Here is a 212,901-nt window from a genome sequence, read left to right as displayed (position 1 = left end):
TTCCAACCCTCCACTTTTTTTTTTTAACTTTGCCATTACTGTCAAGGGTACCACTATCTTCCCAGTCACCCAGGTTCAAAAACTTGGCATCTGCCTTAACCCTCACTTTCTCTCACCCCATTTAACCAATCAGTTACCAAATCTTTTCTTTCTACCAAGTCATTTCTTCTTCACATCTGTCAACTACATCCCCTTTTCTCTTCTCCCATAGCTATCACCCTCATTCAGACCCTCATCACCTCTTGCCTGGATGACTGCACTTCCTGCCTCCAATCTACTCTCTCTCTGAGCCATCTTTCACACAGCTGCCAAAGGGATTTTCCTCACATGTAGGTCTGACTATGTCATACACATAAATCATCTGGGGCCATCTCCAGTCATCCTGATCTATAAACTGCCAGAGGACCCAGATGGCACTGGAGGAGAGAGTGAGACTGGTGACCTTGGACAGCCCTGCCTCACTTAAATCCACTTCGCTTGCTAGTCATGGCATGACTTTTGTGATGTCGCAGTCCTCTTAGAGAATGAAGGACAAACAACGACCATGATCCACTACTCCACCCCCAGCTCAGTAAACTCCAGTGGCTCCCTCTTACCTCTAGGCTCAAGCATGGAGTCTTCTGCTTGAATTTTTAAGCTCTTCCCTCTCATATTTCCAGTTTCTTTACTTGTTATTTCCTTCTGCCAACTCTGTGGTCTAGTTGCATATTGGCTGACTAACTGCTCCTAATTCAAAATATTCCATTTCCTACCTTCCATCTTCTTCTTCTCACCAGGAAGAAAAAGAAACTCCCTTTCACCATCCAGTGTCTTCTGAATTCACCCCAGTTCTGGCTCAGTATCTCATCAACAAGAGTCTCTTCACCACATGGTTAGAATCTGGGCTGTGCTAGTCAATGTCTAACAATGGGCTGGGGGGCGGGGTGGATGTATTCACAACACCCTTTTAATTTTAATCTGCATTATTGATGTTTTATAGATCATTTTCTTACATCTAGACAACCAACAAAACAATGAATCCGGCCCTGATTTGTAACAGTTGCCAATTTCTAAGGTTTAAAGGTTACCACTGAACATTTAGCAATGAGCCCTTCTAAGCCAGTTCAAGTCAGCTCTAGCATAGCCCTTCTTAGAAGTGTATCATTCATCTGTGCATGCTTTCAGTGGGGGACCAGGGTCTTTCCATGACAGACATATCATCAACTCTGTCCAGAAGCAGACTTCTCAGGCTCTTCCACACGGACTGGCAACAAATAGATCACAAGGCCCAGCACGCTGGGATGGTGGGGATCCCACTGGCCAGGCGCGTTATACAGGCAAAACTGAACTCAATCCAATAACCACTTATTATGCAACGACTACGGTCAAGGTGATCTGTCAATTAGCATTTATTATGTATGTATTGTGGCCAAAAAAAATCTGTCAAAAAACACTTATTAAGCACCTACTGTATGTCAGGCACTGAACTATGTGCCAGGGATATAGTGACAAAAAGAAAATTCCCTGCCCTCACAGAGCTTCCATTCTCTTGTAAGAGTACAGTACATAGACACACAAGCATATGCTTCATCATTTGAGGAGGGAGAGAGCCCAGGGGAGGGGAGAGATCCAAAAAAGGCTTCTTCTAGGATATGGCAGATGAATTTGGCCTTGAAGAACTGCTAAGAGACAGAGTTGAAGAGGGAGTCCATTGCAGGAACAGCCCAGGGCAGGAAATGAAATCTGAATGCAAGGAAGGAGAGTCTTTCGATGCTTTGGTTCAGTAGCATTAGAAAAGAAAGAGGTTTTGTCTTTTTTTTTTCTTTTAAACAATTCTGGTTACTATGTAGTTTGGTAAAAAAAAAAAAAAATCAGTATTTGTTTGGAAATGAATATGATCTGGTTGATTTAACTCCCTGGAAGATATCATGGCCTTAATCAAGAAAAGGTTTAACAAGTCCAAGAAAACTTAGATCATTATGCTCTCTGGAAAGGTGGGAGGTAGAGATTTTGTCCCAGCAAGAGATCCAGGAAGACAGAGGAAAAGGCACTAGTTTCCTTTCATTCCATCTCTCACCATCATTTACATATTCTTTCCAGTAGGGAGGGTCTTTAATTGACTTTCATCAGGTGGACTACCCACTGAACTCCCCTTTCTTCCTTTTGATATAATCTCCTGTTACCTGAAAACTGTGAGCATGGCTGGGGTGGAGTTAGTCAGAAGGGACAATGCCTACCTAAGGAAAGTGAAGGGTCTAGAAGCTAGGACACACAGACAGCAGTTGCAGAAAATTGAGAGTATTAGCCCTAGAGGAAAAATTGACAAGAAAGGAAAGTCTTGATCATGGTTGGCAAATTCAGCTGTGGAAATAAATACTTCCTGGGCATCTGCTATGACCTGTCCTGGAGAAGGATTGAATTGATTCTGATTAGGTCTGCTTGGCCCCAGAGGGTAGAGCTGGGAGCAGCAAGAACTGAATTCTGTTGCTTTGGCCCTAGAGGAAGAACCAGAATGATATGACTGCAGATTGTGATTAAGGGATTTTCACCTTTTTGGATTCATGGGCCCCTCTGATGGACCCCTACAGACCCCTCCTCAGGATGACGTCCTTAAATGCATAAAATAAAATGCAAGGGATCGCAAAGGAAACCAACTATATTGAAATATAGTTATCAAAAATGAGGCAGTTGGATGGTACAATGGATAGAGGCTAGACCTGGAGTGAAGGACTCAGAGAGACCTGAGTTCAAATCCAACCCCAGATTCTGTGACCTGAGCAAGTCACGTAAACCCTCTTAGACCTCATTTCCTCCTCTGTAAAATGGAGATGATAACAGAAGCTTCCTCAGGGTTGTTGCGAGGATCAAATGAGATTAAGCACTTTAAGGGTCTTAAAACATTACATAAATGTTAGTTATTATTAAATTTTTAAAAGCAAGTTCATAGACCCCAGGTTAAGAATCTCTCTTTCAGGGGCAGCTAGTTGGTACAGTAGTTAGACTCAGACACTTACCAGCTGTGTGACCCTGGGTAAGTCACTTAACCCTGATTGCCTCAAAAAAAAAAATCTCTCAGTTTAATATAACAAGGAGCTTTTAACAATAAGGGCTGGTGAGGTAGGGAGGTTTTCATCACTGAAAGTATTCAAGTGAAAATTAGATGAGCAGAGGGGAGATTCGTGTGTGAGGTGATATTCTTCAAACAGAGGTCTTATCCCCTGCTTCAGAAGCTGCTGTGGCTCCCTCTTACCTGGAGAATGGAACACAACCTTCCCTGTTTGCCTATAAAAGCTCTCAGGGTCTGGTTCCAGCCGCCTCTTGGGACTCACACTGAACGTTACTGGTGTTCACACACTCAGTTCCTGTCAGTCCTCTGTCCACAGAATTCCATTTCCATTCTGTCCAGGCAGTGGATGGACTGCTCCACTCATAAGACCCCTCCTTCAGGAAGTCGATCCTGTTCGCTAACATTGCTGGTGTCCTACACCTATAATCACTATCCCCTGGTAATTACTTTGTATACATTTTGTATTTAATTCTACACCTATACCTTGTTTCCCTTGTCAATAAAATGTAAGGCATCTCGAGGGCAGGGACTGTTTTATGTTTTGTCTTTGTATCTCCATGGTCTTGCACAGCGTGTGGCACACAGCAGACATTTAAGAGATGCTTATTTGCTAAATGAATAACTGAATGAATTTTCACAGGTTCTCATGAGTGGAAGGGGGCACAGCAGCCAAGATGTCCAACCAGAACCTGAAGAAGAATCCCCTTCTACAACACACTCTGAGGGTCTGGTTTCTGCTAGAAGACCTTCAGGGAGAGGGAAGTTGCTCCTTCTCTTTGCATCCCCCACCCCTCATTGTTAGGAAGTTCTCTTCCCTTACACTGAAATGAAATCAGCCTCCCTGTAATGTCCACCCGATGACCTAGTTTTTCCCTTTGATGGAAAACAGTAAGACTAGTAGTCTTCTTCCAAATATCAGTCTTTCCAATGCTTAAAGACCTCCCAGCTTATGAGATACCTTCTAGCTCCTTCCCCATGGAGCGTGTCAGAGTGGGAGTCCCTTTTCAGGTAGCAATTGTTCTGAGAGGCCGTTAAACTAGAACATTAGAATTTTGAGGTCCTCTGAGCCCATGATTCTGAGCCTCTGTAAGCCTAAAGGGGGACTTGCCCCATTCAGTACAGTAAGACAGGTTGACTTGAGAGCATATTGTGAGGGATGTACCCGCTCCACCATCCCTACCTACCCTGAGCTGTGCAGCTGCTGCTAGGAGCCAGTAAAGCCATTCAGAGGCCTCTGACAGGAGGCCAGCGAGGGGAGGGAAAGAGCTATGAGTCACCAAGTGTGCAGCTCCAAGATTCTTGGCAGCCACAGGAATGTTGTATGTGGAGACATCTCCCAATCTTATTTCATTGCAAAACCTCCGCTGAAACTGCCCATGAAGTTAAAGAACCAATGAGGGAGGCAAACAGAGCCCGAGTGAAAAGTTATTGTTTGTTTTATTGGCTTCTCTAGATCTGGAAAAGAGACTCACTGCCTTTCTCCCAGCTCCAGCCCCCACCATGGCTGCCCAGGGGAAGACATGCCCATGGTGGTTTACAAATCAGAGAGATGGGAGCTTCACTTCAAGAAGGAAGGGACCGCCATTTTTAAACGTTGTCGAATAACTCATAACAATTCCCATGTATGATGCTTTAAATCACCAGTGAGATCCAGCAGCCAAGAGATCTGGTGCTGTCTTGGACTGTACAAAGGGAGGTGTGGTTTACAGAAAGAAGACTGGTGAGAGGCTATTGACCCATTCTGGGTGCCACAGTTTAGGAAGAATGTTGAAGAACCAAAGAGAATGGCATCCAGCAGAGTGAAGGTGATTGAGGCCATATCACATGAGGGCCAATCAACCACATGATAAGCATTTGAAAAAATGAGAGCTATCTAGAGGAGAGGAGGATGTGATGGTGGTCTTCAGATATCTGAAGGGGGGACACACGGAAGAGAAGTCAGATGAATTCTGCTTTGTCCAGAGAAGGCAGAATTAGTACCAGGGGAGAAAAGCTGCAAAGAGCCAATTGCTACCAGTACTTCCTAATAGAGCTCTCTCATATCCAGTTGGGCTACCTGGAGGAGGCAGCACAGCTTCCCTTCAAGCAAAGGCTTCATGACCACTTGTTTGGAACACTGTTGAATAAATTCCCTTTCAGGATTTCGGCCAACAAGGTCCCTTCCACCTCTGAAATTATCTGATTCTATAAAGCACTGTCGTCATGATGGCCCCATGAAGTGAGAAACCAGTTTCATTATCTCCCATTTTGTGCCTAAGGAAACTGAGGTCCAAAGAGAACTGATTTATCCCAGGTCACACACTTAATAAGTAGAGGCAGCAAGGTGGCCCTGTGGATAGAGCACTGAGGCTGGAGTCAGGAAGAACCAAGTCCAAATCTGGTCTTAGACACTTCTCTGCCTTAGTTTCCTCATTTGTAAAATGTAGATGAAAATAATAACACCTATCTCCCAGCATTGCTGTGAGAATACAATGAAGACAGCTTCGTAACTGTTTGGGCAAACCTTCAGGACTATATAACTCTAGTTATTATGCATTAGAAAGGGAATACGCACTTATTAAGCACTTACAGTGTGCCAGACACTGTGATAAACACCTTGCAATTATTATCTCACTTGATCCTCACAAAAACCCCAGGTGCTATTGTTATCCCCATTTTAGAGATGAGTAGCCCAAGGCAGATAGAGGTGAAGTGACTTGCCCAAGGTTGCCCAGCTAGTAAATGTCTGTAAATATCTGAGGTCTCATTTGTACTCAGGTCTTCCTGACTATAGGTCCAGTGCTTTGCGCATTATGGCGCCCCCTAGCCACCTCGAGGTGAGATTCAAACCAAGGCTTCACCTCCACTTCTACTCACCAACTGCTTCCAAGACCTGTTGATGTCACTTCTGCAGCATCTCTCAAATCATTCCCTTCTCTCCTCTAATACTACTTCCACCCTAGTGCCAGCCCTTATCATCTCATACCTGGACTATTGCAACAGCTATGGGTGGGTCGGTCTCCCCCAAGTCTCTCTCCATTCAACCACTTAAAGGGATTTTTCTGAAGTGCAGATCTGACCATGTCACTCCAAGTGACTCCCTATTGCTCCGACTATCAAATACAAACTGCTCTGTCATGTGAAGCCCTACATAAGCAGCTCATTTTACAGATGAGGAAATTGAGGCAAACAGGGTTAAGTGACTTGCCCAGGGTCACACAGCTAGGACATGTCTGAGTCCGGATTTGAGCTCAGGAAAAATGAGTCTTCCTGACTCCAGGCCCTGTACTCTATCCACTGTACCACCTAGCTTCCCCTCTAAATGATGAAAGATGTTGAGTAATGACCTTGGAAGGTAGTGAGTTCCCAGTCCCTGGAAAGGTTCAAGAAATTCAATTGAATTGAACTACTTCCTAACGTACCATGCTACTTGAAGGCTCCTATATTTCTGAAACTATGATAGGCTCTGGAACTAAAGATCAAAAAAATAAATAAATAGTAGTATTTCAATAGAAAACTGCCTCTAAGGAGTTGATTTTCTACTCAGGAGGAAAACAAGCTGATCATAAATGCAAAGTGATTTCAGAAAGGACTAACAATCAGGGTCATGGTAAAGTGGAAGGAGCAGTAGACGTTGAGTCAGGAAGACCTGGGTTCATATCCCACCACTGGTATTAGAGGTGTGACCAGAGATAAGTCATCTGGGATCTCAGTTTTCTCATCAGCAAAAATGGATATGATAATCCTGTACTTCTTACCTTACAGAGTTTCGGAGAGGTTCAAATAAGATGTATGTATTGTGCTTTGCAAGCCTCAGCCTGCTATATCAATTAGTCAGTTAACAAATATTCATTAAACTGACCTCCAACACTTACCAGCTGTGTAACCCAGGCCAAGTCACTCAGCCTCTGTTTGCCTCAGTTTCCTCATTTCTAAAATGAAAAAGTTAGATTCAATGGTCTTTCAGGACCCTTCCAACTCTAGATCTATGTGCCTGTGACTTGGATTTGACTCAACCCTACCACTGACGACCCAGGAATCCTTAGAAAACTTACTGGGTTCCGATTTCTTCTGTGAAATGAAGGAGTTGACCTCTAAAGTCTCTTCCAGTTCCAAATCCAATGATTCTTTCCTTATTGAATTCCCAGCTCTTTGTCCATCTCTAATGTCCATCATGTACTCACAGTCCAACTCAATGGGTTCCCCTTTCTAGAAGCTTATCACAGATATTTCATCCACTTTGTTTTTCCCAGATGGATGATTAGGTCTCTCTTTTTCATACTGCCGTGACGCTCATTGATGAGGCTCACTAGTTTGTAAGTTGCTTCACTAAGTGTTGTGAAGTCTTGACATGGTTTCATGGCTATAATCACAATGGATGCAAGGACTCATTCTTCTATTTCTTTTTTGTCTGTCCCTAGTAGTCAGGGTTTAAGACTAAGCACTTTGAGCATAGTTGGCACAGGATGAATGCTCATCAAAGGATGCCTTTCCTGACTCTGGCCAAGGTCTACATCAGTGACTCACACTGGCTGACTGGCCCTTTCCCACTTGATGCTACTTAAAGACAGTATGTCAAAGCTCCGAAGTAGAGAATCTGGAGGAACAGGTGCAAGGACAGGGCTTTTCCCCTTAGGAAATGCCTAGTTGAGAAAATTATGGTCTTTGCTGTTTGAAAAGGAGCCAGCCCCAGGAAGAAGGCAGGCAGTGCACAGACCAGACAGCCAGGCTTTGGGAATCTCTTTGTCCCTTTATGGGCCTCACTTTTCCCTTCTAGCAACTGAAGGTGTTGATAAGACCATCTCCAAGGAGGTGGCTTCTAGCTCTAGCTCATATGATTCCCCAATGCCAGGCATGTTTCAGACTCATGCAGCTCTCGCACCTCGATTCTGTGAGCTCTGAAATGTGCTGACACCCAGGGTTACCAGGGCATTTTAAAACAAGAATCCATCTTGGACCCAAAAAGAGTGACGATGAAACTTGCTTATCCCTTCTCAGCAGAGAGATGGGTGTTTATGGGGACAGAATGTTGTATACATTAACAGATTGAAGCACGATAGCAGTCCTAATTTTTGTCTGGGTTAAGGGAAGGCTCAGTGGGGGGTAGTGGAGATAGACAGAGATGACTGGAATTCAAAACCAAAAGTACCTTAGAAAACTAATTTCAAGAAATAGATAAAATATCAGGAATCTCAACGAAATGATTTCCAGTCTTGACCTGTGGCAGCAACTTCACCATGTCCCTGTCCTCATGACCCATGGTTCATGAAGAGGGCAAGAATTGGGGGACTGTCACACAGTAAAAAGATCCCCAGCCTCAGCATCAGCAGGCTCAGGTTTGAGTCCTGTCTGTGTGACTTTAGGCAAATCACTTTCCATTTTCCTTTCCAGAATAATAACAATTAACATTTGTATAGCACTTTCAGGTTTATCAAGTGCTTTATAGACATTATCTCATTTTATTTTCACAAATTTGAGATGCAGGTGCTATTTTACATCCATTTTACAGATGAGGAAACTAAGGCAGGTAGGTTAATATCTTGCCCAGGGTCTCACAGGTAATAAGTGACTGTGGCTGGATTTGAATTTAGATCTTCCTGACTCCAGGTCCAGTGCTTTATCCACTGCACCATCCATAGCTGGAGAAGTAACTTGGTATGTTGCAAAGTAGCTTTGGAATCGGAAAACCTCAGTTTAAAACCTGCCTTGAGCAATTTACTGCCTGAATGGACTCGGGCTAGTCACTGAACTTTGGGCCTCTGTTTCCTTATCTGTAAAGTGGGATTTAGATGAAATGACCTCTGCAGTCCCTTTCAGCTCTCAAGCCCTGGTCCTATGGCCTTCATTTTCAATCTGTAATATAAGGAGGTCCCATTTACAGGGAGGAAAACTGAGACCCTGAGAGAGGAACTCAGAGTCCCCCAGTCTGGGAGTTGGAAGGGCCCTCAGCAGCTGTCTAGTCCAACATGTGATTCAAGAAAAGGATCTGCACATGTTTGTGTATGTGCATGTGTTTGTGTATCATGTTCTGATTTGTTATACGATTTCTTTCATTTATTTTAGTCTGACTACATAGCATGACTATAGTGAAAATATACTCAATAGGAAAGTATATGTAGAATCTATACAGAATTGTATGCAGTCGTGGGGAGGGAGGGGGGTAGTGGAGGGTAGGTGAGGGGGGATAAAATCTCAATTGTATGGCAGTGATTGTTAAACATTAAAAAATAAAAAAAAATAAAAAATAATAATAAAAAAAAAGAGGATGCATTGAAAAAAAAAAAAGGATCTGCAGTATAACCCAATGGTCATCCAGCTTCTGCTCAAAGCCCTCCAGAGAGGGAGAATCCACCATTTTTCAAGGCAGCCCATTCCAGTTTAGGGCAGCCCTAACTGGCAGGAAAGCTTTTCCTGACATCCAGCCCAAGGTGGTCTCTTTGCAACTTCTATTCATTGCTTCTGGGCAGAAGAGACCCTCCGGGACCAAATGGATCAGATAAATTCTCTCTTCCACATGAAAGCCCTTGAAATCCTCAAGGACAACAATGATGCCCCCTCCCCTCACCCAGTCTTCTCTTCTCCAGACTAAAAATCCCCAGTTCCTCCAACTGTCCTGATATGACATAATCCCAAGACCCTTTGCTATCTTGGCCCCTCTTCCGGTCGAGGATCTTGACTTCCCTAGGATCAGATAACTACACCAGTGGTAGAGGGGAGATTAGAATCTAGATCTCCTGGTTCAGTGGCTTTCCTACTGCCCCAGGATGCCTGTCATGCCTCAACTTTAAAGAATGATTACTTTACCATGAATAGCAGAAACCAGGGGGTAGTGAGGGGTGGGGGGAGGGGGATGGGAAGGGGGAGAATCACATGGACTTCTTGTATTTGTGGTCTCAGGAAGCTCTCCCATGTATGACCAGCTCTTTCCTCCCCAAACACAGTAGGAGAGCCCGGTTCAGCCAGGAGCCCCAAAGGGACAGACAGAGAGTGAGGAGTTAGTCACAGGTGAATCGAACTCGTAAAAGCTGAGTCTTTGTGAGGAAAGTCACTGGAGAAGAAGGGGGAGGGAGGGAAGGAGAGGCTCTGAAGGCTGGGGAGAGAAATCATTAACAACATAGGATTCCTACACCATCATGTGATGTTGTTTACCTAGAACAACCTGCCTGTGACAGAATGGAGCTCTGCTGGCAAATCAACCAACCAAGGCAGTTTATTCTATCAATCCAAGGGTTCCTCCCCTGAACCTCAAAAAGTAATTAGTGCTGGGAATTTTAACTTGAAAACATGGAATGCTAGAACATAAATGGTAGAATGAGGGTAACCCTGATGCTTAGAATCTTAGAACATAAAACATTGAAGGCCAGAGCTAAAAAAGTCTTTAGAACATAGAAAGTGAAATAGAAATTTAGACCTTAGATGGAATGTTAAAACAGACCTTCCATTTCTAAATCTATGACTTAGTGTAAGGATTAGAGAAAATAGGATGTTAGAACATAGGACCCAGAGCAGTAGAACATGAAAGAACCCTAGGAGTTTTTGTTTTTAGTCTAACACCCTATTTGATAAATGAGGCAATTGAGGATCAAAGATGTTAGTTAATTTCCTTATCCCAATTCCTACCCTCTCTAATTCCCTCGCCTCTGTCTGTGCCCCTAACACACACAGTAGGTTTGTTAATATCTTCCCTGATAGAAAATAATTCATTCAAATTGGTTGACGATTCACAATAACATTACACAGCTCAAAATGAGCAAGTGACTTAAAAGTCAGTCATAGTGATTAGGCTTTTACATTCAGCTTTTAGGGTCAGGTGCACACAGAGCCTCTCAGTCCCCATCCGAAACTCCCTCACACTTGCTGGCTGCCTAGGGGACTCAGGTGAGTGGTAGAGGGGTGGTGGCCCTGGGTAATTAAGAGTTCGCCGGTCTATGCACATTCCTGCTGCTGGTTGATAACTAGGCAGGGTACCTGCTCATTTACTAGGAGAGTAAGAATCAGGAGACCAGAGTTCTTATCAGCCTCCCACTGGGTGATAGTGGACAGGTCACTTCAATTTAACCCTTCTGACCCACAGTTTCCTTACTTGTAAAATGGGTATAATACTTGTACTGTCTACCCACAGGTTGTGAAAATCCCATGGAATCGAGGAGATTAAGGTTATTGTTGACCCTCCAATGAGACCCCAAGCCAGCTGCGATTATTGTCATCCATCCCTTAAAGGCCTACTGTGGTACTTTGCATGGCAGAGGGCATAGGGACTCCAGTGTGTCCTCCAGAGATGGAAGGTCAGGAACCAGCACTGGCCTTGTGTCTGTTGTTTGAGAGGAGCCCAACTTAATTGTCAAGAGGGTCGTACCAAAATGTTGGTGGCAAAGTGATGATTTTCTTTCTAGAAGGAAGGCACTAAGCATTTCTTAAGTGCCTACTACGTGCCAGGTGCTGTGATAACCACTTGTGAAATCATATCTCATTTAATTGTCACTACAGCCAAAAGAGGCAGGCACTATTAAAAACCCATTTTACAGCTGGGGAAACTGAGGCACAGATGGGGTTAAATCACTTGCCCAGGGTCAGATGACTAATAAATGTCAGGTCATATTTGAACTCAGGTCTCCTTGACTCCAGCTAGGGTTAGATCTCTATCTATGGTCTCAACTATCTGTATCTCTAGGTAGCTGGCCTTTTGGGTGAGAGCAACTCATGAAGACCTACTGAAGCAGAGAGGGGCTGCAGTGAATACTGGTGGAGGGAATCCTCACTCTGGGAAATTTATGGGCTCTTGAATCAACCAATGGGACAGCTAGGTGACACAGTGGATGGACTGGACTTGGAGTCAGGAAGACCTGAATTTAAATCTTGCCTCAGACACTTACTAGCTGTGGTAAGTCACTTGACTCTGTTTGCCTCAGTTTCCTCATTTCTTAAATGAACTGGTGAAGGAGATGACAAACCTCTCTAGTAAGTTTGTCAAGAAAACCCCAGAATGGGGTCATGGAGAGTTGGACATGACTGAAAATGACTTAACAATGAATGGATCAATCAAGAAATGCTTACTATGTGCTATGTGTCAGCTGCTATGAAATAGTCTGTGTTCTGAAGGAGTTTATACTCCATTTGGAAGACAAACATCTTAACAATAACAACCATCACAATGAGCATTGAACCTATTTTCATGTTTGCCAAGCACGTTACAAATGGGCTCTCATTTGATCTTCACAACGATCCTGGGAGGTAGGTATCCTTACCTGTGTAAGGATAGGGAATGGATCTATGATTATCCTGTTACGGTCCCTCCACCACAGCAGGTCTATACCTTCTCTGCAATCTGAGAGAACTGTTTGTGGCTCAAAGAGTGACTTAGCCTATATAATCAGAGGCGGGATTGGAACTGGGTCTTCCCGGCTTCCAGACCACTCACTTTGCTGCCTCCTATACATATATTGGTATGTAGAAAGAGATCCAAGGTAACTTGGGGGAAGGCATTGGCAGTAGAGGGGCATTGGGAAAGGCCTCATGTGGAAGGTGCTGCTGGATTCTAACATGTAGAGATGAGGAGTCAGTGCATTCCAAATATGGATCACCAGTCAGCTGACTAGCATTTACTAAGACGTGGAGATAAGAGATGGCCCACCATGATGTATGTGCCAAGCAACAACCAGTCGATATGTTGGGACTTGAAAGAGTGTGCCCATAAGTCATGTCCCAGAAAGTACTCGAGATTGGGGCCAGGTGGTAAAAGCTTTGAATGCTAAACAGAGGAGGGTGTATTTGATCTTAGAGGAAACAGGTAGACAGTGGAGTTTATTAACTGGGGGAATAGCACAGTCAGATCTGTATTAGGGAAAATCACTTGGGTGACTTGAAACTTTGAAGCATTTTACTTCCTTTTATTATAAGCAATATCTCAACTTATTTTGCCCATTGGACTTGGAATAAAAAAGATTTGGATTTGAATCAGTCAGCCAAAACTCATTTATCAAGCACCTACTATGTGCCTGGCACTGGAGATACACAGACAGTCCCTGCTCTTAGACACTTAATGGAGAGTGACTGCAGGGCTTAATTATCTGGGCTTTCATCTCCTTTTCTCTAAAACTGGCTTAATCTCTGCCTCTCTGACCTCTCTGGGTTTTGTGAGGGGTGTCCCTTAGGCGGCAATGTGGACAAAGAGCAGAACTTAGAGGTCAAAGATGTGGGTTCAAACTTCATCTCCCAGGTTTATTAGGTATGTAGTCATGGGAACATTACTAAGCCTCAGTTTCCTCATTTGTAAAATGGTAGTTCCTACCTCAGAGTTGTCCTGAGGCTTAAATAAAAGGGTCCATATATGCAAAGCATTTGGCAAATGTAAATAACTAAATGCCAGTCTTTATTGGATCGTGTTTTTTTTTAAATTTATCCTCACAACAACCCCGTAAGGTAGATGTTATTATTATCCCCATTTTATAGATAAAGAAACTGAGGCAGAGGTGAAGTGAAGGGTTTGATGTTTAATGGAATAATGAGCAGGGATCAGCTAAATTTCATGTACTTCCACAGGTCTATAGATTTAAAGCTGGAAGGCACCTAGGAGGCAGTCTAGTTTAATCCCCTCATTTTACAGAAAAGGAAACTGAGGCCCAAGGAGATTAAATCACTTTCCCGAGGTCACACACAGGTAGAGTCAGAAGTGGGATATGGACCCAATCAAATAAGCAGTTTAAAGTCCCTACTCTGTACCAAGCACTTTGCTAACCCTAGGAATGCAAATACAAACCTGAGATGGTCCTGGCCCTCAGTGAGCTCCTAGTCTACCCAATGTTAAGAATGAATACTATCCACTAACATCTTTTGAGATGTTTGGCCATTTACTTCCCCTACCCCCCACTTAATAGTATTTTATTTTTTCAATTACATGGAAGGATAGTTTTTAACATTCACTTTTTTAAGATTTTGAGTTCCATTTTTTTTTCTCTCACCCCTCCCCCAGTTGGTAGGCAATCTGATATAGGCTATACATGCACAGTCATATTAAGCATATTTCCACATTAGTCATGTTGTGAAAGAAGAATCAGAACAGAAGGGAAAAAACTACAAGAAAGAAAATGCAAAAAAGTGAAAATAGTAGACTTTGATCTACATTCAGACTCCATAGCTCTTCCTCTGGATGTGAATAGCATTTTCCATCATGGGTCTTTTGGAATTGTCTTGGATCATTATATTGCTGAGAAGAGCTAAGTCTATCAAAGTTGACCATAGCACAATGTTGGTGTTACTGTGTACAGTGTTCTCCTGGTTCTGCTTACTTCATTCAGTACTGGATCATGTAAGTATTTCTAGGTTTTTCTGAAATCCACCTGCTCACCATTTCTTGAAGCACAATAATATTCCATTGTATTCATATACCACAGCTTGTTCAGACATTCCTCGGTGGACAGGCATCCCCTCAATTTCCAATTCTCTTGGCCATTTACTTTTGAGAGAGGGGGAGGGAGGGAGAGAGGGAGGGGGAGAGAGAGAGAGAAGAAAAAGAAAGAGGAGGATGAGAAGATGATGATGAAGAAGGAGGAGGAGGAGAGAAAGAGAAATTGGGAGAGAGGAAAAGATAAAAGGGGAAACGAAAGGAGAGGGGAGATTGGAAAGAAAGGGGAAAGGACAGAAAAAGGAGATAGAGCAAATGGGAGAAAGGAGAAGGGAGAAAAAGGAGAGGGGAAAAGAGTTAAGAGGAGAAAGGAAATTGGGAGAAAGGAAAGAGGAAGGGTAGGGGAAGGGGAAAAGAAAAAGAAGAGAGGGGAAAAGAGAAGAAAGGGGTAGAAAAGAAGGGGGAGATGAAATGTGGAAGGAAGAGAGGGGAAAAGGCAAAAAGAAGAGAAAGAGAAAGTAGAAAAAGGAAAGAAAGGGAGGGGGAAAGAAAGGAGGAAGAGGAAGAACCAAGAGAACAGAGGAAGGAAAGTCGAGAGAGGAAACATCCAGAGAAAGGAGGCAAAAAGGAACAATAATTCTGAGAAAGATCCCAGCCCAGAGAGATAGGGAAGAGGGAGGGGGATGGGGAGAGGCAGGTGCCTCTGTGGGTGTGTTTCCGAGACACACCTTAGTTTCTCTGTCCAAGAGGGGAAGTCCCCTGAGTTCTGGTTCACCTTGACCCCTAGTTTAGCGGCTGGGGCAGGCGCAGGGTAAGCGGTTAGTGGGGATCTGGATGGTTCGCTCTCTCCTCTTTTCTTGGGGCGGGAGGTTCTGGGGGCGCACAGTCCCAGCTCCCCACTCCCCTGATGGCTGGCGGGATACAATGGGAGGCGGGGCAGCAGCTCCTCTCCCGATCTCCAGCCCTGCTTCTACTCGGGCTTAAGTGTCATCCACATTCCTGTAAGTGAGTCAGTAGTGGAACCTGCCGTGCAGGTCGGACGTCCTATAAAAGCAGGAGGCACAGCTCTCCCGGGCACAGACCCCTTGGGATCCTGCACCAACTAGCCTGGCCGCACAGTGAGGCTCCAGCCGGCACCTGCTGCTCCTTCCTTCCTTCCTCCCTGGGTCTCCCATCCTCCCTGAGCATGGCCCAGCCACTGCTGCTGGCGTTGCTCGTGGTGGCGGCCGCTGGCTGGACAGCGGCTCAGAACTGCACCTGCCCCACCAACAAGTGGACGATCTGCAACCCGGCGGGCTCTGGGGGCAGCTGTCAGTGCACCGTGCTGGGCTCCAACCACGTGGTGGACTGCACCACCCTGACCTCTAAGTGCCTGCTCATGAAGGCGCGCATGAACCCGCACAAACCCCGCAGGCTGATCAAACCCAGTGAGCACGCCATAGTGGACAACGACGGTCTCTACAACCCGGACTGTGACAGCTGGGGCCACTTCAAGGCGCGCCAGTGCAACCAGAGCGACGTGTGCTGGTGCGTTAACTCGGTGGGCGTGCGGCGGACCGATAAGGGGGACCAGACGCTCAAGTGTGAAGAGCTGGTGCGCACCAGCTACATCCTCATCCACCTACGGCACCAGGAGCGCTCCAAAGCCTTCAACCACTCGGAGCTCAGCCAGACCTTGCGGCGCCTCTTCCACGAGCGCTACCAGCTGAGCCCCAAGTACATCACGGCCGTAGAGTACGAGCGCCCCACCATCCAGATCGAGCTGCAGCAAAACGCCTCCCAGAAGGCCCACGGCGACGTGGACATCGCCGATGTGGCCTATTACTTCGAGAGGGACGTCAAGGGGGAGTCTGTGTTTCACAACACGCACCTCAACCTGGAGGTCAGAGGGGAGCCCCTGCGAGTGGAGGACACGATGATCTATTACGTGGACGACAAGCCCCCCCAGTTCTCCATGAAGAGGATGACTGCCGGGCTCATCGCTGTCATCGTGGTGGTGGCCTTGGCCATCGTGGCTGGCATCGTGGTCCTGGTCATCAGTAACAAGAGGAAGTCAGGAAAATACGAGAAGGTAGAAATCAAGGAGATGGGCGAGATGAACAAGCAGCCCAACTTGTAAGGACGAGACTTGTTCTCGAGCATGCTGGGGAGGGGGATGAGAGGAGGGATGGAAGCTTTCCCGGGAAAGAGCCTTCTCCCTTTGGAGTAGAAGCCGGATGCGCGTGATCCTCGGCTGAACGGAGACTTTCCCTGCCATTCTCTCCCCCCCCCCCCCCCCAAAAAAAAAGGAATCACAGGGCTAAAAGGGAACGCAGTCCAGCTTCTCTTTTTACACATGGAGAAACTCAGGACCAGGAAGACATGCCAAGGTCCATCCAGCTCTAACATTTATGTTCTAAGGTTTCTTCTAGCTCCAATAGTCTGTGTTCCATGTTCACGTCCTATTCAATTCTGACATTCCTAAGTTCTGTGTTTTAAGGTCCCTTTCAGCTCTGACAGTCTGTGGTCTAACATCCTCTGTTCTGATTCTGTTCCATGTAGGATTTTCTGTTGTAAGGTTCCTTCCTTACAATGCTAACGTTCTAACTAGAGGTACAGTTACGACGAAAGCCTTGTCCACCTTCCTTTCCCTAGTCTCCTAGCCCTTTTCCACTTTACCATATTCTTTGGTCTCAGTTATTCCTGTTTCTCTGACTTCATATCCTAGCTAGCTGTGTGACCCTTGGACAACTTACTTAACTTTTCTGAGGTTTTGTTTCTTCATCTTTAAAATGGGGGTTTAGAAAAACCACCTACCTCCTAGGGTTGTTATGACTGTTGAGAGAAATAGTGAATATGAAGCAAGTGCTCTATAAATGTTGGATAGTATGATCCCTAAGGAAAAGAATCTGTAAAACAGCCCAATCATTTCAGTCCTAAGACAGGAATATGACTCTGAAAACAGGAAAATAGAAGGAATTAGGGTGGGGTGGGTTTCTATTGAACGTTCTTCTGGGTGCCTCTGTGTACCCACTTGGTGACTTCTATGTATGACTTCTAGGCAGCATCTGAAAGTGTTCTAAAAAGAGTTTCCAAATCTTAAATGAATTTGAATGGGTCCCAGCACTTAGGGTTTAAGCTAATTTCATTATCTCATGCTGTTAAAAACAATGTGTATCTTCTAAATTTCCCACTTTGTATAATGGTGTTCACTATGGCACAAGGATTTGGTTCTCATTTACAGCCCATTTCTATTACAAGCCAGCCCCCCTCCATCCTGTTACATTGATCTGAAATGCATTTTCCATGACTTGGTTTTTTGAGGGGGCATTGTTTCTGCTCCTCCTTGCTTTTGTATAGCTCATTAGTGTTACTACTTGGTATCGTTACTGTTAGCTTGTTAATCTATTTTGCAAAATGAGTGTGTGTTGTCTTTGATGTCAGAATTTTTATAAGCTGTTGGATTTAATAAAACATGAAGAAAACTCATAAAACAGTGAAAGACCTTTGTGACTTCAACTTACTTCTCCAGAAACTGCTCAGTTTTACTGTTTGAGGGGACTTGGCTGGGGCAGGGATTCCAAAGTGCCCTCTCTCTTCCTGGGATTGTCTGTAACTGCAGCACAAAACTCTAAGAGATCTCACTTTAGGAGCCATATAGTACACTCTATTTATTTTACAGGTGAAGAAACTGAGGCCCAGACTTGCCCAAGGTCACATAACCAGTAATCCAGGAACTGGCAGAGCAGAGATTCGAAACTAAGTCTTCTGTCTCTAAGCCCATTAATGGCTGATGTCTCCAAGCCCCAGTGATGCCTTTGATCCTGTGGCTGCTGGGTTCAAAGTCTTACCTATCCTTGTGGAGGCCACTCTCCAGCGTTTCTATTTCCCTGGAGAGGACTGCTGTAATGCCAGGTACTTGGGGTGGGGTCAGAAGAATGCAGACTGTTCTCTTGGTTAGAAAATGGTCTCTGGGAAGTTTCTAAGCTTTGTCATTAAATAAGAATTTGGTAAGGGTCATCATGGCTGCTGAAGAAAAAAAAACAGCTGCTGGGACCTTTTAGTCCAGCCTAGCCCTCTCCCCCGACTCCCATCTACTCACCCACAGGTGAGGTTAATCACCCGTGAACTCATTAGTTCTTCCGTTTTGGCTTCCTTCTTTCTTTTCTTTTTCCTATCCTCTTCTTTCTCTCCTCCTTTCTCCTTTCTCTTTTCCATCTTTCTCCTTTTTGTCTCTCCTTTCTTTATCCTATCTACTCCTTATCTCGCCTTTCTTATCCTCCTTTCTCACTCCCAGAAATCTGGTCTTCTAACTCCCAGCTTTTCTTCCTCCTCCAGGATTCCTGGCTTTTGTCTAGAACAGCCCCAAGCATTTAAGGTGTGTCCTTTTAGCCCTTTTTCTGCAGAGGATGGACTAGTTGGTGAAAAGGGGAGGGGGGGGGGGTTGGGGGTTCTACTCTTTGAAACGGATATTTGAGAATTTCCTGGAGCTGGAAACTCACTCACACCCTGACACCAGTTCTCCGTACTGCCTTGAGGGAATATATTTGTTTGTGCATTATATAAATACACCTATACTTTTGTGGCCCTACCCTCCAGGCTGGGGAAAGTCTCTCACGCTTTAAAACTGGGAGGTTGGAGGAGGGGGAGGTCAAATTTAAATTTTTACTGCCATCCCGAGTTCTGGGCCTTACATTTGCATATGGAAAAGTGAAGTGAGACTCTGTGACTCAGTGAAAAAAGTGTTGGACTTGTCTTCTGGGAGCTGTGTTCAAGTTCTGACACTTGTTGGGTGAGCCTGGACAAGACCCATAACCTCTTAAATGAGCATGGTCACATTTGCACTGCCTGGTCTCCAAGGGTTAAGAGAAACAAAAGGATTTGTAAACCATACGGCTCTGCAGAAATGCTAATTAGTACTAGAATTAAAGCGTAATGTACAACCTATGTCAGATGTTTTTTACCGTCTCAGGGAGAGGGGTGGGGAGAGAGGAAAGAATAAGATTGGGAAATCAAAACTTAAAGAAAAACACAAATAGTAAAGATTGTTTTTACATGTTAGTTGGGGGAAAATACAGTATTATTAAAAAAAAGAATTAAGGTGTAGTTGGAAAGGACAAGCAGTGGGAAGTTAAGGAGGTTTGGCAGGGCTGGCCAAGTCTGAGAACTTGGGTCTGTGAGGAAAATACAAGAAGGCATCTCGGATTTCACTGTTGGGTTTTCAAATTCAGTCATTTTCCCATCTGCCTTGAAGTTCTCATAAAATCACTGAGCCAGGAGGGATGTTGAATGCAAAACCAAGGAGGTTAAGGGGTATAATGAGAAGAGTCCTGGGTTGAGGTTCAGAACAAGGTTCATTTTTCTGGGCCTCAGTTTCCTCAGGGGATTGGACTAGATAATGATCAAAACCCTTTCCATCTCTATGTTCAAATACCCCAAGTTATATCATTCCTCTGGGTTTCAGTTTCCTCAAATGTAAAAAGAAGGGGATGTGCTCAAAGGTTCCTGCCACCTCTATGACTGCAGTCCTATGTGCTGTAAGGAGAGTGTTGTCTGAGCCTAGCTCTGAGTCCATTACATTACTAATTAACAGTAACAGGTATTACCTTCCCTGTAGCATTATGGTGAGAGAAATATTTTGTGAACTATGCAGTTATATAGAACTAGTACTATATAGAATATAACACTAGGGAAATGTAAATGGTGACTACTTGGGGAAACTGAGGCCAAGAGGGGCAAATGACTGCTGGACCCACAGCTAATAGAGTTTCGTCCATTAGGCACCATCCAATTGGGATTCATTGAACCATATGGTTTTCCTCTTTGAGCTCACTTTCCAACCCCATGAGTCATCTGCTTCTGTTTAGCAAGTGAGGTAATGTGTATAAAGAGCTTTGATTCACAAAGTACTATCCTATGTGACGTATTAAATAACAATAAAGCTATAAAAAAGGTGAGAGATGGGACTGAAAGAGACAATGTTGTCTCTTCTGCTACTTCATTCCTCCCTTAACTGAATGTTCTTTTATCTCTCCCTAAGGACTCCAGGATAAATACTTGAATTGGTCTGAAAATAAACTGGGCTTTCCCACAAGATCCTCTTGGAAAAAAGTCCAGGGTGCCCCAGAACTTGTCTTTTGTTTTAGGTTTTGTCTATATATATATTTTTCCCTTTCAGACAAGTCTTATTTTGTGAGATGTGGCTTGTATTGAGGGTGACCTATATTCAGAAAGATCCAATATTTACTTATCTCCCCACTAGGCAGAGATGACTTTAGGCACTCTCCTGCCCACAGGTTTGGAGACACTTCTTACTCAGTTTCCCTAGGGAGAGGTAGCTGCCTCCAGTTTCGGGTTTGAAGTACTTAGGCTAAAAAGGTCTATGACTAAGAATGGGGAAATCCAGAACGTGGATATCTACCAAGGTCTAACGACCAGTTTCTCCACACAGAAAAATCTCCTAAGAAGGAGGTAACCTTGTTCATGGCCCTGATACAGTCTGAAGGGGAGTGTTGTTAGAGTAGCGTTGGTAAGGTGTGGCTCCCAACAAGGCACAACCTGTCTAGCCAGTCTCCTTTCAAAGAGAAGTGGCTGGTTTTTTTTTTTTTTTTGATCAACAGGTCACAAGTAATTCCTTCATGTTGAGTCTTTAAAATACCAACTTTTTTCCCCCCTAAACAATTACTCTTTTTTTTCTTTACTGGTTTGTCCACATAGTTATTTCACCAACTAGCTGTGTCCCTTATCCCCATCAACTCAACTCCTGACTGCATCCTGTATTCAAGGTCACTCATCCTTTGTGACTGAAAACAATGAATTCACTCCAAAGCAGCCCATTCCTTTTTTGGTTAGCTCTAATTCTTAGGAAAGGGGCAGCTAGGTGCCTAAGTGGATGGAGCACTGGACCAGAAGGCTTATCTTCTTGAGTTCAAATCTGACCTCAGACACTTACCTGCTTACTTAGTATGACCCTGGGCAAGTCACTTAACCCTGTTTGATTCTGTTTCCTCATGTGTAAAATGGACTGGAGAAGGAAAGACAAGCCACTCCAGTATCTTTGTCAAGAAAATCTCAAATGGGGTCAAAAAAGTTGGACATGACCGAAACAACTGAACAACAACAAATTGTTAGGAACTTTTTTCCTGACATTAAACCTAAAGTTAAGGAGGTGAGATGGTAAAGTGGATAAATCAGTGGGCCTAGAGTCAGAAAGATCTGAGTTCACAACATTTACTAGCTGTGTGATCTGAGGCAAATCACTTAATCTGTCTGCCTCAGTTTCTTCCACTGTAGCTTGGGTATCATGATATCCTATCTCCCATGGTTATTGTGATATTATCAGCAAAGTTCTTAGCATAGTCCCTGGCCCACAGTGGGTACTACAATAATGTTTGTTCCCTTTGCTTCCTCTCCTTGCACCAAACTGGCCTCTTTGCAGCACCTTCCCATTACTTCTGCTTCTCTCTGGAGCAAAACAAGAGAAGCTCGATCCCTCCTCCACATGGCAGCCCTTCAATGCTTGCACATGCTTCCCATGATCCTTTTCTCCAGGTTTCTCATCCCCAGTTCCTTCAACACATCCTTATTACTGGGCATGACCTGAAGGCTCACTATTGCTGAGGTTTCCCTCTCCAGTATCTTTGCTGTCTGCTCTCATCATCCCATCCACACCAAGAATTAGTCATATCCTTTTTTTGGTCTTTTCCTTGCTCCCAAAATAGCTAAAACACCTCTTCGGTTGTCAGCTTTATTGCATACCTCAGTTTTTTTCTGACCTGTTTGGCAGCGTTACAGGAGAACGTGGATCCTTGCATTTGCCTTCAGTTACCCATCCTCTAGTTCATGAAACTCTCCTGGATTTCCCATTCCAGGTGTAACCTCTTCATCTTCTGAACACCATCCCCCAATACTGGTAGTTATCACAAACTGCTTTGGGACACAGAGGAAGAAGGGCTAGTGTGTGAATCCCCATCCCAAGAACAAATGTATTCCTTAATGTAAATCACCTAGAATAGGGAATCTAAAATCAGAACAGCTTCTCTGTCTGTCAGAGTAACTGGATGTGGGGTCCTACTTGAGAACTTCAACAACTTAACAATTATTACATTCCCCACTACATGCCAAGCACTGTGTTAGGCACTAGGGATACAAACACAGTGGCTACTGCTCTCCAGGATCTTACAGTCTACTGGAAAGTCACAAGGCAGAGCCCTCATGACCTCACTTCCAGACTAATGCACTAGCTTTCTGCTTTCCCACCTACCTCAAGTCGATCATCCACTCAGCTGTCACATTGAGCTTCCTAAAGCACAGGTCTGCCCATGGCACTCGCCATTCAATAAACTGGCTCCCTCTTGTCTCTAGGATCAAAGACAAATCCTCCATTTGTCATTCAAAGGCCATCATAACCTTGATGTCTCCCATCTTTCTGGTCTTTTTACAACTTATTCCCAGACAAGTATTCTTCCATCCAGTGACGCTAACCTTCTGGCTGTTCTATAAGCAGGAAGACATTCCATCTCTGGGTTCTGGGCATTTTCCCTCCCTGCCCCCCTGTGCCTGGTCTCCTTTCTACTGGTTTCTCTGCCTTCTTTCAAATCTCAAATAAAATCCCTTCTTCTATAGGAAGCCTCACCCAACTCCTCTTAATTCTAGTGCCTTCTCTCATTTAATTATTTCCTATCCTGCCTATAGCTTGTTTGTACATATTTTTTTACTATTTCGTCTCCTTCATTTGATTGTGAACTCTTTAAGGGTATACCCAGTGCTTAGCAAGTGCTTAATAAATGTTTATTCACTAACGTTGATCATGGAACAAATCTCTTAACCTCTTTGGTACTCTATTTCCTTATATGTAAAATGAAAGGCTTGGACTAGATGATTTCTGAGCTCTCTTCCAACTGTAAATTTATGATCCTGTGTTCCTGTGACTCAGGATGGTCACTCTGAGGACCAGCTTATAAATCAAATCAATCAATCAATAAACATTTATTGAGTACTTACTATGTGCCAGGAACTGCACTAAGTTCTGGGTATAGAAGTGGGTAAAGAATGACTCTATCCCTATTCCCAAGGAGAGGAGTGACCCACAGTGTCAAAAGCTGCTTAGGTTAAGCAGGATGAGGACTGAGAAATGGTCATTAGATTGGACAATTAAGAGACCATTGGTAACTTGAGAGAGACCATTTTCATTTGATGGATGAGTTCAGAAGCTAGACTACAGCGTTAAGAAAGAGAGGAAAGACATAGGAGGAAGCCAGGATTATCTATGACCTTCTCAAGAAGTTTAGCCATGAAAGAAAGGAGAGATATGGGATGATAGTGGGTATGGATGAATCAGTGACAGTTTTTTGAGGATGAAGGAGGAATGAGCTTGTTTGTAGGCAGTAGGGAGGCAGCCAGGGAATAGGGTTATATTGAAATTAAGTGAGAGAATGGTGATGATAGAGGAGGTAACCTCCTGGAGAAGAAAGGAGGGAATAGGGTCACTTGAGCATGTAAAAGGGTTCTCCCAGACAAAGAGTAAGACCATCTTTTCACATGAGATGGGTGAATGAGGAGAAAGTGGCAGAAGGCATCTTGGTGATGTGAGATGAGGAGAGGAGAAAAGGGAACTCATGGTCAATGGTCTCCTTTTTTTCAGTGAAATATGAGAAACTTTCTCAGCTGACAAAGTTGGGAGGGTTCAAAGAGCCATGGGAGATTTGAGGAGGGATGAGAGGGTTTGGAAAAGTCCATGTGGTGAGTAGCATAGTGAATTAATTAAGGAAGTATCAAAGGATTGCCTTACTATAGTGAGGACCCAGTTTAAATTATACAACATAACTTTGTAGTGGACCCAGTCAGCATGATTTTATGATTTTTCTCCAGCTCTGAGCATCACATGTATAGAAGTGAAGATGTTCAGGGGTGGAGAATCTCAAGTGTGTGAAGTTTGGATTCAGTCAAAGGGCTGTACGTACTTGAGGACATAGAGAACCACATGTGGCCTTGAGGCGGCAGGTTCCCCACCCCTACGGAAACAATTCAAGACTGGTGTTTGACAGGATGTTATTAACAACTAGAAAAGTAGGCAAGGGATTTGGGAGTAGAATAAGGTAGAACTGGTTATGAAAGAGCGAAGATGAGGAAGGAGGAGAGTATAGCTCATGCCAGGGAGATGGTCTATGAGAGAACTAAATGTTGGAGGGATTAGAGGTCATAGAGAGGATGAAGAAAGACCCAAGGTTATAAGAAAGATGAAATGACAAAAGATTATGGTCAAGTAAAGGAATTTCAGCCTTCATAAACATGGAAGTAGAACATTTGTGAGAGATGGTGAAAGTGTGGGCACAAACATCTCTGTGTAGAATGGAGTCATGGGTCACGGGAAAGAGTAAACTGAGGAGCCAAAACTAAGTGTGTTTGAGGCAGTTGTTAATAGATATGAAGGCGGGAAATGGGCAGGAAAGATTGTGAACTGATCACTGAGCATTTGAGGAAGGAAGGAGACTGTTGAGCAGCAAATCTTGTTTGGTGGCAAAAAGGGATTGAATGAATCTCAAAAGACAAGAGGCTGCTGAATGGAGGGAGAGTCAGGATGTGGCAATGGGGGAAGAGGAGCAAGGAGGATTCTGATTTTCATCATAACCATGGCCAGGCTTGGAAAGCCAAACAGAGGATTTTGTATTTGAGCCTGGAGGCATAGGGAGTCACTGGAGTTTATTGAGTTGGGGGGGAGGGAGCATACATGATCAGACCTGCAACGTAGGAAAATCTCTTTGGTGTCTCCATGGAGAATAAACTGGAGTGAGGAGAGACTGGAGTCAGGTGGAGCTACCAGCAGCTAGTTTAGTCGTCCAAGGGTAGGAGGATGAGGGTCTACACTGAGGTAGGTAGGAGGGAAGGGGGTACCAGAAGAGAGAAGGGTGTGTATTGAAGAGATGTTACACAGGTAGAATTGATAAGACTTGGCAATGGATAAAATATGGGGAGTTTAGTGGTGAAAATTTAGTTTTAAAAAAATGTATTGAATTAAAGTATGTTACAATGTTGCAGTGGCCCTCAAGTCAGAGGACCTGGGTTCACTGCTAACACTACTATGACCTTGGACAAGTCACTTAATCTTTCAAGGCCTCAGTTTCTTCATCTGAAAAGTGAAGGGTCTAATTAAGATGACCTCTCAAATCTTTTCATTTTAATATCTATGAAAGAGTATTGGGAGAAGAGCTCATAAAATGAGTCAGAATGACATACAAAGCCCTGGTCTGAGGCAGGGGGGATGCCAATATGAGTAGTCTGTATAAGAGAGTCACCCTGAGATGCCCATTGTCCCTCTCTAGAGGAGGAACTCTCCAGTATATTTCCATTGTCCCTTCCTACCTAGATGGCACAGTGGATAGAGGACTGGGCCTCGAGTCAGGAAGACTCCATCTTCCTGAGTTCAAATCTCACCTAAGACACTTAGTAACTGTGTGACCCTGGGCAAGTCTCTGAACCCTGTTGGCCTCAGTTTCCTCATCTGTAAAATGAGCTAGAGAAGTAAGTGACAGACAGCTCCAGTATCTTTGTCAAGAAAACCTGAGAAGAGGAAAGTTCCATTCTATACCCCTTGTTCCTTGTTAGAGGAGGGAGGAAGAGCCTGTTTAGACTCACTGTCCATGCCTATGGGATGAATGCTCCAATCTATACTCACTGGGAATATTTCTATACCCATTGTCCCTCCCTAGAGTTTGTGGTGAGGGAAGGCCCTGGGAGTCTGGCTTCCTTTATTTGTAGAAGTGCCCAGCCGAAGACATGGACTCAATGGTCCCTTTGAGCCTTGGGTGAGGCTGACGGTAAGTATTCAATGGATAGAAAGAGAAGTTAATCTCAAAAGAAAACAGGACTAAAAATGAATAACTGAACTGAAAGATGCCTCTCCCTAGGTACATTTATTTGTTCTCAAGCTCAAGCATAAAAAATGGCTGGACTTACCTTGCAAGCCTGTGACTCCCCTTATTCTGTTGGGTTAATGATGCTCCCCTCCTGTGGGGTATACAAGGTCAAAGATAATCTTGCCTGCTTCTTTAACCCCCAGGTCCATCCAACTCCATCCAGTCAATGCTGCATGCCAGATGCTTCTGTTCTCTTTACCAATGCAGCAAACACCCCAGTCTAGTTCTTTCCTGGTCCCCCTTAATCTTAGTGCCTTCCTCTTGCCTTTATCTCTAATTTACTGGGTATGTATCATATTTGTACCTGGCTATTCCCATAGCGTTTCCCCCATTAGAAAGTGGGCTCCTTGAGTTTTTGCCTTTCTTTGTATCTCCTGCACTTTGCACAATGCTGGCACATGGTGCTTAATTTATCTGATTTGACTGAGTAACTTGAGTCCATATTTCCTCTCTACTTGACTATGATCTTAGATGGAAACAACTTTGTTCTCACAGGTCTCAGTTTCTCTAATCTGTTTACATTAGAATACCATCTTCCTCTGCACTCTGATGTTACTATACTGAAATACTCCTGTGGTTACATGTTGGTTATGGTGGGGTGGATGTGGAGGGAAGAAGGGAAATAAACATTTATATAGCACCTACTATGTGCCAGGTCCTATGCTAAATGCATTTGATCCTCACAAAAATCCTCTCTGTGGCTGGCATCTATTAGGTACTTAATAATGCTTGTTGACTAATGACTGACTGACCCATTCAAGTTATGCAAATTTCTTTAAAAGGTATTCAAACAATTTTTGAGTCTTGACTGGGCTTAGAGAAACTAAAGGTTCAGCCTAGTAGTATCATTTCCTGGTCTCTTGAGCCACCAGGAACTCCATGGATTGTACACCATTTGTTTATCAGTTCAGAGGCATTTAAAAGAGCTACCATCCATCAAATCCATTCAGGGTGTCCTCAGTACACAGTGCATGATCCCTGTGGAATATTCTTTTCCATCTACAGCTAAATAAATCTCCTTTAGTTAACTGTTGAATGCCTTCAGTGTTTCTCATTTTGTTCCAGTATCATGGAGTCCAATCTGCAAGAAAAAACACTGAGACAGAGCTCCAAGCCAATAGTACTTTATTAAAAGGTCCATGGCCCCCTGTAATGAAGTGGACCTCAGATCTTCCTCATGATCTGAAATGCCCCCTTACTCCAGGGCCTTAGTTTCATATTGCTTGATACACAAAGACACAGAAGGGGCAAGGTAAAAAAGTTTCATTAGATGATAGACCTTGATTTTGACTTTCCACAAGAGCCAGAAATGATGCATCATCATGAGTGGTCACAGGACGGACAAGGCAAGGGTCATCTCCACAAGTGGTCATAAGATGGGCCCCTCCTCATGTTGGGCAAGAGAGGGTGGTTCAGAGGTAGAAAAATAAATTGAGGGGCTTTCCCTATCATGTCAAGACATCCCACCCACACTGGGTTGGTCACACCCTCATCTCCCAAAAGGTGGAAGTACTCCAGTTGGTATTCTTGTGGTTAAGAAAGTGAACTTCATAACAGGTTAGTGAACAGTGAAGTTATAACTTGGAATTTAAAGTTTGGGGTCTATTATAAGAAAGAATCTATATAACTTTATCTAATCATTCCTTTATCTAAGATATATGAAATACGTATTAATATATGTAATTCCTACACTCATGTTAGTTGACTAGATTGACTAAATGTATATTAATAGATAAGTATAATACTAATTACTAACAATTTCTACCCCCATGGAATCACAGGAAGCTGATTAATTCCAATTAGAGATGTTTGGAATAAAATAGGGGTCTAAATTAACCATTTTCCTCACTCACAACTTAGAGCCAAAGAAGATTTGTCTTCTTACGGATCATCACAAAGTAGGTGCAAAGAAGGCAGTCCCCTATGGGTGATACAAAATCAGAGGGAATAGTGAGGGGAATAGGGAGACCAATGCATTGACAGAAGCCATTGGGGGCAAGGAGGTCTTACAGAGGATAATGGAGCAATCTTTTTCTTAACAATCCATTCCTACTGTCCATTTTATCAGCTCATCATTTCTTAAAGTTCAGATGTCTCATAGCATCAAATTGTCTGGTTTTTGAAACTGGAGATCTCCTCTTAGGCATACTGGAATGACTGGGGTTTCAGAGCAGCTTCTGGAGGATTTGCATCTCTAGTTCAGGTTACTTGCAGAGATCCCCTTCTCTGTTAAAAATCTCTGATAAAATAGATCAATTCAAAATGATTCTCCACTATAGTAGCACTATCCTAGCAGATAATACTTAATCAAAAGTCACTAATAGAATTCATCTCTTTTACACTTGCCCTCATCAATGAAATTTGCTATGTGAGGAGAAAGACAGGGACATAGTAACATTAGTTCTGTTTGTTTTCAGGTATGTGTCATAGGCAGCCAATTGAATGACAGGGTATCATAGCCAGGTTCAGAATTAACCCAGTGGGAAAATATCTCATTTACCAAGAAGGGGATAGGTCAAGAGAATCCTACCTTCACCTTCACAAGGTTGTTTCTTAACTTTCCCAGGGACAGACAGCCATCCACCTATGGCAGTCCTCATAAATGCTAACAGTTTTCAAACATTTTTGTCATACTTAACAGATAACATTTATGATCATTCAGATCAAAAGGAAAAGTAACTTGTTTTAACAGCTTTTCTTACCTTCACAATATAAGGGAAAATATTGGATACTGATCTTGATTTCTAACTGCCTCTTTCTTTTATAAAATTTTGATAGTTTGCAAAACTGTAGGTTTCCATGTTAGGAATTTTATGTTTGTTGATCATCAGAAGAGGAGTTACTTTCCTAACGGTTATAAATAAAATAACAGAAATCCTTATTATACTAATTTAGCTTTGAATCAACCTAAATGGACTATAGTTCATTTTACAAAATTTTACAAAAACATTTTACAAAAACTTTACAAAATCTCAATTTTCACAAAGGCCATTAAACTGTCTAGATTTCAAATTTCAGGGCCCAATACCATTGATGTGCTCATGTTTTAATATATATTTAGCAATTTGAATTAGAAAGATCTTTTGTTTACAGTACAACAATTTCTTGATTTAGAGTTTCTATTTTTATAGATAAATAGCTCCTTCTGCTTTATTCCCTCAAAACTGTAGAGTTTTTATATTTTTGTAAGCCATATGATCATTTTATTTGATCTTTTATAATCTGAGCACCCTCTATTAGGTGTGTATGCACTTAATTTATTTTTATACTTCTCTTTTAATATTCTGATTTGATTCTATCTTCTGTAATTCTTTCCATCACTTACCATAGCATTATTTACAAAATTTTGAACTTACTTTCACTGAAAAATTGATTTACACTACAGTAGCATCATTAAATTTCTTAGCTTTGGTTGGTTTCTGATTTCAAAACAAGCTTTTCTTTTTCTGAAAGCTCTTTGAGATTCACCTTCCATCAGGAGTCCCAATCAGGACTTACCTGGTGCTCTCATGTTCGTTAACTAAAAGCAGTAAACAGCTGAAGGGCAAATGAACTGCAATTCTACTCACTTTTATTCTAAAAATTTTCTTATTCTGCTTTCTAATAGTAAAAATTCTTTCTTGCAGTAAAACTTTCCCAACTTTACAGTTTTAAATATACCATTATTCTACAGTAAAATTAAAACCACTTTCACAGATTGATACTCCAAAATTTCAGACTTGGAGATAAGACAAATGAAACTTCTTCAGGCTTAGCAAATGTGTTTAAATTCTGAGTTGTGGAATAACTTAACCTCACAAGAGTTTTATTCTATGTATTCAGTTTTCTGGGATATACTATTTCCTAAGTTTTTCTTATTTTAGCACTCTCCTTAATCCCAAGTTCACTGAATCTCTCCTGAACATAAATCAATCTCTAGTCATTTTAAAAGTCCCTTTACAGAATAACTGATTTGTGAATTTTTTTTCCTTTAAAATCTACAGAGTTTGCTAGTATCTCATAAGCTCATCAAAATGCTTTATAAAGACATCCAAATTATAATTTAGAAATGAAAGAAATTAATTGTTACCTTTTCACAAATTTAGTTTCCAATAAGATTTTGTAGTTTCTGATTTTCCGTATCTATCTTTCATCTCAGCAATCTTCACCATGGCCAGTGCTGGAAACAGGAAAAAGAGAGATTTGTTTTCTTTTAAGATATCTGTTGGCTATGGGTTAGCACAAAGCATAGACTGAACATGTCAGCCTCACAGAGTTTGCTCTAAGCAAAGGGATTAGGCTGGATCCTTTGTTTTATTTCTCCCAAAGTGGGTTGCATGCATATATGGGAACTGCAGTATAGAACTGGGCTCATTTTGGGGTTAGGGTGCATCGTTTACATAGAGTGATGCCACCCCATCATCCTTTTACCTCTGGACAGAGGAAATACTTCTTTTATCAGACCACCCCTAACCATTAGACCACTCCTCAGTCTTGGGCTATCTAGACAGAAGAATCTCTCTTCACTCAAGTGTGAGCAGAGCACAATGGGTTTCCCTAAATTATTTGTGAGCTTGTGTTGAAGGCTGACCAGGATAAAGACAGTCAACGCAATTTCATCAGTAATGCTCTTCTGGACTTGAACTCGGGACTTTGAAGAAAGGACTGAGGGAAGCTCTGAATCTCTAAGATAATGATTATTAAAAATCATTTTTCACATATAGCATAGACACTTACACAAAGGGACCCTTTAAGGAGTGACAGACATGCCCCATTGTTGCTGTCTAGGGGTTTGGGGAGCTCCAGAACACAAGGGGTCAGGGAACAGGTTTGCCTCAAAAGAATTCAACCACTCAAGTCTTCTTTCAGTTCAAGTATTGAGTTTATTATGACATTGACTGGGGTAGGCAAAATACCTAGAAAGTCTTCCCTATTAAATTGGGGCAAGATTGACACTTTTATACAGAAAGACTGTGGGAACATCTGGATGTGATCTAGGAGTGGCAAGTAGTCTGGGGTGATCCCGAGGTAACAGAGAATGAAAGTTTGGGCTGGGTCCCAGGTAATAGAGGATGAAGGGTTGGGCTGGGTCAGAGGCAACAGAGAATGTTAGGGCTACAAAGTAAGGACAGTTGAAAGGATTATACTGGGATGAGCCCAATGCCTCAGGCAAACACCAGGGGTCTGGGTCTGGGGCTGAGTTCCTGAAATTGTAGGAAAGTTCAGGACTAAGGGTTTTTTTCTTTTTGGGGGGTATAGATCCGATACCCTGTCACCATCATTCTAATCTTTATTTAAAGAAAAGACGAGTTACATCTGTCAAAGTGACTTGCTTTCTAGTGTTACAAATTATTCTCCACTCCTTACCTTCTTGTTTATGACTTTTTCTTTTTCCTTTGGCTAAAAATCTAATGTACACAGTGTGTAATTAATAAATAAATATTTAATAATTTTAATTAATGAATGAATATTAATAAATAATTAATACAATAATAAATACATACTAAATAAATAAAATCTGATGTACACAGTAATGTGCTTTAGCAAAGTCTTCCTCCCTAGTTTCCATGGAAAGCTACATTCCCACTGAAACTGAGTGAAACTGAAGTTTCAAATATCGTGAAGATGAAATAGCAACGTCAATAGTTCATTGGTTTGAAACTAGTCTGGGGAGATTGCGCAATAAAATGTAGTAACTTTCTAAGTAATCGAAAGTTCCAGTTTTGGTCCTGATCACTTTGTATTCATAAACCCGAGACATGCCCAGCTTATCTTCTATCTTCTTTTACTTCGATCAGACAGGGAATCTGCCCTTTTTCCCCAAATATGAAATTCTCTGTCCCATCAGCTACTGAGTAGCATGTGGCCAGGGGACATGGTCCAAAGGGGAGCCTGTAAGATGCATTTTTCTATCCTCATACCTGACCCCATTTTTGCTGTGGACTTCCCCAATCAGAAGAGGAACTTCTCCTAGGAGAATTGGACTAGATTCCTGAGATCCACCTTCTCTTCTCCCTTTTTGGAAGTTCTTTACTCAAAATATTTATAAAGCTGGTTATAAGCCATGTGAGCCCATCCTTATGGGAGTCCTTTCCTATAGCTGTAGCTAACTCTCAAATATTCAGGGATTTACTTGGCAAATTCTCCAGTTGTTCCATTTTTTCTTTTTTAAAAATTTATTTAGTATTTTATTTCCCCCCAGTTACATGTAGAAATATTTTCTAACATTTGTTTTAAAAATTTTGAGTTCCAAATTCTCTCTATTCCTCCCTCCCCCTGCATTGAGAAGGCAAGAAGCTCAATATAAGTTGCACGTGTGTAATCATGCAAAACATATCCACAACAGTCATAGACAAAAAACAAAACAAGAAACCAAAAAAAAAAAAAAAACCCAAGAAAAATAAAGTTAAAAAAAGGTTTGCTTCAGCCTGTATTCAGACACCACCAGCACTTTCTATGGGGATGGATGGCATTCTTCATCCTAAGTCCTTCAGAGTTGTCTTGGGTCACTGTATCACTGAGAACAGCTAAGTCATTTGCGGCTGATCATCTTACAATAGTTACTTTGTTACTTTGTACATAGTACATTTCACTCTGTATCAGCCCATACAAGTTTCTCCAGGTTTTTCTGAGAGCATCCTGCTGATCATTTCTTATAGCACAATAGTATTCCATCATAGTCACACACCACAACTTGTTCAGCCATTCTCCAACTAATGGGTATCCTCTCAAATTCTAATTCTTTGCCCCCAGAAAAGAGCTGCTATAAATATTTTTCTACACATAGATCTTTCCCCTTTCTTAAAAGTCTCTTCTGGCATACAGACTTAGTAGTGGTATTGCTAGGTCAAAAGGTATGCAGGATTTTATAGCCCTTTGAGCACAGATCCAAATTGCTCTACAGAATGGTTGAATCCGTTCGCAACTCCACCAACAGCGCATTAATGTCTCGTTTTTCCCACATCCTCTCCATTATTTGTCATTTACCTTATCTGTCCTGTTAGCCAATATAACAGGTATGAGATAGTCCTCAGAATAGTTTTATTTTGCATTTCTTCAATTAATAGTGTAGGTATTTTTTTCATATGGCTATAGACAGCTTTGATTACTTCACCTGAAAACTGATCATATCTTTTGATCATTTATCAATTTGGTAGTGGTTATTTTTATAAATTTGACAGAGTTCTCTATATGTTTGAAAGTTGAGGTCTTTATCAGAGAAGTTTGCTTGAAATTTTACCCCCATTTATTCTACTCTCTCTCCCCTTTCACCCTGTCCCTCCTCAAAAGTGTTTTGCTTCTGACTATCCCTCCCCCAATCTGCCCTTACTTCAACCCTCCCCCCTCCCCATCCCTTTCCCCTCCCACTTTCCTGTAGGGTAAGATAGATTTCTATACTCAGTTGAGTGTGTATGTTATTCCCTCTTTGAGTCAATTCTGATGAGAATAAGGTTCACTCACTCCTTCTTACCTCCCCCCTCTTAATTCTTCCCGTTTTTAACTTCGCAGCTTAATCCTCTGAGCTCCTAAGATATTAACTAGGGCCCAAAGGTTCTTTTTAGGTGAACAGAAACATCAAAAGTCAGGTGGTTGGTCTCTGGAAACTCCTATGTGTCTCTAAACTGTTTCCTTTCTCTTTGGGTTTTGGTGAGCAGGGGGCTCTGTCCTGAAGTCACATGATTCAATCCCCTCAAACCTTTGTGGGAAGCTTTAGGAGTTCTAGCCACAGACTTGGTTTCCAGGCTTATGGAACAAAGAAAATCCCTGGTGGCCTTAACTAGGTTACTAGGGAGAAGTGATTCCCATGAGTTCTCTGGCAAGAAGGAGACCCTAACAGGTGACATCCTCCTGGCTATTCAGGTTTTCAGGCTGATTACCCTTGCTCTCCAAGCTGCCACCATCACTTCAAGCTGCTCAAGAGAGCCTTGGTGTGGCTGTAATCAGCCCTGGTATCCTGCAAGCTAGTTTATATCCTAAGGCACTTTCTTACTCAAGGGTCACAGGGTTCTGCTGCTAGCCCTAGCTTTCTACAATTGGATTCAGGGTGCCTGCTCATCCAATCACAGGTGTGGCTGTCAGTCATGTTAACCCTTTCCCCTTGTGTTGTGACTGAGTATATTGAAGAGATCCAGAGACCAATTTTATAAGGTAAAATTGAGGTCAGATTATAGTTCAACAAGATTTATAGCAGTTTTCTTTCAAAACTTCCTAAAAATATTAACTCTGATCATCAGCAACTGACTTCCGTAGTAAATGTAAGTGAAAATAGCCTTACTCACTAAGTGGAAGGGAGCCTTCCCCTTATCTCTGTAAATCTGTAAAACTAAAATGAGCCTTCCTCTCAGGTCAGAAGAGGGGAGGATCATTCTCAGAGTGGTCACACCCCTTGGTGGCTTACCACTGAGCTAGACAATCTCTCCCCTAAGGCTATCAGGTCTAGCCAGAATTATTTCTCCCTCTACCCATCTAAGGACAGGGCCTCGGGTCCTCAAGATGAGTTCATCATCTCTTTGTGAGATGCTGTTCAGGGTCCCCCTCAGTCAGTTTGAAAGATTTCTCTATTATGTTTTGTTGAAAACTATTCTTTAAAAGGCAAAAACCTGTGTTAGCTCTTTCAGAAGGAAGTTTTTCTAGCTGCTGGTGAGCTGGCTAAGAATTACGAACTAGCAGTTTCATTGCTGATTGAATCTCCCTAGTCTTAACAAAATAAAAGGAAAGAACACACAGGAAAAGCATTAATTTATGCCTAAAGAGTTAAAATCAGGACCATATAGTTTTTATAAACATTCATTTAAGTGCTCTAGAGCTTATAAACTCAAACAAATTAGTTATAAATTCAAACAGTCCCTCTTAGGCCAGTCAGGAGCTTTTAAGGAAGAAAAAGAATTTAGGGTAAATCAAGGCAAATACTCCAGTCTTCAGCTTGAAGAGACTTACCTCAGGTTTGGAGAATTTGGATGAGAACAGTGAAGGGAATTTGACCTCCCACATCTGCCGCCCACGAGACAACCAATTTTTGTCCAGGTGTGTACTTCCTTTCGCGTCCCTTGCAGGGGCCAGCCTAAGGAGGTAGGGTCCATGCTTCACTGGTCCATCTAGCATCACCATAATGTGGGGTCCAAAATTGTCCAGCATGCAAGAAAAACCACCGAGCAGGAGCTCCAAACCAATAGGACTTTATTAAACAGTCCCTGGCCACCTCTAACAAAGTGGACCTGAGATCTTTGTCATGATCTGACATGCCCCATTGTCATAAGGACATTACTAGGCCTTGACACCTAGACATATAGAAGAGGCAAAGTAACATATAAAATCTCATTGATTAGTTTTGACCCTTGGGGGGGGGCAGAAATGATGTATCATCTATATGGGCAAAGGAACTCTGTGAAGTGATTATAAGATAGGTTCCTCTTTATGTTTGGCAAGAGAGGGTGGTCCAGACATACAAAAATAAGTTGGTCTGGCCTCAGACACTTACTAACTGTGTGACCCTGGATAAGTCACTTAACCCTAATTGACTCAAAAAAAAAATTGGGGAATTTTCTGCATCATGCCAAGGCATCCCAATCGCACTTGGTTTGGCAGTGGCGATTGCTGCAAAATAGAGTGGAAGTACCTTGGTCAGCAATCTTGTGATCATACAAACAAATTTTATAACTGGTAAATAAATGAACAGTAAAATTATAGTTTTAAAGTTTGAGGCCTACTATAAGAATGAATCTATCTTATCTAATTATCCCTATATGATTCTTACGTGATACATATGAAATATGCATTAATATATTATTCTTGTACTAATATTAGCTGACTAGATTGACAATGCATGTTACTAGATGAGTATATCACTGATAATTGCTTATGATCATTACCCTTATGGAATCCCACTGAACTGATTAATACTGATTGGAACAAATAGGGGTGTAGTAAGTCTTTTCTCCCAAGGTTCAGTTTAATAGCATCATTTCCCGTCTCCTGAGTACAGAAAAGCCTCAAGGAACTCGATGTCTGGCATTCCCATTCATTAGCCCCTCAGAGACACCAGGGTTTCAATCCATTGAATGACTCATGGTGTCCTTGGTACACAGTGCTTGATCCCTGTAGAATATCCTTTTCCATCTTTGGCTAAGTAAATCTCCTTTGGTTAACTGTTGAACAACTTAAGCGTGTCTCATTTGGTTCCTATATAGAACATAAACAACTGGGGCTCTGGACTGCGATCAGACCCAGTACAGAATAGAAAGCAGCTGATCCTGATCAACCGTTCCCTCCTATTTACTAGTTGGTACATTGTCAATACTTGTTGATTCACTGCATTTTAGAAGCATTTATGAAAATGTCTATTTGTAAGCATAACCTTTTTTTCTTTGCGAGAAGGCAGGTCCATGGAAGGTGAGATATAGCTGGGAATGACTGTGCTGTAAAACAAAAGCCTGATCAAATAAACCTATTATTTTTAAAGAAACATCAGGAGGTCAGTCTGATGGAGGGAGATGGGGAGCATTCCTTGGTCTTTTACTCACTCCCCGTTCCTGATGCAGTGATAAGGTGTTCAAAGGCGTCAATAGAATCATGTGGTGAGCATGGACATGATGCAGAAGAAAAGGATACAGGAGAGGTACAGAAGCAAGAGAAGGGATGGTGGATGGAGCTTGTGTTCACAGAAATGGTAACAAACTTCCTGAAAGGGCCTTTTTGGAATGATCTGGTTTCTTTTCCAATCAATAGCAATCCTGGTGGACGTTCTTCTGGTTGGTAACCATTTTCTGTCATTGTTAAAGACCACTAGGGGCTTCGTTATGGTTTTTTCCTCTTGCTCAAGGAAGGGACTTGGGGTTGGGGGTGGAGAGCAAACTGACACTGGGAAATAGGAAGATCTGTAAGCCTGCCCCCTCCCTCTTCATCCTTCTACAGCCAGAGCAAATCCATATTTTACTCAATTAAAATGGAAATTTCAGGAGTGGGGATGGAGAAGCTTCTGGGGAGCGGTTGTGAGGAGGAAGTAGATAATCTGCTGTGACAGGAAAAGAATTAATAAGCTTTTTAACTGAGGGGAGGATTGAGCCTCACTGGGAGAACTGGGAAAATGCTTGGTTAGATTAGATCTTTTGTGTCATTATCTCCTCCCAGTTCTCCTATCCATTGTGTCTCCTAGGAGATTCTGTTATCCATTCAGCAAACATTTATCCAGCTTTTTCCCTTTGTAGACCACTGCACTGGTCATGGGAGGGCAAATTGAAGTAGATACCTGGTTGTCCTTTTCACCCCAGCAAGGCAGAGGAGGTAGGGAGCTGGATTGAGAGTCAACAGATCCTAGACCTCAAAAGTCAGCTAGTACAACTCTCTCATTTCACAGATGAAGAAACTGAGAGCCAGCGAGAAGTAACTTACCCCATGTCAAATAGGTCTTAAGGGGTAGACATGAGATCCCACTCTGCATCTTCTGACTCTTTATGTTCAATTACCTTGGACTTGGAGGCAAGAAGGCCTGCTTTCAGATTCAGAATCTGACGTATAGCAGGCACTTAAGAGATGTTTATGGGGAAGCTAAATGGATAGAGTGCTGGAGTCAGGAAGACCTAAATTCAGATCTGATCCCAGACCCCAGCTGCATGATCCTGGGCAAGTCATTTAACCATCTGTAAAATGAGCTGGAGAAGGAAATGGCAACCCACTCCAGTATCTTTGCCAAGAAAACCCCAGATGGGGCCATGAAGAACCAAATATGACTGAACAACAACATTTCTTGAAGGCAGAAACCATGAAGTACGACTTCATTGAGTTGGACCTTGAAGTATGGATAGAGAACTGAAATGCAGAGGGCTCTTCCATATGAGAGCATCAGATGCCTGAAGGGAAAATTCCTAAATCTGCATCTCCAATCCTGACCACAAGATGGTAGATTTAGAACTAGAGATTATCTACTCCCACCCACTCATTTCTCAGCCTCTCTCTATTATAGCCACACAGAGAGCTGGGAGAGTCTTTAGAGATAATTGAGTCTGGCCCCCTCATCTGGCAGAGGAGGAACCCAAGACCTTGAGAAACAAAATGACTGGCCCCATGTCAACAAGTGAGTTATTCCAAGAGCCAAGAAAAGACAACTGGATTCTCCATCCAATCCACTTAAAGAAAAATCCTTCTTATTCTCACAAACTTAAGAAAAATCAACAAACATGAGTATTTCCCCATACAAGGAACTGGAAAAGATTACATATGATACTGTGAGTCTCCATTACATATAGTTTGGCTTGTTTTTTTAAAGTGTATTTCAAATTCAGCATGTTCATTCCCACATTGCCTTGCTTGTCTGAATTTCCTTCTGGATTTCTTTGTGCTCTCTTCTGTGTATTTTTAGTGACTCATTGACATTCTTTAATTTCTTATCTTACTTTAACAAAAAAAGATCACTAGCAAATCTCCTCTCTCCAAAAAAAAAAAAAAAAGAAAAGAAAAGAAAAAGAAAGACCTTCCTATGCCAATGAGTATAGTGAAGGGAAACAAATTTGTCTATTGACCATGGCTGATGGTGTATGTCTCATTCTACACCTCTTGTCCACTCCTTCTCTTCTAAGAAGTGGGCATCATGATTCAGCATCAGTCTTCTGGACCCATGATTCATTGTATTAATCAGATTCTTAGGTCTTGTACCACTGTTTTCTTTTACAGCACTGGTGTCATTGTATAAATCGTTCTCCTGGTTCGTCCTTTTTCTCTGCAGCAGCTTATATAAGCCCTGGAGATTTTGCTTTCCCACTACCCCAGGATGCTGTGATTCATTTGCTTCCAGATAAAAGGTATGATCTTCCCAGGAACTGTAGATAAAGAGTCACATAAACCATCAGAGGCCACAGAAGGACCAGTACCCCTAGACTCAGCTCATGGGCTAGCAGCAGCATCATTTTACTGTGCTTTTATGTAGGAAAAATACCTTATATCTGAAATGTTTGTGATGTTCCTACAGTTTCACCACTTTGCACGGGTCCTAGAGCAGTAAGTAGCTAAGCCAGAGACAGTCAGACATAGATTTGGAATGTTTAATCTTTCTCTTATTCATAGTCTTGGACTGGGCTCTGGTGAGACGTTTTAAGTTCTGAGGACTGAGAATCCATTAGACTGACTTCCCCTTTTCAGCTTAGATTTCCTACTAAGATATTCTCCATAGGATTTCAACTCTTAGAAATTAAATTTCTGAGCAGCTTAGAAATGTAGAGCAAAATCAACAAGACCTCACTAGCGGTATTTAAACATGTAGAAAGCAATAGGAAATTTCTCCAGCACAATATATGTGTGTGTTGATTTAACATGTGTAGGTAACAAAATATATTAAAGCACACTCTCTTAATTATGGGTAGCTAGGTGGTGCAGCAGACACAGAACTGGGTCTGAAATCTGGAAGATCTGAGTTTAAGGCAGACTTCAGACACTACCTGTGTGATCCTGGGCAGGTCACTTAACACTGCTTGCCTCACTTTCCTCATCTGTAAAACGAACTGGAGAAGGAGATGGCCAATCACTCTAAGAAAATCCCAAATGGTATCACAAAGAATCTACCTAATATAATAATATATTATGTATTATATAAATGATATATGTTACATATAAATATATGCATATAATATATATTTATATATAATATATTTATATAATACATAATAACAATCAATATAAGATCTAAAATAAGGTCTGACTTTAGTTTGGGGAGGTGTCTCTTATCTACAAATAAACACCAAAAAGAGACTGAGTGAGAAAGAGAGCAGGAGATAGGGAATAAACAGATTCTTGGAGTTTCACACATAGTGTTTTGGATGGTGGTGGGATATATTTGTCCTGCAGAAGGTTCACATATATTTGGTAAGGGCAATATTTATCTACCAATACATAAGCAGTTAAGAAGAGCCTTTCAGCAACAGGGGCAGGGAATTCAAATCATCATGATTCTGATGAACCAAGGGCAAAGAAAATCCTGCCAAGGTTAAGATGGTGGGGCCACATGATAGTCAAGGCAGACGTCAGAGGTAGATGAGAATGAGATGATCAGCTTTCAGAAGTGTTTTCTTCCTAAGAGCAAGCATTATCTAACTTTTCACATATATATATATATGAAGAACAGAGCTTGTGGTTACAAAATCCTAAATTGCAGAAATACCTTTATATACATAATGGGCCTGCAGTTTTGTTGGCATGGGGAACTCCCAGTGAGGAAACTCCCTCCACCCATGTAGATGAACAACTCTTACACAAGTTCTGGTCTTCATTGCCTGGTCCTCTGAGGTTGTCACCACTTCTGGATGATAGAGTTAGCATATGTCAGTTCAGGACTGGAATTCAAGTCTTTCTGGCTTTGACTTTTTCGTCACCATGCCTCTCTGACTTTTTTCATAGGTTTAGACTCAATATATCCTGAGATCATATTCTAGAGAGTCACAAGCTAGCTGGTCAAAAAGATTTCATACAGACATATACAGTTAGGTATATATATATATATATATATATATATATATATATATATATATGTGTGTGTGTGTGTGTGTGTGTGTGTGTGTGTGTGTGTGTGTGTGTGTGTGAGTGTGTGTGTGTATATGTGTCAATCTAATCAATCAATCAGCCAATCGACATTTATTAAGCGATTATGGTGTGCCAAGCTCTGTGTTAAGCACTGAGGATATAAAAGAACAAAAGACAGGATGTAAAAGTTGTTGATGAAGGAATACAAGGGGACAGGTGGATCCAATTTAGCCATCAAATCAACAAATATTTATTATAATAATGATAAGATTTATGCAGAGATTTAAGGTTTTGTATAAAAGTTTTATTAATGAGTTCTAATTTTATACAAACATTTCTAGATTCTATACAGACATATGTGCACACTTATGTACATATAGTATGTGTGTGTGTGTGTGTGTGTGTGTGATGTGTACCTCTCCCCCCTCTCTGTCAGGAGGAGGAGAGCATGTTTCATCCTCTGTTCTCTGGATTCATCACGATTCTTACACTTTTAGTTATTCGTCTTGATCGCGTTGCTGTGGTTATATAAACTGTTCTGCTTCAGCTCATTTTGTTCTCCATCAGTTTGGAAACGTTGTCAGAATTGTGTTTTTCTAAGACTGATGTGACTGTGTAAGCTGATCCTCTGCTTTTTCTCTCTGCCTCAACTCTACAAATCTTTCCATGTTGCTTTGAAATCATTTCTTTCCTCATTTCTTATTGCACAATTGTATTCCATCACATCCATGCGTCATGACTTATTCAAGGATTCCTCAATTGATGGGCATCTCGTTAGTTTGCTACAACACGAACATTTTTGCTACAAATATTTTTGCACATAGAGGAACTTTTCTTATTTCTTTGATGTCTTTTGGATATAGACCTAATAGTGACATTATTCTCTCCATTTCACAGAGGAGGAAACTAAGGTTCAGATTTGTGTAACAATTGTCTGAGGGTCACACAACTCACAAGTATCCAAGAATAGGAATAAACCTCAGTTCTTCCTGAGATCTGTGTATATCTCTGACTCCTCAGGTACCTAGCTGCCATGAATAAATGAGCTACTTTGGGCAGGGCCCAGAAGGTGCTAGGGACAATCCAAAGTTTGTATGATACATCATCTCTGCTCTCCAGGGGTTAAAGCATAGACTGAGCCAGACATAGGAACATGAAATAAGTGCACCCGGGAATCACAGCCCATAGTCCTGTGGGAGGTCTTGGAGAAAGGTCTTGGCTGACCACAGTGGTGGCCTTTAAAAGATGAGTAGGAATTCCACCACCAAGGGCATAGGGGACCATGGAAACAAATCCCAGCAGTGGGCTCAAGGTCCACTAGGTGACTGAAAGTAATCCAGTAGGAGGAATGAATGAAAGAATGAGCATTTATTAAGCATTTACTGTGTGACAAGTATTGTGTTAAGCACTAGGGATACAAATATCGAAGGAGTGACAGCTCCCATCCTCAAGGAGCTCCCATTCTAAGAGAGGGATGGAGGGCAATGGTGGCCAAGGAGGGCTGCTTTATTCCTGGAAGCTGTAGGGTGGGGAGTGGAGCCTGACCTACAGTCTGGCAGAAATGATTTGGTCAGGGTTCTAGAAGTATTTTTTGGAGGAGACTTGGCCAGGCAGTTGGCTGATGATTTCCAAAAGGTGGCCAGGGAAAGGAGAGTGAAAGGGAACAGGCTTTGGGCCTTCCTGAACCAGTGAGCTAAGAGGGCCGCTTCCTAATCTGAACATCTGGTACCCTGGGCAGAAGTTCTAAGAGATGAAAGGGTGAAAACCTCTAGGTCATGGTCTCTGGTGTCATTAAGTCAAAGAACATTTATTAAGGGTACTGTGGGAAGCACAGAGACTAGAAAGAAAGGAAAATTAAACAGGCTGTGCCCTTAGGGAGATGACATTTTAATTCTGGAAGATGATTAAAAAAGGGAGTTAAAAGGGGAGGAAACAGATTTGAAAGAGGCACAGTGACCAAGTCTGAGAGCGCAGAAGCAGAGTGGGGAACAAGGGTGGGATGGCAGGCCTGTCTTTCCTGGAAAGGTCTGTTCCAGGAGGAGCTCCCTAATGGGAGGAGAAGAGAGGCTGAAGGGAGGGAGGCATCATCCAGGTTGAGAAGGCTGCAGAGCAGGGGATCTTTCAGGGTGAGATGGTAGCTGGAGAATGGTGGTGGAGGCTAGAGGCAGAAGGGGAACGGATGAGAGGAGAGAAGCACTATGTGAGACTGTCTAGATGGAGGAAGAAGAGGAAGAGTGTGGCCAGAGGAGTGAGAACGATCACATCACTGAGTGTGAGGTCCAGTCCTTCTGTAAGACATTCTCTGGCAAGGAGAGGTGGATGATGACTTGACCTGGCTGGGGAAAGCCTGTTCAGGGTGACAAGCCAAGGGCAGCTCAGATTCCTAAAGGTGGAAATGAGTGGGAAGGTGAGGGAGGAGCCTCTACCTGGGCCAGAAGAAGAAGTTAAAACCTGAGTGGCCGATGATGACCAACCTAGGGCAGAGACCTGCTGAGGCAGGCTGGGCTGGGCTGCTGTGGGATTCTCTGGTCACTCCTTAGCCAGATGGGAGAAGGCCATCAGTCTCTGGAAGCTTGTATTGGATGAGGAGCTACCTTAACATATCTTCTCTGTGTATTGTAACAATTTAACCCCCTACCATGCCACCTTAATTCTGTTTTCTTGAAATGTGGACACAATCTTTAAAAATAAAACAAATGGATGAAGTCTTTGCTTCCTGTTAAGATGAGGGGGTGGGTCATACAGGCAAAGTGAGGGAATCCATCCAGAATTGCTGATCGGTTGTTTCAGTCCTGTTCAACTTATCCTGATTCCATTTGGGATTTTCTTGGCAGATACTAATGGTTTGCCATTTCCTTCTCCAGCTCATTTTACAGATGGAGAAGCTGAGGCCCAGAGAAGGTAAGTAACTTGCCCAAGTCATATGAGCAGTAAGTGGAAGAAGCCAGATATGGCCTTTCTGCCTCCAAATCTAAAACCCTTTCTGAAATGCCACATTGGATGCCATGATACCTTAAGAGCCTTGGATGTCAGAAAGCCAGGTTCCAGGAAGGCCAACGGTGGGAGGGAATAGATTGGAGTTCAGCCAGTTCCTTCTGTGTCCTGGGTCCTGTGTTACATGGCAGATCACTTACATTTTAAGCCTTTTCTACAGGGACTGGTTAAGAAACCAGCAAACAGATTCCAAATCCCTTTAGTCTTAATCAGTCTTTTAATACTATTAAAGCAATAATCCTAGTCCTTCACATGCATAATTATCCTCTTCAAAGTATTCCCATTGATCAGCCCAAAAGGGCCTTTTGGAAATCCCTGAGTACAAGCAATTGCTACTTTTTTTCTTCACTAAAAAAATTAATCTGGAATATTATGATTTTCCATCTACATAAAAGGACATGCTCCTTTTGTATGCTGAATACTAACTAGAGCTAGAAAACTCAGATCTCTGTGTCTTTCCACCACCCTCTTGTTCTTCCAAGACCCTGGTGGGGGAGGGGAGGGGAAGAGGATTCTTTGACCACTGCCAAAGTGGGTCTGTCCTAGGGGATTCTCTCCATCTTAGTGGTAGAAGAGACAGTGGGGAGAGCACAGGCCTGGGAATGAAGAAATTAGGATTCTAGTCCTTGCTTTAACCCCTATTTTTACTTGAAGCAAGTTACTTTCCTTCCCTTGGCTTCAGTTTCCTCATCAGTTAAATAAGGGAAAGGATTGGCTGAGCTTTGGGAGGTTCAATCCAACTCTAAGTTTCTTTCCCCTCTACCTCAGAGACTATGGATTTCATTGTTTAACCTGAAGGCAGTGCTGAGCACCGCCTTGAGAGTCAGAGGACCTGGGTTCAGATCTCACTTTGGAGGTTGATTATGTGTGTGACTTTCAGTAAATTACTTAAGCTCCTCAGGCCTCAGTTTCCTCATGTGTAAAATGAGGGGCATAGACAATGTGCCTTAGTGGAACTCATCTTGTTGACAAAACTCTTATGATGATGGGATTACCTGTTCTTCCCATTGCGGCTGTATGAGTATGAATCCTCAGTCTGAAGCAGCATGCTTCTCAATGGCCAAATGAAGACACAGAAGAGTCAGCAGTGTGGCATGGCGGCCAAAAAGACTTCTTATCATCTCAGAGGACAGAACCATGGCCACCCAGGATAGATGATGAAAGGGTAGGCCTGCTGGGCTGGGCACCGCAGTTTGAGAAAGGCCTGGAAAGTGCCCAGAAGGTGGCAGCCTGGTGAAGGACCCAAAGGATCCTTGGCTGAGGGAAACAGGTATGTGTAGCCCAGAGAAAAGAAGAGTGGGGAATGGAGAGGGGAAGTGCATGACAATAGCTCAGGTATTTGAAGGGCCATCATCTCAAAGGGGTGGAGGACCATGCCAGTCACTGGGCACACAAAGACAGACAAAAGCCATCTCTGTTCTCAGGGAGCTGGCAGTTTAACAACAACAGTGACAATAAGACTAAAGATATCATGGCATAGTGGATAGAGATAATAATAACAATAATTATTACCATTAGCACCATGGTATTGAGGATAGAAATAATAATAATATAATAAGAAAAATATTATCATTAGCACAATGGCAGGGAGGATAGAGATGATGGTGATGGTGGTGGTGATGATGGTGATGATGATGGTCATGGTGATGGTGGTGGTGGTGGTGATGATGATGGTAGTGATGATGGTGATGGTGGTGATGATGATGGTCATGGTGATGATGACAATGGTGATGATGATGATGATGGTGGTGATGATGATATATAGTGGCATAGAGGACAGAGAATCAGTCTCAGAGGGTAACTTTTTCTGCTTGGCCCAGATGGTAGAGGCAGAAGCCCATGAGAGGAGTCTCCAAGAAACTAAATCTGGGCTTTAAATAGCACCAAACTTTCCAATGATCAGAGCTAACCCAGAGTGGGTCCCCTTGTCTGCCCTGGAGCTCATCAAGAGAAAGCTTGGGTGACTACAGGTTGGGGTGCTGTGGAGGTAATTCTTAGAGAGGTCAAGATGGCCTTTGAAGTCCCTTATCACTCCAAGATTCTGGGATCCTGGGGTAGTTTAGAAACAACAAACCTACGTGATGGAGGACACTGGCCAAAGGCACTGGACAAAGAGTGAAGCTGGCAGCTGGTCCTTGTAGCGGGCCATCGCGCCACCTCGTGACCGTTGGAGGGAAAACACTTCCTTGGGCCACAGGGCTATGGGGCTTCAGGATTGTCTCCCCTGCTGCCTTCTTGCGTCAACATTCGAAGATCAGAAATGTTTTCCAGCTACTTCTTCCTCCCCTCTCCTTGCCATAGACACCTGGATTTCATTTGGCGTAGATCCTTAACAGAAGACAGGCTTCCTCATTGGGACATGCAAGACCAGTTATGATCATTGCCTTTTGTATCCATTCACTCAATATTTATTAAGTTGTACAGAGCATGGTGTAAGGCAATGTGTGTGTGTGTGTGTGTGTGTGTGTGTGTGTGTGTGTGTGTGTCTGGACTCTGTAGGAGGAATGAGTCACGGTCATCATCACCATCATCACTAACTTATAAAGAGATTACTTCTGATTCTGTGGAGAGAAGAGAGAGAAAGAAATCAAGGAATATGCTTGATGGAGGTTCCCCAATACTGATGAGGTATAATTGCTTGGTCATGCCCTGGTCTGCAATCCTGGATACTGAAAACGATTGCCATAATGAGAAGATGAGGAGGTCTCACTACCTCTCCCTTCAGTAAAGTATCTGTTCAGGACTTACTCCATGCCGGCACTGAGTTTACAAAGACAAACAGCCACCACAAGTCCTTGCCTTGAAGGAGCTTCTGCTCTACTGGGGAGACAATCAGTATCTAGAAAATCAAATACAAAATTTAAGCCAATGATTTCGGGGAGAGGGCAGTAGTAATTGGGGCCACCAGAACAGGTCTTATGTAGAAGATGGTGAACTGAGCTTTGAAGTTAAGGTAAGGATTCTAAGAGACCAATGATGGTGAAGGAATACAGTTCAGGCCTGGAGGGTGAGTCTGGGAAGAAGATTGAACAGTGCTGTATGTGGCAAATGAGTTTCCTGGTTTGTCTGAAATGTAGACTGAGTGAAAGAGGGGAAAGCTGCCCAAAGTCTAATGTCTGATGCAGGCAGCCCCCTGGAAGGGGCCTGGGCTGGGGGCTTGCCCAGCTTCTGCTCCTTGCGGTGCACTGGAATCGTCACCACAGAAAGAAAATAAATGTTGGGCGTTCCTTTCTTCAGGATGGCCCGAAAAAAGCCCAAATGGACAGGACAGTTTTGAAAGCTCCAGCTTGAATTTTTTTAGTGATTTGAAAAGAAAAGCTGCACATAATAGAGATTCAGTTTCATGTACAATCCTCTTTTTCAGTTCTATTGCATATATAGAAAAGACACCATGCTATTTGGCATTAATTACATTCAGAATAATATCCAGCTTCAGACCCTTACTAGTTGTGTGACCCTAGACAAATCACTTAACTTCTGCCTGCTCTATTTTCCTCATCTGTAAAATGGGGATAATAATAGTACCTGCCTCCCAGGACTGTTGTGAAGATCAAGCGAGATAACATTTGCAGAGTGCATTGCACACTGACACACGTAAGTGCCATATTTGTTGTTCAGTGGTTTCAGTTGCGTCCAACCCTTTGTGACCCCATTTGGGGTTTTCTTGGCAAAGATACTGGAGTGTTTGCCATTTCCTTTTCCAGATCATTTTACAGATGAAGAAACTGAGGCAAACAGGGTTAAGTGATTTGCTCAAGGTCACAAAGCTGGTAAATATCTAAGACTGGATTTGAACTCAAGTTTTTCTAACTCCAGGACAGGTACTCTATCCACTTCGCCACCTACCTGCCCTACAAGTGCTTTATACATGTTGTTATTTAAAAAAAAAAACAAAGCACCTTATTCCTTTCTTTGTGTGGCCATCTTATATCTTGTACAAGAATTCATTTCCATGCTGAACATTTTTTTCTCTCTTATTTGATAGACATTGAAAGTTATCAGCCAGAAAGTGAGCCTATGAAAAGGCCCTTGGCATCTTTCTAATTTTATCCAATAAATACCAGCCCCAATCATCAACATTCAAGTGCTTCTGTTGTCAGGAATAAATGCTTTCAGCATACTCAGAAATAATGGCCAAATTTATCTATTAATAGTAAACTAGGCCTTAATCTCTAATTAGCCTGATTTTTGCTGGCAGCTTTTTAGGTCTGCTTCCTGGAAATGCAAATATTCTGAACTGTTTGGCAACCAGCCTGTTGATGGTCTATGGGTATGTCATCCCTAGACAAGTCTATGTGAGTTCAGAGAGGGGCAGAGTGGGACTGGTCGCTGGAAGACTGATTTTTTGGGCATTCTACTCAAAGACCATCTTTAATCTGAGGAGGAGATATAGTTTTTGTTGCCGGTCAGTCAGTCAACCAGTGTTTATTAAGAGTCTACCAAATGGGGAAGATATCCGTAGTATCTGTGATCAGCTGTTTAGTCCTGTCAGCATTTAGTCTCAAGTGACTAATGCCTTTACATGTGTCCTTTGGGGAGTGCTTGTCTAAGCTTCTCATTTATTACTCTGTGCCCTCAACATGGTGGAAGGGGAAGATGCCCTTCCAATGGAAAGTCACTGGAAGAATCTGCTGCAGCGTTGTGCAGCACTGGGCCTCTTGGTCCTGGGACCAGTCACTGACACCCTTTGTACAGGTCATTGGGACCATATAGAGGAGGCAAGAGGTCAGGGCCTAGCTGCAATTTTGTTTCCTTTTTTTTTTTCTGGGATAACCCTGGCTCTGCCTCAATGCCAATCCCATCACTTTTATGCATCTCAACTACTCAGAGGATCCTCTATCTGAACACTCACAGTCAGTCCTCTGGGACCTGCAGTTAGTCTCAAGAAGGTTCTGGGCTGGCTTCTGGCATGGTAGAGTTCTTATCATGCAAGATGGCATCAGATAGTATGGTGGAAAACATGCTGGACCTGGGTGCAGAGAACCTGGGTTCAAATCCCCCCATCTGCAACATACTACCTGTAAATCATCTGACATTTCAGGGCCTTGATCTTCTGACCTGTCAAATCAGGAGGTTGGACTGGGTGACCTGTCTGGTCCCTTCTAGTTCTGCTCTACGATCCTGATGAGAGATGGGGAGATAGAAGAACGATAGAGGAGCCCCAAGACTGGAGTTCCCTGTGTGGGCCTTCTGGAAAAGAATTCATGGACTCAAGCATTCTTGAGGTCAAGGTGGTAAAGATTCATTATGCTTTTCATCAGGAAGAGTTCTTAGGGAATCTGAGATTTGAATGGAGTACAGAGAAAGTTACATAGTATATTCTATAGTAAAACATGTGCCAAATGTGGTGACTAGGTGGGTGACTCAGGGTGGGATTAGGGAGTGGTCAGTTCTTAAAGGAACATTTACTTTTAGTGTGTATTGTGCAGGTATTTTACCCAGAGTTCATCAGGAAATAGTCCAAGGGGGCACTACATGGAGGTGTGGTTTTAGGCCTGAAACATCACTAAGTCAACTCGCTGTCAGGACTGACTAAGGAATATCAGGCTGATCTCATCAACGTCTTGTTAGACAAGATACACGTAAGGGAGTATAGGTGTGTCTAAGTCTAGGATACATATGATTGGTCAGTGAGTAGTAAATGTCATTATGACCCAGGACACAGCCAGCTCAGCCGGTACACAGCTGGTTCAGACTAATAAATGCTATAGGTACATCTGGCTACTGTATCAGGAAAAGAGATAATGATTGTTGCTGGGGCAGGCTGACTTGGGCTGGGAAGAAACTGCCTGGGATAGCGCTTTGGGGTTAGGGAGAAATGTGATTTTTAGAGAGAAATGTGATTTTAGAATTGGGGTTCAAGCACAGGTACCCAAGCGCCCCATCATTCCATTACCTGTAGTCTGTGTCTTTATACTCAAGTGACGTTATTTTAAGCTGCATAAGGATGGGTGTCTTATCTCAACTTTGAATCTAAATGAATGAATGAGAAATATTCACTATTTTCTATGTGCCCAAAACTGTGCTAAATGTTTGGTACATGAAAGAAGAGCCGCCTCACACCATTCGTGAAGGGGGTGTAAATGATTCTTCCCTGATGCTTTCAGTAAGATCACCGTCCCTGCCTGCGGATGCCCTTATGGAGTGCTTTATGTAAATAAACTCTCGTTGGATCCTCACTGAACGCTAGGAGCTGGGGCTGCGCTCCCATTTTCCAGATGAAGACACTGAGGGGCAGATTCAGGGGGTCAGACTTGTCTGGGGTCGGCCAGCCAGGAAAGCTCTGCAGCTGGATCTGAGCTGGGGTCTGCCGGACCAGCTTCTGAGACACAGGCATTTATGAGGCCCCTCCCGTGTGCCAGGCCCTGCACTAGCTGTGGCACCGAGAAGGGCACAGGGCAGACACGATCCGGGGTCGGTCTCCTCCGGGACCAGTCAGTGGAGACGTCAGCCCCACTCGCCCCGCGGGCCAGCAGAGCCGGGCAGGGTTTCCAGGGCCCCGCTCCAGGCCGGGCCAGTCCAGGGCAGCAGAGCCGGGGGCGGGGCCGGGGGGTAGAGGGGAGGGGCCAGTTTCCCTCGCCGCACCTTCGCCGCGCTTTCAGGGGCCTCCGGGCTCTCCTGGGCGCCACCCTCTCCTCCCGCCGCCAGGGGTCGCCAGAGCGCCACGGCAGCCCCGCCTCCAGCTCCGGGGGCCGACCCAGGAAGGCTCTTCCTTCCGAAGGGATCGTGCGCGTGCGCGGTCTGGCGAGGAGAACGGGGCAGGAAGGCGAGAGGCGGAGCCAGAGGGCAGGAAATAGGGGCGGAACCCCCTCGAGGGACCGGAAATGATTGGGTGGGATAGCACCTGGGGCCGCGAGGCCGAGACCCGGCCCTGGCGGGGAGGGCGGGTTTGCGCCTGCGCAGGCCACCTTCTGAACGTCGCCGCCACCAGGGGCTGAGGGGACGTCGGGGTCAGTACTCGGGGTGCCGGCCAAGCCTTCTTCGCTTGGCCTGGGGATCAGGGGTCCTGTAGAAGGCGCGAGGGACAGTGGGGGCGGGCCTGACCTGGGAGGGACCGGGGCGTGTGTGTAGCGGAGGGCGGGAGAGAGAAGGGGGAAGCCCTTCCTCCATCCGGGGCTCGAGAGGGGGCGGGGCCTCCGAGCTACTGGGTTACCAAAGGGCGGGGCTTGTAGAGAAGGGGCGGAGCCTACGGGGCAGGCGCCCTAGAGACCATCCCCTAGGTCTTAGCCCTTTTTACCGGAAATCAGGGGAGTCACCTACCCAAGGCCACGTGCCATGAGTAGCAAGGCAGGGAGTAAGGATGACACATGCAGTCAGATCCTGGGTTCGAATCCATTTTTATTTGTTAACATCCCATATAAGCTCGGTCCGGGTTTCAGTTTCCTCTTCTGTAGATGGACTCCAGGAACCCTTGTAGCACCATGTTTATGATGTGATAATAAGAACCAGCCAAATCGGAAAGCATTTCTGATAGACTTCTTGTGTGCGGGAGGCACAGAAACGGTTTGTGTTCTCAGGGAGCTCAAGGTCTAACAGCAGTAACAGTAACAACAATGGATACTTTGAGTCACTCTCTGATACAATTGTAACAGGCAGTAACAAAATAGCAACAGCCATAACAATGAAAGCTGTTGAGTCATTTCAGTCCTGTCCCACTGACTCTTCATGACCCCACTTGGGATTTTCTTGGCAAAGATATTGGAGGAGTTTGTTATTTCCTTCTCCAGCTCATTTTACAGATGAGGAAACTGAGGCCTCTCGGGTTAAGTGACTTGTCCAGGGTCACATGGCTAGTAAGTGTCTGAGGTCAGATTTGAACTCAGGAAGATGAGTCTTCTCTGACTTCTCTGTACCACCTAGCTGCTCCCATGTAATGATGAATAATCATTCATAGTAATGATAATGGTGATAGAGAGTCAGCTTCAGAGCCAGGAAGATCTAGGTGCCTCTGGCATGTCCTGGCTGTGTGAAAAGGGCCTTAACCTCTTCTAACACGGAGTTGCAACAAAAGTTTATCTGCCTTGAATAAAAGGAGTTCTTCCAGGAGTGCCCTTTCCAATGACATTGTAGGTTTAGGCTCTGTCCCCAGTAATAGCTGACCTGTGTGCCGGAGTTCCTGATCAAAACTTTTGACTTCAGTTCACCAGACACTTAGAATTTTTTTGCTTCTTAAAATCCCAAGTTTCTTTCATAGTCTGTGTGCCCTTTCCTACAGCAGAGCTTTCTTGATGCACTTCTGACTGGCTCTGTGTTACTTTGAAGCTTTGCTTCTTATACCTTATGATTTCTTCTCTGGGTCCCTGTTCTGTGGCCTTTGTAGAATGTGTCTCTTGTACAAGCCAGGCCCTTAAGTCTTTGTTGAGCTTACCTGATTCTGGATGGGAGGGGGCTTCCTAGGGGAAGGTAGAGGGAAGACAAGGAGGGGGGAGTCCAAGTAGGGAAGGAGATGGCAGGTTGAGGTGGGGAAAGTGATGAGTTCTGTGTCAATGTTTCAGTTTTCCTCCTCTGTACTCCACAGACTTCTCAGGAATGTCCCCTGCTGGGCATACGTGGCTGGGTTCAAATGTTCCCTTTATACTAGTTGGGTGACCCCTGCAAATCCCTGAGCCCTGGTTTCAACATCTATAAAGTGGAGATGATATGTGTAGTATCTGCCTCACCAGGTTACTGAGAGGCCCAGATGAGATGTCAGTCAACAAACATTTATTAAATACTTTCTACTTGCCAGTTCAATGCTAAGCTCTGAGGATATGAAGGAAAATAAAATATGTGTCAAATGCTTTATAAATCTTAAGGGGCTTTTGTTCTAAGGGGAGCTGGGGCAAGATGGAAACAATGAAGTAAATATTCAGAATTCGTAAGGGGAGATGGAAGGGACAGAGGGGGAGACATTGGCTGTGGGGGGGGCACAGAAAGGTCACACAGTAAATAGGTGACAGAGCTAAATTTGAACTCAGTTCTTGATTTCTATTCTGGCATCCAGCTCAGTACCTGGCACTTAGTGGTCGCTTGATAAATTGAGTTGAGCTCCTGTGAGGGGTCTGAGAGGTAAAGGGACTGAAAGGAGAGGGCCCCCAAGTGGAAGGAGGAGAGAATGGATGGGTTTGGGAGGAGAGCAGAGTGAGCACATGGGGCTCCGGAGGGGAATGTCTGGGATAATAATAAATCCCTTTTCTATAGCGTTTAAGGTTTATTAAGCAATTTCCCCACAGTAGTCCTGTGAAGCAGAACCTGGGAGGGTTGTTACCCCTATTTTACAGACAAAGAAACTGAAGGAATTGTCCCAGGTCAGTATAAATGTAGAAACGCCAGACCGCCTGCCTGCACTCTCGCTTCCTGGTTCTGGGTGATGGGATTGATACTAGCCCTGTGTTTAGTTACAGTCTGGAAAGGTGCTCACCTGTTCCCCCAGCACTGCCCTCATTGCGCCCAGGGTTTATTTTGAGCTGAGTTTGTTTATAAAGAAGCGCTATGTCTGTCGGAGTCTTTCACCTCTTCTCTGAACTTTGCAACATTTTCCCTCCTGCACAGGACCTAGAAAAGACCTTTTACTCACACAACCTCTAGTTCATCAGTGTTTGATGCATCAGAAAGTCAATGCATAAGCTTTCTAAGTAAATACAATAAAAAATCTCTTTCCTTCATTTTCTCCAGAACCTTTTAATCATTCTTCAGCACCCAGTCTGTAAGAGCCCTTTCATCCCCCACCTCAAATACTGCTCCAGTGAAATGGAGCACCATTGCGCAGCATCCAACATCCCCACACAAGGAGTAGAAGTCCAGGGGGCTGAAAATAGCCTTGGGAGCTGTGAGCCAGGCTGGCCATAGAGCAGAGAGGATCCTTGGAAGGGCACAGCCAAGGGCACATCTGCCCTTCTTACCTTAGACCCAAGCAGTGCAGCAAGACAGACTGAGGCCTGCTCCAGTGGCTTTTGGGCCCTTCCTTGGTGGGTGGACTTTGCTCAAATGATTATTTAAAGTACTTTCCTATTTTTGCCAATCTGACAGCTGTTTCCATAGAAACCGAAGAAGAGACAGGCGCTTTCAGCAGAGTTGTTAAACCTGTCTTTGAGGCTTCAGCTGTGAATGCCAGGCAGTGTTGGACAGGCTCATTTTGAAATGATCTTTTAAAAATTAAGGCTCTAAAATGTTCTCAAAGACCATAAAGATTCAATTGTTTAATGAGCTAAAATGATTAAATTAACAAAGAATCTTACAAATTCATCAGCTTTGCTCATTAGCTTGCTAGAATTCTTTTGATGTAAATTTATGGAAGCCTTTGATTTGGTTCTACAGCCTTACATCTTTCTATCAGTATATATAATCTGATATTTGGTTCTGTAGCAATAAATTTCTTCCTCAAATAAATGAAAGATTATAAATTAAGAAATATTGCTATTCACTGTCTGTAGGCATTGCAAGTAGTGTTCCTAGGCTATTTCTGTACAACTTAATATCCGTCCAACAGGCATTTATTATGCATCTGTGGTATAAATTCAAGGCACTGTGCTTAGTACTAGTTGCTGCTTGGTTCCTGCCCTCCAGGAACTTGTGATAGTCAGGTAGATGACTTGAAGACGTGTAGCTGCTGGGATATCGATGAGAATGTTGTAAGGAAGGATAGCAACAATGCTCCAAGTCATTTCCTTGTTCCGGAAGCTTCTGGGGCTCCTTTGTCATGCCTAGTTTGTTTCTTCAAGCCCTTTGCATTTTGACTCAAGGTCCCCTTCCAAGCATGTGGGTTGTGACTCTCATTCATTCACCTCACCCTTTCCTCAGTGTTTCTAGTGTCTCCTACCTTTGTGCCTTCACACTGGCTGCCCCTTTTGGCCAGTAGAGCTTTCTCTCTCTCTTCGTCTCTGCTTGCTAGGATTTCTGGCTTCCTTGAAAACCCAGCTGAAGAGTTATCTCCTATGGTGCTATGTCTTGAGCCCCTTTGGACTCCTGGTGAAGCCTTTGGACCCTTTCACACAATTGTGTTCTGAAAATTATTGAAAGAAATGCTCAATTTCAGTTAGAGCTTAATGAAAATAAAAATATAATCTATTTCTGTTCCATGTTCTCAGAGCACTTTTTGGGTTAATGAATCACAGGTTAAAAATCCTGTTCAACAGGAAGGCTATTCTAATTCCCTAGCTACTAATGCCCTTGCCTTAGAAATGATTTTGATCACATTATTTATTTAATTTTCTGTATGTACTTATTGTTTTCCCCAATAGAATGGAAGCTTCTTGAGGAGAGAGACTGTTTTGATTTTGTGTGTATGTTCCCCAACATAGTAGGGTGCCAAGTATGCAGTAGGTGCTTAGTAAATGCTTGTAGAATAAATACATGGCTGGAGAGCCAGAGAAAGTGCAGCATTAAAACCATTTGTCAGCCCCTCTCAATGCCTTCTCCATGAGTAGAATGTTTATTTTATCATGTAATTATGTGGTTTTCTATGTTGTATCAGAAATTTAAAATTATAAGCTGGATAAAGTGGTAGAGCTACTGTTCATCTTTCAGATTTAAACCAGAAGGTGGCATGTTCAGATCTGATTAGATTCTCAAAGGAAGATGTCAGCTGGTGGGTGGGAGCAGATTAGTTAAATTTTAAAATAACATTGTGATGGTTATTATAAACAAACACCTCCTTTAAGAAAAGGAGACAGATAATAATAGCTAACATTTATTGAGTTTTAAGGTTTGTAGGCTCTTATATCAGCATATTCTTTCATCTTTGATGATCTTGGGAGGTAGGTGCTATTATTATCCCCATTTTACCAGTGAAAAAAACTGAGGCCGTGAGAAGTTGTGACTTTCCTGGGATCCCAAGACTGGTGAGATTGAGGATTTGTATTCGGCTTGTGTGTTTACAAATACAGCTTCATCCACTGTACCTCCAGCCCCAGACTCTTATAGGTCTGCTTTTTGGGAGGTGTGGGAAAAGGGAATAACAGAAAAAAAGGGAGTTTGGGCCCTTCTCTTCCCCAGTGATGGGGGCATTCTTCTGTTTTGCTACAGCTCCTTTGAGCAGTGGTTAGCATCTTCTCAGGTTTTCTTCTTCATCATTGTAAGATCGTTGTTCTTAGTCTTTTGTTTTGGAAAAGGACCATTGACATCATGGGTGATGTCTTTAGTTGTCAGCCTCACTTTCTCTTCCTGAATTGTGGAAGTCCAGTGACAGGACAAAAGCTGGCCTGGGAGGCAGCGGATGAGCTTGATGTCTTCGATGTCTGGCCAAGCTTTGAGTGTGCCACAGTGCCTGCTTTTGCCACCTTTATAGCCACAAATGGTCCATCAGGGAAGTCTTCACATACCTGGGTAGACATCCCCCAACTCGCCACAGGGTCTGAAGATTATTGGTTACTTTCAGCCTGGTTTAGCTGATGCTTTGATTGCTGGGCTGTGGCCACTGAGCATGCTGCAGGGGACCCCAAAGGTGGATAAGCAGCCTTGAAAACCCCACACCAGAGGTGCTGGTCCTCCCTGGATACTCCACATAGATTATGGAATTAGGCAGTGCCATGATTTAAGTGACTTCTTGGTTTAGGCTGATAAGAAATCCATGGATCCCTCAATATATAGATGGATTTATAGAGAGAGCATTTCTTAAGTTCTTATCATGTGCCAGACATTGTGTTGGGAATACAGATAAAAAGATAGTGTCTCCTCAAGGATCTTACATTCAGATGGGGAGACTGCATCCAAAAAGGACCTAGAAGAGGGATGGGATAAGAAGAAGAAGTCAGGAAAGTTCAAAGCAGAGCTGAGAGAATTGATCCTCGATGGCCTGGGTTCTGCATGGAGTACTGTTCCCTGGTTGGGCCTCACCATTCAGAAGAGGGGCTGGGGCAGAGGCGTCTTCAGAGAAGGCTTTTGGTGGGCAGGTATGAGATGGGGGACTCGGGAGAGAAGCTGGCAGAGTTTCTCCTTTGGTCACTTTTTAAGCTTGTGTATTTTGCTGTAGAAAGTATTGTACCACAGTTGTAAGTGAATGTCAGAACAGTGTTGTTAATATTTAAGATTATTATAATTTGGGTGAATCCATTAACAGGATTGCAAGTCTTGCTAGTGGTTTTTTTTTTTTTTTAAACAGTGCACCTGCCCAGGGAAATAACCAACACTGTGACACTTCCAGATGGGCAGTGCAATTCCCAGGATCCCCATGTTCAGATGAGGAAACTGAGTCTCAGAGAGGTGACATGAGTAGTCATTTTTATTTAAGTGATATAGCTAATCAGATCTGGAGCTGGGACCCACAAACTTTGTCTTCCCTCTTCAAGTCCAGCATTCTCAGGTTTCCTGTATCTACAAAAATTGTTTCCTATTATTTACCACACCAAATTTTAATTAATTTTTTCAGTAAACAAAGACTTCCTGCTCTCACTTTCCTCCTTCCTCCTCCCCCCAAACTAAACAAAACCCTTGTTACAAATATGCATAGTCAAGCAAAAACAAATTCCTGCACTGGCCTTTTCCAGAAGAGGCATATCTCATTCTGCCCCAAGTGGGAGGATAGCCTTCTTCATCATGGGTCCTTTGGAATCTCTGTTGGAATCTTGGATAAAAATGACATTTTTTCCAGGAGTATAGAACACAACTCATCCACAGCTCATCCAGAGTGATTCTTGTCCAGCTCCTCATAAAACATTGGCAAAGGGTCTGTCCAAGGTCCTGGGACCTTTTGGCTTATCAGCAACAAGGCTATGTCTTAACTTTGCTCTGTGATAGTCCTCCTCCTTTTCAGACCATACATTTTCTATATGAGGCTTTATTGGCAATATGCTGCTGCCTGTTGATGCTCAGCATGCAGCTCTCCATCCTTCGAGTTACCCATGATTTTAATTCTTAAGAAATGGTGACACTTTATTACTCAGAGCCATAGAGCATCACTGGAAGTATATTGGCATAGGCTGGCTTGTCTTCCTTTGATCAGGAGCCCCTAGGGTGTTTTAAAGCATGAGATAGTCTTTTCATTGTGGTCCAACTGCAGGGTTCCTTTAGCTCAGTTCTGAGCCTGACTTGTGTGCATGAGGGCAGCCTTCTAAAGTTGACTTGTGGATGCATTTTCCCAGTAGACTTCCCGTCCCAGTCCATGTCATTGTCTGGGCAGTCAGCATCCTTCATCTATTTTGACCAATTATTTATTAAAACTGTTGCCCATAAGATCATAGATTTAGAGATGAAAAAGACCCTTGAGATCAGCTAGTCCAAACCTGTCATTTTATAGCTGAAGAAACTGAGAGTGATTAATTGTGCCTTAAATTTTAGTGGAAACACAATATAATTATATTGGTAACAATAAAGGATTAGAATTTAAGTGAGTATTTTTCTTAAGTTGATTGTTATAGGGAAAGCACTTAAAAATCTATGGTAACTCCCCAGTTGGTCTTTGTTGAGTCTCTCATCTGGAGGAGACCAGCAGTGCTTGTGGGGTGGCCTTCAGTTGTCTCTGTGTCTCTCTGACTAGTTTGTCCTTTTTGGTTTTACATTTCTTTTAAAAGAGTTTGTTGATGTCTTTGATTTTTCTGTCACCTACTTTTGTGAATACGTCCCTCCTTCCCTTACCTAGTGGGCCATCCCTGGCAACAGAAGACCAAAGGGTGGAAAAAAGCAGTTCAACCAACCTAATGGCAGCTGTCTCTGAGAGTGTATGCAGTGCCCCTCAACTGTGATCAGGAGGGTCTGGGTGTGATGGTGCCTCTGACACTTAAATGTGTGCTATTGGGCAGGTCAGTCTACTTCTCTGAGCCTCGGTTTCCCCAGCCATTACAAGAAGAGGTTTAAAGTGGAAATGACACTGAACTTGCAGTTTCTACCCGGGATATTCCATCTTCTGCCTACTCTTTTGTACTGCATGCTGTCCCCCATCTCTACTGTGATTGAGGCAGCTTATTGATGTAGTGGATAGAACACTTCCTAGCAGTGTGACCCTGGCCAAGTCACTTACCCTCTATCTGCCTCAGTTTCCTTAGCTATAACATAGGAACATTAACAGCAGTTGCCTCAGAGTTGTGAGGACTAATTGAAATAATATTTGTAAAGTGCTTAGCACAGTGCCTAGCACAGTCAGTGCTTATGTCCTTTCTTTTAAAATTACATTTTATATTATTTTATTTTAAAGAAATATCTACTTTCTTTCTCTCCCATGTTCTCATACCTCCTCCATCCTCCTTCCTCACTCTCTTGAGGAAGCAAGAAACAAAATCCAGTACTATAAATATGTCTAATCAAGCAAAACAGATTTCCACTTTGACCATGTCCATATGTCTCGGTATTCTGCATCTATCACCTCTCTGTCAAGAGGTGGGCAGCAGGTTTCATCCTGAGTCCTCTGGAATTGTGTTCATCAGTTCCCGAGTTGGGCTGTTTTTTTCAAGAAGTTTGTTGGAGAAGGGATTGACAGTAACTCATATAGTATTTTACAAAGGACTTCACTTGCCACAACATGGTAGGATCTATAGTAGAAGTACAGTATTATTATCACCTTTTTATAGATGGGGAAACTGAGGTTAAAGTTGAAGTAAGGATAAAGTAACTTGCTCAGTGTACACAGCTAGTAAGTGCAGTAGGACTCAGAGCCTACACAGGAATCCATTTCTGTTTCTCTGAATCAAGATCCATTTCTTTTTTCTTGTATTGTTCTACTTTGTTTTAAGGGGGCAGAGAGGATGGTAGCTTAACTAGATGTTGGAGACCATAGAAGCTTCTTTCAGTTTTTAAAAATAGAGCATGCTCACACATGCTTGTAGGCAGAGAAGGAAGAAGCTGGTGATCCAATCAGTCGATAAACATTCATTATTTACCTTCTGTGGGCCAGGCACTGGGGGTGCAAAGGAAAAAATGAAGCAGTTCTGCCTTCAAGACCTTGCCTTATGCTGAGCGGGATAGTGCGTGTGTGTGTGTGCACGTGTATGTGTACGTGTACATGTATGTGTACCTACACAATAGATATGAAATCGTGTGAGGGAGAATGCTAGTAGCTGGGGGAATCATTGGCAGAGCCTTGAAGGAGACTGAGATTTCAAAGAGGCAGAAGTGAGGAGGCAAGGGGGGCAGACAGAGCAAAGGCACAGAGAGAGGTTAGGGCTGGGCAGAGAAATCTGAGGATTATCTGTCATATCAGAACCATGGAAGGTGATGAAATCACCAAGCACAATAGATTCAGGACAGAGCCTTGGAGATCAACCAGGTCAAGTGCAGAGAGAGGTCAAGAAGAAAGGGGTTTGAGAAAAGGCTGGATTTGCCAATTAAGAGATCATTAATACACATGGAGAGAGCAGTTTGAATTGTTATAATGTTGGAAGTCAGACTGCAAAGAGTGGAGACATTTTCTCCAGGAAAGTAAATGAAGGAAATGATTGTAAACCGCTTCTTCTGGGATCATAGATTTGAAGCCCAAAGGGACTTTAGTCTCATTTTGTTTTACTAACGAGGAAACTTAAGCTGAGAGTGTTTAAATGACTTGTCCAGGGTCATATAGCCAACCAATGTCTGAGGCAGCTGTGACCTCAGGTCTTCCTTACTTGAAGCCCAGTGCTCTGTCTCCTGCGTCACTGAGCTATCCGTGAAAAGGAGGAGGGAGATAGAGGACGACAGATAGAGACACAAGTAGGGTGTACAGAGGGCTTACTAAGGAGGGGAAGCCGTGGGCATGTTTTTGAGTTACAGGGAGAAAGGCGCTGGTGCTGCTTATTCTTGATGGGAAGGGATGGGATCCAGGGTCTCATCATCAGACACTGGAGCAAAGGAGGAGAGGAGGGGAAGCATGTCAAGAGAGGCTGATACAGAGAAGAGGAGAAGGGAGAGTTCTCTGAAAGTGACCTCGATTTTCTCAGAAGGAGATGAGGGGTGGACCAGATAGAGAGATAAGCTGAAGATGGGAGAGAGTGAATGTGTTAGTAGATGGTGTCAGGCATTACAGAAAGTAGAAGGCTTATGGGGAGCATAGAAGGGGCCCAGCCCCTACAGGGCTCCTTAAGTGAGAAGGATGAGAGTATGAAGGGATACAGAAATTTAGGTGTTGAGACTAGGGAAGATGATGGCACTGCCTTCTGATGACCTGGAATTCCATGAAAAGAATTTCATGTCCACAGACTTTACAAAATGGATTTGGTCAGGGGTTCAGTCTTTTATGGGATTCCCTATGGCTTTTCTGCTGTTTAAGTGCGTGTGTGTGTTCATCCTTCATTTTCAAAGAAGACCACGCCATCAGAGAAATGATGACATGACTTGCACTTGACTTTGTTTTGAGTGAGGGAGGGCTGTGCAGGTCACCAGCCTCACTTCTCCTCCAGCGCCATCTGGATCCAGTGACCAGATATTCATCAGGATGACTGGTGACAGCTCAGGATACAGTGGGACCTTGGCCTTTTCAGATATTCACTTAGAGGGAGGTAACGCCCATTGAGTGAATAGGCCTCTTTAAGAAGTGGTCAAAGAATGGCCCTTTTAATGAGCAAAAGAAAAAAAAATAACTAAATGAAGCTGGGACGGAAAGAGAAACTGTTACTATTGATAATTATTCTAAGCCAGTCATTAAGTGGAACTTAAATGAAAAGCATTTTCACTAGAGGCCCCTCCATGGACTCTGCCTGAAACTGAGGCCTACAGTGTCTAATGAACATTGTGTGTGCACCCACAAGTGTCCAAGGACAAAAAGTGACAAGTCCTTCAGAGGCCTTGGAGTCCCAAATCCTTTAGGTGATTTGAAAGGAAACTGAGTCCTAGAAAGCTGGATAGCTCAGTGTAAGATCAACTTTTTGGAAAGATTAAGGAAAGCCATTCTGCCATGTGGGAATCAGAGCTCACTCAATCAGTCTAATACTCTCTGCATCAAAGAGATGCTTAATATCAGTTCTTAACTTGCATGGTTTAGTGAGGGTGCACTAAGCAGGAGCCCTCCAGATTGGTCTACATGGGCAGATTTGGGCCTCTTCTAATATAACAGCCTTCTAAGAAACCTTAGAACTCTGGCCTTTCCCATTACTCTTGCTTAATGCTTCTGTGGTGGAAAGTGGGGATGAACTCTGATTTCAGACCATGCCTGCTTCTGCCTGCTTCGACATGAGTCATTGGCGGTCTCCATGTATCTTTCAGTCAGAACAACTCACAGAGGACCCTACTCAGGTGTAAAGGGGTGATGGCCTGCATCAGTGGAGAGACTTCAGAGAGATGTACATGCGGAATCATTGAAGGTGTTTATGTAAGCGTGTGGGAAAATGGAGAGCTATCTTCCCTGGATCCTCTGGCTCTCCTCATCACTAATTCTTGAGCTTCTTTAGCAGGACTTACACAGCATTTTATAGTTTTTGCTAGTTGTTTCAGGTATTTTGGGTCTTGGCTCAAATGGACTCTTATGCTTGAGTCTGTGAGGGGCCAGGGCTGTGTCTTAAGCTTCTTTTGACTCTTAGCCAGTGCTCAGCACTTTGGAGGCTCTTGGGAAATACTATGACGTCTGGGTTAAGTATGTACGGACTGATCACTTTGGCTTATTTTGTATTTTTTCAGTTTTGTTATTATGAATTTGCTAACCATCAAAAAATATAAATTGTCTTTAGAAAAGAATAGAAAAAGATCTCTATTATGTATAGCTTTTTAGAAAAAAGTGTGTTAAATTTAAAATGGTATTTCTAGCATTGCCCTCTGTATGTGTTTCTTTCTAAGCTTTTTTCTGATCTTTTCTGTGTATTTTTATTTTTTTCTATCCTTATTTCATTTATTTCAGTAAACATTTATTAAGTGCCTACTGTGTGCAGAATATTGGGATTAAAAAAAGTCTGACCACAACTTGGATTTAAAGATATAAAATATACACGAATACAAGGTAATTTGAAGAATTTATGTTTGCTAGCCTCAGTCTTCTTGAAGTAGTATGTTTGATTATCTTCTTAAAATTTTTTTCATCTGTTACTTAGAATTTTAAAGAATATTTTATTTTTCCAATTACATATAAAAACAGTTTTTAACATTTGTCTTTAAAAATTTCGAGTTCCAAATTCTTTCCTTTCCCCCCTCATTGAGAAGGCAAGCACTTCGATATAGGTTATACATGTGCAGTCATGCAAAACATATCCATAATACTCATGTTGTGAGAGAAAACTTTTTTCTGTGTATTTTTCTAAATGTTTTATTGATACTCTTTCTTCTCTAATTTTTTTGTGTCACTATCGCCCTCCCCCCACTTCCCCAGCTCCTCAAGAATATAGTGGAAAATCCTACTTTGTAACAAATTAGTATAATAAAACCAAAACAGATCCACACATTGGTTGTATCTGAGAACATATGTCTCATTTGGCACCTTAATTCCATCACCTCTCCATCAGAAGCGAGTAGTTTGCTTCATTGTCTGTTGTCTCCCATTGGGCATTGCCTTGATCAGTCTCTGTAAGTCTTTCATGATTGTTTTCCTTTATAAAGTTCATATTAATTCTTCTCCTGGTTCTGCCCATTTGACCTGTGTTCTCCCAGACTTCCCTGAATCTGTCTCTGTCATTTTTGGTGGTACAAGGATACTCCATCCATTCCATTCCTATTCCATAATTGTCTAGCCCCAGCATGGGGAACATGTGGCCCTCTAGGCTCTCAAGTGTGGCCTTTCGACTGAATCTAAACTTCTGGAACAAATCCTTGATTCCCCTTTGCCCCTAGTCTAGCTCCATCCATTTAGTTGATGGACACCCACTTTGTTTCTAGGTCTTACCTACAACAAATAAGAGGTGCTGTGTGTATTTTGTTGCTGTAGGTCTTTTCACTCTTTCTTTGGTACCTTTGGCATGGAAGTCTAGGAGTGGTAAGATGAGGCAGAGGGTGTTCACAGTAGAGTGTTTTTTAGGTGCTGTTTGTCAGAAGAGTTGGGTTAATTTGCAGTTCCTCCAGCAAGAAGTTATTGGGTCTGCCCTCTCACTGCCTCTCCAGCAATTGTCATCTTCCTTTTTCTGTCTGCTTATCTAGTCTGATGGGAATGACATGGAAACTCAGAGTTGTTTTTTTGGAACATTTTTTTCATCTAGCTCTCCATGAACTGTCTGTTCATATCCTTTGCCCATTTATCTATTGGGCAAACAGTTCTGGTTCTTCTGTCCTATAGATCTTGCAAATCGGATCCTGATTAGAGAAATTTGCTGCAAACATTTTTTTCCTCAGTTAACTATTTCCCTTTTAATTCTTACAACATTGATTTTGTTTGTACAAAAACTCTTCAATTTTCTGTAATCACAGTTCTCCATTTTATTGCCTGTGACACTTTCAGTCCGCAGCCATAGTTGTGAATGGTCACTCCTTTTCTGCTCCTTTAATTTTCTTATGGTGTGACTGTTTAATTTGTCTGATTTGAACAAATGTGACCTAATTTTGCTTGCCTCAGGTTCAGAAATGAAAAAATAAAATGAAAACTACCATTTCAGTTGGAATATCAGTTGAGACATGGTAAAAACTTAAAATTTTTAATTCTACTAATTTGTAATTGGTAGAATCAGTCCTTCCTGTAGAGATTAGGCCAGAGTTTATACTTGCTCAGTGATCAGCCAACCTCTGGGGACAAATTACTGCTCTCAGCGGCTGGGGTCTCCCTGAGGGAGCTCCCCACCTCACTAGGGAGGCCGTGGGTATGAATAGAAGGGTATGTGCAAAATAGGTGTGAAGGAAGAGATGCAAAGCAAGGTAGTTTGGGGGATCACTGGCAATTGTGAGGATCAGGAAAGGCATCTTGCTGGAGGAGGTAAAGGAAGGAGATAAAGGAAGGAGAAGGGCATCATTCTGGGGCACTGCCAGTGCAAAAGCTTAGTGATGGATGGGAATGTTTTTGTGTTCATCCTTTGTTTTCAAAGAAGACCATGACGTCAGAGAAATGATGACGTGACTTGCACTTGACTTTGTTTTGAGTAAAGTATTGTGTGTAAGGAACAGAGAGGAGGCCAATTTGACTGGATTGAGGGAAGTGATGTCCACTGAGGCTGGAAAGGCAATGTGGGCCCATCTCTGAGAGCTTTCCAAGTGAAACTGAAGGGTTAGATTTTCTCCTAGAGGAACAGCAGGCTTAAGAATGGTGGTGATCAGTCAGTTCTGTATCTAAGATCCTTTGGCTTGGCAGAAATGTGGGGAGAGAAACCTGAGCCCGGGGGGCCAGCTAGGAAGGGCTGGGAGAGGTGGTGGTGTTGGCGACTGAGTGAGCAGAGGAGGCTCAGGTGCCAGATGGGTTGTAGGGGTAAAAGCAGCCAGATTTGACAGTGACACTTGGGGTGAGCAGAGAGAGGAGCTGAGGGTGACATGGGGCAAAGCCTCTTTTTACTATGCATGTGATTAGTAAGGCTTACCTACCCATGAAAACAGAGAGAGGGCTGTACCTATGATCTGAGGATGGCATTGGGAGCTCCCAGAAAGGAAATGCCTTCTGGCACTGGAGGTCAATGTCTTTTCTGTAGCCAAGACTTAGCACTTCCAGTTGCTGTGGAGTTCCTCACCAGCAGTTTTGGTTCTGGGCAGTGTTTTCTTTTATTTTCTCAGTTCTCCAACCTTAGCTCCTCACCTGGGCCTTTGTATCCACCCCCTGCTTCATTTTTGGGTGGGTGGGTTGGTCTTATGCTGACCCTCTGGAGTTTTTAGGACTCTCATTAGTATTTCTGGACAGAAATATCAGGGATCTCTGAGCCCCCATGCCTGGTCTGTCCCATTGGGAGCTCTTGGGGACCCTATTGCTTGGAGCTTGGCTAGTTTGGTCACTGTGGCCACTGTTCAGCTCTTCCTACAAATCTCACAGTTTGGCATTGTCTTAGGGGACTTCTAGACTCAGAAGCTTGCAGGCCATGTCATGCCTGCTGGGAGGTTGTGCTGGCTTTCTTGGCTGGGCTTTCTTTCTCTGGCCCTCTGGCCTCTAGAGGCTGACTTCTTCTGAAGCCCTAGGAGGGAAGCGAGTGAAGCAGCGCTTGTGGTGGTTTCTCATTGTATTTTTTTGATCAGGATTTGGTCAGGTTTTGCTGAAGGGAGGCTTGTGGGAGCTGGTGGCCCACTGTTCAGACAGTCATCTTAGCAGACTATAGCAGTTGCCCTGAAAGGATCTGGGATCTTTTCTAGTGGCCTGCAAGTCCTATAGGAATGAGTAGTGGGTCTGTGTTGAAGAGGCACATGGACTGTAGGACTAGGAAGGCCAAGGTCCTGTTGTGCTCTGCCCTCCTCACACCTGCTCTGGAGCATTGTCCTCAGTTCTGTGCACCGTGGTTTAAGGACATTGATAAGCTTTGGAGAGCCCAGGGGAGGGCATCCTCATAGGAGGATTGGTAAAGGAACTAGTCTGGTTTAACTAGAGAAGAAGAGACTCAAGGGAGACCTGGCAATGAGCTTCAGGTGTTTGTAGGATTATTAGACTTGAATGATGCAGCATTTATCAAGTGCTTATTATCTGGGGGTGTGGAAGTGGGGGGAGGAGGAGAGCTCTTGAAGAGAAAGCCCTGCTCAGGAGGAGTTTACGGTCTAATGGGGTATAAGGTAAAATGGTGGGAGTCGGCACTTGCTGGCGTGGTTTGGAAATGGCCAGGGCTTGACCTGGAGGTTTGATTCCAGGCCAGGTCTGGCCAGGATTCACTTGTCAAAGCTCCTGAGTCTGAGTTGGAGTTTCAGCGGGAGGGGAATGTGGTGGATGGCTGCCTGGAAGGCAGGTGTTTTGAATGACCATTTGGCCCCAGGGTAGAAGTTGTAGGGAGGCAAACTGAGGCTCGAAGTTGGGAGACCCTGCTCCCAATTAGCCATCGGAGATGTTCAGGCACAGATTGGATGCCTGCTTGTTGGGTGCATTATAGCAGGAATTTCTTGGTCTCTGGCTTGGCCTGAATAGCTGTTGAGGTCCCTGCCAGTTCTCAAGTCTACGATTCTGTGATAAATGGTTCCAATGTCCATGAGTTCTCTAGGGGGAAGGGAGAGGGAGGCATCCTGGGAACCTTCTTAGATTTCTCTTGATGTGGACAAGATACTAATCATCCACATGTCCAAGCTACTTAGTATATGGGCAGTTTTTCCCTGTATGACAACAGACCCCATTTTCTTTTTTTCAAATTTCCCTCTCTCCTCCCCTTTATCCCATGGCTCAGACTCTCTATTCAAGTTCTTAAGTGTTCTGTGACCGAATCATCATGAGTGTCGACAGCGCGGGGAAACACTGATCATTTCAATTGGACACGTGCTCAAAGTGAGCTACGTAATTCAATAAAATTCTTGGTTTGCCAAGTTGCAGGTGTTTTCCAGATATATTTATAGTTTCCTTTCTATGTTCTAGGATAATCAAGCAAAAAGAAAAAATGAACACCATCTGTGGCCTCCAGTCTGCTGGTAGGAACTGTGTTTTCTTTCAGTTAATTCCACTGACTAACTGGAAAAGCTCTCCCAGACCACATTGGTCTCTGACTTCAAAGAGGCTTCATCAGGTACTAGTGAAGCACGTGGGGGAAGGACAAAGCCTGAGGAGGAGGCCTGGGCTCAATTGTTTACCAAGGGGAAGCTCTCCCTTCTCTGGAACCAGTAAGGACAACCAGGGTTGGCTGTTAAGTGCCCAAAGCAGAGAAACCTGGAGAAGGATGAGCAGCTGCTCTGGGTGGTCCCACTTCTGTTCGAGGCAGGGATTGACGGAGGGAGGTGCTGTCCTTGCTCTCTCACGATTCGTCCCTAGGAAAGGGATGAAAGATGTCAGCAGTTTCCACATGTCATCGAGGCTTCGGGCTGCGCCTGCTCCTCTTCTCTGGATCATTCTTAAGCCTGTACAGAAACTTCTTGCCATCATCGTTGGCAGGTGAAATGCTCTGTTTTTTGCTCTAGTACTTCAGAGTATGGGGAATGTTGGCGCTTTTAAAGAAAAATACCTCAAGCCAACCACACTTAGCATAAATTTAGGTTATTGTTGATTCTGCATCACTTTATACATTTCGTTATTTGTGAGAGTGCTTAGTCGTAGAATATTTGAGTTTAAAGGAACCTTGGAATGTCGGCCCAAGAGGAATTTATTATCTTCTGCCCAACTTTCTTCTTTTCTGAACTTCCCTACTATTTTTTGAAATTCATTTTTAGTGTATTTTCAGTTTTGAATTCTCTCCCTCCCACTTTTTTCTTCCCCACACATTGAGAAAGCAAGAAAAACAAAACCTATTATATAGTCAAGCAAAACAAATTCGCACATTAGCAGTGTCCAAAAACATGTGCCCTAATCTGTTTTCTGAGTCTGTGACCTCTCTACCTGGAGGTGGACAACCATTTTTATCAGAAGTCCTGTGTTTCCGTGTGGCTGTCAAAGCACCAGTTCCTCCCAGTCCCTTAGGCTCATGGTGGAGGGGCCATCCTGGGATCCTCCCTCGCCCATCCAAGCTGGTATAAAATCCTGTCGCTTCAGCCTTTGTAATCTTTCACGTATGCAGGCCCCTGTCACATCACACCTAGACTATCATGGTCACCGCTGGGGACCTGCCTGCCTCGTCTCTCCCTCTCCAGTCCATTCTCCATGCAGCTACTACAGTGATTTTCCTAAAGTGCAGACTTGCTCATGTCACCCTCCCAAACTTGTGTGGCTTCCCTTCACCTCCAGTGTCCAGTACAGAATTTCTGTTTGACATTCAGAACCCTTCATCCTCCACCTGCCCAGTCTTCTTCATGCTCATCCCTGTGACCCTGATTTCTTTGCTGAACCTCCCTCTCCTGACCCTATGCTTTCTCACTGGCTGTCCCCAGGCTGGGGATTCTCTCCCTCCTCACCTCTACCTCCTGCTGCCCTTGGCTTCCTTCGAGTCCCAGTTCAAACCTCGCCTTCTCTCACAGATGCCCCTAGTTTATGTTGTTGTGCACAGTCTGGATACAGTTATCTGTTGGCTCCCCAGGTAGAAGGCAGGAGCTGTTTTTGTCTTTTCTTTTTCTCCCTGGAATGCCTGGCAATTAGTAGTCCTTAATACATCTCAATTGACTTGCATGTTATAGATATTTCAGAAAAGGAGGGACCCTGGAGGTGGAGGGTCCTTTCAGCTCTGAAGTTCTGTGAATCTTGAAAGAAGTCCAGCCCAGGTTGGAGAAAGGCTCCCCTGCACTGGAAGGGCAGCTTGAAGACACCCCACCCCCACCCCCCCATGAGGTAGGAGCTACTGTTCTCCTCAGGCAGCCTCTTTTCCTTTGGGACAGCTTGTTTTTTCTGGATGTTCTGATTGACATCCAGCCTAGGTCTGACCTCTCTGTACCTCCCAGCGTGCTCTTGGGCTGACTGCAAGAGACAGAACAGAATCCATCTAATCACTACTACGTGATGGCCCTTTAGGTACTTGAAGACATGTCCCCTTGTGCTGGGCCTCATGGCATACAGCCTCCCCCAACTCTTCCCCCTGCTTTCCACTAGATCTCTTTGGCTTGTCAATGCCCTTCCTCACCTCAGCCTGGTCCCCCAGGACCCTACTGCCTCCTTATCCTCTTAGGGCTCTGAGAGGACTGGTTTGGCCTCCACATCGCCCCTGACTCCTTGAGATCGAAGTCTATTAAAAACACCAGGTCTTTTTGGATCTTAACCATCATCCACTGTGTTGATTTTCCTTCCCAGCGTTGGGTCAGCTACAAATTTGATAGGCCTGCTATTCCTTTATCCAAATCATTGTTCTGTAATGCAGGGCCAAGAATAGATCCCTGGGGTACTCATCACAATAACATCTGAAAGTTTCCGAAGAACTTCACAACTGTCCTGGGTGACAGGTGACAGTTGTTACCTCCCCTTTACAGATGAAGAAACCAAGGCGGGTTTGAACTTGGACCTTCCTGCATGAAGGCCTCTCTCCATGGCACCACAGTGCCTCTTCTCTGTGTCCAGCTCTTCAGCCAGCTCTGACGCCTCTGCTTGTGTGGTCCTGTCTCCCACATCCTTCCAGTTCTTCCACAGCCACAGCCTGAGGCCTTTTGTGAAATGCTTGGCCAAAATCCAGGTGGACTCAGTGGGTGGCATTTCCTACCTGTTTTCTTTTAGCCAGCTTAGTCATTGTGTCAGAATAAGAAGCATGGTTAGTCTGGCATGGCTACACACACATGAATATGACACAGGCACATGTGTGCACATATGTATGAGTGTGCACATATGTATGAACGTGCACATGTATGTATGAATGTGGACACATGGATGGATGACCTGGACCTATGATTGACATTCCCCACACCCTTTCTGCATCTCTGCCTTTCACAGTACTGGCCTTTTCTGGTCACTGCTGCTTTTTCTAGGTGTTGTTTAGTTAGATTCAGCCTGGTGGTGGAGCCTGTCGGGATCTTCTTGGATCTTAACTGTCACCTAGGCTGGTGGTTTCTAGGCATCTCTTCAGTATTAGATTCTAGAATTTTCTCAGAAATCAAAGACAAGCCCCCTAATGCTGGTCTTCAGATTCTATGGCTGTGTTCTCTTGTTCGGAATCTCATTTGCCTCCTTCTGGGCTTGGGGCCCTCCTGCTCTGTGAGGGCTCAGCAGGCTCACTGGCTAGCTCTAGAACCTTGGAGCACAGGCTGTGTGGGACGAGCAGGAGGTGAGGAGGCTGGGGGAGCCATGGAGGAAGCCCGGCTCCCAGGCCTGCCTGCCACCTCCCACAGGCCCTCTTGGATGTCTGCTCTTGACCGTGCATTTATAGCATAGAACGTTGGCTCTGCTCACATCTCCAGAATGAGTACTTGGTTTTGAAGGCTTGCTTTTAGAACTGGCGGACAAAAATTACAAGAAAATATCAGGTGGCTGCTCCTCAGTCAGATGCTCATATGAGACGAGTACTTTCAAGGCAGCTGGGGACGCAGTGGAGAGAGCGCCACCCCAGGGTCAGGAGGTCCTGAGTTCAAATCCAGCCTTTAGACACTTTCTAGCCGTGTGACCCTGGGCGAGTCATTTAAACACTGTCTGCCTCAGTTTCCTTAGTTGTAAAATGGAGATAACGACAGCACCTGCCTCCCCAGAGTGGCTGTGAGGGTCACATGAGATAATCACCATAAAGCACGGAGCACGGTGCCTGGCATGTAATGAGCTGCTTGGTAAATGCTTGTTCTCTTTTCTCCCTTGTAAATACTCCTTTTTAGTGCATGAAGTTGGAAATAACGAATCATAAAAGGGGAAGGAATCTTAGTAGTTTATCTCATATAACCTATCTCAGTCCAAATTCCCTTAAAGTGTTTTAATACTGATTTTAATGAACACCAAAAAAAAAAGAACATTTTCATATGCAAAATAGAAGAGAAAACTGTGTGAAACCATGAATCTCTGTTATGTACACTCTTTAAAAATATGTATACGTACTTATGTGTGTATACACATGTATTCATATATACATATACATAATAAATCCAACATTTTACCTTCAAAATCATCCTGCTTGTCTGCATTTTTCTCTGAACTAGCTTTTCTGTTCTTATCATTACATTTTTAAAGATGCTCCAATAATCTCATTTCTCTTTTCCTTTTCTCTTTCCCCTTGCTGTTGTGTCTCTAGTTGCCAATCTTTCCTCTCAATAAGAAAAGGAAAAGCACCATCCCTGTCACAAGTAACCAAAACAAGAACACACATTTGCAGCATCTACACTTGTGCAGCCCATTCCATGTCTTGGGTCCGTCCCTCTGTGTCAGGACTGCCTGCTCTCTTACTGATTCTGAGCTGTGGCATCCCTCTGGGATCTTGGCCCACAAAGTGCTGCGATCTTTCCCAGTTAGTTTTCTTTCCATTTTTGTGCTACTCAGGCTCCCTCTTAAGTCACCGGAGATGAATGGTTTCTGTGATGTTTTCTAGTGAGTATTCTAATGATTTATCGTCTTTATAATTAAAGCGTTCTTCTTTACATCAACCTATGTACTAATTAATCCATTTTTCTTTTTGACCCTGGTAGATTGAAAACAACCGACCAGGGTCCACATAAAACCTTTTATTTTGGGGGCCACTTTTAATGAGTCACTAGCCTTTGCTTTTCTAAGCCCCCTTCCCCTGCTCTCCTCAGCTCTTCTAACTCCACTTTAAGTGTGCTCGTGGAAGTGGAGGATGGACTTTGTGGCTGTGTTCCTGGTCAGTCAGTGAGCATTTATTAAGTTCCTACTAAGCACCAGGTGCTGTTCTAAATGTCTGGGAATACGATGAAAGGAAAAAAAAAAGAGTAGTCCCTGCTCTCGTGAGTGTGCGTCCTAATGGAGACAACATGAAATGACTAGGTGTCTACCAGGTCTATAGGGAGTGGAGGAAAGGAGGAACGTTAGAGGTGGGGGGGCCTCCAGAAAGATGGGCTTTGAAGGAAACCAGGGAAACAGGCAGAGGTGAGGGCACGGGGGCATTCCAGGGGTGGGGGACAGACAGCTCAAAGATGCAGATGTAGGAGTGAGCAGCTTTTGGGAAGGTGTAGAGGAATATAGAAAACATGGGAAAGAGACAGGATGTGGATGGAGCGCTGGGTCTGGAGTCAGAAATACCCGAGTTCAGATCTAGCCTCAGTTACTTACTAGCTGTGTGGCTCTGGGCAAGTAACTTAGCTTTAGTTTGCCTCAGTCTCCTCATCTGTGTAATGGAGATGTCCCTGGATTGTTTTGAGGCTTGAAAGAGAGATTATTTGTAAGGCAGTTTGCAGATCTGAAGATCTCATAGAAATGCTGGCTGTTAATCAAATGTTCCTGACAGGAGCCCCTAGAGCTCCTTAGTAAGAGGACAGGAGAGTGAGTGTGTGTGTGTGTGTGTGTCAGTGTCAGTGTGAGTGTGTCTGTGTCTGTGAGTGTGTGTATCAGTGTGAGTGTGTGTGTCTGTCTGTGAGTGTGTGTGTCAGTGTGAGAGAGAGAGAGAGAGAGAGAGAGTGTGTGTGTGTGTGTGTGTGTGTGTGTGTGTGTGTGTGTGTGTTGTGAGGCAAGGATCCCATTTAGGAAGCTACTTCCGTAGACCAGGTGAGAGGTGTTAAAGGTCTGAACCAAGAGGGTGGTTGTGAGCGGAGAGGGGAAAGTGGATGAGAGACGCTTTGAAGGTAGAAACACTATTTGACGATGGATCAGCTGCAGTGGGTGAGGGGGCATGAGGTTTGAGGCCGGGGTCCCTGGGAGGTTGATGGGGCTTTCCACAATAATAGGGAAATTGGGAAGAGGGAAGGGTTTGGGGCAGAAGGCAATGAATCCAATTTTTGCACAAGCTGAGTTGGAGGTGCGTGTGGGCTGTCCATGTGCAAGATGCAGTGACTGCAGCTAAGGAGGTCAGCGCTGTCTAGATCAAGGAGTCATCCACCTGAAGGTGATAGACCCAAGCAGCTCATGAGGTCCTCACGTGAAATGAGGGAAAAGAGAAGGGGGTCCAAGACAGAGTTTGGGGGGATACTCACAGAAGACATGTCTGACTAAGAACCAGCAGTGGAGACTGAGAAAGTAAGAGGAAAACCAGGACAAAGTACATTGAAATCATGTTCATTGCTGTGAAAATGTAAAGAGGAGAGAGTATTCAAGGGAGAGCATGAGGTTTTCAGGACACCTCTCTCTCTCTCTCTCTCTCACTCTTTCTCTTCCTCACTCCCTCCCTCTCTCTCTCTGTTTCCCTCTCTCTCTCCCTCTCTCTCTCCCCCTCTCTCTTTCTCTCTCTCTCTCTGTCTGTCTCTCCCTCTCCCTCTCTCTCTGTCTCTCTCTCTCCCTCTCTCTCTCTCCCTCCCTCCCTCTCTGTCTCTCTCCCTCTCCCTCTCCCTCTCTTTCTCTCTCCATCTCCATTTCCCTCTCCTAGTTCCCTTCCTACCTCTCTGCTCCTTGTCCGTCTCCTTTGCTGAATCCTCATCCAGGCCATACTCATTAACTTTGGATGTCCCACAAGGCTCTGTCCTGGCCCCTCTTCTCTTCTTCCTGTATATTACTACATCAGCTCCCATGGATTTAATGACCATTTCTGTGCTGAAGATTCTCAGATCTACCTCTCCTGCCTCAACCTTTTTGCTGCCCTCCAATCCCACATCTCCAACTGCTCTTCAGACATCTTGAGCTGGATGTCTAGTAGATGTCTTAAATTCTACTTCTTGAAAACAGAACTCATTGTCTTTTCTCCTAAACCCTTCCCCTCTCCTATCTTCCCTATTACTGTAGAAGGCAAGACTGTCTTCCCAGTCCCCTAGGCTTCCAACCTAGATGTCTTTCTGGACTCCTCATTATCTCTCACTCCCCCCACCCCCAATATCCAAGCACCTTTGCAGCATCTCCTGAATATGCCCCCTTCTCTTTGTGCTGCCACACCTTTCCCTCCTTCCCCTCCCTTACAGACCTTCATCCCCTCCATCCCCTCATGCCCGGACTACTGCAGTAGCTTCTGGGGGGGTCTGCCTGCCTCAAGTTTCTACCAACTCCAGTCCATCTTCCATTCAGCCATCAAAGTGATTTTCCAAAAGTACAAGTCTAACAATATCACCCACCCCACTCAATAAACTCCAGTGGCTCCTTATTGCCTCCAGGATCACATACAGAATCCTCTCTTCAACATTTAAAGCCCTTCCTAACATAGCCCCCTTCTACTTTACTCTTTGAAGGAGGGTCACTGGCCTCCTGGCTGTCTCCAACAAGCCCCTCCATCCTTTGACTTTGGGCATTTTCTCTGTATGTCCCTCGTGTCTAGAATACTCTTCCTTCTCTGCTCCAGCTACTAACCTCCTTGGCTTCCTTTAAGTCCCAACTAAAATCCCATCTTTTACTGGAAGTCTTCTTCAACCCCTCTTAATTAGAATGCCTTCCCTCTGTTAATTATTTCCCATTTATCCTATGTGTAGCTTACTTTGTACATGTTTACACATGGTATTCCTCATTAGATTCTAAGCTTCTTGAGGGCAGGAATTGTCTTTTGCCTCTCGTTTTGTATCCCCATTGCTTAGCATAGTGCCTGGTACGTAGCAGGTGCTTGGTAAATGTTCATTGATTAAGTGATTTGTTGACAGTGTCAGATGTTACAGAAATATAAAGGAAATTCAAGATTGAGAAAAGGCAATTTTGGCAATTAAGAGATCGTTGGTAACTTCATTTGTTTGATGAAATGGGAAGCAGAGCTACATAGGGTTTGGAGTTGAGTGAGGAGAGGAGGTGGAGGCACTGAAGGCTTTTTAATTAAATCTGATTTTTAGAAAATGGATACAAATTTTCTCTTTCCCTCTCCCCCTCCCCACCCCCACAATGGGAGGGAGCAACAATAAAAACAAAATCCATATAAGAAACAGTCCAGAAGATTCCCACATTGGCCGCGCCAGAAATCTGCCTCGTTCTGCACCGAGTCCATCCTCTCTTTCAGGAGGTGGGTGGTAGGTTTCATCATCAGCCTTTGAAATCATGGTTGGCCATTGTGTTAGGTCTTAAATCTCTCAAAGCTCTTTGCTTTTACAGGGTTGTTACTATGTAAACTGTTCTCCTTCTGTCCACCTACTTCACTCTGTATCACCTCATACAGGTCTTCCCAGGCTTCACTGAAACTCATGTGGATAGATGGCTTTCTTAGGGAGTTTAGCCATGAAGAGGAGAAGAAACATGCCACAGTAGGTGGCAGGAGTGTTTGGATCAAGTGAGGAGTTTGGAAGGATGGAAGAGAGGAATTGTAAGAAATAGTGGAGATAGGAGTGGCAGCACTTGACTGGAGAAATTGAGGCAGGATTGGTTCAAGGACAGATGTCAAGGAGTCTTCCTTGGCTATAGAAGGGCCGCCTTTTGTCTGAGACTGGAGTAAAGGGGGAGATAGTGGGGATAGGAGTGCAAGTACATGAGAGGAGGGGAGGAGAGGAGCAGGCTCTCTGGGCAGGGGTACTTCAGCTAAGGTGGTAAGGGAAGGAGGTGCTGCTGGAGGCTAGAGGAGAGATAAGTAGGTTTGGAAAGCTACTGTGGAGATTGGGCTAGCAAATCAGTTTGGGAGGAACACAATGTTTGCTTTGCTAGAGTAAGGGCCCAGTTGAAGTCAGATTATGTAAATTTTTGGAGGACCCAGTCAGCAGTTTTGTAATTTCCTTTGTCTTCTTTAAGGAATCCAGAAGTCGATGGTGCCCATAGTCCAGTGCTTGGACTTGGTTAGGTGTGATTAGCAGTAGAACAGGGTTGAAAGAAATCTTGAATGGAGTAGAGTGTGGAGTTGAGTTGGCTAACCAAGGGGTCAAGAGAGGGGATGGCAGGAAAGTAGCCAGTGGAGGGTTGATAGTGAAGGAAAGAACAGAGGGGTGGACAGATTGGACATCATGGTGGGGATGAAGTACAGGGTTGGGGGGGGGGTATTGTAGGGCAAGAAAAAAATGGAATGAAAAATGATCTTTATCAGATAAAAGAATTTGAGACTTCATGAACATGGAAGTAGAACACTGTGGGTGATGGTAAAGTGAAGGATGTGACCATCTTTGTAACTGGATTGGAATGGAGGAGTTTATTGTGGGAGAAGTTAGGACATTTGAAGGGGTCCCCAAATATTAGGGCAGGAGATGGAGAGGAGGTGATTGGTGAAGTTGGGCAGGGAGGAAGGAATATTTTGACTCCTTCACTGCAATCTGTGAGTTGGGGGTGTGAGATAAAGTACAGCCAGGACAGAGAAATTCCTGTTTTTGCCACCTCACAGTTAATACTCTAGTAATTCCACAATGTCTAGTAAACCTCTGGGCTTTTTTCTTGCTGTTTTCGCTCCCTCATTTGATAGTTTCCATGGATGTTTGATCAGAATGCATGATGGCCATGGCTCCGTAAGCTTCAGCAACAATGGCCTCAGTCATAATGTACAGGGAAGTAAAACTGACATTTTAGCATTTTTCTATTAAAAGCTTGGTTGAAAATCCTTAAGGAAATAAGTACATACACCATTCACTTGTGTTCTCAGAAACATTATGTCACAAAAGTGGGAGTCATTGGCTGTTTCTCAACAACGTGAAGCTTTGTTCCCTTTTTTATGTTTTGGTTTATGATACGTATTCTACCATTAGAGGCAGAGGAGAGAAGCCAGCCTAATTTCCAGAGCTGTATGTGAATGTCTGGTAATGTGCAATGTCACATTAATTTCAAGGACGCTGGAAACAGGAATGTCAAAACCAGTATTTGCTTAGCCAAGTAAGACCAATAACAGTGAAAGAAAGAACTTAATTCTAGCAACGACTAGGATAGAAATATTGGGAACCTTTTTTAAAGAAAGAAAATGGAGGTGTCATTTTGAGACTCATAATTTTCTGATGAGATTTGATTTATTTCAAAATGCCCTTCAAAATAAGATTAATGCCAGATCCATTAAAATGCTTTGTCCAAAGACTTGTCAAGTGTAGCTGTGTTGTACCTCACTTAGCAAGACCAGGCCCGCAAACTAAAGCATTTACTAACTACTGAGGTGTGAAGCTTTGTGCCAAGTGCCAGGAATGTGAAGACAACAGCAAAACTTTCAAAGAAAATTAAATAATTTTTATTAATATCTTTTGTTTTTATATCACCCGCGTGTCCTCTCGCATCTCACCCACTCCCAGAGAATCATCCTTTATAAGAGAGAATAACAAACAGAGGAAGAAAGAAAAACATATTTCCCCAAACCTGATGTGTCCTCAAAGGCTGATTTTGTGATGTTCCACAGCCGTGATCTTCCGTCTTGTGCCACAACAAGTGCTGCTGTCTATTGTGTGATGTTTATATGGGTCTTTCTTTTTGTCATTGATCTCCCTGGTTTATATCCTTAACAGTAAAATCTCTGGATCCAAGTAAATGGATGTTTTGGGCACTTTTATTTTTCTTCTACTATCCCAATGGTTGGATGACTTTACAACTGCATTAGTAATGCGTTCATGTGCCTGTCTTTCCACAGTCCCTCCAAAATGAACTGTTCCCATATTGTATCGTCTTTGTCACTTTGCCGGCTGTGAGGTGAAACCTCAAGGTTGTTTTAATTTTCATTTCACATATTATTAGTGAGTTAGAACAGAGGTGTCAGACATATGGTGCATGATACTCCCCAGTGCAGTCCAAACCAGATTAAAATGTAATTGGCAAACATTTAGCAAAATAAGCAACAAAACAGTAAAACATATGTAATATAAATATGGGATTTCTTAAGTCAGTATGTGGGCCATAAGGGATCTTTATTTATGGCTTAGTGACCCCTGTTTCTATTTCATTTTGACATGGCTTTAGAAAGTTCTTTCATATGGTTGTTAATAGTTTGCATTTCTTCTTTTGCAGACTGCATATTTATATCCTTTGGCCAGTTATCTTCTGGAGAATGGCTTTCACTCATATATTTCTGTTTAGTCTCTTTATCTTGGGTAGCAGACCCTTATCAAAGATATTTGACACAGATTGTCCCAGCTGAACATTTCCCTTATCTTTTCTTGTTTCATTAGTTTGTTTATGCAAAGGCTTTTCAATTTCAGGTACTCAAAATTACCTATTTTGCTTTTGTAACCACCTCTCTCCTTCGTTTGATTAGGGATTCACTCCATAGCCATGGTTGTGAAGGTGGTACAGTGGATAGAGCACCAGTGCAGGAGTCAGGAGGACCTGAGTTCAAATCTCACCTCAGACACTTGACACTCACTAGCTGTGTGACCTTGGGCAAGTCACTTAACCCCAACTGCCTCATCCTGGGCCATCTCCAGTCATCCTGATGCATATCTGGTCACTGGATTCAGATGGCTCTGGAGGAGAAGTGAGGCTGGTGACCTGCACAGCCCTCCCTCACTCAAAACAAAGTCCAGTGCAAGTCATGTCATCATTTCTCTGATGGCATGGCCTTCTTTGGCAACGAAGGATAAACACACATAGGTGTGAAAGGTCTGTCATTTGTTTCTCCTCTGATTTTTTTTTTCTGGTGGGATTTTTAGTATTCAGGTTTATGAATTTGAAATTCAGGATTATGAATTTATGAATTTAATATTCAGGCTGTGAATCCATTTTAAACTGAGTGTGGAATACATTGGAAGATTCAGGTTAGGAGCTTACAGTCTAATGGGTGAAATAACAAATAGTTGTATGCATTTACATAGTATGTACACAATAGATAATAAAGGTCATTTTGGGAGGGAGGATACTAGCTGCTGGGAGCATTAGCAAAGGCTTCATGAGGAAAGAGGCATTGAACTGAGTCTTGGAGGAAGAGTCAGTTGTGAGCAAGGACAGCATGCCACACCTATGGACAGCCCCTGCCAAGGTGTAGACATGGGTGCAGAGCAGAGAGTATAAAGGCCAGTGTCGCTGGAACACAGAATGTAAGCTCAAGTACGAGAAGATTGGAAAGTAAGGAGGAGCCAGGTTCAGCAGAGATGTAAATGTTAGGTAAGAGGGAGCCACTGCAGTTTGTTGTGGGGAGAGGAGAACGTGACATGATCAGATGCTTCAGGAAAAACATTTTGGCAACTGAGTGAAAAATGGAATGTCATAGGGAAAGGCTTGAGACAGGATGATGATAAAAGATTATTTGTAAAATGAATTTTTCTAGGTTTCATAGTGAATATTCTGAACTTTCCCATTTCCTTTATAATTTTAGAAATGCATTTTTAGGGAATATAAAAACTTTTTATGCATTACATATTGTTGTTGAAATGTTCCCAATCTGATAGAAAATGAGTCTCATGGACCTGTTTTGAAATCATGGTGCCTGGGAAATGTCCCTTTCTCCTTGTATGTAATAGCTGTCTGTTTGCCCAATTTTCCATATCCCCACTTTTTAAGCAGACTGTAGAACAAAACTCATCCTTTTTCAGAGTGAGGAGCCTTGCACTGAATGCATTAGTAGTCAGTTTTAGGGCTCCCAAGTGGTATCATGGAGCCGTGCCATGGGCACAGCCTATGTCTGTGGGCTGAAGGGAGGTCTGAAACCTCCCAGATATTTGGCAGCCTTTGATTTAAGGGGTAGTTTCCAGAATCTGAACTGATCTGAGATTCATTATCCAGTTCTTAATAAATTTGGATTGCTTCAGAATAACTGAAGAATTTCAATGTAGAATAGTTTAATGGTGTAATCATGTATTATCTGGTCCTTTGTTATCTTTTAATCAAGAGCTTTGTAAGATGAATAACCATTGTAGAAAAATATAGCTTGAAAAGTAACCAGAGGAGGTCTCCTAAATGTGCTTGATTCTAATAAAAGGTATTTGGTATTTACTTGGTATATTTGATGCTGTCTATTCCCTGCAATTGGTAATTTTTTTCCTTTCCAACAGGGGCATAAGAAAGTGGTGGCAGACCCTTCCTCCCAACAAGAAAGAGCTATTTAAAGAAAGTGTAAAGAAGAATAAATGGAAATTATTCCTGGGCTTGAGCAGTTTGGGAGCGTTATTTGTTGTCTTTTATTTCACTCATCTGGAGGAGAGTCCGCTCACAGGACGGAGGAAGTTACTAGTGTTGGGGAAGGAGCAATTCACGATGTTATCGCAAATGGAATATAACTCAGTAAGTGGTAAAAATAGTGAAAATCCTCATTTTTGAATGTTCCTGATGGAGCCTTTCATTGAAAGCGTGTTAGGAAGGGCCTGTGTGAGAGGTGGGTCAGCCTCAGAACCTGCAGAAATGGCACGGAGTTTGCAGGCCTGGGCTGGGGCCTCAGTCCTTGCCTTTGCCAGCTCAGAGCCTGCGTTTCTATCCTCCCAAGCTGTTACAGAATAAAATATGTTGATTTCTCTGCTGATGTTGGAAAACATGGTACTGGTTCTTAGAAACTTTAGTTCTTTGGGTAGTGTCATTGTATCCTAGGGAGTTGGATGTACAAGGAGCTAAAACTTTCTTAGCTGTACATTAAAGGTAGTTAAAGTTGACATAAACAAGCATTCCCCATTTTTTAGTGGAAAAACATTTTATGGAAGAGGCTTGTGTCTCTGGAGATGCACAAGCTTCTGTACCGTATTTAACAAAGTTTGTCTTGAGTCACTTCACTGACACTTAGGGACCACATGCTGTGTCCATGGCCTCGCATGGTGCGGTTGCAGGTTCATAGAAGTAAATGGGACCCATCCTCCTGCCATCAGTGATGACAGAGTTTGTTGAAAGGTCTTCAGGGTTTCAGACGTCTTTGTAGTTTAACAGATGAACAAGGGGAATGGGAGCACCTATTGATAGAGTGCTTTAAGGTGTGCGAGGCTCTTTCCATTCATTGATTCATTTGATTCTCAGGACAGTTCTGAGGCATCTGTGCTGACGGTTCCAGCTCATGAAGCCCCCCAGAGTTATTGAGCTAGTAAATATCTGGGTGAATTCTCCTCACTCCCAGGCCAGCTCTGCCTCAGGGCTGGGAGCTCTGCCAGGCCCTTCACTGCTTCTCTGAAGGCAGGCCCCTCATCTCTAGGATTTCTCCTCTGCTGGTGTTTTCATATCATACTTACACATGTTATCAGGGCACTTTGTAGTCTATGTAGACATATTCCCACTGGAGTCCAAGCTCTTGAGGTTAGGGGCCGTTTCACTTTGTATTCCCATTGTCTTGTGCTGTTCTCTTGGGCATTATAGATACTTAATCAATGTTTGTTGAATTGGATTATGTTTTGTGAAGTTGGGTTGAGGGGGGCCTGTGTTAGATTGATGTAGCATTTGCTTTTTCTATCTCTAAGAAGTCTGAAATACATTTTCTAAAGTCCCAAGTGAGGCGCTATTATTTTTTTTTTTCTTTTCTTTTTTTTTTTATTAATTTTTTTTATTTTTTTAATGTTTAACAATCACTGCCATACAATTGCGATTTTATCCCTCCCCACCCACCCCCCACTACCTCCCTCCCTCCCCACGACTGCATACAATTCTGTATAGATTCTACATATACTTTCCTATTGAGTATATTTTCACTATAGTCATGCTATGTAGTCAGACTAAGATAAATGAAAGAATCCGTATAACAAATCAGAACATGATACACAAACAGATACACATACACAAACATGATCTGCTACGTTATGTAAGTGACTTCCATATTTCTCTCTCTGAGTGTGGAAGGCATTTTGCCTTGAGGTCCACCATTGGGATTTTTTTTTTTTTTCAGAAGTTCTTGTGTTATTACAAAAATCTAAGTCTACCAGAAAAAACTCTCACACACTGTGGTTGTTGCTGTGCATAAAGTTCTCCTGGTTCTGCTCCTTTCACTCAGCATCAGGTCATATAAGTCCTTCCAGGCCTCTCTGAAGTCTTCTTGTTCATCATTTCTTATGGCACAATAGTACTCCATTACATTCATATACCATAATTTATTCAGCCATTCCCCAATTGATGGACATCCCCTTGACTTCCAGTTTTTGGCAACTACATAGAGTGCTGCTATAAATATTTTTGTACATGTGGGACCCTTTCCCATTTTTATGATCTCTTGGGGATATAGTCCTAGTAGTGATATTGCTGGGTCAAAGGGTATGCACATTTTTGTAGCCCTTTGGGCATAGTTCCAAATTGCTCTCCAGAATGGTTGGATGCGCTCACAGCTCCACCAACAATGAATTAGTGTTCCAACTCTCCCACATCCTCTCCAGCATTTATCATTTTCTTGTTCTGTCATGTTTGCCAATCTTATAGGTGTGATGTGGTACCTCAGAGTTGTTTTGATTTGCATCTCTCTAACCAATAGTGATTTAGAGCATTTTTTCATATGATTATAGATAGCTTTAATTTCTTCCTCTGAAAATTGCCTGTTCATATCCTTTGACCATTTATCAATTGGGGGTGAGGCGCTATTATTAAAGATCCATTCTGGTATGAAAAGAAAAGAGGCTAGAGTTCACTTGTGGCATCTGACATTTGCTGGCTGTGTGTCCTTGGGTGTCATACTCCATCTCTATGAACTAGTTTTATCGTTGGTAAAATAATCATACTGAGAGTACTGTGTCATAGGCATATGTAACCACTACCATATTAGAAGATCAAAAAAGCCCAGAAAACATTTTAGGCAGCAGGCATTTCACTTATTGCCAAGCAGAGAAAGGTGGAGGTCAAAGGTAACGCTGGTTTTGGATATAAGCTTGTCAGTAAAATTTTACAAAGGATAGAAAATTATAAACGGTATTTTTTCATAAAGCAAGGAAGTGCAATAGAAGGTAAAGCCAGATTAGATAAAGTTTGGTAAGAGATCCAAAAAAGCAAAATCATCCCAAGGACATTTAACAAGATTTGTGGAAGGAGAACAACAAACAGAAGAAAAATGGAAACGATCTGTAAATTGACTGTAACAAAATATTTCCACCATTAAGGACGGTGGAATTATCATCATGCTTGGACCTGTTTATCCTTATAGGGATGTGCTTAAAGGGAACAAAGACAAGAAATGTGGCCAGATTGTACCAATGTGTGTAGGGCGTATCTGGACCAAAAATACAAATTTGGAGGAGATTCAAAGTGATTTCCTGGGGGGATCAGGGTACACTTTGTATGGGAGCCAGACCTTGAGTTGAGCTTTGTAGGAAGATAGGCATTCTAGGAGGAGGAAGTGAGGAAGGCGTATATTCCAGGCCTAGAGGACCTGCGCACAGGTGGAGATGGGACATGGAATGCCACATAGAGGGAAAAAACTGGCAAATAGGCCAGTTTGGTTGGAACCCAGGAGCGAAATGTGCTCAAAGCCTGGAAAGGGTCATCTGCGGCCATTTGTTAGAACCAGGTTGTGAAGGGGTTTTAAAAGAGGCTCGAAGGAGCACTTGGAGATTCTTGAGTAGGTGAATAACACGATTAGACCTAGCAGCAGCCAGCTGTGTAGGTCTGTTCTCTGAGGACCCACCTGGCTGCATTGGGACAAGCTCTTCACCAGAAGGTTGGTTCCAGGAGATCTGGTTTTTTTCCTGTCATAGCTGCTCATAGTGATGGTCTATGAAGGCATAAGAAGGACTTTGTTGTCTGAAAGCTAGGCAGGCTAAGTTAGTTTGGAAGACAGATAATTACAAACTTGTCTGTTGATGAATGCATCATCTTTCCCATAGCAGCCACTCAAAGATTCCAAGGCTTAGTGTGGCCACCATCTTGATTTCCGGGATCTGATGAAATCATGCCCCTTCACATAGGAGGTGTGGATCAGGAAAGGCAGTAACCTGAGGCTGGTTTATTTGGGGTATTTAATTTCATGTTTAGTTTATTAATTTATGTACAGTTCAGTGGTTGTATACTAAATAAGGAACATTCAGACATTTCTGACTATCAGTCAGATGGCATCGTGATGGCTACGGTGTTGTTGACTGGTTTCTGGACGGAAAGTAGTTTCTGAGTGTGTTGCAACTCGTGCCTCTTCATATTCTAATGTTTTTCTCTCAGTGAAATTTCTTTAACACTGTCTCAAGGACTGATGAGAGAAAACAAACGTGACTGTCTGTGAGAGAACGTTATCATAGAGGTATAAGGTGCTAACGTTTGGTGCTGGAGAGCTCTTCTAGTAATGGTAATTTCTTCTGAATACCTACTTCAAACCAGGTTAATATAATTGCCTTATTTATTCTACGTTTTAATGTGTGTCATACCCTGAGATAAGTTGTTACAGGTGACTGTGCATTATTTTTAATAGGCTTCCTTTGTTTCGTTCCAGAATATTTGTGAAATAAAATACGTTATATTAAGAAAAAGCCCCCAAACAAACCATAAAGTTTACTTAAGTTTGAAATAGTTACCATTGCTATTGTTCTTGTTTTGGGCGGGGGGAAGAAAAGGGAGAAGGAGATTCAAATATTATATGACTACGCCAAGATTAATTTGTAAAAAATTAAACCACCCATTTAAAAATGTGGCATGTTAGAGGAAAAATTTGAAAATATATGCATATGAAGGGAAAATTCACATTTTGTCTTAAGTAGATGAAATTATCTGCCTCAAATATTCTGAATTCTATCAAAGTAAACTCTTTTCCAGCTTTATGGAAGAAGGGAAGTGTTTTTAATCACAGTGGTACTTCATCAGTAACCTGGGGAGAAAATGGCACATCCATTAATACTGAAATTTCAATAATCTTCCGTCAGTGTGTGTGAATAAAACTTTAAATTAATGATACATTTAGGGATCCCTCTTCTCCTCCCCCAAATCCAGTTAGGTTCAGTGTATTTTCAGTCCACTGAGCCATAAAAATAATTATCTTCTGTGCTTCACTTTTCTCCGTGATACTCATTTTTCTCCTGATGACAAAATGTTTTCTCCATACAAAGTTTCTTTTCATACATTATTTTACAGTTAGCAGAATAAAAAGCCATTTAAATGTGTTTCTTATTTTCATTTGCATAAATAAAAAAAGATGAATTTCATTTTAATTTAAAATGATTCAGATAAAAAAATCTTAATCATTAACAGTTGTTCCAGATAATGAAGTTTATTAATTTAACATGAATAATTCAAATTTCAGGAATTTAAAACTGTGATTTAATATATGTAGATCTTTGCATCCATCTTTAAAATGCAGAATTAAAATATGGAGTTGTTGGCAGCAGGATCTTTACCCATAAAACATTTTGAACTGTTCACAGCATTAAAAATGTCTAAAATTACAAACTCTTTTCTCTGTTAATGATGTAGTGGATGAAAGAATTTAAAAATGACCTGCTGACTGAGAAAGATCCCAGATACCTGACTGTGAAAAAAATTTTGCAGCATTTGGTAGAAAGCAACAAAGATATCCCAGGCATCTCAGAATTCCAGTGGATCATTCATGTGGTGGACAGGCCCAGCGTAAATGCCTTTGTCCTTCCCGTAAGTACATCTCCTCTAATTCGATGTCAGTGTTAGACTGGCGACCTCTGCTTTCTCTTTGTCTGTTTCCAGCTCACGGTCTGGCTGTGTTTTCTTTTGTGTGTGCTCAGCATGGGCAGGTGTTTGTTTTCACTGGACTCCTCGAGGCGGTCACTGATGTTCACCAGCTGACTTTCCTTTTGGGCCACGAGATCGCTCACGCGGTACTGGGACATGCTGTAAGTACTTCACAGTCCATGTTCAGTTATTAGAACGTTTGTCATCATCATGAATTAACTGCCTCGAAAGTGTAGACTGTTCAAATGCTAATTTTTTTTCATGGCATTAATAGTAAAACAGAACAAGTTTATTTCGCCATCTAAGAAATTGTGGCAAGAAAAGATCGTGTGGGATGGTGGGCAGAACACTAGGGCTGGCGTCAGGATTCTGGCCTCTCTTTGATCACTCAACAGCTGGGCACGTCACCTCATCTCCCTGGGCCTGCTTCCTCCTCTCTAACAGGAGGTGGTTGGGCCAGACTATTTCTGAAGATCCCTTCTCACTCATTAGGTTCTACACATGTTGGACCACTGTGGAGAAGTAGATGGTTGCTTGATGTCATCATTTCTAACTTTTAATTCTTAGCAGCATTTCAGGGGCGTGAGGGACCTTGAAGGCTTCTGGGGAGGGAGCCCCACCATCCTCTGGGGCAGTCCCCCCACTTTGGGACAGCTTTCATCGCCAGGATGGCTGGAGTCTTCCTCCTGACATCTGGCCTTGGTTTTCCTGAGCAGCGGCAGCTCGTTGCTCAATAAAATTAATCCATGCTTTTGAAGCATCTGATGATAGAGGAAGTGTTCCACCCCCTACTACCTTCCAGTCCATGTTGGTGTACAGGTAGGGAGAAGCTGATGAGGAGAGACGTCACTGGCCCCAAGTCCATCCCCCGCTTGTAGGCAAGCCTCCTCTGCAGCCAGGAGCTGGCCTCAGATGGCTGCACCGCCACAGCTGGTCTTTGTCCTAGGGAAGCTTTTGGACTCGTACTCCAAGGGAATGTTCAGTAATAAGAGAATCCATCTGTTGAACCAGAAGGAGACCAGCAGTGTCAGGTCCATGGAGAGCTGGCCCATTTCATTTACTTGGGGAGTCCCATCTCCTTCATTTCCTTGACAAGCCCACGCTGACCTGAGCCATCACTGAGGACAGTGTTCTCGGGAGCTGTGAAGCCAGGGCCCACATCTGGAGGGCTTTGTGCCATGCTCACTGCAGAGTTCCTTCAGAGCCAATGGAGTGTGCGTTTTGAAGCTTGTACATCCAGGTGTTAATGCTGCTAATGTTTTCTCTATGTCCTCTTGGGGGATGGCAGAATAATCTTCTCCCTGGGACCAAGTAGGAAAGTAAGGATGTGGGGAAATTCTAGTGCCCCCAGATGGCTGGGGATTTGCTTCTTACCACGCAGGCATGAGTACCACAGCCACGCTGCAAACCCTTGCTTGAAGTAACTTTTTCCCCATAAAGATAGCTTCTGTTTTTCTTCTTTATACATTTATTTTCATTATGTTTTACCTAGATTAGGAGAAAACAGCAGGAGTTGAAAAGCAGAGTATTCCTTCCTTATAATTTTTTTACATACCTTTTCCAGCCTCGGTTCGTTTAAATACCTGTCTCTCCCAGGTGCTCTTTTCACTGACCTCAATAGCCCACTTGGTGTGCAGATATTATAGCTATGTTAGTCTTAAACTGAAATGGCTCCCCAAATCTCTGTTGGAAGGAGCCTCAGGTGCTGCCCAAGAGACGAGCAGTCGACCTCCCCCCTTTGAGGCCATCCTTGATGCTCTTTAGCAGAGCCAGGAGCTTGAAGCTCTTCATTCTGTCCAGTCGAGTGTTAATGGCTTCACATCCCTTAGATTAACATCAATTTCCATTCCCATAATAGAGTTTAAAGGAAGGTGGTCAAAACTATTTACTCTGCAAAGCTGAAGGAATTGCATTTCCTTTCTTCCATTGACTTGTTACCAAACTTAGGATCCAGTTTTCTGGAAGCCTCCTGGATGAAGCGTTCTCTGAGGTGCATTTGCAGTCCTTGGTCTCTTTATTTGAGGCTGGGGAGCCCATGTGGCCTGGTCCGTTATCACTGCTTCATAACAGCTCAATCAGTCTTGGTCATCCATCACTTTGGAAATGCGTTACTATGTGCTGCATCTGCTTGTCTGGCATAGCGTTCCATGCCTTGTATTGAGCATATTGTCATGATCTCTACCGTGGTGCGTCAGTAAAAAAGTGAGCAGTTACAGTCATGAGAGGAGACATCAAATAGCACATAACAGCTTTGAAGCCTGGAAATATTAATATTTCTGTTGCACATTTCTAAAATGTTGCCAACACTTTGAAGGTTTTCTTTTTGATACCCAATTTTTAATTTGATAATAACGATGATGGTGCTAGCTTATATTTGTAGAGCACTTTAAGGTTTGCAAAGTGCTTTGTGCATGTTGTCTCATTCGATCCTCTCTACTGTCCTGGGAGGTAATGCTCTTAGTTTCATCTAACATACACGAACCTGGGTCTCCCAGAGATGAAGGGATTTGCCCAGGGTCACACAGCTGGTCTGCAAGCCCAGAATTCTGTCTTCTGTGTCACCCTGACTCCCTCTTCCTTCCCAGCTTTTTCATTTTTATTAGTTTAGTTAAAGCAATGACCTAATTCTACATAATGCATGCCTACATTTGTGTTCAAGTATACTTCTGTATTTAGCAAGAATTTCTCTGGCTTCTTTGGCCAAAATTCTAGAAGTCTGATAATGGGAAGGGGGCGATCCTAGGGTCTCAAGGATCATACATGTCATTTATGGGTCGAGCAGCAAGGTGTTTGCGGTCCAAGAAGTGTAGCGAAGTATGGAGAGGTTGATTACCCAGCCAGGCCATTCACAAAGGTGATGAAGACTACGGTGGAGAGGATGAGAGCAGTTAGCAGCCTAGGCTGTCTCCATGTCCTGGGAAGTCAGGAGGGGCTGCTGAGAAGGAGGCAGCTCAGGTCCCCTGACTGGTTTAGCCATGCTGTGACCGATGATATCATCCAATCCTCAACAGTTGCTGTTTATCAGACAGCTGCGCTCTTCGCAGCAGGGCAGAAAATGAGCATCTCGGCAGTTAGAACTCAGGTTTACGCTTTAATTCACAAAGGTCACTGATATTTAAGTAAAACATTTTGCAGTGATTTCTGTTATAAGCAAATGGCTGAATTTCATTCCCCGGTGTGAAATCCAAGACTGAAATTAAGACACACTTCAGGAAATGTAAATGTATTTTCCATTTCTCAGTAACCTTAGACAAGATCAAAAAGCTTAATTTAAGCAAATGAATTGTTGCCATTGGAAGCGGAAACTTAAACCTAAGCATGTAGTTGCTAATTGTTCTCTCCCACTTCAGATATTACCTAGCATTTGGTATTTAGTAAAAATGTATGTATATAAGCATATGTAATTTTATGGCATATAAAGCCATTATGATCTGTGGTGTGAAAGTTTATTCTAATTTCCTATAATAAAAAATCTTTTGGGTTAAAATACATTTTTCCCTTCAAATATTTGACTTTTATGTAAGATTTATTAAAATTGGCCATCTTGAAATTGGATAGATGACCACCCTGTTCCCATTATGGGAGTCTAACCTCAATTTGCCTGTGTGTACGTATGTGAGGTAAGGATACAGAGGAAGGAAAAGCCCCCAAAAGGCCAAAGACTATTCTCCATCTCATTTGTTGCCCTTTGTCCCTGAGCCTTAGCTGAGAATGGCTGCTTTTTGATGACCACTTAGGACACAATAGAAACCTGTCTACCAGCATTGCACTTATTGTATTAGATAACCATTTTCTTGTTTTTATTATTCTCAGGCAGAGAAGGCCAGTCTGGTTCATTTGTGGGATTTCCTAGGTCTGATTTTCCTCGTGATGATTTGGGCCGTCTGTCCTCGAGATAGTTTGGCAGTTTTGGGACAGTGGATCCAGTCTAAATTGAAAGAGGTAAGAGTGGGGTCCAGTGACTACAACTGGAGAGTGCCTTATGGAATTGGCATTGATTGGCATTTTACTGTATGGAAATAGAGCCTGATGCTGCTTTACATTTTGTCATTAGGAAATACGGGCTTTTCCTTGTAAGTGATCTAGTTTAACCTCCTCATTTTACAGATAAAGAAACTGAGGCTCAGATTAGCTCAGTGTCTCACAAGTTAAGTATAGAATTTGCATCCAGCTCCTCTGACTAAATTCAGTGTTCTTTTTCTCTTGGCTATAAATTTGTATGTTATCCTAGAGGCAAAGAATTGGAGGTTACTCCAAATTCCTGGAGGTTGTGCCAGAGGGGCTTAGCCTTGGTGTGTCCTATGCCGAGGGGGCAGATTTCAGTTATGGGCCCAGTGACCCGCTCTGTGTTCAGCATCTGAGCAGCCCAGTGAAGTCTGGAGACTTCCCTACCTGTTTAGCCCAGCAAGATAAGCCTGTTAGCTATACATGTCGGATGCCAAAGAAGGGCTCTGGTTTTGTGCCAAAGCCCAGTACACATTTGGGCTGGGCGTTGCTGTTTCTCTGAGCTCATGGAAGTCGTGAAGGCTCTCAGAGGGCCCACCTGGTGTCCAGGGCCTTTGCTTCCGTTTGCCTTTTTCTCTCTCTGTCGCCCTCCCTGCCCCAGCCCCTCAATTTGCTTGGCAAACACCCACATATGTGGACTGCGTCCCAAATGAACTATGAAGGTGTGTTACTTGAAAAGGGCTGTTTCCATTTTAATCCAACATAGAACACTTTCAGCCCTTAGAAGACACTGGTCAGGCTGACGCTGCCCCTGGTCCCATACAGCCATTGTATGAATATGAACTTGGTTTGCTGCTTTGTAAAGGGGCTGGGCCTCGGGTTGGGGCTTGGGAAGGAGACTGACTTGACATTGACTTGTTCTCGTTCTTTTTTTCATGAATACTAGTAATCATCCAGCATCTTTCATTGAGAAGCCGCCCTTTGTGATCACTGAACTGCCATATGTAGTTCTTCCAGTTCTGGGAAGCCTAACTGCTTGATTAGCTGTGATTAATTATTTTATTTCACATTTCTCTCCAAATATTTCTCCCTGTCCTGGGAGATTTGACTATTTAGGCACAATCTGTTATTTGTTTGTTTAATGATTTGTGGAACCCCCATCCGAGTGCCATCTGGGTGCTGTTCCGAATCTGAGGCATAAACCACCATGAGATAAATTGATAATGAAATTGAGCACCAGACATCTTTATATATTCATGTTATGTGACGGCACTTTCTTTGTCCATGGGAAAAAAAAGGGCAGCCTTTGGTTGGGCTGTCAGACCTGATGTCTGGAGTCCGAGCTCTGGCAAGGACAAAGGCAAGGGGATTTGATTTGGCCCTTTCCCCCTATGATATACTGAAGGCTTTTCCTGTTTTCTTTTAATGGCTTCGTTAGAATTGTGTAGTAAGGAAGAGACCACAGAACCCCACAATTTTTGTAAAGTTCTCTAGAGAGCATCCTACAATCTAAACAATTTAAACGGCTTCCTGGAAAATAAAGTTGGATTGATTACCGCTTTATTTCTGAGCTCACTCCCCTTAAATAAGGGTTCCTGGGGTTCATGGGAGGAGTAACGTAGAATCACTAGCTTGATAATTCCAGAGTACCCATGAGGAAGCTGCTGCCTACTTCGTGACAGAGAGGAGAGGGGCTTAGGGTGCAGACTGAGACACACACACACACACGCATGCACGCACGCACACACACACACACACACGAGACTTGGCCAGTATTTGTTTTGCTTTGTTATACACATTTGTTACAAAGTTTTGATTTTCTTTTTCTTTGGTTGGAAAGGGGGAGTGCAGAGGAGAGAAGGTAGATTTTTGTTAATTGAAACAAAAGAAATTTAAATGGAAGAAATCATTGACTGAAGGGGAACATCTGATGATAGTGGAGATCTGCCGTGGTGAGGGTGGGATTAAAGGATTGAGGACAAGGCAGCATGGGGAGGTTGTGAGGCTGCTGGTTGTGGAGCTCTGTTCGTAGATTCTGGCCTGGTGGTTGGGGGGCCCTGCCTCTGGAGAGAGGAGAGGTGCTTTTCTACCCGGCTGATGGGGGCAGGGGAGTCAGGTCTGATGCTGAGCTGAGCTGAGCCGCTTCAAAAGTTCTAAATCTTTTTCCCCTCAACAATCCTGGGGAAGGGGGGGTTAATAGAAATAGCACATCTATTCTTGCAGGTAAAGACTCCACAAGGTTGTGTCTTGCCCAGCTAGTAAGGTTGGGAGCCCATACGTGGACCCAGGCCTCCTGAGATCATGATTGGTGCCCTTCCCACTCCTCACTGCTGCCCTTTCACATATGCTGACTGAGCATCCCCTGTAGCATTTTTGCTACAGTTTATTGAGAATGCGTTTTTGTTACTAGGAATAAACAGGAAAATGCAGCATTTAAAATGACTCTTTAAAGAGGGGGAGATAGCTTTGCAAATAAAAGAATCTCAGAGCTGACTGGTGCCTTGGTGGCCTTGTCCTGGGATCCTAGGATCTATATGTGGACCTCAGACCTCTTACCTGAGGGTGGCCCTTTCACCTCTGGGACCATCCCTCTTTCAACTCTCCCATGCAGCGCTCACTTGTGGGAGTCCTGGTCTCCCCTCCCAGCTGATTGGGTCTTCTTTTGGGGATTACCTGACATGACTTGGAGGGATGGACATGTTTAGAGACTGTTTTTCTTAAGTAGAGTCTGAGCTTCATGAGGGCGGGCAACGTGCAGTTTTTAGCTTTGTGTCTCCAGCTCACAGCATTGGGCTTCGTATGTCCGACGCACAAGGTTAGTTGAACAGAGTTAAGTATGGAGAGTGCTTTGGAATGTCATGGGAAGACCTTGGCTCTGCTTAAATTCTTTGCAGTTTTTGTGGCACTCTCAGATTCTTTATCTTCATCTCGTGGTGTTTTTAGGTTTGCCAAGCACTTTAGAGCCCTCCTAGAGCCCTGGGGCTATTGTCATTCCCTCTGTGCAGATGAGGACCCTGGGACACAAAGGGGCTAAGGGACCTCCCAGGTCGGCTCTCACTGCTGAGACACCACCAAGCTGCCTGTCTGGTTTGCTCTTTCCCAGCAGCCTTCTGGCAGGTGTTGTGACCACAGAGAGGGTAAGGGACAGGCCCAAGGTCACGCAGTCAGTGGCAGGATTGGGACGGACGCAAGTCTCCTGACTTGTCATCCAGTCCTCTTTCTCTGCCTCAGAGATACTTTATTTTTGTGCTTGGTCGCAGCAGATTGCAGATGTTATTTCCCTTTAAATTTTCACTTCCCTTTTGAAAATTAACCCACCTCTCATTAACAAGATAGATATTCATCCCTGATAGAGGGAATGAAGGCTGCAGCATGTGCTTTGTCCCCATCTTCTTTGCTAGCGATGCTCAGTAAATATTAAATCTTCATAAGGCATAGCACATTTCATCTTACACACTTCAAGTATCTGTTAAAATGAATAAAATACCCTTTAGTACTGATGAGGAAAAATCGTGCTTCTCCGATGTTAGGAATACAAATTGTTAACAGATTTTATGTTGTCTTTCTCCTAGTACGTGTTTGATAGACCCTACAGCCGCACCCTGGAGGTAGAGGCTGACAAAGTCGGGCTGCAGTTTGCAGCAAAGGTAGGTGGAACAAGAGCTTACAGAAATGGCAGGGCAGCCCCCCCAGCATGAGGGTTGTTTGGTAGTCACGCTTCCCAAGGGAGGTTTTCTTGTTTGGAAATGCAAGTATTTCAATTTCAAGTTGATTGAACTTGAAAGATTGTTTTTATACCATTATCTTCCAGGTACATCCACCTGGGACTGGGAGGAGTCCTAAGAGGGGAAGGGACTTTGTGCACTCCCGTGTCTTCTGCACGTGGACATTTGTCATGAAAATGATGTTTTTTTAAATAGAGAATGGTTTGCCTTAAAATTGGATTTTCTTCTGTTCCTTCTGTATTATCTATGACTTATTCTTGTCTCTGGTTGTCCTCACGGTTATCTTCACGGACACTGTTCAGGTTCCCGAAGGTTTTCGAAATGTTGGACATACTTTTCAGCATCTTTTTCTTATTTACTTATGATAACTTTGGAGGTAGGGGCTGGAGGTGTTATTCTCATTTTATAGGTGAGAAAACCGAGGCCCAGACTGGCCCAGGATCCCACAGTCCGAGGTAGGATTCAAATAAGAGCAGGGCCCATTACTCAGTGCTGCCTCAAAAGTCTGGGCTGTGATCCCTTCCACTCTTTCTCCACCATCTCTCGCCTCCTGTTTAGCATTTCCATTGCCTCCATCTGAGTTCAGGCCATGTGATCTCTGGCCTGGATTATTGCAGTGTCCTCTTCATGGGTGTGTCTGCCTCCCTTCTCTTCCCCTGCCTAGTCCATCCAACATGATGTTGCCAGATGACTCTAGTGCCCAGAACCTTCCCTTGCTGTCACAATGTCCTCCCTTTACAATCCCATCCATTGCTCAGAGGCCTTCAATGGCCCCTCGGCCTCCTCAGCCCTGGATCCATGGTCCGACATCCACATTCCTGTCAGGGAAGCGATGTGTCTGTGAGGGAGCAATAGCAGAGCTAAAGAGGGCAAATTCAAAGTGAGTTCGTTGTTTACACTTAGGGCTCTTCATTCTGAGCCTGCGGTTGTCAGAGATCGGGTTGCCTTCTCTGGCCGTGGGACTGTGGGCAAGAAAGTGGTTCATGAACTCGTGGCCTCTCATGGACCCTTCTGGGAACTGAAGATATTTGCATTATCTGTGGAAGGAGCATAGTGTAATTCAGGGGTGGGGAGCCTGTGGCCTCAAGGCCACATGTGACCTTTTGGGTCCTCGGGTACAGCCTTTTGACTGAGTCCAAGTTTTATAGAACAAAGCCTTTTATTCAGGAGGAATAAAGGACGAGGAATAAAGGACCTGGAGGGCCACAGGTTACCCATCTCTGGTGTAATCAGGAAATATTAGACTTGGGGCTGGATGATTTGGGCCAGATCCTGTCCCAAATACTTCTTTGAGGTGTGACCATGTGCAAACTCTGCACTGGGTGAGACCCACATCAGTGAACATTTATTTGAGTGCTCAACACTGGACTTGGAATTGATTGATATGAAGGCAGTCATGAAAAAGCCTTTGCCTTTGACTAGGGGAGACAAGGAGTACACAGGAAAGTGTATTCAGAATCTCTAAAAGGAAGTGGTGTGACTTGGGGGTGGAGGCCAGGGATGTTCTCATGGACTGAAAGAGATAGAGATGAGAATAGGGTGAAGGTGGGAAACTTTAGCAGGAAGTGCACAAACAGGCCAGGATGGACTCTGGTTTAAAGGTGGGTGGGAGCACCTTGACGAAGGGATGTCAGTGCCATTCAGTAGAGTTGGTCTCCATCCTCAAGGCAGGGGGAAGCTGTTGGCCTGTCATGAGTAGGACACTGACATGGCCTGGCCTGTGCTTGAGGGACATTCCTTTGGCCCTCTGTTGAGAGGGCAAAGGTGTGAGGCAGGAATGTCATTTAGGAGCTGACCTGAGGTCTGGGGACAGAGGAGAGAAGACGTGGCAGTGACTGGAGAGGGAGAGGCCTGGAGCCCGAGGCTGCAGAGCCAGGGAGGATGGTGGCAGTGTGAGGGGAATGTGGAAGTGGCCTGGACTCTGGGTGAGCTTTATTTGGGACACATAGAGTGTGGGATGACTTGGGACATCCAGTAGGCAGATGGTGATGGGGGGGGACCAGGGCTCAGGAGACAGACAAGGGACAAATCTAATTGTGTATTGACTGACTATTATCTGTAGATCTGGGAATCATCTGCATGGAAATGATCCTTGAACCCATGGGAGCTGATGAGATTACTCCTCCTCCTCCTCACATTTAGATAGTACCTACTATGTGCCAGGTGCTTTGCTAAGTAAGGATTTTTATAAATAGGATCTTATTTGATCCTTACAACAACTTTGGAGGTAGGTGCTACTATTATGCCTATTTTATAGATGAAGAAACTGAGGCAGAAAGAGGTGGTGTGACTTGGCCAAGGTCACATAACTAGTGTCTGAAGCTGGGTTTGAATTTAGGTTTTCCTGACTCTAGACCCAGCTCTTTTTGCACTGTGCCATCAGCTGTGGGAGGGGCAGGGAGGGAGGGAAGGAGGAAGGGAGGGAAAGAGAGAGGAGAAGGAGGAGGAGTAGGAGAGGAGAGGAGAGGAGGGGAAGGGAGAAAGAAAGAAAAGAAAGGGCTGTTAGAGAAGGAATGTGTAAGTCATCAAAGGTCATACGTGTATGACATAGTATTCTCATATTTTGTTTCTCTTAAAATGAGGGTTCTAGATTACATTAGCATAAATGTTAGCTTATGTAGACTCATTTTATAGCACAGTGACCTTGTGAAGTCAGTGATGCAGTTATTACCCCTCCCATTTTACAGGTGAGGAAGCATACTTTCCCTTTATGGACGCAAGGACACCTCAAGCAGGCTAAGTGACTCCTACAAGGTCACCCCACCAGTTAGCTCTAGAGCTAGGGTTCCACTGTTTCATGCTGCCTCTTGCCCTTCTGTGTTGGGATTTCCTTCTATAGATGAAGCTCCGTCACTCATTCCTGAAGATAACAATCCCTCTCCAGGGCTGTTCACATCCTGCACAAATAATCCAACAGAGGATGAACTCTCAAGTTACTCCATTCAATCAATATGTAGTTTAGAATGAACCAGTGAGTAAAACAAGCTTGTATCTCTTGTTCTCCCCACCCTCCCCACACAAAAAAATAGAAAACCAAAAAGGAATCCAGGTCATGTAATCAGGGGAGAAATACATGCAGTCCCCTGCTCAGTTAGGGTTTGTAAGGAATGTTTTCAAAGGTGACGATAAGGGTTACTTGTTGCACATCCAGTGGCGCTGCCCTGGAGAGTGTCTGTACATGCTGGTGGCCTTCAGAAGGAGCCCTGGCCAAGGTCCGTCCTGGCTAGGCTGTGGCCAAGATGCCTGGTGGGATGGTATTTACGGTGACCAGGAGGTGTCCTTGTGTCCATAAAGGGATGAGGCTGGGGATGGGCAGGAGTTGTGCTGTCTAGAATAAGGGCTTATCTTTTCTTCAGGGATCACCATTTCGTGATGGTTGATTTTTGTGAGTAGACACCAGCTCTTATGCATATGACATACATTTTGAATGGTAAATGCAGATGTTCTTGAAGTATTTTCTTTAAACCACTTGGGAAATTATCTTATTGTAATTATTTTCTAGATTGAAAAGTCCCTTTACATGCCCCCCTGATGTCCTGTCTCTCCCCGCCGCTGCCTCATTGTAGCATAGAATTGATCCCGAGTTCCCGGGTCCTCCCAGAATAGGGAGGTTGTCAGCATGGGTGCAGGGCTGGACCAGCTTGGCTAAGCCCAGAGAAGTTTATTCCCCCCTTGGCTGAAGGGGTGTGGAATGCTTGGGCCCCACCAGTTTTTGAGGACTGTCTGGTTGCTAGGTAAAGTTTGTTGTTGGGAGGATTTCCACAGAGATAAAATCATGGATGTTTAGAACTTTTCTGCCTGAGGGACACACCAGGTAACAGGTGGTCATTCTGGTGCATGTGATCTCAGTTTGGCCTCAGTGCTCTCTAGGGTCCCTTCTAACTCTTACCTCCTTTGGCCGTATGCCAATGGTAAGTGAAGCATCCACATAGCTGCTGTGTCACGGAGTAAACAATCTGCTCCCAAGAAAGACCCAGGACCCCACTGCCAGACTGCTTTTTCCACTGACTAAGGTTGTAGCCCCTAGGTAGCCTCTTTTCGTTGACTGACAGCCAGTTGGGGAGTGGTCAAGCCCCCAGGATTGTCAGACATAGTCCTGGGGAACCCAGAGTGCTGTACCCCAGCAGGGCCAGGGTGGGGTCCCAGAGTGTCTGGCTTAGGGTCACCTAGTTAGCATGGAGAAAATTTGGGATCTGGCCCAGGACTGAGGAAGTGAGGCTCAGCCTGGGGGTCCCAAGTTCTCAGAACGGGAAAGGAACTTCCTACAATGTATGGACCAGGAGAACCAGCCCTGCCAGCACAAGGCAGCTTGGTTCCTCACCCAGTGGCCTTGCTTTTTGTGCTCCACTTCCTTACCAGGCTTCCAGCTCATCTTTCCTCCTGAGTCTTCAGAACCTTCCTTTCTGGTCTGAATAGAAAACCTTTTTCCTTGAGCTGGTTCTTCTCATCCTGGGCTGGAAAACTATGAAGACAGCACCATCTAGTGAGAAGATGAGAGAAATGGCAGACAACCTCAGGAATCCACCTTCTAGGGGGATCGAGAGATCAGAGCTCTGGGGAAGGGAAAGGCACCTTGGAGACAATCCAGTTCCTCCTGCCTCTGTCTGCCCCCATCCTGTGGGGAGAAGACTGAGCTCTCAGGTGCAGTGACATGCTCATGGTCATAGCTTGCTTGTCCCAAACCGGAGCGAGCTTGGGAGGCCTGTCTGTGTGCAGCAGGAAGCCCAGTGAGGAAGGACCAAGAATGAATTGTCAGGACGAATGGATGCAGATTCCCTGGTGATGAAGTCATGCTTTATAGTTTATAGTGATAAGTGATATTCGGTGTGGAATATTATGGGATCCAGAGAAATGAGATGATAATCTGTGATTTTAGCTGTTCTATGGCTGTGAGGCTGGTGGCTTAGACCAGTTGCACTTTAAATGTAAGATTCTTTATGTCTTTCTGAGGTCTTTTTTTATTGATTGGGCATCATATCCTCAGGCTTAGTACAGTGCCTGGAACTTAGTAGGCACTTAATAGATGTTTATTGGATTGGATTAGGTGTTGCTCTGATGGTTAATGAGATGGCTCACCAGCAAAGAGGCTTTCTAAAACTAATACAAAATAAGCTACAAAGTACCTAGAACTTTTCATGTCCCTTCCAGATTGGGGAGATAGAACGTTTATCAGATTTAAACTGTAAGTGATAAGAGGCATCAGCAAACACTGAGTGTGGTTTGCAAATAGATATAGTCAGGAGCTCTCGTTATTAATGCTGCAGTGGCCCCAACACTTAACGCTGTCATGTGACTGGCCAGAAATATGTGATTCAGCCAAGACTGTTCCCTAGAAATGTCCTGCAGAAGGGCTGAACAGGCAAACTAGAAGTGGCAAGATGATGAAACTCCCAACAAACAGATAATGAGGATTCCAGTGGGGGAAAATGGACTCCCCCTGAACATGGTGCCAATATCCTGGCAAAGCTTGTTTTCTTCTTAGATTTCTTGGGTGAGGTCCTACCTGCACTGAAATATTCCACCATACTTTCCTCTGGTATGTCAGCTGGGGGCTACACCTGCAGTGAACAAACCCAGGGAGCATTCCAGCTCAGTTCTTTCCTTAGCCAGCCACCTGATGAGCTTCTGCTTCCATGCTTCCTTCCCATGGATGATGCTCTGTGGCCATCAGAATCCACACTGGGAAAAGAATGAGGGTGGCTCTGGTGACACCTCAGGCCTCTTCTAGTGCTGATGTGCTGAGTCCCAGCATCCGAGCTTGGGTGTGATTCATTGTAGTTGGTGAAATTAAAGCCATAGAAAAGTTATCCAGAATCTGTGACAGAGGACAAGTTGTAGCAGTGCTGTTGCTTGGGCTTCTGGGGGCCGCCTGGGGTGGAGAGGAGGCAGAAGCTGTCCACAGGGAGCAGGGGCAGCTTCTCAGGGGAACACCTTCCCCTTTTGTATTTCTGATGAAAGTCTTTGGCTGAGGCAGCACTTGCCTGGAGTAGCCACGCATATGGCTTCTGGAGTCCTCAGATTTCGAATTATCCTCTGACCTTGTGTGCTGCCACTCTGGGTGACTGACTTCAGGCCTGGTGATGATAGACCATAGTCTCCTGAGTTCAGAATTTCCCAGATGACCAGAAGAGTGTGCTTGCACGACCTAGGACCTGGGCATAATCTTGGCTGAATTAAATTGGATTGTATTTATCCCATCGATGTCATTTGTGGCCTCATCAGTTGTGACGAGATCAGATGGACCATTGGTTTGGGGCTGTGCTTGTTGGTCAGAGAAAGTGTCCTGAAGGGAAAGGGCTTCTTTCCGTAGAGGTCACGGGGCCAGTGGGATTATTTGGGTCCCGAGGCTGAAGAGTGAAATCAATTTCTTTCTCTCCTTCTCTGATCTTGACACTGGTTGATGCTAACTTTCTCCCACTTGCATCTCACAACCTCCAGTCCCTATTTAGAAAAGTGAGTTGAACTGGTGGTCAGCAGCCACTTCATTTTAAAAACAACTATTTTCATACCTAACCCAGGCCATTTTTGCTTTCTATAAATGGAGAGAATAAATACAAGTGACATATTCATTTTCAAAAATTTCACCTTCCTTTAGTGTGTCTTTGTAATTAGTTTTACAAAGTATAGAGAAACAAGCATACCTCCATCTTAATTTTCAAACAGATGTCTCCGTTCCTTTTGGAATCTTAGTCTGTTGGGATGATTAATTTGTTCCTCTGATACACTCTGCATACCAAGTATTACTTTAAAGATCGTCTTCAGCTGTGTTTGTTAGAGATGGAAACAGTGACATCATTTTGTTGTACTTTGGTTAACTCTTTGTGTGCTGAGCAAGGCATGATAGTGATGTCATTTGGAGGTATGTTGGCCAAATCTCTGTAGCCATAAACTGTCAAGGATGGCTGGTTATTTTCCCAAGTATTTGTTTTTAACATAGTATTGTGCTATGCTAGATTGACAGGGCTCTGAAATAGGAGATTAGGATATTCCAGTCACTTTTCAAAAAATTTTTTAGTTTTACAAAAACTTTTGGAAGCAGTATTTTACACTGACTATTTTTTTGTACTAACGGTATTTTTGTTACTTTCTTGGGAAGCAGAGAGGAGGGTGAGCTGGATCTGAAGGAACAAATCTGGTTGTTTCTGAGCTTTAACTGCATCTGAAATGGGCTTGGTTCCCAGCAGCAGCTTAATTGTCCTTGATGATGGAAAGTAGTTGGTATTTTCTCTGCTTGTGTCACAAACAGACATTAAATGTTGTCAAGTTTCAGTCGAAAGTAGAATGTTGTGCTGTATTTAATTCAAAATCCTTTTCTCCGTAAGGTTTCTAGCAGCTTCGCATGTGACGCTGTGATAGCATGTAGTCAAGAGCAGTTACAGCTGTTGGCAGGGCCTTCATCTTTGTCACTATTGTAGGATTCAGGATATTCTAGCGGTACTTCTGGTCAGTGCTGTGATCACTTCCTCCTCAGATTTCTTAGAATAAAGACAAAAGATCCAGATTTGAAACGTAGTAACTTCTTTATTACAGTATTTACTGAAGAAATTTTAATGTGGATAAGGTTATGCTGATGCGGTCATTTCAAAATATTCTGGATGACTTTTAAAGCCATGTATGTCACCTTTCATGGTTATATAAAGTCAGAGGGGACCCTGGACACCATCGCTAGTGTGGCTCCCTCATTTTGCAGGAGAAGAGAGGTGACTTTAAATGCAAGTCCACCTTGGTAAGCCAGTAGCAGAGCTAATACTGGAACCTAGCTTTTCAGCCTGCCAGTCTATCACTCTCTACTGTGTACTGTGCATGTCACCATAATTTACATTCTGATAAACATGTATGCATTGGTGTTGCTATAAATAATGTAGCTTTTTTCTCCTCCTGCCTTATATATGTACATTTTCTTCCATACAACCATATTTTGTGTATTTTCCCCCTAATGTGTCCTTAGAGAATTAACCTGATTTTCTGGTCTTCTGCATTTTATTTGCAGGCTTGTGTGGATGTCAGAGCAAGTTCAGTGTTTTGGCAACAGCTGGAATTTGCAGATAGGATTCTGGGTGAACCAAAGTTACCAGAATGGCTGTCAACGCATCCCTCTCATGAGAACCGAGCTGAGCATTTGGAGCGACTTATACCTCAGGTGAGCAGAGAAGCTTTTAGGTCAGAAACTCCTCTTTTCATATTGCTTACAGTAAATTCTGTTATCCAGCATATCCTGGGGTAAGGAACAATCTACTTCATCATGGACTCTCTTCTGTGATGTTTCTTAGGCTGATTAATAACCAGATTCAGAAGTTGAGTCCCTGAGGTAAAAAAAAAAAAATTCTCAGATTCTCATTTTCTTAGGGTGAGGCCTGTGATGTTGTAATAACAGATTAACTTTGTTCCTATGGAATACACATCTTGAAATACTCACTCAGGGTATAAAAAGATGATAGATCCAGGGGATAGAGATATATTCGTTCAGCCTTCATTTTGTGCTCTGCAAGCAATAGGTTAACGTATTGCATCTTTGCAAACTCCAATCAGCAGAGGTTTTATTTTATAGGAACCTGTGGTATCAGCACATGCAAGAACAAGCAGCCTGCATTTATTCTGGCTGTCGAGGGGTGGGGAAGTATGACAAAAACAAAGACCAGCCAGTGTCTTTCACTCAGTGCATTATTCCATATCTAGATAGCACTAAGAATTGTTTTCTGAAAAAGCCATGACGTTCTTCAGTATCATGATTGACTTAGCCTTTTAATGGCCTGCATCACTTGGAAACTTTGAAGCAGCTCTTCTGAAAATAGTACACTTGGTTCAGCCAACTGGTTTTGCTCCTTAAAATCTTTGGCCTTTTCATTGAGTAGTGGGCTAGAGAAGGGTCATCCTCTTTTGTTTCTAGAGAGAATCATGTATCCAGACTGAAGTGTAGGTACTCCAATTGAGGAGGCTTATCGTCTACCCAAAGTTAGATTATTCATAATTTACAAAGAATTTTACCAGCTGTACTTTCAGAGCACTGACATAAAATACGGCTTAGCCTTTTTGGCTTTCCTATCACATAATTGATTCATATTGATCTTGTCATCAGAGCTATAATTAGGGTGTGAGTAACTGGGCTTTGATTCTCAGTACAGGCAGGGAGCTGATGTTTGGGAGAGTCCTGTGTCCTAGGAAGGGATTGTGTCCCAATATCTAGTGGTCTTTCTCTGGCTAAAGCCATGATCCTCCCCCACTTCAGATGCCCCATTCCCCCAAGCTCTCTTGCCTTTCAAGGTCCCAAAGGCCATAAAGCCCATCTATTGCACTAACCACTTCCCAATATATTATCAGAATGTGATCCTTTCCACAACTCAGGTGAGCTTCTCCCTGACCCTGACTGAACTTTGCCTTCCCCTGGTGGTTTTCTGCCTGTAAAGTCACTCTAGGATCCTGCTGTTGTCACCTTGGGCCAGTGCCCTGAGGCCTTTTCTTCCATGGGGCCTTGTGCCTTGAAGCCTAGAGTTCCTCTCCAAAGTGTTCCACCACAATTGTCCTCTTCAGCCTTGTGTTGTGAATAGTATCCTGCACTTGAAGTTAGGAGGCTTGGGTTCAGATCCTGCCTCCAGTACTTACTAGCCCTCTGATCCTGGCTAGGTCATTTAGCCATTCTGTACCTGAGGTTCCTCATCTGCAGAATGAAAGGGTTGGATCCAAGGGCTCCGATCTGGTGCTCTCAGGCCATTTCTTCAAGTCATTTCATTGGGAATTACATTGAGTTTGTAATAACTGCTGTTTGGGTTTGGCCAATCACTTCTGAAACTACGAAACTGTGTTAGCATCCCCCTCAGTGGGGACAAATATGCAGCCAAAGGCAGGCCAGCAGAACTTCCCAGTGGGATTGCAACAAGATGAAAATTTAATTGGGAAATGTTTCACAAAATAAATGAAAGCACAGTATGATATGGGTAATGTTAATTTGTAGAGTGCTAGACCTAGAGTCAGGAAGACCTGAGTTCAAATGTGGCCTCAGACACTTCCTAGCTTTGTGACCCTGGGCAAGTCACTTAACCCTCTTTACCTTAGTTTCCCCATCTGTAAAATGAGCTGGAAAAGGAAATGTCAAACCACTGTAGCATTTTTGCCAAGAAAACCCCAAGTGGACTCATGAGAGTTGGACGTGACCGAAATGACTGAACAACAACCAAAATCAGTATTTGGCCTGCAGATTTGTTCTTTTTGAGTTTGACATTACTGACCTAGTTCACATCTCTTTGATCAGATAACAAGAAAGGTTTATTAAAATTTAGGTAAATTATATAGCAGTTCCATTCCAGTTTAGCTAAATACTAGTTTAAAAAAGGAATTGAAGTTATTCTAGCATGACCTAGTCCTTTTTCCCCTTATGATAAATAAGCTTAGTTAAGTAGAACAATTCTGCCCCTTGGCCATGTCCAAGAGCATGTGCCTCATTCTGTGCCATCTGTCAGCACATGGAGGGCATGTGTCATCGCTGGTTCTTGGGAGTCATGGTTGGTCATTTCATTAACTGGAGTTCTTAAGATCAAGTGAGATACGTGTGATGCGCACAGTCAGCCTGAGAGCCCGGAGTGTGAGCGGTGATTATTGTTGGGTCTTCATGTCTTGTTGCTGTTAAGTTGTTCTGGTTCTACTGACTTGGCTTCTCATCAGTTCACACAGACCTTTGTAGGTTTCTCTGAAACTCTCCTTTTCTTCGTTTTTTGCTGTGCAGGATTATTCCATTGCATTCCTACCCCGCCGTTTGTTCAGCCGTTCACCGATGGGTGGGGGCCCCCTTAGTTTGCAGTCCTTTAATGTCACAAGAAGAACAACTGGAAATATTTTGGCTCTCTTTAGGGAATAGCCTGGTAGTGGTGTCACTGCGTCAAGCTGACATAGCAGTCACTTTTTGGACGTAGTTCTAAGTAGTTTTCTAGAACGACTGGACCAGTTTGCAGTTTCCCCAGCCATGCCCACCACGCTTGTCTCCTCCAGTCCCTCCGGCTGTTGTTGTCTTCCTTTCTATCATCCTTCCCAACTTGATATGTGTAGGATGGAACCTCAGAGTTGTTTGGATTTGTTTTCTTCTATTATTTATGATTCATCTTTTCTATGACAGCTAACTTGTGGAATTTCGTTCTCCGAGAACTGCCTTTTTGTATGCTTTGACCATTTAGCTTTAGAGGAATAGCCGATATTTATATATATTTGAATGATTTCCTCATGTAGCTTGGGTGTCAGGCTTTATCAGAGAAATTTGTTGCAAAGATTTTTCCATCACTTAACTTAATGTCTTCTAATTATAACTGTACTGATTTTATTTAAAACCTTTTCAATTTTATGTAATCAGAATTGTTCATTTTCTGTTCTGTGATCATCTCTGTTCTTTGTCTGGTCATGAACTCTTTCCCCATCCATGGTTGGTAAATGGATTTTCTGACATTTTTTTCAAATGATATGTTTTTGTAATTACATGTAAAAGCAATTTTTATCTTTATCATTTTAAAAAAAATTTGAGTTACAAATTCTCTCCTTCCCTTCCTTCCCTTCTCTCCACCCCAAGATGGCAAGGAATTTTACATAGGTTATACATGTTCAATCATGCAATACATATTGGTCATGTTGTGAAAGAAAACACAACCCCCCCCCAAAAAAACCCAACAGCACACACACATACAAATAAAGTGAAAAATTGGGTTTATGAGCCAGATCCTTCCCTTCCCTCCCCTCCCCTCCCCTCCCCTCCCCTTCCCTCCCCTCCCCTTCCCTCCCCTTCCCTCCCCTCCCCTTCTCTCCCCTTCCCTCCCTTTCCCTCCCCTCCCTTACCTCCCCTTCCCTCCCCTCCCCTTCTCTCCCCTTCCCTCCCTTTCCCTCCCCTCCCCTCCCCCCCAGTGCCCTCTGAAGCCCATATATTGCCCAACAATAAGTCCCTGCCCAAACTCCACTTAATGCCCTTTTTCAGAACCCTCCTGCCTTCAGAGTGATTATCAATAGTAACTGTTGCTTTTTCCCTCCCTGTTTGATTTACTTCTTTTTCTCTTTTTCTCATTCAAGGGGCCATTCCCTGATTACTTCTTAAAGAGGCCTATTTACTGACTGGGTATCACCTCACTCTAAGTGAGAACTGAACAGGCCAAGGTCTCCCAATGCATCCTTGGTCATTTCCAGTCATCCTGATGAATATCTGGTCACTGGATCCAGATGGCTCTGGAGGAGAAGTGAGGCTGGTGACCTGCACAGCCCTTCCTCACTCAAAACAAAGTCATGTGCAAGTCATGTCATCATTTCTCTGATGGCATGGTCTTCTTTGGCAACGAAGGATGAGCACAGATAGACAGACTCCATTAGTTCTTTCTCTGGATGACATTTTTCATCATGAGTCCTTTGGAATTGTCTTAGATCATTGCGTTGCTGAGAAGAGCTCAGCCATTCACAGCTGATCATTCTAGTTTGTTACTATGCACAGTCACTTCACTTTGTATCAGTTCATCCAGCGTTTTCTGAAATCACCCTGCTTATCATTTCTTATAGCACAATAGTATTCCATCACAACCACATACCACCACTTGTTCAGCCATTTCCCAATCGATGAGCCTCCCCTCAATTTCCAATTCTTTACCACCACAAAAAGAGCTGCTATAAATATTTTTGTACAGATAGGTCCTTCTTGCCCCCCCTTTCTCCTTTCTTTTTTGAAAATTAATTTATTTGTTTTCAGTTTTCAACAATCAGTTCCATAAATTTTAAATTTTCTTCCCCTCCCTCAACCTTCCCTACCAAGATAGCATACAATCTTATATGGGTTCTATACATACATTCTTATTAAACACATTTTCACATTAGTCATGTTACATAGAAGAATTAAAAAGAATGGGAGAAACCATGAGAAAAACCAAAACAAAGCAAAGCATAGCACAAGAGAAATTAGTCTGCTTCATTCTACTTTCTGGCTCCATAGTTGTTTCTCTGGATGTGGATGGCATTTTGCATCAAGAATCCTTTGGGAATGTTTTAGGTCCTTGCATGCTGTGAAGGGCTAAGTCTATCAAAAACAGTCCTCACATACTGTGGCTGTTACTGTGTATAATGTTCTCCTGGTTCTGGGCTCCCTTCCCCCCCTGCCTTTTTTGGAATACAGATCTAGTAGTGGTATTGCTGGATCAAAGGGTATGCATAATCTTATAGCCCTTTGGGCATAGTTCCAAATTGTTCTCCAGAATGGCTGAATCAGTTCTCAACTCCACCAACAGTACATTAGCATCCAGATTTTCCCACATCTCCTCCAACATTTTCCTTTTCTGTCACGTTAGCCAATCTGATAGGTGTGAGGTGGTATCTCAGAGTTGTTTTTAACGTGCATTTCTCTAATCAATAGTGATTTAGAACACTTTTTCATGTGACTACAGACAGCTTTGATTTCTTATTCTGAAAGCTGCCTTTATATCCTTTGACTATTTATCTTTGTATGACTTGTATTCTCATAAATTTGGCTCATTCTCTCCAGATTTGAGAGATGAGGCCTTTATCAGAGATACCGGCTGCAAAGGACTTGTCTTTTCTCTTTTCTTGTTTCTTTAATTGTTTGTGGTATAGCTTCTTATGGCTTTCCCTATTCATGATGAAGCCACACTGACTGTGATTATATGTTGAATTTCCCCAGGAATCAAGATTTTACTTAGGGTTTACAGATTCCACTTTCCTCTACTGGGCCAATCAGGGGGAGAATCAGGACAACACTTTTCCTCCCCTCGCTCCTTGCTGCTGCTGCAGTCTTTCAGAAATCACTGACAGTGGCTCTAGAGTTCTGTCTGCTGGTTCTCTTGCAGCTGAAGATTCGTGTCAACTGGACCCCATGACTTGAACTTCTCAAGGGCAGGGAGCTGCTCCCCTGTTAGTCCCTGATTTGGCTGGAGTGTAATGCTTAGTTCTCATTTTTGTTAACTTCTTCCCAGGCTCAAGATTATCTTCCTTGACAGAGAAAGCAGACACAAGACAAAAGAGTTGAGTTAATTTGTCCTCCTCCGTTATCGTTATCCTATTTCTCCTTGTGTCTTCATTTTATTTCTGAGAGGGATGATGAGCAGCCCTGTTGGACAGAGCTGGCTGCCTTCTACCCTCATCTCTCCACCTTCTTTGCTGTCTTCATCATGGGCCGGTGTCACGGCCCTCTCACGTCTGCCTCTGCTCAGTCCCTCATCTCCTCTGCTCTCTCCCTTTGCCTCCTTCCTCATCCCTCCTGTCCCCTGGGATTTCTTTTTTTTTTTTTCAATCTCTCTTTTTTTTTTTTTTAATTTATTTATTTGACATTCATTATAACAAAATTTTGGGTTCCAAATTTTCTCCCCTTTTGTCCCCTCCCCCCGCAAACACCGAGCATTCTAATTGCCCCATCACCAATCTGCTCTCTCTTCTATCATCCCTCTCTGCCCTTGTCTCCATCTTCTCTTTTGTCCTGTAGGGCTAGATAACTTTCTATACCCCTTTACCTGTATTTCTTATTTCCTAGTGGCAAGAACATTACTCGACAGTTGTTCCTAACACTTTGAGTTCCAACTTCTTTACCTCCCTCCCTCCCCACCCCTTCCCTTTGGAAGGCAATCAATTCAATATAGGCCAAATCTGTGTAGTTTTGCAAATGACTTCCATAATAGTTGTGTTGTATAAGACTGACTATATTTCCCTCCATCCTATCCTGTCCCCCATTACTTCTATTCTCTTTTGATCCTGTCCCTCCCCATGAGTGTTGACCTCAAATTGCTCCCTCCTCCCCATGCCCTCCCTTCCATCATCCCCCCCACCCTGCTTATCCCCTTATCCCCCACTTTCCTGTATTGTAAGATAGGTTTTCATACCAAAATGAGCGTGCATTTTATTCCTTCCTTTAGTGGGATGTGATGAGAGTAAACTTCATGTTTTTCTCTCACCGCCCCTCTTTATCTCTCCACTAATAAGTCTTTTGCTTGCCTCTTTTATGAGAGATAATTTGCCCCATTCCATTTCTCCCTTTCTCCTCCCATATATTTCTCTCTCACTGCTTGATTTTGTTTTTTTAGATATGATCCCTTCCTATTCAACTCACCCTGTGCTCTCTGTCTCTCTGTCTCTCTAGTTATGTGTGTGCGTGTGTAATCCCACCCAGTACCCAGATACTGAATAGTTTCAAGAGTTACAAATATTGTCTTTCCATGTAGGAATGTAAACAGTTCAACTTTAGTAAGTCCCTTATGACTTCTCTTTACTGTTCACCTTTTCATGCTTCTCTTCATTCTTGTGTTTGAAAGTCAAATTTTCTTTTCAGTTCTGGTCTTTTTATCAAGAATGCTTGAAAGTCCTCTATTTCATTGAAAGACCATTTTTTCCCCTGAAGTACTATACTCAGTTTTGCTGGGTAGGTGATTCTTGGTTTTAGTCCTAGTTCCTTTGACTTCTGGAATATCCTATTCCATGTCCTTTGATCCCTTAATGTAGAAGCTGCTAGATCTTGTGTTACCCTGATTGTATTTCCACAATACTTGAATTGTTTCTTTCTAGCTGCTTGCAATATTTTCTCCTTGACCTGGGAACTCTGGAATTTGGCCACAATGTTCCTAGGAGTTTCTCTTTTTGGATCTCTTTCAGGCGGTGTTCTGTGGATTCCTTGAATATTTATTTTGCCCTCTGGTTCTAGAATCTCAGGGCAGTTTTCCTTGATAATTTCATGAAAGATGATGTCTAGGCTCTTTTTTTGATCATGGCTTTCAGGTAGTCCCATAATTTTTAAATTGTCTCTCCTGGATCTATTTTCCAGGTCAGTTGTTTTTCCAGTGAGATATTTCCCATTATCTTCCATTTTTTCATTCTTTTGGTTTTGTTTTGTAATTTCTTGGTTTCTCATAAAGTCATTAGCCTCCTTCTGTTCCATTCTAATTTTGAAAGAACTATTTTCTTCAGTGAGCTTTTGAATCTCCTTTTCCATTTGGCTAATTCTGCTTTTGAAAGCATTCTTCTCCTCATTGGCTTTTTGAACCTCTTTTGCCAATTGAGTTAGGCTAGTTTTCAAGGTGTTAATTTCTTCAGCATTTTTTTGGGTCTCCTTTAGCAGGGTGCTGACCTTCTGTTCATGCTTTGACTGCATATGTCTCATTTCTCTTCCCAGCTTTTCCTCCACCTCTCTAAGTTGATTTTCAAAATCCTTTTTGAGCTCTTCCATGGCCTGAGCCCACAGAATATTTAGTCTGAATGTTTGGGATACAGAGGCCTTGAGTTCTATGTCTTTGCCTGTTGGTAAGCATTGTTCTTCCTCATCAGAAGGGAAGGGAGGAGATGCCTGTTCACCAAGAAAGTAACCTTCTATAGTCTTATTTCTTTTCCCTTTTCTGGGCATTTTCCCAGCCAGTGACTTGACCTCTGAATATTCTCCTCACACCCACCTCGCCTCCTGATCCTCCCAGCCAGAGCTTGGGGTCTGAGATTCAAATGCTGCTTCCCAGCCTCATGGCTTCCGCAGGGGCGGGGCTGCTATTCAGCGTGAGATTAAGTTCAGGTACTCAGGTCAGGGCAGGGACGCCTCTCAGGCTCAGTTCCCTCAGGGGGTTTATGCAGAGACCTTCAACAATGGATCCAGGCTCCTGCCTGCTTGGGGAGCCCTGGTCTGCCGCTGCGTCAGCTACTGCCTCCCGAGGGGGCCTGAGTTATTGGGGCACCCCACTCCCCTCTCGACCCGCCAAGAAGACCCTCTCACTGACCCCCGTCACCTGTGGGTGGAGGGACCCGCACGGCCGCTGGAGATCCCATCCCTGAAGCCCGCTCAGATCTGCTCCTCTCTGTGCCGCGGCCGCGGCAGGGCTGGGCTGGGCTCTGCGTCCACAGCGCGACGGACCTTTTGCGAGAGGTTTGCAGGTCCCTCTGGAACAGAAATCTCCTTTGCTCCACTGTGCTGTGGCCTCAACTACTCCAGAATTCGCCGTGAGTTCCTTTTTACCCATGTTCTATGGGTTGTGGGTTTCGGAGCTATGTGTATATGCGTCTTTCTACTCCGCCATCTTGGCTCCTCCCCTGTGATTTCTTGACCAAGAGTAGCCTTTGTGTGGGCCTCCTCAGCCACGGAGTGCTGCTTTTCTTCTGTGTGGGAAGCTCACCCCTCAGTGCATCAGCTCAGATTGTGGGCTCTTCTTGGCCTTGGTAATTTGTTCCTAGATGAATGAATGAGTGAATAAAAAGTTCTTATTAACCTCTTTGTGTGTGCAAAGCACTGTGCTAAGTTCAGATAGCAATTCCAAAGGGCTAGTTACCTGGGTGGCTGGAAACAAAGTCTCTGATCTTGGGGCCATTGCTATCCCTAGGGCAGGCACCTGGGTTATCTCCACTGGGTCTGAGGAGAGACGGGGATCATGATGGAGGTGTGGTTTGGCTTGCCTGGCACATGCTGCTCCTGCCTCTCGCTCAGGGTGTCTCACTGCTTCAGCTGGGCTGGCCAGCCTGCTCTCAGCTGAGGGATTATTTCTTTGCCTCCAAAGAGGGGGTGTGCATATGCATGTGTGTATGAGTGCGTGTGCATGCACATGCACATGTGTGTTTGGAGCAGTGGTTCTGTTTCCAGGTCTGCAGCCATTTGAGAAGACAGAAGCTTTCAGGTGGCCCCCATCATGTCAATGTAGATATGGGATGGCAAGGGCTCGATGAGGTCACCTAGGAATTCTTTTCCTTTCCTCTCCCATAGCCAGGCAAGTAGCAAATCCTACCACTTCCTTTATAATGTTTCTCAAATGGTTCCCTTCCATTTCTGTAGCCTCGACCCTCAGTGAAGCTTCTCCAGTAAGTATTCCATTACCCGCGGATGCACACAGACTGCAGGCTTTCCTGGTCCTCCTTGCCTGACGCTTAGAAGCCACCCTGAGCACCCCTGCCACGTTAGTTTTCTTAAACCATGTAACTCACATTGCTTCCTTCTCTTTTAAAAAAAATTGTTTTCTCTTGGTTTTATGTCACCTTTATTTCCAGATATTTTCGTCCTATACCCAAAGAGCCATCCCTTGCAAGAAAGAAAAGAAAAAAAATGCCATTGAGCACCACTGACCAACACAGCCACCAAGTCTGACAATTACTTCCTTGAAAACACCAATGACTCCCTGCAGTGTACATGCATGCAAGAACTACAGGATCTATCCCCAACTTAGCTCTTTAATGCCAGCCTTCCAGGCATGGCCTGGTTCCATAATCTTCATGAAACCTTCCTGGAGTGTTTTAGCCCAGAGTGATCTCTCTCTCCTCTGAACACCTCCAGACCTTCTTCCTGTGTGTACCATTCATCTGGCACTAACCCCGCAGGCGCGCACACACACACACATACACTGTCTCTCTGTCTTTCTGTCTGTCTGTCTCTGTTTCTCTGTCTGTCTCTCCCCCTTGCTTATGACCTTGTCTCACAGACACATGTGCCTTATTCCCCTAATTAGATTCTAGCTGCTTGAGGGCAGGGACTGTGGCTTACATTTTTCATGCTCTCTAGCACAGAACTTGATAAATACTGGAGAGGAAGCACTCTGGAATCCTGGTGGGGCGAAGGCCCAGCAGCAATAGAAGATGACGTGGTGCCAGCAGCAGACGCTCCAGAGGCACGTTCGTTAGCCTTGGTTGGTGCCCGGGGCTGCGGCCCTTTGCTGGAGCTGCTGCTCTGCCTCTCAGGAATCCCAGAGGAGGGGGATCTTCATTGTCTTGACCTGGTGCTCCTGACTTCTGTGTGGATACCAAGGGAACACGCGCTTCCCCAGCCTCTGTTTTCTTTCTAAGATAAATGTTGGTGGTTTTTATTTGATGTACAGATTCTCTCCTGGAAGAATGGACAACATTGTGGTGATTCCTTTGAGTTCCAGAACACCTCAGGGCCTCTCTCCAATGAGATAGGTGACCATGCAGGAAAGGATGGGGAAAATGCAGTGGGTGAAGAATCCCTATTGTTAGCTCAGATTATTGACATGCCATTACATAGACAGACCAGAGTTAGCCTGCAGTGTGGACAGCCATTACAAATAGAAAACATGGGTCCAGAATTCAATAGAGGAGAAGAGCAGACATCTGGGGACCTGGGGTTTGCTCTCAGTGATACCAAAGGGCTTGTGCTGCTTGTAGTGGTGTAGCCTGGTATAGGGGATGAAGAAGATTTGGGGGCCATATCCCATTTCCAATCCCTCCTAGTCATGGGCCTCTTAGTAGCCACAAGCAGTTCCTGAAGACTGTGAGCTGCAGAGGGTGCTATCTGCATTGCTGGAGGTCTTTCTTCACCAGGAGTTCCTTTACCAATTAATTCATAACACTAGTATTTCTCCCTACAATCTCTAAATATCTCCCCCAATTCTTCTGGTATTGCTATAAGGCTCAACTCATAGACTATCATAATATCAGGAGAAAAACACTGCCAGTGCCCTAAAGGTTGATGAAGGGTTACATCATGGCATTCCTATTACCACTGGTTGCTTATTCTCAGGAAATGATGTAAAAGATGTTCTCAGGGATGTTTAGGGCCAGAAAAGGAGGTGGGCAGTGGACAGTCCGAGGGTCGATTTGGTTTCTTTGTGTGCCAACCCACTGCAGCTGTTTGGGGGATTGAGGAGGATTTTGCAGACCAGTGATGATTCTAAAAGTCTTTATTATGGGTACATTTTAGCTCTCCAGGGGAAGGTGTAAGGTCCAACCCAACAACCAGGGGAAAGGGGAGAGCAGCTGGAGTGAGGTCTTTAGGGGGAGTGAAGAGTAGGAGGACCTGTTTCGATCTCATGGTCATAAGCTCAAGCTCAGCCCTTGTGTCCCAGGGGCCTCAGGCTGAGGTCTGAGTCGGACTTGGTGGCATCTTCCAGAGGTCTTCGGTTATCTGTTGTTCACATCTTCTGACTGAATCACAGAGCCATTATCAGTGGTCAAGGAAGAACCTGTATCTCACAGTCTTTCAGGGTGTGTAAGATTCCTTTTGGGGAGCAGTCATAGCTGATAGTCATAGCTAACTTTAGCACCCATTGTGGGCCAGGCACCCTGCTAAGTGCTTCACAGTTATCATCTCGTTGGATCCTCACAACAGCTCGAGGAGGAAGGGGCGGAAACTGAGGCAGACAAGTTAAGTGACTTGGCCAGTCATTGAGGTTAGATTTGGACTTGAGTCTTCCTGACTTTATCTACTGCACCACCAACTACCCTTAAACACTAACATTAAAAGGCTCGAATATGTAAGCTTAGTGATGGCAAAAAAAATCATTGTTTTTAAGGGATTTTCTATAAGGCATGAACTTCAAAAGAAGGCAAAAAACCACTTTAATTCCTCAAACATTAAGTGCCTACTAAATGCAGGGCTAGGCATGAGGCTCACAAGCAGGTGTTAGCAAAAGGAAGGAAATGAAGGTAAAAATGGAATACAAGGCAAATTCTCTTTTAAAATTATTATTATTTTATTTGGTTTCATTGTTCTACAATCACTTCCATATAACTTGGATTTTTTTTACCCTCCCTGCCCCTCCTTTACCCCTCCTTCCCACCTCCCTGAGGTGTGTGATCTTATATAGGTTCCACCCATACATTCCTATTAAATACATTTTCACCTTGGTCATGTTGCATAGAAGAATTAAAATGAATGAGAGAAATCATAAAACAAACCAAAACGTAATACAAAAGAAGGTGGTCTACTACATTCTGTGATTGAATTCGATAGTTCTTTCTCTGGATGTGGAAGGCATTTTACCTACAAGGCAGATTCTTGAAGGACACAGTGTAGTGGATTTATGCTTCTCTCTGCTTGGAGTGTTTATTGGAGCTTTATTGTCTAGTAAATGGATGGTAGTTGTACCAATTCTGATTTGAATTTAACAAAGATCAGAATTTCTGACTTGGAGATTCTAGTAATGTGCCTGGCTTTTTCTGGAATGTTTGTTTAGACTTGCACACTCTTCAGTTGTGCAAAAGTCCTGTGACATCCTGAGGGCAGATCCTCTCCCCTGGCACATTTCAACGCCTCTCTGTGCCCAGGAGAAGATGTCTTCATGAGTTACCGTAGTCAAAAGGGTTGGTCACTGGTGGCCCACGTCTCTCCATGTTTATCAGTGTGGGTTGCCAGGTGGAAGGGGGCTCACTGCCAGGCTCTTCATCCTCCTGTCCATCTGCCGCAAAGCTGCCAAAGCACAGATCTGTCTGTCTGTCTGTCACTCTGCTGCTCAAGAAGCTGCTGTGGCCCCCCATTGCTGTTAGGATGATGTGCAGACCGCTTACCAAGCTGTCTCTCTATTCTGCATTGCTGCCAGCCCCCAGTGCTTCATTCCAGTCAAAATGGGCAACTTGATGTGCCTTTCCATCCCATCTCCTTCTCTTTTCCTGTGTGCTTGTGCAGGCCAGCCCCCTGCCTGGAATGTGCCAACTTTTAGGACCTCTGGCTTCCTTCTAGGCTGTGCTCCTGCCAGCGGCCTTTCCTGATATCCTGTGGCTGGTGTTCTCCCTCTCCCCCATCATATTACCTTCATTCGTTTGTATCTACTTTTGTTTCTGTACCTGGGTGCGTGTTGTTTTCCCCATAGAACTGGAGCTCCTGGTGGGCAGGGACTGTTCTTTTTTTTCAGTCTTTGTATATCTAGGGCCTGGTACAGTGCCTGGCACACAGTAGGTGCTTAATCAGTGCTTTTCATTTACTTATGTTTCTGATGGTGTTGAATGGAATCCAATTGATTCAGATCGTCCTGTTTTAAAAATGCTCCTCACGTGCCCTCTTTACTGGAAAAAGAAAAAGCTGGGTGATTGATTTTGTTCACTTTCATGGGTTGTTTTATCCTCAGAGAAGGAGGATTCTAGTGTGATGGGATGGTGGGATTGGTGCTGGAAGGGACCCTAGAGGTTGTCCAGGTGGACTCTCTCATCCATCGCTGGCGTGGAGCAGATTCCAGACCCAGAGTTGTGAAACAGGAACGTATTTATTTGTGTACTCTCTGGCTTCTGTGTTGTGTATAGCAGTTATGTCGCTTGTAGATATTTCATAAATGTTATCAGGAACAATGCGCTTCGCTCCTTGGTCCCCAGGTCAGAAGCCACATGGTTTTGTGAACTCTTGTTAGCAGGGATGTCATGGACAGAGAGGTCGTTGCACTCTCAATGCCAAGTTTAGGAAGAAGAAAGATTCCCAAGAGTTCAATGTTTTCCCGAATGATTAGTAAAAAATGATGCTTTTTTCAGGCTGGTTCCTTTCACCCTCGCCTGTAATCCGTTCTTTGTGAGAGCCGTAACGCTTTTTCATGATTCTAGTTGGATACATTTTTTAAAAAGGATTTTAGTTGCTATCTTTTGTTTTTGCATCAGCTGGATTTCCCTCTGTATCTTTCCTTTATCACTTCCCAGGAAGCCATCTCTTATAACAAAGAATTATTTTGTTTTTGAAGAGGAAAGGAGGAGAAAAATGAGTAAAACTCACCAGCGTATTGAAAAGAATCGGATGTGATTTGCTGTGTTCCACACCTCGGGACCCCAGCCTCTCCAAAACAGAAGATCAAGGCGTCTTCTCGTGTCTCTTCTTTGGAATCGTTTGTTCTTCAGAATTTACAGACTTCACTTTTGATTGTTTTGTGGTGGTTGTTTTTTCCATTTGCTATTGTTTTCCTGGCTCAGCTTATGGTACCCTGCCTGCGTTCACGTTCTCTTTATGTATTTTTCTGTATTTGTCATGCTTATTGTTTTATCCAGCACAATAGGGTCCATCCTATCCACTCTCTCCTTTCCCGGCACAGCTCATAGCCCATCCTATCCCTTTCCATTCATTATATCACTGCAGTTGGTTTAACTATTCCCCAGTTGATGGACATTTATTTTGTTTCCAGTTCTTTGCTATACAGCTTCAATACTGATAGTCTTTAAAACTGCAGGAGCCTTCTGTTTTGCTAGAATGTTCCCCCTTTTCCATTTTCAATCATTGAACCAAAATCTTTGAAAATTTTTCTTTGAAGTGGTTGGCAAATGCCAACCTATGCTGAAAGCCTTTCTTAATTTCCAGTTGATAAAATTTCACCAAAATATATTTACAGATGATCACTAGGGACCTTGAAAATATGCTTCATTGCCACTTTCAAACAGAAGAATTCTTTAGAATAAGAATGATTTGATTAGAGAGTACAAAGAAAAATGATTGCATAAACTGTGTATGTTGTGGATTGGTAATGAAGGAAAGAATTGGAGACAGATTCCTTTTAAAACAAACTAACACGGTATGGAAACATAATTCTGAAGCTTGATGTAATCTTTTTCTATTTTTTTTCCCAAGTGATTGAATTCATTTTGAATGTGATAAAACTCTATTATAGCATCGGGAATCATTTAGTGGTTGAAGTGAAACCGATATTTAGTACAAGAGTATGTTGTTAATTACAGTACATGGTATAACTCAAAGATTGGAATTCCCTGCAAACATAAGACTAATTTTTATATTAAAGGAAGGAGACTTTTCTGGTGATTTATAAAATTCTGTAAGAAAGTCTGTGGCATTGAAGATCTCAATTTTTTTTGGTATACCATCATGGAATTTACTGAATTTACTGCACTCTTCCCTGAACTAAATGTAGCGCTCAAGGATAAATTATATAACAGAATGAACACAAGTACCTGCTGAGGCATAGGAGGTGATGAAGATGCCCCCCCGCCAAAAAAAAAATCAAAGAAGAAGACATGGTTCTTGCTCTCAAGCCACCATCTGATGGGGGTACATGTAATGATTCTCCAGCACAGAGAGCTACGACACCTAACTTACAAGATGATCCATTAGACAATCATAAAATAAAGGTGTTGGGGGGAGCTGATACACAAAGAAAACCCTGAAGGTGGTGGAACCTTGGCTACACTTTAAAATGAGGAGGAATTTTATTGGTGAGGGTCAGCAGATCAGTGGAACCCATGACCACTTCCTTTGCCTTTGCCTTCCCTGATACCTGACTTTCCTGACTCTGCAGGTTTTCCTTCTCCTTTGCTGGCCTTTCCCCTTTTAGACCCCTCATTCCCCATGACTCTCCTCCCACCCTCCGTTCTCTGTGCCATTGCCTCTGATTTTCCCTTTAGTGATTTTTTCCTTGGTGATTTTGTCCACTGTCTTGGTATAGCCCAGTGTACGCCATGTCTACATTTCCATGGCTAACACTGTTTGGGAACCATATGGCCATTTCCTAGCTGCTTAGAGGCCATAATGGCTGCTGGAGAGCCTGCTTTCACCCTGAATCTAACACAGCCCATACAGGCCTTGGTCTTGAACTCAGCCCTTCCTCACTGGCAATCCGCAATGCCCAGAAGTCTTGGTGCTTGTTCAGTTTTGGTATATATATTTTATATATTATTATGAGAATAAACTAATTTAACTTTTTAATCTAGAAAATAGCTAAGCATCAATGAAGGGGAATTAGATTTTGTTGTTTTTTGGTCAGAAACTTAAATAAAGCAAGTATAGCTATGTAATATTAAACATAATGCAGTGATCCATTAGCTGTAAATATAGGTTTGTACTGAGAATATTATTTGAAGATAATTAGCCAATAATCATGTTAATTTTATTTACTTGGAATAATCTGTTAAATTTAGGAGACATACATAGCATATGCATTCTGGTTACCATAACAACTTGGGTGCAGGCGTGGGGAACAGATGCTGTAACAACCTGTTGATGTCTGCTAGTGTGACAGTTTTAAAATGATGCTCCATGGTGACACTGTTCAGACTTTACATGTAATGTAGACTCTAATTTGTCCTTGAAAGAGATATATTGTGTGGCTTTTCCCTGTAAGAGTTGTTTTCACATGAAATGTGGGGAGTTGCAAAATAAATAAGGGAACTTGTGTAGTAACCCGGGGGGGATGCACAGCTCCTTCTTTAAAACTGGAAGCATTTAGAAGGAGGAATTTTCAGATAGAGAAGAACATAAGTATTAGAATAATGTAGACAATCATTTCGTTGCTTTTTAGTAGTTTTTTGGGTTTTCGTAATCCAATACCATCTCTTCAGATTTTAGGAAATCTCAACGACAGCTTTATTTGTGTAAAACCTTTATCTCAAAGTCTAAATCTAATGTGCTCAATCTTTATATAGCAAGACACTTTATGTAAGTATTTAAATAGATTCATTTTAATCTCATTTCATTTTGAGCCCGATATACTTTTGGAAGGCAAGGGCTTTGAACTCCAGCGTAAATCATTCTTATGCATTTGTAACTGGACAAAGTGAATTCATAAATCATGAATATTACACATCTTGTGAGTAGCAAGTACAAGAGTATTAAACATTTAAGTAAAATGTGAGTATTGCCAATATATACAAACACGCAGCGTTCACCATCCGGAATTTCATTTGTTGGCCATGGAGAGTGTTGAGGTAAAGGTAAATACCACAGCAGCTGCTGCAATTGAATTGGCCTCAGAGTCCACTGAAGGCACCGAGCCTGCAGCAGCGTCGTCTGAATGCTCCTTAGAACAATGTTACAGGACCTGCTGGAGGCAGAAATGAATACGCTATTAGCAAAAATTGCTTTGGGGGAGAAGAGGGGAAGTAGGGAATGATATTTTTAAAGGAACACAGTTTTAAAAATTGAGATGATCTTTATTTCCTCTTGAAATATCTTAGTTTCTATTTTCAGAAGAAAACTTTAAATCTGTCGTGAATCCTCTGTTTCATCCAGGTCACTTCTCTTCTCTTATATTTTTTCCTTATTGCAGTTTATCTGTTTCTCGAAAAGTAGTAGATGTTTAGCTCACTTCACAGTGATACTTACAAGCAGACAGTTTTCTTTAATTGCTTCTGATGATGCTGGCAAAAGAGAGTCATCCCTTAATGCATAGTTCTTAAATATTCAAAGTATTTGATGGGAAATGTCATCTGACAGTCTTTCAGTGATGGTTTGATGTTTAATGATCATAGCTAATGTGTACATAACCCTCACTCTCTGCCAGGCACTGTGCTGAGTGTTTTACAAATAGTCTCTCATTTGATCCTCATGACAACTCTGGGGGGAGAGCTGCCATTATTATTCCCATTTTACAGATGAGGAAATTGAGGCAAGTTAAGTGACTTGCCCAGGGTCACCCAGCTAATCAGTGTTTGAGACTAGATTTGAACTCAGGTCTACCTGAATCCAGGCCTGGTGCTTTGCACAGTATGGTGCCCCTAGTCCTTTCTGTTTACATCATCCTGATCATTATTATAATTGTCATTACAGTTTTGGCCTGGATACATGGTGTACATTAGTAGGCTGTGACTGTGAGTGTGCATATAGTGTGAACTAGGGGTGTTGGCCTTCCCTCAGGGGAAGGGCCAGATGGTGGCACATCCCACCCACACTCCTCGCCTGTCTGTGGACGACAGCGTGCGTGCCATCAATATGTATGTTGTAATTGGAATTCCATGGATGTATGAATAAGCCCTCCAACGCCCGAACCTTCTCTTTCCTCAACTTTCTTATTATCCAGAACTTATCCCTCTCCCTGACTGCTGCTACAGAGATGCCGCATCTTTGATCTTGTCACTCACCCACACACAGCCTCTGTGTTCATGAACTTTGAGATGTTTGGACAGATCCATCTGTTGACCTTCCAGCTCTCTCTGCCTTGCACCCCTGGCACTTGTTCTCCTGTCTGTGACCTCTTGTGCTCCTACCCCTCAGTTCTTTCCCACATCATTACATTACTCATGTACTAGGCAAATTCTTCTCCCTTCTCCATGTTGAGCTGTTGACAAACCATTTCAGTGCTACTCTGTCCTCTTCCCTCTAGTCTCTTGTCCCCTTTTCCTCTTGAAGATCTTGCCTCAGCCTTGGATTAATCCCACTCTTTGCCACCTTTGCTGATGTACTGCTGAATACAAAGCTTCTGTTTGGATCCACTGCCCTTTTGTCACACATGATCTCAGGTGGGCCTTGAATGAGACGAGAGAGTACTTCACACGTCCCTAAATGACTCAGTATTCCATGCATTGCGTCAATTTTTCCAAATCTTCTCATCCCTCTTTAAATCTCCTGTGGCTACCTCAGCTTTCATCCTCTTATCTGAGGGCAAAGATTGGTGCATATTTCGCTGACAAAATTGGCACCCTCTCTGTGAGCTTCCTCTTCTCTCCATCACACCTCCTATCCCCAGGATGCCTTGCACTGCTCTCTCCTCCTTCACCCATTTCACAATCAGCGATTTCCTTTCTCCTTGCCAAGGCAAATGCTTCTCCATGCAAGAGTGTAGAAGCATTTTCATCCCCTTCTACCCCATTCCATCCTGTCTTCTCTTTCCAGTGAGATTGTTTCCTCTCTCATTCACACTGTCTCATTTGTCTTCAGTCTTTCCCTTTCTACCAATTCCTCCCCTTCCGCATACAAACATGCCCATGGCTCTCCCATCCATCTCTACTCTATACCTTCCCATATCTCTTCTCCCTTTTGTAGCTCAACTCCTTGACTATTATAAGTGTCTCTTGTCCAATTCACTTAACTTATTGCAGTCTGACTTCCAACCTCATCACTTTACTGAAATTGCTCTTTCCAGGGGAACCAACAATCTCTTAGCTGCCAGACCTGATCACCTCTTCTCAATCCTCTTCCTTGCAGCCTTCAACACTGTTGATCGCCCTCTTCTCTCTAGGTTTTTGTGACACTGTTCTCTCTAGATTCTGCTCCTCCTTGTCTGACCTCCCTGTTCTCAGACCCCTTTGTTGTATCTTCATCCAAATCAAATCTGTTCTCCATGACTGTCTCCCAAGGCTCTGTCCTGGGCACTCTATGTTTTTTACTTTTACTTTATGTTCTTCTCACTTTATATTATTTCACTTGATGATCTCATCAGTTCCCTTGCTTTCAATTGTCATCTAAATGCAGATGATTCTCAGGTATTTTTGTTCAGCTCTAACCTCTCTACTGGCCTCTAGTTTCATATCTTCAACTGCCTATTGGACGTGCCCTATTGAATGTCTTATAGACACCTGAAGATCAACATGTCCAAAACTGAACTTATCATCTTTCCCCCAAACATTCCCCTCTTCCTAATTTCTCAATTACTCTGGAGGGTACCATCAATCCTCCCAGTCACTTGGGCTTGCAATCTGGATGTCATCCTAACTCCCCTCTCTCTCACCCCCATATCCAATCTGTTGTCAAATCTTGTTGGTTCTACTTTCATAACATGCCTTGCATGTGCCCCTTCCTTTCTCTTCACACCAGCTTCCATCTGCGCCTCACACTTGGACCATTATAGCCACCTGATGGTTGATCTCCTTGCCTCAAGTCTCTCCCCCATGCTCCTTTCCCTTATCAGACTGATCTTCCTAAACTTCAGGTCCGACATTGACACTCCCCAGGTCAGTCACCTCCACTGGATCCCTTTTATGTTGAGGCACAAATGCAACATCCTCTGCTTTTCTTATAAAGCCTTCTAGACCCTCTTTACTCTTCCTAAGTCCTACACCTCCCCATATGTTCTGTGACCCAGGGACACTGGCCTCCTCTCTGTAATTTGAACATCACACTGCATAGTCTGACTTAGAGTATCCTAACTGTCTGTGGTCATGCCTGGTGTACTTCCTCCCCTCATCTCCACCACCAGCTTCCCCGGATCCTTCAGGTCCCAGCTAAGATCCCACCTTCTACAGGAAGCCTTTCCCAATCCCCCCAATGCTAGTACTTTCCTTCTGTGGCTTTTCTCCATCTTATTCTGTATGTCCTTGTTTGTACATCGTTGTTTGCATGTGGTCTTCCCCCTTAGACGGGGAGCTTATTGAGAGCAGGGACTGGCTTTGCTTTTCTTCCTATCTCCAGCACTTAGCACAATGTCTGGCACGTAACCGCCCAGCCAATAAAGGGGGAGGAGGGATCACAGTCAGCTGGTAAGAACAAGGATTAAAAGTCTACCAGACCATTCCAGGCTCCTTACTCTCTCCCTCTTCCCTCCATACCCCTCACCAGCTGTTACCAGGGCCTGGCTGGTTGATGTATCATTTAAAACATCTCTCCAACATGCCCCCTTCTCCCCTCTGACACTGCCACCCCCCTGGTGCAGGCCGTCATCCCCCTCACATCTAGACTGTTATGAGATCCTGCTGGGGGTGAAGGGCTCTACCTGCCTCAAGGCTCTCCCCACTCTAATGCACCCTCCATTCAACCACCAAAGTGATTTTTCTAAAGCACGGGTCTGATCAGGTCATCCCTACTCAGTAAACTCCAGTGGCTCCCTATGGCCTCCAGGATCAATCCAAAATCCTCTATTTGGCATCCATAGGCCTCCATCACCTGACCCCCTCCTATCTTCTCAGTCTTCTTATCTCTTACTCTCTGATCCAGTGACATGCTGGCTTCCTGGTTGTGCCTCAACAAGATCTTCCATCTCTTGACTCTTACAGTGACATTCAAGAAAAGGGAATCAGAGGGAGGGAGGATCAGGGGGGAGCAGAAAAAAAAGGAAAGGAAAAAGGAGAGAAAAGACAGCAGAAAAAAGGAGAGAGAGAGAGGCCCATGAGAGCATGATGGAATGGGAAGTGGAGAGAAAAGAAACTGATTGCAGAAGTGATGTGTGATCACTGCTGTGGTCTGGCTGAAGGGACAGGAATTCTGCCTCCATTGTCCCTTTCTTCTTGGCTGCCTCTATGAGGGCCACTGTACAGGAGGCAGCAGGCTGAGGTGAGTGAGGAAAGCCTTGTCCTCAGAGCTGGGAGACCCATGTTCCCATCCTGTCTCTCTCTCCTGTGGCATGTGATCTTGGGCCTGGATACCAGTTCAGATTCTCCTTTTTTAAGGTGAAGATCCTCAGCTCTCCTGCAGCTCTGATTTCCCTTTCTGTGCTTTCTGTGGTCAGCAGTCAGACTCAGAGCCTTGTGCTAATTTAATCTCACTCCTTGGCTTTTCTCTTTCCACTGTATACTAAACTCCTCTCCTCCCTCTCTAGTAGATCTTGGTGACTCAGAGTGTGCTGTGAGCCCTGTTAACATGGTGCTTTCTGTTGACCTGACTGGGGAGAGGAAATTGCTCTCTATTTTGGGTTCTTTGGGAGCCCTCCTATGTCAGATACCTTGTGTCTGGGAATTGACTCTGGATTTCTGAAGTTGACACTGGTGGAGTGGGCTTGGCTGTGTCCTGCCCAATTGGAAAGGCTAGAGAAAGGCTTTGATCTCACAGGGGTCCTTCCTTAACTCCTTTTGGAGGGACTTATCTTCAGGAGAAGCGCTGGTCTTCACGTGGTATTTTGTCACCTGCAGGTGACTCAAGGGGACTGTTCACTCATCTGTGTGGAAGGGGGTCAAGTCACTGATCTTTGAAGTATTAAAAGTACAGAGTTGGTGAGGATGTAGAGGGGAAGCTGGGCAAGCCAGGCATCCATGCCAAACTTTGGTGATGAGAAAACCATGCTATCAAAAGACTGGCATTAAGCAGACAAGACGAGAGATTTCAGAGTGCTAAATGAGTTTAAGAGGATTATGCTGCTTTTTTTTTTTTTTTTGTAGAAAGGATTTGGGGATTTCAGCTTGCCTTGAATAATGACAGTTGACATCAGTGCAGTTCCTCATAGCTTTCACTGTGCTACAGAAGGGGAGGAAGCTCCTGATCTGGAGTTATCCATAGCAATGGGGACATTGATGGAATGCCAAGGCAGAGGTGTCATGGGAAGTAAGGTGCCCTGCTCTCGTGTGGATGACGGGAAGTATTCTGCTAAGCAGTTACAAAACAACAAACCAGGTTGGAGAAATGCCTTCTTGTTCATATTTGCTGTGAAAATGTGAAACCCAAGGGAGAACCTTTTTGGAGTGGTTTGTGAGATTTTTCAGGTATTTGTAAGGGCCAGAAGTGAGTGATGGAGGGAGGGGAAGGGGGAAAAGAGCCGTTCCCAACAGGAGATTTATGGGAGTGATTGTTAGAAGACCAAATGTAGCCAACACTAACTTAGCTTTGTTTTCTAAAAAGCTTTCCTTTTGAAACCTGCTATACTATTTATAAACCTTTTCAAAATAGATGAGGTGTTTTTGCTTTTAAAATTTGTTTTGGGTCAAACTCTGCCCTTTCTGGAGTAGTGAGGCATACATTAAGCCTTGTTTGAAAAAAACAGCTGGTTAAGATTCCAACTGTGAAAATGAAAGAAATGCTAGTGTTGTGAACACCAGATTTGTGGGATTACCCTGTGTGTGCCTCTAGAAATGTGCCCCCTGTTTACATTAGGTTGCAGTCAGCCCCAAATGAGGCAGAGCTGGCAGAAGTTACTCATCCCCCACCCCCACATGCTGGGAAAATCAACAGCCCTGTCTCTAACCAGGGACAGTGAGGGCAAAGGTGGCAGCAGGGAAAGGACATCTTTCCAACTGGGACCATTTTCTTCTCTCAAATTGGGGAGTTGAGTAATATTTTCTTAGAGTTTTCATATTGAAGGGAATTCAGAGGCAACATGGCATCAGTTGGCAAGATCAGGGTTCAAATATCTACTCTGAGAAAGAAATTAAAACTCTCTATAGTCATATGAAAAAGTGCTCTAAATCACTATTGATTAGAGAGATGGAAATCAAAACAGCTCTGAGGTACCACATCACACCTATCAGATGGGCCAACATGACAAAATAGGAAGATCATAGATGTTGGAGAAGATGTGGAAGAGCTGGAACACTAATTCACTGTTGGTGGAGCTGTGAGCTGATCCAACCATCCTGGAGAGCAGTTTTTAACTATGCCCAAAGGGCTACAAAAATGTGCACACCCTTTGACCCAGCAACATTGCCTCTGGGGCTGTATCTCAAAGAAATCATAAAAATGGGAAAGGGTTGCATGTGTACAAAGATATTTATAGCAGCTCTCTTTGTGGCGGCCAAGAAATCAAGGGGATGCCCATCCATTGGGGAATGACTGAACAAGTTGTGATATATGAATGTAATGGAATATTATTATGCTATAAGAAATGATGAACAAGAAAACTTCAGAGAGGCCTGGAAGGACTTGTGTGAACTGATGCCGAGTGAAAGGAGCAGAACCAGGAGAACACTGTATGCTGTAACAAGCACAATGTGTGAGGACTGATTTTGATAGACTTCGCCCTCCTCAGCAATGCAAGGACCTACAGCATTTCCAAAGGACTCATGATGGATAGTGCCATCCACATCTGGAGAAAGAACTATGGAGCTGGAACATAGAAGGAAGCAGACTCTTTTCTCTTTTCTTTTGTTTTGCTTGGTTTCTCATGGTTTCTCCATTTGGTTATAAGTCTTCTATGCAACACGACTAATGTGAAAATGTGTTTAATAGGAATGTTAGTGTAGACCTCATATCAGATTGCATGCCATCTTGGGGAGGGAGGGGAGAAAATTTAAAACTTATGGAAGTGAATGTTGAAAACTGAAAATAAATAAATATTTAAAAAAGAAAAAAAAACAAATTCCTACTCTTAACATATACTGGCTATGTGACTTGGGCAAGTCCACAATGGACAGAGCTCTGGCCTCAGACTCTTACTAGCTGTGAGACCCTGGGCAAGTCACTTCACTTCTTTCTGCCTCAGTTTCCTCATCTGTATAATGGGGGTAAAAATGGTAAGAAGTACCGCCCAGGGAGGATCAAATGAGATAATATTTGTAAAGTGCTTAGCACAGCCTCATCTACAAGGGGGACCATGTACATATTAGCGTCTCCTCTCCTCCTCCTCCTCTCAGTGCTCTAGACAGCAGTTGCAGGACACTTGCTGGTCAGCAATGGTAGAGGGAGTTTTCACACTCAGAGTACTTTCACTGGTATTTCAGTGAAACCACGGGATTAGTCCAGAAAAAGAATGAAAGATGAATTAATAGAGTACTGAAGTAATAGTTTAATAAAATAACTTTCTTCATGTGTTTAATATAAAAGATTAAAAAGACCCCTAAGATCTGGTTTTTATTATATGATTTTTTTCTTTGAATACAGGAGTTCTAATGTTGTTTCTTTAGCAAATACTGCAGCCTGGCTAAAACCTGAGGGTGTGTGTGGACAGCTTATTTGTCCTCAAAGATAATTTTCCACCTTATTTGCAGCTACGGATTTACTTTGAATTATATTATTGAGGTGAACTGGAAGATTATGGGAAGATCTCTATGTGTGGTGTTTTCTTTTCTTTGTGTTGTTGTTACAAAGAGGTATAGAGGAATCTACACATCTGTGTGACAATTTTGTGTATGGAATATTAGGAGTTGGCTTTTGACACAAATACCCCAATCCAACACTTTCTTGCTTCCATCTCTCTCCTAGGCCCTTAAAATCAGAGAGAGCTGTAACTGCCCGCCGCTTTCCGGACCAGATCCTCGGATGCTTTTCAAGCTTAGGGTGAAGCATGTTCTGGAAGTGACAGAGAAAGAAGACCAAAATACCACTGGAGCCTTAGTTAAAAAGCATAAATTGGACTCTCTTCCCCTTCAGAAAAAAGAGACAATTCCGTTAACATTCGTGGTTGACAAAAGAGCGGGAAGTTGATTTAAGTTTTACAGAGAGCCTCTATGAAGAATATAGTGATATTTGTCCTTTCCACATATCAGTATTTTTAAAGAGATCAGTATAAAAAAAAGACTACACGAGTTTGAATCATGTGGACTCCCAGCTCTAGTAAAAATCCTGTAATAGATATTGAGACTTTTGCTCATGAATCTTAAAAGCATTTGATTCTATTTTTAATACCTTCAATAAAGAAAGTCCATGCCAAGATGGGTTCAAGTTGTATACTTTTTACCCTCCCCTGTGCTAGACTTGGTTGACAGATTTGATTTGAAGATGGACTCATCACAGAAGTTAAAGCAGAGGGTCTGGTGTGTGCCCTGATCTAGCTTAAATATGGGCCCTTTAAGAAAAGGCTCAAGATAATGGAGGCAAAAAGGTAAGTCCATGGTCTTCTGTTCAGTTGATAGTTTGCTCTTTAATATAGGTACATAGAGGCAAAAGTTTCATTATAATAAATTGTAAGCCCTCCAGAACTAATTCTGGGACTGTCCTGGGCATAGGTTTCCTCCGCAGACCCTCTCCCCCCAAAATTTTACATAAAAAAAGTAATCTCCGGGTTTCCCTGGTGATGGTGATGGGGAGGGCTCAAGCCAATCCCGTGAGATCTCATTCAATTCTGGCCCTGGCTTGGTTCAGTTCCTTTAGTCACAGAATATTTATCAGCATGTTGGGATGACAGCTGCAAAGCCTATTTATAGATCCCAGGATTGACTGCATGAGACTTGTCAGGTATTTCTTGATCCAAATGCGAGGTGGCCCTTGCTTGGCAGAGGCTCAGATGGACTGTCCTCAGCAAACTCGTTCCTCCTGTTTGTAGTGATGGGAGTTTAGGTGAGAGGGACCTGATGATTTGTAAAGATGTTTGCAGGATGTTACCTAGAGGCCAACTGTAAAGCATGCCATTAGATTTCTCTGTGCATTTCATGGCAGGATTTTATAGCCAAGGCCCCAGTCTATTTTTCCTCTTCTGTCTCACTGTCACCTGTAATTCTGGTATTCGTTCTTCCCAGATGACATGATCATCTTGACTTGATGTCAGAAGGAGAGGTAATATAGGGATGATGTCATTAGATTACTTGTGAGTGAAACTTTTGAACATTGACTAGATATATGTAACAGAAATGTTATGTTTCTGCTTGGAATTTAGGAAAGATTAACGAAAGAAAAAAAAGCACATTTATTGTTTCCTAACCCTGAGCCTAGGTCTGGAAATACAAATACAAGAAACTGAGATGAGTCTTGTCCTCATGGAGCTCCTAATCTAAAAGGAGAAGGCGACATCATTCTGGGACTGTTCTGCCAGGCAGAGGCTTCCTCCTCAGACCCTTTTTTCCAAATTCCATCATTAAAAAAAGAATCTCCAGGGCAGGACAATTGGGAGGTGCCTCCTTTATAGGAACAGTGGGTCAGATGGATTATAATTCTCAGGGCACGCTATGAGGTTGGCAAGAGTGCATCATAGTGGGTCTAGATCATGGTGAACTTTCGCCAATCAGCACTTCAGGCCCCAGGGTAGAAGCTGCGATGTTGGATAGCAACAGAGGGTGGAGCAGATGGGTGAGATGGTGTGCCATGAAGATCCCTGGTGTGCAGGATGAAGTGGATCAATAGAATGTATTTGTATATGTATTTGAAGATGCAGCATGTTATTAACATCCTTGTGTGTTTTGTATTTAGATGCATGGCTTACTGTCATTAACACCTACAGACTTTAAAAACTGATAGCTGGAGAGGCAGCTTGGCCTTGTGGATAAGAGAGTAGGACTCAGGGTCTCAAAGACCTAGATTCTCTAACACATACTGGCTGGGTGACCATAGGTCAGATGCATAAATCCTTCAGTCCTCTGGGCACCCCTCTGAAACCCATAGTTGCAGAGGAGTTGTTGATCTCCCTTGCTAGAGGTAGTTTTTCACAAGAAGGTCCTAGACTGATAAAATTGTGGATCCAGGAAAACCAAATAAAACAAACCCCCCTAAAAAGCCAGTGAATCTTTGGTTCATTTGCTCAGAGTGTGGGGCTAAGATGATATAAAAGTATACAGCTTTCCCATTAGTATCCCCCAAAAGACACCCTTAGGTCATGCATAGGCATAAAGGCTGGTGAGGATGGTGACAAAGGAAGGCTTTATGATGTGATCTAGGAGAGTGAGAGAGACAAACAGGTTAACCCAATTCAGCAGAGCAACAGTGGCCTCACCCCCAAGGAAGAGAAAGACAAGGCCAAGGATAATCAGGGACTCATTATGAAAGGAACAATTGCCCATCCAAATTGGCAGCTAGGTGGTATATTTGTGTGGAACACAGGAATGCTCGAGCTGAAATACAGTCTCAGACAACTACTCATTGTGTGACCCTGAGTAAGTCATTTCCTTGCTATCTGCCTCAGTTTCCTCAACTATAAAATGGGACTTACAGTGGCGCCTACCTCATAGGGATTAAATGATTATTTATATATATTATATATAAGTGATTAGTATAAATAATAATACAAATTATTAAATCTTTATAAAGTGCTTAGCACAGTCCCTTGCTCTTAGTAGACATTTACGAAATGCTTGTTTCTTGACAGTGGTTTGTTGCTTATTTTGCTTTGACTGTAATCGCCATAAATAAAGGATGGCTTGTAAGCTTTTAAAGGAATACAGTGTTAAAAAAAAAATAAAAGCCTAGAGAAAAATGAGAAAGCTTAGTTTCACATTCTGTTCCATTCTTTCTTAAACACTTTGAGCTCACAGTGATCTCTGGGATCAAAATTCTGCATTTAGAGTTATCAGCAGATCAGCAGATAGTGGAAAGCAGCCTGACTCCTGGGTCAGAAGACCCGGGTCTAAGGACCAGCTTTCAGTGAGACTGTTGTGCCCTGAGGCACGTCCCTTCTCCTGCTCAGTCTCCTTTCATGTTCATGTCCTGTGCTGTCCAAAGAAGACACTCAAACACACGTGGACGCTGGCCTGATCGCTGATGGAAAGGGCCCGAGCTTAGAGCCACAAGCCCTGGGTTTGGTCCCAGCTTGGCCACAACTGCTGGAGGACCGTGGGTCAATCACTTGGAAAGGTGAGTCTCCATCGGCAGAATGGGGAGAGGAGTCCTTGGAAGACACCTTGCAACCAGCCACAACTCCCATGTCTTTAGGGTTTCCCGACTTACTTATGAGCTTTGCTTATCTCCATCTTGGGCAGTTAGCGATCTGAGTATTGTTTATTCCCTTTTTATACAAGAAGAAGTCAATTCCGAGGGTCACAGAGCTAGAAGCACACAGGTCTTTGCACTACCCAGTTCAGCGTTCTTTCTACTGTACCCTGCTATTGTGGAAAGCTAATGCTATGTGAGATACATACATAGTGCTTTGTAATTACAGCTCCTCTTTTCTATAGCATTTTAAGGCTTACCCACAAAACCCCTCCTATACATTCTTTCATTTGATTCTCACAACAACCCTGCGAGATAAATGCTATTATTGTCCCCATTTTACAGATGAGGAAATTGAGCCAAAGAAAGTGGGACAAAATGCCTAGGGTCAGCTGAGTGAGGCAGAATTTGAACTCAGGTTTTCATGATTCAAGGACCAGTGTTCTGTCTGCTGTGCTGCTTTGGCTCCATAACGTCTAGATAGCTCTTAATTTTATTTTTGTTTTTAGTAAAAAAACCTACCCTTCCACTTCTTTTTTTGAAAAAGAGAAGCCAAATTCTTGAAACAACGTGCATAGATAATTCTTTTTAAGTTTTGCAAAGAACTTAACATATATTAATCTCATTCAGTCCTTTGAAAGGGCAAAATGTTATACAAATATGAATGATTTCTATGGGATTCAGGATGGTGTATGGTTGGATTTGGAGAGTGTTCGATTTGGAGACTGAGATTCTATGTTTTAGTCTTGTCTCGTGTACTTTCTACGTGTTTGATCCTGGGCAAATCATTTGAATGAATGAATGAGCATTTTTTAAGTTCCTTTGGTATATCTGGCACTCGGCATCCAGTACATTAGAGCAGCAGGCCCTGCTCTCAAGGACTTACATTGTAATGGGATAGAATAGAAGGGAGCGGTGAACAAAGAGTGGCAAAGTTGTTCTGACGATGGGTGGAACCAAGGTGTCACTGAATCCTCATGCTATTTCCAAAAGCAGTGTTGGGGTTGATTGGATTGCTGGTCACAGACCTAGAGGTGGCGACTGGTGGGGCTAGGTGGGCATGGAAGCCTTTAGAGCCTTCTAGATGTGGTGAGTTCTAACTGATCAGCCCTCTTTCCAGGCAGAAACTGGCCCTCCTCTGGGCCTTAGTTTTCTACGTATAATATGTAGGAGTTGAAATATATCATCTTCAAGATCTCTTCTGGCTTGGAATTCTCTTATTTCACTGTTTAAAAAAATGACCCAGCGAAAAGCTTTAGTGTAAAACTGCTGTCCTTGTGTGTAGGGAAAAAGAATCATAATTATCTATTCAGAACCGATATGACTTCTCTTTAAATTGGCAAAAAAAAAAAAAAATAGAGTATTATTGATTTGACCTTATTAACTTGGGTACTGAACTAATTAGAATGAGAAGGCCTTGAGGGCAGGATCTAGCTCTGCTTTTTGTTTTTGGTATACCCAGCATTTATGGATGGTACTTGGCACATGGTAAGCACTTAATACATGCCTTTCCTTTCAGTAATTCATCCATTCATTTGTAGGGCAAGACCCTTCCCCTTCATCCTATTTTGAAAAATGAGTATGATAACGATATAAGTATTTCATATCTAAATAATCAAGTTTCTATCATTCTAAGGCAGACAAATAAGAGACACCAAATAATGTATAAATCATAGAACTTAATGAGGATCCCAAACCCCAGATTCCATGTTTAGATAGGGTCACTAAACCACCAGTCATCCTCATCATCCTCATCCTCATCCTCATCATCATCATTTAGTGCTTTAAAGTTTGCAAGGCAGTTTATGTACATTATCTCATTTGACTCTTGACAGTTTGGTGAGGTGGATACTAAAAATATGATTTTCCTCATTTGACAGATGAAGAAACTGAGGCTTAGAGACATGAAGTGACTTGTGACTTGGCCATAAGTGCCAGAGGCAGGATGTGACCCTAGGTCTCTTCTGTCTCAAGTCCAGTACTTTTCCCCACTAGGCCACACAGCCTCTTACAAATCAACCAGACATTTTTTTCCCCCTTCAGATTTATTTATTTGTTTTTAATTTTCAACAATCAGTTCCCTAAGTCTTAAATTTCTCCCCCATCCCTTCCCAAGACGGCATGCAATCTTATATGGGCTCTACACATATATTCTTTTTTTTTTCTTCAAATTAATTAATTTGTTTGTTTTCAGCTATCACTGCCGTAAGTCTTAAATTTTCATCTCCTCCCTCTCCGAGATGGCATGCAATCTTATATGGGTTCTATACATACATTTTTATTAAACATATTTTCACATTAGTCATGTTGCATAGAAGAATTAAAGTGGATGGGAGAAACCATGAGAAAAACCAAACCAAACCAGAATATAACACAAGAGAAAACAGTCTGCTTCATTCTGCATTCTGATTCCATAGTTCTTTCTCTGGATGTGGATGGCATTTTGCCTCATGTCCTTTGGGAATGTTTTAGGTCCTTGCATTGCTGTGAAGGGCTTAATCTATCAGAAACTGTCCTCACACATTGTGGCTGTTACTGTTTATAATGTTCTCCTGGTTCTGCTCATTTCACTTAGCATCAGTTCATGTAAATTTTTCCAGGATTTTCTGAAATCCATTTTTTCATCATTTCATATAGCACAATAGTATTCCATTACATTCATATACCACAACTTGTTCAGTCATTCCCCAATTGATGGGCATTCCCTCGATTTCCAGTTCTTGGCCACCACAAAAAGAGCTGCTATAAATGTTTTTGTATGCATGGGTCCTTTTCCCATATTTATGATCACTTTAGGACACAACCCTAGAAGTGATAGAAATGTGGGACAGAGTCGCCTGTGCCCTAGAAGCAGAGATCCCTTTTAAAAGCCAGGAAAAAGGCAATCACCGTGAGCAAGAAGCAAATTAGAAAAGCAGAGACCACAGAATCTTATTATGAGTACAGAGAAGAATAAGAATTCAGAAGAAGACAGCATTGATACTGTACCTACGTCTGAAACCTCAGAAGGGAATATGAACTGGTCTCAAGCCCAAAGAGCATTCTTAGAAAAGCTCAAGAAGGATTTCAAAAGCTAAATTGAAGAGACAGAGGAAAAAAAATGACTAATGATCTTAAAAATACAACCAGCTTCTTAAAAAGTAAAATTGTTCAAGTGGATAAAGAGTCAAAACATGACTGGAGAAAATAATTCTTTGAAAAAACAAGTACAAAAGCTAACTGAAGAAAAGAATTTATTAAAAATTAGAATTGGGCAAGTGGAAACTAATGACTCTATGAGGCATCAAGAATCAAACAAAATTTAAAGAATGAAAAAATAGAGTAAAATGTAAAATATCACATTGGAAAAACAACTGACCTGAAATATAGATCCAGGAGAGAAAAAAATCTAAGAATTATTAGTCTACCAGAAAGCCATGATAAAAAAAGATCCTGGACAGTATCTTCCAAAAAATCATCCAGGAAAACTGCCCTGATATCCTAGATCCAGAGGACGAAATAGTTATCAAAAGAATCCACTGATCACCTACGGAAAGAGATCCCAAATTGAAAATACTAAGGAATATTGTTGCCAAATTCCATAATTATCAGGTCAAGGAGAAAATACTGCAAGCAGCTAGAAAAAAATTCAAATATCGAGGAACTACAGTCAGGATCACACAGGATCTTGCAGCTTCTACATTAAGAGTTTGGAAGGATTGGAATATGATATTCTGTCCAGATCTTTATTAAAAAAATAATGTTTTTTTGAGTTTTTTAATATCACCTTCCTTTTTAAATATACTTCCCCCTTTCCACTCCAGGAAGTTCTTCCATATAGCAAAGACTGAAACAAAGGAAAGAGCAGCAAGGCCTGACAATTCATGCACTTGTTCCACACCTAGCATCTGTTGTATACTTTTTCTCAGCTGGATCGTTATAATCACAAAGGACCCAGTTTCCTTTAATTTTTCCTCTCCACTCACATGTCTTAGTCACTGTGCATATATTGTTTTGTGCATTATTATTTCTTTGGTTTATATCAGTTCATGCCTCCCCTTACTTCTCTGAATTCTTCATAGCTATCATTAGCCATTCCCCCATGGGAAGGCATTTGCATTGTTTCCAGGACCATGCTTTTATTTTTGAAGTTTGGGAAATTAGCTCAGAGGAGGAAAGTAGCTTGTTCATGGTCAGCCACTCAGGCCCTCATTATGATAGGCTTTCATACCTTGACTTCCTTACCAGAAGATCAGTGTTGCCTCTACCACATGTATCTATTACATGTATGCCTGGCTATTGTACTCTAGGTTTCAACCCACTCTTCCCATGGTGATGAGGGAAGGTGTGGAAGACTGTGTCCCAGATTTATGTTTTGTAACTTTCTATTCATGTTATACTCTCAGTAAATGCCTTTGCTAAGACCTATTTGAAATGACTGACTGATTGTTAATGAGAAGCATACCAATGGGGGCTTGTGAGCTATAATAGCAAGAATAGCTATAAGTGCTTTACTAGTATCATCGTCAGCCAGGTGTTAAGACGTTTTCCTACAGCCTACTAGATGTGAAGGAACCCTTAATCAATTTGAAACGATTATGGTGCTTTGACCCTTGGACAAAGGTAGATGAAAGCATCTTGTGAGTAGCTGAGAAGATGGGCCACGTATGTAAAAAGAGCAGGCCAGCTTGAACTGTGCCAGTCAGATGGTGAAGCCATTTGGCAGTAGAGGACTTTCAAATTCAGGAGTTGAGTCCTGTTTTACAGCTAGAGTGAAACCCCAAATCCTTGAGGATTGCTAAGGGTTTGTAGCAGCAGTGGGGCAGAGTTTATCTCTGTCTCTCTCTGTCCTCCCAAATCTGAACTAGAAGGAGACAATACATCCAGTCAGGAGCAGATTGAGACACCAAGAACAACTGGATAGGACTGGAGGAGGAAGTCAGCCCCAAGGAGCATGACCCTTTGTATGACCTTATGCTACAAAGTCAGCGTGGCTTACTACCATAGTCCTCTAACTTTGAACCTACTCTCCCCAAGGGACCTGAATATTTTTTTCCTGTAAAAATGGCTTATAACTTTTTAATGTTTGGAGGTTTTTTTTAATGTTAAACATATTTCCACATTAGTCATGTTGTAAAAGAAGAATCAGAACAAAAGGGAACAACCATGAGAAAGAAAAAAACAAAAAAATCACAACAGTAACAAAAAGAGAAAATCGTCTGCTTTGATTTGCATTCAGACTCCCTAGTTCTTTCTCTGGATGTGGACAGCATTTCCTATCATGAGCCTTTCAGAGTTGTCTTAGATCCTTGCATTGGTCAGAGGAACAAAGTCTAACAAAGCTGGTCATTGTACAACGTTGCTGTTACTGTGTACAGCGTCTTCCTCACTTTACTCAGCATAGGTTCATGCAAGTCTTTCCAGGTTTTCCAAAGTCTGCTTGCTCACTATTTCTTATGAAACAATAGTCTTCCATCACAATCATACACCACAACTTGTTCAGCCATTCCCCAATGGATGGGCAATCCCTCAGTTTCCAATTCTTTGCCACCACAAAAACAGCTGCTATAAATACTTTTGTGTCTGTGTTTCCTTTCCCCTTTCTCATGATCTCTTTGGGTCACAGACCTAGTAGTGGCATTGCTGGATGACCTGAATGTTTTTGTGAGGGTGTATCCTAGACTAACAACTCTTTTTACTGTATCATTTCTGCAAATATTTTTGATAAAAGCTGTTTGAATCTTTGACAGATTATTAATGAGAAGTATACTGGTGAAGAATACTGTATATATTCAGTATATATGAAGTATACTGGCCCATGAGTGATGATGTTAGAAGCTCAGGCTAGCCCTTAGGCATGACCCCTAGAACCATGAGAAGTAATAATAACCCTCTAGGGAGCCCAAACTGGGGCTTTATCTGCAAATGTAGGGAGTAGTGCCAGACCAGGTGTTATTTAAGTATTCTTCTTATCATCCCAGAATTTGAGAAAAAAGCCGAGGGGCTATGTATAGAATAATGAAAAATGCAGTTCACAGACCATTTCTTCCAGGAAGCCTTCTTTGATTCCCCTCTATCCCAATGCTCTCCTTGCCCCTCTTTTACCCTTGTCCTGCCTTGTTTTGTGTTATAACTATTGGGGTGGAGATTCTAATTCCTTGAGTTTATATCATACCCTCCTACTCCGTACTCCTACAAGAGGTTGCTTTAGCTGCCTCTGGGAACCTTGCTCCCCTGCTTTTATATCATAGTTGTCTTGAATATAATTTGCAGTTTTTATTATTTGTTTCTTTATCAAGCATTATTCCACAAGCATTCCTTTAGGTCTCCATGAGGTCCACATCTTTGGTGGGATTTTTCTTATAGATGATTATTTTGACCTACTATTTCATGATCTATGTAGTGTTTTACATTTCTACCATTATGGACTTATTTACACCTTGTTCTGTCCTAGAGAATGATCCATTTTCGTGACTCTTCCATGTGTCTTTTAAAAACGTATTTTCTCCACCAGATTGTGAGTTTCTTCTTCCCTATCATAGTAGCTTGTTTTTTGAATTGAACCTAAAAACCTACAGTTGTAGCTCCTTGAGTAATTTTGAAAAGGAAGGAAATCATTTAAAAATCACTTTGTGTGTAGACTGTCTAATTCTGAGTTGAATTCAGACCAGAAGATTTAAAATTCAGTCCCTTTAAAGTTTTTATTTTTATTTTTTGTTTTGTTTTAGATTTTGGTCATACTTTAGTTTTGTTTCCCTGTCTTCTCTTGCTGGAATCAAACCCTCCCTTATAACAAAGGAAATAGTAAAGCAAAATTAGCCAATGAAAACAACCTTACCTCATAGTATAAACAGCATTCCTCTCCCATAGTCCTCCACCTCTCTATGAAGAAGAGGGACATGTGATTCCCTGGTCATTGCAATAAATCTGTTCTCATTTCTCACCTAGCCTTAATCACTGAATAGTCACTACCTCAGTCAAATTGAGTCCTCTTAAAGACCTTAGCTTAAAAAAGCCAAGATCTCCCACTGCCTCCTGGTCCATCTCCAGTTCCCCTGATCCCTATCTGACTACTGGATCCAGATGGCTCCAGAGGAGAGAGTGAGGCTGGTGACTTTGCACAGTCCTCCTTCGCTTAGATCCCATTCACTTGCATGTCATGGCATCATCTCCCTGATGTCACTGTCCTCTTCACGAATGAAAGACAAATGGCAATTAATTTGTTATCACATGCCTTTTGTGTCATATTTAGCATCATTGTGGCATGTTCTCTTCTGCTCATGCCCTCTGCCTCAGTTTATCTAAATTGATTTGCATGTTTCTCTGAAAATTCGTCAAGTTGCTAATTTCTTATGGTATAGTAATATCTCGTAACATTTTCATATACCACAAATTTGTTCACTTGTTCTCTTCAGAGTTTTTGTTTATTTTTGCCCATGGTCCCAAAGAGATTTAATACTAATTCACATTTCTCTGTAATGATGAGAAAACCATCACATCACATAAGGAGAGAAATGGAGACTGAGAAGTGAAGTCACTTACCCAGGGTCCCATAAGCTCCTAACTTTCTGAGGCAGGATTCACATTCACATATCCTGATGTGAAGTCCACATAGTGCATCTTGTAATCACATACAGCATATTTTCAGAGCTGGAATGGATCTTAGAGGTCAGCTCATCCAAGTCCTTCATTGTGTAGAAGAGGAAACGAAGGCTCTGCATAAGTGACATGCTCCAGGTTCCACTGTGAGTGAGCATGTCCTCTGTGGCTGGTAGCATCTCATGCATTGGAGGGAGAGCAAAAGCTCAGTCTTTGTTCTCCTTTTCCATGAGACTTAGGTCTTGTAGCTTTTTTCCCTTTAGCATAAAAGCAGTGATCTTAATAATATTTTATGATGAGCAATAAAAATGTCCATTTTAAGCATATTCATAGATTTGAAGGATAAAATCCTGTTAATCATCTCATAAAATATATTTTATTTGGGCCTGGAGTGCTCTTTAATGTGCAGTGAGAAATTCCTCTGACTTAATTACTGGGAAGAAAACCCCATCAGTGCCCCTGGCCGCCCCCAGAAAACAAACAACCCACTAAACCCAACATGGTGAAAACTAGCTTGGCTTTGACAGAGAATTTTTTCATTTTTAAATTTGCAGCCCACATGTTTAAGCAGAATAGCCACGGAGTGAGTATTTGTGTACATTAGCAATGAAAGTCTATTTGGAGATACTATTGGCAGAAGGATTTTTTTAACTTTTTTTTTTTTTACAGAACAACAAAAAACATGTTTATATACTTTCCCCCCCAAACAGTTCCTTTTCTCCTGCTGTTTTAGCTTTAAGAAAATTTGTAGTGTGGAATTTTTTGAAAAGTGGAAAGCATATAATCCTGTTGTATTTAGAACAAGCCAAATTTTCTGGGGTTTTTTGTTATCATAGGGTAAAGTTTTTCAGAATTTATGCTATTGTTTGAGTCCTTGGGGCAGGAGAGATGGTGCTAGGATGAAGCTGAGTCACCAGTAGGGGCCCAGAAGGCATCCCTGGGCTGGGCAAACTGTGTCATGGATACAGTACTGACTTGAGAATTAGGAATATTGGTGATCAGATTCATTTAGTGTTGTGTAACCATACACAAGTTGCTCAGCATCTCTCAGGTCTTTTCACGATCTTTAAAATGAGGAGACTGCATTTTTCAGTGGAAAGATGGATTTGTAGTCAGAAAGGCTGAGTTCATTCCTTAGTTTGGAGACTTAGTATGGGTGTGATCTTGGTCAAGTCACTTAACTCTTTTAGCCCTTCTTTATCTCTAAAATGAGGGGGTTGGACTAGATGACCCCTGAGGTCTCTTCTAGCTCTGTATCTATGGAGCTATTGACATACTCATGACTGTCTTTCAGAGCTGTTAGAGTTGTTAGCAAATCAGATAATATGTGTAGTACCCTATCTGAGTTATTCCTCCCAATTTATACACGACTCATAGGCAAGGCTCCAGAGGGTAGCAGGCACTGTATATTCTAGGAATAAGACTGTGGATGACTGTTGTAGCTTATGAGCCCCCATTGATATGCTTCTCATTAACAATCAATCAGTAGTCTCATTAGATCTTAGCAAAGGCATTTACTAAGAGTATATTATCAATAGAAAGTGACAAATCATAAACCTGGGACCTAGTCTCCTACACATTCACTCATCACCATGGTAAGAGGGAGCTGAAACCTAGAGTACAATGGTAGACAGACATATGTTAATAGACATGCAGTAGAGGCAGCTCACAACTCCTGATACTGCCAGGTCCGGAAGTCCTTTCTTACTTCCTTGAGTCTTCATGATGGGGTTCCAGGGTCTGTACCTCTCTCAATCAGTCCTACTTTGAGTTGCTAGTAATCACTTTCCTTTATGCTTCTTTTTTCTTTAGGTGACAATTTTGATGTGTTAATATCTCTCTAGAATATGGATCTCTACTCTTTTGTTCAAGGCAGTATCTCTTATTGATCCAGTGGTGTTAATGATGTGGTTCCTCTCTTCTCCCTTTGATAAACTTTGGTACAGGTACAAGAGTCTCCTTACACAACTTTCTCCAACTCTTAACTCCTTAACTGCTCAATTACTTGCTTCTTTTATATATAGGCCCAAGGAACATGACTGATTCTCTCAGAAAACCACACAATGTTTCCTGAGTGGCGACAGCTGCCTTCATCCAATGGCCAAGGTCTTCTATTACTCTCAGTTGCCTAAGGAACTTATTCACACATTATTGTGAGGTTGTAGGAAAACTCCTCGTCACTTCTTTTACACTTTGTAAATATGTTCTGGGCCTTCTGTGATGGCATCAACTGAAACAGGGAAGTGAACTTTCCTCCCTTACATATGCAAAATGTTTCATGAACTTTAGAATAATGTATGGTGTAAATGACAGCTATGATAACAAAATGATCTTCATGGGGAAAACTAGCATAGTAAAGAAGTACTACTCAGCATGTGGTGCAATTCTGCAGATGTCCCAGAGTGACTGCAAATTAGAAATACAAAATACAGAGAAGAAATACAAGACAGCCATGAAGCAGCAAGGTACTCTGCCCTGATAGAGAGACAGGAGGTGACGTGGGCCAGGCAGATCAAACCACGGATACACCATTTCCTCTCAGATGCTGAAGGAGATGACCCTGGACCCTGAACCCAACAGACCCAGGCATAGCTGTGCCTCCCAAGCTCAGGCCTTGATTTTAGCCTGCCCCTGCCCCCCTTCCACCATCATTCAGGGAATCTGTCCAGATTGAGGTGCTATCTGGCAAGTGTGGCTGCAGCTTCTGGAAAGCAGATCCTTGCCTCCAGACTCTCTAGACACTGTCAGAATAGGTTAGCATCAGAAATAGATATGGTTTTGTCAGTGGAAGTGACATTTAAGAAGATCCATCACCAATGGCTTTGCTTCTGACTCCTCTTCTATTCCTTCTCCTCCACCTAATTTTATTAGGGCAGAATCTACCTTGCTTTTCTGTTTGCACCCACAGTTCCTAGCATGATGCTTGGTACATAGTAGGCATTTAATAAATGCTATTTCCATTCATTCATTCACTTTTTAATTGCAGGATAGAAAGCCATAAACTTGGGATCAATATTCAGGATAGAAGATTATCTATTTCGCAATATGATTCAATTTAAAAAAAAATTAAATGCATTAAGAGACTTAATGCAGGACATTATATCTCTTTGGACCTTCCACACAGTGCTTCTAACTAAGTGGTACAGTGGATAGTGTTCTGAGCCTGGAGTCAGGAAGATCTCAGTTCAAATCCAACATTAGACATTTATTAGCTGTGTGACCCTTGGACAAGTCACATAACCCTTCCGTGGCTCCGTTTCCTCATCTGTAAAATGGGGATACCAATAGCACCTACCCCCTCAGAGCTGCTGTGAGGATCAAATGAAATGATAATTGTGAAGCTATTAGCACAGTGCCCAGCACATAGTAGGTGCTCTATAAATGTGAGTTATCATTATTAGTTCTGTCCTAAAAGAAATGTTGAATGCAGAGTATAGGATGCGGACTCTCTGGCTTCAGCTGGTTCATTTCTCCTGCATATCCTCAACTCTCTGCCTTTAATGCTTCCCTTACCGTGGATGTCTTTCAGCTGTGATAGGTATGATGTGGTACCTCAGAGCTGTTTTGATTTGCATTTCTCTAATCAATAGTGATTTAGAGCATGTTTTCATATGACTATAGATCCTTTAATTTTTTCCTCTGAAAACTGACTTTTCATATGTTTTGACCATTTATCAACTGGGGAATGGCTTGTATTCTTGTAAATTTGACTCAGTTCTCTATATATTTTAGAAATGCGGCCTTTATCACAGATACTAGCTGTAAAAATTCTTTACCAATTTTCTGCTTCCCTTCTAATCTTGGCTGCATTGGCTTTATTTGTGCAAAAACTTTTCAATTTAATGTAATCAAAGTTATTCATTTTGCATTTCATAATGTTTTTTATCTCTTGTTTGGTCATAAATTCCTCTATTCTCCATAAATCTGACAAATACACTATTCCTTCCTCCTCTAGTTTGTTTATAGTATCTGCCTTTATACCTAGATCATGTAACAATTTGGATTTTATTCTGGTATATAGTGTCAGGTGTTTATCTATGCCCGGTTTCTGCCACACTATTTTCTCTTCCTTTTCTTTTAACAGAAAATACTTTAAAAAGTCTAACTGATGCATCAACTCTGCTTGATGTATATGTACCATTCCACATCTGTAGTTCCCCCCTTCACCAATAAAAGGAGGAATGTGCATTTCTCAGATCTCTTCTCTAGGGTCAAACTTGATAATTATAATGATACATCATTCAATTTTTTAATTGTTCTTATCATTTACATTGGGTATTTAATGGGAATCTTGCATTCCTGGTTCTGATTATTTCTCTTTGCATCAGTTCATATGTTTTCTTTTGGTTCTTTGAGTTCTTCATATTCATTGTTTCTTTGTTTAGTCATTCATCAGTCGATAGTCAACTACCCTGTTTGCGGTTCTTTATGGCCACAAAAAGTGCTGTAAAGTACATTTTGGTATATATGAGAATTTCCTGTCTTTGGTTTCCCTGGAGTATTGGGCTAGTGGTGAGATCTCTGGATTAAAGGCTATGGACATTTTAGTTACATTTTTTAGCATAATTCAAAATGAATTCAGAATGTTCTAATTCCCAGCTCCACCAGCAGGGAACTTAGCTTTCCACAGCCTCTCCTACACTGATGAAATCCATCTCTTGCCAGCTTTGTCAGTTTGCTCTGTATAGTACAATAAGTTATTTTTGAACATGCATTTCTCTATTGTTTATGTCTCTATGGAGAAATTTGTCATATCGCCGTTCATATAGAATAATAGACCTAGAGCAGAAAAGGACCAAAGTCTTCATTTGACAGGTGAGTAAACTGAGTTCCAGAGACATTCAGTGACTTGCCTAAGGTCACACAGGTAGTCATGTCAGCGTTAGAATTAAAACTCAGGGCTTCTGACTTCTAATCTAGAACTTTAACCACTGCATGACCCTAAATTCCTGAAGCCCACCCTGTACCCTCTTTTGTTCCCTAAAAATCATGGGGAGAAAGAACTAGAATGCCCACATGCATTCACAAGACTTCATATGAAAAAGACAAATTAACAAGCATCACTTAGCGATGGAGACACAGGACCACACCCAAGGGGAATGGTTTTACACCAGGGGCTTGTTTTCTCTTCAAGATAGACGCCTTTGGTGTTTAAAATTTTATTTTATGTACCAACACATGTAGGCTATTGATGGTGAGTTTTCCAGCTGTTTCTGTTTCGCAGATGACATTGTGTTAATTGCATTGGGCCTCTGATCACATCCTTTGGGGTCTTTTCATGACATCCACGGCCATCCAAGAGTTTGGGTAATACGTGTAGGAAAGGCAAATGCAGGAAGAATGCTCATTGCTTCCAGATACTGATGATGTATGAAGTATACTCAATGGAGAGGCGGTGGACTGTGGGTGCAGGATGAGGCATGTCCAGTTTAGTATGCTTCATAAGACGGATTTTCTTCTCTCTTAATTAACTGTAACTCTTTGTTAGAGGGGAGACTTCTGTTGGAAAGTGGCTCCAGGTACCTATGAAAGGAAGAAAGTACATTTCTCAACTTGTGTCTAGGATCAAATTTGCTCATTAGAATTGAATAATATTCAGTGTTGTTAAAAAGTATCAAGAAATAAAATTAAGACTACATAGTGCCTAGGTTGTGATATGCAGTTGGAAAGGTAGCCCACTGATTCAGTACATCAGTATGGACAGATGTTAGAGGTGGAGAATTTGGGTGCAGAATTGATTGAATAGGAAGAAGAAAGGAGAGCAGACACATTTAAGAACCTGGGTGTTGGATTCCCCAGCTGCTTCCTGCTGCCAAGACCCATTTTATTTCCCCATCAGTACTCTCCATGTGATGACGTATAGCTGAATATCATAGTCTATCACAATCAAAACTGTAGGTGAGCCAAAGAGCACAGAGAGCCACACCTGGGGGCTTTAGCCCTTACTGCAGCTCATTGCCAGTGAAGGCATGTACTCAAGCAAAGCTTGAAACATTCTCCAGGAAATGGGAGACCAGCAAAAGAAGTGGGCCAGTCAAGTTAGAGGTGCAAGTAGATGAGATGGAGTGGATGCACCTTTCACTGGGAGCCTTTTTAATTTAAAATAAAATATGAACTTGACAAATATCAACAAACAGGAGCATTCACATAAGCAAAGAAGAATGTGTAACCATGAATCTCTATTATGTTCAGCTGGGTTTTTAAATTATATATTAACTTTACATTGCAGTGCCAACCTTGCCTGGATTGTCTCTGTTTATTTTGTTCTCTTTTGTGGATGAAGAAAAGTTTCACTGATGCTTCTTTCTCTCTTTCCTTCTTTCCTTCCTTCCTTCTCTCTTTCTTTCCTTCCTTCCTTCCTTCTTCTTTCCTTCCTTCCTTCCTTCCTTCCTTCCTTCCTTCCTTCCTTCCTTCCTTCCTTCCTTCCTTCCTCTCTTTCTTTCTTCCTCTCTGTCTCTCTCTCTCTTTCTTCCTTTCTTCCTCCCTTCCTTTATCATAACTATTGCTTGCCCATATCTCTCCTATATTCAATGCAAAATAAAAGCCCTCCTCCATAACATATCACCTCTGCTTGAAGATCTCCCAGGAGGGAGAGCCCTCTACTACCGAGGCAGCCCCATTCACCTTTTGGATAGCTCTTGATGTCATTGGTAGGACACGTTTCCTGACCTCAAGCCTTGACTTGTCCCTTGTTGATGTCCACCCACGACTCCTGGTCGTGCCTCTCGCTCTTCTTCTGGATGCCCCGTTGTTATCATAGTTCTCTGAGTCTTTTCTTCTCCAGGATAAACACCCACAATTTCTCAGCCAGTCCTTGTGTGACATGGACACAGGGCCATCCTCTGGGCTCTCTGCACATGTGGACTGTCAGTCAGAACATAAAATGTGAGAGCTTTGAGACAGAGTCCTAGTCTCACCCCTTCATTTAACAAAGAAGAAACTGAGAGTCAGCCATGACTGGTAACTAGAACCAGGCCTCCTGACTCTGGTCCTGTGTCCCTTCCGCTCCACCATGTCCCCATCAAACAAACCCACCATACAAATTACTTGTATTATTAAACTATATCTGTCACCTAAGAATTATATATAGCTACAATTTCTACTTCCCCAGAAGCTTGGCTGCCAGATGATGAATTGACCACAGCAACTCATGAAACCATTTACTGAGGTGTCAAGGGCCCAGACTCTGCTTCTGTGGAGCTCCAGACCCAATAAAATCATAGATCTTTGGAAGTATTGAAGATGGCCTTTTACACATAGTGCTCTCTCTGTAACTAATGACTGTCCTCTGAGATGCTCAGGAAGGTGATAAGATCCAAGGCCCCGAGTCCATGGCCCCCGCCAACACCCCAGCTGGAAGGACAGAAATGTCACCTCTCTGCAGGTTGGTCTCCATCACACCAGGATGTAGACAAGCCGGTCCAGGTTTGGTGTCAGAGCTCAGAACGAGCCTTGACTGTCACATTCGGTTGTGTTCAAAGACCAGGGACACATAACTGGGGCTGCTCTGGGGACTTATCAGCTAATTTCTATATTGAAATTTTGAAAAGCATATTTTTATTGATGAGAAGTAGTGTGTTATGGTGGGTTGAGAGACAGCCTCAGATTCAAGAGGACCTGGGTTCAAGTCCCACCGTGGACGCACATTGGCTGTGTGATGGAGAACATTCTCAAAGGCCATAAATGGTAAAGGGAGCTTCCTCAGTCTGTAAACACTCATTAAGCACCTACTATGTGTCAGGCCCTGGGCAGACGAAGAGATAATCCTTGCCCTTGAGGAGCTCGTATTCTAATGACTGAATTTCCTTGCCATTGAAATTGCAGGTCTAGTCCAAAAAATTCATTGATATTTGATTAAAGACAACTAGGTGGTGCCGTGGCTAGAGCTCTGGATGTAGAATCAGGAAAATTTCAGACCCTTAGTAGCTGTGTGACCCTGGGTAAGTCACTCAACCTTTTGTCTGCCTCAGTTTCCTCATCTGAAAAATGAAGATAATAATAGCATCTCCCTTCCAGAGTTATCATGAGCATCAGATGAGATCATGTAAATGAAGCTCTGTGCCAGCCTTAAAGTGAAGCATCATCATTAACTGCATTATTACATTTCCAATTTCCGAATATTTCCCTCTTCCTTGCTACTTAGGTTAGGGTTAGGGTTAGGCAGGAAGGAACAAGGAAGGCAATTCGACAAAATCAGTGGCCGCTAGGTGGTGCCATCGGGTACAGGCTTGGGGGTAGGAAGACCTGAGTTCTGTTTCAGCCTCAGACATTTATTATCTGGGTGACCCTGGGCAAGTCACTTCATCCTGTTTGCCTCAGTTTCCTTATTTGTAAAATGAGCTGGAGAAGGAAAAGGAAAACCACTCTAGTATCTGAAAATAATTGACCAATAACAAAAGTATTCAACACGTAAATGATCTCTGGAAGAACATGCAATATCCCACACCTATAGCCCCCATCTCTGCAAAGCATTGGTAAATACACCTCTTCTCAGTACTTCTTAGTGGCCAGGGCTGGTCATTAGATTGATACAGACCAGCCTGTCATTTGCAGCTGTGCAAAGGTGTGACACCACCATGAAGCACAGAATTAGGAGCCCAACTTGGCCTCGGCACTCTCAGAATTTTTGGGGGTTGGGGTACAGAAATCTCCTATAACACCAGATCAGCTGAGGAAGCCAAGACGCTCTCTGGAGATGACAGTTCAGATATGGAACTAAGGTTGGTCTGCTCTCAAGGCTTCTGAGTCCCTGGCTTCTGTGGCTAGTCTGGCTCCTGCTTCCTCAGGGGGTTGATTAAAAAGGAGGGGTGAGCTTGTGGAAGCCGTCAAGATGCAGCCCCTGGTAGCATTTAGCTTCTGGAATGTGGCCAACACAGAGAGTATGTGCCCTGTTTATTTCTCTTCCGAGATGGGGCCCACAGTGTCCTGGACATCTTCTTCTTGGCCCTATGCCCCAGCATCGCCTATTCCTGCCAAATATTCAAAGTTGAGCTGTGGAAGGAAGCTCATTCTTGGATGTGTTTCTAGCCCCCCAAAGTGAATGGGCTTTTAAAACTTCCTGCCCCATTTCTGCAAACTCTGGTTATCCAGGGGTGATCTACAAGTATCTGGATGATCTGCACAGAACCTTGGGAGCCTCGCCCCTCACACTTCCTTCCCCAAGCACTAATGATTAATGCCACTACAGGACTAAATCGGTCCCAAGTGTTCCCAGTGCACTTGATAAAGAAGCTCTCTGATTTATAGCAAACACCATTATTGAGCGGTGGCAGGGAGAGGCCAGGAGGGGATTTATCTTGCTGGAAATTCCATCTGTTGGAACCTTCAAGTGTGTTTGCTGAGCAGGAATACTATGTGTTTCAAAATGGCCTGGTATGGAGGGGTGCAATGTGTTCTTGTCTCCCTCTACCCTTTTTTTAAATGGAGAAATCAAACCATAAGAGGGAAAGACTGTTGGAGAAGATAGCTACTTTGTGGGCTAGATGTACTGAATATATTTTAAAATGATAATCAGTCTTTAAGTGCCTACCATGTGGGAGATACTGCCCCAAGTGCTGGGGATGCAAGAGTCAGGAGTCAGAATTAGAGGGAGATGACCATGTTTGTGACTCCTAAGTATGGAACCATGATGACTGGTAAGATTGGGGTGTCCTCAGTAGAAATGAGAAATCAGGAGGAGGGGGAGCGTTTAAAGGTAATGAAGTCTGGGCTCGCTATGGAATATCCAGATAGGGAGAGCTAACAGACACTTGATTACAGGATTATGAGACCACAGATTTAGAGGTGGAAGGAGACTTGAAGTCCTCTGGTGCAACCTTTTCTTTCATTTAAACCTCTGAATTCAGATCTAATTCTCTGTGCACTGTACTTGATTGTCTCCAAATAACTGGAATTCGAGCAAGAAATCAGGGCTGCATATGTAGATATGCCACCTACTTAGAGATGATATGATGATTGTTGAATACATGGCAGCTGATAAAAAAGCTGCTTGTGGGGGGGGCAAGAGGGAGGGAGGGAGGAGGCAGATACAGTGACAAAGGTACAGAGATGCAGATACAGAGAACAATAAAAAGACAGGGAGGGAGGGAGAAAAAGCAAAATAGTGAGGAGACAGACAGGCAGAAGGACTGAGAAAGAGAAGGGATAAAACCAGAAAGAGTTATAGAGAGAGGGGGAGAGACAGATGGTCAGAGAGGGAGGGAGAGAGATAGAGAATGAGAGAGAGTTAGAGATGTAGAGAGAGAGGAAGGGAGAAGCAGATAGAATTAGACAGTGAAACTGGAAAAGACAGGGGAGAGGGAGAGCCAGAGAGACAGACATTGACTGATGCATAAAAGTCTGATTTCCTCCTTCTCCTCCTCCGCCTCCTTGTTTTCCTCCTCTTCCATGAGTCTTCACTTGTAATAGGCTAGAAGTTTCAAAATAGGAGCAAAGGGGACATGATCAGTGAGGTTTGATGTTCAGATTGGCTTTCTGTCTTCCATCCCTTAAAGCTGGTTGAGGCTGGGAGTGGAGTAGTAGTGGCTGCTGCTGCCAGAGATGGGAGGGACCAGTGACTGGGACCTTGTACAAAAACATTGAGAACTTGACCATGCTGCTGTGAGAGTGAAATGATCAGAGGTCAATACAGAAAAGGGAATTCTGATTCTGGGGACTGTGGTGTGTGAGAAGGAAAGATCTGGGACTGTTGAGAATGCCAACTCTTGGGAATCCCATTGGGCTGGAGAGCTGGGGAGAGAGTAATTTCTTTCATTCTCTTTTTCACTTTCTCTTGGTGCTAGTCCATGATCCTGAGAGAGGGCATGAATCCCTCTTCCCTTATTCCTTTCTCTGATCCTTGGGGCGTATGGCCAGAATTCCTCAGGCCACAACTTAAAATCTGGGAGGGCAGTGGGAGGAGGTTTAGCAGATGTTTGCCTTCACACAGGAGCTGTTGGTTTATTTCATTTTCTCGTTATTTAGTGCTGTCCTATTTAAAAATAGAAGTGCACCTTTCATAATAATGGCTCGGGGCCAATTTTTAATTAACCAAGGGATAGAAGAGATCAGAAAAGATAAAAGAGACATTTTTGACTAAATAAAATTTAAAAGCTTCTGAAGGAAAAACATTAATGAAGATAGAAGAGAAATAGTAGAATGAGAATAAACATTTGCATCAAATTTAACTGATAAAAAACTGATGCCTGAAATATGTGTGGAAATTGACACCCCAAATAATATCACAACCCATTTCTTAATGGTCATCTGGTAAAAGGATATGTACAGTTTTCCTTTTTAAAATTTTTTTTTCAGAGATTTCTAAAGAAGAATTGAAAACTATAAATGACCACATGAAAACATGCTAGTCACTAATAATAACAGAATATGTCTGTGAGGCTTTACCTTTCACCATGCAAATTGGCAAAGATGACAAAGGATGGGAACAGTTATTGTTGGAAGGGCTGGAGAGTGACAGGAACACTGATATACTGATGGAGCAGCTATGATGTTATCTGACCATTCTGGATAACAATTGGAAATTGTAGAAGAAATGTGGTGAAACTGGCCAGCCTAGTGATCTGGCCACTGTGGGGATGTCCCAAGGAAGTCAAAGACAGACAAACAGATTCAATATATTCTAAAATATTCATAGAAGCACTTTATTCTGTATATAGTAAACTAGGCAAAAGTAGCAAGTGAGGTCTCTGAATCCTTTGACTATAACTGGCTATGAACTGAAAGAGGGGAACCCATGTAGGGTGGGACATTATGAACTAGCTATAGACAGCAGAGTTTACATTTCACATTTTGGGCAGTGTTCCATTTCATCACTAAGATTAATTTTCCACATAGCCAGCAAGAGTTAACCCAAACTTAGTGAGGCTGCCAAAGTATGGGCTTGATTAAGCTGGGGGAAGAACAGGTGAACTCTCTTTGGTGGTCAGTGAGGAATTCTTAAAGGCTATCCCTCTCATGCCCCAGAGAAAAAACTGATAAGACCATTTATAAAGGTTCGTGGCTTAAGTAGAGTTGCCCATGTGGAAGACTTAGATATTGAACTCTCTTGCTGGATAATTAATATAGTGACATACTACTTTCCTATAGGCTTAAGGAAGGCAGCAAGTGATCCACATGATGTAGGGTGTAGGATGTAGATGTAGGAATAGTTCTTTAAGGAGCATCATTTTTGTTGTTGAAGCTTCAGCATCTAACCTAGTTGTTAGAACAAAGGATATGCTTAACAAATATTTGTTGAATAACTGAAGTGTCAGAAATAAGAGTTGAACCCAGGCCTTCCTAACATTTCATTCATAAAACTGCACTGTTGAATTCTGAGAGTCATCCATGATACTAAGAAAAGAAAACCTGGAGTGAAGTTAGAAGACCCAGTTTTGAGCTCTATCTCCAGTCCTAGCTATGTGCCCTTGAGTTAGTAACTACAAATCTTTGAACTTTCATTTATTCCTCATCAAATGGGAATGGAGTGAGCTACCTTGGAGGGTTGTTTTGGGGAAAGTGCTTTACAAAGCTCTTGTTATTTGAATCTTAACCTTGGCTCCCTAAACACATGACCTGGAACTGCAGTCTGTGCTGATGCACATGTAAACACACATGTCGAAGATAGGCTTCCTGACTCTGCTCTTCCTCCTCTGAACTTTCTATGCTGATGGGTTCAACAGCAACCTCTGCCCTTAGCCAAAGACGCACTTTAGCAGATTCTCAGTGGAAATCCTTATGCTTCTATCATGTTGGCTCAACCGTGGACAATATGCTGGCATTTCAATGATCCCTGGCCCTTCTCAGACACTGTCTACTCTCCAGTCCTTCCTGAGCACCCTGCTCTCACCCTGCAGCCCCCAGCTACCTCCTTGCAAAGGCTGTTCAGGCTAGAGGTAATTAAATTTCTCTCTCCCCTCTAGCAGCATTGATCTGTATTGCGTAGGGAGACTCCAGAGAATTGTTTCCTGGCTGAGATGTGTTGTCCTCAGACTCATGTTGAATGTGAGCTGTGTGAGTAATGAAGAGACCCACAAAGAGGTCACTGTTCAGCCACTGACAGCCACTCTCTGCAGGATTCCATTTGGCATTCCTCAGGGGGTGGGGTATCACTCACAATTTGGGGCTGGTTTTTTGTTTCTACCCTAAACAGTACTGCTGCTTCCCATTCACTTTCTCCAAAAGTTTAATTCTTTGCAGAGAGTTTTATGATCAGTTACTAATCCTTTCTGCTGTAGATGCTTTGTGCTGCACAAAATGAACAATTCCAATAGAATTACTTTTGGTTGTCATCTTATATATTTTATCTTATGCATTTACAAGTATTATTTTTGACAAAAGTTAGCCATAGGCTGATGATTCAAATAGTTGAGATCAATTTGGAGGGACAGCTATAGTATAGTAACCATAAGGATCATTTTGGCTTGGTTTGTCAGGAAATCCTTCTCAATGACTTGGATGAAAGTATAAATAATATTATTATGAAATTTACAAATGACACAAAGGTGAGAGGAAGAGGTATCATGTTGGATGATAGAATTAGCATTCTAAAAATTCATAACAAGCTAGGATCATGGGTAGTCTTAATAAGCTGAATTGAATAGGGAAAATGTAAATTCATATGCCTAACTTAAAAAAAATAATTTAATATGATGATGGAAGAGTGACTAGAAAAAGCAGTTTCTATGTGTAAAAGAACCAGGGGTCTTAATATACTATAAGCTAAATATGAATCAACCTGGAAGCCAAAAAAAAATCTTTTTTTTTTGCATTTTTTTATATGAAGTTTTCAGCTTTCATTTCCACAAAATTTTGAGTTCCAAATTTTCTTCCCATCTCTCTCCTCCCCCACCCTAAAATGCCTTGCATTCTGATTCCCTCTTCCACCAATCTGCCCTCACTTCTAACACCCCTCCCTTCCCTTATCCCCATCTTCTCTCGTCTTGTAGGGCAAGATAAATTTCTATACCCCATTACCTGTATTTCTTATTTCCCAGTTGTACACAAAAACAATTCTCAACATTTGTTCCTAAAACTTTGAGTTCCAATTTCTCTTCCTTCCTCCCTCCCCACCCATCCCCACTGAGAAGGTAAGCAATTCAATATAGGCTTTTTTTTTGTATACTATTGCAAATGATTTCCATAATAGTCATGTTGTGTAAAGCTAACTATATTTCCCTCCATCCTATCCTGCCCCCCATTTCTTCTATTCTCTCTTTTGACCTTGTCCTTCCCCAAGAGTGTTTACTTCTAATTGCTCCCTTCTCCCATTTGTCCTCCCTTCCATCATCCCCCCGACCCTGCTTATCCTCTTCTCCCCTACTTTCCTATAGTGTAAGATAGATTTTCATACCAACTTGAGTGTGCATGTTATTCCTTCCTTGAGCCAAAGGTGATGAGAGTAAGCTTCACTTTTTCCCACTCACCTCCCCCCTTTTCCCCTCCATTGAAAAATCTTTTTCTTGCCTCTTTTATGAGAAATAATTTGCACCATTACATTTCTCCCTTTCTCCTCCCAATATATTCCTCTCACCCCTTAATTTTTTTATATGATCCCTTCCTATTCAACTCACCTTGTACTCTCTGTCTCTGTCTCTCTCTCTCTCTCTCTCTCTCTCTGTGTGTGTGTGTGTGTGTGTGTGTGTGTACAATCCCTCCAGCTACCCAGATACTGAGAAAAGTTTCAAGAGTTACAAATATTATCTTTCCACGTAGGTATGTAAACAGTTCAACATTGGCAAGTCCCTTGTGATTTCTCTTTTCTGTTTACCTTTTCATGCTTCTCTTGATTCTTGTGTTTGAAAGTCAAATTTTTTATTCCGCTCTGGTCTTTTCATCAAGAATGCTTGAAAGTCCTCTATTTCATTGAATGACCATTTTTCCCATGAAGTATTATACTCAGTTTTGCTGGGTAGGTGATTCTTGGTTTTAATTCTAGTTCCTTTGACTTCTGGAATATCATATTCCATGCCCTTTGATCCCTTAACGTAGAAGCTGCTAGATCTTGTGTTATCGTGATTGTATTTCCACAATACTTGAATTGTTTCTTTCTAGCTGCTTGCAATATTTTCTCCTTGACCTGGGAACTCTGGAATTTGGCCACAATATTCCTAGGAGTTTCTCTTTTTGGATCTCTTTCAGGAAGTGATAAGTGGATTCTTTTAATATTTATTTTGCCCTCTGGTTCTAGAATATCAGGGCAGTTTTCCCTGATAATTTCATGAAAGATGATGTCTAGGCTCTTTTTTTGGTCACGGCTTTCATGTAGTCCCATAATTTTTAAATTGTTTCTGCTGGATCTATTTTCCAGGTCAGTTGTTTTTCCAATGAGATATTTCATATTATCTTCCATTTTTTTATTCTTTTGGTTTGGTTTTCTAATTTCTTGGTTTCTCATAAAGTCATTAGCCTCCATCTGTTCCATTCTAATTTTGAAAGAACTATTTTCTTCAGTGAGCTTTTGAATCTCCTTTTCCATTTGCGAATTCTGCTCTTTAAAGCATTCTTCTCCTCATTGGCTTTTTGAACCTCTTTTGCCAATTGAGTTAGCCTATTTTTCAAGGTGTTATTTTCTTCAGCATTTTTTGGGTCTCCTTTAGCAAGTTGTTGACTCACTTTTCATGACTTCCTTGCATTGCTCTCATTTCCCTTCCCAATTTTTTCTCCACTTCTCTTACTTGATTTTCAAAATCCTTTTTGAGTTCTTCCATGGCCTGAGCCCACTGCATATTTATTTTGGATGTTTGGGAAGCAGAAGCCTTGACTTTTATGTCTTCCCCTGATGGTAAGCATCGTTCTTCCTCATCTGAAAGGATGAGAGAAAATACCTGTTCACCAAGAAATTAACCTTCTATAGTCTTATTTTTTGGGCATTTTTCCAACCAGTTACTTGACTTTTGGGTCCTTTGTCAAGAGTAGGGTATACTCTGGTGACCTGTAAGTTCTCAGTTCCTCCAAGGTGGCATAATCAAAGCAGAGGAGTTTATTCCCTGGCTGGGCTCACAGCTGAGGTCAGATCAGCAGCTCAATTCCCCCAGGGGCTTTAAGCTGAGGGCTCCAACAATGGACACTGGGTGCTGCCTGCCACAGTCTCGGCAGCTGCCCACTGCTGCTGTTGCTGCCACCACCACCTGGGGCCAGGTCTAGGCAATGACCTTGCTCCCTTGTCACTGAGGTGAAAAAGCCCTCTCACTGACCTTTGAAGTATCTTTGTCGTCTGTGGGTTGAGGGATCTGAGAACTGCCACTACTGCTGGGGATTCTGCCCCCATGGACTGCTCTGGTCCTGCTCCTCCTGATGCTGTGCAGCCCATGCTGGGCTGTGCTCTGCTCCTCATCCAGTGTGACAGACCTTTCCTATTGACCTTCCAGGTCACCCTGGGCTGCAAATCTCCTCCACTCTGTTGTTCTGTGGCTTCTGCTGCCCTAGAATTTGTTGAGAGTCATTCTTTACAGGTATTTTATGGGTTGAGCCAAAAAAATCTTGAGAAATTATAGGTTGCATTAAGAGAGGAATTTTATTGAGTGACTGTTCTGGGATAATCTGCCTTAGTCAAGTCATATCTGAAGGACTGTGTTCAGGTCTGGGTACAACATTTTATGGGGCAACTAGGTAGTGTAGTGGATAAAGCACCAGACCTGGAGTCAGGAACATGAGGTTAATTCCAGGCTCAGACACTTACTAGCTGTATGATCTTGAGCAAATCACTTAACCCTGTTTGCTTCAGTTTCCTCATCTGAAAGACAACCTGGAGAAGGAAATGGCAAAACACTCCAGTAATTTTACCAAGAAAACCCCAAATGGGATTGTGAAGAGTCGGACATGACTGAAATGACTGAACAACACTAACAACAACACAGCATTTTAGGAAGGACATTGACAAACTGGAGTGCCTCAGATCATCCAGAGTGATCAGGATGGACCAAACACCATGACATGCAGAGATTGATGAAAGGAACTTAGGGTAGTGAAGCTGTGGAAGAGAAGACTTGAGGTGGCCTGAAAAGCATCTTAAAGGGTTTGAAGGACTGTCAAGTAGAAATGGTAATAGACTTGTTTGGTCTGACTCCAGAAGGCAGAATGAGTGACAATTGCTGGAAGTTGTTCAGGAACAGATTTTTTTGCTTAATATAAGAAAATCTTTCCAAATGCAATTGCTTGATCACAGAGTTATTGCAAGGAAAGTACTTTCTTTTTTAAACCTTGAAACACCATATAATTATGAACTATCAGGAATAATAACAATTTGATCTGTTCAAAGTGGGATGAGTTGAACTGCTTTGAGATTAAGTTTTTATCCAATGACCTGTGTGTGTTCATCCGTTGTTGCCGAAGAAGACCATGCCATCAGAGAAATTATGGCATGACTTGCACTTGACTTTGTTTTGAGTGAGGGAGGGTTGTGCAGGTCACCAGCCTCACTTCTCCAGAGCCATCTGAATCCAGTGACCAGATATTCATCAGGATGACTGGAGATGACCCAGGATGAGGCAATTGGGGTTAAGTGACTTGCCCAAGGTCACACAGCTAGTGAGTGTCAAGTGTCTGAATTGAGATTTGAACTCGGGTCCTGAACTCAGGTCCTCCTGACTCCTGCACTGGTGCTCTACCCACTGCACCAGCTAGCTGTCCCAGTGACCTGTATAAAGGCATAAATGCCACATATATGAGATTTGCATATAGACTCAAACCTGCAAGGGACAGCTAAGAAACAGAGTAGGAATCCAAAAAGAATTTGATGGCCTTGGTCAGTGGGAAGTAGTGGTTGCCCAGTTAGTCTTTTTGTTGTTGTTGTTGTTATAAAATTAAATTGCTTTATTTTTATTGACACTAATAAAAGGAGTTTACTATTTTCATTCCATCTCCTTTTGAAGTACTTTGGCATAAACAAGCCAGTAAGTTTCACAATAATAGAAATTTGTACTATACTCTGTGCCTTCATCACCACTCAATTTTACAATAATCTTTCCAATTGTTTTATTTTGTTTTTTAAAATTGATTTGTTTTTAGTTTTCAACATTCACTTCCATAAGATTTTGAGTTCCAAATTTGCTTCCCATCTCTCCCCTCTCCCACTCCAAGATTGTGTGCAATTGAATATAGGCTGTTCTTATACATTCATATGGAACCTCTTTTCATATTAGTCATGTTGTAAAGAAGAATTAGAACCAGCGGGAGAAACCATGAGAAAGAAGAAACAAACAAAAAAGAGAGAGAGAACAAATGATTTGCTTCAATCCACATTCAGACTCCATAGTCCTTTCTCTGGATGTAGGTAGTATTTTCATCATGAGTCCTTTGGAGTTGTTACATTGCTAAGAAGAGCTCAGTATAACAAAGTTGCTGTTACTGTTGCAATGTTGCTGTTACTGTGTACAGTGTTCTCCTGGTTCTGCTCACTTCATTCAGTATCAGTTCATTCAAGTCTTTCCAGGTTTTTCTGAAGTCTGCCTGCTCATCATTTCTTGCAACACAATAGTATTCCACTACACTCATATAACACAACTCGTTCAGCCATTCCCCAACGGATGGGCATCCCCTCAATTTCCCATTCTTTGCCACCACAAAAAGAGCTGCTATAAATATTTTTGTACATGTGAGTCCTTTTCCAATTTGTATAATCTCTTTGTTATATAGACCTAGAAGTGGTATTCCTGGATCAAAGTGTATGTACAGTTTTATAGTCCTTTGGTTTAGTTTCAAATTGCTCTCTAGAGTGGTTGAATCAGTTCACAATTCCACCAACAATGCATGAATGTTCCAATTTTCCCACATCTTCCCCAGCATTTTTATAATTTTCCTGTTTTGTCATGTTAGCCAGTCTGATAGGTGTGATGTGATATTTTCTCTAGCCTGCATATTTCATTTTTTTGAGCCTCATAACAGCCCTGGGATGTAGGTGCTAGTATTTCATTGCATTTTACAGAAGAGGAAAATGAGGCTCACAGAGGCTGACTTGTTCAGGGTCCCACAGTGAGGAAGTGTCATAGGCAAGACTGGAGTTCAGGTTGGTCATCTGTAGTCCAAGGCCATTTCTCCAACTGTCCACAATCCTTCTCTAACACCATGCTTCCTCTCCTATATTAAGATACTGAGGCTGAGGGAGATGAATTGACTTGCTCATAAGCATATAATTAGGAAGTGTCTGTGCTTGGCTTGAGTACAAATCTTCCAACTCCAAGTCCAGGGATCATCTAGCAAGATGACAGGGCCCTGAGGCTCCAGGGTCCTGCCTCCCCTTTCCTTGGAGTAGGTGTTTCCTAGGACCAACCTGGAAACAGAGGCTTCATTCACTGGGCTCTGTTGGGACTTGGGGGAGATTGAGGGGCATCCAAAGGTCTCTATCAGAGTCCCTATCAGTGGTGTGCTGAGGCCTGATTGTGAAATATACACCAGTGGGAGAATTTACACCAGAAACTGGCAGATGCTGCCAGGCACCCCCCTGGTTCTAGTATTCTCATTGATTGAGCCACCCCAGGTCAGTGTCTGGGATATGGTTTGTTTCACAGACTCTTGTCCAAGTTAGAGTAATGGGAGAATGCACCTTTTTTGAGAATGGGCAGGAGTAGCTTAGGCTATCCTGTCATCCATTATACATCAACATGTAGCATTAGCTCTAAAAGTAAGAGGCACAGGACATTTCTGTAGCATTCAGGAGTTCCTGCTGTAACCAGTCATTTTTCCTTAGCATGGCCATGTGTCAGCTTCAGCCTGACCATCTCTGTCTTCTTCCCCTTGACCTTTGGATGGTGTGGCCCACATTGACTTTGGCCTCCATGCTCCACAGAGAAATTTCTAGTCTGGATTCAGCCTTGATGCTGTCAACGGCTCCTCTCCCAGGAGATGCTGGAGGAGCTAGTCACCCTCTCTGGGCCTTGGCATCCCTTCATTAAGACAAGACTAACACGCCTGGGCTCTCCTGCTGATCCAGCCTGAGGATTAATTAACTCCCACTGGTGCTCCCCTGCTAGGAAGGTGAATTAACTCTTTCCACTTATGCTTGCGGGCACTGGATGAGTCATTTACTAAATAGTTCCATAGAGGTTGGTGAGAGTTTATTACTCTTAGAAGATAATCCTGTGACCAGCATCTTTGTTCCTTCCCAGTGACCACAGACAGACACATATTAGCAGGTCCTCTTCCAAATGGTCCCTGCTGTCCCCTTGGACCTGTTTGGGACTAGGTCATACCACCCTGGAGAGTACTGTGGAATTGGTTCAGTAACCTGTGGGACAAAAATGAACTTTAGTTACTTGTCTGGGACAAAGGAGGGGAAAGGAAGGAGATGAGATCAGAGCTGCCTGGTTCCAAGTCCCTGAAAATTGCCTTGCACGGTATTAGGTATATTGTGAATGCTCCATAAATTTGTTAAGTGAATGAATGAATGAATGGTTTAGGGGGATTTGCCCAGACTACTTCACAGAAGTCACCTGATACCCAGACCAGTTCAAAGTGCTTTGAGTTCAGAGGCAGACACTGAAGGAATCAATACTTAACATTACTAGGACCTATGATTTCTTCAGCATTTTTACTCTCTCCATTGACACAGAGGTAGCCACTTGAGGACTTAGTGGATTGTCTTTAAGAGTTACTGCTGATCTGTGGTTTTGGCCAAGACAGTGATGATATTTTTTGATAGTGGCTAGGATGGTTCCTGGATGTCATTGTCTGGCTTATAATCAGAGCTTTACCAGATTCAAGGGAACTTCCTTTGCTCTCAGAAAGAACCCAGGTTCTATGTAGAGCCTAAATCTAATTGCTTACTGTCAAGGTGGAGGTAGGGGGACATGAGGGAAGGAGGGAAAAAATTTGGAACTAAAAATTAAAAAATAGAACATTAAAATTGTCTTCACATGTAATTGGGGAAAATAAAATATTATTTCAAAAAGCATTTTTTTGTAGTATCTAACATGAAGTAAATGCCTATTGATTATTGAAAAAAAACAAATAAACAAAACCCAGTTCTTCATCCACCAATGGAGGATACTGCATATATTCCACAGGAGAAACATTTTCTAGCTACTACTCTTACTATGACTGTGTGTGTGTGTGTGTGTGTGTGTGTGTGTGTGTGTGTGTGTGTGTGTGTGTGTGTGTGTGTAGGTTTACATCATGTTACCCAGGCAGGGGGATTTAGTTGGTATCAGGGTCTGGGAAAGTTATTCTTATTGTTGAAAAGAATCAGTCAACCAATCCAAAAACACTTATTAAGTACCCACTGTTTCCCAGTTCAAATACACAAAAACAATTGTCTTCTTCAAGGAGCACTAATAGGGAGACAATAGGTAAATTAAAAAAAGAAACATCCCCATAAAATACACAGAGAGCCAAAAGGAAGTAAGTTCATATGGTAAGGAGGTAGCTAAGGTGAAAGGCCTTCTGCAGAAGATGCTCAAACTGAGTGTTGAAGGAAGACAAGTGATGGAGGTGAGGAGGGAAAGAATTCTGGGGGTGGGGCACAGCCTGGGCAAGGGTGTAGAGGTAGGAGATGGGGCACCATGAATAACAACAAGAGTGACATTTGGGGTATATGTGTGGTTTAGGAATGTCTCTTTTACTTGTAGGATCAAATATAAACTTCTCTGTTATTTAAAGCCTTCTGCTCTGACTTTCCCACCTTATTATACATTATTTCCTTTCATCCATAGTGTTGTTCAGTTGTTTCAGTCGTGTCCAGCTCTCTGGGACCCCATCTGAGGTTTTCTTGGCAGAGATACTAGAGACATTTACCATTTCCTTCTCTGGCTCATTTTACAGATGAGGAAACTGAGGCAAACTGGGTAAAGTGACCTGTCCAGGGTCACATAGCTAGGAAGTGTCTGAAGCCAGATTTGAACTTAGGAAGATAAGCCTTCCTGACTCCAGGCCCAGCGCTCTGTGCACTATGGCTCCTGCTAGCTGTCCTACTAGAGTCTGGCCAAACTGGCCTGATTACTCCTCATATTAAACCCTTTCTCCCCAGTCTCTGTGCCTTTGTCCTGGGCTGCCCCCCTGCTTAGAATACACCCCCTCCTCACCTCAAGTTTTCTTCCAAATGCCACCTGCAAGAAGCCTTTCCTGCTCTCTGGAGCTGCTGACGCTTTCACTGCCCGATGCAATTTGGCTTGCATCTACTGGGTCTGCACCTAGATATGGGATGGACATGTCTTTCTCTGTAGAGTGTACGCTCCTTGAGGGGAGGCATTATTTCTCTTTATTTTTGAATCCTTTCTCCTCTCCTTCCCTCCCCTTCCCTCTACTCTTCCCTCCTTTCCCTTCTATTTTTATCAAGGCTTTAAAAACAACAACATTGTATTCATTTACAAATGATGGGTAGGGGTCTCCCAGTCCCCCATTCCCCAGACACCCCCATGCCCCTTTGGCAGTGTGTATAGTGCTCGACTTGGAGTCAGGAGGATTTGAATTAAATCTTGCCTCAAATTCTTACTAGTCATTTAACTTAAAAAAGTCATGCCTCGGTTATCTCATCTGTGAATTGAGGATAATAGTAACTCCTACCTCACAGGCTTGTTGCAAAGATCGAAACGGTTAAGCTCTTTGCAAACCTTAAAACAACATCCAATGCTTTAAAGCATTATTCAGTGCATCAGCCTCACCTGACTGAGTATGTACTGTCACACACCTATAGTTCCTCACATCCCTCCTAAAAGGATGGAAGAACATTTTCTTTTCTCTCGTCCACGGCCAAGCTTAATCATTATAATTTTTTGGAGTTCCAATGCATTTTTTCTTTTCTGTTTACACTGTGGTCATCATTGAGCCTGCTGTTTTCCTGGTTTAATTTGCTTCCCTGTACCCTGATCACATCAGCCTTTCCATGTTTCTCTGAATTCTTCATATTCATGGTATCATAACTTAGAAGAGACCCCAGAGGCTCTTTGTTCCTTAAATAAAGAACCCAGAGAAGTTATGTGACTTTCCCAGGGTCACTCAACACGTGTCATTTCTACTTGCAGTAATATTCTATAATGTTTCTGTACCCCAGTTTATGTAACCATCCCTCAACCTCTGGGCACCTCCCTTATTTCCAGTTCTTTGTCACCACAAAAAGTGCCCAGGGCTCTTTCCTACTCTACCCTGACTCACCCAAGGGCATGTAGCTTTGAATGGCAGAACTAAATTTGAATCCTCTTAGTTCCTCCGGGGCTTTCTCCCTTGTACCATGACTTGGCCAAGGTCACACAGCTAGTAAGAGGGGATGTTGGCTCCAGAATCCAGTTCTATGTGGGGTCTCTTCTGTCTTTCTCTCTGTGTCACACACACACACATACACATACACACATACACATGAACACACATACATATAAACACATATACATACATATACACACATACACAAATACACACACACATACACACCTACATATACACCCATACACGCACACACATACAAATACACGTATACACACATACACACATATACATGCACACACACATACATGCACACGCACATACACATACAGGTACAGACATACACACATATACACACACATACACATATACACACACACATACATACACACATACACATGCACACACATACACATACACACATACACACAAACATGCACATACACACATATACATACACATATACACATGCACACATATATACATACATGCCCACATGCACACATACAAATACACATACATACACACATGCACACACATACACAATACACATACACATATACACACAAACACACACATACCTACATACATATACACACATACACAATACAAATACATATACATACACGCATGCACATACACACATGCATTGCATGTACACATGCAGACACATGCACACACATATATACACACATACATATACACAGATTCACATACACACATACATATGCACACATACACACATACACATATAAACATACACACACCTACATGCACATACATTCACACATACATATTCGCACATACACACATATACACACATACAAACACATACACATGAACACACACACACAGATACACACATGCATACACACGCACATACATACACACATACACATGCATGTACATACAGATATGCACATACACATACACACATACATATACGCACCTACACATACACACATGCACATACACACATGCACTCACACACCTACACATACACACATACTCACACATACACATACACAGTACACATACAGACATACACAGATACACATACACACATATACATACACACATACACATACATATGCACACATACATAGATACACATGCACACATACAAGCATACAGACATACATATACACACATACACACATACATGCATTTAGGGTTTACACATGTACACACATAGAAATACACACATGCACACATACAAATATACACATACACACATACACATGCATACACACATGCATGCACATACACACATGCATGCACACACATACACATACACACCCACACACACACATAGACACATACATACACAGATACACACAAATACACACATACACATATGCACACACATGAACACACATCCATACATGCACATACACTCATACACACATACAGACATACATATACACACATACACACATTCATGCACCTACACACATACACATACACACACATGACTCATGTCCCTCTACTCACTTCCTGTCTTACCTTTAAAGAGCGTTCTCTCCTCTCTTTCCTCCCATCCTCCATTCCCAGATTGTTTGTATTTCCCACCTTTCCCACCACTAGCCAACAGAACTAATTATGATCCCTGGGCTGGCATTTCAGCTGCCACAGTCAGGACAGACACAGGCTTTCAGGTGAAGATGAGACGAGATGGAGAGAGGCCCCTCCCCACCCCCAACCCTCTCCCTGATCAGTAATAAGCCACTAAGGAAGGAAACACCCTGCTTCCCTTTGACGGTGCAGCAAAGTTCAGCTGGAACTGTGGCAGCTAAACTAATTATGAGGTAGGGGTGACAGGAAGACAGAGACCACCTCTTAAATGTCACCTTCATTATTTCTCAAGCCCACCAGACCAAGAGCCTCCACAGCCACCCTAAGTTACAATTGTTCTGCCTCAGGGCGGAGGGATTTCTTAGTTATTTTTTTCTCTCTAGTCCCTACAACACCAGCAGCTGTAAATTTGTGGAGGGTGAGATGGGGAATGGAACAGGCCTTTTGATCAGAAGTCTTCCCCTCGGTGGCATGGAGGGTGGGATCTGAATTACAGACAGAGATCCATCCCCCAGACCTTTCCCTCTTGGTCTTCTGCAAATTGCCCAACTCTCAAGCCTTTGGAAAGTGTCAACATGGCAGTCACTTTGAATGTTCAATGGTTATTTCCCACCAGAATTCTGGGATCTCCTAAGTGGGGCACTTGAGGGGGCTGTGATTAGTGCCTGACCCTATTTGGTGCCAAGGACTGGTGCATGTATCATTGATCAATTCCAGCCAGCTGCCAAATCTTGTCATTTTTCACTTGCACAGCATCTTTTGCATCCAACCCCTTCTCTCTATGAATGCAACGGCCACCTTAGTTCAGGTTCCCATCACCTCTTGCCTAGACTATCACAGTGGCCTCCCCATGGATTCCTGGCCTCACATCCCTCCACTTTCCAATCCATCCTCCAGAAGCTGCCAAAGTGATTTGTTTTAAGCATAGATCTGACCATGTCTCTCTTATATTCGATAAACTCCAGTGGTTTCCTCTTGCTACTAGATAAAATGTAAACTCCTCAAGCATTTTAAGATGACCAAAGCCTCCCTTCCAGCCTCATTATATGCTATCCTTATTAATATTGCTGTTATTGATCATCTACTAATTATCTAATTAATAATTAATTACATATTACTGTACCACTACTCTTCCTATCACTAAGGTCCATCTGCACTGACTTTCTCTCTGTCTTCACACGATACCACATCTCCCATCTGTAAGCCTTCATAGCTGCTGTGTTCTATGCCTGCAATGCAGTCCCTCTTCACCTCTACTTTATCATAGACTCGCTTCATTTAAAGATGGAGCTCAAACTCTAATGTCTACATTAGAAACCTTTTCCAGTCCCCCAACAGCTACTGCCCTTCCTCCTTCACCAGCTTGGATTTAAATTGCCTTGTATTTATTTTGTATTTCATATATGAAAATATACACATATTTGTATACATAATTGACAACATATATAAAGTCTGCTATGTATAGAAATATGCATGAATAAAATCCATTTCTATATATTTCTGTGTCTCTCTCAGTAGAATAGAAATTCATTGAAAGTTGCACTTGGTCCACTTTTGCCTTTGCCTCCCCAGTACCGAACATGGTGTCTTGCTCATGGTAGGTACTTAAGAAATGCTTTTGGAATTTACAGAGCACTTCGCTTACAATGGTCCCATGTGGCAGGAAGTACAATATTATTATCCCCTTTTTACTTATGGGATCTCCTGACTTTGACTGTAGTGATTTTTTAACTAATCATGCTGCATATCATGTTACTCTATGTTGCTTGAGATGAAGATTCCCTAAAATAATTGTGTTTAATGATTGGGCTCCTGAATTATTCAAGAACTTGGACTTTGGGGCCTGTTTCTACTTTTCCTGGGTTCAGTGTTACTGTCTTCAATAAACCATTATGCAAATTATAATCCGAGCCCCATCCAGTGCCTACTATTACCAGACCATGTGAAAGATAAGACAATAGAAAAAGCATTTAATTGACAAAAATTGATGTAAACAAGGAAGAAATAAAACAGTAGAGTAGATAGTTACCTACCTGTCCTATGTAAGCGGGATCAAACCCCAGGGGAGAAACTTTCTGAGGGAAGGAACTGTCAGTAGTTGCTCTGGGATTAGCATGGAGGGCTGACTTCTTCTTGGGGCAGCAGACCATCTCCTGAAGGCTCAGTCTGGCTCTAAAGTCAGCAGGGTGGATTTGGAGATTCCATGACAATGCCACTTTATTTATCCCTACCCAGCACATCTCTCTACTCCAGCTAGAGCCTGCCATTACCTCTCCATATTGGTAATCTGTCAGAACTCCTTGGGTCCTGACTTTAGGTAGCTCTTTATATCTCTCTGCATTTCTTATTTCCTTTTCAATTCCTTCTGTGGCTACAGCCCCACTCTTGTCTTTCTTTTTATGCAGTTTGACAGAATCCCTGTGTCTAGGGACCCCCTCCTCCATCCAATAATCCCCCGTAAGTCCAAAGTTCTGGAGCGTTGTCCAACCGCAAACCTATCACTTAGCCCATCAACAAGCACTTATGAAGTTCCTACTATGTGTCAGGGCAGCTGGATAGCCCAGTGGATAGAGTGCTTCAAATCCAGTCTCAAACACTTTCTATCTGTGTACAAAAACAACTATGTTACAGCCACTTTGCTAAGTGCTAGAGATACGCATTCAAAGAGTGAAACAATATCTCCTCTCAATGAGTTTGTATTCTGTTGGAAGAGGCAATAATTATGTCTATAAGTATACATGATGTAATTTTAAAGTGAAGAGATACAAATAAATTCGAAGGCATTCAGCATAAGGTATTTGAAGAGATGGGCACTGGAAGTTGGAGGGATCAGGCTAACCTTCATGTAGAAGCTAGTGCTTGAGCTGTGTTGTAAAGGGTCAGAGAAGGAAGTGAGGAAGGAATACATTCCAGGTGTGGGGGATGATGGCCAGCACCAGGCAGAGGGTCGTGGGTGGGAACAGAGAGAAGGTTAGTTGGGCTGGATCACAGAGTGTGGAAAGGAGAGTAATTTATCCAGTAATGCTGCAAAGTTGGTTGGAGTCAGACAGTGGAGGGATTTAAAAATCAAAGGGAGAAGTTTATATTTTGTTTCAGAGGCAATGGGAGATAATGGGGCTGATTAAGGAGGGGAGTCATCTGAACAAGTCTATGCTTCAACAAAAACCCCTTTGGCAGCAGCATGGAGAACACAAGGAGGGGGGAGTCTGAATGGAAAGAAGAGATTGAATGCGAGCAATTGGGGAGACATGGTGAGATGTGACAAGGGCTCGGATCGGAGGGGTGAAGGTGATGGAGGCAGACTGTCTTAAAGAGAGGCTTGAGATGGGCAGATGAACCAGGAGGCTTTGTCGCTAGTCCAGGGGAGAGGAGACAAGGCTCTGCACTGAGGAGGTGGCCTTCAGGGATGTACCAAGCTCTCTAAGGCTCTTCACTGTCTGCTAAATTGTACCACCGTGGAAAAATCGCTAGATTTGGAATTCCTGGTGCCAGGTCTAAATCCCAGGCCTGCTGCTCACTTCCTGGGTAATCTTGAATGATTCAATTCAAGTCAATTCAGTCCAGTCCAGTCCGATTTAGTTGAATTCAATCTAATTCAGTTCATTTCAGTCTAGTCTAGTGCAGTTCAAATCAATTAAGTCCAATAAATCTTTATTAACCCCTTACTGCTATGTGCCAGGTGGGGCAGCTAGGTGGCACAGTGGATAAGTGCACTAGGCTAGCAATCAGGAAGTCTTATCTTCCTGAATTCAAATCCAGCCTTACACACTTACTAGCTGTGTGACCTTGGGCAAATCACGTCACCCTGTTTGCCTCAGTTTCCTCATCTGTATAATAAGCTGGAGAAGGAAATGGCGAACCCGTTTGGTACCTTTGTCAAAAAAACTCCAGATGGGGTCACCAAGAGTCAGGCACAAAACAACAAGAAATGTGCCAGGCACTGTGAGGGATACAAAGGAAAAAGAAGGGGCAAATTGTGACCTTTTTTGGTCCTTGGTTTCCCCAACTGTAAAATGAAAAGGTTTGAGTTGGTGATCATAAGGTTCTCTACATCTATGAGTACTGTGATCCTAAGTCACTTTTAACCATAAGCAAAGAATTCTGCATTGTCTGTGTCTTGGCCTTTTTATCGAGTGAGCTGGGCAAGTCCTGAATAAAAACCTACACAAGGTCGATTACTCAGTGTGCTAAGGGAAAACATCAAGGTTTCAGTTGGGGATGGTGCTGAGGGGAGGGGGTGGTGCTGAGGGGGAGGTGACTGGCACTTTGAATGGAGAGAGGTGTGGTTCACCCTAGATAATATTTTGATTTCCTCAGAGAGGCTTGATTACCTCCAGGCTCTTAATGGTCTTTACAAAGCCTGTGTCATTAATCCTCTGGTAGCCAGACCTCCACCCCCACATCTGCCAGGGATGACTGGGGACATACTGCGGGGATGAGAATGACTCAAGGTGAGCCCAGGGACAGGTCAGGGGCATAAGTTCCAGTATCTAGACACTCTAGCTTCTCAGTTCTCTCCTGTGGGACTGATCTGTAGCTATCCTGAAAGACAGTGTGGTATGTTGACCTGAAAACTTGGTTAGAGAAAAGGCAACAGGCTAAATGCATACATTTTATGATTTAATTAATTAATCAATTCCCCATAAAGAAAATGGTTACATAGCGCTATGGGAGCCAGGATCAGAACTGGCTGCCTTAGTACAGAAATTGACTGTCTTAAGTACATTTTGCCATGAGAAAGGAGTTCTCACGTTGTAAACACATTGTAATTGGGTTTTGTGATCCCAAGCTATGGGCATCTTCCTTCCTTAGCGTGCCTTTGTGATTCAAGGCAAGGAAAAGTCCCATCACCCAGACTGCAGACATCCTGTCCTAAACAGGCCTTTGAAATGTTTATTCACAACCCAAGGTGTAGGCATCCTCTAAACAAAGGAGACTATTAGGTCCAGACTCTTCTTAATTCAAACTTTGGCCCTTATTAAAGTCTAAAATTTATATTAAATATTAACAGGTATAATGGGTAGAGCGCAGGGAGTGGAGTCAGGAAGTCCTGGGTTTGAATCCTGTCTTGGATACTTTCTGTGTGGCCTGTGTTAACCTCTCCTACCTCATCTGCACAAGTAGGGGGTTCAACTTGATTTCTTTAGAGTTCCCTACCCCTTTAAATCCAGACTCCTACGATTCCTAGTCATTTTGGTTAAACACCCAAGTGGAACAAATGAATTCCAGGCACTGTGTCCCCATGGAGAGGAATAAGAAAAAGAAGGCTTTGGAGAATTTGAAATTTTAATTTGGGTCCTGGAACAATAGGAAACCACAGTATATGAGAGCTTGGAGGGACTTTGGGATAGAGAATGTTAGACTGTAGAATGTCCAAAGCTAGAGAAAGAGAGAGGCACATACAATATAAGGCTACTGGGGCTGAAAAGGAAATCTTGAGATTTCCATAAAGTAGCCTCTTTCTTTTTATTGATAAGGAAGTAGATGAAAGTCCAGTGGTTTGCCTAAGGCTACCCAGAAGAAATTCAGTGGAAGAGATGAGACTTGGATGTAGGTTTAGAAATGTCAGGGTATCTATGGTCTCATAGTAGGTGAAATAGGGGTTGCCCACATAATGGGATGTGAAGGGTACTGGGAAAGTCCTGTTCCATCCTTCCGCTCCCACCTCTCCCTGGCCATGCCAAATAACTCCCCCGGTGGCCTGTGGTGCCTGAAATCTTTTCATTAGACACTCATCCCTTTGAGTAAAGTCATTGTCTGCTGTTAAAATGTAAATGGTGATGTGGGAGTAACCCATTAGGTGATCATTAATCATTACCAGTGGATAGCAATTAAACCTCCCCCTCCCACCTTCACATAATACTTGTTTTTAAAATGACATATGTACTTGTCATATATCATAGAATTTTAAAATGTACTTGTTCATGGGGGCTGGTTGCTAGAGTGGGAAATGGAACCCAGGCACAGCTTATATGCTCAGTCCATGTACTTGCAGTGTTGAGAAAACTCAAGGAAGGTTCCCAGCATGTAGTGTGGACCCCCCTGGGGCAAACTCGTGCAGGTGAGATTCATAAAATGGTCAGGCAGGGATGAGCTGTTATCTGTATCATTGAAAGGAGGGCTCACACCAGGAGATCACAGGTCCATCAGAACAGTGGAGCATTAAAATGGGAATAATGAAACTTGATTTCCTTTCTCACAGGGTGGTTGTGAAGAAAGGGCTTGATACATCTTGAAGAGTGATTGAAATGAGATTATTATAATTATTGAAATTTCCTACTTTCCCCAGCTGCAAGAGTATTTTTCTTTACAATTGCCTTGCCTCCACTTTGTGTGTATCTGATTTGTGTCAGTTTATGAATATGTTGTCTCTCCCATTAGATTGTAAGTTCCCTAAGGGCAGGTTCTGAGTTTTGCTTTCTATGCATCCCCTGGACCTCGCACAGTGCCTGGCATGCTTGTACCCTGCCTGCCCCATTATATATATGAGTTTATAAACTGCTGGACTGTGGGCTCCACAAGAGTTGGAACTCTCTCTGTCTCCACTAGCACAATTACGTCATTAAATATTAGTTGAATTTTCTTTTCGTTGACTGAGCACCTCAATGGTCTGCTAATATCCTTTCAGTGATGTTTGATCAAGTGATATTTTGATACATGGAACAACAGACTCCTAAGAATTAAAGCTGAGAATTACCCAAAGGGCAACGGAGATACGTATGGTGGGATTGAATAAGTTGGACCACATTATGGACAAGGAATCATGTAGGAGAGTGCCCCCCCTCTCAAACTATGTTGTATTCAGCTACTTTGTATTTGTAGGTATTTTTTTCTTTATTCTGTATACATTTACATAGATGGATAATAGATTAGATAGATAGATAGATAGATAGATAGATAGATAGATAGATAGATAGATAGATGGAGGAACCTTTCTTAAGATCTTACTATGGATCGGTCCCTATGCTAAGTACCGGTGAAACAAAAACAAGAAATCAAGTTATTCCTTGCCGTCAAAGAGCTTATACTCTTAAAGGAGAAGATAACATACAGAGAAGAGCTGGAAGTGGAAGAGAAGGTAGGCTGGTGGTGAATGATCAGCTTATCTGGGACTCCTCATGATGTGGTGGTTTGGGGCAGAGACTCATCAGTTGGAGAGTAGCCTCTCAGTGGAGCTGTCCTCAAAGGATTAAGGCAGCTGGTGTGAAAGGGGGAGCAGTTTGGAGAAGGGGATGACACTGAAGTAAAGTATGGGTTTGCTGTCTCCCCTGTTATAATGTCAGTTCCTTGTGAGTAGAGAGTGTTTCATTCTTTGTCTTTATGTTTTCAGGTCCTAGTACAGTGACTAGGCAGGAATGAGAAGAGTAGTTCTTCACCTGAGATCCATAGGTGGATTTACAATGTGCCTGGCACATAGTAGGCACTTCATACATACTTATTGGTTGATTAAAAGAAATGGTGTGGTCAAGGAAATGAATGACCCAAAAAGAAGATGGTCTGGTCTTGTGATAAGAGCAAGGGATAACCAATGGATTGTTCCCTTGGTATCTTAAAGATGGTTAGAGAATGTCCAGATGTTTACTGTGCTTTCAACCAAGATTGTAGCCTTTCTTTGGCATCAAATGTGACCTTCCAGTGGTGGTGGGAAACTGAGTGCCAGAGAGGTTGAGATTTGTCTAGGGGCATATGGGGTTGGATCAAATAGCTCTTAAGGTTACCCTTCTAGCTCCAAAATTCTGTGAATGTGAGATGAATTTTAGAATGAAGAATGTTACAAGTGAGAGTACTCATGGAGACCTTGGAGAGGATCTTAAGGAGATCCACAGGTTCTTGACCTTTTTATGTTCTAGATCCTTTGGTGATCAGTCTGGAGAAATCTATGGACCCCTCCTCAGAGCCATGGCTTTAGACGCATCAAATAAAATACATAGGATTACAAATGAAGCCAACAGCTAATGAAATTAAAGATGCCATTTTCTTTCCATCCAAGTTCCTGAATTCCCTGAAATCTATCCATGGATCCTAGATTAAGAACTCCTGTTCTAGTTAACTGCCCCCCCCCCCATTTTTTTTTTACTGATGTGGAAATTGAGGCAGAGAGAGTATAAATGACTTTCCTATGGTCACACAGGTAGTAGGTAGCAGAGTTAGCATTGGACTCTGGTTTTTTGACCTCTAATCTGCGGCTCTTTTCACTGTACCCCACACTACATCCCTAAACATCTTTGTAGGTCTCTCTACTCAGTGCCTAGCCCTGAATAGACACTCCATAAAGATTTATCAAATTTAATTGAATTCAATGAACAGAGTAAGGACATCCCTCATGCACCCCACATCCTCTCTCCTAGGAAGGCAGAAGTCTTTCCAGAATACTGGGAGCTTGGGAACAGCAGAACTCTCTCCTAGAATGAAACGAGCATTTGGCACAAATGGCTTTGAATCCAAACAGTGTCCTTCAAGACCAATCTCTCCATCAAACGCATTTACCATAGGAAACCTGTATTTGCTCCCCACCCCCCCTTTCCCTGCTGCCCATGCTGGCAGCTTCGATCAGCATTGCTGTATTGTCATTTGCTAAATACATGGGCTTAGCTCCTCAGGACAGTGGCTCATCCGTCACAGGCTGAGCCGCCTGTCAGGAGGGCCACACACATCATTTATAACTGTCAGGCAGTCCAAGATCACAATCTTTCCCCAAAGCCAGTTCCTTCAAAGACTGCAAAGAGAATGGCTAAAACCAAAGAGGGCTTTTGCGAACATCCGAGATGCACTAGGGGAACCCAGGACTGGAAGTGGCATCTGAGGGTAGGGCTGACCCCTATCAGGAAATCACGAACTTGGCCAAGGCCATCTTTTGGATGGTCTTTGTCCCTCTCCCTTAGCTCTCATGCTGCCCCATTTATCTGGGACTCCTCACTGCTGCATGGGACATTTTTGATGATTTACACCCTCTCCCCCTTGAAACTCTCTCCTTCCCCAGCTTCCCCATTATTCTCATTCTTTCCCTAACCAGAACAGGCCATGAGAACAATGCATACAATGAAAAGAACAGTGAAAGTTAGCATACTCTGATTAATCGTAACGAACAATCCAAGGCCAATGGATGATGAAACATATTGCCCTCCTCTTGGTAAGAGGGTAGGGGGTCTACAAATGAGAAATGTCCTCCGCCTTGTCAGACATGCTTGCTAGTTTTCCTTAACTCAGTTAGAAGAGAAGTCTTATCCATCAATCAGTAAACGTTTACAATGGGCATACTGTGTATTAGACACCTTGCCAAGCCCTGGGGATATTCCTGCTGCTTAGGATAGATACCATTTATAGAAGGCTAAGTTCTGCAAAGCACTTTACATATGTCATCTTCTTTGAACCTTACAACAACCTTGGAAGGTAGCTATTATTATTATCCCCATTTTACAGATAAGGAAACTGAGACTTGTACCAATCTGGTTGGGGTCCCACAAAGGATAAATGTTTGAGGAAGGATTCAAATGCAGGTCCAGCACTCTATATTCTATGTCATTTAAAGAAAAACCAAAATGACCCCTGCCCTCAAGGGGCTCCCATCCTAATGGGAGATAGAACAGGTGACTAAATAAATAATTTCATCCAAGATACCTACAGAATGGATGGCAGGTAATCTCAGAGGAGAGGCAGCTAGCAGCTGGGGAACCTAGAAAAGCTTAGAACAGAAGGTGCCCAGGAAGGGGTTATATTGAGGCAGGATTATGATGTTAACACAAGAGGGCTGGATAAAACTTTGTAAGAAAGAAATCAGGAGCCATTTAATCCACCTCTGACTGTGCAATCCCCAGTGAGAGGCCATGACATTATTACTTGTGATAGGAAACTCACTACATTTGGAGGACTTCTACTCTGTTTGGGAAGAGCCAGAATTGATAGACAGTTTTCCCACGCAGAGACAAAAGCTCTTTCCCAATAACTTATATACATTAGACCTGCCTCAGCCATATGAGACCTTGCATGCTGGCCAGTCCTCCAAATATTTGAAGACATCGATAACATTACCTTCTCCCTTATTTTTTTTCTCCCCTTAAAGCAGGAGTTCTTTGCCTGGAATCTCTGAACTCTAACAAACGTTTGGATAACTATCAGTATAATTGGCTTCTCTTGTAATCCTGTATATTTTATTAACTCAAAAATATGATCCTGAGAAGGGGCCTTTTGGTTTCACCAAATGCCAGAGGGTTCTGGGACACAGAAAAAGGTCAACAACCTCGGGAAGATAAGAAGCCTCTGAGATGATATCCAACAATAACATTCTGTGTGCAGAGGTCTGGTCTGTGCTTTCTGTTGTAAGTCTGGGCTCTCCTTCAGGCTAAAACCTTCTACTTCTTTCAATGAATCCTCCTGTAACGAGGATTTAAAGCTGTCTGGTATCCTGGCTGTTCTCTCTGAGATGTGTTTCTACAACTTTGTGCCTCTTTCTTGACTTGCTGTCTCCCCCATCAGACTGTGAGTTCCTCAAGGGCAGGGACCATCTTTCACTTCTTTTTGTATCCCCAGCACTTAGTACCTGGCACATAGTAGGTGTCTAATAATTGCTTCTCCTGTCAAAGATAGTGTCCAGAACTCAACCCAAAGCTTAGGGTGGGATCTGAACAGGACAGAGAACAGTTGAGCTGTTTCCTCTTTCCTTCTGGGCTCTAGGCCTCTCATAACGGAAGTGCCCCCAAAGATTCCATTTGTAACCCTAGCCTTGCAATCATCCAGACAGCAAGATTTGGATGCCTATGTGGCACTTCTGATGTAAGAGGAGACATCGAGTAACGGAAGTGGCTGAGGAAGGAAACCTTTCCTATCTCTCTCTGAGTCTGAGAAAGTGTTGTCTAGAAACTGTCGCACATGCAGTCCATTGACAGTGTGCTCCATCCTGTTCATATCAAAATTAAAAAAAATTATTTAGAATTCACAATATTATAATTATTTGGAATCTACAACATTATTATTTATTATTATATATTCAGAATTCTCAATATTATCCAGAATCCATAATATTATTTATTATTATATATTATCCAGAATTCATTATTATTAATTATTATATTATTAAGAATTAGCACATATTATACAGAACCTACAATATTCTTATTATTAGATCTTATTCTAAATTCACATGTATTGTAATAGTTAGAATTTATAATATTATTAATTGTATTATTATATATTACTCAGAACTTACCCATATTATATTGTTCAGAGTTTACAATGTTATTTATTTTTATAATATATTATTATAATGTTGTTATTCAAAATTTACAATATGTTAAAAGGAGATTTAAATATTTAATCTTTAAAAGGACATTCTTTGTAAATTGCTGGTATTTATATTTCTGAAATTACTAAAGCCTAAACCTGCACTAAGGCTTTTGGGATATGGTGTATATATAAAAATATAAATTGAAAACAACCAAAGGAAGGCACTAGCATTCAAGGGAATCAGGAAAGACTTCTTTCTGAAGGGGTGATTCACCTGTGACTTGGAGGAAACAGAGAAGTCAGGAGGTGGAGACAGGGAGGAAGTTTCAGGGATTAGGGACAGTCACTAAAAAGGCTCCAAATTGGGAAATAGCACATCATGTACAAAGAACAGTCAGTGGGCTGATATGTGGATCAGATAGCACATGACAGGGAGTATGGTATAGGAAGATTGGATGGGTAGGAAGGGATAGGTTATGAAAGGCTTTCAGTGCTTAACAGAGCATTTTGTATTTGCTCTTGGAGATAACAGGGAGTCAGTAGTATTTATGGAGGAGAGTGACAATTAGACCTGAGTTTCTGGGTTGACTGGAGAATGACTACAGTGGGAAGAGAATGAGGCAGGCAGACCCACCAGCAGCCATTGCAATAATCCAGAGGAGGATGATGAGGGCCTGCACCAGGGCTGGGGCAGAGTCAGAGAAAAGAGGAGAGGCCTATTGGAGAGATACTGCAGAGATGAAATGGACAGGCCTTGGCGCCATATTGGATATGAGGCATGAGATAGAGTGGGGAGGCCAGGACAACACCTAGGTTCTGAGTCTAGGACTAGGAGGACAGTGGAGTCTCTTGTTGTTGCGTTTGTCCTTTGCTCTTGAAGAGGACCATGACATCAAGATGATGACATGACTTGCAATTGACTTTGTTTTGAGTGAGGGAGGGCTGTGCAAGGTCACCAACCTCACTTTCTCCTCCTGAGCCATTTGGGTCCAGTGAACAGATATTTATCAGGATCAGTGGTGCCTCTACAGTAACAGGAAAGTGAGGGAGAGAGAAGAGTTTAGGAAGAAAGGTAATGAGTTCAAGTTTGGATATGTTGAGATTAATGAGCAGGTGACACATCAGAATGAAGCCAAAGAGCCACAAGAACAAAATCTATAGTGACTAGATGGAGAATTGGGAAGTAGAACCGCTTGTCCAAGGCCACATAACTGGTGCTGTCAGAGGAGGAATATGAATTCAGATCTTTGGGACTTTTGGGCCAGCTCTCTAGCCACCATGCTAGTACCTAGACCATGCTCCATAGAAGTTTGTTGAAACAAAAGAAAGGGGAAGCAATCACCAATCTAGGGATGGAAACTAAAGCTCAGGGAGGTTAGCGTTGCCCAAGTTCCTCCAGGGAGTGTATATCACTCCATAAATCCCAGTTGATTGGTTAGGAAATAATTGTTGACCATTTAATTGATTTGAGAAGCTAAAGGGTTGACTAATATTAGTGATTTCTATCCTTCTTCCTTGAATCCGCAGGACACTCTGAAAGGACCAATGTTGGGAATAATGTACTTCTGTGTATTCTCTGAGAATCCTCAATCACAGTGCTTGAATCCAGGGTCAATTACCCAGTTGCTATATTTTAGTTTTATTTGTTCCAATTTTTGAAAATTCTGAATTTAATAAACAGTAACTAAAATGAGTTTGTTTTTTTTTAATATTATGTTCCTTTCAGATCAGAGAGAATTGTTCACAGAACTGCCAATCTCTATTATGGAGAGCCTCCTTTTAGCTTCGAGCACATAATATGTTCATCATGTAACTTTCAAAGCTGTCTTGCTTGTGATGTTACAAATGAGTTATTTGAAGGCAGAGCCATAACTAGTGAAAATTGTGCTGGGGCAAATTCTGTGGGTGCATAGGCGGGGAAGGAGAGAAGGAAGGAAGGATGTTGGTAGAGGTGCAGAGGAAAATGGGGGTTTGGGGACTGTCATGCCACAAGAGAATGAGCCATCCTCCTCAACATCTGTATGAATTCAGAGAGAAAGCAGACCTAGGAGATGGGGGCCATGAGGAAGGAGGCCTGGACCTGAGGGCCTGGGTGGGACGCACACCTCCTCCTGAGGATCCCCCCAGGGCAGAGAAGATTTGCTGCATAGTCTCCATCTCTCCATCTCATATTCCATATTGGTGCCATGGGACAAAGCTCCCTTCGCCATGTGCTAGTTATGGGTCTATTTACAGGAGAATAGGAGTTGAAAGTGTGTTTCTGCAGTGTTAGAATGACACAGGATTTGGGGAAAAAATTCTACCCTAGAAATTGCTTTGTTTCTAATTCGTAATTAAGAAACCCCTGCAGATTCTAGCAATGTGAACCAGTTGTTCTCTGTAGTTAAAAAAAGAAAGGAAGAAATAAACAGAAAGAGGAGGAAAGAAAGAAACCCAAACACAAATAGATGATTGCAGTTTATTCAAATGTCTCCCAAACAGTTCAGGTTTTATTGCCTTTGGAACATATTTCCATCCTCTGTGCCCTTGAATATCAAGCAACGTGAAGCTGAGTCCATGGGTACAGCGGAAAATGCCCTGATCAGGATACCTTGGTTCTCATTCTGATTCTGTCAGTATTGCACTGTGGGAGGTTGGGGAAGTTTCTGAGCCTCTCTGTGCCTCAGTTTCCTCATTAGGCAGCTAAGTGGCACAGTGGATAAAGTACTAGACTTGGAAATTAGAAGTGAAATTCAAGTCTTTCCTCAGAAATTGTGTGGCCCTAGGCAAGTCACTTAATCACTCACTGCCTCTGTTTCCCCATCTGTAAAATGGAGATACTGCCAGCAGCTATTTCATAGCGTTGTGTGTATGTGGGGGATCATATGAGATATATATGTAAAGGGCTTTGTAAACTTTAAAGTGCTGTAAACATCCTATCATTGTCATTGGTAAACAAGGGAGGTGGGATCTTTAAGTCCATTCCCAGCCCTAGCTTTATCTATGCTAGTGGAGACTCTGCAAGTCCATGTTCAGTCCCTCCCATCTCTGACACTGTGTTACAAGTGATCCTACTGGGAGCCACTGGCCAGTGTGGGGACAGGGCCCTGATGGCACAGTGCAGATATGGTGGAGCTTGGTCTTGATTTATTGGAGAGCTTCTAAGAGAGTATCCTGGGCCTCTTCAGGAGGTGTTGGGGAGATTGTAAAGGGGAATCTGGTTTGGGATGGGTTGGCCTAGACCCAGGGGTATACTGGTAAATGTTTAACAACTGGCTTTTGGGTTTTTTGGTAGGCAATTGGAATTAAGTGACTTGTCCAGGGTCACATAGCTAGTAAGTGTCTGAGGCCAGATTTAAACTCAGGTCCTTCTGACTTCAGAGCATGTGTTCACATCATGTCTCTGTCACATTTTAATGATTCTCACAATATTCCAACTTTTTTCTAATTATATCTGTTATGGGATCTGGGATCTTTGGTGTTACTATTGTAATGGTGAGCTTAATACATGTTGAATGAGTTTTGACTGCTCCACCAACTTGCCCAGTGCCCCATTTCTCTCCTCATCCTCAGGCCTCCCTATTCTCTGAGGCACAATAATATTGAAATTGGGCCAATTCAAAGAAAGAGTCAATTGAGGCTGCAAACTTCATTGTTGTCTTATTTTAAGAGCTTGCCACAGCTGCCCAACCTTCAGCAACCACTGCCCTGATCGGTTGGTAGCCATTGACCAGAGCCTTCAGCAACAAAAAGATGACAACTTGCTAAAGGCTCAGATGATGGTTAGCAACTTTTAGCAATAAAGTATTTTTACTTAACATATGTACATTGGTTTTTTAAACATTACTATTGCACATTTAATAGACTACAGTGTAATGTAAACATAACTCTTATATGTGCTGGGAAACAAAAAAAATTGCGTGACTCACTTCTTTGTGATATTCTCTTAATTGTGGTGGTATGGAACCAAACCTGCACTATCCACATGATATGCTTGTGTACCAAGAATTCAGTAACCTCAGAAAGTGACTCGTCTTGATACTAGGAAGACAGATCTCAAAATATCCTTGTTCAGTGACAGGGTTAATATTTTCATGCATACTGAGAATCTTGGAAAAGCTAGGATTGTGTGGATGACACATAGCCTATGACTCTCCCAAGCACTAGGACCTGAGGCTTGTCTCTGCATCCTGAGAGCCTTGGAACAGGGAGGCTAAATTAAATGGTCTCTTCTAGCTCTGATGTTCTGTGGGTAAAGCAAAAAGCCTTCAAATTAATTTTGGCAGCATTTTGAACTTTTCAAGGATGCTTTCATAATAATTATCTCATTTGTTCTTCATGAAAATCTCTTTGAGGTTGGTTGGGGGAAAGGATTGTCGTAGGCATTTTATGGAGGAAAAAGCCTAGGCAGAAGGGGCAAAATGCTTTGTCCACAGACCCAGGGGAGAGTTGATGGCAGAATTAGTACTAGGATATAAGTCCCCTGAGGGACATTAGTCGTTGAAGTCAGTGAAAATGGAATTGAACAAGGTCGGGACCAGAGGGGATGTTGGAGCCATCTAGTACAATTCTTGTATTTCGTAGATGAGGGGAAGTCATCAGGGGCAGAGGTAGGGATCAAATACAGAGCACAGGATGTTAGATCTGGAAGTGGGAAGGATCTCAGAGAACTAAGTCCATTTATATGCTTTTATAGGTAGAGAAACTGAGGATCAGAGAGCATAAGTTGCTCAGATGTACCAGTGGTAAGGAGCAGAGTTACCATTTGAACCCAGATCCTGTGACTTCAAATCCAAGACTCTGTCCATTGTAGAATCAGGAAAGGCTCAGAGTTCTGGCCTTCCTTCCCTTCTCTTTTGTCTCTCAGGTCCCAGGTCGATGAGAGCTGGGCAGTTGATCAGTTCTGACTTCTTTTTTTTGACAAATGAATGTGTATCCACTCATTGGCTGATGGATTACAAAATAGCTTCAGATTTCCTTGAAAATGCACCATTATTTTGTCCCCTTAGGAGCAGGAGTAATTTTTCTCCTCCTCTCCTAGTGTTCCTTTAAACATTCGTGGCAGCAAAGGAGACCTTACTCTTTGATTTTTCTCTCCCCTCCAGCCTGGAGGAGATTGATCGGTCATTACTCGTGAATAAAGACCAATGGGAAACTGATGAGAATGAGCAAGCCAGGGCCGTCTCCTTCCTGGCCGCTGAGCAGCCAGGGGCTTTTAGCTAATGAAAATAGAGCTCTTTCATCAACAGGTTACTAATGGGCTTCCTCTCACAGTTAATTGGGAGGCTTAATTGCAGAAGGGGTTAGGAAAGTAAGGGTTATTTTCAGAGGTCTACATTGGGGAAAGTGGCCTGGGGACCAGGACTGTCATTTACCAGGGGTCTATCGGGACAAAAAATGCCAGGCCAGGAGATGAATTTATTTATGAAACACTGCCTGCCTTGGAGACAAAGGTTGGGAAGCAGCTTAGAGCCCAAATGTGAAGTTTGACAGGGCTCAGCCTGGGTTCCTTCTCTATCGTCAGACACTGGTCAACAGCGGGCTGTAGTGGATGGAATAATCAGACTGGGAGTAAGTCTAGGCTCTGACACAGACCAGCTGTGTGACCTTAGGTTCATTTCTTGGCCTCTCTGGGTCAGTTTTCTTCCGCTTCTTTCAAATGAGGTTAGGTTGGATGGCTTTGAGACCCCTTCTAGTTTTATGTTCTAAGCCCCTTTCCCTTCCATCTATGACAGTCTGTACTCTGTTATGTCTTCTTTTGTCCCATGTTCCTTAGCAGCTCTAACAATCTAATTGGACATTCTAAGAGGTCCCTTCTGGTCCTTACATTCTATGCTCTCACATTCTGGACTATAAGGCCCCTTGTAGCTTCTTCTGTGTTCTAAGGTTCCTTCCAGAACTAACTTTCATTATTCAAAAGACCTTCTGTTCTCTTAAAAATTATTGAGGATTCCCCAAAGAGCTTTTATATTTATAATATTTACTATGTGGGAATTTTCTTTGAAAATAACATTTATAGGGCATTTGAAGATTTTTCAAAGTGTTTTACAAATGTGTCATTGAATCCTCACAACTCTGAGAAGTATTATCATAGGCAAACTGAGGTAGACAGACACAGCTAGTAAATGTTTGAGGTGAGATTAGAATTAAAACATTTTCTTTAATTTACAAAAATAATTTTGATCTGGATTTGACCCTGAATGGTTCTTGGAGGAGTTCCTGGACCAAAGTTTGAGAGCTTCTGCTCTGAGAGGTACCTTGCAGTTTTGATATTCTGTGTTCCAAGGCCACTTCAAAGTCCCTTCTAGCTTTAATATTTCATGATTCTACAGAAATCATTAATAGGCCAAGAGAGCACCAGGTAAAAAAGGGGTAACTCTTGGGGAAGGGACCCCATTTGGGAGACTCTTACAGCATTATGAGGGAGGGGACGAAGGCCTGATCTACAGGAACCTCACTGTGTGCATCAAGAGGTGGGGACAAGTGTGAGAGATGCCTGTCTCTATGGGGGAGAATCCCTAGCAATGAAAAGAGGAAGTAGGAGCTGGCTGCAATTGGTATTTGGCTGAGGGAGAGGGAGGTGCTTCTCAGATAGGCCCAGTGATCCTGAGGTTTCTAGTTAGGGAGAATGAGAAAATAGAAATGTCATTAGAAGAAACAGGGAAGTGGGTTAAAAAACAAGCAAGCAGCCCAACTGGTTCATGATGGTGGGGAAAGTGAGCAGTTTGATTTGATGTAGGATACCCCAAGGGGAAATGCCCTTTAAACAACTGGAAATAGGGGGCTGGTACATTTGTGGGGGACGGTTGGATCTGGAGATACAGATTTAGGATGCATTAGTTGGATGAGATTTCTTTTCTATTTCTCAAAAATATTTTTTTATATAACCTTTCCTAAAAATAAATCTTTTCCCTCTCCTCTCCACAGGGACCCATCCCTTATAACAAATAATGAAAAAGAAAGAGGAGAGAAATGGTTTGACTAAACCACCAAACATATAAACTGAAGCTGATGGTTTATAGGGAGGGCTCCACATGTGTTGTCTACCATCTTTGTTGTTGTAGGTCCTTTTCTTCTCCCTACCTTGAGGCAAAGATGGATCATGGAATATCAAAACTGCAAGGAATCTCTCAGAGAAGGTTCTCAAAGTGTGGCCCAGAGACTCCTTCAAGAACTTTTCAGGGTCAAGTCCCAGTCAAAACTATTTTTTGTAATTAAAAAAAATTGTGTGACCTTGGGGGCAAAGCAAAGTCAACTCAATGTTATTGTGTAGGAATTTTTTAAGAGTTAGCAGCCTAGTCACATGGTCCAAGGTAAGCGAAGGTCTTGAGAGGTTAGTGGAGGTCAAGGGGTTGAACTGGGAGTGGGAAGAGAGATAGAAATGAAGTACCCAAGGCAGAGAGAGAGAGAGAGAGAGAGAGAGAGAGAGAGAGAGAGAGAGAGAGAGAGAGAGAGAGAGAGAGAGGGGAGGGAGGGAGAGAGAGAGGAGAAAACCAAAGAGATACAGAGACAGACACAGAGAAAAAGAGAGACAGAGACAAAGTGACAGAGACAGGGTCAAAGTGATAGAATTGGAGACAAAAAGAGACTGGAAGACACTAGACACACAGGGAGGGGGGAGACTACCTAGAATGGGTGCACTGGGCTTTAAATCAAAGAAACCTGGGTCTGAGCCCAGTGAGTCTCTCACCTTCTCTGAGCTTTCTTCTCTTCTGTAGAAGGTGAGCTAGATCTTGTGTTCCTACAAGAACGTAGCACTTTACTTTTCTAGTGTCCCTAGCTCTTAGCGTATTGTTGTTGTGTTTGTCCTTCATTCTAGAAGAGGACCATGACATTGAGATGATGACATGACTTGCAGTTGACTTGGATTTGAATGAGGGAGGGCTGTGCAAAGTCACCAACCTCACTTTCTTCTCCTGAGTCATCTGGGTCCAGTGGTCTGATATTCATTAGGACGACATTAGGCCCAGGATGCAATGGGAGACCCTGACCCCTTCAGATTAAGATCTTATAGCATTATCACTTTGAGTGAGATACACCCATTCAATGAATAGGATTCTTTAAGTAGCTGCTCAAGGGATGGACCCTTTAATAAAAAATCAATAATAATCAATAATCAATAAATAATAATAATAATAATAATAAATCAATAAAAAATAAAAAAATCAAACCAGGAAGAGAAAACCCTCAGGGTTCCTGGGTAAAAGAGAAACAATTACATATGCTGGGCACGAAGTAGGTACTTAATTAGTATTTACTGATAGAGGAAGAAGAGTGTAGAGCAGAAAGGATGACTCGAGTTAGGAGACCTGTGTTCAAATCCTGACTTAATTATCAATGGACAAATTGTTTCTTCTTTCTGCGTTTTTGTTTCTTCATCTGTAACATCACAGAACTGAGAAAACATCATCCCTAAAATCTCTTCCAGTTCCAGCTCCTGTGAATCAGAAGACTTGGGTTTGAATTCTGATTTTAGTCATCACAACTTTTCTGGACCTCAGTTTCCTCATCTGTCAAACAGGGTTTAATAATCCTTGGCCTGCCTACGTCACAGGGTGGTTACAAGAAGAGTGGTCCATTAGTGTAAGTAATTGTTGTGATTCTTCAGCCTCTGCCAACCCCAGAGCTGCTCAGAACAAGCAGGAGGTGTTTGTAATTGAGGCTTATTGAGTTTTCAATTACACCCACACCAGGAGTGAGGGAGCCAGAGTGCATCAATTCTAGCTTCTTCCCTGGGAACCACCCCCAAAACCCAAAGAGGAGACATGCCCAAGGAAGAAAAGAAGCTTTATCGATTTTTGCATTCATCTCCAGAATGCAACCGACCCGATATCAGTGTGACCTGTAATTGGAAGAGTCAATGCACTTCCTGGTGATACAGCATGGAAAGAAAATAATTAAATCCGTTGATCATTTCTTGCTTTACCTGCCCTCCTATAAGGCAGCTACCTGGGGCTTTCTGAATTTGCCTGTGGTTAATAGAGCCAGCCTGGTAGTGCTAAGCATGCTGGAGCTGGAATCCCAAGCCCAGGGTTCCAATCCTGTATCTGTTCAGAATGTTACCTCCCTCCTGCCTCATGTCTGGCTTCCTTCAAGTCCCGGCTAAAATCCCACCTTCTACCGGAATCCTTCCCCAGTCCCTTCCCTCTGTTGATCATCTCCAGTTTATCTTGCTGATGTCTTGCTTGTATGTATGGTTGCTTCCCTGTTGCATTAGACAGTGAGCTCCTTGAGGATAGGACTCCCTTTGCCATCCTTTGTGTCCCCAATGTACAGTGTCTAACACACAGGTGCTTCATTAATGCTTTTTGGCTTCCTTAGGGCCCAGTGATCCCTGGGATTGAGTCTTAACTGACTTTTACTAGCTAGGTGACCATGGGTGAGTTATTTAACCTTTCAAGCCTCAGTTTTCTCATCTGTAAAATGATAATCATACCTGTAGTACCTGTGTCACTGGAGTCCAATGAGACGCTGCTTTTATAATTGATAACTATTATTGTCTCCCATTCTGAATTGAATAACTTGACATTAGGCTTGTGAAATAAAGGCATCTGGAAGGGGAATTGGGTTATTTTGGACACCAGGAAGGATATTGAAAATCTGGAGTATCTAGAAGCCAGGATGGGGAAGGGCCCTGAGATTATGCCCTATGAAAATGTGTTGAAGGAACTGAGCGTTTTTAGCCTGGAGAAAAGAACACTCCAGGAAAACATGGTAGCTGAGTTCAAGTATTTGAAAGCAAGGCCATCTCAAGGAAAAGGGAGAAAGTGTGCTGTTTGGCCCCAGAGGATCAAAGGCTGGAAGTTACAAAGAGGCAGGTTTGGATATGATGTAGGGACAAAGAGGGAGAGTAGAAAGGGCTGTCCCAGAGACTGGTGTGGTCTTAGAAATGGAAACCTGTAAATGAAGACTGTATGGCTATTTTGAGGAATGACTCAAGGGAGGATTCTTGTAAAGGCCTGGGTTGAATTACATGGGATCTGAGCTCCCTTCCAGCTTGGAGATATCATGATTCTGCTTGGCCCTGGGAAGGTAAGACTGGGAGCAATGGGGATAAGTTTCATGGGGGCACATGGAGACTGTATGCTAGCAAAAATTCCATAACAGGGAGCACTCCCCAAAGTTGGATGGGCTGCCACAAAACTGGAGGGCTTCCCTTCCCACAGCTCCTCAAGCTTAGACCATATGGTCGCTTATGGGAGAGGTGGGAGGTAGGATTCTTGTTCTTGTCCATATTGGACTAGATGCGCTTTCTTCTGCCTTTCTGGGGTCTCTTCCAACTCAGAGATTCTGTAATCTTCCCCTCCCTGTGGTTCTCCCTTTGTCTTTGGCCCTTGAAACTGAGGCTGAACTAATATGGACTTTCTTTTTCCTTTGTCTTCGCTGGTACAAACCCCATGGAGATACTCCCTGACTCTGCTGGACTTGATAAAACAGGTTAATGGGGGATGGTTGATGCCATCCTTGCTTCAGCTCCATTTTCTCGTCTAGCTTCATCCTCCACTGACTGGAACACATTTTTCTCCACCATCCTTTAGTGTTACTTCACAAAGACATCGGCATTAGGAAGTGGTGGATACTCTCAACGCTCAAGACCAATGGGCAAAGAGGAGGCTAATGGCATGTCAGAGGAGACGACCATGGGTTGACCATTGACTCAGTCCTGTGCACTTAGCAGGATGTGTTTGTATCGCCAGTCTCATTTGTAAACCTCTGGATGGCTCTGGGAACCTCACTTTCTTATTCATCTTTCTCTTTTCTTTAGCTTCACTCTCAGCATAATGCCTGGCACATCGTAAGTCCTTACAAATGATCTGTCATCTCTTTCTGTCTCACATTTGCTCCTTCTCTTTTATTCTAAAATCTATTTCTCTTTTCCTCTTATTCCCTTTTTCCCCTCCCTCTCTCACTTCCTCCCCTTCTTCTCCCTCTCAAAGTCCTAGTCACTTAACAAGATCATCATATGTGAGGCTTAGTTGAAGAAACCATGGTTGCTTAGCTTCCTTCCTTCCTTCCTTCCTTCCTTCCTTCCTTCCTTCCTTCCTTCCTTCCTTCCTTCCTTCCTTCTTTTCTTCCTTCCTTCCTTCCCTCTTTTCTTTCCCAGACTGAAAATGTGGCATGGAAATTTTAGCCTGCTCCATTTTTCCAACCCAGACTGGCACCCCCCCCTCCCCGCTCCTTTTTAGGCATCCAGATCTCCCCACCCCCAATTCTCTAGGCCATACCATCTTGGTACCAACTTTAGCACAGACACCATAGCCTGATTGCAGCTCAGAACTCCTGAACTTCAGCAATCCACCAACCTCTTCCTCCCCAATAGCAGAGATTATGGGCAGTTACCATCACATCCTACTGCCTTCATTTCTTTATGCCCTACCTTCTTCTGCCTCCTTCCCCATTTCTTTATCCTGCTTCAAATCCCTCCCATCCCCTTTCCCCTACATTTCTATCCTTCCCTTATTCTATACTATTCCTTTTTTAAATCCCCCCTCTTCCTTTTCCTCATCTCCTATTTCTCTCACAGCATGGGGGAACCCCATGAAATGTTACCTCCTAGGAGGACAGTCTTTGTTTTAGATTTTGACAGTAAGGAACCTTCAAGGGAGGGCAGTTGTTACATAAACCCTGTCAGATGGAAACAGTATCAGATTTCCTAGGGATGAGAAAAAGAGAGAAAACATTAACAGATACACAGTGGGTAAAGATAGAGATAGAAATAGAGAGAGATAGAGAAAGAAAGAGAGAGAGAGAGAGAGAGAGAGAGAGAGAGAGAGAGAGAGAGAGAGAGAGAGAGAGAGAGAGAATGTAATGAAGTAGTCATGGCTCCTGGGGAAAAGCCCTGAGAGATTGAATGGACTGCAAACCCAATAGTCAATTATATGACATGGTGATCAAAAACCCTCTATGATCTTGGGCTGAGTTAATGAAGATGGAGTTTTCAGAATAGAGGAGGCGATCAATAATCCATCCTGCTGTCCTCTGTCCTGGTGTGACCACTGCTAGAGGATTATAGGTGGTTCTGTGTACCATCTTTGAGGAAAGTCATCGACAAACTGGAGCATATCCATTGTAGCTAGATGGGATAATGGGGAAAGTGCTGGACCTGGAGTCAGGTAGACCTGAGTTTAAATCTGGCCTTAGATACTAGCTTGGGCAGGTCACTTTACCCTATTTGCTTCAGTTTCTTCATCTGTAAAATGAACTGGGAGAAGGAAATGGCAAACCACTCCAGTATTTCTGCCAAGAAAACCCCAAATGGGGTCACAAAGAGTCAGACATAAGTGAAATAACTGAACCATGACAAAATAGGTATTTTAAGCTAGGCATGGCACTAAGTGTTTTACAAATATGATCTCATTTGATCCTCATAACACCCTCTGTCAGGTAGGTGCTATTGTAATCCCCATTTTACAGATGAGGAGACTGAGACTGTGGGAAATGAGAGTTTGAATGACTTGCCTACAGCCACCCAGTCAATAAGGATCCTTTCAGGAAGGGAGAAATAATTCATTCAGGGTTAAGCAGTTAGATAATGTCAAAGCAGGGACTGTGGTAGTTGGAGGACCAGTCTGGGGGATCAGGGATGTAGATGCTAATCCTGGAATTGAGAGGTGAGTAAGAGCTGGAAATGTGAAAAGGAAGAGAAGACATCCCTGACTGTTGGGGGAGGGGAATTGCAGGAAACTGAAACCATCATTATCTGTGGTCATGGCTAGCCTGGTGACCCTTGAGCAGAGGGTTCATGGCAGATGATGTCAGAAAGGAAGGATTGTGGGAGGCTTTGAACACGAGTCTGAGGAATCTGGTCTTTGGGCATTTGCTTAATATGACAGATACACGAGATTTCCTAGGAACTATTATATGTAGGGCTCCATGAGTGACACTTAGGAAGTCACCAAGATTAGAGAAGACAGAGGTTTGTCCTCTAGTCAGTTCAACCCAACAAACTTTTGTGAAGCCTCTACCATGTACCATGCCAGTATATAGTCTAACAGGCCGATGCATAAACTGCTCGACAGACATGAAGGATTGTTGTGAAGAGCCCACATTGCTGGATGCTTGGTCCATGGACCCTGGGCCTGACCTGGGCAGAAGATGCCTTTGACCAGCCCTAGGTCTGGATCCACCCACACCATGCTCTTCCAAGCCTGGTGGTAAATTATGTACCTGTAAGAGCTTTCTCATTGAGAACATGAGAAAATTAAATTGTTCACTGAGCTGGTAACAGATGGTTGATTCCATCTCCTTTTTGGCTAGGACACCCCCAGAGAGTATAATTGAGGGCGTCCTCTCACACAAAAGGGACTGAGGGGGCGAGGAAGGATGAAAGATGAGAGTGAGGCCTTGGTTTGGCACATCAGTCATCCTGATTACTCCCCAGCTTTCACTGAAGGAGAAAATAAAAATAAAATCCGGAAGGAGCATGGGCAGTTTGTAAATAGGACACGCTGGGGTTCCGCAAGCTGTATTCTCTTATTCTTCCCCTTATTTCTTTATTTCTATCCAAAGCCAAACTGGAGCCTTCCCAGGCCTCCAATCAACTCCAAAGCATCTGGCCCTCAGATTCCAAGTTTGCGTGAAAGGAACCGGCAAGGATCTTGACCTGCCAGGCCTGCCTAGCACAGTCCATGCTAATACATACCCTCCAAATGTTGGTGTTAAACAGAGCTGACGCCAGAGTCATCATCACAGCCAGGCCTCAGCAGGGGGACGATGTGTGGCAGTCCTCCAGCCCCAGATGATTTCACCACAAGAGTGAGCTCTGCAGCTGATTCCATGAGCACTTGTTTCTAAGCAATGCCCAAACCTCAGAGATGAAAGAGACTTGATACAGTTAATGGAGAACATGATTTGGTCACAACTGTGTTCAGATCTAGCTCTGCCACTTAACGATCTATCTGACCTTGGGCAAATCACTTAAACTTTCTGGGTCTTGATTGCCTTGTCATAAAAATGAAGGAGCTGAACTCACTGGCCTCTGGGATCTCTACCACCTCAATATCAGGATCCTGTGTGAGTCTCTCCTTCTGTCATTCCCTGGAAAGGGTCCACATGGCCCCCCCCAAAGACCTTTGCCCACGGAGAACCCAGCCTCCACAGGATGCCCATTCCACCACCATCACTCTCACTATTAGGAAATTTTCCTTGAAATAATCATAATTTGTCTATGTAGTTGTATCGTGCTTTAAAGGTTTGTAATACACTTAATGCAGCTAGGTGGTACAGTGAATAGAGCCCCAGGCTTGGAGTCAGGAAGACCTGAGTTGAAATCTAGCCTTAGACACTAGCTATGTGACCCTGGGCAATTCACGTAACCCTGTTTACCTCACTTTCCTCATCTATAAAATGAATTGGAGAAGGATATGGCAAACCACTCCAATATCTCCGCCTCGGCACTTGACTGTTGCTTGTTGACTGACTGACTGAGTGATTGATTCCAGGTTTGCCAGAGGCACAGAGAGAAGATGGAGTGTTATGTATTAGGTACATTTACTTGGACCACAGAGGGCACAAAAAAGAGTAATATACAAAAAGGCTAGAAGGGTAGGCATTGTGTGTGCCCTCTTTTCCTAATAGTCCTTCCCTGTTTTCTTCTGGAAACTTCCATTCCCCATGCTGGCATTTTTTATTTGTCACTGGTTCTATAGCATTACCAAATACCTTGCTCTCCTCCTGTGACATTGGGGGTGTAAAATCAACCAGCTATACCTGAGCAAGAGCCTATCCCTTATGTAAAACCTATGACCTTTGGTGGCCTCAGTAAAATGCCCCAGTGTGGGGGTGGCAGGACCCAAGATGTCCCATACCTTGACTAAGAGAAGAGTTTGCCACAGATAAGTTTGCCAAGTCCAGGGACGGCTCACCTGAGGGACCACCCGTGGCCTTTCTTTTCTTTCTGCCATCACCTAAAGATCATCATTGCCTACAAAGTCTCTGGGGATCTTCTTGACTTGCTCTTCCCCTTGTTCCACACCCATCATGCTTTGCCCCTTTACCACCAAGGTCATTTGTCCAAGGTGTAAAGCTCCTCTTGGTGGAGTTACAATGACATTCCATCTTTTTTCTATGGGACTTTGTATAGGCTGACCCTTATACCACCAATTCTCTCTCTGTTTTCACTTATTCTTGGAATAATTCAAGACCTATTGCTTTATGTAATACTAGTCCTTCTGGTTTTGTTGAGAAAATGCCTTCCAAGTTCTCTAATGGTTGGTATGAACTAGAAGAGTCTCTTTGTATTTTATTCGTATTGCTTGCTCTCTTTTATGCCCAGGATCCCTTATTGTCAGCAGTGCCTTCCCTTCTCTGTGGGCATTCTCTTGGGAATCACCCTGGACTTTCTTCTCTATATTTTTTGGCTTGTTAGCTTTTGTTGGTTCAATCATTTCTATGAAGTCAGTCAGTAAGTCAGTAAACATTTCTTAAGCACCTGTGTACCAGGTACTATGCCAAGCATCATGGAGCATATGTGTGTTTGTGTGTGTGTGTGTGTGTGTGTGTGTGTGTGAGACAAAGAATGGAAAAAGACCATCTCTGTCTCAACGGATAATTTACAGATGTAGCCCTCCTCTCCTCATCTCCATTTCTATATTACAAGCTACCCATTGGATGTTTCATAGGATCTCCAACTCAACAGCCCCAAACAGAACTCCTCCTTTTACCCTAGAACTCACCCTTCCTCTTAGTTCCCCCCTTTCTGACCCATTATCAGAATCTATATCTGCATGCTTTCATGCAAAAGTGGCCCAGTATATAGAGTGCTGGGCCTGGAGTCAGGAAGACCAGAGTTCATGTCTGACTCAGACACTGAGCAGCTGTGTGACTCAGGGCCAGTAACTAAAAAAAACCAAAATCCAACCAACAAAAAGCCTCTGTCTGCCTCAATATCTTCACTTGTTAAATGGGGATAATAATAGCACCTAACCTACAGGATTGTAGTGGCAAACAAATGAAAGAATGTTTGGAAAGATGTAGCATAAAGCCTGGCACATAGTAGGTGTTTAATAAATGTTTTTTTTTTTCCTTGTTCCTTTGTTTCCTTCCTTCCTGGCTGTGTATTACTGTGGGATGACACCTACAGACAACATATCTCTTTGTAAAGTACTTTGTTGGGGGTATTCCATGTCTCATTCCATTCCTGCAACTACATACACACAAATTGGTATTAAAAATAAGGGTCTTTTTGTTATAAGGGGTGGAAATGCATGTGAGATGCGGAAGATTTTGGACAGAAAAATTTTTGATGTAGTCAGTTGACAAGCATTTATTAAACACTTGCTGTGCGCAGCTGTTCCTAAATTCTGGGGGTGCCAAGACAGGCAAAGCACCCACAAACCAAACCAAAATAGAAGCCAGAGTCTCAGTTGGGCCCAGTGGAGAACACTGGTTTTACAGTTCAAGGTCGTGAATTCAGATGTAGCTTCTGATTGTTTACCTGCATGACCCTGAGGAAGTTCCTTCACCTCTCTTGGCCTCAGTTTACAAATCTCTAAAATGAAGCCATTGGTGTTTCAGATAAGCTCAGATTTATGACCCCAAGAAAGAAGCCAACATGTTCTGATGGACTCCATGGGTTTGGAGAAGCAGGAGTGGGCATCTTTGGAAGATTATTGGATCACCAACTCAGAACCAATTCTGGTCAATGCCAGGAAATTCATCTCACCATGTTTATGAGAACTGAGGATTATCAGAACCAGCATGTAAACTGTTTCCAAAGAGCTGAATCCTTATTGCTAATTGCAGGGAGAGATATTATCCCTTTCTGCCCTGTGCATGCACATTACCCAAGGAGACCCAAGGAGCCCTGTGCAAGCTTGGGCTAACTGCACTTGTATAACGATGGTGGATTCTGAGCTGGAAGGGGCTTTAGAGACTTCCTCATTCAATGATCCCATTTCACAGAAGAGAAGACTGGGACTCAGAGAGGGTCTGTAGTCATACGGCCTTATCCAAGAGCTACAGCAGGCATCAGCCTCCTCTCAATGGGCATTGTCCAAGTGCTCGCCACTTTGCCTTGGATGTATCAAATCTGGAGTGACGTGGATGGTTTGTGGGATGGCAGAGAGAAGCAGAAAAGGAGAGTGTAAGGGAGGAATACACTGGAGATTAGGACAATCAAGGCAGGGTTAGGAATTTGCCCTTTATTGGGGGGACAGACAGCTCTGCCTTGTTTTCAGTATTTAGCACAGGGCCTGGTACCTAGTAGGTGCCAAATAAATGCTTGTTGATTTGACTTGACTTGCTACATTAAGAAGATTTCTTGGTTTGTACTGGAATAGAATAACTGACCCCATTGTATGTCCTTGGGAGATTTGTCCAACTCTATAGTTCTTTCTCTAATGTCAAACTGTATCTCTTTCAACTGCCAGCCCATCCAGTAGTTGCTAAGATCCTTCCTTCCCTCGGGTCTCTCACTATGAGACACCTAGGTGGATAGAGTACTGGGCTTGGATCCAGCAAGGTACAAGTTCAAATCCAACTTCAGACACTTACTAGATGTGTCTGCCTCAGTTTCTTCATCTATAAAATGAAGATAATAACCACACCTATCTCTTAGGGTTGTTGTGAGGATCAAATGAGGTGATGTATGTAAAACACCTTGCAAATACTACAGTACCATGGAGATATGAGATAATAATAATAATTATTATTATTAATAACAATTATATAGTGCTTACTAGGTGCCAGGCAATGTATTAAGTACTTTACAATTATCATCAATTGTTGCCACTTGCCAGGTGGGTCCTTTCTCAGACTAGGCTTGACCCCTGAGGTTCCTGTTGACTATCTAGTCTGTATTTCTGTGGAAGAGACCTTTTCGGCAGCATGGTGCTGTACTTAGTAGTGATGATCCTTGCATTTTGCATTAAAATCAAGAAGATGGGTGTCTTCATATTTTCTAAATTAATGGATAAAAACTCCTTAACTCCTAGTACTGTCCCGGGACAGAATGGAATGCCTTAAAGAATGACTTTCCCTTGACTGCAGTTCTATAAGCAAAGACTGAAGCCCATATGGGGATGGGATGCTGGAGGGGGATTCCTGAGGTCCCCTAACACTCTTCACTTCTGCCTTTGACATTTCTTATCACTTATCACAGTGTATAGCATATAGTAGAAATACAAGTTGGAGCAAGAGATAGAAAGAGAAATCTCATTTAAAGCTAAGGTAGACACTATAAGATATCTGGAAGTTTACCTGCTAAAACAAACCCAGGGACTATATGAACACTATTACAAAACACTTTTCGCACAAATATAATGAGATCTAAGTAAGTGTAAAATCATCAATTGCTCGTGGGTAGGCTGAACCAATATAATAAAAATGACAATTCTACCAATTAATTTACTTATTCAGTGTCATACCAATCAAACTGCCAAATAATTATTTTCTAGAGCTAGACAAAATAACATCAAATTAGGTCCAGAATATCAAGGGAACTAATGAAAAGAATGCTAGGAAAGGCAGCCTGGCTCTACCAGATCTCAAATTGTATTGTAAAGCAGCAATCATCAAACCCACTTGGTACTAGTTAAGAAATAGAGGGGCAGACCGGTGGAATAGGTTAGGTAGTTAAGACATAGTAGTCAATCAACATAGCAATCTACTGTTTGATAAACCCAAGGACCTCTGCTTCTGGGATAAGAACTCACTGTTTGACAAAAATTGGTGGGAAAACTAGATAACAATGTGGCGGAAACTGGGCATAGACCAATGCCTGACATTGTACACAAGAATAAAGTCCAAATGGACACATGATCTAGGTATAAAGACTGATGCTATAAACAAATTAGTGGAGCAAAGAATAGTATGTTTATCAGATTTATGGAGAAGGGAAGAATTTTTGACTAAATAAGAGATAGAAAACATTATGAAGTGCAAAATGGACAATTTTGATTGCAATACAACCAAGATTAGGAGGGAAGCAGAAAACTGGGAAAGAATTTTTGCAACTAGTGTTTGCAATAAAGGCCTCATTTCTAAAATATATAGAGAACTGAGTCAAATGTACAAGAATACAAGTCATTCCCCAATTGATAAAGGGTCAAAGGATATGAATAGGCAGTTTTCAAAGGAAGAAATCAAAGCTATCTATAGTCATATGAAAAAATGCTCTAAATCACTATTGTTTAGAGATGCAAATCAAAACAACTCTGAGATACCACATCACACCTATCAGATTGGCTAACATGACAAAACAGGATGATAATAAATGGTGGAGAAGATGTGGGAGAGTTGGAACGCTAATTCATTGTTGATGGAGCTGTGAGCTGATCCAGCCATTCTGGAGAGCAAGTTGGAACTACGCCCAAGGGGCTACAAAAATGTGGAGACCCTTTGACCCAGCAATACTGCTTCTAGGACTGTATCCCCAAGAGATCATAAAAATGGGAAAGGGTTCCACATGCACAAAAGTATTTATAGCAGCACTCTTTGTGGTGGCCAAAAACTGGAAATCAAGGGGATGCCCATCAATTGTGGAATAAATTGTGGTATATGAATGTAATGGAATACTATTGTGCTGTAAGAAATGAAGAACAGGAAGACTTCAGAGCGGCCTGGAAGGACTTATATGAAGTGGTGCTGAGTGGAAGGAGCAGAACCAGGAGAACTTTGTACACAGCAACAACCACAGCGTACAAGGACTTTTTCTGATAGACTTAGTCCTTCGTAGCAATTTAATGACCTAAAATATTCCCAATGGACTCTTGAGGTGAAATGCCTTCCACATCCAGAGAAAGAACTATGGAATTGGATTGCAGAATGAAGCAGATAATTTTCTCTTGTATTATGTTTTGTTTTGTTTTATGGCTTCTCCCATTCATTTTAATTCTTCCATGCAACATGACTAAGGTGAAAATGTATTTAATAAGAATGTATGTGTAGAACCTATGTAAGATGGCATGCTGTCTTGGAGAGGGAATGGGGAGGGAGGAGATAAAGAAGGGGGAGGGAGGGGAAAAATCTAAGATATATAGAAGTGATTGTAGAATGCTGAAAACAAAATAATTTTTAAACATTAAAAAAGGATGTTGCAAAAAAAAAAAAAAACAAAAAAGAAATGCAAGTCGATCTAATAACTCAAGGATTGCCTCCTAGAGGATGCCTTCCCTGGTTACCCCCTTCCTCCTATTACTTGTCCATGCCATATATGCAGACATGGTTTCCCCCAGGTGGAATGTAAGCTGTTCTTACCTCAGTGTCCCCCAGGCAGTCGGGAAGAACTGAGCCAGGATCCTGCCTCAGTCATTTACTGATTGTGACACCCAGGGCAAACTTACTTTTTAAGTGTCACTTTCCTCATCTGTGAAATGGGAATAATACAGCGCCTACCTCACAAGATGGTTGTGAGGATCAAATGAGACGATGTATGTAGAGCCCATTGTAAACCTAACTACCAGTGCTTCCTGTCTCTGTTACCAGGCTGGAGTTTCCTCCCTTCATCTGGCCTCAGTTTCTAATGGATGCTGAGATTTAGAGGCAGAAGGCACATCAGAGGCTCCCTGGTCCAGTCCCCTCATTTATAGATCTGGGAACCAAGGCCAAGGGAGGGGAGAGGAGTGGGCCAGACTCGCACAGGGTCAGAGGCAACATCTGAGCCCAGGTTCTCAGGACTCTCAACCCTGTGCCCTGACTATAGCCCTCCCACCTCTACCATGAGAGGGTTGTCCTCTGATCCCCAGGTCCCTTTCCCGCCCCGAATCTAGGCTCCCCACCATCCTCCAACATCATTCCAGCTCCGAGGGGCTGGGGTTCTAGGACCCTGGCGGGGGTGGGGAGGGGAGGTGGCTGGGCTTGGCTCTCTCTGTCTTCCCTTCCCCCGCTGCCACAATTGATTTCTCACTCTCTTCGTCACCACTCGGACCTCTTTGGTCCCCGCGAACTTTCTGCTTCAGGCCGTCTTGTAGGTCCGTCCTCCCTCCACCGTCCTTCCCTGGCCATTACAAAGGGAACACAGGGCAGAGCGAATTCCCCAAACGTGCTGTCTGTCAACGGCCCACAGGAAACCCTCCTGCCGCAGAGCAGCCCCCGGCCCTCCGCTCTTCCCAGGCGCGCCCTGGTACCTAGTACCCAGAGGCGATGCGGAGTCTGTCGGCAAGGGGATGGAAATGAGGGGCTAGGCAGATTGAGCGAGGGGAGGGAGGGAGGGAGGGAGGGAGGAAGAGAGAGAGAGAGAGAGAGAGAGAGAGAAGAGAGAGAGAGAGAGAGAGAGAGAGAGAGAGAGAGAGAGAGAGAGAGAGAGAGAGAGAGAGAGAGAGAGAGAGAGAGAGAGAGAGAGAGAGAGAGACAGAGAGACAGAGAGACAGAGAGACACAGACACAGTGTGTGTGTGTGTGGGGGGGGGGGAGGTGTAGGTGTGAAATACAGACAGGGAACCTCTGCTATGAACCTGGTCCTATGGAAATCCACATGTAAGACCAGCCCTTGTTGGGGGGTGGGGAGGGGAAGGTGCCCAAGGGAACCACCAGAACTTAGACCTCTCTAGTGAAGAAAAGGGCTAGGAAACCTGAGACTGCCCTGCATCCTTGGACACTGCAGATCCAGGCTGGGTCTGCGCCATCTCTTCCTCACCTGCGGGGGAAGGTGGGTAACCTTCTGCTCTGTGACTCAGTTTTCTTATCTGGAAAATGAAAAGGTTGGACTTAATGTATCATCTGTCCCCTCCCCACTCTACAATGATAACCCTACATAGTTATTTGCAGTCTCTTCCCTATTAGGAGCTCCTTGAGGGTAGGGACTGCTCTTGCCTTTCTTTGGCTACCCAGTACTTAGCACAATGCCTGGCACATAGTAGGTATTGAATAAATGTTTGTTGATGTGCCTAAAACATAAAGGCAGCATGGACTGGTGGATGGAGAACAGGAAGAGCTGGGTTTGAATCTTGTCACAGATACTTCCTAGCTGTATGATCCTGGAGCGAGCCAGTTAAGCATGCTATGCCTCAGTTTCCCTGTCTGCAAAATGAGATGGAACCAGATAGCCTCCAAGGTCCCTTCCAGTTCCAAAACTAAGGAACCTGAGAGGCTTCCACTGGCTTTGAGGCTCCTGCCACTGGGGGAAGTGACCCTCCCTGCTCTTTTGCCTTTCATCTGTCTTTGTATGGAGTAGGACTGTTTTTTTGTTTTTTGTTTTCGTTGTAGACCTAACTAATGTGCTTAATTTATAGGACAACTGACCATAACATTCTCTGAACTATTAAGCAAACATCCAAATGGGTTTAAATTCAGTTTAGGCAGTCAGTGTCCCTTAAGAGGGAAAAGTGAAGGAATAAGCATTTACAAAGTACCTACTATGTGTCAGGAACTGCACTAAGCACCTTTTACAAATATTACCTCATTTCATCATCACAACTCTTGAGAGGTAGGGGTTATTATTATCCCCATTTTATACGTGAGGAAACTGAGGCAAAGAGTGGTTAAGTGACTTGACCAGGGTCACACAGCTAGTGTCTGAGGCTGAATTTGAATTCAGATATTCCTGACTCCATGCCTAGGGCTTGCTTCTTTCTCTCTGCTTCTAGTTGCCTGCTAGCAATGGAACTGGGGCATGATGTTTAGCCCAATGGACTAACATATTCTTGTTCTAGGCCCATAATACCCAAAGGGACTGGAGTAGGTTTCTGCCAACCCTAGGTAATATTATCTTTTTCTGCTCTCTCTCTTTCTATCTCTGTCTCTCCTTCCCTCCTTCCTTCATTCCTTCCTTCTTTCTTTCCGTCATTCCTTCCTTCTTTTTTTTCCTTCATTCCTTCCTTTTTTGAGAATCAATTTATCAATCAATTATTAAGAGCCTATTATGTGAAATGTACTGTATTAAACACTCAGGGAAACACAAAGATAAATAAGAATCCTATAACTCCCTGTTAGGAATGGCCCCTAGAGATCATCTGGTCCTACTATACCTGAAGAAACCCCCTAAAGCATAACTCAGAAGTAAGTGGTCATTCAGCTTGTCCTTGAATGCTTCCAGTGACAAGGAACTCACTACTCAACAAGTCTTCAAATTTTAATTTTGAGCAGCGCTAATAGTTAACATCCAACCTATACTTGACCTTTTGCCATTTCCACTCATTGCTCCTGATTCTGCCCCCTGGGGCAAACATCAACCAACCAATCAATCAATAAACATTGATTAAGCACCTACTGTGTACCAACACTGAGCTAAATGTTTGGGATACAAAAGGAGGCAAAGGTAGTCCCTGCCCTCCAATGTAATGGGGGACATTACATACAAAGTCTGACAGAAATTTAGTCTCTCTTCTTCCTGAGAGCCTTTCATATATTTGAAACACCAACAAAAAACAACCCACCATCATTTTTCCCCTTCCCCTGATCCCAAGTTTTCTCTTCTTCAGGCTGAGCATTCCTAGTTCTTTCAAGTGATTATCATATAGCAAGGAGGCCCTTCAGCATGCTGGTTGCCATCCTCTGGATGGTTTCCAGCTTTTTCCACATTTCCTAAAATGTGGGTCACAAAAGTGAACAGGACTCCTTAAACATGTCCTGATCAGAGCAGACTGCAAAGGAACCATAGTCATGGATACTATGTATCTCTTGTTCGATTGTGTCCAACCCTTTGTGACCCCGTTTGGGGTTTTCTTGGCAAAGATACTGGAGTGGTTTGCCGTTCCTTCTCCAGCTCATTTTACAGATGAGGAAATGGAGGCAAACAATTTAAGTGACCCTCATGGCTGGTGAGTATCTGGGGCTGGGTTTAAACTCATGATTTTTCCTGACTCCTGGACAGGCACTCTATGCACTATGGCGCCACCTAGCTGCCCCCTAAGGTGGCCTTGTTTGGCCGCCATATCTCACCGGTGGGGTTCATGTTCAGTTTGCAGTAGATTAACTCACTCAGATCTGTTTCAGACATTCCCCCCCTGCATTTAATTATGCTTCCTCTGTCTGATACTTGTGGAGTTGATTACTTGGGCACAAACGTAAGACTTTACATTTGCCCAAATGTAACACATCATCTTGTTTGATTTGGTGTTAGTGTTCTAGTCTGGTTTTAGATGCTAAGATGGTGTATTAGCATTTTTTCCCAGCTTGCCATCATCTTCTGTGCTAGCTTCGCCTCTTTTTAGTTACAGACAAAAATGTTGGCCAGCATGTTGTTGAGCACAGATCCTTGAGGCACTCCCCTAGAGACCTTTGTTCCAGGTGACGTAGAAAGAGCCATTGATATCTATGTTTTGGGTGCAGCCATCAAAGCGGCATCTAATTCACCCAAAGCACACATCTTTCCATCTTTTCCCATAATAATAGCAGGAGGAATTTTGCCAATTGATTTGCTCAAATCCAGGCAAGTACATCACAGACATTTCCCTAGATCTCCTGGTGTGGTAACTGTGAAAGAAGAAAATGATATTAGTTGAGCATGACCTGTGCTGGCCCTTTGCGATCAATCACTACTTCCCTTTCTAGATTTTTATGAACGATCCTTTTCATAATATATTCTAGAATTTTGCTAGGAACAGAAGTTAAAAATCATCTGTCTATATTAGCAGACTCCGTTCTCTTCCCTTTTTTTTGAAAACTAGGACAACATTTGAAGCTAAGTGGTGGAGCAGACAGTGTTGGGCCTGCAATCAAGAAGGACTGAGTTCAGATCCTGCCTTAGGCACTTACTGTTTGACCCTGGGTAAGTCATGGAACCTCTGCTCATTTCAATTTCCTCAACTATAAAATGGGAATAAAAATGATAGCGCCTGGTTGTGAGGATCAAGTGAGATAATGTTTATAAAGTGCTTAGCCTGGTGCCTGATGCATGTAAGCCCTTAATAAAGGCTTGTTTTCTTCCTTTCTCCAGTCCTGTGGCATCTCTTCTGCTACAGAGATCAATGACAGCACCTTAGTCATTATATTTGCCACTTCTTTCAGTGTCCCCAGTTGTAGTTCCTTTGGTCCAAGGGACTTGAGCTCACCAAAAGTAGGCAGGTGTGGTCTGATGATCTCCTTACTGATCCTTCCCTTTCCAGTCTAAAGATGATCTACTCTTGTCAGATCAACAAAGGTCAAATAATTGAGCTCAACCAGGATTTCATTATTAATTATCCCCATCCAAGCAGCAGTCCTTTCTATTTTTTGATCCCCTTCTCTCCTCCACAATATCCTTAATCCTCCCCCTTTTTTTCCCTTTAACTATCTGAAACTTGTAGGCTTGTGTAAGGTGTTGAGAAATTAAGTGACTTGTCTAGGATAACACAACCAGAGTGTACCAGTAGAAGGATTTGAACCTAGGACTTTCTGCCTTCAAGGCCAACCTTATCTCCTACTTGAGGCTGCCTTCCAGTTGCTTCAAGCTCTCTCAAGAGCTTTCCTTACAGTGCCTTATGGGGTAGGTCATGCAAATCTCATTAGACCCATTTTACCGGTGTGTCTCACAATAGTGTCATGGATATAGGTTTCCACCTGTCAAATTCAGGGCTCTTCCAACTACAAGATTTATAATCATTCAGATCACAGGTTCAGCAAATCCGGCTTCTGTATTAATAATGCATTTTTGCTTATTGTTAATATAATTTTGCTTCTTAATAGGAAGGTCTTCCCCATCCATTAATGAGCCTTCAAAGATTTGTAGGAAGGCCACACCTATTGTTAATGAGGTACTGGTTCTTAAGGATTGTAATGCCCCCTGGCTCTGAAAAATGTGTGAGTACTCTGAGGTGAGGTTTTACTTTGGGACTTACTGACTGGGAGTGTTTTGTTTGGCCAGATGAGACTCTGGGCAGTGGTTAAGGAGCCCCCTGGCTTTGACGATCAGATGTTGCTGCTTTTCTCTCTGTTAACTATGTACGCATGGTCAGACTTATCTGTCTGTTGATCTGTGATGTATGTATTGCTTATGTCGGGCAGCTGGAAGCCCTGTCTGTGGATTCTGATTTCTCTGAAGTTCCGGGTGCGGTGCTGACTTTTGCCCCTGAACTAAGTGAATAATATATATATAATGTGCTTGATTAAAGTGATTGTTGACCCCTTAAAAGTTGCTTTTCTTTTAGAAATACAGATCCAAGAACCTGTACATCAGGTCTTCCTGCGTATGTTGGAGTCCTTGCTTTTACAACTTCTTATATAAAACTATAGAGCTTTAGAACTGGAGAGGACCTTGGATATCAGTTCATATAACCTCTTGTTTTATAGAGGAAGAAGCAGGGATGAGTGAGGCAAGACGCTTACCCAAGGTCACGACATAGCGAGTCAGGGGCAAATTGAATTAATGTGTCCTGACACCTTTGGTGACTAGTTGACTTCCTGCATCCTCTGGCACTTGCTCCCCCTCCCTCCACCCCCAGTCCTGGTCCCCTAGCCTCCCATGCCCAGAGCACGTAGAAGAGAAGTATTCTGTTACTAAGGAAACCCAGCATGTTGAGTATGAGCCATGTGGAAATAATGGTGATTTATTTAGAAAAAGAAAGGTTTGTCATTTTAAGCTTACTACTACAGAATTGCTTTTTGATTACCTCCCTCCGTATTGCATTGTCTTGTCACAATAAACTAGAGAAACAAGTGGCGAGGTTAATAATTATCGGCTCTCTTCTTGTCAGTTTCTTGCACAAGGTCAAAGACGGAGTCCACCCGACTGCACCTGGCTGGCCCATTCTTCTCTGGAAGTGGGTCCCCTCATCTTTGCTCTCTCCTAGAGCTGCTGAGCATGCTGGCTCCCCAACTGCTCCAGTATTCTTCAATACTTGAGGAGTCTGGGAGAGAAAAAGAGTCTGGAGAGAAATAACACTCCCAGGGGGGAGCTGAAAGGATAGGAGGGGATTCAGAGACTAGATAGTGCTGTGAGTTGGGAGTACTTGTGTGCAAATCTCCCCTTAGACACTTTACTGCTGAATGACATGAGTAAGATGCTTAAAACTCTCTGGGCCTCAGTTTCTTAATCTGTAAGATGAAGAGATTAGAGTTGATGGTTTCTACGGATCTTTCCCTCTCTAAATTTATGATGCTCTGAACTCTAGTGAGGTGGGATGTTTTTATTTTTTACCTTAAGGAAGTGTAACCTTACCTTTACCTTACCTTTACCTTAAGGAAGGACACAGGTCCAAGCACATTAAGCTCTGGAATTACACAAAACTCGCATGGTCTTGGTTGTGTGTGTTGTGTGTGTGTATGTGTGTGTGTGCTCTGAAATCATAATTTTTGGTTTTACCCCCATCCAGTTTCCTCTGAATAATGCTGGTATTTAGAAATTTACTATGGTAAGTAGAAGGGTCACAGAATTAGAATCACAGAATTTTTAAGAGATCTCAACAGACATCCAGTTCAACCCACATTGGAAAAAGACTCCCTGTTGCAGTATGCATGACAAATGATCATCTCATGTTTGCTTCAGGAAGGTCTCCAGTGAGGAGATGCATATCACCTCCTGAAGCAACTCATTCCACTTTTTGATAGTTCTGAGAGTTAGGAAGATTTTCCTGATATCACCCTTGAATTTGGTTTTTTATAACTTCTCTTCATGGATCCTAGATCTGCTCTCTGGGCCCAAACAGGACTGGACTGATCCCTTTTCTTCACGATGGCTTTTCAGATACCTCAGCAGAGGTATCTCTTCCCTCTTGAGTTTTCTCTCAGCTATGTCCAATGCACAGATACTCACATGTCATGAACTCAAGGCTTTTACAGTCTTGGCTATCATCCTTTGGTCAGTTTAATCCTTCTTTTGGTAGACAGCCCTTCAAATACTTGCAAATAGCTATCATATCCCTCTCTGAGTCCTCTCCAAGAAAAAAAATTCTCAATTCCTATGCAAACACTCAAGGTAACAATTCATGTTGGCTACAGGACAGCCTTTAACTCCATAGAGAATACAGATCAGCACACAACAACACAGGAGCCCATAAACATTCCTCTTCCCTTAATTGGGAGTCTCATCTTCTACCCCAGAGACCTATAAAGCACTTCCTTAAAGCTTTGGACTCCTTTGAAGAAGGGAATGAACATATATTAAACACCTACTATATACCAGGCACAGTGCCAAGCACTTTACAAAAATTATTTTGTAAGTTTAGGTATTGAAGAAGCAACCCTGTAATACTGTGATAAGCTTCACTTCTTAAGGTGTGGATTACCCTCAGAAGGGAAACATACTTAGAGCAGCTACAGAGACAACTCCTTGTCTTGAGTCCTTGTTGTAGCATCAGAGACTAAAGTCCAGGCTTTTGCCTCTCTAGGTCATGGCTCAGGCCCTTTCTGATCCTCGAGCTTTGGGATCATCTCCTTTTCTCTCCAAAGGACTGGTGTTATCTTCACTCCACATATGGCTGGATCCTGGAGCTCTCCAGAACTTGACTTTGTCTGGGCAACTACGCCTCCTCTAGCCTGGAGGTTTGCTCATGTGGCTTTCTCCTCTTCGAAAGTTCCATGGTTGAGGGTTTCTGGCATCCTCTTGGGCCACATGACTGAGAATTCACATACCTACAACTTGCTTCTATGGCCCAAGGTTGCCACAATGTTGTTTTCTTGGTTGTGGGAAGGTTGTGTGATTGAATAGGCCTTTCTACCAGGGACACAGATTTACTCTTAGCTATAGGTCTTTCTTTCATGTTGTCTGGCTTGTCAATGAAGACTCCTGTTCTCTTTGCTAGGTCCAGTGCAAAGAGGAGAGGGTTCTTTGATCCAGAAGAGCCAGTCAAGTTATTCCCCCAAAGAGGAAACCTAATCATTCATCCTAAATGTAAGTGAGTTGACAAATACCCACATGCAGAGGAGTAATTTCTCTCCAGGAAGTGTTAATGGTTAGTGTTAAGTTACCTATTAGACAGCTGGGTGGTTGAGTGGGTAGGTACATGAACTTGAAGTCAGGAAGTATCCTAGATAGAATACTGTCTCAGATACTGCCTGATTGTATGACCCTGGGCAAGTCACTTAACCTCCTTGCCTCAGTTTCCTCATCTGTAAAATGGGGATAATAATAGCACCTACCTCTGAGGGTTATTGAAAATCAAACAACATAACATATGTAAAAAGAGATATGTAACCCTTTCAGGTGTTATATAACTGCAAGCTATTATTAGTATCGGTGTGTCCACAATTTCCATAGGGAAATGCAAAGTTCCTTATAATCTGTGATCAGGCTGCTATGGAATTATAGTGGTGAGAGTTCTGGATTTGGGGTCAGAGGGCCTGGGTTTAAATACTGGCTTTGCCATTTATGTTTAATAACATGTGGCCTTGACAAATCTTTCTTTCCCCTTCCCCCTCCTTCTCTTGGTCTTGGTTTCCTCATTGGTAAAATGGGGGTAATAATAGCACCTACCTCCCAGAGTTGCTGTGAAGGTCAAGTGAGATATCATATGTAAACAATTTGTCAATCTTAATGTGCTACAGAAATTTGCTGTCATGAGATCCCATGACTATAGCCATGACTATGGTATGCCAATACTGTCCATGGGGTTTTCTTGGCAAAGATATTGGAGTGGCACCACAGTGGATTAGATCAAACAGAGGCTAAGTGGTTTGTCCAGGATCACACAGCTAATAAGTATTTAAGGCTGTATTTGAACTCAGGTCTTACTGACTCCAGGTCCAACACTTTATCCACTGAGCCTTCTAGCTGCTCATTCTATAAATACTAGCTCTTATTACTTTTATCTCATCTTGGGGAAATCCTTCACTTCCTTCAGGGACTAGTTTGAGTGACATGAAGTCAGTTCCTGTGCCCTCCCCCTACACCTTTGAAGCTCATACTCAAATTTGATGTTCTCAAATGTATCATCTACTCCCCTTTCTATTAGAATATGTTGAACATGGGGGAATCCTTTTCTTGATGTCTTAGGGTCTTGTAGTATTCCTCATTTAGGAGCCTCTGCTGAAATACAAAGATCCTTGAGGCTCCTCTGTTGGTAGGTCCAGGATGAGTAAATTACTTGGACATCCTATCACTTAGTTCTCTGGAATAACACCGGAGGAGTTAGATGAGACTGCTTGCCTTTGTTCTGGTTCCTGCTGCTCCTCTAGACAAGCTCCCTTTTCCCTTAACCATTAGAATTTTCCAAAAGTAGAAATCTGGGTTCAAATGCTACCTGTATGACCTTGGACAAATTCATTTCTTCTTTGGTCAAATGAGAGAGTTGGATTAGATGACCTTGAATGACCCTTCTATCTATACTAGTCATCTAAATATATGCAATATATAAACTGACAGTGAATCAGAGTTCTACATGAGTGAAAGTTGTCAAGGAGATGCTGGGCAGCAATTATTGACCATATTGTAGTGTGGATTCCTATTCAGATATGGATTGAATCTGTTGACCTTGGAGGATACTCCCAACTCTGAGATTCTGAGGTAATCCCTTCCAATTCATCTAGAGCTGTAACTCGATTGGGATGACCAGAATATTTTTCTAGGGCAGTGAGATTTATAGGGTCCCAAGAGCCCTGGATATGGGGTGCTTCTTCCCCAACAAAATGGTTGCACCCTTGGATCATCTTACCCTTGACCCTGCCTTCCCAGTACTTGCCAAGGTTTTGGCAGGATAGAAACCTTGAAGTGTCTTTGGGCTTGCTTTTCCCCTCTGTAACAACAGCTGCATTCGAGGTGATGTCTCCTGCTTTGCCTGACCTGCCTCTTGCCTCATTCACCTTTCTCCTAAACCAACCCCATGCCCTTGGTTCCAGCACAAAACATCACTATCTAAGGTCCTGGATTCATCCAACTCCTTTGCCAGATTCATTTCCTAATGCATCTCCCATCTCCCTGCCTTGCTTTAAATGCTTCAGTTATTCCCTCTTGAGAACCAAACAAAGCCTGAACTCCTTAGCCTGGTGTTTAAGGCTCTCTACAATCTAGTCCCAACCTGCCCTCCTGCTATCTGACATACCTTTGATACTCCAGCCCAAATGGGCCACTTGGTGACCTCAAAACGTGCTCCTTGTCTTCCTGCTTCTACACCTCATTCCTACAACTCACAGAATGTCAAAGCTGGAAGGGCCTCAGAAGGCATCTTGTCCAACCTGGACTTGGTCAAATATCCCCTCTTCAATAGCCCTGACAAGAAGACATCCATGTGCTTGGAAACCTCCATGGAGGCAGCCTGCTTCACACAGGGATGGCTTCAGTTGCTGGGGAAATTCCTTGTAAGCCTAGATATGGCTCTCTGTAGCTCCTCCCCATTGGTCCCAGTTCTGCTCTCTAGGGTCAATCAGAACAAGGCTAATCTGGGGCCCTTGGAACTCTTGGAACAGCTACCATGCTCCCCTCCCCCACTCTTTGTCCAGCTCTTCCAATTTCCAGGCTAAACATTCCCAGATGTTTCAGCTTCCCCTCATGTCTTATGAACTGGAAGCCCTTTACCATCCTGGCTACCTGCCATCCCTCCCCACACTGTCAGTGTGCTTCCTAATATGTGGTTCTTGGGACTGACCATAGTACTTCAGATTCTTCTAATTGTGTGGATTCTCAGGCCCCTCTCAGCCCTGACATCCCCTGTTCTCAGGACCCTCTCAGCCCTGACATCCCCTGTTCTAATGCCCCTCCAAGTCATTCTCTGTTCTAATATCCTTTCCAAATCTGATATTCTATGGTTTTAGCTCTATTTTGCCCTGAAGTTCTATGCTTTAAGGTCCCTTCCAACTTTGATTTTTCATGTTCTGGCATCATCTAAGCTCTAAGATTTATTCTCTGTGTAAGGTGGGCCCATCCATATTGAAAAACCATGAGGCAGCTCCAGGCACAACAGCCTCCCACAGTGAAGTCAGCCATTGAGATTCCTAAGTAGCCAGCATTGTACTCACCTATTGAACCCCAACCAGGAGCGAAGCAATAACATTTTAATTATGTGTCTATAATCATTGTCATCATAATGCACCAACATGGCTGGTACCATCAAGACTGGGATAATCTATTCATTAGGAGCAAGCATTAGCAACAGGACATTAATACTTCTAATAATATTTAATTGGGCTTAATTACAGTGTGATGCTTAATATATTGTGATAAATTTATTCTTGGAGTATTTACATATTTAGAGTTAAATCATTATCTTTCTGTGGGTAAATAATTCCTCAGAAGTCCACTCCAGCATTAGAGACCAGGAGCCCACATCACACGCTTTGCCCTGGAACATCCCTCTAGAGTAGCTCATAATTTGCTGAGAATCGTTTGTGGCACATCCTCTCTATCTCACGGAATCATTTGTTGACTTAGTTTCTGCTGAGAAGAAATTTAGGGCAAGCTCATCTGCATTTTATGTATGTCTCAGCCTTGGATGCTTTCCACATTCTTTCATGTTCATCTTCTCCCTTGACTTCAAAGCATCCCCAGAGATGTAGGCAGAGGTGAGACTGTGATCTTCCTTTTTCAGATAAGGAAGCTCGTAATATCCTAGAAAGAGATCTGGTTCCAAATAGTGGGACTACAGGATTAAGAGTTGAAAGGAACTTTAGAGATCACAGGATGATGATAATAGCTAGCATTTATGATCAATTTGAAGGCTCAGAAAACACTTTACATTTATTATCTTACTTTGTCCTCATGACAAGCCTGGGAGGTAGGTGATAATATTATCCCCATTTTACAGATGAGAAAACTGAGTCCGAGAGAGGCTAAATGTCTGGGGCAAGATTTGAACCCAGGTCTTCTTGACTCCAAGCCCTGGCCTTGATCCACTAGATCACTTAGCTACCTTAGATTAAGAGTTAGAAGAGGCTTCAGATGGTGTCTGGCCTAGTTTCTTCATTTATAGATGAGGACGCTGAGGTGAATTGCCCAGGGTCACACAGGAAGCAAGGAGTTGGCAAGGATTCAAAATGAAATTTTTCTGATTTTGAATTCAATACCCTTTCCCCAGTCCCCAAGGAAGTAAATGGTGGAAGCACTACTCCTTCTCAGAAAACATTTCTTCAGACTCCAAACCCTATCAGCCTGTCTTCTGTAGAGTTCTGGAACTCTACATAGGACTTCCTCATTCCAACAATTTACCCAGTATCCACATGTAGTATGCACTTAAGAAATACCTGTAGAGGTGGCTAGGTGGTTCAGTGGGTAGAGCACCAGCCCTGGAGTCAGAATGGACCTGAGTTCAAATCCTGCCTTAGGCACTGACTGGCTGGTGTGACCCTGGGTAAGTCACTTAACTTTTGCCTGTCTCACTTTCCTCATTTGTCAAATAGAGATGATAATAAGAGCACCCATCCCACAAGATTGTTGTGAGGATCAAATAAGATATGCATAAAATCCTTCAATAATCTTTAAAAGTGCTCACAATTATTATTGTAAGGATATATTGTTATGTTGTATTATTATATTATGTTATGGTATGTTATATTATTATATAATGTTATATTATATTATAATCACCTAGGACAATTCCTTAATTTTATAAACAAGAAATTTGTCTGTGGTCCTATAGGGAGTAAATCTAGATTGGAACCAGAGAACCAGTGGATTTAGAACTAGAAGGAACTATGGAATGGATGAGACTTGAACTCAGGTCTTCAGGCATCAAATTTGGGGGTTATGAGGATGGAAAATAAGGATGTATTCCAAGGACTTTGTAAGCTTTGAGGTGCCCAGTAGACATCAGTTATTAGCCTTAAGGCTCTTATTTCAGGCTCAAGTTGGTCTAGACGATCTCCAAAGGTCTCCCAACTCTGGGATTTGGTTCTTTTTCTTAGAGGAAAGAATAGCAGGTTTCAGATCCCCCTTCCCAACCCCCGACTCCTTGAGCTATTTCTCTTTTGTTCTAGAACTGTCAACAGTAGCCACAGAGAGGATGAAGGGTCCTGGCAAGAAACCAGGGGAGTGCAAAGGGCTGCTTACATCATTCTTCTTTTCCTGCAAACCAGAGAGATTATGCAGTGAATTTACTTCTCTTCTGAGTGAGGTTAGTTTTGCTGAACTAACAATTTCAGATCCGTGAAGCTACAGGACTTTTTTTCACTGGATGAGGGTTTGAGTTTTTATTTCCTTCCTTCTTCTTTCCCTCCTTCCTTCCTTGTTTTCTTTCTTTCATTTTCTTTCTTTCTTCTCCTTCTTTCTCTTGTTTTTCTCTCTCTTCTTCCTTCCTTCCTTCCTTCCTTCCTTCCTTCCTTCCTTCCTTCCTTCCTTCCTTCCTTCCTTCCTTCCTTCCTTCCTTTCTTTCTTTCTTCCTTCCTTCCTTCCTTCCTTCCCTCCTGGCTAATTGGAGTCAAAGTAAACACACATGATCTAAAGGTTTGGAAGTGCAAACCCATGGAATACCTTGAATCTTGGGTAACTGTTCCCTGGGGTACCCAACCTGTGAGTGTGAGATATGGGAAGATAGCCCCAGGATGATGCTGCAGTTTCCATATCATCCTATTATCTAATATTGACCTTGCAGTCTACTAAAGTTCCTACATCTTTTTCAAATGACCTGATGTGCAGCCCTCTCTCCTCTACCTTGTACTGGTATGGAACAAATTTAGGGCATTGGTTTTGGGCTGTACATTACTTTGATGTCATTTGTGGAAGCCCTACCTGAGGTTGGTGACAATATGGCAGTATTGAGGCCCCTGTTGGAGCCTGTCCAGTGGGGCTTGATTCCTGGAAGGACAGAGCAACTTCAGCACTCTGGAACTCTAGGGGAATGAGTCATTCTGGAGGGTGGCTTCTCAGTCCCAGAAGCAAAATGGAAGCATTTCTCAGATGGTATGCATTTATAGATCTTAGGGTGGTAGCAATCATCTTCCCCCCAAAAAACAGAAAACTGATGCCCAGGGAGTACAGGTCATGTGCCCAGGGTCATGGTGAAGGCAGGATGGAGCTTGGGTTGCCACCCAGGTGTCCTCAAGCCAAGAGCCTGATATCTTTCCCCCCTTTCACCACATTTGGAAGTTCATTCCCCAGAGTCCTAAGATTTCATGGATGCTCCTCCTGGTTCCACAGACTTTATCTGTTTGTGTGAAATTCAGAAACATTTTCATATTTTAAGTTGGTATGCAGATGTTATTTTAAAATACAGTTCTTTTCTCATCTCATTTCTCGACCATACTTTTCCAGGCACCCTTCAGTATACAGAATTTGTTTCCAAGAGCAATCAATGGTCAGAATGAAAAGCACAACTTATAAGTGAAGACACCTGGAGGCAGAGTACATGGCAGATCTCTTTTTCTAGGAGGCAGAAAAAGAAATGCACAAAACAGAATGAGAGAATTCTCATTGCAATCCTAACTCCAACTGCCATCCTCCATTGTATGGTCAATTATTGTTTGTACTATAATAATTATCATTATTCCACCTTGATGTGCTGGCTAGAAATGCATATAAAGTTTATGTAATGCTGCTCAAAGCCTAGGAAACTTGATATGGACAGTATTTACATAGTACAACCAGCAGCTTGGAATGGAGGAGATAGGTGAAGGCTAGCACCTCCCTGTTTTTTGTTTCTCCTCTTCCTCTCTCTTTTGCAAGCAATTTCATTTTTCATGTGAGATCCAAAAGATGTTAGAGGGCTGAGGGAAACCGCAAGTTCTTAGTCCAAGATGACTCTTGGAAGATGGGTTAGGGGCAGTCCTGGAAATTATATTGAAGGGGTGTGGGTTGTCAGTGAAGAATAGACAGAAATTAAAGAGAACTTTTCAACCCTAAGTCAGATAGATGGTTGAGACAGAAACATTGACCCTGATGAACAAGAGGTAGTATGTTCAAAGATAAACATCTGATAAAGTCTTTCCCAATTCTGACTTCTGTTTTTAGACCCCTCTCAGTTCTGACATTCCCTGTTCTAAGGCCTCTCCTAGCTCTCCGTTCTGAACTACCCATCCCCAAGTTCTGACATTTTTGGTTCTGAGGTCCCTCCCAGCTCTGATGATCTATGTTTGAAGGTCCCTTCCAGACCTGATTGTCTATTTTCTAGGTCCAATTCCGGTTCTGACATTCCATGTTCTAGGTCTCTCCCAGCTTCAATAATCTGCGTATGCATTTTCCCCTTATTAACTGTCATCACCACTCAACCAGAATGTTTGATCTCTTTTCCCCCTGAATTAAAGGTACTCTAATTTCAAAATACATGAAATATATCTCTATCTAGAGATATAAGATCCACATCATTAGCGTCTTTAAATCCTTTTGGGTAAAGTTTTCATTTCACTCAGCTTGGAACATATTGCGTATTAAACATTGTCCATGTAATCACAGAACGCAATACAATATGCACTTACGTGGTATCATCGCTTTATTTTTATTTAGCGTCATTGCTGGGGGCGCTCTCCTCTCCACTCTTTCTCCTCCAGAACAGGTTCCTCATGCTTAGGACAGTTTGGGCCCACTTGATTCTCAGCCCAAATCCCAGGTGACCAAGTTCTCTCTGCTGGTATCTGTTTCATCTAAACAGCCCAGTATGGGGCAGGAAAAGCCAGAGGAAGAAAGGAGAGGACCCACTCATGACGGGTCTTAGGTGTCACAGCTCATACCCATCACATTGGAAGATAGGTGAGGGGCAGTGCTCCAGAGATGATAGAATGACAGAGTGGAGTGAGTGGGTGATCCCCCTTCATTTGAAGTTATCAGGGGGTCATCTGTGTGACCTCTCGCCAGAGATGCTACAGAGGGCAGTTGGGGCAGATGATGTCAGAGCCTCTTTCCAGGTTTGAGATTCTGTGTATCAGGGAGTAGAACCACTGGCCTGGAAGTAATCTAAGAGTTGGTGCAAGTGAACACTTGCATTTAAAGACAAGGAAACTGAGGCTTAGGGAGAAGATGAGACCAGCCCAAGGCAGAGCCAAGACTCTGATAGAGTTCCAACTCCTGGTCAGAAGACCAATTGATTCATAATTGAGCTAACATCTATTGAGCTTTCTATGCACCTGGCACTCCAAAGGAAACAAAGCATGACTGCTGGGAACTTCTGATATAGCAGGGAGATAAGATGAATGGCTAAACATTTACAATGATGTCCTTGCTATATCTGTAGTGTCTGTTGCATGTGGAAGATGCTTCATAAATGTCTGCTGAGTCAATCAATCAATCAATCAACAAGCATTTATCAGGCACTAAGCTAGATGCTGTACTAGGCACAGGATCAGATAAATAAATGGATAGGAACTTGTCTTTAAGGAGCTACATCCGTTAATTGAGATTGTGGCCTGTTCAATTAGTCCATCATTAGAGGCACTCTAGGTGGACAATGATCCATGCCCCACATTGAATTAGAGGAAAAGTGTCCTGGATTTAATTTAGAGGAAGCAGAAGATGGCCAAGAGTGGAATTTGTGACCGGAGGGCCTGGGTTTGAATTCTGGTGTTGTCATTTTCTTTTTCTTAGTAAGAGATGGAGTCAGGCCAGATTGGTGAGTCTCATATGTTTTTTTCATGGCAAAATATTAGCCTTTGCCATGCAGAATCATGGCACAGTACAGGAGAGAATGTGGTCCATACATGTGATTGGAAGAGTAAGTCCATGTCTTTCTGAGCATCCATAGTCCATATGCTGTGGCACTCCTGTGAAAGCCTCTGGCACTGATGCTCTCCAACTTCTCTTCCCAGTATGAAGCTTGGAATGGTGTGATCCTTTGGGTCTCCTTCTGCAAAGGGGCGTCCAATACCTCCATGTCTTCTCTAGGTTATTCTGCATTTCTTACAACAAATCCTCCAAAGGAGGTTTGCCCCATAAGCTGCAAACCTTCATCAGTGTTGGGTCAGTACTGCAGCTAGATACTGTCTGGAGCCTCAGTGTGAGTCAGAGAGGAGGAAGAGCAGATTGAGCTAGTTTGAATTTGGGAAATCACTAATGCCTTCAAGTCTTCCAAGCTTCTTCCTGCTACAGAAACCCATCTCCTTCATACCCACCTTCTCCCATATTCCTACACAGCTGCAGATCATGGAGCCCATGATCTTTGGAGAAGCAGTGATAAAAGATCTAGAGGCCATGGAAAGACACAATGGTGGGTGTTCAGTGGGCTTCACCTTCAGCATGTTAGTTACCACCTACACAGGAGAGAAGATGGAAAAGATGTTATCAAGGGTTTTCTGCTGAGAAAAGGTGGGGAGGCCAATCAAGTTGTGAGAATCAGCTCCTCAGTTGGATGGACCAGATGTGACATTGCAGGAAGTTCTGTTTAATGTCAGATGAGTTACCCAGATTAAGTGGATAGGACTATGGAGGAGGGAGGCCTTCTAGCCTGCTTCTAGAAAGTGGTTCAGGGAGTAGGTGATTTTTTTTCCTGATTCTATCTCTTAACATGAATGGCAATTTATGAAGAAGAAGCCTTTGCATTGGAATTTGAAGGATGGGCAAGAACTGATAGATAGAGATGAGGAGGTGAGGGGTAGAGGTAGCATTGGAAGGCATCCCAGGTAGAGGGAATAATGTGATCAAAAGCTTGGAAGGGGTACAGTTTGATACGTGTTCAAGAACCATTCAAAAGACTGACTGAATTAGCTGAATGTTTTTTGTATGTAGCCTAAAGCTGTGTCTGATTCTTTCAGTCCTTCCTAAGATATTTGCAGTATTATCACCCTATGTTATCCAATGATTCAAAAACAACGTTCCCCTCTGATTAAGTACTATTCATACCTATTTTGCCCTTTTGATTGCTCTAATGGCCATCTATAATTAATTGGTGTGGGTGGGCTGGAACCTCACCCTTACATCAATGTACTGTCTGTGAATACACATCAGTTCATTAGAGAGCTGTGAAACAAAACCCAACAGAAAGCCTTAAGGAGAAGGTCATTACTGACAAAAAGGATGAGGAGAGGTTTCTGGAGGAGGCACGAATGAGCTGGAGTTAATATAGTCCTGACTGTGATCAGACACTGGTCCTGCCTTCTGCCTCCTACCATAGGAGCCCTCATTGTGGGAACTTTAGATGTTCAGCCTGGAGAAGAGAAGCCATTGTGTGTGTGTGTGTGTGTGTGTGTGTGTGTGTGTGTGTGTGTGTGTATGTATGTGTAACATGATAACTGTCTTCAAGTATTTTGAAGGCTGTTATCTGATGTAAGAGGAATTAGGTATGTTCTGTTAGACCTGGAGGTCAAAATGAATGATGGTGAGTGGAAGCTTCAAAGAACCAAATTCAGACTATGTCAGGCAAAAGAAAAAAAAAGGAAAGAAATGAAAAGAAGAAGGAAAAAAGAAAAAGAATATGTTACACCAACACATCTTCACTACAACTTTTTCCCATCATCACTTTTGTGAACTCTCTGTAGAATTTTACTTCCTTGTTGACCACTTTTGCTGGATTGTCCATCCTTTCTGGATTTTTGTGACACTTCTCTCCTTGGTTCTCCTTCTACCCAACTGACTCTTCCTTCTCAGTCTCTTTTTCTGGTTCTTTATCCATGTCATGCCCACTAACCATAAGTGTCACCCAAAGTTCTGTCCTGGGCTCATTTCCCATGCTTAGAGTGTTTTCCCTCATAATTTCTACCTTTTAGGACCTTGGAATTCCCTCAAGTTTAAGTTCAAATGCCACCCTCTGTAAGAGGTTCTTCTTGCTGCCCATTCTCACAAGTGCTAGTCCTAGTCTTATAAGATTAGCTTATATGTACTTTGTAGGAATGTTGTATATGCCCATACATGTACATGCATCTACCATTAAAATGTAAGATTCTTGAGGACAGGAATTATTTTGCTTTTTTGCCTCTTCCATGTTTATCTTAGTGATTGACACATATATAAGTGCTAAATAAGTGCTTATTGATTGATTGACTGTCATTAAAACTATTCCAAAGTGGGATGAGCTGCCTCAGAATGTAGGGTGTCTCCCTCTATTGGAGGTCCTTAAACAAAGACCAGCTGACCACTTTTCAGGTATATTGTTTAGAGATTTGTTTTTCAGTTGTTGCTTGGCCAAGGCGGCCCGAGATATCCTGTTCAGATATTCTATGATTCTGTGTCAATGGCATCAGCCTAGTTTGGGTGTGAGTAAAGGAAGATGTCTACACCCACCCTTTGGTTGATT

The 212,901-nt window shown here is 42.9% G+C and overlaps 2 protein-coding genes across 7 annotated transcripts; both read left to right on the top strand.

The window, feature by feature from the left end:
* The first annotated feature begins 14,896 nt into the window (after window positions 1-14,896).
* On the top strand, window positions 14,897-17,839 carry TACSTD2 (tumor associated calcium signal transducer 2). Its single transcript, XM_072649624.1, has one exon. The coding sequence runs from the start codon at window positions 15,553-15,555 to the stop codon at window positions 16,483-16,485; it is 933 nt and encodes a 310-aa protein (XP_072505725.1). The 5' UTR covers window positions 14,897-15,552; the 3' UTR covers window positions 16,486-17,839.
* Window positions 17,840-50,557: 32,718 nt separating this feature from the next.
* OMA1 (OMA1 zinc metallopeptidase) lies at window positions 50,558-199,016 on the top strand. 6 transcript variants are annotated; one of them, XM_072649625.1, is made up of 9 exons: window positions 50,559-50,688; window positions 66,987-67,496; window positions 79,832-80,060; window positions 85,122-85,295; window positions 85,406-85,513; window positions 89,166-89,294; window positions 92,870-92,944; window positions 101,013-101,162; window positions 126,201-126,648. In XM_072649625.1, exons 2-9 carry the CDS (start codon window positions 67,009-67,011, stop codon window positions 126,420-126,422), a joined length of 1,575 nt encoding a protein of 524 aa, XP_072505726.1. In that variant the 5' UTR covers window positions 50,559-50,688; window positions 66,987-67,008; the 3' UTR covers window positions 126,423-126,648. The 6 variants fall into 6 exon arrangements, with proteins under 6 accessions (XP_072505731.1, XP_072505732.1, XP_072505726.1 ...); XM_072649629.1 differs by having other exon boundaries at window positions 50,630-50,688; window positions 66,987-67,039; XM_072649626.1 differs by lacking the exon at window positions 126,201-126,648 and adding an exon at window positions 123,449-125,353 and having other exon boundaries at window positions 50,630-50,688.
* Window positions 199,017-212,901: the final 13,885 nt, after the last annotated feature.

This window comes from Notamacropus eugenii, chromosome 2 (assembly GCF_028372415.1).
Source record: "Notamacropus eugenii isolate mMacEug1 chromosome 2, mMacEug1.pri_v2, whole genome shotgun sequence".
Lineage (NCBI taxonomy): Eukaryota > Metazoa > Chordata > Mammalia > Diprotodontia > Macropodidae > Notamacropus > Notamacropus eugenii.
Note: the sequence above shows the minus strand (reverse complement) of the source record. Positions and strands in the feature narration are given on the sequence as shown.

What these genes read in the sequence shown, in the direction of transcription:
- TACSTD2 (XM_072649624.1), top strand. Translation starts at nt 15,553, where the DNA reads ATGGCCCAGCCACTGCTGCTGGCGTTGCTCGTGGTGGCGGCCGCTGGC.
- OMA1 (XM_072649625.1), top strand. Translation starts at nt 67,009, where the DNA reads ATGAACACCATCTGTGGCCTCCAGTCTGCTGGTAGGAACTGTGTTTTC. An exon ending in GGCTGCAGTTTGCAGCAAAG is followed by an intron (nt 92,945 to 101,012) that starts GTAGGTGGAACA and finishes TTTTATTTGCAG; the next exon opens with GCTTGTGTGGATGTCAGAGC. An exon ending in TGGAGCGACTTATACCTCAG is followed by an intron (nt 101,163 to 126,200) that starts GTGAGCAGAGAA and finishes TCTCTCTCCTAG; the next exon opens with GCCCTTAAAATCAGAGAGAG.